Source organism: Lepus europaeus, chromosome 5 (genome assembly GCF_033115175.1).
Source record: "Lepus europaeus isolate LE1 chromosome 5, mLepTim1.pri, whole genome shotgun sequence".
NCBI lineage: Eukaryota > Metazoa > Chordata > Mammalia > Lagomorpha > Leporidae > Lepus > Lepus europaeus.
In genome coordinates, this window is record NC_084831.1 from 77,500,793 (window position 1) to 77,707,355 (window position 206,563).

Genomic DNA, 206,563 nt, shown 5'->3' on the forward strand with positions numbered 1-206,563 from the left:
TCTTTTATTATTAGTTGATCTTTAAAAAGGCATGCATTTAAAAACTGAACCAGTGAAGGCAATATGATTATTCCAAGATTCTAAAAGAATCTGCTCCAAAAATAGAGTATAAAATTTTTATTATATATGTGGTTCGATGCTAATGAACTTTTAAATTTATGCAGGCCAAAATGTCACAATCACAAAACTAAACATGGTATTGTTGCCTGCTGATACAAAATCTCACATCATCTAATCAAAATCTTTGCTTCCATATTGTTTTATTTGGATTTATTGGAAACCCAGAAAACAATATAATGAATTTCCATCAAGAAGAATACTCATTGTGCATCTACCTTTTCAACTCTATAGGACTTCAAATATTGGAACTGCAATTTACTACAGCATACACATTTAACTGATCGCATGATGGACAGACTCTCAGACTTTAGAACCCAGATGCCTAGGCTCCAATCTTGCTTCTGCCAGGTAACAGCTGGATACCACTGGGTGCGTTAGTTAACTTCTCTATGTTGTCTGTTCATAAGTACCAGGCTGTATGGCATTGAGTTCTAAGGATCAAATGAGCTACTGTTTGTATTTGGAATACATTATATATGATGTAAATATATATTTTTACAAAACTGACAATAAGAAAGGTAGAAGAGTTTACTGAGAAACTCCTACAGTTACCACTCTGCTTTTTGTGTTTTTTTTAAAAACTTTTTTAAAAGCTTGTTTTTTTTTTTAAATCCTAAGAAATTTCCTCAGCTGATTTTCAAGCCAACAGATACTCATTAAACAACTGCAGTGCCTGTGGACACAAAAAACATTCATGTATTATCTGCCCCACCGGAGGACTCATTCTACTTTAAATTCGGAATAAATGTTCACAAAACAAAGTCCAAAGGAACATGCAAGAAGAAACTACTAGATGGCCGCATAAAATGACCTGATAAGTAAACTTAATAGCAACCCAAGTAACCTAATTTCTGTATTAAAACAAATGCACTAACAATGGTGAATGTATTTTTATTTCGAGATCTACAAAGTTGCTAAGTACAATGCTCCACATCCACATGCTCCACAGAAATTCTGCAGAAACAGTAACGTTTTCTCCATCTTCCTCTGGGACGTCTGACAGAAAAACCTCACTGAAAACATCCCAGGGCTAGGGTACCGGAGCCCAAGAACCGGAAAGACAACAATGTAGGCTCCGCGGGTACCTGAATCTGCCAGGGAAACACAGGCTTGACCCAGGACCCTAGCAGGGACCGGGCTTATACCGCGGCCCAGAGGTTTCCCTCCGCGTGCGGTGTCCAGCCCGACGGCGCGGTTCCTCTCCGGCCCGGGCGGGGAGAAGGCAGCCTTTGAGCTAGGAGCCGCCGCGTTGCACAAGGAAAGCAACCCGGGCCATCTCAGGACGTCGGGGGCCCAGGCGGGGCGCGCTAGGCAGGAGAGGATTCTCCGTTCTTCACAACTAACGGTTCTCACGCCGCCTCCCGCCACCTCGGGGACCGGCGCCCGAGTGCCAGCCGGGGACACAGCAGCGACGAACCTCTCCCGGCCGCCTCTGCGCGCCACCTCCGTCCACCGCCCCCCAGCTAAGCAGAGCGGGGACCCACCGCGGGCCCCCCGGGCCCGACCCGCACGTCACTTCCGGCGCGCGCGCCCGCCCGCGGAGATATACCCGGGCTAGGGCCGAGCCCGGGGCGCGCGGCTGTCCGGGGGCGCGCAGGGAGGGCGGGCTGGGGGAAGGGGGAGTGTCTGCCCGCCGCCGCCGCCGCCGCTGCCGCCGCCGCTGCTACCGCCGCCGCCGCCGCCGCCGCCGCCGCCGCCGCCGCTGCTGTGGAGTTCGCTGGAGCCCTTTCCTCAGCCCCGGCCCGGTCCTCCCGCCCGGATCGCGGGCACCGGGGCGCAACCCTTGCTCTGGCGGGTGCAGAAGCGGGAGTTGGCTCAGACTGTGGAGCGGCGGAGTCGGCCCCAGCCCCCTTCCTCTCCCTGACCCCTTCTTGCCATCGCCCCAGTCATGGGGAACGCGGCGACCGCCAAGAAAGGCAGCGAGGTGGAGAGCGGTGAGTCGAGGGCAGGGTCTGGGGACGCGCTGGGAGAGCCGGGGCGGGACCCGGAGCGCCCTCTCATCGCAGCCCCCGAGGCCGCGGGCATGGCCCAGGCCTAGCGGCGGCCGCTGGGAACCAGTCCTGGGGCGCCGGGGACCAGCTGCCTGCCTCCCCCACGCCCTCCGCCAGCTCCGGGGTGAACGCGGAGCCTGAAGGGCCGGATGGGGCGAGCCAAGGGAAGGCGGTCCCGCGATGCCCTTTCCCTTCAGAGCGAGCGGGACCGCACGCATCCTGGGACACTTCCCCAAAGGTGGTCCAGGAGAAGTCCCGTGTGCCATCCCACCCGAGCCCCTCGCTGGGCGCCACAGGTAGTGCTGTGGGTAGACTTCGCGCTCTCCGCTCCATCACTTGGGTCCAACCCAGCCTCTCGCAAGGTGAGGGGCTGCGAGGCTGGCTCTCCGCAAGGAGGTTAATCCCGAGTCTTAGCGATCCTTCATCTCTTCCGATTAGGAATGGAAAACACAGACCAAATGGCAATTTGACCTGTTAGAGGAAAAATCGAAGCAGGTGTGCCTTATCTCTAGACACCCCCCTCCCCGAATCTACCACACTGCTTGTAAAACTTAAAGGTCATGCGGAGTTGAAGTGCTTCTAGAACACTGGTGATTTCTTCTGAGAGCTGAAAGTGCGTGCGGGCATTCAACACTTTACACCAAACAGCAAAAATCCATACCCACTGAATTGCCGTGCGGCTTTGGCTGTGTGGTTTTCTGTGTGTTTGCATTGGTGTTGTTGTGTTGTGAAAGAAAATTGGTTTGGCTAGGCAAGGTTCATGTTAGATTTTATAATTCGGAATGACCAAATAATACCATTTGATATTTATTATATCATTAGGAGTAAATGACATCTCAGCTCTGGAACTGAACCTGGTAATTTATTAAAGTTCATGTACATAGTATCTTTTAATGTTTCTATGTTTGTAACATAATTGTTAGGCTACTTTTGTAATTAAGGTGAATCGAATAGCTTTTTTTTTTTTCTGTATTGAAACAGAATTGATGGAGAAGGATTTAATCATTCATTTCGTTTAATGTGAATGAAATCAACTGATTATATGGTTTGTGTATCATCAGTAAGGTTTTGGTGTTAATTTTCAGGAGCTCCAGAAAAGTTTGATGAACTCTCATACAAACTTTATGAGCATACTTTAGCTAGTGTGATCTGGAGATTTTTTGAAGTCAGCGTGGAAGTAGATCTTGGGTTATCTTTTTTAAATTGCACAAAATTGGTAACCAACTGTACAAAAATATATCGAATTCAGAAAATATGAAGAATTATTTGTACCTGACAAGTTGATGTTTTCCCTGTTCATTTAAAGCTCTGTTGACTGAAAGATAAAATCTGTGCTAATTAAATTACAAAAGTATGTGTGAATATTGAATCACATCAGTGATTTTCATTAGTGAGTGGTATCTTGTACAGTGTTCATATTTCTAATGATGGTAGTAGACTCTTCTGTCATCTATATATTTCTGTTGATAAGTTACCAAACCAGTTCTTATCCAGATAGTGTTAATTTGAAACTCACAGCTGTGACAAACAATTGGAATATCTGCAGAAAACAGAATAGAAACTTTAAATGCATATCTAAACAAATTTAAATGATTCCAATGAGTAACTTTTTTTCTAAAATCTTAAGTGTTGATGACAGCCTAGTTCTTAAGCATTTTATATTGTTTATTTATGGTAACTGAAGGTCATCATAATAGTTTGAAAAAATGTTGTGCAGAGACTAAAGAAAAGAACAGATAATGTTCATAGGGAAAACTATTTGAAAAATCACAAGTTGATCATTGTTTGCAGTTTCATTTGGAGCAATGTTATTAGGTATATGTTGCTATTCTAATGTAGTGAAAAAAGAAATTGTATTGATATGTTGTAAACCTTAAGGAAAGAACAACTCTTAGCATTATGTGCCTAACTGTTCTCTGCATTTTTTTAGAGAACTATTCTTGAACATTTATGTTTCCAAACTTGAATGTAGTTATTTAAACTTCAGGTGACACATAAAGTTTTAGAATTGTAAGTGATCTTAGAAATTAGCTTATGTAGTCATTCCATTCCAAAGCCAAACAACCTGACTTCTGAAAATGCAGGAGTTGAGATCCTGCTATTAATAATATCAGAGTAAGGGATAAATCTTATGGCCCAACACCATTCTGTATCACTAGATAATCAATTAACACATTTGCCAAGTGTTAAAATGAAAACTCAAAAGTTTTACTGTCTAGTCTGAGAGAGAAGATGTGAATATAAACATTAACTGAAAGGCAAAATATAAGTGCTAATGTTGTGAAAAAGCAAAGTTAGAATTCTAAAAATTGCCAATAGGAAAATGTTTGATTTGAAAATACCAAGTTGATTAAGATTTAAAGTTTACGGTTAGGACTAATCTCTCACAGGTAGGTGAATTTAGAGCTTATCTCTAAAAGTACTCCAGAAGAATAAAGTTGAGCATACAGATGATTGAGAGAGTTGGTTAACTTTGATTATGTGGTACCTATATTCAGTAAACTAGGGATATTCCAGTCTCATCTGGAATTCTGTCTCATCTCAAATTCTGGACATAACATTAATTTGGGTACCTGCTGTTCTATAATGAACTAGGAAATTGTATTGATGTGGCTTAAAACTAATGAAATAATAACATTATATATCTGATTCTAGACCAAAAACCAAGAAGTAGCCTTCTTTGCATACCTATGTTTTTAAAAATATTATTCTTTGGAGCGGGCAGTGAGCATAGTGCTTAAGGAGCTGATTGGGATACCTGCATTCCATATCAGAGAGCCTGGATTTGAGTTGTTGGATCTGTAACACCCATATGAGAGACCTAGATTAAGTTATTGGTTCCTGGCTTTGATGAGGCCTTGCCCTTGGAGGTATGGGCAACTGCAGAGTGAATCAGTAGATGGGAGTTCTGTCTGTCTCTCAAATAAATACAGATAAATAAATAAAAATTATTCTTCAAACTAAGTTGATGTGTAGCTAATTAAATATCAGCTGACCAGCGCTGTGGCTCACTTGGCTAATCCTCCGCCTGGGGTGCCAGCAACCCGGGTTCTAGTCCTGGTTGGGGAGCCGGGTACTAGTCCCAGTTGCTACTCTTCCAGTCCAGCTCTCTGCTGTGGCCTGGGAGGGCAGTGGAGAATGGTCCAAGTGTTTGGGCCCTGCACCTGCATGGGAGACTGGTAGGAAGCACCCAGCTCCTGGCTTCAGATCAACGCAGCACCGGCTATGGCAGCCATTAGGGGAGTGAATCAACAGAAGGAAGACCTTTCTCTTTGTCTCTCTATCACTGTCTATAATTCTCTGTCTCTCTCTCTCTCTCTAACTCTGCCTGTCAAAAAAAAAAAAAAATCAGCTAATACACAGAAGCATAAAGTTTTTTTTTTTTTTAACTTTCATTTAACAAATATAAATTTTCCAAAGTACAGCTTTTGGATTACAGTGGCTTCCCCACCCCCCGCCCCCCCATAACCTCCCTCCCACCCGCAACCCTCCCATCTCCCACTCCCTCTCCCATCCCATTCACATCAAGATTCATTTTCAATTATCTTTATATACAGAAGATCAGTTTAGTATATACTAAGTAAAGATTTAACAGTTTGCACCCACACAGAAACACAAAGTGTAAAGTACTGTTTGAGTACTAGTTATACTGTTAATTCACATACAACACATTAAGGACAGAGATCCTACATGGGGAGTAAGTGCACAGTGACTCCTGTTGTTGATTTAACAATTGACACTCTTGTTTATGGCATCTGTAATCACAATATACAAGTGAGACTACAATTCTCTATGAAGTTTTAAACTCATCATTCCATATTGTTTTACTTATGCAGCCTCCTACTTTTTACTCTACCCGTAGTCACCAACACAAAAAACACATCCCACTTTTTTTTTTTTTTTAAAGATTTATTTATTTACTTGGAAGTTAGAGTTACACAGAGAGCGAAGGAGAGGCAGAGAGAGTGAGAGATAAAGAGAGAGAGAGAGAGGTCTTCCATCCGCTGGTTCACTCCCCAGTTGGCTGCATCTGCTGGAGCTGCGCCAATCCAAAGCCAGGAGCCAGGAGATTCTTCTGGGTCTCCCACACAGGTGCAGGGGCTCAAGGACTTGACCATCTTCTACTGCTTTCCCAGGCTATAACAGAGGGCTGGATTGGAAGTGGAGCAGTTGGGACTCGAACCCGCACCCATATGGGATTCTGGCACTGTAGGCAGCGGCTTTTACTCATAACACCACGGCACCGGCCTCAACATGCCACTTCTTTTAACCTGGGAAGGGTTTTTATTTGTCAATTACTTTTTAAAAAATATTGCACCTACAGATTGCCAATGGGACCTTGTATTATTTACTCTTGATAAAGATGTTGAGTGTTATTATAGAGATTTTGATACAGATTCTCTCATGACTACAAGTGGTTAAGACCCCTTAGCTTAGTGTTCACTTAATGATCTTTGAATGTTTTGCAGAGAATCTCTGTTTGAATAACTTGAAGGTGAACAGAAATCAAAGAAAGCCATAAATAGATTAGGTTCAACAAAATACAAGTTTCTGAACAGCTAACATATTTTGAGGGCCAATAATAGTCTTTTTCCAAGTGGTTTGCATGTATAATTTCACTTAATCTTTTCAAACCTTATGAAGTAGTGCAGTTATTTCTCTATTTACAAAAGGCAAAAATGGAGATTCGGCATAAATTACTTATTTAAGATAACACAGTTAGTAGGTCAACAAGCAACACTCACATCTAGGCAACTTAATTCCAGAACCTGAAATCCTAACCACTATGCTAAATAGTATCTGTATCCAATGGAAAAGACAATCCTAAAGTACATATATGAGCTTATATTTTGTTTAAGTTTATTATGAATTGTAGCACATTTTGGTTGCACTCAGTAGTTTTTTTGAAATTTTAAATATATGAAAAAGATTAATTTTTCTTGTACCATTCTTTGTATTCAGTTTTATTATCTGGAAAATTAGGATTAAATTGCCTTGAAAATCTTTTCAGATTTAGTATCATAAAACTAAGCCATGTAAAATTTTCTATATTTAAAGCCTTCATTACTAATTATACTTATCTATTCTTGTAGATGTATGCCTTCTCTTCCTGTTAAATAGCCAATTGAAATTATTTTTAAACTTGTGTTAACATTTTTAAAGTATTTTAAAAACTTGTATTTTACCATAGTTTAGAATAGCACTGTCAAATCCAACTTTCTGTGATGATGGGAATGTTCTCCATCTATGCTGTGCAACATGATTGCAAAACTGGCTATGTGTGATTGTTATGGGATTGAAATGTGACTAGTGCTGTGAGGAACTGAGTATTTAACATACATGTGACTAATTGGTGTTTGGCATATTGGACAACACAGGTTTGGAACAAAGCTGTCTTTGCCTGTAATAAAATGTCAACCCATCTTTCTGTAATCTTGGTAATTTTTGGACCCACATAAGTATGTATAGGTGAGCAGAATTATAGACTTGCCTTTCTTCGGGCTAGGAATTAACTTACTTCCTTAGCATTTCCTCTATATTAGCATTTATAAACTTAGTCAGCAAATTATAATAGTTTAATAATTTGTGTATAACTTATAAAGTTACCTACCAATTTAAAGCTTTCATTATCAGACTTTTTGTTAAGGAAAATTGGTAGCAGATATCTGTTACAGTTTAGTAAATGGGGGCAGAGGTACTTGGGAGTCGTCTTCCTTAGGTTTTAAAAAAGGTCAAAACTTGTATGCAGTTTTGATGACCTATATATGATTTCATCCAGTTCATCATAATTATATGAATTTTTTGTGTAAATTATCTATTGTATAAAAGTATCTAACATTCTCCTACTCAGTGTCCTTCACTTAGGATATACAGATTATTGCTTTTCATTGCTGGCTGCAGGATAATTAAAGCACTTTTTTTTTTTTTTTGACAGGCAGAGTGGACAGTGAGAGAGAAAGACAGAGAGAAAGGTCTTCCTTTTTTCCGTTGGTTCACCCCCCAATGGCCGGCGTACTGCGCTGATCCAAAGCCAGGAGCCAGGTGCTTCCTCCTGGTCTCCCATGCAGGTGCAGGGCTCAAGCACTTGGGCCATCCTCCACTGCCTTCCCAGACCACAGCAGAGAGCTGGACTGGAAGAGGAGCAACCAGGACAGAATCCGGCGCCCCAACAGGAACTAGAACCCGGTGTGCCGGTGCCACAGGCGGAGGATTAGCCTAGTGAGCCGCGGCTGTGCTGGCCTAGAGCACAAAAGGCAGCTTAGAAAAGTAAGCCATGACTGAGTGGCAGAAGCAGCACTTGAGATAATCCTAGGTAAGCCAGGATAGTTATTAAGGTCTTTTCAGATAGTTAAAAGTTAACCATCATGAATTTTGAGATTCCATTAAGTTAATACAACAATTAGTATAATGTATGAAATTGTCAGTATATCTAAGTGATAATAAGTGTTAGCACACATATGTAACCAAATTTCCTCAGATGAATAAATCTTAAAGTTTTTAATTAAAAAATTAGGTTAAATAGAAAGTGCAGAATTTATAGGAGGCAAATATATGTAGGTTGGCCAGCGCCACGGATCACTAGGCTAATCCTCCGCCTGCCACGCCAGCACACCGGGTTCTAGTCCCAGTTGCTCCTCTTCCAGTCCAGCTCTCTGCTGTGGCCTGGGAAGGCGGTGGAGGATGGCCCAAGTGCTTGGGCCCTGCACCCGCATGGGAGACCAGGAGGAAACACCTGGCTCCTGGTTTCAGATTGGCGCAGCACCAGCCATAGCGGCCATTTGGGGAGTGAACCCATGGAAGGAAGACCTTTCTCTCTCTCTCTCTCTCTCACTTTTCTAACTCTGCCTGTCAATATATATATATATATATATATATACACACACACATATATATATATATATATATGTAGGTCAGTACCATATTATTTTGAGCAGTCTTTCTTTAAAAAATATTCCATCAAGTGTATTCTGCCTAGCTATTTTCCTTGTTGTTTCATTCATTCAGTACTTATAATTGAGCTCCCAATATATGACAGATTCTATGGAAGGCTATAGAAATAAAGATTAAATAGGATGTAGTAACTTCACCAGGGTGCCTATTATTATAGAGAGACAGATATATCGACAGTAAATGAGAGGAACCCTGATACGAATGCTTTCATGAAAGTTCCATAGGGTAACTTAGGGAAAAATGATAATTTCTACTGGGATGGGGAAAGGTTCGAGAAGCACTTCACAGAGAAGTGAACCCTGAGTTGAGAAGTAAAAATGGAAAATGTTCACTAAATGGAGTACAGGAGGAAGGGTGTTCTGAGTAGAGGGAGCACAGAGTAGGCAAAGATTCAGAGGAGTGAAGCACCGTGGCTATTCAAGATAAAGAGGTAAATTTCCATTGTTACTAATTGATAAGAGTATGAGGTTCGTGGTAGGGAGGGAAGAGATTATATAATAAATGATGACACTGAAGAATTTACAAAGATCACATAATGGACAGAGTTAGTGTGCACACTTAGGAGCTATTATACTTTGAAATAGGGAAAGATATTATAAAATTTGGGATTTAAAGAGATTCTTATGGCCATGTGAAGATACATCACTGTGGAGCAAATGGAGCAAGAAAACTTGTATAGTCCATATTTCTGAAGAATTCTGAGAACCAGGTTGTTAGAGAGACATGGATAGGGCACAGAATCTGCATTGGGAGGAATTTGGAAACCAAAGAAGAACAGACTGTATTTTACTAATTGCCCATAGGGATTAAGGGAGAGGAAGAACTGGGGATGACACTGAAGTTAACTTTCGTGTCTTGTGGATAGGTTGTGATGCTAATAATGGAGTCAGGAAATGAACACAGGGCAGGAGTAGATTTGAAAGTAGTAAGGTCAGGGAAATACTGAAGTCAGGATGCCCATGACATTTCTGAGAAATGATTGGATGTTGTGAATATGGACTGCTTTTCATCCTCCCAGCCATGGGTGGCTGGGATATGACTTTGGATAATTAAGGGGCTTTTCCTACATTCCGTCTTCATTTTATTCCTTTTTTCAAGACCAGCTGTTTAGAAACTGTTATCTGAAATAATTTCTATAAATTAAGAACTGTAATTACTAAAATTTTAGTGTTTTTGTTTTGAAAAGTATAAAAGCCAAAGTACAGATGAGAGCAATGTAACTTTTAAAGCAGCAGAGTAATTTAAAGTCATATGAAATACTAGTTTCATAGTTTATATATCTGATAAGCTATTGAACTTTAATAATTTGTAATAGTGAAAATAAAATGTAAAGTATAGAAACAACATAGATTATATTCAAAGTAAATATCAATTTTCTTCCCCTAGAGTTTTCTGAAGTCTCCAAGCTGTGGTATAAAATTGAGAAGGGTGGATTCAATGGTAGTGCTATGATCTCTTCCAGCTTCATAATCTAATGGTTTTATTATAATTATTAAAAGAAAAAATAAAAGACTTTCTTGTAAATTATACATTATAGAAAGCTTTCACAAATTGTGTGGGTTAGAGAAATGGTAAGTGAAACTATATATGCAAATGAAAATAAGGTAATATATTTAGAGAACAATTTAAATCTTCACTTAAAGAATGATAGTCTCTGAGATATGACCCAAGAAACAAATTTATGAATCACTGTACTGACGTTTTAAAATATTTTCATATTGTATTACAGGAAAAGGGTCATCTAAATGTTGCCCATCTGGGGAGAGTATTGGAAATAAAACATAGCATTCTACTTTCATGTAAAACCCTTCATATATACTATATGTAGTTGTGATGTTTGGTATATGGCAGAACCAGAGAAAGTTTATATTAGAGGTGGCTTATAGGAGTAAGAAAAAGGAAGGCCTATTGTATGAATATGAATTTTAAAGAAATTAGAGCTCTTTAATCTAGAAAAATTAGGGCTATATGATTGAAGTATATAAAATAAAGTAGTATACACACAGAAAATCTTGGATGGTTCACCTAAATTTCAAACAGTAGAACCCCTAGACTATTCTTCAAGACCAATACAAGCCAGTTGTGCAACATGGATGGAACTACAGGTCAATATGTTAGTGAAATAACCTGGCATAGAAAGACAAATACCATGTGATGATACTCATCTATAGACTCTAAAAGAATTGACTCACAGAAGTGGAGTGTACAGTAGTCGTTGCTAGGGAGAGTAGCAGGAAGGGAGGTATAGGGAGAGGTTGATTAATGGATATTAAGTTATAGTTGGAAGAAATATGTTCATTGTTTTTCTCAGGTGACTGTACATAATGATGATGTAATATATTTCAAAAAAAGCCAGAAGAAAAGATTTTTATGTTTTTATAATAAATATTTGAGGAAACATGTTTACCCTGATTTTAACATCACACAATGTATATATGTATCAAAATATCTCATGGTACCCTATAAATATGTACAATTTTTATATATCAGTTAAAATTTTTTTAAACAGCAAGTACAGAAAATAAAAGGAAGTAGAGTAAAACCTTGGTATGAACTGGGCTTAAAGAATAAATGTATTTAACTGATTAGTTGTCATTTATGTTTAAAATTGAAAACATTTATTTTTATAAATTCAGCTAGTATGTTTAAAAATTGGAAAAGTTACAGGTTGGTATTGTGGTGTAGCACATAAACTACTGCCTGTGACGCTGGATTCTCATATGGGCACTGGTTTTTGTCCCAGCTGTTCCACTTCCAGTTTAGCTTCCTGCTAATGTCCTGGGAAAAGCAGCAGAAGATGGCTCAAGTGTTTGAGCTCCTGCCATCCATGTTGTAGACCCAGATGAAACTTCTGGCTCCTGGCTTCAGCCTGGCCTAGTGCTTGCTGCTGTGGCCATCTCGGGGAATGAACCAGCAGATGGAAAATCAATCTCTTTCTCCCTCTCTCTGTAACTCTTACTTTCAAAATAAATAAATAAATCTTTAAAAACATTTGGAAAAGTTTTATTTTTCTTTTTACTGTTTTTCTAAGTATTATAACCTGCTGTCCACTATACCTTCTGAAAGAATCATCAGTATTCATAAGCTTGTCTTTTTTGTTGCTAATATTGAAATTTACTACTATTAAATAAATAATAAATTATTTCTCCTGACCTGGAGGTATAGTGTAACTTTTAATGCATTTTTATATTTCACCTTGCTAAAAAGCAAGCATTTATTTATTGATTTTTATTCCTTAACTAAGGGGATGAGGAATAAAGAGTTACTTTCATGTAGCTTTCAGTCTATTAAAAAATTTAACATAGCTAAAACCATAATTATGAGAATGTTGTAGGAAGTAGAGTATAGGATATTTTCTTTGGCAATAATTTGGTTTCTCATTTTGCTATTATAATGAAAAATCTGAATCATTATTGCTATGGAACTATGCAAGTGATTTTCTGAATCAAACGGGATTTTTTTTTTAAGATTTATTTTATTTATTTGAAAGGCAGAGTTAGAGGGAGAGACAGAGATTGATCTTCCAACTGCTGATTAACTCCCCAAATGGCCATAATGTCCAGGGCTTTCCCTAGGCCTTCCACTGCTTTTCCCAAGCCATTAACAGGGAGCTGGATTGGAAGTAGAGCAGCCAGAATTCAAACTGACATCTAGATGGGATGCTGGCATTGCAGGCAGTGACTTAACCTGGTGTGCTACAACACCAGTGCCTGGGATTCTTTTTTTTTTTTTTTTTTTTTTTTGGTAAAGATGCATTTACTTATTTGAAAAGCAGAGTTAGGCAGAGGCAGAGAGAGAGGGAGGGGTCTTCCATTCTGCTGGTTCAAGCCCCAGATGGCCACAGTGGCCAGAGCTGTGCCAATCCAAAGCCAGGAGCCAGGAGCTTCTTCTGGTCTCCCAAATCTCTCAATTGGGTGCAGGGGCCCAAGGACTTGGGCTATCTTCTACTGCTTTCCCAGGCCATATCAGAGATCTGGATCTGAAGTGGAGCAGCTGGGACTCGAACTGGCACCCATATGGGATGCCAGCACTGCATGCTGCGGCTTTACTCACTATGCCACAGTACTGGCCCCCCTGGGATTCTTTTAAAGACAGAAATGCACTAATGCACTAAGTGAATTGATGCACCAGCATAATAGAAATTAGTTCTGTCTTACAAAGATGCCATATCTTTTATCTGGCTTGTGATAATAAGTTATAAAGCCATAATTTATTGTATTCACTATTGCCTACTGTTTGTATGTTAACTTTTTGGTGACTTCTGAAACTTTCGTACTCTTGTGAGGCAACTGTTGAATTTAAACCCCAAATCTGTAGCAAACCTATCTTCTCTATCAGGCCTTTGTCCTCAAAAAGTTAGAGACTGCCTTGAGGTCTGATCAGTTTAGGGTCCAAGCTAATAGAGTGAATATTCAATTTTTATACTACATTTTAAAAGTAGATTATCAACAACATCAGTAGGCTATTATATGTAAGCCACAAATTTGAGAGAACATTTTCATACAGATGTTACTTCTTTTATAGGGACCAGTTATGTTGATAGTGTTGGCTACTCCAATCCCAGCTCACTTCCTTGTTGAGTAGGAGCTATGGAAGATTAAACTGGAGAAGGATGAATTGTACTTTTGAGTATAATCTTGAGCTCACTAAATAAGCTATAGGTCAACTCATAGAATGACAGAGGGATAAGACATTCATTTAATCTAATTCATTTAATTAATCAATTTAATTTAATTTGTTCATTCAATCCTTGAGTTGTTTTTTTTTTTTTAAGATTTATTTATCTGAAAGGCAGAGCTACAGAGGGGCAAAGGTGGAGGCAGAGGCAGAGAGAGAGAAAAGTCTTCCATCCATTGGTTCATTCCCCTAATGGCCGCAACAATTGAAGCTGTGCCTAACCGAAGCCAGGAGCCAGGGGCCTCTTCTGGGTCTCCCACATAGTTGCAGGGGCCCAAGGAGTTGGGCCGTCTTCTACTGCTTTCCCAGGCCATAACAGAGAGCTAGATTGGAAGTGGAGCAGCCAAGACTTGAACTGTTGCCCATATGGGATGCTGGCACTGCAGGCAGTGGCTTTACCCACTATGCCACAACTCCGGCCCCTTCAGTCATTCTTAATGTGTACTTACTGAGTGCCTGCATGGTACCAGACACTGTGCAAGTCCATAGATACAAAAAATTATATGACTTGGCTGTTGTACTTAAATTGAGAGATAGATTTTATGATATTTATAATGATGCGCTGATTCCTGAAATTGATAGTAGAGTGAAAATGCAATGTAGGAGTTTATATAGGAATAAGTTTAGAATTTCTGAGGTTATCTTGGGAAATAGACTGAAACTGATGGAGTAGAAACTTGTTTTGAGTTTATTTTGGAGATTTTTACACCTATAATTATAACACATTGTATCACTTTCTTAGCTGCTTCCCCTACTCTACAGTGTGATCTATGGTGGTAGAGAGAACATCTATTTTGTTTAGTGTTTTAAGCCCTAGAATTAGCAGTTCTTGGGTTGTGTCATCTTGGAAGCTGAGAGTATAGATAGTTAAATGTATCAAAAACTCAAGTCTCTGTTAGAAGCATAGTCATCTCCCGCCATCCCCAATTAGCAGGTACTTTCTCTGTAATATACTGACTATTTTGAGATAATATCTGATTTGTTTGTATGAGAATACCTCTTTATCTCTTTTTAGAATAATAGTTTATATACCAAACTTATATCACTTTTAGTTGCTAGGGAGACATCGGTCTCAGGAAGATTCGATATTGGATTAGGAAAAACTGTTGTGCTTCCAACCTTTTGAAAAATATATCATTTGAGAAGCAAGCATTTTGTCTTGTGGTTAACTTATTACTTAGGATACCCACATCTCACATTGGAGTGTTTGGGTTCAAGTCCCAGCTCTACTCCTGTTGCAGCTTCTTGCTGATGTGTACCCATGAGAGGCAGCAGAGATGGCTCAAGTAATTGGTCCCTACTACCCATGTGGGAGACTTTGATTGGGTTCCTGGATCCCAGCTTTGGCTTGGCTCAACTTTGGCTCTTGCAGGTATTTGGGAAATGAACCAGTGGAAGTGAACTCTCTCTCTTTGGCTCTGCCTCTCAAAAAAAAAAAAAAAAAATCTTTGATTTGAGACATATCGTTCAACTGTACCACTATGTGTCTCATCCTTGTTGCTATCATTTATCAAGCCCTTACTTTTCATTCATCAAAAACTTTGCAACACCTGCCTCAAAATCTTTATCTATGCTCAAAGCCAGCATTGTTTGTGAGTGGCTTTAAATTCTTTGTGGATGATCCAGTCGTCATTATTACATCTCAGTTTCTTGACCATTTTCTCTCCCATCCCTTTCTCTTTACTTCATTTCATCTAGTCTCACCAAGAATTTTATGTTATTCATTAACTGATCAAGAGTCACAAAGTCTAGGAATGTCACTATTCTTCATCATAATATCCTCTCATTTTGTTTACTTTAAAAATATTCCTGCTATGATCATTTATTATTAGAACTTCTCCGGCCAGCGCCGTGGCTCACTTGGTTAATCCTCCGCCTGCGGTGGCGGCATCCCATATCGGTGCCACTTTTAGTCCAGGTTGCTCCTCTTCCATTCTAGCTCTCTGTGCTGTGGCCTGGGAGGGCAGTGGAGGATGGCCCAAGTGCTTGGGCCCCTGCACCCACATGGGAGACCAAGAAGAGGCACCTGGCTCCTGGCTTCAGATAGGCATAGCGCCGGCCGTAGCAGCCATTTGGAGAGTAAACCAATGGAAGGAAGACCTTTCTCTCTGTCTCTCTCCCTCTCTCTGTCACTGTCTATAACTCTACCTGTCAAAAAAAAAAAAAAAAAACTTATCATCTATTCACCCATCAGTTCTCCTCTTCATTTTTTTTTCTTAACCAGTTGAGATTGCATGGTTCCCAAAATCCTTTGTATTTTTGTGTTTTTATCATATCCTTCAGACACTGTATCTGTATTCTCAGTGCTTTCAACCAAGAGCTAAGTACTCCTTGAGAAAGTCACACAGAAGGGCTGTATAAATTCACCACCATCAACTTAAGATGGACTGTCAACATCACTTATAATTCTACCACATTACTCTGTGCAGCTCTGTCTCCCATTTTTCACAATTTCGATTTCATTTTTCTCTCTTTAAACCTCTGACTTCTCCATTATCTTTCTTGTAGTAAATGATCTTACCCACATTTCACTGGGAAAATAAAAACTTTCAGATGGAAAGTTAACTTCTTTCTATCAAACGTTTACACCCATTGTTTTTAACTTTATCTTATTCTGTTATAGTAAAATAATCATCATATAACACTTTTACATTTAGTAGCTTAAAGCCATGACAACATTTATTTTTGTTAGGAAAACACAATTTGCGTGGAGCTCCATAGATAGCTTGTCCCTGTTCTCTTTGATATCTAGTTTGGCTCAAAGGCTGGGGATATAAATCACCTGTAGACTTTCTCATTCTTGCTGATGCTAGCTGTAAGCAGTTTGAACCTTACTAGGACTGTCTGGAACACCTATTATGTGTGACCTCTTTCTTTTGACTTGGGCCTCTTTGTAACTTGGTAGGGAGAGAGCTAGGTGCAAGTAATAGCCCATTATGACCTAATCTCCAAAGTCAAGCAGTGTCACTTCTGCTGCATTCTGTTCACTAGAAGTAAGTCATTTAGGTGATTTCATATTCAAAGTTGGTGAATTAGATTCCACCTTTGGTAGAAGGAATTAAAATAATTTTTAGACAAGTTTTAAAAACCACCACATTTTGCAGAAATTCCAGTCTCTCTATTGTTATTTTAGAGCCCATTCCCTCCTGCTTTCCCAGAAGTCTTTATGTTATCATGTATTATTATCTTTTATATCCAACATGTCTTCTTGTTCATTTAAAAACACATCTCATTTCCTTTAACTTTCAAGTCTGTTATTTGACTCTACTTTCTCTTCTTTCTCCTTTTCATCTCTCATCTACTAAAGGGAACTGGCCTGTGGTTTACAGTATGTGTGGTCATGTCATTTGTCTTCAGTGGCCAGACAGATAATTTTAATTTGTTTGGGATAAAACATGAGGCCAATAGAAAAAAAGGTGAAAGTTTTTTTTTTTTTTCTTTGCATGCTATGTTGGAGTACTTCCTAAAGCTCCTGGGAAAGTGGAATTAAAAGTTTCTTTTGGTTCAAAACATTTTAAAATTCATGTATACTCCTTCTGTAATGTGTATTTTCCATGATCTTTTTGAAGATTCATTATATTAGAGCTACCTACAATCAAGATACAGAGACCTTAACCTAAATTTAACACAGTTCAGCTTTTAGACTACAGTTTGCTTGAAAGTTGGTTTTGTTAATATTGGAGTATTTAACATGAAGTTATATAAAATATATGGCAATACAAAAATGTCAGTCTGAATTATAATGTGCCATCCAGTGAATAAATAGGAACCTACCCTCTGAACATCATTAGATTCTTTGACCTAACAAGCTCTTGATTTTGTTTATGGTAAGAATTAACCCAATTTTACAAGAGACTCTCAAAAAGTTCATAAAAATGTATATTGTAATAAAACTATATATGGATCTCAAAAACTTTTTATTATGACACTAAAACTCATGCTCAGTTGTTCCTATGTGTCTGAACAGGATCTAGTTTGAAGCTCTCAAGAAGGATAAGATAATCAGTTTTAAAATAATTTATTTTAGAGCAACATAATTTGTGCTAAGATTGAAGCAAGATCAAATCTCAAATTTATGTAACACTTGAGTGGGAGAATGGTGAAGTCTTTGATGCTTTATGTAAAGTTGATGGGGACAATGCCTCAAAGAAATCAGGAGTTTACAGGTGGAGACCTTGCTTTAAGGAAGGATGAGATAGATAGGGGTTGGTGCTGTGGTGCAGCAGGTTAATCCACAGCCTACAGGGCTGGCACTCATATGGAATGCCAGCTCAAGTCCTGTTGCAGCTCCTTATTGGGATAACAGTGGAGGATGGCCCAAATGCTTGGGCCTCTGCATCCATGTGGGAGACTCAGAAGAAGCTCCTGGCTCGTGGCTCCTGCCTCCGTCCTGGCCCAGTCATCATCGCAGCCATTTGAGAAATAAACCAGTGAATGGAAGATCTCTCTGTTTGTAACTCTTTCAAAATAAATAAATCTTTTTAAAAAAAATTTTTAAATGTTATTTAAGTTACATAAGTTTCATTGTTTACATATATACAAATTTAAGAACATAGTGACACTTCCCCCACACCCTGGTGCCCACACTCCAACCCTTCTTCCTTTTTCCTTCTTCCTCTTCCCTCTCACATTCCCACTCTGAATTTTTTTAAACTTTTATTTAATAAATATAAATTTTAAAAGTAAATCTTAAAAACAAACAAGAAAAAATGAGATGATGAAGATGAAAGCTATAATGGCAGACTATCCACATCAATTTGTTAGAAAAACTAATCTTTATCATACCCTTATTTCAAAGGATTGATAATTAACAGCATAAATAATAAACAATACCTTAGACATCTTAACTGGTTCAACTTACATAATTCTGAATGAAAAATTAAAGTATGATAAGCTTTTTGCTTGACAAGAGCCCAAACTGTGGCAATGATATCAGCTGCAATTAAGAGCAGATCTTAAATCAGTAGGCTCAAAGAACTAGAGCAAGAGCCAAGTTTTTGGCTTTACTGATCCTGAAGACAAAGCACAATCAAAACAATGGTTACCAAGAAGAGGAAATGGTCCAATGGAAGCAGAAGTAGACTGACTAGTGAGGGACAAAGATCATGGAAACAGTTTTTGGGGATGTTCAAGGCAATTTGCTTATTGACTTTCTGGAGTAGCAAAGAACAGTCATATCTGCTTATTAGGAAGGGTTTGGGGAAAGTTAGTCAAAACTTTGCCAGTCTGTCTTCATTGCAATGTACCTATTCATTCCTCTCATTAAACAAGGGCAATTTGGGGCAAAATCAATGAGAAATCATTAGCCATTCACCATTTGGCTCTTTTTGTTTCTTAATTATAAAATGTCTATAAAGGGCATCCATTTTTCTCCAGTTATATAATATATAAAAGACAGCATTGACATAGTTATTTTCCTTGATTAATATCCTTAGGGACAGACTAAGTGGCAGGTATGAGTGCTTATAAGTGTCTTGAACTTGATGGAAATTATGTTGAGAAGTAAAGTTTTACTTTTTAATTTTTATCTTTTAATTCTACTGTCCCAGGTACATTTTGAAGTCCCTTTATATTACTTACACAAGTTTATTGGGGAAAGCATATATCTTAATGACTTCTTGTCCTTTGTCTTTTTTGTGTTAAAAGGCATCACTGACCCAACATTCTCCAGTTTCCACCTCCCCCTGCCCTGTTGATTTCTCTAATAGTAACAGTGAGGATCCTAGCAGAGGCAGAGTGGGCAAGGAGAAAGTATTTTTGTGTTGGGTCTACTTTTACAATATTTCATGAAATAGAATTATGAGATTATGTTGCAATATTTGGAAGTAAAAAGTCAGTGGAAATATATGGAAAAAAGCAGTTAAATACTAATGTATAGGTTAATGGATTTGGTAAAGATAATTTTCATGTAAAATATCACCCCTACCAAGTAATGGAATATTTTTTGATACCCGAAAAGACTCCTTCTTGCCTCTCCCAATCGTTACTAGACTTAGAAGATGGAATATCACATCATTTTCCTTCATGTCTGGCTTCTTTCACTCAATGTATTTGTGAGATTGATCCATTTTTTTGTGATAGTAGTAGTTCATTAATTTGCACAGATATATATCATTGTATAAGATTAACAAAATGCATTTTTTATCTTGATGGAAATTTGGATTGTTTCTACTTTGGACCTCTTAAATATAATGTTATTTCTCTTAGGAATAATGCTCATATATGATTTTTGGTGAATATATATATGTTTTGATGAGTATATGTTTGCTGAATTTGTTTATGTACACATATGCATACATATGTATTTGCATGTATTTGTATCTGTGAGAGAGAGAGAAAGAGTGGAACAGATTGAGTTTGAGATTGAATAAATTGCTGGATTTCTGGGTCATAGAGTATGTGACTTTGCTAAATACTACCCAATATATTTTCAGAGAGATTGAACCTATTTCCAACCAGCAGTGCTTCAGGGTGTTTGTTGCTCTATATCCTTTCCTAACTTGGTGTTTTTCATATTTCTATTTATACCTATTCTGATGAACATGTCCTGGTTTTAATTTGCACATCCTTGATGACTGATAATCATGGTTATTTTTCCATATCTGTACTGGTTATTTCGGTATCCTTTCCTTTAAAAAATGCTCACTCAGTTATTCCCCCCCTTTTGGTACTGTGTGTGTGTGTTTTTTTTTATAGACATATACAATAAAACTGTATTTCAGCCTAATTGTGACTGGACTGTAATTTTTTCTCTTTCAATGCTTATTCCTTTTTTTTTCTTGCCTTATTATACTGGTTAACACTTTCAGTACAATTGTAAATACAAATAATGATATAGATACTTTTGTTGTGTTCCTGGCATCCCTGAAAAGTCTTTCAATACTTTGACATTAGATAAAAAAAATTTAATATACTGTTTAGCAAAGGAAGGTCTTTTCTATTTCTTGTTTGCTAATATGTGTTTTTTTAAAATTGAGAGTGTTTAATTTTGTCACATGTCATTTCTGCACCCATGAGGTTTAAACATGACTTCAGTGTTGCATACCTGGAGTAAACCCATCCTGGTTGTGAATCACCTTTTCATATCCCTTTTATGCAACAGTGAGTTTGGGGTTTTTTTTTTAAATCTCTATATGTTTTCTAATTTCTATTATGAATTTTTCTTTGACTAATGGCAATATTGGTTACTTTTCAAATATTTTGGGGTTTCTAATTTCATTGTGGTCAGAAAACATATTTTTAATCCTTTGAAATTTATTGAGACTTCACTTTTGGTCCACCATACACACTAGTAATAACTGTTCTGTTGACTTTTGAAGACAATGTGTATTTTGCTTTTTCTGCCTATAGTGTGCTTTCCTTGTCTCTTTCCTCATCTCCTTTCCCAATTCTCCACCCACCAATACACAGATTCTTTTTATTATTGCATAGTTTCATGTTAATTATTTTTATTATTTTTTCTGATTTTTTTTTTTTTTAGTACAGAGACATTTAAATAGTGTCTGGATTTCTCTTATTTTTCCTTTCTTTTTCCTTTTATTTGACAGATAGAGTTAGAAAATGAGAGAAACAAAGAGAAAGATCTTCCTTCTGTTGGTTCACCCCATAAATGGCTGCTATGGCTAGTGCTGTGCCGATCTGAAGCCAGGAGCCAGGTGCTTCCTCCTGGTCTCCCATGTGGGGGTGCAGGGGCTCTAGCCCTTGGACCATCCTCCACTGCCTTCCTGGGCCACAGCAGAGAGCTGGACTGGAAGAGGAGCAACCGGGATTAGAACCTGGTGCCCATATGGGATGCTGGCACCACAGGCGGAGAGTTAACCAAGTGAGCCACAGTGCTGGCCCCCTATTTTTCCTTCTAGTCATATTTTATTTTAATTATTTCAAAGTTAATGTTTTTACATATAAATTTACAGTTGTTATTAAAAATAATTATGCAGTGCCATTCTTTATCTTTTGTAATGTTTCTTTTCTTATTTAGTTTGTCAGATGTTGTATAGTTAAATCATCATCCTTGTTAGCATTTTCATGACATACATCTGTAAATTCCCTATTTTCAACCTTTCAATATCTATATTTAGGGACTGTCTCTTGTATAATTGATAATTCTGTGAATAACACCTAATGATCTTCATTTTTAATTTGTGTAGTAAGTCCATTTACACACTAAGGCATTTACTGATACAGTTGGTTTTATTTTTATCATTGTGTTATTTATGAATTTTTTTTCCTACTTACTCATTTTGTCTGTCCTTTCTTGTCCTATTTTTAATCAGTTTTAGTACTCCAGTCTTCCTCCCATTTGCTTGTTATAGTTTTTTTTTTTTACTTTTGTCTTAGTTTCTCTAGACATTACAGTGTTTACTCCTGACCTATTACAGTATAATATAAAATTATTACTTTTACAATAATTCCAGGATAGGACTTTAGAATACCAATTACATTTGCCACTATCTCTTTTCATCTTATGTGTTAATTTTATGCTTTTAACTGTATATATATTTACGTCCCCACCATGCAAGACTGCTGTTGTTCTGAGCCATCAATGTTTATCGATGTATAATCACTCATATTTTTCATTCTTTGTTGTATTCATTGCTTCATACATTCCCATGATTATTTCTCTGATCTAAAGTCTAAGTCCTTATTTATTTTTTGTAGTGAAGGTATCCTAGTAATGAATTATGTCAGTTTTTATTTTTCTAGACTTATCTATTATTTATTACTAGTTTACCAGGACATGTTCTATAGATATAGAACTTCAGGTTGAGAATTCTTTTCTTCATTTTATTGTGGTTTCATCATGTTTTATTTTCCATTGTTCTGTTGAGAAATCAGCTATTAGCTTCATTGGTTGTTGAAGGTAATATATATTTTCTTACTTAATTTTAAGATGTTTGACTTTGCCTTTGATTTTAGGCAGTTTCAATATGATATGCTAGGCAAATTTATTCTCCCTAGTTCGTTTTTGTAGCTTTTTAGAACCTATGGCTTGATAGCTTTCATCCATTTAAAACAATTTTAGCCAGTAAATCATATTGCCTCTACTCCATCCTTTCTTTTTGCTTTTTACAGAATACAAATTACGTACTTACATACATATGTACGTTCGTATGTATCAAATGTACTAATGCACACTTTCGATTATTGCATTTTTAATCTCCAGACTTTTCGGTTGCTTTTTAAAAAAGATTTATTTATTTATTTTGAAAGTCAGAGTTACAGAAAGAGAGAGAAAGAGAGAGAGAGCAAGAGCGAGAGATACCTTTCTTCAGAGAGGATTTCTTTAGGAGATTGCTTAGAATCGAGTCAGATTGTGTTGATGTATTCAACAGTTGAAATGAAATTTTTGCTGGTCTAAGTCTTTGTAGTGATTGGTCAGTACCCTATTTATCCTTATCCCTATGAGTGGAGCCTCTCTCCAGACAAATGTAGAGTATCTGAATTGTAGCTTTTTGCTTGGCCTTTATACCAATTGCGAAAAAGCCTTGCCAGCAAAAGCAGTAGAGAATATAGGTTTTAGCTCAATAATTTCTCATCTTTTTCAGGATCTTGACTTCTCAAAAACTGCCGCCTTGTTTGCTTTCCAGTACTTTCACTCAACTATTACCACCATTCTCTCAGTATTTATGCTATTTTCAGCAAGAGGTATATTTTTTCTGATATAACTTATTTCATTAAAGCAGAAGTCCCATGGTAGCAGGGTTTTTTTTTTTAACCTTACATATTGAAGAGCCTACACAAGTGAATTTACCTACATAATTACAACTAGATCATAATAGGTAAATTAAAAGCATCCTAGAAGCATATTTAGTGCCCTTTCAAAGTCAAGTAAGCATCCTTCCCTCAAAGGAACCTACTATTCTGAATTTTGTCAAAATTGATTAGTTTTGCCTGTTTTTGAGCTGTACATAAATACATTCACAGTTTTAGTCTTTTGTATCTGGAATTTTCATCTCAACATGATGTCTGAAATTTGCATAGGGGTGCACTTTTATTTTTTTACACACACACATATATAAATATATATTCCTTTTTGTGACTATAGCATGATTTGTTTTTCCATTCTACAGTCAATGGATGCTTGGGATATTTTCAGTTTGGGACTATTATAAGTAAAACTTTTGTGAACACTGTTGAGCATTCTTTGTCGTATACATTTATACTAATTTCTGTTAAGCGTATACCTGTGAATGGAATTGCTCAGTTATAAAGTATGCCTATCAGTTTTTCTAGGTGATGCCAAACATTATTCCAGAGAGCTTGCAACAATTTACATTCATAGCAGCAGTGAAGGGAAGTTCCCACTTCTTCACAAAGTCATCATCCTTGATACTGTCAAACATTACTTTTGTTTTGCTTTGCTTTAGCCATTTTGGTTTGTATCAATTGGTCTTCAAAAAGTTTGAGAGTTCATTATAAAGCTATGCATGGATTTAATTTTTTAAAAGAAGTTTATTTATTTGAAAGGCAGAACAGAAAGAGAATCTTGTTTCTGCTGGTTAACTCCCCAGGTGTCTGCAGCAGCCAGGCCTTGGCTGGGCCAAAGTCAGGAGCCACAACTCCATCCCAGTCTCCCATGTAAGGGACAGGGATCCAAGTACTTGAGCCATCATATGCTGCCTCTACGAATGCATCAACAGGAAGCAGGATTGGAAGCAGACTAGCTGGCACACAAACTGGCTCTCCAATGTGGAATGTGGTTGTCTAAAGTAGTGGCCTAACCCATTGTGCCACAAGGCTAGCTCCGGATTGCAAAATATTTTGCGTCAAAGTAAACTTACTTTTTGTTAGTTATATTAGTCACTGTTTTTCAGAGAAACAGACCTAAAAGAAGGTGTGCTTATGTAAGTAGGACTACAATATTCTCATATTAAATCTCATATTACATGTATACATAGAAACTCTTACATGAGTAACCATATTTGAGTCTGCAGGCCCAAGAACAGCACTGAGATCCAAAGGCAGAAGATGGATTTCTCAGCTTAAATATAGAAAATATGCTCTTCCTCTGTTTTTGTTCTATTTGAGTCTTCAACAAATTTGTTAATGCCTACCCACATTTATGAAGGTAATCTTTACTCAATCTTCTGATTCATATGCTAATTTCTCCCAGAAATACCCTTACAGACACAACCATAAATGATGTTTTGCCGCTATCTGGGCATCTCATAGCCCAATCAATTTGACACATAGAATTAATCATCACAGAGGGTGCATATCAATATGTAATTATGCTTTTCATTTTCATATCTCTGATGACTAATCATGCTGAGCACTGTTTTTTTTTTTTGCCATTTTAGTTGTGGTATCTGAATCTTTTACCCACATTTCTATTGGAAAAAGAACATAAAAGTTATTATTTTGCATGAATGTTATTTTCCAGGAATATGTATTTTCTCTAATTCTGGGCTGTGCTTTTATTCTCTCAGTGTTATCTTTAAATGAACACAAGTTCTCAGTCTCACTATGCTCAAAATATCAGCTTTATTTTCCTTTATTGTTAGCACATTTTTTTAAGAAATTTAAGAACTAAGTTCATGAAGATATTTTCTTCCAAAAACCATATCTTTCACAATTAGATATGCTTACATTTCTTAAAACAGTGGGAAGCAATGTTAGCTGAAAGTAAGAATTATGGAGAAAGTATTAGAGGTTTGGGAAAGAAGATATGTAAAGTTTCTAGTATACTGGGAAATTGAATGGACTAGGGAAATACACAGCATGATTTCTAGACATCAATAAAGATACACTTGAGCTTTTTTGCTATGGATTTCCAATGGTAAAATTTAAAGTAGTTTATATTTTTCTTCAGCCTCATACAGCTGTACTTGTGCAGATACACAGTGGGTAGAAAGGTTGCATCAGTTTTATGGTTATGCCAAGCAATATGGATGGACAAATGAGAGAGGTGGCTGAAAGTGTATGCAAGGGGGTGGTTACAATGCTTGACCTTAAAATTTGTGCTTTTTAAAGAGAAAAGCCATATTAGAGTATAAAGAATAGTGAAAAGGATTGGAGATCTTAGTATGGTCTGAATACTGTTGGAGTCTAGGGCTTGAATGTTTGACCAGGTGATTAAAATGAGCATATTCCATATTGGAGTACCTAGTTTTGAGTCCCAGCCCCTCTCCCAATTCCACTATGCTATAGACCATAGGACCATAGGAGGCAGCATTGATGGCTCAGCTAGTTGGGTCCAGGCCATCCTTGTGGGAGACCTGCATTGAAATCCCAGGTCCTGGCTTCAAACTTGCTCAGACCCAGCCATTGAAGACATTTGGAAAATGAATCAATGAATGGGAATTCTTGTCTCCCTGTCTCTCAAAAAAAAAAAAAAAAAGATTATTGGAGTTGAGATATTAAAGGGAGTGAGCTCAAAAGAACACAACAGCAGAAGATGGTGGAATAATGAAAGGGTAGTCTGATCTAGGCTAAGCAAAATTAATAGAAAAAAAGTGGAGAAAGTACACTCTCAGGGTAAACTACAGTGGGAGGTCCTGCAAAAGCAGAAGAAACGTTTCAGACCTGTGTGTAAGGTGCAGACACGCAGCAATGAGCAAGGACACAACAAAGGATCCAGCAGCTTGCATCCAGAAAAAAACTCTCACCCTGGCAAACGAAGTGAGGTTAGACCACTTGGACCTGTGCCACTGTTGATACAGCTGGAGGGAGAGCCTAGTGGACTCCACTGTCTTTGAGACGAGCCCAGACCCTGAGGGGAGTAGTGTGACAACTCATCTGGGGCGGTGTAGGGGGAGTGGTACATCTCTTTCTCTCCTTCTCCACTCTCCCAACAATGACCTGTGGCCAGCTGTGGGAGGACTGGCACCATTTTTGAACACAAACAGATAGCAGCTGCTCTTGCTCTTGTGCATGCACCCAGCAACTATCAGGGACACTCTCCACCCAGTCTGCAGGGCCAACTATAGTAGTTTAAAGAGCAACTGGCAAGGATAGTCTCCACCTCGCCAGCTGCACCCACTCTGCGGTAGGTGGGGAGGAGGAGCCATCCCAATGGAAGGTCAGTGCTGCCTGTAGAGACTCTTGTACATGCCCAGCATAGTTGTGAAGAGAGCAGGGCTGTGGGTATTGTGCACACCTGTAATCCAGGAAAAAACCCACGATTTCCATTGACTTTGAGTCTGGCCAGGAGGACCAGGCTCTATCCAGCTGGGTGGAATGCACTCAGGCTGTGGCCCTGGGAACCCCTCAGTCTCTCTTCTGTGGATGGAACAAGATAGCAAGATGGAGTGTCCTTCTTGCACTCCTTGACCATGAGAGCCCTGAGTGCTGAGCTGAGAAAACACTGACTGCATGAGAGGAGGCAGGGTGTAGCTGCGTTTCTGGGAAACCACAGAGTACTGCTGCATACTCTCAGAGCTCTTTGGTTGCATAGCACAGGGAACTGTGCTCACAGGGAGGACTGTGAAGATCATTTGTGCAGTTCATATGGTGGTGCAGACAAGTATTGAACACACTGGGGCTAACACCTGGGCATTGCTCAGCTTGGAGGAGTAGAGGTGAGGGAGTGGTCACACCAACAGAAGTGAATATTCTGAATATTCCTCTCCTGTTAACCAGAGGAGCTCGCACGCCCAACTTGAGTGTTACCCTGGATACTCAGAACACCCTGGAGCACTAACCAGAGCTCCATGGCCACACCTACCACAAATACCTGTTGGTATTCAGAGAGTGCAGATGCTTCACTAAGCCACAGAGGCATAGCTCAAAAATAAAAGGCATCAGAGGAAAAATAAACAATTAATTCTACAAATGCCTAAAAATAAATGCAGATGTTCAAAAAACAAGAATAAGGAAGACACCATGATCCCCCCTAAAGGAACACAACAACATTTCAATATTACAGTGTGAAGATGAAGAGATTGAGGAAGTTCTGGAAATGGAATTCAAAAAATTAATCACAGTATTACTCAAAAGCAATCAGAAGCACAACCACGAACTAAAGGAAATCGTACATGATATTAATGAAAGTTTTTCCCATGAAATTGAGATTTTAAAGAGAAATTGAAATATTAGAAATGAATAATTCAACAGACAAAATAAAAATGCAATGGAAAGACTTAACAGCACACTTGGTGAGGCAGAAGAAAGAACCTGAACTAGAAGACAAAATCTTAGTTAAAAAAAAAAAAGACAAGAAGAAAATAGAAACCTTTAAAACAGTATTGGAGATTTATGGGATACTGTCAAACAACTCAACATACAGGTCTTAAGAGTTTCTGAAGGTATGGAAAGAGAGACTGGACTAGAAGGCTTATTTAGTGAAATAATTAGAGAAAACATCCCTATTTGGAGACAGAAAGTACAGGAAGTACATAGAAATCCTAACAGACATGACCAGAAAAGAGCTTCACCATAACACATTGTAATCAAACTCTCCAAAGTAAAAACATTAAGAAAGTATTCTAAAATGTGCATGAGAGAAACACCAGATTACTTTCAGAGGATCTCCAATTAGACGCACAGCTGAATTCTCATCAGAAACCCTCCAGCCTAGAAGATAATGGCAAGATATATTCCAAGTCTTAAGAGAACAAAAACTGTCAATCCAGAATACTGTACCCTGCAAAGCTCTCATTTATGAATGAAGGTGAAATAAAGACCTTCCATAAAAAACAGAAATTGAAAGAATTTGTCACCACTAATTCAGCCTTACAAAAGATGTTAATGGATGTGCTATACACAGAAACACAGAGAAAGCCATCCTCATGAAAGAATGTGAGGACAGAAATTCCCCCAGGAAAAGTACAAAAGAAATCCAAAGCAAACAATTGGAATATTCACAGAAAAATGGCAGGATCAAGTAGTTAGTTATCAATAGTTACCTTGAATGTAAATGGCCTCAACTCTCCAGTTAAAAGATACAGACTGGCTGAATGGATTAAAAAATAAGACCTATCTATTTGCTGCTTCTAAGAAACACATCTCACCAATAAAGATACACATAGACTGAAAATGAAAGGATGGAAAAAGATATTCCATGCTAACAGAAAGCGAAAAAAAGTCAGATGTTGCCATCCTACTATCAGACAAACTAGACCTTAACATAAAAACTGTTAAAAGAGACAGAGAAGGGCACTATGTAATGTTTAAGGGATCAATTCAACAGGAAGATGTGACTATAATAAATGTATATGCATGCAATTCCAGGGCACCTGGCTCTTTAAAAGAACTGTTAATGGATCTAAATGGAGACATAGACTCTAATACAATAGTAATGGAGGACTTCAACACCCAACTTTCATCAATGCATAGATCAACCAGACAAAAAATCAACAAAGAAACAACAGAGCTAATCTACACTATGGACCAAATGGACCTAACTGGTATCTATAGAACTTTCCAACCCACAGTTGCAGAATACACATTCTTCTCATCAGTGCATGGAACTTTCTCTAGGAAAGACCATATACTAGGCCATAAAGCAAGTCTCAGCACATTTAGTAAAGTCCATATCATACCATGCATCTTCCCTCATCACAATGGATTGAAGCTTGAAATCCACAATTCAAGAGGCTCTACAACATATGCAAACAAAGGATGCTGAACAGCATGCTCCTGAATGAACAGAGGGTAATAGAAAAAACTCAAAAGAGAAATTAAAAAAACCCTGGAAACGAATTAAAATGACAATACAACATATCAAAATTTACGAGATAAGAAAAAGCTCTCTTAAAAGGGAAATGTATAGCAATTGGTGCCTATATCAAGAAACTGGAAAGTCACCTAGTAAATGAGCTGTCAATGCATCTCAAGACCTAGAAAAAAAACCAAAAAAACCAAAGCCTAAATTAGTAGGAGGAAAGAAACAAAATTAGAAAATAAATAAAATTGAAACCCATCCCCAGAAATACAGAAGATCAGTAAAATGAAGAGCTTGTTTTTTGAAAAAATAAAATTGACCCACCATTGGCCCAACTAACAAAAAAAAAAAAAAAAAAAAAAAAAAGGAGGAGGAAGACCCATTCAATAAAATCAGAGATGAAAAAAATGCAGCAACAGATAACACAAAAATAAATAGACTCACCAGAAATTACTATGACGTGTTGTATGCCAACAAATTGGGAAATCTAGAAAAAATAGATTGCTGGATGCATACAATCTACCAAAATTAAGTCATGAAGACATATAACACCTAAAGAGGCCAATAACAAAGATGGAAATTGAATCAATAATAAAGACCCTCCCAACAAAGAAAAGCCCAGGACCAGATGCCTTCACTGCTGAATTTTACCAGACATTTAAATAACTAAATCCAGTTCTACTCAAGCTATTCAAAAGAATTGAAAGGGGGAGAATCCTCCCAAACTCCTTCTCTGAAGCCAGCATCACCTAAATTCCTAAATCAGAAGAGATGCAACAGAGAAAAAGAACTATAGACCAATTTCCCTGATGACCATAGATGCAAAAATCCTCAACAAAATTAGCCAATCAAATCCAGCAACACATCAGAAAGATCATTCATCCGGACCAAGTGATATTTATCCTTGGTGTGGAAGGAAGTTTCAACATTTACAAATCAATAAATATGATACATCACATGAACAACTGAAGAACAAAACCCATAGGATTATCTCAAAAGATACAGAGAAAACATTTGATAAAATTCAACATCCTATTATGACGAAAACCTTAAGATAATTGAGTACAGAAGGAATATTCTCTAATATAATCGAGGTAATTTATGACAAAGCAATAGCCAACATCCTATTGAATGTGGAAAAATTGGAAGCATTCCCATTAAGATCTGGAACCATACAAGGATGCCTACTCTCACCATTGCTATTCAATATAGTCCTGGAAGTTTTAGCCAGAGCCATTAGGCAAGAAAAAGAAATGAAAGGGATACAAATTGGAAAAGAAGAAGTCAAATTATCACTTTTCACTGATGACATGATTCTATATATAGGGGACCCAAAAGACTCCCTGAAGAGACTATTGGAACTCATGAAACAGTTTGGTAAAGTATCAGGATATAAAAATCAGCACACAAAAATCAATAGCTTTTTTATAAACAGACAATGCCATAGCTGAGAAAGAACTTCTAAGATCAATCCCATTCAAATTAGCTACAAAAAATTTAAATACCTTGGAATAAATTTAACCAAGAATGTGAAAGATCTCTATGATAAATATTATAAGACATTAGAGAAATAGAAGAAGACATAAAAAAGTAGAAAAATCTTCCGTGTTCATGGATTGGAAAAATACATATCATCAAAACGCCCATACTACCAAAAGCAGTTTATAGATTTAATGCAATCCCAATAAAATACCAATGACATTCTTGTCAGATCTCAAAAAAATGATGCTAGAATTCACATGGAAACTCGGAGTACCCCAAATAGCTAAAACAATCTTTATTTTTTAAAGATTTATTTATTAATTTGAAAGGCAGAGGCAGAGAGAGAGAGAGAGAGAGAGAGAGAGAGAGAGAGAGAGAGAGAAAGAAAGAAAGAAAAAGAAAGAAAGAAAGAAAAGGAAGGAAGAAAGAGAGGTCTTCCATTCGCTAGTTCACTCCCCAGATGGCTGCAGGAGCTGAATCTGTGCTGATCCGAAGCAGAGCCAGGAGCTTCTTCCAGGACTCCCATGCAGGTGCAGGTGCTCAAGGACTTGGCCACCTTCTGTTGATTTCCCAGGCCATAGCAGAGAGCTACATCAGAAGTGGAGCAGCTGGGACTTGAACCAGCACCTATATGGGATGCCGGTACTGCAGGCAGCGACTTTACCTGCTACACCACAGTGCCAGCTCCCTAAAGCAATCTTAAACAGCAAAAACAAGTTGGACACATCACAATACCAGATCTCATGACATACAATAGGGTAGTTATAATCAAAACAGCCTGGTACTGGCACAAAAATAGATGTGTAGACCAGTGGAACAGAATAGAAATTCCAGAAATGAACCCACATGTCTACAACCAAGTTTTCTTTGACAAAAGAGCAAAAATCAATCCCTGAAGCCAAGACAGTCTCTTCAACAAATGGTACTGGGAAAACTGGATGTCTGTGTGCAGAAGTATGAAACAAGACCCCTATCTTACACTGTAAACAAAAATGTACTCAAAATGGATCAGAGACCTAAATCTACAACCTGATGCCATCAAATTACTAAAGAACATTGGGGAAACCCTGATATACATTGGCATAGGGAAAGACTTCTTGGAAAAGACCCCAGAAGCACAGGGATTCAAAGCCAAAATTAACAAATGGGATTACATCAAACTGAGAAATTTCTGCACTGCAAAAGAAACACACAGCAAAGTGAACAGATAACCGAGAAAATGGGAGAAAGTATTTGCAAGCTATGCAACTGATAAAGAATTAATTTCCAGAATCTAAAAAGAGCTCAAGAAACTCAGCAACTACAATACAAACAATCCAGTTAAGCAATGGGCAAAGGACCTGAATAGATATTTTCATAAGAGGAAATTTAAATGGCCAACAGACACATGAAAAAGTGCTCACGATCACTAGCCATCAGGGAAATGCAAATCTAAACCACAATGAAGTTTCACCTCACACAGGTTAGAATGGCTCCTGGCTTTGACCTGGCCCAGCACTGGCTGTTGTGGTCATTTGGGGAGTACATCAGCAGTTGGAAGTGCACACACTCTCTCTCTCTTACTCTGTCTTTCAAATAAATAAAATAAATCCTTAAAAAACTGTGCATCTCTTCTTAATTTAATCATATTCATACTTAATTAAATGAGAATGTATTATTTTCTATGGAAATATTGCTTTTATTAACAGCAAATATAAATTTATATAATTGAGAAAGGAGTTGTTTTTTCTCCTTCCCACTTTTAAAAAAATTATTTACTTGAGACAGAAAGAGAGAGAGCTCCCATCCATTGACTCACTCACCAAATACCATCCAGATCTCCCATGTGGGTGGCAGATACCCAGTCACTTGAGCCATCACTGCTGCTTCCCAGGGTCTGTATTAACAGGAAGTTGGAGTCAGTAGCCAGAGCTGGGAATAGAATCCAAGCACTCTGGTATGGGACATGGGGGTGTCTTAATGACTAGGCCAAATACTCACCCCATACTCCCCCACCCTGTTTTTAAATTAACTAAGTGTCCTTTGAGAAATTAGAAACTAGTTATTTAAGGGAACAGAGATTACCTACCTGGGCAATTAATCTTATTAACTTTGTTTATATCTCTTTGAGTTCCAAAATGTAATAAAAATGTTCTCAAAAAACAGTAATAGATATTTCAAAGTATTTATAGCAGAATTCATGGGGTTATTTTCAGAATTTTTCCTCGTTTGCAAAATGGGGATAGTTTTAAGTTGTGAGGTTTAGAAATTACATATGATTGTGTTTCTCTGGGCACCTGGAAATTGATCAATAAAGAGTAGCTATACTGTCTTTATAGATTGTGGTTAAGGATTATTAACCACGTTTTTAATAAGTGGTCTAAACTAGACTGTAGAAAACTAGAAGCAACAAATTACCAGGATAATTTTTTATTAGATTATAGGAAACTCTTTTATACTTACAACCTGTGGATCACCAAGAATATAAGGATTATAAAAATAAAGGAAATTTTAGAAAGTTATCTATCAAAACTTTGATAATTATATGAAGTGTCTTTATAGTTTTCAGTATATAGCTCTTTGACTTCCTTTGTTGTTTTTGAGGTTTTTTTTTTCTTAATTTTTATTTATTTGAGAGAGAGAAAGAGGGCACTCCCATTCTCTAGTTAGTCCTGAAATGTCCACAATGTCCTGACAGAGGCTGGGCTGAAGCCAGGAACCAGGAACTTAATCCAGGTCTTCCTCATGAGTGGCAGAAACACGTTTACAATGACTGCTGCTTTTCTCCTGAAAGGCATTATCAGGAAGCTAGAATCAGTAGTCTGAGACAGGTATAAAACCCAGGTTCTCCAATATGGGATGCAGGGCTAAATGCCCACTGTATTTGTTTTGTTTTGTTTTTTTCTGATGCTAAAATGAAGAATTGTTTATTAATTTCTTTTTCAGAAAGTGTGTTTGATTAAAAACACTATTTTTTCGTAAGTTGATTTTGTACCCTGCAACTTTACTGACTTCATATGTCAGTTCCAACAGGATTTTTTTTTTTTAATTGATGGAGTTCTTGGGATTTGCTATATATAAGATGTCTGCAGAAAACAGACAATTTCATTTTATTCTTTCTGATTTGGATGCCTTTTATGTCTTTCTCATGCCCAAATTGATCTGGCTAAGATTCCCAGTACTGTGTTCATAGAAGTAGTGAGAGTAGATATTCCTTTTCTTGTTCCTGATCTTAGAGGAAACTTTCAGCTTTTCATCACTGAACATGGTAGATGTGGGTTGTCGTATATGACAAGTTGTGCAGAGGAACATTCCTTCTATGCCTAATTTGTTAGGAGTTTTATCATACAAGTCTGTTGAGTTTTGTCAAATGCTTTTTCTGCATCAATATGATCATGTTATTTTTGTCTTCATTTTAATATGGTGAATCACATTTGTTGTTTTGCATTTGTTGAGCCAACCTTACATCCTAGGGATAAATGTCACTTGATTGTGATGCAGAATCCTGTTAATGTACTGTTGAATATGGTTTGTTTGTATTTTGTTGAGGACTTTTGCTTCTGTATTCATCAGTGGTATTGAACTATAGTTTTCTTATAGAGTATTTGTCTGGCTTTGGTATCGGTTTGATGCTAGCCTTCGAAAATGAATTTGAAGAATTCTTTCTTCAATATTTTGAAAGAATTTGAGAACAGTTCATAGTAGTTCTTATTTAATGTTTGGTAGCATTCAGCCATGAAGCTGTCTGGTCTAGGCCCTTCTTTGGTGACAGGCTTTTAATTAGTGACTCAATCTCATTAATCCTTATTGGTGGACTCAGATTTCTCATTTCTTTGTGGTTCAGTCTTGGTAGGTTATATGTTTCTAGGGTTTTATCCACTTCTAGGCTGTCCAATTTGTTGATATAAAATTGTTCACAATAGTCTCTTATGGTCCTTTGTATTTTGGTGCCAATTATAATGCTTCCTCTTTCCTTTCTGATTTTATTTATTTGAGTATTCTCTATTTCTTTTTTTTAACTTTTATTTAATAAATATAAATTTCAAAAGTACATCTTTTGGATTATAGCGGCTTTTTCCCCTCATAACTATCCTCCCACCTGCAACCATCCCATCTCCCACTCCCTCTCCCATCCCATTCTTCATCAAGATTCATTTTCAATTATCTTTATATACAGAAAATCAACTTAGTATATACTAAGTAAAGACATTTCTTAGTTTGTGTAGCTAAGCGTTTGTCAGTTTTATTTAGATTTGTTTCTTTGATATTTCAATTATTTTTCTAGTCTCTTTCTTTGTTATTTCCTTCCAAATTCTGCTTTGCTCTTCATCATTTATTTCTCATGTTAACTCTGTGGAGTACGTACTATTATTATCATTTTTATATAGTAAAAAAAAAACAAAAAACAAAACAAGGCTTAGAAAAGATAAACAAGGCCACACAGCTAGTTAAGTGGCAGAGTTTCTATTTTAAAATCCTCCCAAGTTGATTTCTGTTCTCTCCTGCTCTGTAAGCATCATCAATAATCTTAGAGTTCTTTCTGTTGTGGCCCTCCCCATTCCCTTACTCTGTAATGGAGATTCCCTTCTCTATTTTATTTCCTTCAAGTGAGTTATTTGTGCACTAATTACTTCAAGTATAGTCACTTTCTATTACTTCTTGTCTTTGTGATCAATACATATCATTTTTATGTTCTCTGAGTCTAATTTTTCTTTCATGTGATCCTTGCAAAGTCAAATTGAGGAAATTATCTTTCCCAAAACCTTTTACCACTTCTATTTTAGTTCAAGACTTTTTTTTTTATTTCAAACATTAAAGGATGCCTGAAGATTTATTTTATTTTTATTACTTGTTATTTGAGAGAAAGACAAAGACACAGAGAACTTCCAGCCCCTGGTTCACTCTTCTTTTATTTTATTTTATTTTTTTTTTGACAGGCAGAGTGGATAGTGAGAGAGAGAGACAGAGAGAAAGGTTTTCCTTTTTGCCATTGGTTCACCCTCCAATGGCCGTTGCGGCCGGCTCATCTCGCTGATCCGAAGCCAGGAGCCAGGTGCTTCTCCTGGTCTCCCATGCGGGTGCAGGGCCCAAGCACTTGGGCCATCCTCCACTGCCTTCCCGGGCCATAGCAGAGAGCTGGCCTGGAAGAGGGGCAACCGGGATAGAGTCCGGCGCCCCAACCGGAACTAGAACCCAGTGTGCCGGTGCCGCAAGGCGGAAGATTAGCCTGTTAAGCCTCGGTGCGGGCCTTAGTTCAAGACTTTATCACCCTTTTCCAAAATATCTATAATTGTATCCTAACTAATTCCCATGCTTTTAGTTTTCCTAGTCTGTATTCCAAATCTGCTATGATTACTTCTGCTTAAAATTATTTTTATAGATCTCCATACCTATATAGAATAAAATTTATTCCTAATATAGCTTATAGGACCTGTCATGATTTGACACCTTTATCTTGTTTGATTTCCTTCCTATTATTTCTTATAGCCCTTTTAAGGCACAATAAGACATTATTATGACTGTGATTGTACTGACATTTTTATTGACTTTAACACCAAAAATACTAATATTCATAAGTGTGCCCCAATCACAGAATGATCTTTACTATACTGTTAATATTTATTAAGATCTAATGGATCATTTTAAAAGTTGCAAAATGGCCAATCTACTGTGGAAAAAAATGGGTTTAGTTAGTTTAAAACTAAATCAAATTATTTTTTGTTCCTGTTGGGAATTATCTATATCTAGAATGTGAGGGAGTGCAGGACTAGAAGCAGGCCAGACTAATGCCATCTCACAGCTCCTTTCCAATACGTACAATTTCAAGTCCTGGCTGCAACCCAATTCCAGCTTCCTGCTAATGTTCATCCTGGGAGGCAGCAGGCATACCTCAAGTAGTGGTCCTGCCATCTATGTGGGATATCTGAACTGGGTTCCCAGCTCCTGTTTTCAGCCTGGCCTAACTGCAGCCATCACAGGCATTTGGGGAGTAAACCAGCAACTTGGAGCTAGTGCTTTGTCTCTCTGTCTCACTCATTTTCACTCTCATTCTTTGTCTCTCTCTCAAATAAATAAATAAATATTAAAAATATATCCATACAGAATTTGTCCACTAATATTCATAGCAGTAATATTCATAATAGTCATAAAGTAGAAATAACTCAACCAGTAAATAGTCAGGATGTGGTCTTTCCAATCAGTGCAATACATTTAGTAATAAAAAGAAGCAAAATATTGATACATGCTACAACATGGATAAACCTCAAAAACACATGCTGTATGGACACAAGAGACCACATATTATATGGTTTCATCATATGAAAAGGAAAGGCAAATTTGGAGAATCAGAAAGCAAATTATTGATTGTCTAAAGCTGAGGGTCAAAATTTAGAGTAACTGCAAATTGGTATGAGCTTTCTTTTTGGGGTAATGGGAATGATATTCTAAAATTAAATAGTGTTGAGCATTTCACCATTCTATAAGTTTACTAAAAACATCACTGGATTATATAGTTAAAACAAATGAAAAGTATAGCTCAATAAAGTTGTATAAATGATTATTATGAATTTTATAAATGTTGTAGTCTTGAGATGGTATAACAACACTTGGATGAATGATAACCAAGAGAAACCATAGTAGAAGCATATTAGGACTTGAGAAATTTTTAAAATGTGGAAATGCACATGAAGTTAGTATAAACAAAATAGAAACACACAAATAGGCCCACAAGCAGAGGAATCCGATGGTCATTACTCAATGATTTGTTATAATGGAAGTTGAAAATAGCCTGAACACCCATTAAAGGAGAAATGAGTAAAAGATGCTTCATTTGTTTTCATTTTTTTTCTTTTTTAAAGATTTTTATTTGTTTATTTGAAAGTCAGAGCTACAGAGGAGGGGAGAGAGGGAGAGGGAGAGGAAGAAAGAGTGAGGGAGAGAGGGTAGAGAGACAGAGAGAGAGAGAGAAATGAATCCTTCATCTGCTGGTTCACTCTCCAAATGGCTTCCAATGGCCAGGGCTGGGCCAAGCCAAAGCTAGGAGCCAGGAAGGGCCCCATCAGTGGACAAGTGACCAATCACTTGGGCCATCTTCTCCTGCTTTTCCAGGCACCTTATTAGGGAGCTATCTCAGAAGTGGGAGCAACCGGGACAGAAACCAGTGCCCCTGTGAGATGCCAGGACTGCAGGCAGTAGCCCAACACACTACAACACAATGCAGGCCTCCATTTTTTTCTTTTTAAAAAAGATTTGTTTATTTGAAACAAAAACAGAGAGAGAGGGAAAGGAGGGGAAGGATCTCCCATCTGCTGGTTTACTCCCCAAATGGCTACAATGGCCAGGGCTGGTGCTGGTCAAGGCCAGGAGCCCAGAACTCTATCAAGTCTCCCAAGTGGGTGTCAGGGGCCCAAGTACTTGAGCCATATCCTACTGGTTTCCCAGGTGCATTAGTAGGAAATTGGATGAGAAGTGGAGCAGCCAGGACTTGAACTTGAGCTCCAATATGGGATGTTGGCATTGCTAACCTCAGGTTAACATGCTGCGCCAAAACACTGACCCAAGGATCCTGCATTATTAAAAATATATTTTTTAAAGATTTATTTATTTTATTTGCAAGTCAGAGTTATGTAGAGAGAGAGACAGAGAGAGGTCTTCCATCCTATAGTTCACTCCCCAGTTGGCTGCAATCGTATGAGCTGCACCAAGCCAGGAGACAGGAGCTTCCTCCAGATCTCCCACGTGGTGCAGGGGCCCCAGGAATAATGTTTTTTAAGAATATATGCAGAGCACATACTGTCAAAGTATGTTATAAAAATGTATATGTTTTGGGGCCGGTTCTGTGGCACAGCAGATTGAAGCCCTGGCCTGAAGTGCCGGCATCCCATACAGGCTCTGGTTCTAGTCCCAGCTGTTCCTCTTCCAATCCAGCTCTCTGCTATGGCCTGGGAAATCAGTAGAAGATGGCCCAAATGCTTGGCACCCTGCACCCACGTGGGAGACCCAGAAGAAGCTCCTGGCTCCTGGCTTTGAATTGGCAAAGCTCCAGCTGTTGCGGCCATCTGGGGAGTGAACCAGGGGATGGAAGACCTCTCTCTCTGTCTCTACCTCTCTGTGTAACTCTGTCTTTCAAATAATAAAATAAATTTTTTTTTAAAAAAGTATATGTTTTAAAAGACACAGTAGTATCTAGGTATATTTTTAAAATATATAAATATATTTAAAAAAATCGAAGGCTACAAGCAAATTTAGAATAGTAGTTGCTTCTGAGGAGCAGAGTAATCAGAATGAGAGTAATAATTAGTAATCTTGTTTCTAATGTTCAATTTACAAATAGATATTATAATTCAAAATTGTGCAGTTTTTAAAGTATAAGCAGAAAAATGGACTTGAATCAAATATTCCAAAATACCAGTAGTATTTCTGGATATAAAACTAAGGACAGAAATCCAAAATCCAAGAAACAGATGTAAAAGTTTTCTTTCTCTTTGGTTACCTAACATAAAGTTGTAAAATGGAGGGGAAAAAATAAGTTGAAAATGACAGTGATCACCTTGTATATCCAAAGCAGACCACAAGACCATAATAAGAGTGGGACAGCAGCTGCCCATTGAGGACACTGACCTTTGAACACAGAGTCAGTGACTACAGTAGGAAAACTTAGGGCTCTGCCTGGTAATACAGGGAACTTAAGAATCAGGGCATTTTGTTGGCAGGAGCCATAATATTATTAGTGAGCTTTCCAAGTTATAATTTGAGTATTTTTATAGCCACATGTGACACCTTTGCCATCCTCTTCTATTTCTTATTCAACAATTATATCTGCTTATAAAATCTGGCTGTACTTTCGAATCACTTTTGATATTCATTTCTTCAGTTGAGGAAAGTAGGGAGTCACTTTATTACCCAGATAAAAATAAATTTATACACAGAAATCAGTTAACATATGTAAAAAGTAGACTAACCTAAAGTTATTCTTATTTCTAGAGTATGTCTAATGAGTTTTTGCATATTTAGTAAGTTTCTTATGGCTGCAAGAGGCAAAACCCAACTCAAACTGATTAAAACAAAAAGGAAAATAATTTTCTATAGTAACTTGAAAGCTAAAGTAGTCAAATGGCCTTTATGCAGTGCAATATCCAGGACCTCAGATGATGTCTTTTTTTTCCTCTCTTTTTCTTCTTTTGTATTTTTGTCTCTACTATCTGTTTCTGTCTTTTAGTATTGATATGATTTTTTTATTGTTTTTAAGCTGGAAGTCACTGAAACCTCATTTCCATGACCATGCTTGCTATCAGAAATATACATTCAAATATCATAGAAGTGCATGTGATATACTCTCATGCATCCAAAACTTTAGGAATCAGAAGGCCAGGAAATACATTTTTATAGCTTTCCAACTCTCCTACTATCATAGAAGGAGAATCAAATAGATTTTGAGTGAATCAATCAATCTAGCATGGTCCGTTCCTTTGGCTACTTATCACCTCTTAATAACTTTTACTGATACTTCCAAATACAATGGCATTCACAACATACTACCTCTAACTTCATGTTACTGTCTTTCATCTAAATGGAAACATACTCAACTTTTACCCAAAAGGAGAGACCCAAAATTCCATCAATCTCTCTGTCAGTCTCTGGATGACAATATTCACTCATTTAACTTTGCCAAAAGTAACCTTGATTTTCTGTAACCCTTGTGCTGAACTATAATGTTAACTGTTACTATCAAATCTTATGTAAAATTACTAGGGAAATGAGGGAAGAAAATGCATGCATATAAATACACATATAGGAGAGGAAGGTTGTATTCATGAGTAGCGGCTGCAATAATTGTTCTGTTTGAGAATTTCTTAATATTTACATTTTATTGATCATTCTGTTCCCACTGCTGGCATATTACCCAGAGGGGTACTTTTTCAAGGTAGTAGTTCAGAAAATGATTCCTGAGTCACTGAGACAGGTCGTGTTTCCTAAGCAGTTGCTCCTCAACTTAAATTGGGGTTACATCCCAATAAACCCATTATAAGTTGAAAATAATTTATACACAGAATCTTTTTTTTAATTTTTTTTTATTTAATGAATATAAATTTCCAAAGTACAGCTTATGGATTATACACAGAATCTTTTTAAGAAGGGCAGTGCCAAGTCCTTTAGTCAGAGTCAGGCTTTATTTCTTTATTTGAAAAGAGAGAGAGAGAATGAGAATGAATGAGAATCTTCTATCTGTTGGTTCATTTCTCAAGTGGCCATAACAGCCAGGGTTGGGCCAGGCCAAAGCCAGGAACCAGAAACTACATTCAGTAAGAGGGTACCTCACAAGATCTGGTTCCAGACATATTCCTCCCTGCCTTCATTTAATAGCAGGAACCTGTGTTTCACTGATAACCAGGATTAGTCATTTTAAGCAAAAATAACTCCCCCCTTTTGCCTGCTATTTCAGTGACATGAGGAGCCCAGAATATACCCATGGGACTCTCAACTTCCAGTTCAGGGGATGCATTGTGTCTCTGTCGAAGAAGCTCCCTGTTATGGGGATGAAGATTTCTAAAAAAATCAGAATCTAAAGTTACAGGACTAGGAGGCAGAAGTTTTTCAAATGGATAATTCTGATGTATATTTAATTAATTCTAACCTACATACTTTTTCACAATTTAATGTCTCTCAAATTAGAATGCTTCCTAAATTTCATGACATCTTATATTTACTATCAGGCAGTTCTTGTGACATATATTGTCATTGTCTACATATGTACAAACATGAAAATGGATTTCAGCAGCTTACAAGAAAATATAGGAGGTGGTAGAGAAACTGCAAGGAATACTGCATTAGCCATATTTTTGATGTTATAAAAAACAGTTGAATAAAAATACAGTAATGAATGAATCAGAAATGGTTTGGAAGAAGCAGATTTGGAATGTGAAGTAGTTTTAGGAATTTTTTGACCAATTTTTAAATTTATTTTTTCATTTTATGTGTATACAGAGTGTTATAAAAAGTCAGGTTCAGTAAGTCTAAGGTAGTTTTCTTAATAAATAAAAATTATAACTAATAGGGCATCTGAGTTTAATTACTGGACTTTTTCTTTCTTAGTGTTACATGAAATAATGATGATTCTGTCAATTAATACTCTTACATTCAATGAAATAGACTGGTTAGGTATACCACTCCTACCTTCACTCTCTGACACTTAAATACATGTATGTTATGGTTGAGGAAAACTATCTATGGTTGAGGAAAACACTATTTTCTGGTCCCTGAGAGATTTCCTTCAGCCCTGAGCAATATAGTTTCAGATCATTTCAGTTTTCTTAACTAATCAAATAATTTTTGAACCAAAAATATCTATTAATCACTTGTTCATAGTGTTTTCTTACAGTCTATTATGAATTTTATGTATCTTTGTCCATTAGTATTTGTGTCAATCAGCAAAAGTTTTAAAAATCTTTATCTAACATGTGTATTCTCTTCATTAGATTATGAAACAGTGCTTATATATTTGGATTTTTGTCTTAATAATTTAGTGCTTTTGTATGATCTGCAGAAACACCTGTTATGATTCATTTTTCTATACAATAATATTGTTGATTTTTGTGGCTCATCTTTAGAGTTTTTTTGTTATTTCCTTCTGTTTTTAATCTAAATTTTATCTTGGTTTTTAAATATATACTTAAATATGAAGAAAGAGGTGCTCTTCATTTACATTCATATCAAGAGTCTGTAATGTTATACTCTTTATTTGAAAATTCCATATCTTCTCACTTGCAACTAAAATGGCATATTTGTATCTCAGCTTCCCATCAGCAAAATCTCTAAAATACCTGCAGCTACTCTGTTGGTTCCTGACATAATGGGAAATGTGAAGGAAGGGAAATTGGAGTGAAAAGAGACAGCAGTTTTAACCAACTGCAGTTAAAATATCTTATTTTTGCAAATTAAAAAGCATAAGTCCTTATGAACAGAATGCTAGAACTTCTCCCAGGGCATTAAAAGTTGCCCCTGTACTTGAGGGTCCTGAAGATTAAGAGTTAGCCTCACAGTAAAACTTGGACCTTGGATTTCAGCACCCTTTCTGAGGAAATGCCTCTCAGACTCTAACCGCCCACTCTCCTTTTTTAAAGTCCGTCGGACATAGACGCATTTTCCCTTTGGTTACAAATGGAGCTCTTTCTCTCAACACAACTCTTTTCACTCTGTCACTGGGCAGAGGTGGCTTTATCCACTTCCCCTCCCTTAAATTTTGTCCTATACCTGACAACTCAACTCTACAACAGTTCTTACCAGGATTCTTCAATCTCTTCCTTTGATGTGAATTAACTAATGTTGGAAGATCTGGTTTTAGACACTAAGTTTGTCTCTGTAGGTGGTCTAGTCCCTACCTTCAGGCAATTAGCTTTCACTTATCCCTTTTTTCTTTAGTTTGGAGGGCTTGGGGTGGTTATGGGGCTGCTCACCTGCTGGAAAAATAAAGAGAACTATTTTAATACAGTTTGGTGTCTTAACTATCTTCTTTCAGCCTTTTGTTTTCTCATTGAAATCTTATATTCAATTGAGCAAATGTTTCTGAAGCTTTATGTGTTCTAGGTCCTATGGTGGGACTGGGAATGCAGAGATAAACAAATCTATTGTAAAACAGTCCAATGTAATATGAACAATATTGTTAATTTGCCATATGTTAAACCACTCTTGAAACACCATTAAACAAATTCAATATGAATACTACTGCTTTTGTTGAGGGCTTTGTGGTGCAGTTGGTTAAGCTGCTGCTTGGGATGTTTGCATCTCATTGGAGTGCCCCTTCTAGTCCAATCTAGCTTCCTGCTAATGTGCCTGGGATGCAATGGATGATGTCCCAAATGCTTGAGTTCATGTCACTCATGTGAGAGACCTGAATGGAGTTCCTGACTCTTGACTTTGGCCTGGCCTAACCTGGATGTTGTGACCATTTGGGGAGTGAACCAGCATATGGAAGAATCTTTCTTTCCCTCTCTCTCCCTCTCCTTCCCTCCTTCTCCATCTCTCTCCCTCTCTCCCTGTTACTCTGCCTTTTAAATAAAATAAGTTTTTAAAAATACAGCTGCTTTTATTGCTTCTTGGACTTTTGGCTAAGATCAAGTATAAAAATGCAGCTGCTTTTTAAAATAGTTATATGGAGTTTTATAAGATTTCATTTTGCTACTGTGTAGTAACAATTATAGACCTTACCAAATTAAATATATTACATAATATAACATTTACTAGTAATCTTCCATTAAATTATTAGTAAATTCAAATGCAATATTGGGATGATATTGGGGACTTTGGAGGACACTTTTTTTTTTTTCATAGAAATGTATGAATAGGTTTATGAGAGGGAGAATGGGGGTTAGTTTTTGAATATGCTGGTTTATGTGAAAATTTTATTGTTTGAATTGTACACATGGAATAATGTTCTTGTGGATTTCTAGTATGCAAAATTATTTATGTAAAAATCTAAAATTGTGGTCTTTATTTATTGCCAAAACCTGGAAGGTTTTTCAAAATTTGGCCGAGAACCTAAATGGTCCCATTCTGCCACCTTCTGGCTGACTTTGTGTCTTACAGTGCTAGGAACTAAGCAGTGTCATGGAGCTGTTCCTGTGCTGATTGACACCAGATCTTTTATTTGGGGACCTAGGAGATTCCAAATGAGATTAGTTTGAGCTATAACACAGTTCTAGAATTGTAGGCTTACATATATTTTTTAGTTTATATTAGAGTTTATTGGAATAGGATACCACAAGACAATATTGTGGGGCTGCTTCCTCCATAGTATATGTTTATAACTTTTGATTTTTTCACAATACAATACTAAAGTTTTTTCAAGTATTACCTGACATTAAAACTGAATCTAGTTTGCTAGCAGTTTGTCACAGTTACAAGAAGAGAGTTATTCAGAGGGTTTATAAATGAAAGTTACTGAAATCACTGCCAAATTCTTATAAAGAAATTAATGTTGGTTTCAGTAACAACTTAATAGAGCACTAAAATAAAAGCAGAAACCATATGCGTGTTAAAGTCTTAGTACTTTATATCTCTGGATTTGTGAAATTTCAATTTATTTGCATGTTTTCAAAGTATCTCCAGGTTATTCAAAAAAAATTTTTGGAAAGGCTCAAAACTTTTGAAAATGTAGTTTATTTAAAATGAGTATAGTATACCTTGACTGGGGATAAGGAGAAGGAATTAAAACATAAAATTTTGGCCAGCACTGCAGCTCACTTAGTTAATCCTCTGCCTGCAGCACTGGTACCCCAGGTTCTAGTCCCATTTGGGGCTCCGGGTTCTGTCCTTGGTTGCTCCTCTTCCAGGCCAGCTTTCTGCTGTGGCCCAGGAAGGCAGTGGAGGATGGCCCAAGTGCTTGGGCCCTGCACCCACATGGGAGACCAGGGGGAAGACCTGGCTCCTGGCTTCAGATCAGCGCAGTGTGCCAGCCTTAGCAGCCATTTGGGGGGTGAACCAATGGAAGGAAGATCTTTCTGTCTCTCTCTCTCTCTCACTGTCTAACTCTGCCTGTCAAAAATAATATAAAATTTTATGAATTACAGTTTTGAGATTTTTTGTAACACAGCTGTTTGTGTCTCTGGAAAATGTAGTGATTTAAAGGCCAGTTGTTGTGAGGAATAACTTTGTTACCTATGTTATATAAAACATTTAGAACAATGCCTAACATATAACTTAGTTATTATTATCAATCATAACATTTAGAATATGTTATGTAATATATTTAATAAGTAAATATATTAAAATAATCTGTACTCTTAAGTTTTACATTCAGGAATGAAATAGAGAAATTGAAGATATTGAAAATACAAAGCTCTCTAAACTAGTGTAAAAATATATTTGATATACTAGGGCCTATTCAAGGCCCCCTATTTCTGTATGTGACTCATCTTTGGCTTGAAGTACCAAAAACTGTCTCATGAAAGTGCTATGGAGTCTCTAAGAAATTGATCAATTCAAAAACATTTATTGAATGCTTACTGTGTGATCACCATTATGTTGGATTCTGGAGGTAGAAAATGATGTGAAAAGCTCAGAAAAAGAGTTATAAATATAAACATGGAATTATTGTTGTGGGCTTGACCTGAGGGGCCCACATTGTTGGGATGGTGGGGCAATGGTGTTCTTTGACAAAAAGCACCAGAGACAGTTTCAGTGAACATGTCCGTTTATTAACAATCACGCACAAGCTTTTATAGGGCAGGCAAAGGGGAGTACCTAGCTCAGGGTAGCAACACTAATTCTATAAGATAAAACTGATACTGGTGTCCCTACACTTCTCTAATCAGCTTGAAGGTCACATAGCATACATAGCCTTCCAGGTGGTCTTATGGGTCTGGGCCACACCTGGGAGCTGTTTACCTAGTTTACAATTACAAGGCCCTCAACAGGAAGTGGGGGTAGGGAAATGTGCCTGGGGCTTCTGCCATCTTCCAGCAGTCAGGTCATATGTGGGTCTCAGTGTGCTGAGCCCACAACCAGGGTCTTTCCCAGGAGGCATGGTGTGCCATGCCCTCTTAACCTCCTGCATGGGCTAGGCAGTCTCTCAGCCAGGTACTGGATCACCACATATTGTACAGTGTGGCCATTACAGTCTTGGGTGTTAATATATTTAAGAGTTAGGTCAGAGGAAAGAACATTGAACTAAACTTCAAGTGACAAGTAGGAATTTTCCAGAAGAAGGTCTTCTTACGTAAGTGGAGCATCTATGTTCAATCTTTATTGATTTAGATTCACTTTCTCACATTTCATGTTATTACTACTATTCACCCTTTCATATCATGAATATTTTTTCATACATAACCTGAATAATGAGCTTTTCAGATTATGTACTGTATTTAAGAGAGGAAATCTGAGCTCCTAACAGGGTGATTATGGGTAAAGGTGAAATGTATTTTCCTGGGTGAGTATTTGTAATATTGCTATCCAGATATTCAAGCCAATACTTAGGAATTGTTTTTGATTACTTCCTTTCATTCTCTCCCTAGCTTAAACCTATCACCAAATCTCCCTGGTTCTCCAAAATATATATGAAATATGTGTATGAAAATGTTAAATGTGTCCATTTCTGTCATTCCTATCATCTTAATTCAAGTAGCTGTCATCTCTTGCCTGGAGTCTTGGAATAGTCCTTAATTCTTTTCTAGTTTTACCTTCTACCAACATGGACAGTTTCCCAATCAATTATGTGTCCAGTAGCTACATTTTTCTGCCATATTTCTTTCTTTTTAAAAAGTTAATTTGTTTTTACTTATTTAAAGAGAGAGAGAGAGATCTTCCATGTTTTGGTTCACTCTCAAAATGCCTGCAACAGCTAGGTCTTGTCCAGATCAAAGCCAGAAGCCAGGAACTAAATTTGGGTCCCCCATGTGGCTGGCAGGGACCCAAGGACTTGAACCATCATCTGCTGCCTCCCAAAGTGTTCATTAGCAGGAAACTAAGTTGGAAGCAGAGCAGGACTCTATCCCAGGCACTCTAATATGGGATGCAGGCATCTCAGGTGGTTTGACTTCTGTGTTGAAACACCTGTCCTTATTTCCATCTCAGGGTTTTTAGTTAACTATTCCCTCTACTTGATGTACTCTTCTTCATTCATCCTTTGACATATTGTGTTTGGTTATACCACAAATCTTAACAACTCAAAGAAAGGTCACATTCTTCAGAAAAGAAATTTTTTAAGATTTACTTATTTATTTGAAAGGCAGAGTTACAGAGATATATGTATAGAGAGAGATCTTCCATCTGCTGGTTCACTCCCCAGATGACCACAAATGCCTAGAGCTGTGCCCATCCGAAACCAGGAGCCAGGAGCTTCTTCAAGGTTTCGCATATGAATGCAGGGGCCCAAGCACTTGGGCTATCTTCCACCGCTTTCCCAGCACATCATTTGGATTGGAAGTGGAGCAGCCTGGACACAAACTGGTTTCCATATCTGATGCCAGTTCTGCAGGCTGTGACTTTACCTGCTACACCATGGTGTCGTCTCCCTTCAGAAATTTTTATATCACTTTATATAAAGTAACCCTCTCCCCACATGCTTTCTATCATATCTTATTTCTTTTTTCACATTTGTTAATCCAAAGAGGTAAGTGAATTGGGTGAATAGAGTATGTTAGAGAAGGCATTTCAAAGGAATGATTGGGTCATAGAGAATCATAATCTGGCCCCATTTAACTAATATAACATTTTTTATATTACTTGCCAACATATTTTCTGTTCTGCAGAGAGCTTTCAGCTTTGTTCTACAAGTATCATATTTATATTTACCTCTGATCATTCAAATAGTTTCATCTCTAATTGCCTTACTTTTTCCCATCTATCTGAATCCTATCTATATACACAAGACCTTTCTCAAATTTCACATATTCCAGTCTGTTTTCCTCAATTCGTAGTATGCTCTTGAACTCCCCTGTCTACTTTTTATCGTCTTTTGGAACATCAAGGTCCCTTAACCAGGAAATGATCAAGGGTGCTAGGCTTTTGAAGTAACCAAAAATTTTCCCCCATTGGCTGTGGTGTGTTCCATATAGACCCAGTGACTGGAGTTCTGGGATTTGAGTGGTATTTCACAAGCATGTTTAAGAGTCATTTTATTTGTTTGTTTTTAAAAGTACTCTTTTGTACCAATAAAATTTAATAATAGGTAAAATTTTCACAGTGTTTCACAGTTACATATTTGATGACATATCATCAAATGATGATATATCTTGAGTACTGGATTTTATTTAACTTTTAAATTCCGTGAACACTTACTTTTTACATAATTATTTTATATTCTCTTCAATTCAGTCTTTGAACATTAAAGATATTCAGTACATATTTGTGGGAGCTTGAATATTCTCTATTTCTTGAATTGTTAATTAGGTTGAAAAATAAGATGGAGTTACATTGGAATTTGTTAAATTCTTTGGAACTTGAACCTCAAAATAAGTTCATTATACTAATAGCAAAACCACTTTCTGAAAACTTAATAAAGCTAATTCATGTGGAAGTAGCTGCCATTTATGAGTAGAATTTTACTGATTGAAGTCATGACCAATACTTGAGAGGGCGTACAGCAATGGAATAAATTCTACTCTGTGTTACCGGAAACACATTATAAAACATGTACATTTGCATGTGATTTGAAAATAAGAGTAGAAGACAAAAGAGTAAAATAACTATGGGATAGTCATCCATCAAATAAAATCTGAAAATAGGTGTATCAGTAATTTAAATTATCATTAGTAAGCATGCTAATTTTCCTATTCCTGAAAAAATCTGTAAAATCTTGAGCTATATATTCTAAAGCTTTTATTTGTTGGAAGGAATAACAAAAACTGAAAAGTGTTCTACTTAACTCTGCTAGAGGTATACTCAACAGTATCATTCAACTGTCTTTCGGAAAAGAACAATGAATTATTTACTTGCAGGTAGTATTGATGTATTTAATTAGATAAACAGCATGAATTCAGAAGTTAATCATTTGCCACAAGGGTTTAGTTATTCCTTGCAATTTACTGAACTATTTCATTGTTTATGACTAAAATAAATGAGAATATTATGACTTCTCCTTTTCCTTTTTTAAATTTTTGATAGCTATAGACATCAAATTTATTACTGATTTCCATTGTACTCTGAATTTTGAAAAGTTTTAATAAAACACTGAATTTTCTTAATGACTATGTCTCTATCTGGATGTTTACTAATTTGTACAAAAGTACTTCCAATGAATATATTTAAATTTAAAAAAAATATTTATTTATTTGAAAGGCAGAGTGACAGAGAGAGGGGAGGGGAGAGAGAGAGGCTCTTCCATCAGCTGCTAACTCTTTAAAAGGCTGCAACAGCCAGGTCTGGGCCAGTCTGAAGGCAGGAGCCAGGAGCTCCATTCTTGTCTCTCAAATGGGTGGCATGGGTTCAAGAACTTGGGTCATCATCCACTGCCTTCCCAGCACATTAGCAGGAAGCTGGATAGGAAGCAGAGCAGACAGGATTTGAATAGGTACTCTGATGTAGGACACCAGTATTGCAAGTGTCAGCATAACCTGCTATGCCACAATGCCATCTACTTATTTTTTATGAAAATATAATATTTATAATTTATATTATAAAATTATATTAAATATAACATGTTTAGTAGGAATTTTTGAAGGAAATCCAATTTGCAAAGTTGTATATTATGCAAAGACTTTTACCAAGATTCTTACTATTCAGAATCCAATCTGTTTTTCATTAAAAATTTCCCCCAAATATATGTACCTTAGATGCCATAAAGACCAATTTGAAAACTGATGTTTTACCAAAATGTAGTCCTTTATGTACTGTATATAGAGAGAACTGATACTTTTCCTTGGACAGCAATATTGCCTTGATGTTACTGGAAATATTAATTCAGATCTGTAGCATTCTCTCACAGTTGCATAAATTAACTGTTATGTTATTACATATCCACTACTTTCTTATAGACACACTCAAATATTATAACAGATTTTTTGTGTGTTGAACCTTTTTGTTCAACATATTTGGTTTGTCATTTCCATATTTAGATTTAAAAATAATATTAAATTGTACTTTGATTTTATTCATTCTGATTTAAATAAATAACAGCCATATACTCATTAATCAGATTTGTATTTCAGTAATATTCATCATTTACAAAGAAGATTCACTTGTATCACCTTATTTGAGTCACACAAAATTAGTAATATAGTCAAGAATATTATTAGTGATCTTGTTCTGAAGGAGAAGAAACCAGGTATTATAGAGATAACTGATGAGTGGAGTGACATAAACCCATCTATTAGCATAGCAAGTCCTAGGTTCTTTAAATTAGTGTGGGGGTAAGTGGTGTGGCACAACAAGTTAAGCCACGGCCTGCAGTGCCAGCATCCCATATGGGTACTGGTTTAAGTCCCGGCTGCATTACATCTGATGCAATTCCTTGCTAAGGTGCTTGGGAAAGCAGCAGAGGATGGTCCAAGTCCCTGGGCCCCCACACTTACGTGGTAGACCTGGATGAAGCTCTGGCTCCTGGCTTCAGCCTGGCCCAACCCTGGTCATTGCAGCCATTTGGGGAGAAAACCAACAGATTGTTTTTCTTGTCTCTTTTCTCTCTAATGCTGCTGCCTTTCACATAAATGAATAAATTAAAAAAAAAAACTTAGTGTGCAAGGAAACAATTAATTCATCAAGTTATAGTACTTTTGTCATAGTAAATTTATGCAAGAAATATATGTACACATTTTTTAAAACATGCAATTTTATAGAAAATGTGTTATTAATAACATAGATGGTATACTTGCTAATATGGAATTGACTAACATTTGGAAAACTGATCCACTGTTAACTATCTAAACAAATTTTCAATGAGAACACTACATATTTTTCATCCTTGGAATATCCATAATTCCTAAAATATTACGTGGTAACAAATCATGGGATATAGCAATCCAATAAAGCTTACAAACTTGCTAATTATTGAGGAATGAGACAATGCAAAATATAAAGACAGCATCTTACTGTTCCATATTCACACAGAAATGGAAGTTTATTGAATCTTAAGAAAATTTGTATGTAAGAATATACAGTTGCTCAGAGCATGTAATATATTAAAAATGTGTACATATAATATTTCTTGCATAAATTTACTGACAAAAGTACTATAACTTGATTGCTGATTTACTTAGGGAAATATGTTAATTTCACACTGAAATCAAGGTAGAGCATATTGAAGTCAAATTGTATCTTTTTAACTTTTATTTGATGAATATAAATTTCCAAAGTACAGCTTATGGATTACAATGGCTTCCCCCCATAACTTCCCTCCCACCCGCAACCCTCCCCTTTCCCGCTCCCTCTCCCCTTCCATTCACATCAAGATTCATTTTCTTTCTTTTTTTTTTTTTTTTTTTGACAGGCAGAGTGGATAGTGAGAGAGAGAGAGACAGAGAGAAAGGTCTTCCTTTTTGCCATTGGTTCACCCTCCAATGGCCTCTGCGGCCGGCGCATCGCGCTGATCCGAAGCCAGGAGCCAGGTGCTTCTCCTAATCTCCCATGCGGGTGCAGGGCCCAAGGACTTGGGCCATCCTCCACTGCCTTCCCGGGCCATAGCAGAGAGCTGGCCTGGAAGAGGGGCAACCGGGATAGAATCCGGCGCCCCAACTGGGACTAGAACCTGGTGTGCCAGCGCCACAAGGCGGAGGATTAGCCTGTTAAGCTACAGCGCTGGCCCAAGATTCATTTTCAATTCTCTTTATATACAGAAGATCAGTTTAGTATATATTAAGTAAAGATTTCAACAGTTTGCCCCCACATAGCAACACAAAGTGAAAAAATACTGTTGGAGTACTAGTTATAGCATTAAATAACAATGTACAGCACATTAAAGAAAGAGATCCTACATGATATTTTTTAAAAATTAATTAATTTTCTATGCAATTTCCAATTTAACACCAGGTGTTTTTTTTTAATTTAATTTATGGGGCTGGCACCATGGCTCACTAGGCTAATCCTCCGCCTGCGGCACCAGCATCCCGGGTTCTAGTCCTGGTTAGGGCGCCGGATTCTGTCCTGGTTGCTCCTCTTCCATCCCAGCTCTCTGCTGTGGCCCAGGAAGGCAGTGGAGGATGACCCAAGTGCTTGGGCCCTGCACCCGCATGGGAGACCAGAGGGAAGCACCTGGCTCCTGGCTTCGGATTGGCACAACACGCCGGCCATAGCAGCCACTTTGGGAGTGAACCAACAGAAGGAAGACCTTTCTGTCTGTCTCTCTCTCTCACTGTCTAACTCTGCCTGTCAAAAAAAATTTTGATTTATGAATCTAATATTAAATTAATAAAATATTATGGGTTTGGTTTCTAGTCCCAATGAAGTGAGGTAAACTTACATCATCCTGTTATCTCCCACAGACATTAGAAATATAGAGAGACATATTAATAGAGACAAAGAGTTTCTATCCTCTGGTCAGTCCCCAATCACCCACAACATCCCTGGGCACTACCAAGGATTAAGCAGGGAGCCAGGAACTCAATCCAGTTGTCTTACATAGGTGGCAAGGACCCATTCACTTAGGCTGTCACTGCCTCCTCCCATGGTGTATGTTGGCAGGAAGCTGGAATTAGGAGCAGGAGCCAGATATTGAACACAGGCACTTCAGTGTGGTTCCTGGGTATGTTAAGTAATGGCTTAACTGCTGGGCCAAATGCCTGCCAATGTACTGTGCATTAGTCAGCTTTTAATTACTTTAACAGATCGTCTGAGGAAAGCTTCCTATGAAGAAAGAAAGTTTATTTCTGATTTCTGTTACATTTTTGGAGATTCACAGTCTGAGATTAGCCCATTAGTTTAGGCATCTGTTGAGTTTGTAGAATGATAGAGGAAGGAAGCAGCTACACACAGAGAGCACACTCTTCCTCTACCTTCTCAATCGAGGCACTCTATCCTACCATCCTTTTCCAATCCAGCCACTTCTGAAAGATGCTACCTTCAGACATAGTAATTGAATCAAGCCTCTATGCCAATCTATAAACCATTTGCATCAATTTATTAACTGTTAACATAAAACTTTGGAATTTAAATGTCTGCATGCCTACAGAGAGTGAAATTCTGTTCAGTCTATAGCAGACTGGTTTTCTTAGGTTCATTAAAATGTGTATAATGATGGAAATAAAAGTTATGTTATATTATCTAAATTCTAATGTATTTCGATGTCTGCATATGACAACTATGATATAATGGGGAGGGTAAGGTTATAGAAAATCAAATGATTCCAAGATTTCTAAATTACCCTTGAAGTGACAAAATTCTAAGTAGATTGAGAAGTGAAATGTATATATTGAAATATCTAGAAAAATATCCCCACCAAAAAAAAAAAAAAAAAAAAGATCAAATCTCCAGAACAGCATCAAAAAAGGTAAAAGAATAACCACACAAATGTACAAATATTCACTCTATCCAAAAGGAGGCAGGAATTGGGAAACAGGGATGAAAAGTAGAAAGAAGAGACTTAATATTCAGTAAAACTGAAGATCAATGATTTCTCCTGGACACATAAGAGAACTGAGATTGCAGGACAACCACCAGACTGAAATCCAAAGAAACAAGCAAATGTAGAGACCCACAGAGAAGATCTGACTACCTGGAGCAGAAGCCACTAGAGTTGTAAGTCAGTAAGAACATTTAAATGATGATTTTGAAAAATTCCTAGAAGTAGAAGATGGGCCAGTATAAGAGTATTAAACTTTCTGGAGCAGCAGTCTTAGGGAGACCCCCACATTTCATGTGCTTTATCTCCAGGAACTCCATCAGGTTTTCAAGGTGAAGATCCTGAGAAAAGTCCCCTTGTAGCTCTTGCAGGAGTAAGGAGGGTAAACATTACAAAATATTCCCATTCTCCAACACAAGTCTACTCTGTGAAGTTGAGAGACTTTACCAGAGCCTTATCTCAGTTTAGAGAGGGCATTCTTAGTTCAGCTGCATCTAGCCTTCTTGACTAAGAGATAAAATAAATGCTTCCAGCTTTTGCCCATTTGATATGATGCAGGCTGTGGGTTTTTTGTATATTGCCTGAATTGTGCTGAGGAATCTTCTTTCTATACCCAGTTTGCTTAAGGTTTTTTATCATGACAGGATGTTGTATTTTATCAAATGCTTTCTCTGCATCTACTGAGATAGTCATATGTCTTTTGTTCTTCAGTATGTTAATGTGATGTATCACATTTATTGATTTGCATATGTTGAACCTCCCTGCATACCTGGGATAAATCTCACTTGGTCCAAGTGAATGGTCTTTCTGATCTGTTGTTGGATTCAATTGACTAGTATTTTGTTGAGGAATTTTGAATCTATGTTTATCAGGGATACCGTTCTACAGTTTCCTTTCTTTTTTGTATCTTTTTCTGGTTTTGGAATTAAGGTGATGTTGGCCTCATAAAAGGATTTTGGGAAGATTACTTCTTTTTCATTTGTTTTAAGTGATTTGAGAAGAATTGGAATTAGTTTTCTTTAAAAAGTGGTAGAATTTAGCAGCGAAGCCATCTAGTCCTCTGCTTTTCTTTGTTGGGAGGGTTTTTATTTCTGATTCAGTTTCCACATTGGTTATTGGTTTATTTAGGTTTTCTGTGTCTTTATGACCCAATTTTGGTAGATTGTATGTGTCCAGAAATATATCCATTTCTTCTGGTAGTTCCTGTTGATTCTTTTTATTTCAGTGGCATCAATTGTAGCTTCTTTGTTTTCATCTCTAATTTTTATTAATTTGGGTCTTCCACCCCCACCCTTTTTTTTCTTGGTTGGTTGACCAAAGGTGTATAGGTTTTATTTATTTATTTTCTGATTTTAATTATTTCTTTCCTCCTGCTAACTTTGAGTTTGGTTTGTTCCTGTTTTCCTAGATCCTTGTGATGCATTTTTAGATCATTTATTTGACATCCTTACAATTTCTTGATGTTGACACTAATTGCTATAAACTTTCCTCTTAACACTACTTTGGTGTTAAGAGGAAATACTATAAGTATTTATATGTTGTGTTGTCATCTTCATTTGTTTTTAGGAATTTTTTTATTTCCCTTTTAATTTCATCTATGACCCACTGTTCATTCAGGAGCATGTTGTTCAGTCTCCATGTGTTTGCATATTTTCTATAGTTTCTTAAGTTGTTAATTTCCAGCCTCATTCCATTATAGTCAGAAAAAATGATACATGGTATGATTTCAGTTTTTTTTTAAATTTAAATTTTAAATTTTTTAAATTTTTAAATTTTTTAAACTTGCTTTATGGCCTAGCATATAGTCTATACTGGAGAAAGTTTCATGCACAAATGAAAATAATCTGTATTTTGCAGCTGTGGTTTGAAATGTTCTGTAGATGTTAGTTAGGTCCATTTGGTCAGTAGTGTAGATTGGCTCCCACAGCCACCATCATATTGAATGCAGAAAAGCTGGAAGTGTTTCTACTAAGAGCCAGAACCAGACAAGGATGCCAATTTTCACCATTACTATTCAATATAGTTCTAGGAGTTCTAGCCAAAGCAATAGACAAGAAAAAATAGTCAAAGGTGTACAAATGGGAAAGGAAGAAATCAGATTACCCATGTTTGCAGATGATATGATCCTATACATAGCGAAACCAAAATACTCCACTAAGATACTGTTAAAACTCATAAGACAATTTCTTAAAATTGCAGGATATAAAACCAACAGACATAAATCAGTAGCCTTAGCAGACACAAGCAGTACCATGGCTGAAAAAAACTTGAAAGATCAGTCTCTTTACAATAGCTAAAAATTTTAAATACTTTGGGATAAATTTAACCAAAGATATGAAAGACCTCTACAGTGAAATTGCTAAACATTAAGAAAAGAAAAGCAGACTCAAAAAAAAAAGGGAAAATATTCCATGTTTATGGATTGGATATGGATTGGAGGCATTAATATCATTAAAATGAGCATACTACCAAAAACAATTTACAGTTTCTGTGTGATGCCAATCAAAATACCAAAGATGTTCTTCTCAGATCTGGAAAAAAAAATTCATATGAAATCACAAGAGACCCTGGATAGCTAAAGCAATCCTGAACAATAAAAATGAAAGTTGGAGACTTCACAATACCACATTTCAAGACATATTACAGGGCAATTATAATCAGAACAGGTTTGTATTGGCGTAAGAATAGACATGTTGGACCAGTAGAACAGACTAGAGACTCTAGAAATTAATCCAACTATGTACAACCAACTAATGCGTGGCAAACAAGCTAAAGTTACTCCCTGGAGAAAGGGCAGCCTCTTCAACACATGGTGTTGGGAAAATTGGAACTCTGTATGCAGAAGTATGAAACAAGACCTCAACTTTACACTTGATATAAAAAAAAATCAACTCCTAATATATTAAGCATCTAAATCTAAGATGTGAAACCACTAAATTCCTAGAGGAAAAAATAGGGGAAACACTGCAAGATATTGGAATTAGGTGAAGACTTCTTGGATAAGACCCCAGAAGCACAGGATATAGAGGCAAGAATAGACAAGTGGGATTATGTCAAGCTAAGAAACTTCTGCACAGCAAAGGAAACACTGAATAAAGTAAAGAGGCAGCTGTCAGAATGGGAGAAAATGGTTTGCAAATTATACATCTAATAAAGGATTAATGTCCAGGATATATAAGAAGTTCAAGAAACTCAACAGTAACAAAACAAGCAGTCCAGTTAAGAAATAGGCTAAGGATATGGGCAGACATTTTTTAAAGGATGAAATACAAATGGCAAACAGACAAATGAAAAGATCTCCAGGATCACTAGCCATTAGGGAAATGTAAATGAAAACCACAATAAGGTTTCACCTCACCCCAAGTAGAATGGCTGTCATCCAAAAATTTAAAAATATACAAATGCTGGCTAGGATGTCGGGGAAAAGGTTTCCTAGCACACTACTGGTGGGAATGTAAACTGTTAAAACCACTGTGGAAGACAGTCTGGAGATTTTTCAGAAATATGAAAATAGATCTACCCTACGATCCAGCCATTCCACTCCTGGGAATTTATCCAAAGGAAATTAAATCAGCACATGAAAGAGCTATCTGTACACCCATGTTTATATCAGCTCAACTCACAATAGCTAAAGATCTGCAATAAACCCAGATATCCATCAACTGATGCCTGGATAAAGAAATTGTGGTATATATACATTGTGAGTACTACCTAGACCAAAAAAAAAAAAATGAAATTCTGTCTTTGAAAAAATAAATGCAAATTCAGACCATTATGTTTAGTGAAATGAGCTAGTCTCAAAAAGATGAATATCACATGTTTTCCCTGGATTGCAGAAACTAATATACAGAGTAGAAAAATGTGATGTATATGAATGAAATTTACATTTTGAGATTTGATTGTTGCTTATAGCTCTTGTCTATGCTCTTGAGGATCATTGGTTTTTCTACCTACTACTTGTTGAATTCTTCATTTAATGGTGATTGAGCTTGTAATTATAAAGTAAATTGAAAGTATGGCATTGTAAAAATTAAAAGAAGTATAAGAAAAAGAGGGAGGAGGAGGATTAGGTGAGGAAGGAAAGTCGGGTATGGTGGGAAGTATCATTATGCTCTTAAAACTGTATATAGGAAATGCATTAAGTTTATTCCCTTTATATAAATAAAAAGTTAAAAATAAAAATTTGAAAATAACAATTTAAAAAGTAGTAAAAATAAATAAATAAAAGGTAATATAAGCTATATCACTGGAGAAATATCAATGAAGATTATAGACCAGGGAAAGAGGTAAAGTAAAAATAAAATGCTATTTAATCTCAAAAGTATAGAATGTTTTTCATTCCTCACAAATTACCACCATACAGGTAGGACTAGAGTATAATAACAATGCATTACAGATGGAAGAACTGCAAGGACAGACTCTTATCCAAGGAAGAATATGAGGGAAAGTCAAAGTCAATAAGGGGGCCGGCGCCGCTGCTCAATAGGCTAATCCTCCACCTTGCAGCACCGGCACACTGGGTTCTAGTCCCGGTCGGGGTGCCGGATTCTGTCCCGGTTGCCTCTCTTTCAGGCCAGCTCTCTGCTGTGGCCCGGGAGTGCGGTGGAGGATGGCCCAAGTGCTTGGGCCCTACACCCCATGGGAGACCAGGAGAAGCACCTGGCTCCTGCCTTTGGATCAGTGTGGTGCGCTAGCCGCGGTGGCCATTGGAGGGTGAACCAATGGCAAAGGAAGACCTTTCTCTCTGTCTTTCTCTCTCACTGTCCACTCTGCCTGTCAAAAAAAAAAAAAAAAAGTCAATAAGGGAAGCAAAAATACGAAAACCAAAGGAACATGAAACTTTTGACACCTGTAGAAAACAAGAAATAAATTCTTATTTGCCTCTGTTTCTATTATCCAATGCAAAAATGATGAACTTTAAAAACTAGAAGACATTCCTAAAGGCAAGAATAAGCAGTATGAAGAGACAAGGCAAGTGTCAGAACCAGACTCAGATATCATAGATGTTGGATTTATAAAGAATATAAGATAATCATGATTAACATGTTAAGGACTCCAGTAGAAAATGGAGAAAGCATGTATGTGTGAGTAATGTTAAGCAGAAAGAAATTCTTAAGAAAAATCAAAAGGGTATTCTAGAGGCTGGCATTGTGACACAGCAGGATAAGGTTCAGCCTGCAGTGCCAGCATCTAATATGGGTGCTAATTCGAGTCCCAGCTGTCCTACTTCCAATCCAGTTCCCTGCTAATGTGTCTGGGAAAGGAGAGAGGAAGGCCTAAGTGCTTGGGCCCCTGCACCCAAGTGGGAGACCTGGAAGAAGCTCCTGGCTCCTGGCTTCAGCCTGGCCCAGCCCTGGCTATTATGACCATTTGGGTAGTGAAGCAGCAAGTCTCCCTAATTTTGCCTTTCAAATAAATAAAATGAATTTTCTTTTAAAAAAGGATATGCTAAACACACACTATCAGCAAGGAAGAATGCCTTTTGTGGGTTGATATATAGAAAATGTACACAACTGAACAAAGGATCAATGAAGTAGAATATAGGACAGTAGGACATCCTGCACTAAAATATGAAGACAAGAATGAAAGAAAAAGAAAAACCATGACATCTAGAACTGTGGTATAATTTTGAAAAGTGTAATAGATGCATAATTGGAATATCAGGAGGAGAAGGAAGAGAAAAGCAAAAAAAAAAATATTTTAAGTAATAAGGACTGAGAATGTAACAATTTTTTTTAATTTTATTTAATAAATATAAACTTCCAAAGTACAACTTTTGGATTATAGCGCTTCCCCCCCCCCCCATCACCTCCCTCCCACCCACAACCATCCCGTCTCCCACTCCCTCTCCCATCCAATTCACATCGATTCATTTTAAATTATCTTTATATACAGATCAATTTAGTATATACTAAATAAAGATTTCAATAGTTTGCACCCACACAGAAACACAAAGTATAAAGTACTATTTGAGTACTAGTTGTACCATTAATTCACATAGTGCGACACATTAAGGACAGAGATCCTACATGGGGAGTAAGTGCACAGTGACTCCTGTTGTTGATTTGACAATTGACACTCTTGTTTATGGCGTCAGTACTCACCCTAGGCTCTTGTCATGAGCTGCCAAGGCTATGGAAGCCTCTTGAGTTCGCCAACTCTGATCTTATTTAGACAAGGCCATAGTCAAAGTGGAAGTTCTCTCCTCCCTTCAGAGAAAGGTACCTCCTTCTTTGATGGCCCGTTCTTTCCATTGGGACCTCACTCACAGAGATCTTCATTCAGGTTGGTTGTTTTTTTTGGTGTTTTTTTTTTTTTTTTTTTTTTTTTTTTTTTTGCCACAGTTTCTTGGCTTTCCATGCCTGAAATACTCTCATGGGCTTTTAGCCAGATCTGAATGCCTTAAGGGCTGATTCTGAGACCATAGTACTGTTTAGGATATCTGCCATTCTATGAGTCTGCTATATATCCCACTTCCCATGTTGGATTGTTCTCTCCTTTTTTAATTCTGTCAGTTAGTATTAGCAGACACTAGTCTTGTTTATGTGATCTCTTTGACTGTTAATCGTATCATAATGATCAATTATAAACTGAAACCGATCACTTTGACTAGTGAGATGGCATTGGCACATGCCACCTTGATGTGATTGAATTGGAATCCCCTGGCATGTTTCTAGCTCTACCGGGGTAAGTCCAAGTGAGCATATGCCAAACTGTACCTCTCTTCCCTCTCTTATTCCCACTCTTATATTTAACAAGGATCACTTTTCAGTAAAATTTAAACATCTAAGAATAATTGTGTGTTAAAGAGTTCAACCAATAGTATGAATGTAATAAAATTAGTGACAGACTTCAAAAGATAGATTGAGAACCTCAGAAAATATCAAGCATAATAAATACACATGTAAGTCAACCATGTACATCATATACAAACTATAGAAAATCAAACACGAAGGTAACATCTTGAAAGAAGTCAGAGGAAGGAAAGAAAAAAAAAACATACCTATACATGTACAGAAAACAAATTATAGCAAACTTCTCATCACTGTCCAAGAAAGAAGTGTGTTGTAAAATAATTTGAAATTATAAAACCAGTGACTTAGAATTCTATATCCAGTGAAATTATCCTTTGAAAATGAAGGACAGATAAAGACTTTTTTATACAAACAAAAATTAAGGTTATTCATTGCTAGCAGATCTGTTCTCTGAGAAATGACAAAAGAAGTTCTCTAGAGAAAAGGAAAATTATAAAGATTAAAACTTACTTACATAAAGAACCAAAAATAACCAGAAAAGGAAAAAAAGAAGATAAAATAAATTCTTTTATTTTTTTCTATTCTTTAGCTATGTGAAATATGAATTGTAACAATGTATGGGGTGAAGATAGAATATGGATAAAGTTAAAAGAATAACATCAGGGGGGGAAAGATTTGGGAACAGTCTTTTAAAATGTACCTGAACTACAAAGAGTCAGCATAGTACTATTTGAACGTAGGCTTCAATTAGTTAAAAATATAAATTGCAAACTCTAGGACAACCACTGAAAGTCTTTTTTTAAGAGTTTATTTATTTGAGAGGTAAAGTTACAGAGAAAGGGAGAGACAGAGAGAAAGTGTCATTCCCCAAATGGCCACAAAGGCCAGAGGTAAGCCAATCCTAAACCAGGAGCCACAAGCTTCTTCTGGGTCTCCCATGTGGGTGCAGGTGTCCAACCACTAAAGCCATCTTCCACTGCTTTCTCAGGCCATAAGCAGAGAGCTGGATTGGAAGAGGAGTGGCTGGGATGTGAACTGGTGCCCATCTTGGATGCTGGTACCACAGGAGGAGGCTTAGCCTACTAAGCCACAGTGCTGGCCCCTGAAATTCTTTTCTAAAAAGAGGTATAGTCAGTATGTTAAGAGAGAAAGTTAACTGGATTAAATTGCATTGATTAAATTAAATGTTCACACTAATTGAGATGAAGCAGAATAGGGGGACAAAGAATAGAGGCAATGAGTAAAAGCAGGTGCAAACATGGACATTCATCCATCATGTCAATAATCACTTTAAAGGATGATGTAAATGCAACAATGAAAAGACATTAACAGAGTGGATAAAAAACAGAACTCATAAATACAAATAAGCAGGGGTGGACATTTGACGTGGTAGTTAAGACCCTGCTTAGGGGCTACACTTTGGCACAGTGAGTAAAGCAGCCACCTGCAATGCCAGCATCCCAAATGGACACAGGTTTGTGTCCCAACTCCTCCTCCTCAACTTCTTATCCAGCTCCCTGGTAATTGCCTGGAAAAAAAGCAGTGAAAGATGGTCCAACTGTTTGGGCGCCTGTCTTCATGCGAGAGACCCAGATGAAGCACCTGGATCCTGGCTTTGGCCTGGCTCAGTCCTGGCCTTTGAGGCCATTTGGAATGTGAACCAGTGGATGGAAGATCTCTCTGCCTCTCCCTCTCTCTTTGTAGCATTGACTTTCAAAAAATAAATCAATCTAAAAAAAAAAAAAAAAAGATCCAGGTTGGGAAAACCCCATCCCATATCAAAAGAATTCAAGTTCAAGTTCCTGGTTTGAATCTTAGTCTCCTCTGCTTCCTATTCATCCTGCTGCTAGTAGGCACCCTGGAAGGCAACAGCTATTGCCTCAAATGTTTATGTCCCTGCCACCCACATTGGGAGTTCTGAGCTCCTAGCTTCAGCCTTGTTCAAGCTTTGGATGTTACATGCATTTGTGGAAAGAACCGGCAAATGGAAGATCTCTTTCTCTGTTTTTCAAATAAAATTATAACAAATAATTAGCAAATGATAAAAGACCCAGCTATTTGTCAAAATGATAAAAAACAAAACCAAGAAACACATATAGGGCCGGCGCCGTAGCTCAACAGGCTAAAGTCCCGGTCGGGGCGCCGGATTCTATCCCGGTTGCCCCTCTTCCAGGCCAGCTCTCTGCTATGGGCCGGGAGTGCAGTGGAGGATGGCCCAAGTGCTTGGGCCCTGCACCCCATGGGAGACCAGGAGAAGCACCTGGCTCCTGGCTTTGGATCAGCGTGATGCGCCAGCCGCAGCGCGCCGGCTACGGCGGCCACTGGAGGGTGAACCAACAGCAAAGGAAGACCTTTCTCTCTGTCTCCCTCATTATCCACTCTGCCTGTCAAAAAAAAATACACATAAATATAAATAATCAGTTTATTAAATATAACATATATTTAAAAAGTAAAGGGGTAGAGAAAAATATATCATGGTATCACTACCCAAAAGGAAGCTGCAATACCTGTATTAATTTCAGAAAAAAGCATTAATTATTTAGCAGTCACTTCAAGACATAATCCTAAACATGTGCCCGTAACAATTGAGAGTCAAAATGCATGAAACCAAAGCTGAAAGGATTAGGCAAATCCACTATTACAGTTGGATACTTCTACACTACTTTTTAAATAATGGTCAATCAAGCAGGCAGAGAATCAGTGTGTAGTTGACCTAAACAGTGCTATCAGACAACCTAAGCTAATTGACATTTATAGAATATTCCATTAAACCATTGCAGAATATACTTTTCTCCAGTTTAAATGGACCATTCACCAAGATAGAGCACATTCTGGGCCATACAATATACTTAAAAATTTTTAAAAATAGAAGCCAGGTAAAGTATGTTCTAAGACCAAGAAGGAATTAAACTAGACAAAATATTTAAAAGTTGGACAATCCCTATATATTTGGAAATCAAAGAGCATCCTTTTGAGTAACACATAGGTCAAATAAGAGGTCTCAAGAGAAATTTTAGAATATTTTAAGCAAAATGACAAAGTGCTATTTATCAGAATTTTGGGGACTTTGCAAAAGCAGTGCTTAAAGGGAAATGGATAGGGGGCTGGTGCCGTGGCTCACTTGGTTAATCCTCCGCCTGTGGTGGCGGCATCCCATATGGGCGCCAGGTTTTAGGCCTGGTTGCTCCTCTTCCAGTTCAGCTCTCTGCTATGGCCCGGGAGGGCACTGGAGGATGGCCCAAGTCCTTGGGCCCCTACACCCGCATGGGAGACCAGAAGGAAGCACCTGGCTCCTGGCTTCGGATCAGCGTAGCTCTGGCCATAGCGGCCATTTGGGGGGTGAACCAATGGAAAGAAGACCTTTCTCTCTCTCCCTCTCTCTCATTGTCTATCTGTCAAGTAAATTTAAAAAAAAGGGAAATGGATAGTCTTAGATACATGTATTAGAAAAGAAGAAAGAATGAAAATCAGTAGCATAAAGTTCCACCTTGGGAAACTAGATAGATAAGAGCAATTTAAACTCAGTATAAGTGAAAGGAAAGAAATTACAAAAGTTTGAGCCAAAACCAATGAAACTGAAAGCAGTAAGAAAACTAAAAAAAAAAAAAAAAAGCTTATTATTTGAAAATATCAATACTATGATAAAATTCTGGCAAGGCTATAGGAAAAGATAGAAGACATAAATTATCAATATAAGAAATGAAAGATGAATCTTCATACAGGTCCTAGGGCATTAAAAGAATAATAAGTGAATATTGTGAAAAATTCTTTTCCCACAAATTTGATAAATGAAATGGACCAATTCCTTTAAAGACAAAGTATCCAAACTCACATGAGGAGAAATGTATTTGAATAGGTCAAGAAAATTAAAAATTGAATCAATAATTTCCACATTATTAGTAACTTCCCCCAAAATTATCAGAACCAGTGGATTCATTGGTGAATTTTACAAACAGAATTCAACTCCAAGATAAACAGCTCAGTTAAAAAGTTAATGAAAAGAAATAAGCTTATAAAAAATACCATATCATTAGGGTATTGCAAATTAATAATGAGAGCACTGTACACCTATTAGAATGGCTGAAAATGCACATTCATATAAACACATACACACAACTTTTGAACCAAATAAATTATTTTTCATTGTTGGTAATAACTATACTGTTTATGATTTGGTAGACAGTTTGGCAGTTCCTTGCAAAACTAAAAATAGTATGACCAGACAATCCAGAAATCACTCCTAAGCACTTACTCAACTATCTTCACACAAAAATCTGCACAGGAATGTTTATAATAGTTTTATCCCAAATTACCCCAAACTAGATATGACCAAGATGTCCTTCAGTAGGTGAATGGTTAAAAAACTGTTATATCCATACATTGGAATATTGTTCAATTTAAAAATAAGTTATGAAGTCACAAAAAGGCATGTATAAATGTTGAATGTATATTCTTATTGTTAAGTGATGGGATACCATTTGGAAATACTCCTCCTCCTCTCTCTCTGTAACTCTAACTTTAAAATAAATAAGTAAATCTTTTTAAAAAAAATCATTTAGGTTGATGTAGGATGCAGATTGTGACACAACAGTATGCCTGTATTAAAAATATATGAAACAACCTCATTGAAAGAGGTGTGGCAAGAGGTGCTGACCTAAGTAAATGGAAATAATTGGAGTCTGTTAAGAATAGAGGCAAAATAAGTTATATATAAAAGAAGCATACCCTAGTTGATAAGTTGTTTACCACAGAGATAAAATTATTAACTTATAGCTTATCAATTTTAATCTTGCTACATATGTACATGAAAATTGAACAAGTGAATTAATGGTGTATCATGGGAGTCAGCTTTCTCACTACTGGTGTGGGAGCTTACAGAAAACCAGGGAGGAAGCTAGAAGGAATAGTGTAGTAATGGTTTAGAGACATAAAGATGAATTCATGTTAACCATATGACACTGATGGTTACACACAGAAATACAGCAAAATGGATAATATAGGATTGGATTATATCCCAAAGTATAAATTAAAATAAACACATATGAATCCATTCTGATGAATATAAGTAATTGAATAAATAAGTAAATGGGGGAGAAGAGATATATTCCACATCTGCACTCATGGAGGTGGAGTATAACACCTCAGTCCTTAAAAATGTGATATGAATGGTAACTTTCTTTCAAATAGTAACAGCATAGAAGGGAGAGGGTAGTAATTCTACAATGGAGACACCTGACAGACACTACCTCAATGAGGTGATCAAAGGTAGCATCCACAATAGTTTGTCATGTTGATAGCATAAACTCTTTACCTCTGTGATCTTCGTGTTAATGACCATCTCAGACTAATCATGAAAGAAAAAACTCTACACAAATTCCAACTGAGTGATGTTTTACATTACTTTGATATTGTACATAAGAAAGATCATCAAAAACAAGAATAGTTTCAGAAATTGTCATACCCGGGACAAACACTGTGGCATAGAAGGTTAAGCCTCCTCCTGCAGTACCAGCATCCGATACAAATGCCAGATCAAGTTCTGGCTGCTCCACTTCTGGTCCAGCTCCCTGCTAATGCGCCTGGGAAAGCAATGGAAGATGGCCTAAGTACTTGGGCTCCTGCACCCACGTGGGAGACCTGGAAGAAGCTCCTGGCTCCTGGTTTCCCATCAGCCCAGCTTTGGCTTTTGCAGCCATTGGGGAGTAAACCAGCAGATGGAAGATCTCTCTCTGTTTCTCCCCACTTTCTTTCCCTTCCCCCACAACTCTGCCTTTCAAATAAGTAAATAGCTAAATCTTTAAAAAAAAAGCAAAGGAAAGTGGGAGTGGGTAGGGGAGGCTATGCCATACAAGCACTATCAAATGAAAACTATAGTGGTTGTATTAGGACCAAACAAAATAGACTTCAGAGCAAAATACAACAAGGATTAATGAAAACATTTATAATGATGAAATTGTCAATTCAGTAATAATACATGACAATTCTAAATGTGTATGCACCTAATAATAGAACCTTAAAATGCAGGAAGCAAAAATTGATACATTTGAAAAGTAAGAAAATAATTAATCTTCAAAATTAGAGGCTTCTGTAACCATCTTTCAGTAATCAATAGGATAATTGATTAGAAAATCTAGGATACCTTAACAACACCACCAAAAAATTTGTCTAACAATTATAGGTATGTTTATTCTTCATAACAATGGAAAACACTCTTTACACATGCACTTGAACGTTCACCACAAAAAAATTGCATTCTGGGTCCTAAGACAAACCTTATCAAACTTATAAGATTTAAAAATCATACAAAATATGTTTTCCTACCGTAAAGTCTAGAAATCAGTAACAGAAAGACACTAGGAAAAAATCCTCAAATGCTAGAAATTTAAACAACATACTTCTAAATAATATATGCTCAAAGACAAATTCATTGTGAAAATTGGAAAATATTTTTAACTGAATGACAGTGAAAATATAATACACCAAAATTTATCAGATGCACTAAACTGTTCAGATGGGCATGCATTAGACTGAGTTCATATATTAGAAAAAAAGAAAAGTCTTAATATAATGCTCTAAGCTTCCACATTATGAAATTATAAGAAAACACAAAATGACATCAAAGAAAATAAAGTGAAGGAAGTAAACATAAAAACTTAAAAATGATTGCAAAAATCAATGAAAACAAAATATGTCTCTTTGAAAACATCAATAAAATTTACAGTTCTCTAGCCAGGCCAAGAAAAAAACAAAGATGATATCAGGAATGGAAGGGGACACTTACCTCAAATGCCACAGACATTAAAAGAATAATAAGGGAATATTACAAACAACTCTATTTATATAAATTTGTCAACTTAGTAGAAACACACCTTTCTTGAAAGACATCACCAGTACTCATTCTAGATGAACTAGATATCTCAATAGTACTAAATCTATTGAGGATATTGTATTAGTATTTGTAATCTTCAGAAAAAGAGAACTCTAATTACCAATAGTTTTACTGGCAAACTCCATTTGGGATAGAAATACCAGTTCTCACAATAATTCTAGGATATGGAAGACAAAATACTTCCCAGTTTACATTATGCATTAACCTTAACCAGCTACTAAAATTATGCAAAGGTATTATATGAAACTACATGAGGCAAGCATTTGGTGTTGTGGTTAAGATGTTACTTAGGACACCTGCATCCCATATCAGAGTGCCTCAGTTTGAATCCTGGCTCTGCTCCCAGTTCTTGCTGTTAAATATGCTCTAAGGCTACAATTGATGGCTTAACTTATTGGGTCCCTGCAATCCATGTGGAAGACCTAGACTGAGTTCTTTATTCCTGGCTTCAATCTGGCCCAGCCCTAGTTGTTGCAGGCATTTGGGAAGTGAGCCAGCAGATGTGAAAATTCTCTCTCTACATTTCAAACAGAATGAAAAGAAAACTACAAAAAAAAATTTCTTGTGAACACACACAAAAATCCTCAAAATATTAGTAAGTTGAATCCAGCAACATATAAAAAAGATAGTATTCTAGAACTGAAAGATACTTCTTTTGAAAATTCAAAACCATTGCAATATTTAAAAATTAGACAATTTAATTCACCATAATTGCAGACCAAAGAAGTGAAACCACGTGACAATATTGCAAGATGATGAAAAAGCACTAGATAAAATCAATATCTAAGGTAAAAACTTCCAGATAACTAAAACAGAAAAAAACTTCATTATCTTGATAAGGAGTATCTACAGAAGAAATGTCTATAGCTAGCACGTTTAATTAAGAAAAACTGAATCCTTTCTTCCTAAGACTTGAAATAAGGCCAAGATGCCCATTCTAATCACTATTGTTCAGAATTATACTGGAAGTATTAGCCAATGCAAAATGACAAGAATAATGAAATGCCTTAAAATTTGGGAAGAAGGGGCTGGCACTGTGACGCAGCGGGTTAAGGCCCTGCCTGAAGCACCAGCATCCCATATGGGCACCGACTAGAGACCCGGCTGCTCCACTTCCCATCTAGCTCTCTGCTATGGCCTGGGAAGGCAGTACAAGATGGCCCAAGTCCTTGGGCCCCTGCACCCGCATGGAAGACCTGGAAGAAGTTCCAGGCTCCTGGCTTTAGATCGGCACAGCTCTGGCTGTTGCTGCCAATTGGGGAGTGACCCATCAGATGGAAGACCTCTCTCTCTCTCTCTCTCTCTCTCTCTCTGTCTCTCTCTCTCTGTATAACTCTGACTTTTAAATAAATAAATAAATTTTTAAAAAATTAGGGAAGAAGGAAGGAATAAAGGGAGGGAGGGAGACAAACTATTCAAAGATGACATTATTCTCTACATATAAAATCTCAAGACATCCTATTTTCCTAAAATTTGTGTGTTTAGCAAAGTTGATTTATATAACTCAACATTCAAAACTAATTTATATCACTAAACACTTTTAAAGTATCATTTATGATAACTCCAATTAAAATATAATTTGTGTAAATCTAACAATATATGCAAGAGCTACATGTTGAAACTATTTATAGAATTCAGAAACCCAAGTAAATAAAGAGATACTGCAGAATCATTCATTGAAAGATTCAGTATTGGAGTTAGAAGATGGAGGTGACTTTGTACCAGACACTTAATAAGTTTATTTTCACATCTTAAAATAAGAATAATACCTGTGCTGCTTAACTTCATTTGTAAGGATCTCATAAGCCTTATAATAACTTCACAAATGCTGATTATTTTATATGTTGTAAAGTTCTTGGCAAATATGTCTTTGCTATTATTACATGTATGAAATAAACAATCATTTTGCGATCATCTGTGTCAGTCAAAGCAGCTTCAACTCTAAAAATTGCTATTATTTCCATTCAAATTGTTATAAATGCAGAATGAGAAATAAGGATTTTATATCCTCATGAAATTGAGTATTGCTGTAGTTTTAGAAACTTAAATTTTTGTTTACAAAATGTACTTTTATGGCAAACTGTGAGTACATGACTAGATACTACAGTACAAATTAAAATTCTGAAAATTGGGGGTAAGCATTTCACCTAGTTATTAAGACACCAGTTAAAATGTCTGCATTTCACATGAGAGTACATAGCTTCAGTGCCTGGCTCAAACTCCTGATCTAGTTCCCTGCCAATGCTGACCCTGGGAGACGATGGTGATGGTTTTGATGGCTCAAGTAATTGGATTCTCCTACCCACATGGGAGACTTGAGCTGAATTCCTGGCTGTTGGCCTTGGCTGCAGGGTGGCCCAGATCTGGCTGTTGCCATATTTTGGTGAGGGAGCAAGTGTGTGGGAGCACTCTCACTCACTCTATCTCCCTCTGAAATAAAAATGAAATACTTTAAAAATTAAAATTCTGAAATACTCTCAAGAAGAATAATAAGCAATATACTTCTTAAGGTTAATTCAAACTATGAAGGAATTCAGTTTCTGTTAAAACTGTAGTTGTTTCTTTCTGGCAGTAGATGCCAGTAGAGTTCTTTTTCAATAAAAATCAAATTGAGCATTTCCATAGCAACAGCTTCCTGGTCACATAACCATTTATGGAAACATTTCTCTAAGGACTGAATATTATACTTTCTGTAAGGACTTTATAACCAAAGGAAGCAATTTTATTGGAAAAAATGTACAAACTTCAAAGGTAGTGTTTCAAGATTCTCAGCCAATGAAGTGTTTTTATTTATTTATTTTGCTACAGTAATTATGTTTTAAAATTTATGCATTGTTTTGAAAAAAATCCTAGTGTTCTAACTAGGAATCAGGAATTTCCATACTTAGCTCAAGCAGCATTGAACATAAATAAGTCTGACCAGCCATGTGTTTAAAATGAATATGGTCAGGCTGAAGTGTTAGGATTAATTTATATATTTGGCAAGAGAATACCATGAGTGTAGTATTTTGGGGAGGCTAATGTGTCAGAGAGGAATGAAGAGGGTGATGAAAGGCAAGGAAGTAAGATGTTATTTTAGGAACCCTATTTGCACTAAATGAAAATAGATCTCAAAGAATGAGTAAAATTTCATAACACTATATGTAAAAAGGAGAAGCTCAGTGATATTGCTTGTATTCTGTTCTCTGCACATAAGCAGTTTGGTGGTTGTTGGATTACTTACAAATATGTTCCTATCACAAATGAATTACTACATATTCATGTATTTTATAATCCTAGTTATACTTTTAAATTATTAAAAATGAACATTAACATTTACCAAGTATGTAATACAGGAATTGCATTTATGAATTCAAGTAACTCACTTTCTTTTCATAAACAGTAAATTTTAACATAAAATTGTAAGATTAGTAGAAACAGAGGAGAAAGCAATTTACTCTCTAGGAATAGGTAACATTTGTAGTGAGCCTTGAAAATGAAGATAATTTTCATTATAAGGGCAAGTCAAAGGAATTCAGGAATTTTACCCATTTCTTTGCATACACAGTAAGTCCTGGTCTGTGGTTGTGTTTTAAAGACTGTGGATGTCAGTGTCTATTTTGTGTAAGGCATTGCCAATTGCTGATAAATTGTCCTGTAATACAGGCAATATTTATATGTAAAGCTTCATATTTAAGAAGTGTAGTCTTATAGATAATGTTTCCTATTTGTTTAAATTAATATTAATTTTCTTGAAGAATACACTAATGAGATGATATATGGCAAAATTCAGTGTTTCATTTGTAAACTTGTATGTGTCTGTCTAGAAATTCTTCTAATTTGATTACATTATTATTCCTATTGTATTTATTGATTAGTTGGCAGGAAATCTAAAATAAGATTTTTGTTTTAGAACTTTTAAAGATCTTTATTTTCTCTTTTCCTTTTTTCTGTTATTTTGAGCTTTCAAAAAAATAGCACACAAATTTCTCATCCTTTAATTAATGTCAAAAGTCAGGTACTCTAAATCTTTATTAAATGTCAAAAATTACTTTTCTTCCTGCAAGTTAAAGATGGAAAGCTTTATTTACCTTTTATAAAAGGATATATTTCTGAGTGAGACCAGTAAATCAGAGGATCAAATAAGCAGTAGTCTTTCAAATTAACATTGTAAAATTAACTTGTCTTAGTCAACTAGAAGGAATTTTTTTTCTCTCTCTATTGAAATTTCTTGCTATGGCTGATATATGATTATAATTTGTAATTACCTTATATAACTTCAAATTTTCTACTTTGTACCTCTTTTCAAATTTTAGTGTTCTAAAAGTTACTCCTAGGAGTTAGAAACATGTTAGTAGATTTTAAGCTCAATAAGCAATACCAACATACTAAGTTTCTGTAGTTTCTATGTAAATTAAGGTTAAGTCAATAATTCATTTCTTTTTAAAATGCTTTTCAGATTTTTCTTAATTATAATATATGTGTTATAAATTTTTTGTAAGAATTTTGTCATATCCATTCTATACCAGATTTTTATCAAAAGTTATCCAATTATAAAGACTCATAAAATCTATATATTAGTGATTTCTTAGAAAAACTAGTCTGCCATTTTAACATGTTATATTTGGAAGGTTTAGGCTTCAGTTTTTTTCAGAGTTATACTAATGTTTCTTTTTAAAAATTTTTCAGTCTACTCTATATTTAATTCTCCTCCAAACCTTAATTAATATTAAAACACTCAAACATAGAGCCTTTAGCAAATAATGCAATTTTTAAAAATCCCCATCTCTAGTTGAGATGAAAAGGTTTTGCTAAGAAAAGCTCAGTAATGTGCTGTTTTATATTAACAGGAAACAGAACAGCAGTAGTGGTTTGAATACCCTGCAAACAGGAAGTTTGACACATGCATAGCTCTTAGCTTCTGTGTAAGAAGTTGTTGAACTCCTTCTGGAAGTATTTTCAGTTAATTTAAGAAAAGTGTAAATGTACATGAATGGCAGCTTATAGAGAACTACCGTGTAACCAGTATACAGGTACAACTACTGCTCTTCAGAAATTGGAAGGATTTGCTAGCCGTTTATTTCATAGACACTCTAAAGGTACTGCACATGATCAGAAAACAGCCCTGGAAAATGACAGCCTTCATTTCTCTGAACATACTGCCTTATGGGACAGATCAAGTAAGTTTTTTGTCTTCTAAATGATACATTATAACTAGCAGCTAAAATACTAATTGGAGTTTTAGAATCAAACATAAAGAAATGGTTTTGTTTGTCTTTTATAATTTGCACAAGAGCATTTTGCAAGATGAAGTTGAAAGCATTTCACTAAAACTTGATTGTAAGTTGAGCAGAATCATTGTTCATTGTTTCATTTTATGTATGGTTATTTAAGTTGAATATCAGTTAGAAAATCTTCTATAGAATCATCACATACTTTCTAGTGTATGTTATTGTTTTTGGTTTTTTATTGTATTTTAAAATTAAAAACCTAGAGTTTAGATACAATGACTTGTTTACTTTTTCAAATTGCTTATATTTATAAGATTTAAACTTTGAAAGAGGCAAGAAGTCTCATGAATTGCAGTTAAATTTCTATTGTGGTTCCTGTCTTATTTTTAAATGTATGTGTGAAAGTCATTTCAGTTTTTAGTAGGATTTTCTAGAGTAAAAGCAAAGTATGACTGTTATATGTAAAAACCTTGTATTTATAACCATGGATATCTAAGCTTTCATAATTGTATTTTATGTTACTTGTAAATATGGCTAGAAAGGGAAACATTGTTTATGTATGCATTACTTTCTTTCTAGACATATTAAAATATTTGGAATAATTTCTTTGTTAAAATGCTGAGATGGGATCATTTTTGGTGACGTACATTTTAAAAGATAAGTTTCGCATATAAACAAGAGCAGTTTTTCCATGCCACATCTCACCTTGGACCCTCCCCAAAGTATTTTTGTCACTGTGATTAAAGGGACAGTAGAATTACCCTTGGCACTGTTGCCATTTGTGGTGTTGGATCACCAAATAGCAGTAAGGCTTGCCACTTCTGTTCATATACTCCAACACAGTTAAGGAAGAAAACTTAGCTGTAAAAATACCAAAGCAAGAACAGTCTACAAAATTTGCTCCTTGGTTTAAACAGCACATTGACTATTCTACAGAAACGTATATGAATTATTTTTCACTACATCATGATTTGTTTTTACGTTCTTCAAGCTAAATTTAAGGGAGAAGATAAAAAGGAACATACTTGGCATAATTTTTTTAACTCAAAAGGTTTTGATTTTTTATAGTTAGTCTTTATAGCAAATTGACAGATAAGGAATCAATCACATTTATTTTCAAGTTAATGAATTATTGAAGGTTGAAATTTTAGTAATACATTACTAAAATTTTGTGAGTATTTTGAAAGCTTGTTGTTTATTCCACATGATTTGTTCTGTAAAGTTGCAGTTTCCCAAGCCTTCATTTCTATGCATTTCAAAGGTCTTTTAATTGAAAGTTAAATAAGGAATGAGAATTAGATTCCCCAATACCTGTTACTCATGCTTGTATTGTGGTGTTTAGTAAATCTATTGCAAATGAATGAATGTCACAAGGGATACCTGGATTGAGTTTCTGGCACCTAGCCTAGTCCTGGCTATGTAGACATTTGGAGAGTGAACCAGCAAATCAGACGTAATCATTCAGCAGATCATTCTTCAAACTACGTCTGTCTGTCTGTCTTTCAGTCTCTCTGTCTCTTGAATAAAAAATGTTTTTATAAAAAAATAATGTTATGTTTAAGCTAGACTCTCACCATTTTTTAAATGTATAGGAACTTTGATGTATTCTGAAATGCATTTTAAAAATCTCCCAATGGAAAATAATATTATGAACCATGATTTTTTTTTTTCAAGAAAAACAGACTGAAAAGATGTTGACAGATTCTTTATTTTGAAATCAACAAGTAAGGCAATTAGAGTCATTGTACCAAATAAGATTAGGAACAGTGTAACCCTGTGAATAAAAAACAATGTACATGAAATACTTAAAAGGTAACTGAATGTTCCTTAATTTTCCTCTGTCCATTTCTTCTTTTCCTGTCTCCAAAATGTAGCTGACACAACTTTATATGTAAGGATGAGAATAATAAGCATGGAGCTCTAGATTTTTATTATGGAATGTGCTAATGTAGTGGAGAGAACACTGATAGAATACAAATAGAAGAATCTTACTGTTTCAAACTTCCAAGGTTTATTTTTGTGGCTAAAACAGAAATTTTCCTTTTTTGTTGTTGTTGTTGACTATATGAAGTATTCATACAAACTACATTCTTCAAACTACGTAAAGCAGATTGCTTGCATAACTTGTTTGACAAGAAATATGAATATAAACACTCTGAGTATGCTTGCCTCAAAAGTGGTATTTAAAGAGATCAACCAAACATAAAAACTGCATGTAGTTTTCTAAAAATTAGGTTAGGCAGATAAGAAATGTAACAGGCTTTAATCCAAGTTTCTTTCTTCTCCAATGACATTATTTGTAGGAAGAAATATAGAACAAAGGCCACATAGTGGTTTCCAGGTGTTTCTTCTTTTACTATTAAATTAAGTAACAGGAATTCCTGTTTGATAACCTAAATATGTAACAGCTAATTCCATGCACATATAAGTACATCAAGTGCAAAGGAAAAGTATGGGACAATTCTGTATTATTGTTGTGCTTCGGAATGAATGAGAATATTGATTTTCATTTCATTTCATTGAGTTCTCTTTCTAGCAAATTTATTATCGTTAGCTTTTAAATGTTTGAGGTCTGTTGAATTATACAGTGCTAAAGTTGATTGAAGTTTTGCATGGTTTGAATCTTTGACTTTATTCGTGTAATGAATGTTTAACAGCAACATTTTAAAGTGAATACATCAATACTATCAAACACTTTACATGTCCTGTTTTCCCTTGAACTGATGGATGGTTTCTCCAGTAGATACAAATCTATATTCAGGAATCTTAGGTTTAAATACTATATTGACTAATGATCAATTTTTAAAATGGATTTCCTCACGAAGAATTAGATAGCTAAACTGATTTTAATAGAACACTTTTTTGGTCTTACCTTTCCAAAGTGTCTTTCAGATGGTTTGCTTCCTGTTTGTTAGACCAGTGAATCTGCATGGTTTTAACCACTAAGCTAGCAGACTTTTATCTTTTTGTTTTACTTTTCCCATTTGCCATCATTCAATATTTTCTTTTGTGTTTGTTTATTTTTATTTATTTGAGAGGCAGAGAGAGAGAAGGAGAGAGAAATCTTCCATCTGCTTACAACAGCTAGGCCTGGGCCAGGGCAAAGCTAAGAAGCTGGAACTGCATCTTGGTCTCCCATGTGGGTAACAGGGACCCAAGTACATAAACCATCATTTGCTGCCTCTCAGAATGCATTAGTAGGAAGCTGGATCTTAAGCAGAGTACCCAGGATTCAAACTGGCACCCTGACATAGGATGCAGGTGTCCCAAGTGGCAGACTAACCTGTTGCAACAATTGACTTCTCCTTGCTTTTAAAAAAGAGTGATTTTATTTTATTTACTTTATTTTTATTTTTATTTATTTTAAAGGTAAAGAGAGATAGGGTTAGGCAGACAAAGAGATCTGTCAACCACTGGTTCACTCACCAAATAACCACAGCAACCAGGGCTGGGCCAGACCAAAACTGGGAACCGGGTACTCAATCTAGATCTCCAAAGTGGGTGGCAGGGACCCAAATACTTGAAGCATCACTTGTGCCTCCCATGGTGTGCATTACAGGAAGCTGGATTAGAAGCAGAGCTGGGACTTGAACCCAGGGACTCTGATATAAGATGCAGGTGTCTCAAGAAGTAGCTTACACCTGCCCCTATAAGCTTCTTGATAGCTTATTTGGATAAATATTTTTATTCATTTGGATAAATATTTTTAAGTAATTACTATATAATAATCTGTAAAAAAGGTTCTGGAAAAATAAGATGTAGTTCTTGACCTTAAAGGTATAGTGAAGTAGTCGCATAAAAATGTATAAATAGGTTACCGTGGGAGGTTGGTTTAAGAAAAAATTATTGCTAAAGAGAAAATGGGGCTTTCAAGAATACTGGGGAATTAATAGAATTTTGAGGTTCAGAGAAGGAGAAAATGGTTTCCTTTTAAGAAAATAACATATACAAATACAAAGATACTTTAAAAAGTTCATGGAAAATGGGATTACAAAATAAATTTATTTTGGTGCAAAAAGTTTTAAATCTGCAAATTAGAAATCTTTAAAAATGTTAATGGAAAATGCATATTATGAAAAAAAGTATGTGTGGATTTCAAAATTTTTTGCATTAAAATGAACTTATCTTTCAATTTATTTTTCCATGAACTTTTTGAAGTTTCTGTATGTGAAAACATGAGCATTTAGAATTTACTTTTAAGATTTAGTAAGATACTCTCTGGAAATGGAGTTTGTGGTCCTGATCTCTGAAAGTTTTCTGTTAGATATTCAGAATTTTGGTGTACATTTTAATAGACAGTAGGGAACCTGTGAAGTTTTTAAAAGTAGAAAGTTATGTAATATAACCTTTATTGAAAATGCCTAGAAAATTTTAACTAGCACAAATACAGGATAAGTGAGTGTGCTTATTCTGCTACAAAGAAATGTGTATAGCTATTATACATTTTCTGTTTGTGCTGGGTACTTAATTAGATCTTAGACTTTTGACACTATGGTGAACATGGCAGGAATGAATGGAAAATGGATTCCCTTTATACCAGTGCTTATTCTAGGTATTTATTCTATCTGACAGTACTTTTTCCTGCTTCAACCAGTGGTGAGATTTTCCTCTAACTTTAAGGCTCCTCTCAGATATTTTCTATGTACCCCAAATCACCATGTCATGCTATTTGTCTGTTCTTCATTCTTATTAAATTCATCATCTTATATTCTCATATCATCTTGTACTTAACTTTATTGTGGTTCCTATTAGAGTATTAAATTACATTATTGTTAGTCCTTATATTATCTATCTCCTTTATTTGATTTGGAACTCCTTGAAGGCATAGAACACACTTAAAGAACTGTTTGACCTTTTGTGTTAAATTAATTGCATCCAGGGTGTATATGTATATCCTTTCGAAGTTAAATTTGTTTCACTATTCAGGAAAGAACATCTACCATATTACAATATTTAAATTTCCTAATAAAAATTTCTGGTGCATCAAGCATACTTTATTTTCTCCCTTACTTTTAGTGATTTTCAAAAATTTTTTCCACTTTTTCATAGGGTACAACAATGCCTTATTATAATTTTTTCATAAGTTATAACAATTGCCTATATGGAAAGTAACTACATACTTATTACCTACCCTGAAGGTGATCTTTTTCTTAAATTTTATATTTTATAATTTATTATTAAAACAATATATTGACATTAAATGAAATTTAGAAATATAGTGACCCATTATACTTCTCTGTTGCAATTGATATTGCCATGGTAAGAACATAAATGTGAAGACAGAAAATGTGTATTTAATAATTAACTCAATCCTTTATAAACTTAAGTCTGGAGAGTTATTTCTACCCCCTTCCAGCTTTATTAAAGTTGTAACATGATATTTTGACATGTATACATTGTAGAAGGATTAAATCAACCTAATTAACATATCCATCACCTTACATATTTATCTTTTTTGTGGTGAAAACCTCTTAAGATTTACTCTCTTAGCTGTGTTTCAGTATCAGTACATTGTTATTAACTATAATCACAATGCTAAATGCATAGACCTTCAGAATTTATTCATCCTAACTAATAAGTGTGTAAGCTGTATCTAACATCTTCTAACCCACGCTGGTCTACAGCATAATAATTCTATTATCTGCCTCTACAAGTTTGACACTTTTGGATTCCATGAGTGAGACCATGCAAGGTTTGCCTTTCTCTGTGTGACTTATTTCACTTACTATAATGACCTTCAGGTTGGCATGTTGTCCCAGATAAAAGGATTTTGTGCCTTCTTAAAGCTGAATAGTATCCTGATGTGTGTGTGTATGTGTGTGTGTCTTTGAAGTTCATGAAAAATGCATTTTATGAAGGAACTATACATTAATTTTAAAATTTTTACACCAAATTAATTTCATTTCCTCAGGCTTTTTGAAGTACCCTTGTATGTATGTGTGTTTGTGTGTGTGCATAAGCATTTCCTTTACCTGTTCATCCACCCGTGTACGACTAGCTTGATTCCATGTATTGGCTATTATGAATAATGCTACAATTTATATGGGAGTACATGTATCAACATAATGATTTCAATTCCTTTGGATGTATACCCAGAAGTAGGGTTGCTGAAAGGAATAAATATTTTTACTTTTTAAAAACTCATTTGGACAGGACACCGAATTGTTACTTGCATGGCCCTGAATTTTATTTATTGTTTCTAAATGATTATTTTTTAAAGATTTTATTTATTATTTGTTTGAGAGGTAGAGTTACAGACAGTGAGAGGGAGAGACAGAGAGAAAGGTCTTCCCTCCGTTGGTTCACTCCCCAGATGGTCGCAACAGCCAGAGCTGCGCCAATCTGAAGCCAGGAGCCAGGTGCCTCCTCCTGGTCTCCCACGTGGGTGCAGGGGCCCAAGTTTCTGGGCCATCTTCTACTGCTCTCCCAGGCCACAGCAGAGAGCTGGATTGGAAGAAGGGCAGCCGGGACTCGAATTGGCACCCATATGGGATGCTGGTGCTGCAGGCGGAGGATTAACCTAGTGCGCCATGGAGCAGGCCCCCTCTAAATGATTATTTATTTATTTGAGAGGCAGAAAAACAGAGAGGGAGAGACAAACAGGGAGAGAGTGAGCTACCATCTGCTAGTTTACTCTCTAAGAAACTGAATGGCCCCCAGCTGGGGCTTAGAACTGGAGCAAGGGACTCAATTTAGATCTTCCATGTAGGTGGCAGGAATTCAATCACTTGAGCTATCACTGCCATCTTCTAAGGTATGCATCTGCAGGAAGTTGAACTAACACAAGGAAGTCAGTGACCCAAACACTTGGGCCATCTTCTGCTGCTTTCTGAGGCACATTAGCAGGAGCTGGATAGGAAGTGGAGCAGCCAGGGCTCAATGTGATGCCTGCATCATAGAAGTTCAACCCACTGTGCCACAACACCCATCCAGGTTACTTGTTTCCTTGCTGTTGAGTTGTTTGAATCCTTATCAGATGTATAGTTTGCAAATATTTTCTCCCATTCACTATATTGTCTCTATACTCTGCTGATGATTTCCCTGGCTGTGAAGAAGCTTTTTACTTTGATGAAATCTCAAATATCCATTTTTGCTTTTGTTGCTTGTCCTTTGGATATCATATCCAAAAACTCATTGCTAAAGCCAATGTCAAGACGCTTTTCCCCTATACTTTCTTCTAGTAGTTTTCTAATTTTAGGCCTTATTTATAAATCTTCAATCCATTTTGCGTTGATTTTTGTATATGCTATGAGATAAGTGTGTTATTTCTTTCTTTTGCATGTATGTATTGAGTTTTCCCAACATCATTTATTGAAAAGGCTGTCATTTTCTCATTGTGTGTGATTGGCATTTTTGTTGATTTTGTGCATTTATTTCTGGGCTCTCTAGTCTATTTCATTAGTCTGTATGTCTGTTTTTCTTATAGTACCATGCTGTTTTGACTACTTCAGGTTTGTAGTATGCTTTTAAATCAGCTGCCATAATGCCTCCAGCTTTGTGCTTTTTGCTCAAGATTACTTTGATTCCATGTGACTTTTAGTATAGATTTTTTTTTATTTCTATGCACAGGTCAAATAAACTACATAAAAAATCAACATATTGAATATCCTAGGAGAAATATATAATATCTTAGAAACATGTAACTTACCAAGACTGAATCATAAAGAAATAGAAAATCTGAACAGACTAAAAAAATAACAAGTAAAGAGATTGGGTTAGAAATAAAAAAAGCTTTCAACAAAGAAAAGCTTAGGACTTAATGGATCCACTGGTAAATTCTAAACATTTAAGGAAAAACTAATGCCATTCCTTCTCAAAGTCTTCCAAAAAAAATGGAAGAGGAGACAGTGCTTATAAACTCATTTACTAGGCTAGGAGCACCCTGATACTAAGGCCAGACAAGGACACTGAAAGTAAAGAAAATTACAGCACAATATTCCTCAAGAATATAGATCCAAAAATCCTCAACAAAAAACTGGCAAACCAAACCCAGTAGTGTGGGATCATATGCCGTGGTCAAGTATGTTTTTTTTTTTTTTTTCCCCCTGGGATGTAAGGTTGGTTCAGCAGGCAAATCAGTAAATATGATATACAATAGAATGAATGTTAAAAGTTCTATGATTACCTCAATAGATAAAGAAAAAGCATTCAAAATTCGATGCCTTCTCATGATAAAAATCTTAGTAAATTTTATCTATATAAATAATGCACCTCAACATAATAAAGGCTATATATGACAAGCTTCTAACTAACTTTATACTCAGTAGAGAAAAGATAAAGGCTTTTCCAGTAACATCAGGAATAAGACAAGAATGCCCACTTTCCGTTTATCTATTCAATATAGTACTGGAAATTCTGGCCTGTAAAGTTAGGCAGGAAAAGTAAAAGGCATCCAAATCAGAAAGAAGAAGTAAAATTTTCCCCATTTGTAGTTGACATGAATATATATTCCTAAAAACTCCACCAGAAAAAAACTGTTGAAACTAATAAAAAATGGATTGAGTGAAGTTGCTGGAAGCAAAATTAACATAAAAATCAGTAAAACTGTTATATAGTGAGAACAAATTATGTGAAAAAAAGCAATAATCCCATTCACAATAGCATAAAAATATTTAGGAATAAATTTAACCAATGAGGTGAAATATTTGGAAATTGAAAACTACAAAACATTAATGAAAAGTTGGAAAAAGAACAAGTAAATGGAAAAAGAGATCCTATGTTCATGGATCACAAAGGCTAATTTTTGTTAAAATGTCCATATTATGAAAAAATAGATTCAATGCAGTCCTTATCAAAATTCAATTGACATTGGTCACATAAATAGAAAAAAGAATCCCCAAATTTGGAGGACACTATAAAAGACTACAAATAGGCAAAGTTGCCTTGAACAAAAAATTTCCTCATTTGTGAAAATTGTTCAGTTTCTACTAAAAAATTGTTTGAGAGAAAAAGAATTTTGAAAATCACTTGAAATCTAGAATGAGGTAATAAGTTAAAATTGAAAAAATGATAACTTTTCTGAGGGATTCAGCGTTACATGCCAAGTCCTAAAACTGTTGCAACTTCTAGCTCTGGGGTCTAGTTATTGCTAATTGATAAGTCTGACCCACTTGTGTTACAAATAGGTCTCATCTTCTATTATTAACTCTTCTTTATTTATTTAATTTATTTTAAAAGCAGAAAGATAGAGACAGGTGCAGGCAGAGATCTCTCATCTGCTGGTTCATTCTCCAAATGCCTGCAACAACCAGCACTGGGCCAGGCCAAAGCCAGGAGCCAGAAATTCAGTCTGGGTCTCCCACGTAGGTGGCAGGGACCTAGTCACTTAAACTAGCCCCTACTACCTCCCAGAATGCACATTAGAGACTAATGTTTCCAATGGTTAAATGAAGAAATAGGTGAATATTTTGGTCCATATGTAAGTCACTGATTTTCATCTTTAGCCGCTTTTGATTTTGCCACTGCTAAGTAGTTTCATGGTTTAAAACTGGTCCTAATGAATGTAATGTATCCTTGCTCTTGATATGATGCCACTGATAATTGCAGAGATCTCAGTGATTCTTTATTTTTTTAAGATTTATTTATTTATTTGAAAGAGTTACAGAAAAATAGAGAGAGAGAATCTTCCATCACTGGTTCACTCCCCAAATGGAGCCAGGAACTTCTTACAGGTCTCCTACATAGGTGCAGGGGCCCAAGTACTTGGGTATCCTCCACTGCTCTCCCAGGCACAATAGCCAGAAGCTGGATCAGAAATGAAGCAGCCGGGACTTGAACAAGCGCCCGTATGGGATGCTGGCACCACAAGTGGTGGCTTTTTTCCCACTGCACCATAGCACCGGCCACCTCAGTGATTCTTAGTCAGAGGACAGTCATCTTTTACCAATATTATGTTTATTCAAGGATTACATCAGCAAATTTGTTTCTTTTATCTAAACTTATATGCTTTTAATCCTTTCTTGCCAGATTGGAAATATGAGGTGTTTTCAGCCCTTCTTCACTTTGTCAAAATTAGCCTTCCTTCCTTAAACAGCTAGTCCAGGGTTAGTAAACCAGTAGTTCATGACCCAAATATAGTTCACAGATTTGTTTTGTTTAATCTTCACCATGTTTTTTAAATAATTGAATTTGGATCTGATATTTGGTGTAGCAGTTAAGATGGTGCTTGGAAAGCCTGCATGCCATATTGGAGTGCGTAGTTCAAGTCTGGAATCTGCTCCAATACAGCATCCTATTGATGTGCACCCTGGATGGCAGCAGATGATAGCTCAAATATTTGGGACCCTGACACCTATATAAGAGACTCAGGTTGAGTTTCAATCCCTTGGCTTTGGCATATCCTATCCCTGGCTTTGGCAGGCCTTTGAGAAGTGCATAGCAAATGGGAGATCTCTCTCTGTGTGTGTATTTGTGTCTGTCGGTCTCCCTCTGTCTCTCTGCCTTAAAATAAAATAAAATAAAATAAAATAAAATAAAATAAAATAAAATAAAATAAAATAAAAATAGTAAAATATAATTGAATTTGATACCTTATATAACACAAAAGTATAAAATACTATTATTTTAAATCAACAGTCATATAAATATCTAGATTTTTATATTCTTGAACCATTAGAAAAACTGGTTATAGTTACCTGTTTGGCTCAAATGAGAATAGTGGGCAGCGCTGAGTAACTGTCATTTCTAATCAGGGTGTATAGTGTCTGATTTGCTGTAACACTCACTACTTCTATTGTTTTGCCTGCTTGGCCTTTGCCAAGCACTTAGATTTAGCCTTGCAATGTGTCTAATGTTAAGCCTAAATCATCACTCAGATTGTCTGTTTATAAAGCTAGAGTGTGTCTTCCCATTTGTGGTGCATAGATTTGTTGCTAAAATTTATGAAAGAGGTTCTGGTTATTCTGAACCTCAGAAAGGATGGGCTCTATTTTGATATACATTCAGAACTCTTGTTTTATTTTTTATGCAAATGTGTTTTATCTTTTTCCCATTAATTAGTTCTGTTTACCACAGAGCTTTGAGAAGAAACATCCTTTACTAAACCCCATAAGGTTTTGTTAGATCATTTCCCAAAGGTAATAGCTGCCTGCTAGCCTCAAATTTACATAATGAAGTTGTCCACTGAAGGGAGTATTTCCATAGCGAAGATCTGCTCCAAGTAGATTTTTTTTTTTTTTTTTTTTTTGACAGGCAGAGTGGATAGTGAGAGAGAGAGACAGAGAGAAAGGTCTTCCTTTTGCCGTTGGTTCACCCTCCAATGGCCGCCGCGGTAGGCGCGCTGCGACCTGTGCATCGCGCTGATCCGATGGCAGGAGCCAGGTGCTTCTCCTGGTCTCCTATGGGGTGCAGGGCCCAAGCACTTGGGCCATCCTCCACTGCACTCCCTGGCCACAGCAGAGAGCTGGCCTGGAAGAGGGGCAACCGGGACAGGATCGGTGCCCCGACCGGGACTAGAACCCTGTGTGCCGGCGCCGCAAGGCGGAGGATTAGCCTAGTGAGCCGCGGCGCCGGCCCAAGTAGATTTTCTTTACCTAGGTGATATAGCACTTGATAACTTTTTAAAAACTGAGGTATAATATATATGCCATAAAACTCATTATAAATGTATGGTTCTAATAATTAATAAATTTATGAAGTTATGCAAGCATTCTCACAGTTCAGTTTTAGATAATTTCCATCACACCAAAATTAATCTCTACTTTCACCTCAATTCAGATAAACACTAATCTGCTGTCTCTTTCGATTTCCTCTTCTAAAAATTTTATAGAAATGAAATTATGTAATATACTGTTTCTGATTTCTTCCACTTGAAATATTTTGAAATAATATTCGTGTTGTAGAACTTATCAACCAGCAATTCCTTTTTTTACTGAATTACACTATTTTATGTGGATTTAACACCTTTTGTTTATCCATTCTGCAGTTGATGACCATGAGCACTGTCTCCAGTTTTTGGATATTTGGATAATGGTACTATAAACGTTTGAAAGCATGTCCGTGTGGACATATATTTTCATTTCTTTTGCATAGATACCTAAGAATAGAATTGCTGGGTCATATTATCAATTTATGTGTGCCCTTTAAGAAACTGCCAAAGTGTTTTCCAAAGTGGCTGCACCAGTTTGCATTGCCACCATTCATGTAAGAGGTTTGCAATTTCTTCACATGCTCACCAGTTCTTGATACCAGTCTTTTTGACTGTAGCCATTCTGTGGGTATGAATTGCTGTTCCTCAGTTGTGTTTTCAGTCTGATTTTCCCAAATAACTGATGATGACGTAATCCTGTTTGCATTTACTTTGGAGAAGTATATTTTTAAATCTTTTGCCCACTTTCAAAACTGAAATGTTTGTCTTCTTTTTATCAAGTCTCAAGAATGCTTTATATATTCTGAACCTGTTCTTTCCCAGATATGAAATTCTACATTTTCTGCTAGCTGCAGCTTGTCCTGTCATTTTTTAGTGATGTCTTTGAAGTGCAAAAGTTTATAATTTTAGTAAAGTCTAATTTATCTCTCTTTTTGGGGGGAGTTTTTACTTTTGGTGCCAATATTGAAGAAATATTTGTCTAGCCCAAAGCAATGGAAAATTTTAATCTGTACTTTCTTCTACAAAATCATTTTTAAAAGATTTATTTATTTATTTGAAAGGCAGAATTAGAGAGAGAGAAAGTGAGAGAGATGGAGAGAGAGAAATTTCCATCTGGTAGTTCACTCCCTAAATGACTACAATGCCCAGGGCTGGGCCAGGACTGGATCAAGCTGAAGCCAGGAGCCAGAAGCTTCATCCTGGTCTCCCACGTGGGTGGCAAGGGCCCAAGTACTTGGGCCATCTTTTACTGCTTTTCCAGGCACATTAGCAGGGAACTGGATCTGAGGAGGAGCAGCCAGGACTGCAACTGGCACCCATATGTGGCTTTACCAGCCACACAACATCAGCCCCATACAAATCCATTGTTAAGTTTTGTATGTGGTGTAAGGTATGGATCAAAGTTGTTTTTTTTTTTTTTTATGTGGATATCCAATTTTTCCTGCTTCAGTTGTTGCAAACATTTTCCTTTCTGCATTTGTCAAAAATTAATTGATGGGTAGCAGGTTAAGCTGTCACCTGCAGCATCAGCATCCCATATGGCAACTGGTTCAAGTCCCAGCTGCTCCACTTCTGACCCAGCTCTCTGTTAATCACCTGGGAAGATCAGTGGAAGATGGCCCAAGAGTTTGGGTCCCTGCACCCATGTGGAAGACTTGGAAGAAGTTCCTGGTTTCATCCTGGCCCAGCCCTGACCATTGTGCCCATTTGAAGATTGAACCAGATTACAGAAGATCTCTCTCTCTCTCTCTGTCTGTAACTCTGCCTTTCAAATAAAAAAATATATCTTTTTAAAAAATTAATTGACCACAAATATATGTATCTATTTCTGAATTCTCAATTTTTCCCAATGCCACACTGTGTTGATTCTATAACCTAAGGTTTGAAATCAAGTAATATAAAATTGTTTTGGCTATCTGGGTCCTTTGAATTTCCATTTCATCTCAAGTTATCTTACATGATTGGCATAAAGTTGTTTCTAATACTCCCTTATAATCCTTTAAATTTCTCTAGTATCAATGGTGATATTGTCCTTTGATTCCTGATTTTGTTAATTAGTGTATTCTTAGTTTTTGTTCAGTCTAGCTAACTTTTTACCAATAACACTTTTGGTTTCATTTATTTTTTTCTATTGTCTTTCTGTTTTCTATTTCATTGAATTGTTCTATGATCTCTCTTTTTTGTTTTTCTTTTTTTTTTGGAAGGTGTTTAATTTTTCTTTTTAAAATAATTTATGTAGTATGTATGTAAGTATGTACATTCATATTTGAAAGACAGAATGACAGGGAAAGAGAAAGAGATCTTCCATCTGCTGGTTCACGCTCCAAAAGAGTGGCAACAGCTAAAGATGGGTCGGGCCAAAGCCAAGACTGTAGAACTCCATCTGAGTCTCCAGTGTGGGTGGCAGGGACCCAAGTATTTCAGCCATCTTCCACTGGTTTCCCAACACAGCAGGTGGGTGTTGGATTGGAAGAAGAGCATCTGGGTCTTGAACTGATACTCAGATATGGGATGCTGGCATTACAAGTGGCAGCCTAACATGTTGTGCCACAACACCAGCCCCAGTTTTGGGATTTTTATTTTGTTTTGTTGTTCTTCTTTTTTAGTTTCTTAATGTGAAAGCTTAAATTATTGATTTGAGTCTTTTTTTTTCTTTTAAATCTTAGTAAAGCTATGAATTTCCCTTTAAGCTCTGCTTTGTCTATATCCTATAAAAGTTGATAGGATTTCCATTCAGTTTCAAATATTTTCTAATTTTTCATGAGATCTTTGTTTAGCAACGAAATATTTAGAGTTTTCCAAAGTTTATTTCTGTTGTTGATTCCTAATTTAATTCATATTTTGATGTAATAATCCTTCAAAATTGAGAAGTGTTATATTGCTCATCCTCTGATTAATGTAGACTTCCACATACATTTTATGGGAATACGTATTCTGTTGGTATTAGGTACTATTTTTATACATGTGAAGATTTTTGTTTTATTCAAGTTTTGAGTATAGCTGCTGATTTCCTGTCAAGTTTTTCCATGAGTTATTGAGAGAGGATATTGAAATCTCTGACTGCAATCAAACTCTGCATAATGATGTTTTAGTCAGTGATAAACAACATACATTATGGTGTTCCAATAAGATAATGAAACAAAAATTCTTATAACCCAGTGACATCTTAGTCATCATAACATCATAGTACAATACATTATGTGTATGTGGTGATGCTTCTGGTAAAAAAAAAAAGCCTACTGTGTTGCCAATTGAATAAAGGGATAACACAGTTATGCACAATACATAATACTTGATAATCAGAAGCTATGTTACCGGCTTGTGTATTAATTCTACTGTATTTTTATCATTTTTAGATTATACCTTTATTTAAAAAGCTTATTGTAAAATAATATGCCATATTACACTAGCAACAGCCTCATTCATCTCATATTTACTATGTTTCTTGATTGCATCATTTTCTCATATGCTTGATTTAATCTTTTGGCTCCTAAGCATTACAAGATCCGTTGCTAGTATTGCCAGTAAAAGGCTACATCAAATGATTGACTTGGAAATTAAATTCAAGGTGTTTAAGACTGCAAAGGTGGAAAATTAGTGATGGTTTTTGCTCATTAGTCAGTCACATTTCATATCACCACAGCTATGATCTTGAAAAACAAAGACAAAAGTGATAGAAGCTGTTAAGGGATCTACTTCGTTGAAGGTAACAAAACTAATAAAAATTTAAGAAGAGTCTATATCATTTATGGAAATTTTCTAATGAGCTGAATTGAAGACAATATACAGAAACATATCCTCCTTAGCACCATGATGATCATGGCCAAAACAAAATGCTTATTTGCCATGTTGAAAGAAAAGTCTGGACCCAACTACAATATTAAATTTACTGCCAGCTCTAAGTGGTTAAACAAGTCAAGAATTGTTATTCATTACCTGATGTTGAAGTGAGTGGTGACTCTGTGAGTGCTAATATGAAGGCAGATGATGAATTTTTGTTAACTATATAAGATGATTGTGGAGGAAAATTACTTGCCAGACCTAGTCTAACAAGAATAGTCTGGCACAGCAAATCAGAGCAGTAAATCTAGCAGGGCAATAGGCTATAACATATAGCCAAGGTGCATAGTAGGCCATGCCATTGAGGTTTCTATAAGTACACTTCACAATGTTTGCACAATCATAAAATATTATAATGATGAATTTCTCAGAATGTATCCCCATCAATAAACAACACATGACTGTATAATTATTGAATTCTCTACTTCTCTTTTCAATTCTGTCACTTCTGTTTTGGTATTGTGGTAACTCTTCTGTTAGATCCATATACATTTCTAACTTTAAATTTCCCAAATATGTTGATCTTTTTGTCATTATTAAGTGTCCTTTTGTAATAATTTATTGATATGGTTGGATTTGCATATTTTATTTTCTGTTTGTTTTATATGTCTGATAGTTTTTGTTGTTGTCATTGTTATTCCTCTCTTTTTAGGCCTTCTTTTGTATAAAGTAAATATAAATTGTGCCATTTTAATTATTCTGTTGGTTATTTCACTAAATTTTTCAAAGTTATTTCTCTAATAGTTGCTTTAGAAATTATAATACTAATTTTATCTTCTGGTAAACTAGAAGTATTTTCAAACAATACAGCTTCTTTTCTTCTCCAAATTCATTATTATTTTCACATGTTACACCTGTATATTTTATAAACACAGCAATCCATGTTATAATTATTGCTTCACACAATTTTAGGTCTTCCAAGGCAATTAAAAGAAGAAAACAGAATAACAGATTTTTATATAATCCTTTTCCTATCTACTAGTACTCTTCGTATCTTCCTGTCATCTTGAGTTATTTATTGTCTGGTATCATTTTCTTAAGTATGAGAGGTCTTTAAAAAGTTCATGAATATAGCACTATGGGTATATCATTTCACTGCCTTTGGCTTCTAATGTTGCTAATGAGAAATCATCAGTGATCATATTGTTTTCCCTTGTTTATTAGTCGTTTTTCTCTTGGTGTACCTTTCTCTTGTGGCTTTTAAGATTTCCTCTTTCAGGGCCAGTGCCGTGTTTCAACAGGCTAATCCTCTGCCTTGCGGCGCCGGCACACTGGGTTCTAGTCCCGGTCGGGGCGCTGGATTCTGTCCTGGTTGCCCCTCTTCCAGGCCAACTCTCTGCTGTGGCCCGGGAGTGCAGTGGAGGATGGCCCAAGTCCTTGGGTCCTGCACCCCATGGGAGACCAGGAGAAGCACCTGGCTCCTGCCATCGGATCAGCGTGGTGCACCGGCCACAGCAGCCATTGGAGGGTGAACCAATGGCAAAGGAAGACCTTTCTCTCTGTCTCTCTCTCTCTCTCTCACTGTCCACTCTGCCTGTCAAAAAAAAAAAAAAAATTTCCTCTTTCAGTAACTTGAATGTATGTGCCTAGGTGTAGATCTCTGTGTTTATCATAGTTGCCAATAGTTGAGTTCTTAGGTCTATAAGTTAGTGATTTCTATCCGATTGGGACATTTTCAGCCATTATTTCTTCAAATGTCCTTTCTGCATCCTTTGTCTCCTGTCCTTCAAATCCCCATTGATTATATGTTGGCATCCTTGATGTTCCATAAATTCTTGATAATTCTATCATCTTTCTCTTGTCTTTTCTCTGTGTTCTTCAAACTGGATACTTTTTATTGTTCTACCTTCAAGTTCACTATCTGTTCTTTTGCCCTCTCAAATCGGTCAGGCCTCTAATGTGCTCTTAAATTTTAGCTATTGACATTTCAAGTCTATATTTTTATTTTTAAAATAGTGTCTCCTTTTACTGAAATTCCAAACCTGCTGCATCATTGCCATCATATTTTTCTTTCTTTTTTTTTTAAATATTTTATTTATTTACTTGAGAGGTAGAGTTACAGTGAGAGGGAGAGACAGAGAGAAAGGTCCTCCATCTACTGGTTCACTCCCCAAATGGCCGCTACAGCCAGAGCTGTGCTAATCGGAAGCCAGGAGCCAGGTGCTTCTTCCTGGTCTCCCATGTGGTTGCAGGGGCCCAAGGACTTGGGCCATCCTCCAATGTTTTCCCAGGCCATAGCAGAGAGCTGGATTGAAAGAGGAGCAGCCGGGACTAGAACCGGTGCCCATATGGGATGCGATCGCCACAGGCGAAGTATTAACCTACCGTGCCACGGCACCAGCCCCACCTTTAATTCTTTAAACATAGTTTCTTGTTAATTCTTTTAACATATTTAAAATAGCTATCTTGAAGTCTGCTAAATGCTACATCAGAGTGCATTCAGGGACTACTGTTTTCTCCCCTCATTATGGACTCACAAGTTTTTGTCAAAAATGAGCTATTAAAAATAATATGTTTGTAGTAGCTCTGGATTCTGCTTATTTTTTCTTCTCTGGGGTTGGTATTATTTATCTATTATTTTAATAACTTGCTTGATCTTAATCTATGGAATCCATGTCCATATGATGTGTGGTTGATTTCTCTCTTCATGTTTTTTATTCTTATAATTTTTACTTTTTAACCTAGCTTCCTAGGGATTATCTTGTGTTTGCATAGCTTAGTTGTTACTCAACAGTTGATCAGAAGCTGTTTTTGAACACTTGGAGCCAGTCTGTGCTCATAGAACTATGTGTGGATTGGGGGGCACATTCAATGTTCAGAGAGTTTTTGAGTCTGTACCAGCTTTAACTTTCCATGAGGCCCTCTTGGGTCTCTTCTGGTCAGCCAGGGATATTTGGAGAATTTATTTAGCCCTTCTCTGCCTCTTTCATTTTTATTTTCCTTGTTAAATTTCTTACTAGGCCTCCAATCTGATGCTCACCCCTAATAGGGTCACAGACTTATACTATGAGGTGAGCACTTTCTCTAGTAAATTGTACAAATTTCTTTAACTGAAAATATCACTCATATGGGATCTTTGCCTTCACTCCAAATCAAGTCACCTTCCACCAGTGAAGCTGCTTCATTGACCAGTTCTTCCCTGGAAGTGCTATACTGATTGAACACTGAAGGAATGGGAGCAGCCCCAGGGAAGAGCACCACAGACTCCCACTGTTCTTGTGCAAAGTTCAGCAGTTTTTCATGTATAAAAGCTTCACAATTTGTTGTTTGATATTGTTCAATTACCAGAGCAATGGAATCATTGTTTTTGACATTTTTTTTCAGCTCTGTGTTTGCTTCTTGGGGAGATTTCCTGACCTGCTCACACCCCCATCAACAGAAGTCCTGCCTCACCTGGCAGCTTTTAAAATGGCAAATTAACTTGAAATTCTCCTTGCAAGGCATCATTCTATATCTCTTTACCATGCTGACACAAATTTGGGTCTCTGGGGATCAGAACAGTCTTTTACCAGGCCATTCAGTTTGCCCACCTTGCTGTACAATATGTTGTCTAAATCCAGTTTGATATGAGGAATTGTATATTTCAACAATAATTGCGAGTAACTTTTTGTGTGTGTTGCTTCCTTTGGAATACCACAAGGGCGGCATCCAATACTGTTTGTAATGCTGGATTTAAAGGAAGTTTATATATGTTATTTCATGATTCTCCTTTATAAATGCATGTGTATAGTATTATATTTTGTCTCTTCCATAATATAGAATGTTTTTAAATGGTTAACATTTGTGCTGCAGTGTAGCTTTCTGGCTCATGAAAAATGAAAGCTATCAGCGATCTGGGCAATAAGATTCATCGCCAATAGTCAGTAGCAACAGCACACAGCATTTTAATATCAGTGAGGTCCACAGCTAGCAGTAAGAGCTGCTGTAATTGAAAGACGTTTAGGTGCAATCATTCTGCTGTTTGTTCCTTGCCAGATTCAACATGGGATTGTGTGAGTATTTGAAGAAAGCAGCAATTTTTGTTTAGCTTTGAAAGATGTAAAAACGGCAGATCAATGCTTAAATTTAAGGGACGTGGTAATTATAAAATCATGTAGCTCTAAAAAGAAAATATATTTTATTTGTCTTGGTTGATTAAGGCTTTAGAAAAGCTATTCCTTGGTTACAAGTGAACCGATAATTCTGGTCTAATGTTGCCGTGGTAACAACTCATGCTGATATAATTGAGAACATCTTATACATCCTGGTTTGAACATTTTCTCCCTGCCATTTTGAGTTGTTCTGGTGGTATATGAAGGAGGCTAAGATAACCAGCTTGAAAGAAATTAAATCTGGTTATATGCATCTTTGGGATTAATGTGACAGTTAGTAGTGATATCACATGCTGGGCAGTTGTGCTTTGCTTCTAGGGGCTTTTCTTTAAAACAAAAGAAGGCTCTTTGCATTTTCTGTGTGCTGCATGTTCCAGTGTCTGTGTTTACACCATCGGTTCTTCTACCTCTAGAGATTAGCATAACTCCCTTTGCTGTTGGATTGTTGTTTTGAGCAATATGTTTTGGAAAGGTTGGTTTTCATCATGAGTGGTAAGTATGCTGTTTGAGACTTTTAGCTATATATATCTTTAAAATATTTAACCATAAGAGAAAAATATTTTTTAAAGATACAGTTACACAGCCAGAGCTACAGTGAATTACATTTTGTGTTGATGCTTGAGCAATCAGGTATTATTGTAAATTGCTTTTAAAAGCCAGTAAGAACTGGAACGATCTTACTGTTAACGGCAAATATGAATAATCAGTTTTGAATTTTCTATATGGATTGATTTATTAAATCCATTAGGCATTGTTGTTATAAGTGAGTAGAAGACCCACCCTGATAAGAGGGAAATTGTTTGTTTTCATTTGTGTTTCTTTTTAGTATCTGATCCTAAAGATAATTAGCTTAATTTCCTTTTGATTAGCTTTGTAATCCTAATACTAATTTTTGTTTATCTTCCTTTTTATTATTTTTTAAATAGTAATTTTGAAAAAGGGATGCTGCCAAAATTTGTTGATTTATTGATTGCTTTCACTACAACTCATTGAAACATAGGCATTTGGTGATGAAATAAATACATGAAGTTGGTTTTGATGGCTTTGTTAAACATTTTTTAAAAAAGTTTTTTGGGAGACTATTTTACTAGAATACATATGTTTGTGATAAATAGTCTCCTTTTTGTTACTACAATATGATTTATATTTTCTAAACATTTCAAAAAGTGTTTTTTAAGAAAATATACTACAGCATATACTGCAGCTTGTCATAGGATAAAAGCTGTTCACTTCAAGCCAAACCTGCAGCTAAAAATAGATATCCTGTTGTCAGTGTGAGAAATATTTGGTTAGAGCTTAATTCATTAGCATCTTTTTTGCTTAACTAAAAGGAATACTGTTTAGAAGTTGATCTTTTATTCAGATGTTCTTGTTAGGAGAAGTATTATATGATTTCTCTGATAACATAACAGTCCTATAATTTATATTTAAAAGATCTGAATTTGGAATTCAGAATCTGAGAGAGTTGAATTTTTGCTGTTTAACCAAATCAATGAACCTTTTCTTACATAACTAGAAATCGCTTCATTATCACTAATAAATATTCTTTATCCTACTGTAGTACAACATAAAGCTCTTTAACATTATTATACATTTGTTTATAGAGTGGTCTTACATAGTAGAGGAATATTTTTATGTGGAAAATATTATGAATTTTTCTGGACTTTCATATCTGTGTTGTTGAAGTAGATCTCTCTGGTCTAGTGTTCTAAATCTGGACTAAAATTACAAAACCAACTTGTCAACACTCCTCCTAGTATTTCTACAGATATGAAAACTGATTACACCTGATTATTGTATTTTTGGTTCTTGAATCAGGCCAGTGTGTGTTTTTCTTTGAAAGTCTGGCATATAAACCACTGTGATGTTCTGGAGCTATTCAAAATAGAGTATGTTGGTTTTAACTGAAGAAAATTGTTGCTGCTTCTCTACTGCTTACTTTTTCATTCAAGAAAGATATGGATTGTAAATAGCATATACTTGATCATATTGGTCTTTCCCTCAAAGCTTTTCTTCTACTATAAGAATCACAGCAATAGAAAGTAGACATTCTCACTTTTTCAAAATTGTTCAATTTCAACTAATTTTTACTAGTGCCATAAGTGTTGAAATTCTCAGGCCATTTCTAAATGTAGAAAATTACAAGTGAAGTGAGGTTTGATTTGTAAAAATATGCAATGCTAGACTTTGAAATCTAAGTCTATGTAACTATACGTGGGATATGTATGTGTATGTGATTTTTCTTCTCCTTTGTGACAGTTAAATGTTAGTTTTTTTTTTCTGAGAATGTATCTTTCACATTCTTTTAACTGCCGCATTCTCCAAAATATCTCATCCATGCATACATCTTCAGTCATTACCTGACTGTTCACTTCAAAAGTGAATTTTCTCTTGCCATCAGCAAATTTCTTCCTTTTTCAATGATTCTAGTTTCTGTAAATGACATAGCTGTCCATGTAAGAGGTAAAAACAGAAATCTTGGAGACATTCCTAATGTTTCTTACCTTCCAGATGTGCACTCAGACCTTAAGTTCTATTGATTCTACATCAGAAATACCTCAGAAATCACTCCAGTGTCTCCAGTCTCACTAACACTGGGAATGCTTTTAGATCAGGCACTCTGTCTCTTCCTAATCCCTTTACAATAATTGCCTCACAGCTCTCCCAGTTCCTGGTAATTTTCTCCAGATAAATTTCCACACTGCAACTTTTAAAATGCAATTATGCCTGTTTCTTAACCCAACATGAAAACTTTCAGTTACTTCCTATTACATCTAAAATAAAAGTTAGACACCTTAGCAGGCCCTGCAAGATTAATAACTTATCTTTCTGGCTTCATTTGCATGTCTCATAAATTTTGATGTAGCCATTCTATACCACTTATAATTCTTTTCTACTTTCCCATATCTATATTCTTTACTATGAATATTCCAAGAAGCAGCCATGCTTCTCAGTGCCTCCATTTTCTACTCTGTAGAATTAAGTGATTTCTCTGGATTCCCAAAGTGAACTTATAAACTTAAAAAATTATTGTATTTTATTGAAACTGAATATTTGCCTGTCAGTTTCTGATCTCTAAATTTTGAGCTTCTGAAGTCAAACACAGTGTTTTATCTTTGTGTTTCTATTAATTACCAAGTACACTAAATATAGCAAGGAAAACACAAATACTTGTAGAATAAATGATTTAAATATTTTTACGTATTCAAACACTTTCTTACATTACCAGTGAAAAATATCAATCGTGTGTTTTGATTGTTTCAAATCAGAAAATATGACAGTACTTCAAAAAGTTTGCAGAAAGGGGAAATAAAAGATAACTTTATGGGGCTGGCATTGTGGCATAGCAGGTTAACCCTCCACCTGCAAATGCTTGGACCCCATATGGATGCTGGTTCAAGACCTGGCTGCTCCACTTTTGATCCAGCTCCCTGCTAATGTACCTCGGAATGCAGCAGAAGATGGCCCAAGTTCTTGGGTCCCTGTACCCATGTGGGAGCTCTGGGCTCCTGGCTTCAGCCTGGCCCAGCCCTAGCCCTTGCGTCCATTTGAGGAGTGAACCAGTGGATGGAAGATCTCTCTCTCTCTCTCTCTCTCTCTCTCTCTCATTTTCTCTCTGTGTCTCTCCCCCTTTCTCTGTAATGCTGCCTTTCAAATAAATAAAAAATAAATCTTTAAAAAATAAAGAAAGATAACTTTATTTTTGGCGCAAAAAGAATTTGAAATCCGCATAGCTTCTTTTATAATACACATTTTCGATGAGCTTCTTGAAGACCCATATGCATGAATTTCAAAATTTTTGTGCTGGAGCTGGCACTGTGGCATAGTGAGCTTAGCTTCTGCCTGTGTTTCCAGCATCTTATATGGATGCTGGTTCATATCCGGGCTGCTCCTTTTTCTGAACTAGCTCTCTGTTATGTCCTGGGAAGACAGTAGAAGATGGCCCAAGTGTTTGGGCCCCTGAACCTGCATGGGAGACCAGGAAGAAGCTCCTGGCTTCTGGCTTAGGATCAGCTCAGCTCTGGCCATTGCAGCCATTTGGGGAAGTGAACCAGCAGATGAAAGACCTATCTCTCCATCTCTCCATCTCTCTGTCTGTAACTACCTCTCAAATAAATAATACTAAAAATATTTATTAAAAAAAGACTAGAAGAGACCTAAAAAACTTCAATTTTGGAAAAAAAATTTGCACTAAAATAAGCTTATCTTTTAATTCGATTTTCTATGAATTTTTGAAGTGCTTACTATCATTCCTGCCTCATTTCTATAATATGAAGTTACATTAAAATGATTAAGAAAGTAAATTGTATGAATCAGAACTTTCCTGTTTCTAGTATTTACAAATTGTTTACAAATGTAAAAAGTGCCTTCACATTCTAAATATTTCTTTCTTTCTTCTAACTCATTTTGGGAAATTTTTGCTCTTAACTAAGTCAGTTTTGTCAAGAAATACTAAAAAAAAAAAAAAACCTTAAAAATCAAGTGAACTGTCTTAAGGTTTTGTTGGATTAGAAGAAATAGCAAGCTATTCAAATAGGCTTAAGCAGAAAATAATACAGATTTTATCTGGATGCAGAGTTAGAGAGTTAATTTTCATTGGAATTAGGATTTGGAAAGTTGACTGGGATCATAGCAGCATCTTTCTTAGTTTTTCTTGCTGAGATCACGTTCTTCCTCACATTTTTTCTTTCTTCTGCTTTGTTAGTCTCGATACATATAGAGTGTGTTGCTCTGCTGCTTCTACAAGATGGAGCTTAGTCAGCTGACAGGTTCACAGTTTATATGTCCTCCTGGTTCATGTGCTTCTTGATAGGACAGCATCACTGAATCACAGTCTTTGGTGAGAACTCTGACCCAGCAGTAGTTGAGGGAAAAGGCCTGAAGAAGGAGATGTTAACCTGCTAGTTATAGGGAACTTACAAACCAGCACAAGCACTTAATTAATACCCTTTCTAGATTCTGACTGAAAATAAAAGAACACGAAACTGGGAAAGCAGTATATTAGTCTTATAATGAGGAAAAGTATTTGCCCAGAAATGCACCTTATGAGATTAATTATCAGGCTGCAAAGTCTAAACAATGTTTTTTGTTTTTTGTTTTTTTTTTTGTTTTGTTTTGTTTTTGGACAGGCAGAGTTAGACAGTGAGAGAGAGACAGACAGAAAGGTCTTCCTTCCGTTGGTTCACCCCTTAAATGGCTGCTACGTCTGGCGTGCTGCACCAGAGCCAGGTGCTTCCTCCTGGTCTCCCATGTGGGTACAGGCGCCCAAGCACTTGGGCCATCCTCCACTGCACTCCCTAGCCACAGCAGAGAGCTGGACTGGAAGAGGAGCAACCGGCACAGAACCAGCGCCCTAACCGGGACTAGAACCCAGAGTACCGGCGCCGCAGGCAGAGGATTAGCCAAGTTTGAGTAGTTTGCCTTCATGGAGAACAAATGTTTCACCTTCACTATCTTAGAACAATGAGACTTATAAAAAAAGACCATGGGGAAAATGAATGTAAGACCCAAAACAGCTAATTTCTTTCACTCCCAAACAACTATATTGGGACAACCTAAAATTTACTAAGCCATTCAAAATTGAAAAAGTGGCCCTTCCTTCTCCAGTTATGACAGGACTCTTCTTATTATCTAAATGATAATATAAATATGTATAAACTAAAAGATTGAGAAGTTGATTCTAGCAGTACCTTGATCAAAGTGAGAGGTTCAAAAATAAAACCATTATGTTGTTTGGAGGATATCTGTAAAGTTTTGAAAAGCTTTTTGCTTATGAATGAATAAATAAGAAAAGTAACACAGAGCCTATAAAGACGGTTATGGACCATCAAAAATAAAATAAATCATAGCCTTAATATACTAGACCTAACTTACTATTTGTAAAATAGAAAGCTGTACTAGAAGCAGTAGAGAGCAGAATACTCACTGCAGGAAAGTAAATTAATAATGTGGAGAACTTATGTTTAGACAGTATTTCTGCAGCACGTTGTAAACTTAACAAATTGTAGAGAGCATCGGTGTCAACCCTTAAAAGTTTGAAGTGAGCATGAAAATAAAACATGAAAGATAAGAAGGTAAAACAAGAGACCTGGATGAAATGAGAGCTGACCAAGAATCTGGTGCAATGGAAAACAGTATCTTGATGTGATAAGGAAGGATCATAAAAAAATAAACATAACATTTGCAGAATATAAAGCTGCATTAAAGGCAGTAAATAGCAGAACAATCAGTACAGCAAGGTAAATTAATGATGTGAAGAGCTAACCTGATAAACCCTTCCAGAATCCAGGGGAAATGGACAAGATGAAAAGAATAAAGTGAAAAGTATGTTAATAAAATAGAACATTCTGCAAATCAAATGAATAGTATCCCCCACAGAACAGATATGATTAATAAAACAAAGGCAATAGCTGGTGCCGCGGCTCACTAGGCTAATCCTTCCCCTGTGGCACCAGCACCCTGGGTTCTAGTCCTGGTTGGGGCGCTGGTTCTGTCCCAGTTGCTCCTCTTCCAGTCCAGCTCTCTGCTGTGGCCAGGGAGTGCAGTGGAGGATGGCCCAAGTGCTTGGGACCTGCACCCGCATGGGAGACCAGGAGGAAGCACCTAGCTCCTGCTTTGGATTGGCGCAGCACGCCGGCTGTAGCGGCCATTTAGGGGGTGAACCAACGGAAGGAAGACCTCTCTCTCTGTCTCTCTCTCTCACTTTCTAACTCTGCCTGTCAAAAAAAAGGCAGTAATCTAATATAAGACTCTTCTTAAGTTAAAGAAAAACCTGATCTGTAAATCTAAAGAACTTCTTGCATTTTGACAAGAATTTTAAACACACTCCTAAATATGTCTTTGTGAAAATTTTTAACTTCAAGGATAAATAAAGAATTCCATAAACATTCAGGCCTATTTACATGTTACAGCCTAACACAAAATTTGTTTTATAAAGACTAAAATCTAAAATTAGAGACTAAGTAACTTGGTAATAGCCTAGAACAAAAATGAATGAAAATACAACAAACCTTGAAATACTGAGTAAACAATAACATGCATTGCCTTAATTGAATTCCTGAATTTGCAAGAATTAAAAGAAATTCCCAGGGTGCAAAAAAAAAGTAGTAAATGAAGACCATAGCTGTAAACTACTATGAGGAGATTTTCATACTTTATTGACTAAAGAGCTTTCATTTTAAATGGCCTTAGAGAGAGAGAAAGCAAGTACCCTGATCCACCCAATTTGGGATTTCTTCTTAAAGCCAGGATCCTCAAAGGACCCTACTCTCAGTGAAAGCATGGATTAGAAGATAAAACCTCTTCAGTGACACGGGGAGAAAATAAGACAGCTGTTTTATTTGGTTTGAGTTCCTGGGGCTAGAGAAGGATGTGTGTGTGAGAGAAAAAGAGAGAGACAGAAACAGAGAGGCCTTTTTTTTTTTTCCAAGATTTATTTATTTGAAAGAGTCAGAGAGAAAGAATCTTCCATCTGCTGGTTCACTCCCCAAATGTCCGCAAGAGCCAAGGCTCTGCCAGGTCGAAGCTAGGAGCTAGGAGTTTCTTCCAGGTCTCCCACATGGGTGCAAGGGCCCCAAGGACTTGGATCATCTTCCACTGCTTTCCTGGGCACATTATCAGGAATCTGGATCTTAAGTGGAGCATCCAGGCCCATATGGGATGGCATCACCACAGACAGTGGTTTAACCCACTGTACCACAGCATTGGCCCCGAAATACCTGTCTTGAGAATCTATAAGGAACTGATTTCCCCTCAAGTAGGTTTAGGTTTTTTAATATATTAATTGTGTGGACTAGGAGCCACCAATAAAATATATTAATGGGATAGTTCTAGACTAGCAGAAGCTAATGGAAAACCCTATACTGGGACATATCTGCAATTCAAGTTCACAATCCAAAACCAAAGTAGATGCATACACAAATATGTACTCCACGTGCCATTCTGACACAACAGATTTAGACCCCCTTGCAGAAATGTCACATTTACACTCTCATCTAAAACTAGTGACAAAGGAGTCATGCATTTGGCCTAGTGGTTAAGTGACTGGTTAAGACACCCATGCCTCCTATCAGAGTACCTGAGTTCAACTCCTGGCTCTGCTCCTAATTCTAGCTTTCTGTTAATGTGCACACTGTGAGACAGCAAATGATAGATAATTCAATTGACTAGGTCCTTGGGACACATGTAGGAGACCTGAGTTGAGTTCTTGTCTCTCAGTTTCAGCCTGGTCCATTCCTGCATTTTCAGGTAGCTGGAATCAGGATCCAGAGCCAGGTATCAAATCCAAGCACTCAGATAGGAGATGTGGCTGACAATTACTAAGCTAAATGTGCACCCTAAACTTGAGGTTTTAATTCCATTTTTCCACAAGCTTTTTGAATACCCTCATATAGTTTTACAAGAAAGACATTAGAAAAGAAAATTAGAAACACTTTCTCTGAAATTAGGAAAAAGAGGGTCAGTGTCATTTTTTCTCTCCTTGATTGCATTTAGTCAAAACCTGAACAGTAAAGACAAGAAAAAATGGAGAAAACAGATTGTTAATCATAAATGATGTGTGATTATCTGTACAAGAAATTAAAGAGAATCTACTAGTGTAACTTTAGAATTGCTAAGAGAGTCAGGCATGATTTCCAGGTATAATAAGATCAATATATAAACGTAAATTGTGTAATGTTCAACAGCAGCAAACAGAAAAGTGATTTTTAAGTGTCTTACTTTTACAATAGCAACTGATACTCTAAGAACTTAGAGACAAGTCTAATAAATAAGTCCTTTAAAGGAAAAAATACAAAATTTTACTGAGAAACTTGTTTAATCTTTAACAGAAGATATTCATACTCATTAGAATAGCAAAAATTGAAAGTCTGACAGTAACACATTTTGTTAAGGCTATGGAATATTAGGGATGTGGTGCAAATATAAATTGACAAAACCATTTATTGACCAATTAGTTACTAAACTGATAATATACATTCCCTATCATCTAGAGATCCACTTCTAGCATCATACTGTCTGGCAATAAGGCAGAATGTGTGAATTCAGAACTGCCCTGGAAATTCTTGACATTTGTTGTGGATATTATAAAGTGCACCCGAATGATTGCCTTGGAGCATTAGTTTTATGGCTATAAGTTTGGTTTAAGTTTTTATTACAAAAAAATCCCATCAAACATAGTATTCACAGCTTTAGCATCCTCAAATAGAGAAGAAGTTGAGAGAACTTTACATATGACTGGTTGTGAATGAGTACACTGTGTGGATTCCTAGTGCATCCAGATATCCAGATAGATATGAATCAAATAAAATAATGCATTTCTTTCTAGAATTTGATTTATTTAAAATCTACCAAAAGTATATTTTTCTGTATAAAAACTATAATAAAATTTTTATTTTTCATAATTTAGTGAGTCAGTCAATTACACTGTTCACTTGTAACCAAGACTTGATAAAGAATTAGCTAATCATAAAGCATAAAGAGGGGGAAAGACAGTAAAATAAATGTAACAATAGAAAATGCAGCTTTTGTTGCTTATTGAATTTCCATATATTCATGAAATTCTAATTAAATACTTTAATTATTCTTTATATAAAGATTAATGCCTTAGAAATCAAAAGTAGTCATGATCCAATCCAATAAATTACACAAATCCAGTAGTAGTATTAATGTTATTTTTTGGAACCATTATCTTTTTTAAGGATGTAGTGAATTTGCTTTGAATGAACCTACTTGAGTAGTATGAGCTAAATAAAGCACCCCTGAATTATACTTCAGATTATATGGATAGAATATTATAATTCATTAACATATTTCCAGAGTAGGGGTTTATTGGTTAAAAGAAAAGTGTATATATGTATATATATATATACACCATATATATATATATATACATACATATATATTTTCAAAGGATTTTTCATAGTTCTTCTGTAATATATATGCAGGTATTTAAAATCTATTTCTGTGTGTAATATACTAGGGAACATAGGTGGGTGACTTCTTGTGAATATGTTATTTATATGTTATTTAATCTGTTTAATTTATTCTTTTTGATCAAGCACGCAAATCATCAGATGCATCTGGTAGGAAACTTCTCTTTACAGAATAACTGTTACTTTGATTGTTGTAAGTTGGATTTTTGAGGTGTTTTGTGGCAATTAGAATATTCTATATTTAGCTTTTCCATGAATTCTATGTATTGAAATGAATTTTAGTATAGTGTGTCTATGAGGGGAGGGAGAAGGTATTCTTAGATAGAGCAAATAGAGCTCTAAAGAGTTGGGTGTTTGAAATAGAGATGGCAGAAGACAGACACACACTTCACTAGATTTATACCTTCCAGAGGTTTTGAAAAATTACTTTCCCTCTTCAGTTATTTTCTTCATTGTTTTCATGAGTTTATTCCCATTTCTATCCTATTTTGTGCTTTTGACATACATACACTAGATAACTCTGAAATAGAATAGTACTTTTATTCATGTAAAAGAGGGAGATGAAAATACTTTTTAATTACAAAGACAATGGGGGCACATGAATCATAATCTGTTTAGTAACAAATATTTATACTGTAATTATAAGAAAGATACCATTAAAAAACAAAGTCATTATTTCCACATACTACCTAATACCTGCTCTTGTCATAACAGAAAATTTTCTCATACTGCCTGCGTTAGCCATCAAGGTTTATAATGTTCAGGCCTCTAACCCTCATCATTCCCTCAATACTCTATCTGACTGCCCTTTATCTTGGCCAGTGAGCTTATCCTCTTTTTCCCAGGAGAAATAAAATCTAGCAACTGTGAGCTAATACAGTTTACTCCCCTTCCTTCCTGCACATTGGAAAGCATCACCACTGCAAACAAGCACCTCCCACTGCTGTATACACTTGTAGCCTATGCTTCATCTGTTAAAAGTCAGTTGCCATTTCCTGGATAAACTGTGCTGTTCCTCTGTGCCTTCTATACAAGATCATCTCAGCTTAAAATGTCTTCTTCCCCAACTTTATCTGCCAGAGGGACTCTATTATTCAATACTCAGAACAAAAGCTGTGTGTCTTCAATTATGCCTTACCTTACTATCCAAGAATTTCTTCCTGCAAACGCTAATAGTTCCTTATAGTTAATTGCCTTGGTTGTGGTCCTTATCACACTCCATTATAATATCTCAGCTTTTCTCATCTCCCTAGCAGTAGAGAGATATTTATTTTTTGTAGTATTCAGAAAATCACCACATTATCAGACAGTGCTAAAGGTACTCACTAATTGTTGAAAACATTAAACCAGCACCATGGAAGTATAATACATGAAAGAAACTACATGTCTTTTGGAAGAGAGTGAAAAAAGTGTCATAATTCGTGGTGTCTTTCCTATAGTAGAGTTTAATAACAGAAATCTAGAAATGGTATCACAACAGGTCCAGAATATGTATTTTAATGTTTATATATTAATCTTATTAGCCATATCACCGTGAGGAATTTAAGTTTTTGTTACTTGTGGTTTTAAGGAAATTTGGCACTGGGCAGTAGTTACTGGTTTTCTTTCTTTCCCATTTAATTTTTAAATGTCCTACTCAAATACATACAGTCAAATAATTGAGTTTCTATATTAGCATTTTATTTCTGTATATATTCTGGGGAAATGTGTTTGGTGACTTCATGGTAATATGTTATTTTCTATGAGTGTGATTTAATCATTGTTTAATTTATTTTTTGGACACAAGCTTGCTCCTCTTCAGAAATATCTGGTAGGCGATTATTTTTTAATAAAATAAATGTTACCTTTAAAGTTTTTATTTGGTTGTTTGCAAGTTTTTGTTCTCATAAACTTTTATTTTATTAAGTGTATTGAGTTAAAATGTTTTAGTTGATAAAAATGCTTTGTTAAATTTTATGTTGGGCTTAAACTACAGAAATGATTCATACAGGTATTATAGTTTCTTCTATGATATTTTAGAAACAATAAATATCATTATGAAGCAGTGGAAGTTGTACAGGGTAACAGAAGACAGATTGTAATACATACCACTTATGTTACATTACTCAGGTTAATGAGTGGTTTTTGAGAAAAAATATATATATAGTTATTAATTTTGAATGAAACAGCTAGTATTTTAATATTTACTTTAGAAAATGTTTACTCTATTTCCTGTGTTATGTTTTTCCTTTCTATTTTTCTTACATTGAATAAAAGTGAAAGTTGTGCTTTTATTGTCAAAAAGATATAAAAAAGGGAAATGAAATGTATTGCAGAGAGTCTAGAAAACTAAACATATAGAATAGCCATAATCTATACAGTAATATATTTATGAACTCTTCTTATAAAATGTGAATGATAATCTCTTTTAAGAATTGGATAGTGATATATTATAACTCACAGCAAGTTTTCTTATTTAAGCAGAACTCTAGTTTATCTAAAAGAGCACCCCAAAATGCCTAATAAATACATTTGCAAAATGTTATTTGTAAAGCGTTCTTCATTGTAGAATTATCCGAATTACATGAGATAAAGTTATGCCATATATGAATTTTTATTAAATTTTCAAAATACTAAAAGCGAACTTTGTAACTTGAATTTTAAATTATGACATACATAAGTAAATGCAGAAGTATTTCAGGGAGGGGTAACAATTGTGCCTTTATGTACCCATAGAAATGCACACAAATTGCCTTTTGTTTCTTCTTTCTTCATCTCATGAACATGGTTGAATGTTCCTGCAAACGAATTCTGGGTTATGGACATATAGATTTCTTTTTGTACATTTTCTTTAGAATGCAATCTGATATAGTCTCAAAAAATAGAAACTATAGAGAAAATAAGCATATTTGGAAAAAGAATATAATTGAAAATGAATACTACTGGGATAAAAATTTTTGTTGTGTCCTGCCTCCCCTAATACCTAGTTTGCTCCATTATTAACCAATACAGAACAAAATATATTTACATTAAATTCTTTGAGGGTTTTTTTTCCTAAGGAAAGTTACTAATCACTGTTAGATGCTTTATGGGTAGATGCCTGTGATCACACAGCTAAGAAGTATTAGAGCCAATATTTTAACTATGGGCCAAATTCCAAAACCTGTGACTATTTTAGGGTACCACAATAGTTTAAATGGTTAAACTTACATATGGTTTATGTATTAGAACTCAAGAAAACTAAAAAATTGAGAACCTTAGAGTATGTACTTTACTGGAAACTCTGATTTGAATGTGGTACAGTGTTTGAATCTGGCTGTCTCTCTCACCTCTTATCAATTTACTACAAAAACCTTGTGTCTGTGATAGAAGTTTTTAAAAGAAGCAGAAAATCACGTATTTAGAGTTAAGTTCATCACTGTCTAAAAATAATAAAATTGAAAGTAAATATGTGTATTTCTGGATTGCTTGTTGTTTTAGGATTATTCATAATACAACATATTGTGAGATAGTTTAATTTTGGTATATATGTTTTGTTATTTATAAGATGTATATTGTGGTTATTATATTTTCAGAGAAAGTTAACTATGTTCATCTTTGCATCTAAATAGTATATATATAAACTAGAGATTTCATGTATGTGTATATATTTATATGCCAAAAATTGTTTCAAGAACACAGATTGCTTCATAGAAGTATTTATAGACAAAGTAAAAAGTTAACAGTAATCTTTATAGGGGAATTCCTTTTCATGTTGAAACAATTCACAAGAGTGAATATTTGACTAATATGCATTTCTAATTTTTTATAATATCTTCATGATATCTATTGTTTACCTTCTACAGTGTTACTTGACAGAAAAAGAATATTGATGAGTATAGAGAATATTTCAAAGAATTTCGAGAATGTTCTATCAGTGAATAAAATTAATTAGAACCTAGTATTTTTATTTTATGTCATCTCCAAGCAGATAAAAGAATTCCCCTGTACCCCACCTCCCCAGTGTACCATGTTGGGCAAATATTGCCAGCCCTTCCTTTGATTAGTTACTTTTTTTCTTAATTCCAGATACATATCATAAAGTGATAGGAAAAGTTGAAACAGAATATTAGGTTTTTTTTTTCTTTCTCTTGTTCTCTTCCTTGTTTCTAAATTTCTATGTTCATGTAGACATCTCGAGTTTATACTGAAACTTGATGTGCAGGTTTAAAATAGTTTTACAATATATTTTTAAAGATAAGAGGTATATTCAAGGAATCACAAATTGTTTCTTAAAAACCAAGTTGTATTTTGTAATAGGTTGTGTTTTAATTTATTTTATAGCCATGATTTCTAAGTTAAAGCCATATGTAGACATGCCTGTTTCATGCAAAAATAATCCTATAAAATCACTATTTTTCAGTTGTAACTAATACATAAGTTTTAGAAATAAAATGACTTGAACGATCCTAAACTCTAAGAAAATGTAAGAACTTTTCACTCAACAGTGCACCCTGGCCCTCCAAACCCAATGGGAGATGAGGAATTAGATCACATTTGGATAATTAGGTGCAACTATTTAATTAATTATTTTGGTGTATGATATTTTCCTAATGGGAATATTGTAATTTTTTAAATAATTTTTCTCAAATTTTCTAAAATAGATATTTGAGAATATTTTAGAGCAAAATACTTATGACACTTTATAGAAAATAGTAAAATAATATCTCCAGAAATACATTCTTTACTGTTACTTAAAAATTAATGTCTGCTTTTGATACAGTCATCATGATTGGCAATCTCAAAACATTTAGAATGTCGGCAGCCTTTTGGTTAATAACGATGTTTTGCCAAAGATTGCACTGGGGATCAAGGAGGAAATAATAATGTATATATTTAAATGCCTCATGGTAATACTACCTTTTGAACAAAAGGAAACCAAGATAATAACTTCTAGTACAGTTAAGTTCTACTCTTATACCTACAAACATGAGTGCTTTTTGTTAATGCCATTTTTTTCTCTTTAATTTTTTCTTTCTATTATTTGTTTTTAAACAGCTGAAGTTGTTTTGTAAACAGAAGCCATTGTTAATAAATTTGGGGGAAGACAATGAAAAATAATACTTTTAAATGACTCATCATTAGTAAATTTAAAACTTCATATCACATCTCTATAAAATAATGATTATTACTGTTCAATATATAAATATTTGGTTTTGAATTACTTTACATTTAAATAAAACATTCACTTTTGTTTCAGATTTAGAATGAGATTTTTACACTGAGGTTTTTGTGGTGTTTTGTTCTGCTTTGTTTTTAAGGTGGTGTGGATATCCTTTGTGTGTTTGTTAGTCGGTGGTTTTGTCTTTTCTCTATCCTTAGTAGAAAGAACAAAAAATTAATAACATAAATTCTTGTACCTGAAAACAGCTCTCTATCAAAATCAGTTATTTTTGGACTCTACAAATGGATAAGTTCATGTCCTCCAGATGTTTTATGTCTTGTTTAAAGGCTCTGTTACTATCACTGCAGACTTATTGATCTACAATCACTATTTTGTTCTGGGTTAATTTCTAACTGTTTTAATATTACTTTCAGGTATGTTTTCAGGAACAGTATTTTTGTTATTAGATTTGAAATTATCAGAGCCATCTTCATATAGAACAAGATTAGAGCATCATAGAAATTTGAGAAAGTGTTTGCTTTGTTGTTCAGAGACACTTAATAGCTCTCCAGTGTGTCATGTTGGTGAATATATGTTTTGTTGCAATAGTTGACATAGTCTCCTTTTTCTTAAGGAGAAAATTTTATATGTAGTATTCTTACAAGACAAAATTTGTTTTTATATATAATTTCAGTGAAAGAATTTCTAGCCAAAGCCAAAGAAGACTTTTTGAAAAAATGGGAGAATCCTCCTCCGGTAAGGAATATTTAAAATATTCTTATATTCTTTATTTAAAAACCTTGTGCTAAGTAAAATCATGATTCTTGCCTAATAATTTACTACTTCAGAAATTTTAATTTGCAAGTGCTTTAGTAAATACAAGCTTAAGATGGGAATTTGTCATAATGCCATGTTTTGATTTATTAATCATTCATTTTATATAAGCTTAGAGAAGGAACTAATTTCTGCAATAATAGCTGATTATAAATTTTGATACTAATTTCAGGTTCCTATGAACCCTTGTAATTTTCTATTAGAATTATGTCTTTGAAAGCATATACAAAAGTTTGACAATATGATTACAAAATGTTTGATATTGTATAACTTGAAATATTAAGGGATATGAGGCAGTTGGTATATTTATTATTGAAAGAAAAGCAAGGACTAGCATAAAGACATGTTCTGTTAATTAATAAAATTTATTGCAGGCCAGCGCCGTGGCATAACAGGCTAATCCTCCACCTTGCGGCGCCGGCACACCGAGTTCTAGTCCCGGTTGGGGCGCCGGATTCTATCCTGGTTGCCCCTCTTCCAGGCCAGCTCTCTGCTATGGCCCGGGAGTGCAGTGGAGGATGGCCCAAGTCCTTGGGCCCTGCACCCGCATGGGAGACCAGGAGAAGCACCTGGCTCCTGGCTTCGGATCAGTGCGATGCGCCGGCCGCAGCGGCCATTGGAGGGTGAACCAACGGCAAAAAGGAAGACCTTTCTCTCTCTCACTATCCACTCTGCCTGTCAAAAAAAAAAAAAAAATTATTGCCATTATTTGGTTAAACTATATTAAACATTTCAATCATCTAGTTGCTAAAACCAAGAAACTAATCCATAAAATAAATTTAATTAGAATTATACACTCTTTCTGCACTGGTAAAGAATCCTATTATTATGAAATTAAAATATGTTGTATCTTGAAAGATAGGTTTGATTTGCAAGAGATTAAATCCAACAACTGCGAACTCTAATAACTATGTATATTCCTAATTTTTAAAAAGAATCATATTGTAGACATTTTTCTCAAACTAAGTATTATGAAGAGTAGGCCTTGAAAATATTTTTTCTGAGATTTTCATGGAGATCTTTGTAATGACAACCTATTAAATAAATGGGTCAGCAATTACTATTTGTTGCTACTTAGCACATTATTTGTTCCTAGTAATTTTCATTTTGTTGTGGCAGCAACAAATTCAATAGATTGATGCCTCTGATTCTTTGCTTCTATGCTTAGTCAAAGCCAAACAAAGATGTTTGCTTGTAACAAAACATCTATTGAAGAAGAGAGTCTGATTATTGTTCTGGGAGTCTGGCTTTTGCTTCTTTGTGGAGTAAAGAACTCTTCTTTCCTTATTGTTACTGTTTTAGGTAATACTGCGTTATTATAACATCAGACAGAGAAAGCCTCTAGGATCTCTCTTACTGCTGTTACCTAGTTTTGTAAGCATGTATAAAAATAAAAATGAAGTAAGCAGAGCTTTTCTTATGTGATAGGGCTGATCCCTAGCTTATCTATTCATCAAATTGTTTACAAGTATCCCTAGACTGTATGACTAACATGATTCTTATTATTAAAATGTGTAACCAATTTATTAGAGACCAGTACTAGGAATTCATATTTGGTAATGAGCCTTAATATTTCAGCTGAGGTGGTTATTTCCTCCCATTACTATTATGCTGTATTTGGCAATGTAGTTATATTTTCAGATATTAGATCCTTTCTTATTCAAAAGGGGAAACAGAACCAATGACTTAGAATAGCAATAGTATTTTTATTGTTTTAAATGGATATTTATAAATTAAATTATACATTCTAATTATATATTGCCAAAGTAATTGTAATTACCAGAATCTTTTTCTAAAGCCTTGTGGGTCTTTTTTTCATGTATACACAGAATAATGCCGGACTTGAGGATTTTGAAAGGAAAAAGACCCTTGGAACGGGTTCATTTGGAAGAGTCATGCTGGTGAAACATAAAGCCACTGAACAGTATTATGCTATGAAGATCTTAGATAAGCAGAAGGTTAGTGTATTCCTCAGAATCTACCTGCAGGATGAACTTCAGTTTTACCAGCTAGACTATTAAACAGATGCAGCATAATACCTGTATTGACATAATCAAATAATGTTATTGTTCTATTCAATTTTTATTCTTATTTATTGTGATTATATGATGCATAAGTATTTTAGTATATAAGATACATTATTATTTCAATAGTTATACATAATATGCATGTGTATGCTTATGTACAAAATATTGAATTCAGCATGTATAGATCAAGCATGTCCAATACTTTCTGCCTTTTGGAAAAATGTAGGAATCAATATTTAAATCTTAGATTAAGGTATCAGAAATTTAGCAGTTTTATTGTAGAAAACTCTTATTTAACATGATTGGGTTCGATAAACTTAAAATGCCAATTAAAGCAAAGAAAAATTTTAAACCTACATATAACAAAAATAATTTTTAAGTATTCACCCCATGTTGCTTAACCTAATGACTCAGGATATCTGAAGTATTCTTGATATATTATTTTAAAAATATCTGAAGTAAATCTTGATATATTATTTTAAAGACATGTTCCCAGGAATAACTTTTCAGCATATTGGGATATAGATAGAAAAATGTGGAGGAAACAGAACTGAACTAGAAGTGAGGGTTACAGATAGTGGCTAGACTCATGCTATTCAACAGAAATATAATGTGAGCCACATATACAATTTAAAATTTTCTGGCAGCCATACTTTAAATTGTAAAAATAGTTGAAATTAGTTCTCATAGCATGTTTAACAGCTCAAAACATTCAAATAATTTTCATTTCAATACGTAATTAAAATAAGAAGTATTGAAATATCTTGCATTTTCATACTATGGCTTCAAAATCTGAAATGTATTCTACACTTGGAATACACCTGAATTTGAACTAGTCATAACTCATCTGTTAAATAACCACATGTGGCTAATCCTTACCATATTGTACAGCCTCGCATTAGACTGATCTGAGACTTCAGTTCAACCTCCAATCTAACTAAACTTTCATCTTTAACATGAAAAGGGGTTATGGCTCAGGAGTAAGTCTCTAAAATTAAATATACCAATACACATATTTAGTTATGCATCTTCATCTCATTCTCATATTTTCTTCTAACCATGATTCTTCAAAAAATAGTTCAGTTACTCTGGCCACTTACTTCCATCCTGTTAATTATATAGTCCACAACAACTTGGTTTCCTCCGTAGTTATCCCCTATCTTTTGCTACTCTACTGAAATGGCTCTACCAAGTGTCACCAATTCAGTGACCTCAACTCTGAGTCCAGTGGACTCTGCTCATCTTATTTGACTTTTTTTTTTTAAGCAAATGGCTGTTCTCACCATGCCTTTGAAACTCTCTTGTCCCTTGACTCCTGAAATCTCATGCTCTAACTGATTATGCTCCTGCCCCGTGGGCTCTTCTTCTTTTTTTTTAAGTCTGTATTTCTGTTTTGTCCTGCTTTTTCTTCTATTATTTAAAGCTTGATAATCCCAAGGCTCTGCAGTAACTCCTCTTCTCTTTTGCTTATTCTGTACCCTCTCATCTAATAGCCTTGGATATTTCTGGAACTATACACTTCTAATTCGTACAGTCTGAGCAAAAAGCACTTAGCTCTTGCTCCCATTTCTATATGGCTTATTGTGTCTCTTAGAGGGCAGACAACTTGTTTACTTGTGTTGGTAGCACAACAACAACAAAATGCTTCAGACATCTTTTATATTAAATCTGCCAATAAAATATTATTGTATGTATAACCCATAATGTTTTATGTTTTCTTCCTTAAGGAATTAATAGAATGTGCCTTTATTCACAAAATATTCAAAAGATAAAAAAAAGTACCATTTTAGTGATTCAGAGTATTATGGAAGAAGTCTTTAACTCTGTTTTTTTAGTAAGGTTATGACTTGTTAAGTCAATTATTGAGTTGGTTACATCTTGAAAAAAATCATAGCAATTAAATATTTCTCAGAAGAATAGCTGCTATTTTATATTATTTTTATTCTTGCAAAATGCATAACTAGGACAAAAAAAAACTTTATCTTTTGAAATGTCTCCAAGTTTACTTACTTTAATTTGCTAAAATAAGTAATAATGGGGTGGGCATTTGGCCTGGTGGTTAAGAAGTCCGTTTCCAATTCATAGTGCCTGGGTCTATGACCGGCTCCTGCTTCCAATTTCAACTTCATGTCAATGCAGACCATGGGAGGCAGCAGGTGATGTCTCAAGTACATAGGTTCCTGCCACTCAAGTGGGAGACCCACTGAGTTCCTAGCTCTTGGCTTTGGCTTGGCCCTGTCCTGGCCATTGTTGGTACTTGAGAAGTGAACCAGAATGAAGCTAATTCTTGTTTCCTCTACCTCTCCCTCCCTTTCCTCCCCATCTCCCTTCCCCTCTCCCTTTCTCTCCCCCTCCCTCCTCTTCCCTTTCCCCTCTCCTCATTCTCCCTCACCTCTCCCTCCCCTTCCCTCTTTCCCTCATCTCCTTCCCCCTTCCTCTCTCCCCCTCTCCCTTCCCTTTCCCCTCTCCCTCCTCTCTCTTTCCCTTTCTCTCCCTCCTCTCTCTCTTCCCCTCCCTCCCCTCCCTCATTTTCCCTTCCCTCCCCCTCTCCCTCTCCCTCTCTTTCACCCTTCCCCTCTCCCTTCTGATCCACCTCTACTAATGCACCTGGGAAAAACAGCACAGGATGGCCCAAAGTACTTGGGTCCCTAGACCCACGTGAAAGACCCAGAGGAAGCTCCTGCTCCTGGCTTCGGCCTGGCCCAGCCCCCATCATTGTGGACCTTTGGGGAGTGAACTAGTAGATGGAAGATCTCTCTCTCTCTCTCTCTCACTCATTCTCTCTCGTAACTCTGACTTTCAAATAAATAAATCTTTTTTAAAAATTTTAAAAACCACAGATCTTCTAACCCCTAGTCAATTATTCTTTGCTCAGTATTGTCTACTCCTAATTTTATGTATATAATGAATATATACCCTTCTTACCCATATTCAACTTCTTCACTGTGGTGTTTTTTCTTGTTACACTATGGCTCTATATTAAGTGGACTGTCTGCTTTCAGTGGTGCCTTAGAGGCTTGAGATGAGTGTGGACTGAGAGCTGTGTTTGGTTCCTCAGGGCTGAGGGTGTGTCAAAGATGACACTCCCAGGTTAGGTGTGGTAAATCTCTCTCTTTTTTGATTCAAAAGGGAAGTAATTCCGCACAGCTGAACGTAATTGGAGGTAGTTATCAGGCAAATAATATACCCACAGGAGCCAGAGATCGGAAGCTCTTTCCCAAGGACCACACAGGGAATCTCTGCTGCCCTCAGTGTGGGCTCCAATTCTCCTGCAATCTCCCACTGGGTTGCCAAGTTAGATGCTAATCTCCTGTTATTTCACCCCTCCCCCCAGAGTCAGGTTTTTCTGCTAGGCTCAGGGCCGGTGCAGACCTGAGGTCGCCCAGCTTATGACATATGTCCAAAATGGCGCCTGCTCTGTCTTGCTCGCCTTTGAGAGGTGAGCGGAGAGAGAGAAACTTGTGTCCGTATCAGTCACTTTTTTTATTTTTTTTTCTCTCTCTTCTAGTTAGCCTGGTGAACTTTTCCCCACGGAGTTTCAAGCCTCGTTCCCTCTAGCCTCCTCTTTCCGCTTGCTCGCTGGTATCTCGGGCTATGGAGGTTCGGCTCACCTCGCGTTCCAGCGCTGGTGCGTTGAATCTGCCGCTGGTGTCCCGAACTTGGGCTCCCACGCTCTCCACGCAGGTCCACTGTGAATCACTAGTTCCGGAAGAGTTTCCTCTGCTGTTTCATCCCCTACTCTTCCTTGACCCTGCAGTATCTCCACTTATATTAAACTTTCTCTCCCCCCGGACTAAGTGTGCTTCTGCCTATTCCGCCATCTTGCCCGGAACTTCTTCTGTGATTATATTGACAATACAACAACCAATCCAGTTAACAAATGGACAAAGATCCTCAAAGACAGTTCTCAAAATAAGAAATACAAATAGCCAACAAATATATGAAAAAATGCTCACCATCACCAGGTGTCAGAGAAACGCAAATCAAAACACAATGAGAAATTACCTCACCCCTGTCAGAATAGCTGTTATCCAAAAGAGTGGGAGTAGCAAATGCTAGTGAGGATGTGCTAGAAATGTGGATTAGTGCAACCACTGTGGAAAACAGTATGGAGATTTCTTTAAAAATAGAAATAGACTTTCCATGTGATCCAGCAGTCCCACCAGTGGGTGTTTACCCAGAAGACATGCACACATTTTATCAAAAAGACACTTGCACCGTCATGTTCACAACAGCACTGTTCACAATAACCAAAGCATGGAATCAGACAAGGTGTCCATCATCAAATGAATGGGTAAAGAAAATGTGAAATATATATATACACACACATATACAAACATATACTTATGCATACACACATATTTATGTAATGGGATATTATTCAGCTATAAAAAAAAAAAGAAGGAAATTCTATCATTTGCATCAAAATGGTTGCAACTAGAGGACATCATGTTGATTAAAATAAGCTGGTCACAGGCCAGCGCCAAGGCTCACTAGGCTAATCCTCTGCCTGTGGCACTGGCACCCCGGGTTCTAGTCCCAATTGGGGCACTAGATTCTGTCCTGGTTGCTCCTCTTCCAATCCAGCTCTCTGCTGTGGCCCAGGAAGGCAGTGGAGGATGGCCCAAGTGCTTGGGCCCTGCACCCGCATGGGAGACCAGGAGGAAGCACCTGGCTCCTGGCTTCAGATCAGCTCAGCGCGCTGGCCATAGTGGCCATTTTGGGGGTGAACCAATGGAAAGAAGACCTTTCTCTCTGTCTCTCTCTCTCTCTCACTGTTTAACTCTGCCTGTCCAAAAAAAAAAAAAAAAAAAAAAAAAAGGTGCATGATCTTTCTCCTTTACCAATAAACTTTCTTCCTACCAGGCCTACAGCACATTCAGTCTTAGTTGGCTGTTATACTCCTGGTTGGAATAGTAAGTGCTATCTAATAGAAACATAGACTTTCTCACCAGAAGGAAGACCTTTCTCTCTGTCTCTCTCACTGTCTAACTCTGCCAGTCAGACAAAAAAAGCTGGTCACAGAAAGACAGATTCTGCATATTTGGTCTTTTTTGTGGGAGCTAATTTGTTTTTTAAAAAATCAAAAAAAAACAAAAAAAAAAGAAAGAAATGCCTACGTATATAATTTTTGCTGCAAATATAGTATTCTGTCAAACTTTGTTTTGGATATTTATCAGGCAAATTAGTAGGAGTCATATACTACCAGAGTTTTGATGATCTGTGACCATCTTGAAATTTACTGTGTATTGGTGAAGGTGACATCTGTTTATTTGATTGTTGTTTATGACCCTTGCTTTTAGTTTGTTGAACTCTTTATTTAGTGGAACATAAAGCCTTTGACTATACTGTAAAATGAAAATATGTTAGCAAAAACAAAAAATTAATAAAATAAAAAATGCAGGAAAATGGAAAATCTTTCTCTTTGTTTATCCCTCTGTGTAACTCTGCCTTTCAAATAAATAAAATAAATCTTTATTTTAAAAAAGCATCTAGCAAAACACAATGCTGCTTTCTAATGACTTATACATATACAAAGCATTATTTTTACCTCCCTAAGGTCACCTTTTCTTATGTTCCAAACAGAATCCCATATTGGATGTAATCACAGTCTTCATAAAGTCAAAGTAAATTGATTTTTCCTTCTATTGAATAGACAATGCAGAGGAGGCTTGATTAATCCTGGATGACCTGTTAGAAAGATGAAATACTTGTTGCCAGTGTGTCATATCTTCTTTTGTGACTGTGTAAATTGAATATTTAGAATCTATACCACTATTTATTCATGTAGTTTTTAATTATTGACTTTTTCTTAATCCTTAATTTCCTTAGTAATCTTTTGAGTTATTTAAAATCAATAATTACCTGATATATACAGGCATTTCTTTCTTTTTTGTTTTGTTTTTTGATTAAAAAAAAAAAAATGATTTCCCAGGCCGGTGCCGCGGCTCACTAGGCAAATCCTCCGCCTTGCAGCGCCGGCACACCGGGTTCTAGTCCCGGTCGGGGCACCGATCCTGTCCCGGTTGCCCCTCTTCCAGGCCAGCTCTCTGCTGTGGCCCCAGGGAGTGCAGTGGAGGATGGCCCAAGTGCTTGGGCCCTGCACCCCATGGGAGACCAGGAGAAGCACCTGGCTCCTGCCATCGGATCAGCGCAGTGCGCCGGCCGCAGCGCGCCTACCACGGCGGCCATTGGAGGGTGAACCAACGGCAAAAGGAAGACCTTTCTCTCTGTCTCTCTCTCACTGTCCACTCTGCCTGTCAAAAAAAAAAAAAAAATGATTTCCCACAAATAAGACCAAGCATGCAGAATCTTTCTGTTTCCTGCTTATTTCACTCAACATGATGTCCTGAGCCAGCTTCTTCCATGGCCTATAAGCCTTTAGGAGCTAAATATTTTCACATTAATTTTAAAGTAATTTTTATGGATCTAGTTCTTTTTTAAAAAATGATTCATTTTTATTTATTTGAAATGGAGAGTTACAGAGAGGCAGAGGCAGAGAGATCTTCCATCTTCTGATTCGTTCCCCAAATGAACGCAACGGCCAGGGCTGAGCCAGGCCCAAGCCAGGAGCCAGTAACTTCTTCCAAGTCTCCCACGTGGATACAGGGGCCCAAGCACTTGGACCATCTTCTGTTACTTCCCCAGGAGCATTAGCAGGGAACTGGATCAGAAGTGAAGTAGCCGGGACTTAAACTGGTGCCTCTTTGAGATGTCAGCACTGCAGGAGTGGCTTAACTGGCCATGCCACAGCGCCTGCCCCTGGCTTCTACTTCTTAACTTAAATCACAGTTGACCTTCTTGAGACCATGGTTTATCTCTGTTAGATTTTTTTTGTTTTTGGTTTTTTAATCAAATAAGCCTGGATGGTACAAGTTTATCATTTTTGCTTATCAACATTCATTATTGTATGGAAAACATTTCTTTTAAAATGATAGTAACTGTAATTTTGTTTAAAATATATTTATCTCTCACAGGTTGTTAAACTGAAGCAAATAGAACATACACTGAATGAGAAAAGAATATTACAGGCAGTGAATTTTCCTTTTCTTGTTCGACTGGAATATTCTTTTAAGGTAAGTTTTCACAACATCTAAATAAGATATTTTACAACTGATATTATTTTTTAAAATATAAAGCTTAGTAAGAGCTAACCAGGTAGTAAACCTAGAGAGTATGAATAAGTAAAAGTTAAATGTTTCTAGATTTTATGTGTTTAAATCTTTTTGTGCTTATAAACTTTAATAATAATTGAAAAGATTTTAATTCTCTCTAGGGAAATTGTTCAAGGTGACATGTATAATTACTCATGAGATAGTATTACAAAATCAGATATTTCAAGTGATCGATAACCATAATGATGCTTTATTAAGCAAATTCTTACACTCATGCAACTGAATGTCTTTAACATATCTTTACTTCTTTTAAATCTTTTCTGCCAGGATCTCACCATCTTTTTATTTCATAATTTGTATTCTGGTCTTTTCACTTATACAAGGCAGAACAGCCTTGCTATACAGTTCAAATGTCTGGCGAAGTTGCACAAGATATTCTTTAAATTGGCAGCTTTTTAGCTTTTCGAATGATACTTCACATCTGTCTGCACTATTGAATCATATATAATATTTTAACCTCCTCCCCCACTTTATTCTTTAAATCACATGAACACCTATGTTTTAATATACTAAAATTATTAATGTCTCTTTAATAAAATTTAGATATTATTAACTTTTAAAAATTGTTTTTTAAATTAGTTATTCTCTGCATATGCAGAAGCTTTAAGTCATTGTCTCAATGTTTAATTGTTCAATACTTAAATCTCCTCTAAAAGAGGAGGACCAGCAAAAGTCCCAGACTAATTTGGGACAAAATAACAAGGGGTGAAAAGAAAATGAGTTCCCACTATAAAAAGCTGGAACATTTTCCATCTGTTCTTTATATCTCAATGTTATTTGTCAGTTAGATTTAAGATTTTTTTCCTAATTGAACATGGTGTGATTAAAAAAAACTTTTGTACCTTTTTAGTATTTATAAATTTTTATTTATTTCCTTATTATTTGTCCATAGGATAATTCTAATTTATACATGGTTATGGAATATGTTCCTGGGGGTGAAATGTTTTCACATCTAAGAAGAATTGGAAGGTTCAGGTAACTAATGCTTTTCCCCTGTTCAAGTCTTCATATGCTGTGTTTGTTTTAAACCAGAAGTTTTTTTTTATAAGTTAAGACCAATGTCAAAATTTTATTTAATTTAATTAACCAATATCTTAGCTATATGAAGCATTAAGTGGAAACATTAACAGGAAGCCACATCATATATGGGTTTTAAGAGTCAAGTAAGGGGCCAGTGCTGTGGCGCAGCAGATTAAAACCCTGGCCTGAAGCGCTGGCATTCCACACAGGCATTGCCGGCTCTAGTCCCTGCTGTTCCTCTTCTGATCCAGCTCTCTGCTATGGCCTGGGAAAGCAGTGGAAGATGCCCCAAGTCCTTGGGCCCCTGCACCCACGTGGGAGACCCGGAAGAAGCTCGTAGCTCCTGGCTCCTGGCTCAGCTCCAGCCGTTGCAGCCATCTGGGGAGTGAACCAGTAGATGGAAGACCTCTCTCTCTGTCTCTACCTTTCTCTGTAACTCTGTCTTTCAAATAATAAAATAAATCTTTAAAAAAAAAAGTCAAGTAAAAGCACTATGAAATCAGTTTAAATATTCTACCATTAGTAAGCATTGTAAAGGTCCATTATTTGAAAGTTGCCAAAAAATGTAAAGGTTAATTGAATTTTAAAATAGCAGTATTCACTGAACAAATAATGATGCAACTCTGAGACAGATTTGAAAGGTTCAAGAGGAGAAAGGCATATATACAGAAATGATAAAAATGATACCAAGGTATTGTGATGATAATAGTGTTTTCACAAATATAATTCTTGAGGTTGTTACATTGAGGTTTTAAAATATATAAATAATTGGCTGTTCTCTTGTGTATGGAGAAGCAGCCTGTTGGGTCCTCCCTCCCCCAACAATAAAACCTTTCTTTTTACTCTGGCATATATATAAATAATTTAATTGTATACTTTAATGTTAACTTAAATTGGTAGTAAGATCTCACAGTAATTAGAATTTAGATTTCACCAGTATTTACTAGTTTGTAAGCTACTACTATTCATTAATGCTTCCTAATGTAGTGAAGCTGAACTCAAGAGCATGTTCAGCTTCATCCAGTATATTATATAGTGGGATAATTAAATGTTAAGTATGAGCTCAAACAGGACTGATGATGGCCTTTCAATTTACAAAAAGATGGTAGAAGACATGAATTATCACAAGATGATATCAAGTACTAGGAAAACATTAGAGTAATTTATATTACTTACACTTAAGTAAAGATTCATGTATTGCCTAATATGGATAGGGCAGCTAATATGTGTGAGTCACTGTGCTAATGCATAATAACTTATATTTGTCTTTAATCATTTTCTCTCATCCGGTCTTGTCCTTTCTCTCCTGTCACCGTACTCCAGTCAGGCCCAGAATCCTCATTGCCCTATGATTACTCAATGTTTTGTACAAAAATACCATACCTAAACCAGTCCTCAAAAAATATTTTGCCCATTTCCTATAATGACTAATGTCAATACTCTTTTATATTTTTAATATTTGAGTTACTACAAGAAAAGCAAGTTGATTGAAATAAATCACACTGAACCAATCTTCTCTAATCTTTCACATATACTACATGTACACTCAAAAGTTTGCAAACTCTCATCTTAGAAACATTGAGGCAGCAAGAATATGAGTTATTGCTTAGCATATCTTTCATCAAAATCAACAGAGTCGTTGTGGTTATCTCCTACTTAACTAGAATGTGTCGACTTAAAGATGCTATAGCATTAAATGTTACTATTGTCTTCCTGCATTTCCTTAAGTATGAATTGGAAATGCCCAGTAATAAGTTGCATTTGGAATGTTTTGCTTTCACTGTTCAGCAATTTGATGCTAGATCTGTGTAATGTCTGCATTCTCCCAAACATTAGTATGTAAAAATAAATATTATAAGATATTTATATTTATGGGTACATTAAAAAAATGATGTTTCTCACATGAAATGTTTTCAAGCTTAATGTTTCAAAGACTGGGATGATTCTCCCAATCTCTGTTTACAATGTTCCCATCTTCCCATCGTTCCTTGACATTTGACATGCAAAGGTAGATTGCTAAAGTATTGAGATGGGATGAAACTGGAAGAATATTATAAAATAGTGCCCCTCAAAGTATTTTACTTTATCTATTCATTCATTCAACAAGTATTTACTGATGTAAACTTAACTAGGACCTGGGAAAGTGATGGTAAATAATGGGAGCAATGTATACTTATATAATCTTTTTTTAAAAAAAATTATTTCTGGTACTACAAGATCAAATACATGACTATATCTTGAAGGAAATTCAATTTGTTGTTACAATCGTTCACTGAAGACACAAATCTGAAAATCATTGCAATTTATCTGACAGATTAGCAAAATTCAATGAATACCAGAAAATAAATTAGAAACCCAAATTACAAAATTGGTGCATCCATTTGTAGTACTAGATTGTGACACTGAATTGTACTGATATGTTGATTTAATATATGCATGCAAGAACAGTACGTGTTTACACAAACTCACAGATTACACCCACATTTTGTCTGTGTAGACATGCATAGTAGAAGAGTTGGAAAGTCACAGGCCAAAATTGGATCTCTGGTTTCTGTATGAGAGTGTGGGTGTTCTTTACTCTTCACCAATATATTATTTTTTTCTATATTGAGTAAATGTAATTTTTATAACAGGAGATAATAGATAAGTGAGCAAAATGAAATTAATCTGCAAATCAGTGCAGTTAAAGAGCTTCTATATAGTTAGATTTTTTAAACACTTGAAATTTGTGAGAAAGGTAGAGCCTATACTAGTCAATTTTTCATTACTTTAACAAATACTTGAGAGGAACTACTTAGAAAGGAAAGTTTATTTCAGCTTACAATTTCATAACTTCACATCCAAGATTAGGTGGTCATATTAGTCTGGTGTCTGATGAGGGCAATGGATCGTGGAATGTGTGCAGATGGAGAATCTCATCATGAGCTAGGAAACAGTAAGCTAGGCTGAAATTGGCATAAGTAACCAAGAATTACCTTTGGGAGAATTACTTTTGCAAGACACACCCTCAATGACCTAAAGGCTGCTGTTCTAGACACCATAACTGTATCATCTCCACCTTTAATCAATCAACAACCATCATTAATCCATTAATTGTTAACATAAAACTTTGGGATTTAAAAGGCCTGCTGTGAATTGGGGAACCCAATTCCTGTTCAAACCTTAGCAGAGCCTATTAACTTTAGCAGTGACTGATAGAAAACCCAGTTGGCACATTTGCTTTTCAGTCATTCTCTAGGTCAGACATAATTATAAAGACATCAATATGTTAAAATACAGGCAATAATAGCTTACAATTAGATGGCTATTTTAAGGTTTGTTTTCAGCATATGCTATCCCCTACATAAAACATTAATTGAAGACAGTTTAGAATATTAAATATTAAATATTTGGAGACTAAAAATATTCTTTAGAAGAAAAAGTGCTTTTAGCTCCTGAAATACTTTTCCACATGTTAATTTTCATGGTTGATCTACTAATATATTTGTTAACTATTTTACAGAAAATTACTGTTTTATTTCTTTTCAGTGAACCCCATGCACGGTTCTATGCAGCTCAGATAGTGCTAACATTCGAGTACCTCCATTCACTAGACCTCATCTACAGAGATCTAAAACCAGAAAATCTCTTAATTGACCATCAAGGTTATATCCAGGTATGACTTGAAAATGTTATTTATGACGTATTTGCAAAAATAGTAGGCAAGACAGTTATAAACTTAACATAAGATATCAATATTGGATTTTTCTTTTTTGAAAGAAACAGTTACTTCTTCCTAATATCTTTCAGTTAAGTCCATATTTCTGCCACTTTTATAGAGAATCAAAAATTCCCTCTAGGATGAAACCTGTTTAATATTAGCCATAATCTATATTTGTGAGCTGAGCACAGGCTCTTCAATAAGGAAATAATAGCTAAATTTGTGAGCATTCATTAGAGTCAGGCATATCCCATATGTTTTACATGTACAGGTTGAGAATCCCTGATCTGAAAATCTGAAATAAGAATACTCCCAAATCCAAAACTTTTTGAGCACTGACATGACATCATAAGCAGAAAATTCTGCACGTGACCTCTTGTGACAGAGGCAGTCCAAACACAGGAACACTAAAATACTGTATGAATTATCTTCAGACCATGTGTATAAGATGTATATGAAACAAAAATGCACCCCATGTTTAAACTGTTTCCTACCTTCCAAATTATCTCATTATGTATTTGTAAATATTCCAAAAAGGAAAAACCTGAAATCTGAAATACTTCTTGTCATAAGAATGTTTGGATAAACAGTAACCAAATTGTATTATGTCTTTTAATCCTGATAACCCTATGAAATGACAATACTGTTGTTATCCTCATTTTAAGGCTAACAAAACTAAGGCATAGCAAGGTTGCACAGCCAATAAATGGTAGCATCAGAATTTTAACTCAAGCAGGTGTGATTCCATAGTCCTTTCTCTTTACCACGATAATACAACTGCCAAAGGAACCCAAAATACCAATACTGGACTGAGTGCAATGCTTTTTTTCCATTTCTAGCATTAGAGAATGAGAGTACCCCTTTTTACACAATTATCAATAGGTTTCCCATTGATGTTTTTGTACTTCTGGTGGTGCAATTAATGTTGAACTTAAGGAACACTTTTATCATTGTTTCACTTTCATTAAAATTGTTTTATTTTAACATTTTATTTTCACTTTTTATTCCTTAAATCTGGGACCTTAAGATAATGACTGAAAAGAGTTTTTGTTATTGTTGTTGTCAGTTTTTTCTTTGTTTTGATTAGGGGAGAGAGTTTCTAATTGGCCTTGTCCTAAACTTCATTCATTAAGTTGTCATAAATTAATCTGTTAAACTGACTAACTTAATTTTTTCATTATTTTAATTTTAACCCTGAATTTTTAGATTTCAATTTAGATAGAATAAATTCTCAGAAGGCTCTTTTTCCTTTTATAGGTCACAGACTTTGGGTTTGCCAAAAGAGTTAAAGGCAGAACTTGGACATTATGTGGCACCCCAGAGTATTTGGCTCCAGAAATAATCCTAAGCAAGGTATATTTATAATGTCAATTTATAAGAAGTAGACATATAAGCATGCATCACTGTGGACTTTCGTAAAAATTAGTTTATTGATCTAATTTTATATTTTTATTTGTTCTATATTATAAATTTTTATCTACCCATGCATGATAACTAAGAAATAATTACAGTTTACCACTAACCCCCTAATTTTAACTTTGGACTGAGAAAATGTGTGAATAAATCTGGCCTTTAGATACATGTTTTGAAGCAAAAAAAACAGTCTTTTGTTAATTATCCTCATTAATGCTTGAGTGGGGAAACTTGCTGATTCTCTCAAGAGGCAAATCTAGGAGTGGGCACTTGACCTAGTGGTTAACATCCCATTTTGGAGTGGCGGGTTCAATACCTGGCTCCTCTCCTGACTCCGGCTTCCTGCTAATGTGGACCTGGGAAGCAGTGGTAAACGCTCAAATGATTGAGTTTCTGTTATCCATGTAGGAGACTTGGCCCCAGAGGGGGCCATTGTAAGCATTTGGAAAATGAAACAGTAGATAGGAGCACTTTCTCTCTCTTTTTCTCTTTCTCTTCCTTTCTCTCTCTCTCTCTCTCTCCCTCCCCCCTCCCCTTCCCCTACCTTCCTCTCTCCCTCCCTAGCCTCTCCCTCCCTCTCTTTCTTTCTCTCTCCCTCTTTCTCTTTTGTCTCTCACTCTCTTGCTCTTTCAAATAAATTAACTAATTTTGAAAAAAAAAGAAACAAAATTAGGTAGGATATATGCTCATTGTCCATTCTTTTGTCTCAAATTTACAACTTTAAAAGGAATATTATAGCAATTGAGTTGGTTTTAGTCTTACTGAAAGTAGTAATAGTTTTCTAAACAATGAAATGTGGTGAGAAAAGCTATAAACATATCTTTTAAAAAATGCTTTAACTTCTCTTTCCCTTTCTTCTACCATCCTTTGATAGAGAAAAGTAGAAAGAAGAACCTTAACACGAATTGGACACAAATAGGAGCAAGGAGAGGGAAAGCCATTGGGCACATGCCTGGATGGTCATATATTGAATAATTGAAATTTGGTTAACCTGTAGAAGTGTTAGAGTAAAATAAAATTTTTATAGCTTTCCTCTTACTAGCATTCGTCATTTAAATCTTATGTAACATTTTAGTATTTTATAACCGAAATATCATTGCTGTGAGCAGATTTCTTTTCCTTATGTTTAACAAATAATGTGACCACGGGATATAATAAGCACCACAATGCTTACAAATGTATATATGTTGTAAAAGTAACAGATATAAATTGTACAAAATTTGGAAAAAACAGAAAAATATGAAGAAACAACTCCAAAACCTGCAATCCCACCCTCAGAGTCAGCCTCTTTTATTTTTAACATTTTGATATATTTTCCAATGCATGTTATCATAGTTGGGATCATAGCGAATGGATAGTTTTGAGTGTGTGACTTTTTTCAGTTGCATGATAACAAGCATGCAAACATTCTGTTGGCTTGTTTGCAAATGGACCATAAAGTATGTAGCCATTCTTCTGTTGCTGAATATTCAACTTTTCTTTTTATTTTTGTTTGTTGTTACTGTTTTGGGTTTTTTTTGTTCTTTTTATTCATTTTTTATTTTTTGCTGTTATAAATAACTGTGATAAACATCTTTGTGCATAAAGCTTTTTCTGTATTTCACATTATTTCCTTAGGATAGATTCCCAGAAGTGGAATTACTGGGTCAAAGGGTATGAATATTTTTAAGGCTCTTGATACATATTGATAAATTGTTTTTCAAAAAAATTGTACCATTTTACACTCCTAGCAGTAGTGTATGAAATTGCCTGTTTCACCACACCCTTTCTAGTACTGGTTATTCTCATTTTTTAAAATATTTACTAATTTAATACTCAATAAATGATATTACTTTTTTATTTCTCATGTCTTTGATTATTAGTTTTTCAAATGCTTACTACCCATTTGGTATTTCTTTGTGTGTGTATGTAAGTTATTAGTTCATGTCTTTTGCCCATTTGTCTATTAAATGGAGCATTTTTTGTATTGATTTATTTTAATTCTCTATACCCAGAATTAATTTGTTTCTTGCATATTTACTATGAAGATTACCACACAATTTAAAACATAGAAATGAAAGAGTTAAACAAAGTTGATGCCCATTTCTATTAGCAAAACAAAGTGCTATTCTTTTAATACAAGTTCCTCCCTTTAATAACATACATAATCAGGAAAAAAAGAGAAAAGAAAATCTCCATATAATAGTATTAAACTTTAGTTAATAATTTGAAAACTAAATAATTTGTAGAGCCAAAAGTTTCACAAAATGGTGAAATGTAGGGAGTGGGGATGGTAATTAGAGGGTACATTGAGGGTAAAACAAAAGATCTGGGAAGAACTCAGATTATTTCTTCTCAAGATCAGGTGGCTTTTGGGTTTTTTCCCCAATAATCTTTAGTGCAAATTAACACCAATCATAGTTTATTTTTAAAACTATACAAATAAGTTAATGTTATTACATTTTACATGTGTCTATTATTTATTTTCTTATAGATATTCAAGATGGTAATTTTAGTAAGCTTAATATTTTAAAAGTCAGACAACCTGTGAATTGTACATTCGATTTGCAAAGCACTACTTATAAATATTATTCTCTTTGATTTGATATAGTCCTCAAAAACCCTATGTTGTATTAGGGTTTTTTCTTGAATTTCTTTTAAAGATGAGAAGCAAAACAGTTGATAACAAAAGTAAAGAATACTTTAATACTTATAACATTAGTTGGATTGCATATGAACCATTTAGCATTCACGAGATCCTGTGAAATACATGGGATTATCCCACTACATTCACTCTCCTAACTCCAAGAATATATTTTGAAGTCAATTCCAGTATTTACTGTGAATTTCAATATCTACTATATTGTTTCAAAACTTTTGACCTTTCTAGGTGTGTTATGTATAATCTGATTTATAAGATTATGAGTTGTAAGAGGTTAATTAAATCCAACTCCCTCTGTATGATTGAGAAATACCTGAATTATACCAGTGAAATTGTCTATAATATTCTTAATTATTTTAGGAAGTAGATTTGATAATCTTTCTTAATTTTCGATTCTATTGTCTGGAAATTCTCTTTGTTTAATTTAGATCTGACCTGAAAACAGTATGTTAATTTGAAAAATTATATTCTGAATAGCTGCTTAGCAACTACTTTAAAAGCTTTTTAACATGCTTCCAGATAATTTTGAAATTACCTATGACTTCATTTTCTTTTGAGTAGCTTAAGTAATAATTGACATTGGTGTCGATTTATCTTAGGGCTACAATAAGGCAGTGGATTGGTGGGCATTAGGAGTGCTAATCTATGAAATGGCAGCTGGCTACCCCCCATTCTTTGCAGACCAACCAATTCAGATTTATGAAAAGATCGTTTCTGGAAAAGTAAGTAATATATTTTTTCTTCCTCTGATATTAATTATTTCTCTATATTAATCTTAAACTTTGTAGATTAAAATCATATGTTATCAGAATATTCTCTTAAATTGGGAAAAATAAAACATCATAATTGTTACTCTTGTCTCTAGCATTCATTTAAGATAATAGCATAAGTATCAAATCACTGTAGTCACTTAAGGAAAAAAGCACAATTTAACAAGCAAATTAACAAAATAACTAGGCAATTTCAATTTTTAGAATTTTTATCCCTTTGAAAGCACAAGATCATTGAGATAATTCTCAGTACCCCTTCAAATAAGTAAAAAATGTTATTGCATGTGGATGTCTCCTTGGAGAGAAGTTTTAGGAACTGCTTTTATATGTCCTTGATTTTTTATGACAGCTTTCTTGTATAAGTTATGTCAATCACACAAAATTAAATGTAAAGTGGATAGACTTCTTTTATATTGGAAATTCATAGAATTGATTTTAACAGAATTGTTCATGTTGATTATAATTGCCACTAATTTTTAGCAAACATGAAAAATAACAATAGTATTTTTTGCATATGAGAAGTTTTGCTATCATGGTATTTTATATTTTGTAAGTTATTCCAAAGCCCTCCTTCTTTTGCATTTATAATCTCTAATTTTGCTCCTGAAAGTGTTTCATTTGAGGTCAGTCATGCACTTTTGCCTTAGCTCATACCTGAGATCTTTTTTTAATTTCATTTTTGTTATTATTTTTCAGAATTTATTTATTTACTTTTTTTAAGATTTATTTATTTATTTGAAAGGCAGAGTTACAAAGAGAGAGAAAGATAGAGAGATCTTACATCTGCTGTTTCATTTCCCAAATGGCCACAATAACCAGGCTGGGCCAGGCTGAAGCCCAGAGCCATGGGCTTCATCTGGGTTTCCCATATGGGTGAAGGGGTCCAAACACTTGGGCCATCTTCTGCTGCCTGGCCAGGCACATTAGCAGGGAGTTGGAGCAGAAGTGGCACAGCAGCCAGGAATCGAACTGGCACCCATATGGGATGCAAGCACTGCAAGTGGTGGCAAAACCGACTGTGCCACAGCACTGGCCCCCTGAGATTCTTTTTTTTTAAAAAACACTATATCACAGTCAAATGTCAATATCCATGAGCATGAGGCTTGCTACCATGTAGCAAAGAACCAGTAGGCTTTCAGACAACCCAGAAGGAGCCCATCTATACAATAATAGAGTAAATGGAAAGGGATATTTTCCTTCCTTCCTATTTTCCTGCATATATGCAGTCACCAGGGTCACAAGATTTTACCTTATGTTTTACTGCATTTTATGGATAAATTTTATGTTATGTCATTATTCACAAATTAGGGGACTAACAAAGAATTCACACCTCAGCTATGTCAAAGGCAAAATAAATAGCTCTTACAGATAAATAACTAAGTGAAGTATTGAAAGATCTGTACTGATGAGGCAATACAGAACGACAGAATATAATATGTATTTTAAAAATTAAGTATCACTGCTGTCATTGTTATATTTATGACCGTCTAGGTTTCAGACTTCTTGTCTTTGTAGTTGCTTTCCTCCAGCAGAATGTAAAAAGTCATAGTAAAAGAACTTTTGATGTGAACAAAACAAAACATTGAGGGAAAATTAAGACAAAGTGGTAATTTATTTTTGAAGAACTTGAGAAGTGATTATTTAACTTGCAAGAGCAAATAAGAACTAAGAGTCATACAAAAGATGATGAGTAGACTAAAATAGGTTAAGTCAGAAGAATACAAAGACTAATAAGTGGATATTATAGAAATACCTTCTAATAATTTAATTAGAAGTAATTACAAAGTTCTTCAATCTTTACTATATTGCTTTTATTTGTACTTAACTTCTTCATAAAAGAAACCAGATTTTTCTGACAAGGATGGTGTCATAACTAATTTACATTTACATAGAAAAATTGCTTTAGTTAAAATGAAGGTAATTTCATCTGTATGAATCAGCCGCAGCTTGCCATTCATTCTACATTGGGTAAAAATTTTTTCAGCTCTTTATGATATAGTTTCTTCATATCAAATTTTAATATTTTGTATCCAATAATCTTCATACTTCCTAAAATCATAGCAGTTTAAATTCTAATCTCCTTAGAAAAAATAACAACATAAAATTATATCATATCAGGGCCATCATTGTGGTTTAGCAAGTTAAGCCTCCCCCTGCAATGCTGGAATTCCCATGTGGGCACTGGTTCGAGTCTCGGCTGTTCAGATTCCAATCCAGTTCCCTGCTAGTGGCTTGGGAAAGTGTCAGAGAACAGCCAAGTGCTTGGGCCCCTGCATCCATGGGAGACCCGGAAGGCGCTCCTGACTTTGGTCTGGCCCAGACCCAGCCATTGTAGCCATTTGGGGAGTGAACCAGCAGATCCCTTTCTCTCTCTCTCTCTACCTTTCAATAAATAAAATAAATCTTTTAAAAAATGCGTCATACCACAAAATGAGTATTTCCTTTCCATTTATTTAGAAATATGATGGAGTACAATCAATATAAAAATCTTACTGCATAAAATGTATGGTTTTAAAATCAGAAAAAACAATTGTGTATGGAAGGTATTTTCTTAATTGATATATAATTAAAACCATTAATAGTTTAAATGCAAATATAGAATCTACAAATATAAGATCAAAGTTGTACTTTTAATGAGTTGAACAGAAAAAAAAAAGCCATTAGTTTTGAATTTGGCTTTTAGCTACTAAGCAGAGAGACGATACTATTTTTTGCAGTGTGGGTAAAGACACATCCTAGTTTAGATTTGCGTGTTGAAATAGATAGTTTTATTGAGATATGATAGATATGACTTATATTTCACATAGTACAGATCCTAGAGATCAGTTGATGGCAATATTCCACTTTCCTGAGTTCTGCTTTAGATGAGTAAAGGAACAAAGATGGGAATAACTTTATATTCAATATGGGGAGAATCTGGCACCTTCAGTTAAAAATGAAAGATTATAGGAGCCAGTAACTTATCAAAGTTAAAAGTTATTAAGTGTGGGGCCGGCACTGTGGCACAGCGGGTTAACGTCCTGGCCTGAAGCACCAGCATCCCATATGGGCACCGATTTGGGACCCGGCTGCTCCACTTCCGATCCAGCTCTCTGCTGTGGCCTGGGAAAGCAGTAAAAGATGGCCCAAGTCTTTGGGCCCCTGCACCCGTGTGGGAGACCCAGAGGAAGCTCCTGGCTCCTGGCTTCGGATGGGCACAGCTCTGGCCATTATGGGGAGTGAACCATCGGATGGAAGACCTCTCTCTCTCTTTCTCTAAAAAAAAAAAAGTTATTAAGTGAATAATTTAATAAATACTTAAATACTAGATACATTACTAAATATATTTGAGCATTAGATTTTTAAGTATTTTCTCTGTTACTATATTTTAGCTCAGGCTGATATTTTTAAATGTACAGAAAGATGATCAATCAGCTTGTGAGATTCTCTCCTACACATATTTTGCCTTTCAAAAACAGCAGAGGTGGTATTTAAATGTCAAATTATTCATGTAATATTAAGGTTCAGGTTTAGAAAGGCACAGTTGACAGAAAGACTCACAATTCCTGCATTAACTGTACCTCATCCTAGCGATACATATGCTGAGTTTCTGTATATAGTCTTTAAATTTCATGCCTCAGCACCATATATTCTGTGGTAAAAATCTAGTTAGTTTCCACAGCAACTCTGCCTATGTTACCCACAGAAATTTAAAAGTAAATATTGTGTTAAATTTGATATTTGCAAGTAAAGTAATCAAGTAAGAACAGTTGTAGAAACCTTAATTTTAGAGTCCTTGACTTAATTTGAAAAAATGATTGGCTTCGTTATATATGAGGTAAATATTATGCCACTTTTAATGAGCACTAACATTGCAAAGGAGATACTTTACAAAATATAGGGGTATGAATATAAGTCTGTACTGAATGACCAAAGAAAATTCAGCAACCATCTGCAGGGCAAATGATTAGCAGCCCAGTGGCTATTCCTTTCCTTGTCAGGGGTCCCCAAAACCATCTCTAGGACTGCTGATTCACAGGAAGGACTCACAGGACTCATCATATAATGGTAGTCACAACTAAGATGTATTACAGTGTAAGGATACAAAGCAAGGGGAAAAGGCAATTGGGACAAAGTCTAGAGGACAAAAGGGACAAGCTGTCAAGAGTTCTGTCCCAGTAGAGTCACAAGGGATATACTTAATTCCTTCAGCAACAAAATGTGACAACACATGTGAAATGTTATAGATCGGTGAAGCTCATTAGAGACTCAGTGCCCAAAGTCTACATTGGAAGCTGGTCATATGTGCACCTTCAGCCTGCAGCAAGCTGCCAAAGTGAAAGCAGGTGTTCAGCAAAAACAATATTATCTGTACAAATAATCTAAATATAGTAAGGCACTCTGATCATTGAGGGCAACTTTCATTTCAGTGTAAGGAACTGATCAAGGGCCAGACTGACAAGCAGTCCTTTCTAAAGGTGGCAATCCTAGGCCCACAATGTTAACTCTTTTCTGCATACCTTCTGTTTCCTAGATACCACATACCTATGCAGTTAAACACTACACATTTTCTAAGATGCAAATGTCATTTTCTATTTGTCTATTTCTATAGGTAAAGAGACTTAGAAGTTCCTAAAGGTACATAAACTACAAAAGCAGTTGTACTATTTGCATAAAACCTAGGGCTATTTTTTAACACTTCACTGTGGTCATTTAAATTTCATATTAACAATTGTTTTAAGACATTCCTTTACTTTAGTGGTCATTAGGCCACTAGAAGGGAAGGGAGCAAGGAAATGATGAGTAATAGCCCCCTGCATCCAGCTAGGTTGGTTATCCACCACAGTTTCCACAAAGGGATAACAGGTTAGCAGGCACACAGGCAGGGCACCAATGTTTGCAAAATTTTTTAGGGTTCTATCTCTTTCTATCTATATAATCCAGGCTGAATAGATTTGCCCATAAGTCCTGTGAGGCAGTATAAAGCTTGACACCATATCTATAGAAGGTCTAATATATGAAAAACTATTATGCCTTTTGAAAAATTGATGAATGTATATGCCCATTTTTGCTAGATAAATCTTTTACCAGAATTGCAGCTTTTTTAGAACTTACTGTACCTAATTTAGAGAACTAAATCCTTGTTAAAGATTTTTATTTATTTGAGAGACAGGGAGAGAAGTCCCTCCAAATACCTGTAATGGCTGGATCTAGGTTACAACAAAGTTAGGACTGTACAGGTCTCCGACATGAGTAGCATAAATCTAATTATTTGAGCTAGCAGTGCTGCCTCCCCTGTATTAGCAGGAAGCTGGAGTGAAGAACTAGAGCCAGGAATCAAACCCAGGTACTCCAATACGGGAAATAGGCATATTTACTATTAGGCTAAATGCCCACTCCCAAGACACAATTTCTTAAAATTTATTCCAACATGCTTGTGGCCCTAAGTTAATAGACTTTTGATTATTTGGTGTGTACAAACTTTTGAGCCATTTAAGCCTTATAAATTTTACCCATTGCATAAAAGATAATGTTGGTAAACAATCCATCTCCTTGCTGATTAACTGTAGATCAGCAGTAAGATTTCTCCCTTTTTTCAGTCAAGCATCAACCTTGTAATTTCTCTGATTAAGCTCAGTATAGATAAATTCGATTTGGTATTATTTTGTTTCTAAAAAAAAAAAAAGTCAGCCAGTTAGTGAATTTAAATCATTCACTTTGGATATCATAAGAACATGAACTGATTTGCTTTTAGTATATAACTTCCTCATAAATTTGTATATAACCTCCTCCTAAATTTTTAGAAAGTAATCATTCCTCAAACTGAAAAGTACAAGACTTTGTAATTGATACTGAAATCAGAAGAAATATTGTATTGAGTTGGCTCAATTCAGAGTGAGTTTCATAGTTTGTTTAACATGTTACAAAATGCAATTTGACAAAGTATTTTTGGATATTAGCTATATTCACAGTGCTGTCCTTATAAAACGAGATAATAGTCACTTAAACAAGTTCAGAGTTGGTGAACTCAAGGGGCTTCCATAGCCTAGGCAGCTCATAGCAAGAGTCTCGGGTGATTGCTGACGTCATAAATAAGAGTGCCAATTGTTAAATCAACAACGGGAGTCACTGGGTACATGCTCCCCACGTAGGATCTCTGTCCTTAATGTGTTTCACTATGAAACTTAAAAACACTACTAGTCGAACAATACCCTATACCTTGTGCGGTTGTGTGAGTGCAGCCTGTTGAAATCCTTGCTTAGTATATACTAAGTTGATCTTCAGTATATGAAGGTAATTGAAAACAAAACTCGATGAAGGGCGGGATGGGAAAGGGAGTGGGAGAGGGAAAGGCTGTGGGAGGGAAGAAGGTTGGGGGCGGGGGGAAGCCACAACAATACAAAAGTTGCACTTTGTAAATTCACATTTATTAAATAAAAAAAATAAAAATAAAAAACAAGATAATAGTCACCATCTTCCGCCTCACTCTGTCAATCTCAAGGTTAAAAAAAGATGAAAGTAGGGGGCCGGCGCCGCGGCTCAATAGGCTAATCCTCCACCTTGCGGCGCCGGGGCACCAGATTCTGTCCTGGTTGCCCCTCTTCCAGGCCAGCTCTCTGCTGTCACCAGGGAGTGCAGTGGAGGATGGCCCAAGTGCTTGGGCCCTGCACCCCATGGGAGACCAGGATGGGCACCTGGCTCCTGCCATTGAATCAGCGCAGTGCACTGGCTGCAGCACACCGGCTGCGGCGGCCATTGGAGGGTGAACCAATGGCAAAAAGGAAGACCTTTCTCTCTGTCTCTCTCTCTCTCTCACTGTCCACTCTGCCTGTCAAAAAAAAAAAAAAAAAGTAGGGGCCAGCACTGTGACATAGCAGTTTAAGCCACCACCTGCATCGTCAACATCCTATGTGGGTGTTGGTTTCAGTACTGGTTGCTTCACTCTCAATCCATTTCCTTGCTAATCTGATTGGGAAAGCAGCGAAAAGTGGCCCAAGTCCTTGGGCCCCTGAGCCCATGTAGGAGACCTGGAAGAAGCTCCTGGTTCCTGGCTTTGGCCTGGCCAAGCCCTGGCTATTGGGGCCATCTGGGAAAAGAACAAGAGGATAGAAGATCTTTCCTTGTCTTCTATGTAACTCTTTCAAATAAATAAATCTTTAAAAAAAATCAAAGAAAAGGGAAAATGTTCATTCAGAAATTTAATAGGTAGAGCATGAAACAATGAGAAAAGAGAAGCTTTCTTACTGTCTAAATGACTTCTAATGCAAACTGTGCATGGAAAGTCTGGAACACAATGATATTAATATTATAGATTTTCTCTGTTCCAAGTTCCTTCTTTGATTCAGGAATTCAGCTTCAGATCATTAAAATACTATTCTAATTGGAAGCTTAAAAAATGAAATCTGTATTGAAGTAGAGCTTACAATATATTAGGCATAATACAAAGCAGTTTCATAAGAGTTATATAACTTCTTTTCCTACCTGCCAGATGAAATACACTATAATAATTTTATAGATGAGGATACTAAGAGATGGTAAAAGGATTTGCCCTAGATCACAGAGTATTTATGTAACTAGAATTTAGATTGAAAGTCAAGAATTTTTTTGATTACCAGAGTTGTCTCATTATATTACTTCAAATATCTACTTTTCGACAGAACATATAAGACACACAAACATGAAAGTGAATCTTGCACAGAAATAAAAACAATTCATATATGTTGAGATACAGTAACAATATGCAAATATAAAAGAAGATGATTTTTAAAAGAGAGAAAAAACTATACAAAATAAAACATACTAGGTTGCCTAAAATATGAAAAAGTTACATCATTTGTCAGGATATCCCTAGAATGAATTGAATCAAAAATATTTTACAAAATAATTTTCAGGGACTAGCACCATGGCTCACTTGGTTAATCCTCCACCTGCGGAGCCAGCATCCCATATGGGTGCCGGTTCTAGTCCCGGCTGCTCCTCTTCTAGTCCTGGGAAGGCAGTAGAAGATGGCCCAAGTGTTTGGGCCCCTGCACCCACATGGGAGACCAGGAGGAAGTACCTGGCTCCAGGCTTCAGATTGGCGCAGCTCCGGCTGTTGCGGCCATTTGGGGAGTGAACCAATGGAAGGAAGACCTTTCTCTCTGTCTCTCTCTCACTGTCTATAACTCTACCTGTAAATAAATAAATAAATGAATGAATAAATAATTTTCAAAGATTCATCAGCAAATATAACAAGAAAAGGAGCAGAAGTCGCAATAATATATCCTATTTGCAAATCAAACAATCTCTAAATTCGTATTTTTAACTTTTTTGTTTTGTTTAATTTAATCCACTCTATAATCACAGGCTTAATTTGCCACTAACCATAATATTCAACAAGTAAAAGGCAAGAAGACCACAATTCCATAGGAGTATAAACAAGGGCTGGGAAGGACAATCATATCATCTGCTGTCAGTTTCATTCCTATATATCTTTTGTATTCTGTATTAACTACCACATATCAGAGAAAGCATATGATATTTGTCATATTAAGACTACCTTACTTCACTAAGCATAATGGTTTCCAGTTACATCCATTTTATTGCAAAAGACAGGATTTCATTATTTTTATGGCTGAATAGTATTCCTTACTATATATATATATATATATATATATATATATATATATATATATAAAAAACACATTTTCTTTGTCCAGTCATCAGTTGATACACATCTGGGTTGATTCCATATCTTAGCTATTGTGAAATGAACTGCAGTAAACATGGAGGTGCAGATCACTCTTTTATATGCTGATTTCATTTCCTTTGGGAAAATTCCCCTGAGTGGGATGGCTGGGTCATATGGTAAATCTATTTTCAGATTTTTGAGGAATCTCCACACTGTCTTCCATAATGGTTGTACTAGTTTACATTCCCACCAACAGTGTAATAGGGTACCTTTTCCCTCACATCCTTACCAGCATTTATTGTTTTTAGATTTCTGTTTGATAACCATTGTAACTGCGATGAGGTGAAACCTCAGTGTAATTTTGATTTGCCTTTCCCTGATGGCTAGCGATCCTGAGCATTTTTTCATGTGTCTGTTGACAATTTGTATTTCATCCTTTGACCAATGCCTGCTCATGTTCCTTACCCATTTCTTGATTGGATTATTTGTTTTGTTGTTGTTGAATTTCTTGAGCTCTTTATAGATCCAGATATTAATCCTTTATAAATTGTGTAGTTTGCAAATATTTTCTCCCATTCTGTTGGTTGCCTCTGAACTCTATTGAATGTTTCCTTTGCAGTTCAGAACCTTCTTAGCTTGACATAATCTCATTTTTGTCTATTTTGGCTTTGATTGTCTGTGCTTCTGTTTTTTTTTTTTTTTCAATAAGTCTTTGCCTATGATAGTGTCTTGCAGAGTTGCCTCAGTGTTCTCCTCTAGTAATTTGATAGTATCATCTCATAGATTTAGATCCTTGATCCATTTTAAGATCATATTTGTACAAGGTGTAAGGTAGGGGCCTTGTTTCATATTTCTGCACACAGAGATCCTATTTTTCCAGCACCATTTGTTGAAGAGACTGTCCTTTCTCCAGGGAATGATTTTAGCTCCTTTGTCAAAAATTAGTTAGTTGTAGATGAATGGACTAATTTCTCATGTTTCTGTTTTGTCCCATTGGTCTACATGTCTCTTTCTGTGCCAGTAACCAGGCTGTTTTGATTATAACTGCCATGTACTATATCTTGAAATCTGGTATTGTGATGTTTCTGGATTTTTTGTTGTTGTTGTTTAAGGTTGCTTTAGCTCTTTGGGGTCTCTTGTGTTTCCATATAAATTTTAGCATCATTTTTTCTAAATCTGAGAAGAATGTCATTAGTATTTTGATTTGGATCACATTGAATTTCTAAAATGCTTGGTTAGCATGGATATATTGATGATATTAATTCTTCCAATCCAGGAACATGAATATTTTTTCATATTTTGTGCCTTTTTATCTCTTTCTTTAATGCTTTATAATTTTCATTGTAGAGATCTTAGCGATGGCATTGTTTGTGTATACAGAGGCTTTTGATTTCTGTGTTTATTTATATTCTGCAACTTTGTTAAACTCTCTTACAAGTTCCAGTAGTCTCTCAGTAGAGTCTTCCCATTCCCCTATATATGGGATTGTGTCCTCTGCAAACAGGGATAATTTGACCTCCTCCTTTCAATTTGTATCCCTTTAAATTCTATTTCTGCCTAAAGACTCCAACCAAAATGTCCAGAACTATATTGAATAGCAATAGTGAAAGTAGGCATCCTTGTCTGGTTCTTAGTGGAAATGCTTCTAGCTCTTCCCCATTGAATGTAATGCTGGCTGCAGGTTTGACATACATTGCCTTGATTATATTGAGGAATGTTCCTTCTATACCCAATTTGCTTAACATTTTTATCATGAAAAAATGTTGTATTTAATCAGATGCTTTCTCGGTATCTATTGAGATGATCATATAGTTTTAGTTCCTCAATTTATTAATGCAATGTGTAACACTTATTGATTTCCATATGTTGAGCCATCCCTGCATACCAGTAATAAATCCTATTGGTCCTGGAGAATGATCTTTCTGATGTCTCATTGGATTTCTATTAGCTATTTTGCATCTTTGTTTATCAGGGAAATTGGCCTATATTTTTCTTTGTTGTATTTTCTCTGGTTCTGGAATTAAGGTGATTCTGGACTCCTAGAAGGAGTTTGAGGGTATTCCTTCCCTTTCAATTGAATCAATAATAAAGATCTTTCCCCCAAAAAAAGCCCAGGACTGGGTGACTTCACTGCTGGATTCAACTAAACCTTAAAGAAGAACTAATTCTAATTCTTCTTTAACTCAATTTTGGTAGATTGTATGTGTCCAGAAATCTATCCATTTCTTCTAGATTTCCTAATTTGTTGGCATATAACTCTTTGCAGTAATTCCTGATGATTCTTTTTATTTCTGTGGTATCCATTGAAACATCTCCTTTTTCATCTCTGATTGTATTAATTTGGATCTTTCCCCCACCCCTTTTTGGTTAGTTGGGGCAGTGGTGTACCATTTTGGTTTATTTAAAAAAAAAAAAAAAAAAAACAGCTCCTCATTTCACTGATCTTTGGTATTTTTTTGTTTCAATTTTGTTTATTTCTGCTCTAATTTTAATTATTCCTTTCCCTCCTATTAATTTGGGGTTTGGTTTGTTCTTGTTTTTCTAGGTCCCTGAGATGCATTGTTAGATTATTTATTTGATGCCTTTCAAATTTCTTGATGTAGGCACTAATTGCTATAATTAACACTGCTTTTTTAAAATTAATTAGTTTATTTGAAAGTCAGAGTTACACAAAGAAAGAAGGAAAGGCAGAGAGAGAGAGAGAGAGGTCTTCCATCCATGGTTCACTCCCCAGTTGGCTGCAAAGGCTGGAGCTGCGCCAATCCAAAGCCAGGAGCCAGAAGCTTCTCCCAGTTCTCCCACGTGGGTACAGGGGCCAAAGGACTTGGGTCATCTTCTACTGCTTTCCCAGGCCATAGCAGAGAGCTGGATCAGAAGTGGAGCAGCCGGAACTTGAACCACAGCACCGGCCCCAACACTGCTTTTTGCTATATCCTACAAGTTTTAATATTTTGTGTTGTCATCTTCATTTGTTTCTAAGAAATTTATATTTCACTTTTGAGGAAAGCATGTTGTTCAGTCTCCATGTGTTTGCATATTTTCTAGAATTTCTTAAATTGTTAATTTCCAGCTTCATTCCATTGTGGTCAGATAAGATACATGGTATGACTTCAGTTTTTTTGAATTGGTTGAAACTTGCTTATGGCTTATCTGCCTATGGCTTAACTTGCCTATGGTCTATCTGAATCTTTTTTGATTTTTTTGTCTAGTTGATCTGTCCAATGATGAAAGTGGGGTGTTGAAGGCCCCCATTACTATTATATTAGAGTTTATGTCTCCTTTTAGATCCATCAACACTTATTTTAAATAGCCACTCATGGAGTGCACATACATTTACAATAGTCACATCTTCCTGTTGAATTGATCTCTCAGTCATTAAATAATGTCATTCTTTGTTTTAACAGCTTTTGTGTTAAAGTCCATTTTGTTTGATATTAGTATGGCTACACCTGCTGGTTTCTGCTTTTTGTTTGCATGGAATATCTTTGTGCATTCTTCCACTTTCAGTCTATGTGTGTATTTGTTGGTGAGATGTGTTTCTTGCAGGCAGCAAATAGATGGCTCTTGTTTTTTAAACCATTAAGAATTCTTTCTACTAAAGAAATACTCTGAGGGAACACATTTGTGGTACAGTAGGCTAAGCTGCTATTTGTGATCCCAGCATCCAATCTAAAAGTGGTGCTGGTTGGAGTCCCGGCAACCACACTCCACTTCTTACTCACCTTCCTGTTAATGTGCCTGGGAAGGCAGCAGAGGAGGATCCAAGTACTTGAGCCCCTACCCCTAGATGGGAGACCTAGATGGTTTTCCTGGCTCCTGAATTTAACCTGGTCCAGCCCCAGCTAGGCCTAGCCCCAGGACATTTGGGGGGTGAACCAGTGAACAGAAGATTCATTCTCTACACCCCCTACCTGACTCTATCATTCTGCCATTCAAATAAAAATCCTTCATCCAATGTGTAGTTAAATAAGTCTCAGAATTACTCAAAGACAAGCAGTAGTTTGTGACACAGCAGGAAATAGAATTAATTTCAATTGTTTCATTCATTATTTCTTCACTTGGCATCAATGAGTTTTCACAGTCTTGGTTTTGTTCCACTGACTGATCTTCACTTCTCTGACTCCTCTTCTTTTGTCTGCACTTCCTCCATTGGCAGTTTCATCCAACCTCATGACCTTACATACCAACTGATCATTCCCAAAATCATTTTTCCAGTTCCTACCTGATTACCTAATTCCATACTCATGTATCCAGTTTCTCACTTGAGATCTTCACTCCAATGTCTAATAAATATTTCAAGGTTAACCTAAAAAACAGACAGGTTTTTGGTCCCCCTAGCAAGTCTATTCTTCCCACAACCTATCTTAGTTGTCAGCAACACTATCCTTGACCAGTTGGTCAGGCCAAAACACCTGAGAATCCTCCTTCCATAGCTAATTCAGAAGGAAATCGTTCTGGCTCTGCCTTTAGAATATATAACAGAATTCAGTGCTTCTTAACATCTTCACTGCCACCACTCTCATCTGAGGCAATAGAGTGGTTCTCTAGAAATGTTCAGTGAGATCCCATTACTCCTTTCAAAAGCTTGCAATGATTCCCAGTTTTCTTCAGAGTAAAACTCAAAGATCTTATAATGCTATATTTTGTGAGGAATGATAGCATGACATTTTCAAAGAATCCAATTGCTAAATCATGATTTTTATATATGTATATATATATACACATATAAAATCATTTTTTACTAGAATGTCTTCTTCACTAGAATATAAACTCCACAAAGGCAGGAATGTTTTCATAGTATTATGTGTTGATAGTATAACAGTAGAACATAGTATGTGTTCAATCAATTGTCTAATTTGCATTCATGAATTTATTAAGCACATAGTATATACCAGATTAGTTCTAAGTGAGAGATAGAACAAATCAATTGTGGTCTCTGCCATCATGAAGCTTTCATGAATTAGACTCCACTTTGTTGTCCCACCCTAGAGATACTGATTCAGTTGGTCTTATGTGGCTGCCAAACATCTGTATTTTTTCTAGTGATAGTAGACAGTTCTGATTTACACCATGTGTTGAGAGAGTATTTTCAGTGGAGACACATATCATTAGAATTCTCAAGTGTAAGGTGGTCTCTAACAGTTGGAGAAGAATCCTAACAAGGAAATAATATTAAGGAAAAATGGTCACAAAAAAAAAACAAACAACCAAAAACCACTCTTAGAAGTGTTATGTTACCCAAATATCTCTTTCATGTTGTCCAAACACCTCTTCCATATTCCAAGTTTCCAGGAACCTTCTCTCTCATACCTAATGGTTTAATGAGTATAGACTTTCTCTCTTCTACATCTGGCTTATTACAGCTGCCATCACATTATGCCCTATCCTGGACTGAGCGGAAACTGTGTTTATGGAAGTAGAAACGATTAACTAATTTTCTCTGTGATCTCACTGACTGAGCTGGTAACCTAACTAGAGCTCAGGATTCTTTAATATGAAGGCATAGAATAAATTAAATCTCCTCTAGCTCCAATATCCAGGATTCAGATTTCACTTTCTATAGTAAATATAATTGATAATAAAAATCCTCCTGTTGATATACTTTTGAAGGAAAAATTAGTCACTGTTCCCATCAGAGAAATCATTGCTGTCTCCAGGTTAATATGCTACAAATAAAGGTCTTGCATTTAACACATAATTTTCTAGAAGTTTTGCTGCTAATTCCAATTTGATGAATCAGCATAACTGTTTGGAAAGTTCAGTCAACAAAGAAATTACATTTTAGAACAATCATAGAAAACATGCTTTCACAATGACCCTTATTATTTCTCCTCCAATATACTCTGAGGATATGACAGATTCCCCTCATTATCGTGAGCCACTATGTGAGCATAGTATACCTATCAGTATCTCTGTGCAAGAACAAGATGTGATATAGAGGTGAGGAGACTATGTCTGTGATTCTTAATCATTCCCCTAAGATTCTGATATCTGCCATCACAACCTGCTACCACTCCCCATTTGGAAATCACTGTTGTGAAGATTAAACAGACACATACATACACACTCCCCCTCGTTAACTAATTCTAGAACATCACTTTATTTGCATTCCAAAATAACTCCTTTAAGTGCTTATATATTTATGCATTGCATTGCATATTACCTGAATTCAGAAGATAGTTTATATGTAGTCTACCATTACTGCCTACCATTCTGAACATCTTGAAGGGGATAATTGGCATACTACCATTGGAAAGTTCACACAAATTCTGTTCTAAACAAAGAAAAATCTACTTCAAATAAGTTATTTCTTTGAAATATAAACAAACTTTAGACTTACCACTGGAAAAAACTATGAATTAATATACCTACTGGAAAAATAAGCCTTTCTTCTTGGCCGGCGCCATGGCTTAACAGGCTAATCCTCCGCCTTGCAGCGCCGGCACACCAGGTTCTAGTCCCGGTTGGGGCGCCGGATTCTATCCCGGTTGCCCCTCTTCCAGGCTCTCTGCTATGGCCTGGGAAGGCAGTGGAGGATGGCCCAAGTCCTTGGGCCCTGCACCCACATGGGAGGCCAGGGGGAGGCACCTGGCTCCTGGCTTCGGATCAGCGAGATCCGCTGGCCGCGGCAGCCATTGGAGGGTGAACCAACGGCAAAAAGGAAGACCTTTCTCTCTGTCTCTCTCTCTCTCACTATCCACTCTGCCTGTCAAAAAAAATAAAAAAATAAAAAAATAAATAAGCCCTCTTCTAGTTATTACTCTGACTAGGATAAATAAGGAAATGTGCAGCAAAATATTTTTATGATGAAAATGTCAACCTTTAAGATGTTTCCTGGAAATAGCTCTTTTCAGGTTATTGCATTATGGAAGCAGCATAGAAAAAATTAAAAGTACAGGTGCAGGGATTTAGCCTGGTGGTTAATTTACTGATTAAGAAGCCCATCTCCCATATCAGAGTATCTGAGTTAGATACCCCACTCCTACAAATTCCCGCTAAAACAGACCATGGGAGACATAAGTGATAGCTCAAGTAATTGGGTTCCTGCCACCTATGTGGGATACCTGATTTGAGTTCCTGACTCTCAGCTTCAGTAAAACCTAGCCTTGGATATTGCAGACATTTGGGTAGTGAACCAGCAGATGGGAACTCTCTCCCCTTCCCCTCTCCATTACTCTCACCCTTCCCTTCTCTACTCCTTCTCTCTCTCCTAATGGGAATTTTCCTCTGTTATGATGATGGTTTCAGTTTATTATTTCCATTTAAAATTTTATGGGTTGTATTAGTAAAAAAAAAAAATCTCTGCATAAAGTACTGAGGAGTTAGTATTGAATAGAGTTGAGAGTAGTGTTTCTTCAGTTTGTTTGTATATAGGAATCATTTGAGGATAAAAGCTCAGATTTTAGACTCAATGTCCTCATTGTTTAAGGTAAGCCCCAGGAATCTGCATTTTTACAATATTATCTCCCAGTTAATTCTCATAACTTTTATACTATGCATAATAGCAGAGTTATACTTAAAAACCATCTATAATAAATGAAAACTAATTCCCTGTGCTTTGAAAGAGTGTGGGTTTTTACAAACATTTTTAGACTTCTTTTTTGGTAGATCTCTTCAAAATGTACATGCTGATTTGTTTCATATGCTGCTTGTTCTATTTGTATAGAACAAGTTTCAGTTTGCACATCTCTGAGACAAGGGAGCTCTCTTGACAATGGGTGAACATACTGATATTGTTGGAAAAGTTCTATATATGTGCACATTTTCCTGGAGACTGTTCCATGTTCTAAAAGGGAATTTATGACCAAAACAAGACACTAAGGAAACAGTTTTAGTTCATTCACACAAATAATTCTCTACTTTAAGACTACTGTAGGGTGTGTCAATTGTTAAATCAACAACAGGAGTCACTGTGCACTTGCTCCCCATGTAGGACCTCTGTCCTTAATGTGTTGTACTATGAGAATTAACAGTAAAACTAGTCTTCAAACAGTACTGTATACTTTGTGTGTCTGTGTGGGTACAAACTGTTGAAATCTTTACTTAGTATAGAGTTGATCTGTATATAAAGATAATTAAAAATGAATCTTAATGAAGAATGGGATGGGAGAGGGAGTAGGAGATGGGATTGTTTGGGGGTGGGAGGGCAGGTATGGGGAAAAGAACTGTTATAATCCAAAAGTTATACTTATGAAATGTATATTTATTAAATAAAAGCTTTCTATAAAAAAGACTACTATAGGGACTGTGACTTTTACTTAAAAGCATTTGAAGTTGTCATTAAACAATTTTGTTAATATAATGTCCTGCTACCTTTAAAAAATGTGAAATCGAAATAGAAATATCATGAGTTTTTGGAATTTGTGTTTTATCATTTGACATGTTTGTGTAGGTCCGATTCCCATCCCACTTCAGTTCAGATCTCAAAGATCTTCTAAGGAACCTACTGCAAGTGGATCTGACGAAACGATTTGGAAATCTAAAGAATGGTGTGAGTGACATAAAAACTCACAAATGGTTTGCCACAACAGATTGGATTGCTATTTACCAGAGGAAGGTAAGACTTTTTAAAAGTTGGTGTTTAAATTATATGTAGAAGTATTTTCAACTTCACATATTAGAGGGAGAAAATGTTAATATTCTAGTTGAGTATCAAAAGCACATTTGTTGTATTTTCATAATTGATATTTTTATAAAAGATTGAAAAAACAAAGCAGTAAAAGAATTTTAAGTGCAACATGCAGAAGAAATAACAATGTAAATGCAGTACAACCTCTATTTCTCAAAAAAGCAGTTCACTCTCCGACCATTCAGGAAACATATCTGTTAACATTGTTATTACAAATGGATGTGCTATGTAGTCAAGAACAAGGTCCATAGTAATTTAAAATAGTCTTTAGTTGTCATAAAAAGAATTTCATATTTTTGTATTTTTTCTATATTTGTTAACATCAATGCAATACTTTATAATGACTGAAAGCAACAGCCTTTAACTTTTCATATTAATCCTTAAAGTATTCTTTGAAATGGATGGTACCATTTTCTTCATTTTACTAATCAGAAAATCAACTCAGAAAGGTTACTTAATGTAAAAATCTTATAACTGCTGAATGATGCCTATCTTTGATCTTGCTTTCTTCAGATTCCTATTCCCAGGACCACATTACCCATTTAAAGTCCTTTTAACATGGTCATTAAAATGAAGCTCCGAACCACTGCACAATACGTTGTTTCATAAAATTTTCATATCGTCTGCTTGACTTCCACATATCGACCCTTGAGGGTAGGAAGACTCTTCCTCAAAAGGCTGTTAAAAAAGAGCATAAACTCTGAGGTTCAGTCCCAGATCAACCAAGCATTATTGTTATAATCTTAAACAAATAATTTAACTTCTGTAAAGCATCAATTTAATCACCTTTAAGATGGAAGAGTAGTTTGGGGAAGAAAGATCAGACAGATTGGCCAGGCTCCCTTTGAGTTCTGGTTCAGATATGTTTCATTATAGTTCAAATTAGATAATTTGTTTAGTAACAGCAAAATCTTGATTAACAAAATAGACACTAGGATCCCTGCGTAATTTACAAATAGAAATAATCCAGTGTTTTAATTTGGCCATTTGTTTTAATATCTTCTCAACTATAAGAATGCACAGCAGTGCAAAAAATAAAAAGTAAATTTGAATGGTTGTCATGGTTTTTATTTTGTGATCCAGTGTTCATGAATGTGAAATAGCCAAATGAATCTAGGAGAAAGATGAGAGAGAGAGAGAGAGAGATAGAGAGAGAGAGAGAAAGGAAGAAATGGCCTAGATGACTCAAACTGTACAGTCACTCTCTAAAGATGATTGCCCAAAAGTGGAATCCTAAATTGTTGTCTGACTAGACATGAGGCAACTGTCTGTTTAACTCATTCTTCTAGAACAAAACAGCAGTCCCCAAAGCAATGGGTGCAAGATAATCAGCTGAAAAATAAAGATACTTGAATTTCCATTCCAATTTATTTTCACCTTATTCTTTTAAAATGTCAAATTTCTGTGTTTATCTTATATGGTCAAACATGTGAATAATGTATAAATAAATAACTATACAAATATTGATAATGTATAGGAGGAACTATTTTACTGAAAGAGATAGAAATCAAAAAGATTTGGAAACCACTGACATACATAATAGAAAGAGCTCTGATCCAGAAGTGGAAAATCATGAGTTTGAGACTTGCTTTAGCCTCCTACTAGTCATGAGATTTTGGCCAACTCTGTTTTATGATTTTTACAATCAAATAAGAATAAAATATACCTGCTCTGCCTTCTTCATAATGTGGTATTGAAGAAGAAATGAAAAAAATTGTATGTGTAATTGCAAATTCAGTAAGGATTGTGAAAATCGTGTTATTATGTTTGTAGCTTTTAAATATTTTCCTCAAATGTTTTCAGTATACCACATAATCTTTGTGAAAGACCATACTCTGAATGGTGGAAAGACAGTTTACTTTCAGGATCTGAAAGGAGAAAAACATTTAAGATTCAGTGGTTCTATAATTCCAAAAGAGATACATTTCTTTCCAACTTACGACAGTTGCACATTTATGTAGACAGATAATTAAAATAAAACTGGAAATTAAAAAAGGAAGGCAATTAAAAGAAAGTCTAAGATTTATCTGTCAGCTTCAGAAGAAAGGAATATAAAAGTGAAGATAGAAAAATGAAGTCTGAACATAAATAATAAAAGAAAAAACTGGAATTCTGTAATCTTAGGAGCCTACATTTTGATGCCAACAATTAATTATCCTAGCAATGTCTCAAAGTTGTTACATTCCTTGAATGAAAATGATGAGTTAAACAGCAAATCTACTGTTTGCTCTTTCTTCTGATGCCAATATATTTTAGGGATTTAATGGCATTCAAAGATGCCACCAGTTATTAAGAGTGGAAATTTATTTTCCTTAGTGTTTACAAACTCTCAGGAATTTAGTTTTCCTCTTATTTTCCTCTCTATCCCAATTATATAGGTTGAAGCTCCATTCATACCAAAGTTCAGAGGCTCTGGAGATACCAGCAACTTTGATGACTATGAAGAAGAAGATATCCGTGTCTCTATAACAGAAAAATGTGCGAAAGAATTTTGTGAATTTTAGAAAGGGATAACAAGAGGAGATCAGAGCTCACACTCAATCTTTGCACTCTGGTGAGAGACAAGGTGGAGCTGAGCCCCTCCTTGTTGAAGCAGTTCCCTAGTTCCTTCATTCCAGCGACTGAGTGAGGTCTTTATTGCTGTCATCTGTGTGTGCACTCTGCATCCACCTGTGTAAAAAGGCACCGCTAAGTAAGCATTTCCTGTGCCATAGCACAGTACCAGACGACTTTTCTTGGTTTGTCTTTTTCTTCTTCTCCTCCTTCTTTTTCATTAGTTTTCCTCCAAACAGCACTGCATTTTATCTTGCTGGTGTTTCAGGTGCGCAGTGTTATGGCTACACAATCTTTGAAGGGCAGGACAACTGTTGCTTTTAGTAGTTCTTGCCAATGTTTTTGTTGGTAAATGGCCTGAAGATGAACTTTCTAATAATTGTTTTTAGTTTGATCAGCTCAAACTCAGTTTTGCCAAAACTCTAGACAATTTTTTAATTGAATAATGTCTTACCACCCAAGACATTTGCACAATGAAGATCATTTTAATTTCCTTGAAATTCACTATTCTGGCAATGCATTTAGATAGACTAATATTGAGTAGTTATACCCAACAATTTGGATTCCTATAAATCAGAGGTTCTATTTCCTTTTGCTTCCTTTTATATTATCTCCCCCACCTCTATCCCTTAAGTAATGAAATAACCAGCCCTGTGCATTGTGACAAATGTGTCTCCTTCAGCCGCAAATTCTGATATGGCTCATCACCCAAATTCTCTCACTTGGTACCAGCATTTCTATAGGTATTACAGAAGGGCTTGAAGGCTTATAAACCTTACCTCTTCCTCAAGGGTTTTAGCTGCTGTTTTAATAGAACAAGATTAGTGAAAATGACAATATTTGAAGTTTCTCAAATAGTCCCTATTGTAAAGTTTTTACAGGGAAAGAAGCAAGCTAAAAAGAACATTGGTTTGGATAAACACTTTGCTAAGTCAAACAAATGATTTGATTCTTGCAAATAGTATAGAGGTACTCTTATTTAAATGAGCTTTTTGTTTTGTTTTGTTTTGTAATAGTTAAGAACAAAAGAAGTTGTCACCAGCTTATTATTCTGGTGTGCTATATTTGTAAGCCTAGGTAGGGGCATGGTTGCAACTTTTGCTCTTATCCCATGTCTCATCAAAGAGGAAAGCGGACAAAGTTTATAAAACTGCCACAGTTATATTTTAATTTTGAGGGATGATATTTTTAAATAAATCATCATTTCTAGCCTCTTTTCTCTCAATAAACAGAATGAATGATCATGCAGATACAAATTTTGGTATTTGAGTTAGTTATTTTTTTATACTTTTTTGCCAACTGACTTAACAACATTGCTGTGATGTGGAAATTTCAAGCACTTTTGCACATTTAGTTCAGTGTTTATTGAGATTCTGTGGCTTAACTCAATTTTTAAACCACTTTTATCTTTAATTTTCCCTGATTTTATCTGTGTCTCAGTGACCTATCTTTAAACAACACACAAAATAGTTTAAACTAAACTTATTTCATCTTTATGATCAGTCTACATGCATATAAAATCGCTTGTTTTTTTATCATACTGATATTAATGTATATAACCATTTTGTTTGTTTCATTATTGGTGCAGGTAGGTCACTGACACTACTTCTTTTCAGCTGTACCATACCCTTGTAAAGCCTTTGAAAACATTAAGAAATCCTGTCTGAAATATTCCCTCCTCCAATCTGTATGTCTTTTGGTTGCCAAGTATTTCTGCATGATAATGTTCACGTAAAGCCTAATACTGATTTCAGTTGGTCCACCTATATTTATAATGTGCAAGAAAAATTTGAAATACTCTGCTGTAGCAAGTTTTATGTCACAAAAATATGCCATCATGTTAATAAATTTAAAATAGCATTTGTAAAAAAATCTTAATGTTTTTGTATTTCATTTAGATTCAAGAACATGCTGATGATCATTGTATTCTATATGTATGCTACAAATTCTATGGTAGCTTTGTTGTATATTATTGTAAAATTATTTTAATAAATCATGGGGATGACAATTTGATTATTGCGATTTAATTTTCAGTAATCAAGAGGATTTCTATGAATTCTGAAATTATTTTTTCTATGAAATTCCTAGTGCCCAACTGTAGAATCTACCTAGGTAGATAATCCCTAGGCTATGCAGCCATTCATTTTCTCTCTATTTAAAGGACAAGAGCAAGCTTTCAGATATGTCAAGGGAGTTTGTTTAAGACCAAATATACTTAATTGGAATATTTTTAAAGTAATTGAAATTCAGCCACAGCGTAGCCAAGAACAAGATAAAAACTTGAATAAGAAATCCGTGGCATAAATCAGTGTTTAACCACGAGTTATATTATTTGAAACAGAAGAAATTGTGCTTTTGCTCAGTAAATAAAGAGATGACATTGTATAGGAGGGAACTGGAAAAGAAAGTCAAGACATGCGAGTTTCAGGCCAGAAAACTATCAGTTAGGTTCTCTTATCTGTACTGTGGAAGCATTAGATTAGGCAGTTTCTAAGGTCTCTTCTAACTTGCAGATGAGATGACAAGAGTCTCTTTTTATCTTGTGTTTTGAAGGGGCATTGTGTTTTGAAGCCATCACAGTAAAGCGGTATATTATAGGGGGATCTTACTTATCTCTGACAGTGTTCTTACACTTGGATATCATGAGAACCTTGTGTCTGTCCTGATTCCTTCCTCATTTACTGATGCTAAACACTCAGTTGATATCAAACTGTCAGCCTACCAAAAATGATACTGTGGCTTTTGGGTATCATTGTCTTGTTCTTGGTATGTTCTTATATTGACTGCCCATTGGCCTGAAAATACTCATTGTAAGCCTGAAAAAAAAAAAATGTTTATTTGCCCCTGATTGTTTTTTCTGCTTGTTGTAAGAATCAATTGAAATAATGTATGTGAAAGCACCTTGTACACTGTAAGCTATTAATGTAAAATGTTAAGGTGTGTTGTTATTTCATTAGTTACTTCTTTATTTAGAATGGAATTTCCTATGCACTACTATAGCTAGGAAATGCTGAAAACAACTGTGTTTTTTAATTAATCCATAACTGTACAATTAAAGTATCTTCAAAGATAAAATAACTTACAGAGTCTTGAATTCTATTTGATGCCTTTATCTCCTGATTTCTTTCTTGCTGGTACTACAGATACTTATAGATTCTGAGTTTTGATGCATTTGGGTTGATACTTGTAGGAGTAGAACAATAGAGAAGGGAGTTTCTAAGGATCTATTTACAGTGGATGCTTATTAAGCAACTGCTATATTCATGTGATAGTTTCTAAAAAGTAGTTCTGCTTCTTCTTTATTTCTTATATTGGTCCAAATTACACCTAACAAAACATCGGAAAAATTCATATTTGAAGGGTTGATACTGCATCAGCAACCTTAAATTGTAAAAGTGAACTTATACTTTTTTCTTCGGGAGCTTCACATGATATCTACCTATTTTAATCAGGCTGATTAGTATGTATTTCTATAGTTGTCCTTTATTCTGAAAAATGCTCATTTTTTAGATAATTTTTAACAGCTTTACCATTTTATTTGTTATTGCAAACATTTGTAAATATTCCTCCTATATTTTATTACATGCTGCTTACTATTTTTATACTAGTGCTTGCTTTATTTATTATTATCAGAGCTTACTATAAATTCCAATGTTCATATTTTCTTGTAAAAATAATTATAAAAATCTTCAGGACTGTCATCATTTGAAACCTTATTAATTATAAATTTTCTCAGGCACAAATATTAGAAATGAAGGTAAATTCTTATTTTCATTTTAGCTTTTCTGAATATTTTCTATATATTTATTTATAAGCTTTTGTGCACATTATTAAGGACTGAGTTGTGAATTTTGTTAGGAAAAAGAAATGTGTATACTGAAGTCCTCATCCCTGGTATAGGAACTAAGAATGTGATTGTATTTGGAGATAAGATCTTTAAAGGGGCAACCAAGGTAAAATGAGGTCTTATGGGTGCACCCTAATCCACAATAACCATTGTCCTTTTTAAAGAAAAGAAGAGATTAGGACATAGCACACAGAGGGATGAGCCCAGGAAGACACGGGGAGAAGATGAGCTTCTTCAAGCCGTGGGAAGAGACTTCCAAGGAAGCCAACTTTACCAACTTCCTGATCCTGGACTTCTAGCCTCCAGAACCGTGAGAAAACAAACTTCCATTGTTTAAGGAACTCAATCTGTAGTACTCAGTTTGTTGTGGCAACCCTAGCAAACCAATACAGTCATGGGGCTATGCATTCCCTTGGTGAGAGGCTTGCATTGATCTGTCTTAGATGCTTTATGCTTGGCCAGAACTGAACTGATTTATCTTGGGCAAAATCCACCAAAAATATGTCAGTGTGCTCACACCCCTCAGTGTACCTGCTATCTTTCCTGGACTACAAGCAGAAGATACTAAACAGTAGCAGGGGAAAACAAGTGTAACTCAAACCACTAATTCCAGATCAGACCTACTCTTAGTGTCAAGCTATCATCTTAAATGAGTACTAATAAAGCATAAAATCAGGCAGACCAGATTCGTTGCATTAGAGTCTTTGCCCATATCATAAGGCTGATACTACCAATGAGATGATCCAAAGGAAAATGGGAATGGGAATGAAGGGTTGACTAGGAAACCCCAGTTGGTTTATCACCTCTTGATTATTCAAGTGTTAGCGATACCCACAGTATGCGATTACCATATATGTATGCATTTACTTATCACTGCTGTAATAAATTTCTACAAACTTACTGGCCTAAAATAACACAAACTTAGCCCAAGTCTAAATCCAGAATGAGTTTCATTGAGTTAAAATCAGGATGTCGTCAGGGTTACATTCTTTTCTGGAGGCTCTAGAGGAGAATCTTCTTTCTTGCTTTCCCGGGTTCTAGAGGCCACCCATTTTCATAGTCCCGCAACACCATTTCTCCATCTTTAAAGCCAGTGACATTGATCCAGATTCTCACACTGCATCACTCTGACCTCTTCTGCCTCCATTTCACTTTCAGAGACCCTTGTGATTACGTTAGATCCACCTGGAAAATCCAGGATAATCTTCCTATTTGAAGATGATCTGATTAACAACCTTAATCCCTTCTGTTACCTAGGTAGATTGAGAGATACTTAATATCACTATTCATTAGTGCAAGACAGTTCTCTGGGCAGCCTTAGACTAATGCAAGCTTCCCACACCTCTTATATACATCTGACTGTCAGAACCACCGTAGAATGGTGCTGGGAATGTAATATCTTGATGAACTGCCTGATATAACCTGGGCTTTATTCCTGTTTCTCCAAGGAGAAGTAACATCTTACATTAGGGAAGAATTTCCTGGGATTGCAGGCATACCCTTCAAAGCTTTCTCAGTAAATCACATTGCCCCAGAGACACATAACCAGAATCCCTGGGAAACTGCCTTTCAGGTCCCTCAGCTGTTTTGTAAGCATGGTATGCACAAGTAACTCTCCATCCAGGGGATGCTTCCCAGCCAGTCTACTTCCAATCAACTCTTTGCTATGGCTTGGGAAAGTGACAGAAGATGGGCCAAATGCTTGGGCCCCTGCCACCCACGTGGGAGTCCCGGATGAAGTCCTGGCTCCTGGCTTCAGCCTAGCCCAGTCCTGGCCTTTGGAGACATTTGGGGTGTGAACCAGCAGATGGAAGATTCTCTCTCTCTCTCTCTCATTCTCTCTCCGTAACTCTACCTTTTCAAATTAAACATAAATCTTTTTTTAAGATTTATTTTATTTTATTTGAAAGACAGAGTTATGGAGATAGGTAGAGACAGAGAGAAAGGTCTTCCATCGAATGGTTTATTCCCCTGATGGCCATAACGGCTGGAGCTGAGCTGATCCGAAGCCAGGAGCCAGGAGCTTCTTCCAGGTCTCCCACGTGGATGCAGGGACCTGGGACATCTGCTTTCCTAGGCCACAGCAGAGAGCTGGATTGTAAGAGGAGCAGCCGGGACTAGAACCGGTGCCCATATGGGATGTCTGCGCTTCAGGCCAGGGCTTTAACCTGCTGCACCACAGCGCTGGCTCCTAAATAAATCTTTTTTCAAAAAAATCCAAAAGCCAACAGGGCTGGCAGTGTGGCATAGTAGGTTAAGCCTCCACCTGCAATTGGCCACCGGTTCGAGAACCAGCTGCTTCACTTCCGATCCAGTGCCTTGCTAATGGCCTGGGAAAGCAGCAGAAGATGGTCACGTGCTTGGGCCCCTGCACTCACATGGGAGACCTGAAAGAAGCTCCTAACTTAAGATCAGCCCAGCTCCAGACATTGTGGCCATCTGAGGAGTGAACCAGCGGATGAAAAAATCACTCTTTCTCTCTCTCTCTCTCCTCTCTCTCTCTCTCTCTCTGTAACTCTGCCTCTCAAATAAATAAATAAAAAATCTTAAAAAATAAAAATTTTTAAAAATCCAACAGCCAATCAAGGAAATGCACATTATTAAAAAAAAAAAAAAAAAAAAGACCCTCCACCCCAGGTTGCTTTCTTGAGCCTTGGGAGACTGGCTCACCATGGATCAAATCAGTAAGTATTAAACCTGCTTCAAAAAATATGTGCATGAGCACATTCTGTTTAACAGACTCGGGCAGTTTGCAAAACTGTAGCCCAAGTGGAATGGACATTAAGTGTTTGGACTCCTATACCTGGTGGACGATCTTGACCACACACAATGCAGTGGAAATACTCTGTAATGGGGATCAGTAATTGCGAAATGTACTCCTCAATTAGCAAAATACAAATTAAAATCACAATTAACTGCTACTACACACCCAATAGAATGGCTAAAATAAGAAAGACTGTCAATCTGTCAATCCCGTGTTGGTGAAGACATAGAGCAACTAGAACAACCATGCATTGCTACTAGGAATGTGAAGGGGGAAACCATGTTGGAAAACAGTTTAGCAGCTTTTTACAAAATTAATTTCTCACTTACTGTTGCTATATGAATAGGATTTGGCTCCCCAGCTTCATGTATACCTTTAAACTCCAAAGGTATATTAACAGTGAATGGATTAATGTCAGTGGTTCATGGATTAGGGAGGAGGCTTGATCCAGTTATGTCATCTGAAGGTGAGGCCTTTGAGAAGTGATTAGATTGAATTAGGTTGCTGTGATGAAGCCCCATCATCAAATCATGATGGCATTAGAAGCGGAGATCACATGGAGGATAGATAAGAGCTTGCTCCCAGTTGCTTTCTTCTCATGGATCACCCCTCCACCATCCTCCAGATGCCTGTACCAATGGGGCCCACCTGATCTGTGAGCCTCCAAACTGTAAGCCTGAATAAACCTTTGCTAATAAGTTCTTCTCAGGTCTTTTAGTAATGAAATACTGACTGATATATTTACTATATGACCGAGCATTCTACTTCCAGGTATTTACCCAAGATAATAAAATCCTATGTCCATGCAATGACATAAATGTTCATAGCAGCTTTGTAATAGCCCCTACACTATGAACAATCCAAATGTCTGGCAACAGGTGACTGGGTCAACAAAAAATGATACACAAATGACTGATAGAATCAACATTAATGTATCTAAAAAGCATTTTTAGTTGTACACATTTGTCAAAACTCATTGAGCTGTGTGTTTATAATAATTATGTTATATCTCAGTAGCAATGATGTAAAAGCAATTTAAAAATAAAATATCTTTTATATATGAAGATTTGTAATCTAAAATATATGTCTAGAAAATCCTTTACAATATGTATTCAAAAGGTAGAGAGAACCTGAGAACATTCAAGAAACACAAGAAGTTCATTTCAAGAGACACAATGATTTGTCTAATAATTCTAAAAGAGACAAAGGAAAGGAAATAAAGAAATTACAGAAGAAATATCATTGAGCTGAAGAAACATAAGGTATGTTGTACCTCAGTAACATAAGCACATCTAATATTTCTGAAACAAAGACCCAAGAGAATCCATGGTGTTGAGGAGCGGAGGCAGGGAGCCAGGATAGATGATCTTCAAAGGGACAATTTCTTATTTACATGAGACACAAAATAAAGTGACATTGTGGAAGTTCTGAATGACTATTTTTTCACTTAGCATTACATAACTAAACTGGCTAATGTTTCCTTGTGTGAAGTGGTAGCCTCAGGGACTAGGGAGGACTCTAGCTTCCAGGCAGGTACCCAGTTATCAGGCATTCAAATAGGCCTGGCCAGTGGAAGTGATCAAAAGCAAAGTGTTTCAAAACTTCCCTAAGTCGCTCTGCTTTCTGTACCTTCTCGACCTCCTACCTGCTGGGCACCAAACGGGTTCCATGTTGAAGTTGCTGCAGCTCCTGAACCCTGAATCCTTCTTCTCTTTACTCTCAAGTCTTAGAGCTGATAGAGCTGCCTACTGTTTGTCATCTGTGGGTTACTTCACCATCCTAGTGTTTGTCTTTGTTTTTAGTTGGATTTATAAACTTTCTAGTAATAATGTGATAGGTACTCATTTGTGTTTATATAGAACACATTTGTTTGGCTCTCTATTCGTTCATGGCCTGTGTAACCAATTTCTTCTATTAATAATTTTTCTCTGTTGAGATTCCTAGATTGCTTTTTATTTTCCTGACATTGATTGATATTCCCATTATCACCTTTCTTATTTAGCCATCACTATAAGAGAAGCAAAAACAATGCTATATTAAATACTATTTCAACTAAAGAGAATTTTCTATCAACAGATCCTCATTAAGGAACTTTGAAAACAGTTATTTCAGGAAGAAGGAAAGTGGTTCCAAAAAGAAAAAAACAGCCTCTGGGGAGACTGAAGGAAACAAACAGGTATACATATTAGAAAACCCAAAAATAAACATCACTGGGAATAAGAAATGAGAAAGAGAACATTCTCTAAAACTTAGAAGAGAAATTTAGCTTGGCCAGGACCTTAAAGATACGGAGACCCTCCTATCCTTCTTCTGCTGTACCATCCCAAACACATAACAATGGTAGAGCATGGTTTTAAATATCTTTAAGGCACACATTGCACTCAAAACAAGATAAATATCTCCACAGAATAGAAATGCACAGAGATAACTGGAATCTGAAGCCACAGACCAAGTAATGTGAAAGGAAGATTTTTATTACAATGAGATGATTACAGTGAGTATAAAAGAAAAAAGATTAAAGAAAATTCAGAGATGGGAATGGATATTGGAAATAAAGGGCATCCACTTTGAACATACCTGAATTAAGGAAGTAATGAATAAAATGGAAAAAGTATTCAAATATTTCACACAGAAACTTTGCCCTGCAGTGAAGTGAAAGCAGAATTTACCTGTTGAAAGAGCACCATGTTTTTCAGAAAACAAGAGACATGGAGCCTTCAACATCAAGCCATCGCCTGGTGAAGGTTTTGGAGTTTAAAACAATTAAAATTTTGTGCCTAAAAATTAAGCCACCATCAAGGTGATGGGAAGGGAATCAGGCTGGCCTTCAATGTCTGCACAATAATATCCAATGCCAAAAGGCAGTTAAACTAGAAAGTTCTGGGGAAAAGAAGGTATGAGCCAACAGTGTTATACACAACCAAGCTGAATCCAAATGAAAAGGGACAAAGACAGAGGCCTTGGAATAACCTAAAAACAAAGACTAGAAAAATGTATGGACCCTCACATCCAGACGGATATAAGTCCAAATAAAGAATTTAGTAATGGAGCCGGCGCCGCGGCTCACTAGGCTAATCCTCCGCCTTGCGGCGCCGGCACACCGGGTTCTAGTCCCGGTCAGGGCACCGGATCCTGTCCCGGTTGCCCCTCTTCCAGGCCAGCTCTCTGCTGTGGCCAGGGAGTGCAGTGGAGAATGGCCCAAGTGCTTGGGCCCTGCACCCCATGGGAGGCCAGGAGAAGCACCTGGCTCCTGCCATCGGATCGGCGCGGTGCGCCGGCCGCAGCGCGCCTACCGCGGCGGCCATTGGAGGGTGAACCAACGGCAAAATGGAAGACCTTTCTCTCTGTCTCTCTCTCTCACTGTCCACTCTGCCTGTCAAAAAAAAAAAAAAAAAAAAAAAAAAAAAAAAAAAAGAAGCAATGATATAAAGCCCATGGTAAACACTGATTCTGCCTGGCTGTAATACTAATTATAAGAAACTGTAGTCATTGGAAGTGTTATACCAAATGTAAATGATTCAAACCCTGGCAAACACAGAATAATATGACTGACAACATTGGAAGGTGAGGAAAGAGGAAATGAGAGAAGATAGAAGATTCCTAATTTCTATGTCTTTTATGACAGAGTCTACTAATAGACTCTAAAATTAGCATATGTGGTTAAATAAAATAATGACTCTTACGTCTCAATTTTAGGATTTTTTAAAATTCTGCTGGTAGGGAAGGAACAGTTCTCAGCCATTTTCATTTTGACTTCAACTTCTGTTTATTGTGTTAAATTCAATTATCGTTACTTTCATTTCAGTCTCTTCTAGCAAATTGGATTTTATAAGTAAAATTAAATAAGAAGTATGATATAATTTTTCTAAAACTAGTGTTATCTAGCTATTTACCTCTCTACTTTTCTCTTTATGTATGTGCACAGAGAAAAGACTAATAACATTGCTGATGGCGTGGGATTTGGGGTTTTTCATAATTTCTCCTTCCTACTTTGATGAATTGTTTGACTTCTTTATAATTTCTTCTATAAGAAAGGAAACCTTAAAGTATACTTTTGCAAGTGACAAACTACACAATGCAAAGTTCCTTTAGCCTCTTCCTCTCATCAGGAAGTCTGATCTAAAAGATCAAACCAGATCATGGAAACTCTGCCTCTCTCTCCAAATCTGGGCCCTACTTTCCTCAGAATTGATTTCACCCTCAGTAGACTCTCCCTGGGACAGAAAACAAAACTACTCCAGGCTTGCACTTTCAAGAGCTTATGATCTCAAATGAAGGAGAAGGAGCTCTCTCTTGCACTCGATCAAGGCCCAAAAAAAGGCTCTAATTGCCCAGCTGGAGATGGGTCAGAGCCTACTTCCGAGGCTACCCAAGGGGAGATACGTGATTGACAGCCTCACCAGAACTATGTGCATGGGGGGAGGGACAGTTCTCCAAATAAACATGTGCTACTCAGCTAGGAAAGCAGAGGGTGAGACGAGTGAGTCAAATCTTTTCTACTTGTTTAAAAAGGCAGCCCAATAATGTTGCACAGAAAAGATTTATTTTCTGTTATTCCAGAAAAAATTTATGGGTTTACCTGAGTGACATATATAAAATTTCACTGATAAGGCTGGTGCTGTAGCACATTAGGTTAAGCTGCTGTCCGCAGTGTCTGAGTTCTGGCTGTCCCACTTCCGATCCAGCTCCCTGCTAATGTGCCTGGGAAAGCAGTGGAGGATGGCCCAAGTCCTTGGGCCCTTGCACCCACGTGGGAGATCCAAAAGAAGCTCTTGGCACCTTGTTTCTGTCTAGCCCAGTTCTGAGTGTTGTAGCCATTTGGGGAGTAAACCAGCGAATGGAAGATATTTCTCTTTCTCTCTCTCTCTCTCTCTCTCTCTCTCTCTATAACTCAGCCTTTCAAAAAAATCTTTTAAAAAATCTTCACTGATATTATAGCTTTTAAGAAATTATTCTAATAAACAACATCATGGGTAAAAGGAAAATCATTGCCCAAAATATTTCTTTTAAAATGGATGGTTTTTCTTTCCTCTCCTTTATATTTTTCTGCATCAGAGAAATCAAAAAATTCAGAGATTTGTTTCTATATAGACTGTTAATTATCTCAATAGAATTTATTTCACTGTTTTGAATTTTAAAACTGTTATGAGGTTAAGTATTTTGCAGTTTCATCATAACTTTTAACTTATTGAATATTTTGGAGACTTTTAACAATAAAATATGAAATTTAATAATTCATAAAAATTTAAAGTGTTTTTCAAAACAAACTACACCTTGTTAACTGAATGTTGTTTTATGGAAAATACCCAAACATCCCTTCTGAATATCTTAGAAGTCCTAAATCTGTCCACAAACTCTTTGTCATTGCTCCCATTCAGAACTGATGTCCATGTTCCTTCCCATTGATATTGCACTTACCCTGGTGATCACTTTTAGCCAAGTGAGTACAAGAGACATGATGGTGTGTGACTTCTCAGGGTACAGCATAAAAGAGCACGACTTCAACCTGTTTCAATGAGATAATCTAGTTTGGAGGCTTTTATTTATTTACTTTTTAAAAGGTTTATGTTTATGTATTTTATTTGAAAGGGAGAAAGAAAGAGAGAGAGAGAGAGAGAGAGAGATTTTCCAACTGCTGGTCGACTCCCCAAATGGGAGCAATGGCTAGACCTGGGCCAATCTGAAGCCAGGAGTCAGGAGTTTCATCTGGGTCTCCTGCTTGGGTGCAGGGACCCAAACACTTAGGCCATCTTCCACTGCTTTCCCAGGTGATTTAGTAGGGAGCTGGATCAAAAGTGGATCAAACTGGCACCCATATAGGATGTTCACACCACAGGTAGAGCCTTAACCTGCTACACCACAGCACCAGCTCCAGTTTGGAAGCCTTTAAACCACCATGTCAAGTATACTGAAGTTCAAGGATCCTGAATTACCATAAGAAAGCCAGGCCACACCTAGAGGCCATATGAAACATCTGCATCATAGCTTCATCTGCAGGCTGAACCAATAGCCAGCACTAAGCTCTACATACATAAGGATCCCTCCAGGTGACACTGCCCCTCTCAGTGAGTCACTTACAGCTGTTTCGTGCTCTCAACTGCCAGACACCTTGGGGATGAAGATAAACCATTTAAATTTGTGAGCCATGAATTAGCTGAACTTAATAAATTGGCCATTTTTATGTGATTTTTTAAAAGATTTTTATTTATTTGAGAGGCAGAGTTACAGACAGAGAGAGGGAGAAACAGAGAGAAAAATCTTCCCTCTGCCGGTTCACTCCTGAAATGACTACAACGGCTGGAACTGATCTGATCCAAAGCCAGGAGCCAGGAATTTCTTCCAGGTTTCTCACACAAGTGCAGGGGCCCAAGGACTTGGGCGTCTACTGCTGCTTTCCCAGGCCATTAGCAGAGAGCTGGATCAGAAGTGAAGCAGCTGGGACACAACTAACACCCATATAGTTTGCCGGCATCGCCTGCAGAGGCTTAGCCTACTTACTACGCCACAGCTCTGGCCCCAAATTGGCTGTTTTAAGAGACTAAATTTTGGGGTAATTTGTTCTGTAGTAATGGATAAATGGAACATGCATGTCCAGCTAAAAATGCAGTGGATAAAACCACAGTGAAACCATACTGCATACATATCAGCTGAGCAAAACCTGAACACTAAACAAAATAATTGTAGCAAAGATGTAGAGCAATCAAAACTCTCATGCACTGACATTGGAAACGTATATTGATCAAGCATTTTTGAAGGCAAGTCCAGCAAAATCAGTAAAATTGCTGAAGCACTTGTCCTGTGACCATCCATTTCACTCTAGGGACATAGCCCTAGAGAAATTCATTTGTCTATTAGGAGAGATGTACCTTTTTGAAAAATTTATGGCAAAATGAAATTAAAAGTTAAGTTTCTTTTGGTGGACTATTTTTTGAAATTAATGCATGGATTTTTCAGAATAAATATTTTCCACAAGCTTTTTGAAGGCTCCTCACATGCATGAATCTTAAATTTTTCCACCAAAATAAACTTACCTTTTAATTCAATCTCCCAAGAATATCTCGAAGTTCCCTCGTATAAGAAATATTTTTGCAGAATTATTTGTAATAGCAAAAAAGAAAGCAATCTAGGTACCCATCAAAATGCAAATGAGCAAATAAACTCACATATTGAATTCTATGCAGAAAATGAATGAATTAGAGGTACCAACATCAACATGGATGAACCCTAGAAGCATAATGATGAGTGGAGAAAAGATAATTGCAGAAAAGGTCATTAATATGATACAGTTTATGCAAAGTTTAATATTATCTAAATGAATATATTATCTAAGAATACAAGTATACAGAGTAACCATAATGGTAAATAGCAGAGATTGTAAAGCCAACTCGATTCAAATTATACACACAACCAACTTTGTACCTGTGAGAAATGTACCTACCCCTTCTGTATTCTAGTTTCCTCACCAATGAATGGGAATAATAATAATGCCTACCTCAAAGAAGATTTCATAAAGATTGAGCACTTGACATTCCTTCAAAGGTGTGACTGGTGCACCGTAGATGCTCATTTAGCGAATGTTAGTTAATGAGTATTCTAATTTATAAAATAAAAGAAGTGTGTGGAGGGGCAGACATTTGGCCCACTGGTTAAGACACTGCTTTGAACACCCGCATCCCATTTCAGAGTCTCTGGGTTCGAGTCCCAGCTGTCTATACTTCCAGTTCCAGCTTACTGCTAATGTGCACTCTGTGAGACAGCAGTTGACTGAGTCCCTACCATCTATGTGGTGACTCAGATTGAGTTCTGGGCTCCCAGCCACGGCTGTTGCAGGCATTTTGTGAGTGACCAGTGGATTGAAAATCCCACCACCTCTCCCTCTCTCTCCTTTTCAAATTAAATAAACAAATAAATATATAATCAATTTTCTTTTAAAAAAAAAAAACAAACAAGTGAACAGAAATGACAAATACCAAATCAGGATAATGGTTACCTCTGAGGGAGAAAGAGAAAAGAGAGGAAACTCAGGAGGGCACATGGGAAGCTTCTGCTGAGTTATCAGCATTTCCTTTATTAGCCTGGGTGGAGCGATTTGAGTCCGTTTGTCAGGGACAAATGCACAACCACGTGATGGTGGTATCTCCACACCATGCTGTTCTGCCGGAGGGGAAAAAAAAAATCAAAAACTGATGTTTAAAAAAAATTATAATAACATGAGTGAATTAGCTGCCATGAAGGAGAGTTGGCAAAGGCAACAAATCAGGAAATCAACTCTGCAAGAACTTGGGACAAAAAACAACAACAAAAAAGTGCTCTACCCTCAAACATTAAATTTTAAGAGAATGGCAAAATTGGGAAAAGAATTAAATGCAAATTCTAGGGAAAAAAAAAAAAACAGTAACCACTGGGGAGTAAAACAGAAGACTATTGCATAGTGACCCATGCACAGGTGAAGAGGAAACTGAAAGTCAGAAAGGACAACTGACTAAATAACTCAAAATGCAGTAGAGAGTTGAAAACTGTGTAAAAAACACTCAAGAATACTTGTAGGATAAAATAGTTTCTAGACCTCCTACTAAGTTTTCACCTAGAACTTTTTGTCCTTGAACTTTTCATTTGATCCCACCATTCTTATATTCTACACCTTCCACACCTTTATGCTTGTTGTTTTTTTATCTCAACTCCAAACAACTATGTGAAAAATTTTCCTCCCATCCTCCTCTTTGAGACAGAAAGAGAGAAAGAGAAGGAGAGGGCGCCCACCCTGCTTGCAGTAGCTAGAACTGGGCTTGAGCTGACGCCAGGATCTGGGAACTCAGTCCGGGTCTGTCTCACAGATAGCAGGAACCAAATTACTTGACTCAGGATCTGCATTAGCAGGAAGCTGGAGTCTGGAGCTCGAGGTGGGCATCAAATCCAGCTGATGCGGGACTTGGGCACCTTAATCATGAGGCTAACCATTTGTTCCCCTTCTCTCAGTCTTTCACATTGTTTTGTCATCTTGTGTTCATTTGGATTTCCTTGATTCTAATTCCTAATATGTTGGTTTTTTATTTATTTTTTTGTTGTTGTAGTTATTGCTTGGAATTTGCTATTTGTATTATTCCTATAAATTGTCCATTTTTTTCTAAATTTTATTTAGATTGTCTTGCTTCTCTCTCTTTTTTAAAAGATTTACCTTATTTATTTGAAAAGCAGAGTTAAACAGAGAGAGACATTTTCCATACACTAGTTCATTACCCAAATAGCCACAAATGCCAGAGCTGGGCCAAGCTGAAGCCAGGAGCCTGGAACTCCATCTGGGTCTCTACTTGGGTGGCAGGGACCAAGCACTGGGGCTATCTTCCATTGTTTTTCCAGGAGCCTTAGCAGGAATCTGAATGGGAAGAGGAGTGGCCAGGACTTTAACTGGTACTCCTATGGCATGGCAGCTTTACAAGCACCAGCTTAACCTATTGCACCTCTATACCAGGCCCCAAGATTATGTTTAGATAGAGCTGTTTTTATGAATAGTGGAGAATTTTTTTATGAGTAGTGGAGAGTAGTGTTTTTATGAATAGTATGTGTTACATACTCACACATTATGGTATTTTCTTCCAAAATTTTTATTTTTAAATTTGTTGGTGGAGCTTTTGCTTCATAAATTTTGTATTTGTGGTTTAATTCAGGTATAGTGGTGATAAATTTCCTCAACTTTTGTTTTCTGGAAAAGTCTTTATTTTCTCCTCATTTCTGAAGTACAGCTTTGCCATTTAAGGTGTTCTTGATACTTTATTGGCAGGTTTTTTTCTCTCAGCACTTTGAATAGCAATCCACTGTCTCTTGACCTGCAAGGCATCTGCTAAGAGTTTACTGGAGCTCCCTTGTATGTAATATGTTTCTTCACTCTTGTTGCTCCCAAATTCTCTATTTGTCTTTGATTTTTGGTAGTTTGAATGATAATGTGCTTTGGTAAATAAATGTGTTTGGGTTGAATTGATAGGGTGTAGAGAGAATTAATTTTTTCTCAATGTGAGGAGCATTTTATTTTGTGTAATAGATTCAATAATAGCTCCTCTCAGATGTCCATGCCCTAATCCTTGGAACCTTTGAATATGTTACCTTACATGGCAAAAAGAACTTTGTAGATGTGATTCAGGTTATGAGATGTGTACTGGGGAGATTATCCTGGATTATCCATGGAGGCCTAATTGTGTCACACGAGACTGTAATAACAGAGATCCTTTCCAGGATCTTCTCAGAGAGGGAAATGATGGAAAAAGGGTCACGAAATGTAATGATGTTGGTTTTGAAGATAGAGGAGGGTCTCATGAGACAAGGGATATAAGTGGCTTCTATTGCTGGAAAAGGCAAGGAAACAAATTTACCCCCTAGAGACTTCAAAAGGAACCAATCACATTGTCAGTTTGATTTTACTGCAGTGTGACAAATGGCAGACTTAGAACTCTCAAAACTAAAGTTGATTCATGGTTTTTAGGCCACTAAGTCTGGAGCAATTTGTTAAAGCAGCAGCTGGGTGCCAGTGTATTCTGAGAGAAGCAGGAGTCACACTACCGACATGTGGCTCTGTATCTAAAAACTTTCAACAGTCACAATAGCATATATTTATTTTTAGTTCTCAACCTTATAGAATCAGCCTTTATGTAATGGAAAATAAGACTAAAATACGGCTAAATAGAATGTTATTTGTAAAAGTGACAGAATTAGCAAGTAGTAGTAGTAAACAGAAGAATGTCCTTGTCATACAAAATGAAAGCTCAGGGACCTTGCTGAAAATTGATGGAATATAAAAGAGTGACATATGCAGATATAATTTAAAGTTACACAAAGGTACTGACAGAAGAACTAAAGATAATATTGTTATCTATAAAAATTAGGAGGAAGAAAGAGACAGGGATATTGGATCTGTATCACTCAGCTTTTAATTACAACAACAAAATACCTAAGGTAAGCAATTATGGAGGAAAATGGTTTATTTTGATGTACCGTTTTGGAGACTCACAGTCCAAGGTCAAGCGGGTGCCACTGGTTCAGCTGAATATGTGCAGAGGAGCAACCTCATGATGAGCCAGGAAGCAGAGTTTCTGGGCCCAGCTCAGCTTTATAATCGACACTCTCATGAGAACCATCTTCTGAGGACACATCACCAATGACTTAAGAACTTTCCACTGGGCCCAGATCCTAAACACCATGACTGGATCAAGCCTCCATCTCCATCCCCCTCCCAGCACCACCAGCCCATGACTCTGAAATTTATACATCCATGTAAGATCAGCAACCAAATGCTAGCAGGATTGTTCAAACCATAGCAGGGTATAAGACAACATCTAAAATCGAAAAAATCATCAAACAGCTATAAAAACAGAATCACTAAATTTATTTTGCACTCACTCAGGGTAGAAAAAATGTAGCTCCTTTACTTTATAATTTATCAGTCTGGTTTTTCCCCAAACCTCTTGCCACTGGGCTAAGGAAGGAAGTAACTCATTTTCAAGGCCAGTCCAACGATATATCAAGCAGTTCCTTTCTAAAATAGTCTCTCCGAGAGTACCTCCTCCACTTGACTCTCCATCCATGATACCTTATCTGCAGGTAGGGAGAAGATGTAAAGGTTCACCTGTATGTCCTCATTGCACTGGGAGAAGGACTTCCCTTGTGCTGGACTTCTGTGTGAATGCCCAGCATCTGCAGCAATTCAGCACAAGACCAGCGTGTGCCCTGAATTTTTCAATTCAGTTCCTTTATTGAGCCCCTCCACAGGCCAGGTACTGGGCTAGGCCTGGCCTCGGGCACCACTCTTTGCCTCCTTGGGCTCCCCTCCCTCTCAGCTCTCACCAGCCATTTGGCTGTCCCTGCAGGGATTCTCAGGCACAAGAGCTCTGAGCACACAGATGTGCCATCATCTGCTGTAAGCCAGCAGCTGGTGTTTAGTTAATAATAATTCAAACACCAAAGAGCCTCATTGATTTGTTTTGATTTAACATTAGAGCAGATTGTAGCGATACCTTTAACAGCATTCTCCTGATCACTTGCACTCCAGCACACATTTGGCATAGCCAAAAGCAGAGTGACTGCTGTGGCCCTATAGATGCCTAGGGGAGTGTCACACTCAACATCATCCCCACCATGTGTCATGGTAGAAATGTGCAGAATTGTTTGAGGCGGCTCCTGGGTGATGCCACGGCTCTTGTGTTATTCCTCACTGTTTTTGTCTCACCGGGTACAAGGTAGTCCCAGTGGGCACTGGCTGGTTTTTAGGTCTCTGCGTCAGCTGACAGTCCCCATGCATAACATATGATAGCTGATTGCTCAGATGTTGCACTGACAATATTCTGGACACCTGGGCCCAGGGAAGGTCATAAATAGCTAACCAAAGCACAAAAGTTAGATGTTCACAGCTATTTTCTGTATCAACAGCACCATAAATGGAGCAAGCATGGATTTTTTTTTATTATTTTTTATTTTTTTTTTGACAGGCAGAGTGGATAGTGAGAGAGAGAGACATAGAGAAAGGTCTTCCTTTGCCGTTGGTTCACCCTCCAATGGCCGCCACGGTTGGCACGCTGCGGCCGGTGTACCGCGCTGATCCGATGGCAGGAGCCAGGTGCTTCTCCTGGCCTCCCATGGGGTGCAGGGCCCAAGCACTTGGGCCATCCTCCACTGCACTCCCTGGCCACAGCAGAGAGCTGGCCTGGAAGAGGGGCAACCGGGACAGGATCGGTGCCCCGACCGGGACTAGAACCCGGTGTGCCGGTGCCGCAAGGCGGAGGATTAGCCTATTGAGCCACAGCGCCGGCCTGCAAGCATGGATTTTAACATCTACCCAGAATAATCTCCCTATCATTTACTGGTTGTGTAGGATCGAGCAAGTGACTTAGTCTTGCTCATCCTCAGTCCCCTCACTTTAAAAATGGAGATTTAAGAAATACAAACAAGATTAAAACAAGAAAAGGAAAAGTGCCTAAAGCCCTTCCTGGTTTATGGTAGATAAGCAGTGCATGATCACCTTTGTTGCTCAAGGAGGAGAAGTGGCTAATAAGCCAAGGGACATAGGACAGAGAAAACCTCCGACAGTAAAAAGGTGACTCCTGGCAGCTATGCAAGCCTGGGAACTAGTTTTTCTTTCTTGCACTTGGCTCCTGCCCTGTGGTTGGGCAGAGTGTGAGGCACCGCCCTTGAAGCTGCTCTTTGGCCTCACTCCTCTTGCCAGGCCACAAGCTTTGCTGGCCTGGCAAGACAAGGGCCCCTTTGTGCCTGTTCCTTCCATTTTTAGAATGATGACTAATCCACTCTCCGTCTGAGAGAGCAATGCTTTGTAAATTGTGGTCTTCGCCCAGATCTATGGCTCTATTGCAGGAGTCTTCAAGGTTCACAGGGTGCAGGCACTTCCTGAGATGGCATCACCGCAGACTTAAAAACCTGACCTGGAGTAGCCTTGCCCTGTGCACGCTACACAGACCACATCTGCACAGGAACACCTGGGGAACACGAAGCATGCTGAAGACACAAGCAGAGGCTAGTTCCACTGCTGGTAACCCTTCTTTTCCCCCTGAAAAATCTCCCCTTTTTCAGAAAAGTTAGCCAAGGGTTATTGTTTTGTCCAGGTCATGAGGAAAATCAGTTTATTCTAAAGAGGAAATGAAGTGGCATTTCTTGGCAGCCAATTCTGAATTCTGCATTTTAAGTCATTCAAAGGCTTCTGCAGCTGGCGGAAGATGGCAACTTGCTTGAGAAGAGGAATGAGAAACTCATCAAAGAATTATACCTCCTTGGGGTAATTTTGATCATAAATAGGACAGATGCCATCTGCCTAGCATTACTCCTTCATTCATTCATGAGTTCATTCAGAAATAGTATGAGATGTGTCTGTTGTGAGGGCTCTCTGATAAGTACTTGTGATTCAAAGATGATAGGAATAAAGATGCATGGGGACAAATGATGAAAGTGACATGAGACAGATGCAGTAAAGAATGCGTAAGCAAAGTGCACTTGCAGCTGGGATGAAGGGCTGTAGAAGGGCACAAGGAAAGACTCAGGGAACGTTTCACAGTGTAAGTGAAACCCAGACTTTGGTTTAAGGAGGAGGAGGTCTCCATGTATATCAAGAATAGAAAGTCAGGGGGAACAGCAAGTGTTAACCACCATTTTGTGGGCCAGCACTGTGGAATAGTAGGGTAACCCTCTGCCTGCTGCACCAGCATCCCAGTTTGTATCCCAGTACCAGTTCATGTCCCGGCTGCTCCATTTCTAATCCAGTTCTCTGCTTATAGTCTGGGAAAGCAGTAGAAGATGCCCCAAGTGTTTGGGCCCCTGCACCCACGTGGGTGACCCAGAAGAAGCTCCTGGCTTTGGATGGGCCCAGGTGTGGCCATTGCAGCCATTTGGGGAGTGAACCAGCAGATGGAAGACATTTTTCTCTGTCTCTCCCTCTCTCTGTGTAACTCTACCTCTCAAATAAAGAAATAAAATCTTAAAAAAAAAATTCTTGTGTAAAGGGAACTACAATTGATGTTCCATAATACTGGAAGACTAGTTAGCAGGGAGAAAGTGTTAAGAAATGATGACAGAGGGCAATGTGGAGTCATATCATGGAATGTCATGCTAGGACTTTGGACTTTATCTTGTGGATTGCCTGAAATCATTGAAGGGTGTTAAGTAGGAGACAGATGTGATATGATCTGAACTGCAATGTGGAAATCAGGCTGTGTAATGGACTTGAATGCTTCTGTTTCCTCAAAGTGCATAGGTTGAAGTCTCACCCCCACACTATAGCATTTGAAAGTAGGATATTTGGGAGGCAATTAGGTCACAAAGCTGGTGTCTTCATGAAAGGTATGAATTGTCCTTTTTTTAAGATTTATTTATTTTGCTTTAAAAAGTTACACAAAGAGAGGAGAGGCAGAGAGAAAGGTCTTCCATCCGCTGGTTCACTCCCCAGATGACCGCAATGGCCAGAGCTGTGCCAATCTGAAGCCAGGAGACAGGAGCTTCTTCCAGGTTTCCCACGCGGGTTCAGGGGCCCAAGGAGGTGGGACATCTTCTACTGCTTTCCCAGGCCATAGCCCAGAGCTGGATCAGAAGTGGAGCAGGGCCAGCACCGCAGCTCAATAGGCTAATCCTCCGCCTGCGGTGCTGGCAACCCGGCCATTGGGGGGTGAACCAACGACAAAAAGGAAGACTTTTCTCTCTGTCTCTCTCTCTGTCTCACTGTCCACTCTGCCTGTCAAAAAATAAAAATAAATAAATAAAACTAAAAAAAAAAAAAAAAAGGAAGTGGAGCAGCCGGGACTTGAACCGGCACCTGTGTGGGATGCCAGCACTGTAGGTGGCAGCTTTACTCACTATGCCACAGCACCAGCCCCCAAATTGTCATTCTAAGAAGAAGCTAGGAGGGTAGCTAGCTCTCTTTCTGCCATGTGCAGATTGTGCTGATAGCAAGGCCACAACCCAGAAGAGGGTCCTCTCCAGAATCCAATGACACCAGCAATCTGACCTCCAACTTCCAGTCTCCAGAGCTATGAAAAATGAGTTTTTGCTCATAAAACACACTAACACAAGCAGGAACTGGGGAGAAGAAGAATGGATCCTAAGAGATGAATTTAAAACGCTGTACAATATTCCAGTAAAAAAGCCATTAAGGCCATAAGAGTAAGGAAGGGACATGTAGCAGGATTCGATGCTTATTAGATTAGAAAGTGAGAGGCCCAGTTTTTGTGCTTGAGAAGCATCTCTGTGTGCAGGGAGATGATGAGTTGGTGTGGCTGTCCAGCATGCAGTTGGAGATGTTGTTCTCAGCTCATCAGAGAGGTCTGGATGAACAGGTTTGCAAGTTATCATGCACAGTACTGATGATAGTTGAATCCTTTGGCATAGTGGGATCAATTCCAGGAAGAACATACAGAGCAGAGGTTACAAATGGACAACACAAAGCCAAATAAAGCAGCAGATGCATTTGGTTTCATTTGCATAATGCTTTGAAATATTTACATTTATTGCCAACACTCAAAAGTTTCAGGAGGAATGGGAATTTAGTCTAGCTGTGTAAGATGCTGGTTAAGATGCTATTTTCCATATCAAAGTGCCTGGATTTGCTTCTTGGTTCCAGCTCCTGACTCCAGCTTCCTGTACATGCAGATCCTGGGAGGAAGCTGTGAAGGCTTGCAGAGTAGGGCTTCTGCCACACATATGTGAGGCTTGAACTGAGTTCCCAGCTCCTGTCTTCATCCCCAGCACAGCCTCAGCCATTGTGGAACTTTAGAGAATGTGCAGAGTAAGGAAGTTCTGCCTGTCTCTGTCTCTGTGGCTCTATCTCTATATCTCCATTTCTCAGAAATAAATTAATTAATTAATACATTCTTCTAATAGTGGAAGTCATGGGATATAACAGAGAAAGAAAAATTAAAACTCTGGCTTTTTTGAAAAATCAGAAGATCTGGCAATACTGAAGCCACGTTCTCATACTGCAACTGGGCTGATCAGCCACTACTCCTGACAACATTTTTGTCTCCCTCTTCAGCTTCTCTCACTTGCAACAACCCAAAAGGCTTGAGTTTACAAAGAGAGGGCTAAAAAGACCCACAATAAAGAGAACAGCATGACAGAGAGCTTTCCCCCAAGGATGCCCATGTTCAAATCCCCAGAACCTGTGACTAGCTTATGATAATGCCAAAAGGAAATGAACGTACCAGATGAAATTAGGGTCACTCATCAGCAGACCTGAAAACAGAGAGTATCCTGGATGACCCAAGTGGGCTCAATACAATCACGAAAGTCTTTAGAAGTGGAAGGGGAAGACAGAAGAGGATGTGAGATGAAGTAGATGAGAAGGATTTGGCCCAATGTTGCTGACCGTAAAGGAGGAGGGGTGAAGAGGGATGCAGGAGAGGAGAGTCTTAGAGACAGCGAATTACGGAAGAGTGGTCAGGTGACTGAGGGATGTGCGGAAGACTGGCCAGTTGTTACTGACTTTGAAGAAAGAAGGTAGCCCTGAGCCAAGAAATGTGGTCAGCCTCTAGAAGCTGGAAGAGACAAGGCAATATTGTGTCCTGAAGCCTCCAGGAAGGAGTGCAGCTCTGCCAACACCAGACTTCAGCTCAGGGAGCACTACGTGCATTTCTTACCTACAAAATGATCAATTTGTATGGTTTCAAGTCGCTATGGTTACCACATGCCATGCAAGCCATAGAGAACCAGTACATGGCTGGTTGAAAAGATGTATCCAGGAAAGAGACTGGGGAAAACCAGATGGGAAAGAACCAGGGAGATTACAGTTAGAGAACCAAGAGAATACCCATTCTCAATAAGACAGCATCAAGTGGCACTGAGATGTCAAGTGTGGTTATGAAAGCAAAGAGTGGGCTGTTTCAATAATCAAACCCAGGGGTGCATCAGAATCACCCAAAAACACTGTCTGAAAAATCAACTTCAGGGTCGACCTCTGGCTGCTGTTCTAGCCTCTGATATACAGCCAGTTTTGGCCATCAGTGAATGAGACGGCCTGGTGTTTCGCTAGTTAAATGAGCACTTCATATTTGTTGACCTCTTACTTTTAAAGCTCCTTGTGAGCAATTAACAGAAGAAAACCCATTTGAAACTTAACAGCACATTTTATTAAAGCTATTTATCTGCATGATTTTTGTCCCTATGTAGATAATAAACTCTTTGTAGGCTGTAGGTGCTTGCTAAATATTTGCTGAATGGAGAAATGAAATAAGACTCTAGCCACTGGAGGACTCAATTTTTTCCCCAAAACTAGCAGAATGAACAGAGATCATTTCTCTCTTAAGCTACTATTAATTAAAGAATTCAGGTGATTTACGTACATTCATGGGATCCTGATTTTCTGTTTGGATGCCTGGAATCTTCCAGTGTTTGTTAGAATGATGCAGGGTTCCCAGGAGGGTTCTTGTTTGGGTCAATTTGACAGAGCACCTCCTTTCACAGTCTCGTTCTGGAAACAGCCTTTGGTAATAATACACTTGTCCAGATAAATTGAAATCAACTTCTATCCTAATCTGGGCTGTTGCAGAGAATATTTCCAGTTCAATACCTAGAGAGCTTCCCTCAGAGATTGGCCCCTGATACTTGTTGAGCTAAGAGCACCAGCCTTGGGGGAGGGCTGAACCACAATAGCCATCCTCCACTTGGCATAATTCCAAAGGTCAAAATGTTGCATCTGGGGCCAGCGCTATAGCCTAGCAGGTAAAGCTGCCACCTGCAGTGCCCACATTACATATGGGCACCAGTTCAAGTCCTGGCTGCTCCACTTCCAATCCAGCTCTCTGCTATGGCCTGGGAAAGCAGCAGACAATGTCCCAGTGCTCGGGCCCCTGCACCCAGGTGGGAGACCTGAAAGAAGCTCCTGGCCCTGGCTTCAGATTGGCCCAGCTCTGCCCATTGCAGCCATTTGGGGAGTGAACCAGTGATGAAAGATCTCTCGATCTGCCGGCGCCGCGGCTCAATAGGCTAATTCTCCGCCTTGCGGTGCCGGCACACCAGGTTCTAGTCCCAGTCGGGGCGCCGGATTCTGTCCCGGTTGCCCCTCTTCCAGGCCAGCTCTCTGCTGTGGCCCAGGAGTGCAGGGGAGGATGGCCCAAGTCCTTGGGCCCTACTCCCCATGGGAGACCAGGATAAGCCCCTGGCTCCTGCCATTGGATCAGTGCGGTGCGCCGGCCACAGCGTGCCGGCTGCGGTGGCCATTGGAGGGTGAACCAACGGCAAAAGGAAGACCTTTCTCTCTGTCTCTCTCTCTCACTGTCCACTCTGCCTGTCAAAAAAAAAAAAAAGAAAGAAAGAAAGATCTCTTGATCTCTCCCTCTCTATCTCCCTCTGCCTCTCCATAACTCCACCTTTTAAATAAACAACTAAATCTTAAAAAAAAAAAAAAAAAAAAGTGACGTCTTATAGGCTCTGGACACACTGCATCATGGAGATCTGATCTATTTTGCCACCTGGGGCAAATTACCAAGGTCAAAGAAAGTGTTGTGCTGTTGCAGTTCCAAGGCAAAAAAAAAAAAAAAAAAAAAAATCCGAATACTCTGTTAATGGAAGGCTCAGATTCCAAGCTGAACTTTCAAGCAAAGCCATGAACTGAGATCCAGAGGGTGAACTCTGGGAAAGTCTGAGAGACATCCTGGCTCTGAGGAAGAACGGGCCTCTGTGCACTCTGTGGTTAGTGAGGAGAGTGGCTGACCGACAGTGCTGTGTGCTTTTGTGGTAGCGACGGCAGGAACAACTGGGGCAACACTGAGAGCTCTGGGGCAGAATCCAGGATGCAGTGGGTTAAGAACACTTTTGAAAATATCAGATGAGATGGGAAAGTAGGTCAGGGTGCTAGAAAGAAGTGCCATAATGAAGGAAGATATTTGGCTTTGTTGTTGTTTGCTTGGTTTTATTTTTAGATTGAAAGGGTCTTGAGCAAATAAATTATCTGAGGAAGGGAGAATCTTAAAACATAGGAAATAAAATGAGGGAAATAAGAGCTGGAGGTGAAGTTAAGAGATGGACTCGGGGCCAGCATTGTGGCTGTGATGTAGTGAGTTAAGCTGCTGCCTGCTACCCCAGCATCCCATACGGGCGCCGGTTCTAGTCCCGGCTGCTCCTCTTCCAATCCAGCTCTCTGCTGTGGCCTGTGAAAGCAGCAGAAGATGGCCCAAGTCCTTGGGCCCCTGCACCCGCGTGGGAGACTGAGATAAAATTACTGGCTTCTGTCTTCGGCCTGGCCCAGTCCTGGCCATTGTGGCCATTTGCGGAGTGAACCAACAGATGGAAGAGCGCTTTGTCTCTCTCTCTCTCTCTCTCTCTCTGTGTAACTCTGCCTTTCAAATAAATAAACAATTTTTTACAAAAGAGAGCTGGACGCAGCACCAGTCACTGGTAGGGTGAGTCAGTAAATGGTTACTGAGCACTTACTGCACATCAGTCTCTGTGCACAGTGCTGCGAATGAATAACACAAGCACAGTCCTTCCCTACTGACGTGGGCAGCCCGGAAGGCAGGGTGTTTTCAATTACCCTTAGTTCTACGAAGCAACCACCCAATCATCTTCAGAGAAAAGGAGAACAGGCCAACTCAAGCCACTGAAAGCAATCCAGACAGGGCTGCTTCAAAACCTCAAGAAAATGTCGTCAGGACTCCCTGTATCCCCACGACGTAACCGCCTCTCTCTCCCTCATCATTTTCTTCCTCCTCTTGTCACCTTCACTTTCCTCCCTATTGGCCTCATTTCTGCACCCACATGCTAGAAAAGATGGTGCTCACTGTCTCCATCATGACGTGGTCCCTAAGGCCTAGAGTCTCAGGAAAATGAATACGCCATCTTTCAGTGGACCTGGCAAGAATCTCTGGATTGGCTCTGATTGGCCAAGGCATAAGTTATATTTTAACTGTAGCCAGGGGCAGGTTGTGTGTTGTTATTGGCTAACACAGATCATATATCTGCCTTAGGAGCAGAAATGAGTTGGGATCAATTCCAACTAAATCACATGGACAGAGATTAGAAGGAGATGGTTCCAAAAATGTAATCTGGGCCACTTGGTCAGAAGAAGGGACATTGAACATGAGCCCACTGTACAAGGAGTGCCCTTGCGTGTCAAGAAGTAGTCGCAGGGCCAGTGCTGTGGTGTAGCGGGTTAAGCCACCACCTGTAGTGCCGGCATCCCATATGGGTACTGGTTCAAGACCTGGCTGCTCCACTTCCAATCCAGCTCTCTGCTGTGGCCTGGGAAAGCAGTAGAGGATGGACCAAGTCCTTGGGCCCCTGTACCTGCATGGCAGACCTGGAAGAAGCTCCTGGCTCCTGGCTTCGGATCTGCGCATCTCCCGCCATTGCAGCCAATTGGAGAGTGGGCCAGAGGATGGAAGACCTCTCTCTCTCTCTCTCTCTCTCTCTCTCTGCCTCTTTCTCTCTCTGTGTAACTCTAACTTTCAAATAAATAAATAAATAAATAAATCTTTTTTTTTTTAAAGAGATACAAGATTGTACACTAAAAATTTTTAAAAAGAAAAGAAAAAAAAAGAGAAAGTAGTCGCATCTCCTCAGGCTGGGGGGAAGCAGGGAAGGACTGACATCAAAGTGGACAACTTCAGCGATGCAGTGGTGAAAATGAGTCCCAACAAACTGGGTTTCCCCAGGTAACTGGAGGCCAGTGCATGTGCAGGGAGAGTGAGAGCAGAGGTAGTATACAAGACTCGGGCAACAGAGATAAGACGTAGTGGAGCATATGAGGGAATTAGAAGAAGGAACTGACTGATGACTAAAGGATTGCTAAGGGTTAACTTATTTTGAAAACCACGGATTTGTTATGGCCCTAATCTTCGCAGTTGTACAATTTTCTCCACAGGCTTGGCCTTGAATAATGATAGCTATGGCCATTTGTGTAGAAAGGGCACAGTGAGGAGCCCAATCTTCCTACCCATTTGGGAGCAATCAGGCTATGAGGCTGATCCACAGGAGCTGCATTTGCGCAGTGCCCCCAAGCATCATGAGAGAGTGCTAAAGAGGAACAGAGGTGGGCATCTATGACACAAGGGTTAGATGACACAACCCACCCACATCCCAGGAAGTCACCTACTTCCTATGTACAGGAAACTCACCAGGTGGCATGAGAAGGCCCACTGCTTGGAACTCTCTGACCCCTGGAACCTTAGAGAAGAATGGACAGCCTACATCTTTGACTGGTACTTGGCAAATCCTTCATGGCTCTGTTCCTTGTATATTTTTCCACCCATTACCTGTCAAAGAACTGACTTTTGTAAGCTCCTATTGAGATTCAGACACATTAAATTTGACACTTCATTATATTGAAAAGAAGGATATGATTAACCTAACTTTACAGAAGAGGATTTGAAACTCAAGATGTTAATGAACTTGCCCAAGAAAACACAGCTAGCAAAGAGAGGGGCTCAAATATGTAAAGGTCACAACTTTGTTACAGGCCTTCTGTTTCCCATCATTGAAACATTCTATTACCATGTTCTAGGATGAACACCATTCCCTGAACTGGGGCCCAAAGATTCCTGGAGATCCTCCACATTTATCAGAATGTTTTCCTCCTTGTTTAGGTGAGTTGCAGAGTTTGGCCTCGAGAATGGTGCTTGCTTGTGGGGAGAGTCTCACTCAGCCCAGGCAAGTATAAGCAGGAGTGTGGGGAGCCGATACTGTGACTGCCATGGTGTGAATCACAAGGGGCATGGGCCACCATGGCTCTCCACAGCACAGCACCTTTGTCACAGGTGTGTTGAGGAGCCCAGAGTAGGAATGTGTGCTGCCAAGTAACAAATATCCAGGGAGAAAACAAAGTGGGAAAAACAGTAGGAAAACAAAGCAAAACTCCATTGGCCTTCAAGGCAAGGTCCAGCATGCTAGAAATTTCAATATAATCTGCAAGAGCCTGGGACCACATATTACCACAAGCAACACCTGCTCCTTTGAATATCTCTAGGATTAGAGGGATCCAGAAAACTGAGGATTAACCAGTGCTGCATAGATCATTACATTTAAAAAACACTTCCACTTTTAAAAAAAGAAAGTCTTATTTGCTCCTACCAAAAGCCCCTCCAGAGAGGTATAACTGAGTCTATTTTCTAGAGTAAGAAACTGAGCTCAGAAAAGTAAGTTCGCACAGTAATACAGAAGCAGCAGGGGCAGAAATCAATCTTAGGACCTTCCAGTGGGGATGTTTCCATTGAGCCCACTCAAAGCCCATTTCCAGGCACAAGCAGAGGAGCTCAGTGCAAAAGTCAGTTGCCCCTTGTTGAGTTATCTGGTTAATACACTTCCATACCAATGTACTGTTTTCTCCTCCTGCAAAAAGAGTGAGTCAACCGATCTCTTACAGAGGATATTTCTTGGGTGAAAAATATGCATGGGGCAAAAGGCTCACTATCTCTCATTCAGCTGATGGGAATCTTTTTTTTCCAGGACCTCCTGCCGCCACGTGATGTCCACTCTTAAATAAAGCCAAATGTGTTATTTGCTTCCCTTGTAGAGGTCAACACAGGTTAGCCTTATGGATCCTGCAATGGTGATAAAGGGGAAGGAAATGAGACTTTGGCAAGAACTGTATGTGTTAAGCAGTACAGGCTCACACTGCAGATGTCCATGATTTGGTTCTTCCACTGTTTTGGGGACCAAAACCCCTTGGTGCTTAAGAAAGAGGCGGTGACCTGGCAGTACTGTGGCCAGAGCCGCTCAGCTGATGTGATTTGTTTGACCTCCACAGTTTTCATTACTACAGTACTTTTTTTCTTTTTTAATGTTTTATTTCTAACCAATATTTGGCATTTGGGAAAGACCATTTAAAAAATTAGATTTCTGACATAACTCAACAACAAAAAACCAAACTACCTGATTTCAAAATGAGTGAAGGCCTTGACTAGACATTTCTCCAAAGAAGATATATAAATGGCCAATAAGCACATGAAAAATGTTCAACATCACTCATCATGAGGGATGTATAAAGAATAAAACCACATAGCCACTTCACATCCACCAGGATGGCTGTTATAGAAGATAAACTTACAAAAGAGAAAATAACTGTTGGTGAGGAAGTGGAGAAGTTGGAACCTTTGTGCATTGCTGGTGGGAATGTGGAAAATGGCATGGTAGCTTCTCAAAAGTTAACAACAGAACTACCAAATAATTCAGCAACTCCTCTTCTGGGTATATGCCCAAATAAATTGAAAGCAGGGACTCAAACAGATATTTGTACATTCGTGTTCACAGAAGCATTATTCAAAATATCCAAAAGACATAAGCAACTCAAATGTCCATGGATGAATGGATAAACAAAACATGGCATATTCGTACATGGGGTATTTTTCAGCCTTAAAAAGGGAGGAAATTCTGATACATGCTACAACATGGATGAACCTTGAAGACATTATTCTAAGCAAAATAAACCAGTTATAAAAAGACAGCTACTGGGGCTGGCTTTTTGGAAGTACCCCTTATATACCTTATATACCTAGGTTTCCATGAGGCCTTGTCTTGGATGAGATCCCATGATATTTTCTGAGCAGAGAACGTTATAAAAAGACAGCTACTGGGGCTGGCATATAACTCAGCATATAAAACCACTGCCTATGACACCAACATCCCATATGAGTGTCAGTTTGAGTCCCAGCTACTCCACTTCTGATCCAGCTCCGTACCTAGGAAAGCAGTGGAAAATGGTCCAAATCCTTGGGCCCCTGTTCCCACATAGGAGACCCAGAAGAAGCTCCTGACTCCTGACTCCTGGCTTCAACCTGGCCCAACTCTGATTGTTACAGCCATCTGGGGAGTGAACCAGCAGATGGAAGATCTCTCTGTGTCTCTCCCTCTCTCTCTCTCTGTAGCTCTGCCTTTCAAATAAATACATAAATCTTAAAAAGAAAAAGACAGCTATTGTATGACTCCCTTTACATGAGGTTTCCTAAACTAGTCAAACGCACAGAAATGGAAGTACATTGGTGCTTGCCACAGGCTGGGCGGAGAGGGAGAAGGGCAATTATCGTCTAGTGGGTACAGAGTTTCAGTTTAAGAAGATGAAAAAGTTCTGGAGGTTAACAGCCACGATGATTTCACCACAGTGAGTTTGCTTAATGCCCCTGAAATGCACTTAAGATGATAAATTGTGTGTTATGTATATTTTTTCACAATAAAGAAACAGTTAGGGTCCCGTTTTTTCTTGGAAGAAAATAGGACCAGCAGTGATAATGGAATCACATTATCTTGGTCAACATGTCCCCGACAACAGAAGAGGCACCTGAACACGGAACACATGCAGCCACACCTAAGTGGTGTATTACTGCTTTACCTGAGAGGTCCCCACAAGCAATGGAATCCCACGATGATTAAAGGATTGATGCAGAAAAGAGGGATAAAAATGACAAGTCTTGGGGACTCAGGTGTCATTTTTGGCAATGTGAGTCCCTCAGCAAGGCTCACATGACTAGCCAAGTAAGCATTGATCATCTAGACCACACTCTAAGAGAGCACTTCAAAAAGTTCATGGAAAATGGAATTAAAAGGTACACTTAATTTGATGCAAAAAAAAATTGAAATCCATACATGGATTTTAATAATATTGAACTTTTATAACCCTTTAGAAAGGCCTCTCCTATGTATGAATTTCAAAATTTTTGCACCACAATATATATATTTTTATTCTATTTTCCATGAACTTTTGGAAGTACCCCTTATATACCTAGGTTTCCATGAGGCCTTGTCTTGGGTGAGATCCCATGATATTTTCTGAGCAGAGAACATTTTGGCATGGTTTCACTGGTCAGGTGGAACTTCACTTACCACACAGGCTATGTTTCACATGGGACCCAGGTAGCCTGGAGAAGCAAAAACCCCTCTAATCAGAGCAAGAAATCCAGGAGCTGGCTGAAATATCCCTGAAACACAAGGTGGACCTCCCAAGGGTCAGTGTGTTCAGGGGCACATTACAGGGTTGGGCAGGAAAGGTCAGTGGCCAAAGTGGTGTTTGAACAAGCACCAGGTCAAAAAGTAAGAAACAGCATAGATAGGGAATACGGGCAAAAGAAGAAGGGAGAAGCTTGTCGACTGGAAGAGAGCTGTTCAATTGGAAGAACTGAGGAGATGAAAAGCTGGAGGGAGCAGATCAAGGTTACGCGAAAGGAAGCAGAGTGAGGGTGAGGGGGCTGGCCTTCTGTGGCTGCTGCTATTTAGACTGCAGACACATGGAAATCCAGTGTGAAAGCTTCAGCCATGTGTGGACGTGGGGCACTTCCTCTCCTTGGACTGGAGGTGTTCCTGAGAAGGGGGAGGCTACCAAACAGATCACAGATTCCACCCTGAAATACATTTATGGAATTTTATTTTTCTGAAAACCTCTCAGACGATGTCCATTTCACTAAAATCATAAGATGATTTTTTTCAGCAAGCAAAATTAAATCTAGCTGAGTTACAAAGACAAATATAGAAAACTTGACAAGTTGTACAAACAACAACTTCTTGCCAAGGTTTTCCAAAGTTAACATTTGCTAATTCCCTAATCCTCATTGCCACTTGATGCTGACTGTTCTAGCCTGAAAGATATCTATGACTCCTCCGGCACACCCTGTCTGATTTGCCGTTCATGTTTTCATATTATCTGATACTTGCCTCCATTGTAGCACTTGTCACACCTTGTCCTATGTGGCAGGTTGTAAAGGTCACCTAGGATGTCCCCATCCTAATCCTCAAACCCATGACTGTGACCTTAGACAGCAAAAAGGACTCAGTAGACGTGATTAAGTCAAATGTCTTGTGATGGGGAGGTTATCCTGGATTGTCTCCGTGGGTCCAGTATCACCACAAAGATCCTCAGGGAAGAGTCTCAGTGACAGGAGGTGGTGTTTGGTAACAGAAGCAGAGTTTAGAGTGATGGACTTGGAAGATGGAGGAAGGGGTTACAAGCCAAGGAGACAAGTAACCACTAGAAGCTGGAAAGGCAAGAAAGCAAGTGCTTCCCTAGGGCCTCCCGAAAGGACACAGTCTCTGGACACCTTGATTTCCGAGGAACAAGATCCAATTTGGACTTCTGACTTCCAGAACTGTAAGGGAACAAACATATGTGCTTTTAAGGCACTACGTTTATGATAATTTATTACTGAAGCAATGGGAAACTAATACATTCTGTGTATTGGTCTGCTTACCCTCTCCTCCATAAATACACAATAAACTCGTAGCTCCTTGACCATGTCACATTTGTCTGTTTATCCCCAGCACTAAAAAAAATACCCAGCATATATTAGTGCTCAATGAAAACGTGTTCATGAGTCTGACAAATAAACAAGTTTAAATCCTGCAGATGACAGTTTAAATATTTTGTTATATAATCAAATGTAGTGGTTTCCTTCAAGCATTTTTTTCTCTTAGTGAAATGTTGTTCGTTTCCTTACTTCTAGACTTGCAGAATTCCTGTGTAGGGTTTAAAAAAAAGAATCTCAAATGTTCATCCTTGGAATAAGAGAGAATATTGGAAGTCATTCCCTGGGTGAAACTGAGCACATTACTTCTGTAGATCTCTCTTCCTTACAGCACAGGTTTAAAGGATGGGCATGAAAATGGGGACAGAGGCCAGTGAGGAGACACAGATGTAAGCAAAGGGCTTGGATCTAGAGGGTGACACATGAATTTCTGCTTGGTAGCATCTGATCTTATGCAGGGTGCATCCACGAGGCCCCTAACTCACTGTGAGACACTGGAAATATCATCCTCAGTTTCTTTACCTGTATAATTGTATGGTTGATTAAGATGTGTTTATTTAACATTTATTAAGCATCTACTATGTACCAGGTGCAGTTCTAAGTGTTGGGAGTATACCTCTCTTCCCTTGTGGATTCTAGAGAGGAAGCTAAACAATAAAGAAAATAAATGAAAATTTTACAGTATGTTACCTGGTGACAAATGCTATGGGGAAGAGTAAAACATGGAAGGGGATCAGTGAATGTGGGAATGGGGGTAGGTATGGTCAAGGAGGTTCCGCAGGGACCAGAGAAGCCTTTGCTTAGAAGGTGAAGATTGAATAAAGCCCAGAGTAGGAGGAGGAACACCCACATGGTTGCAAGGAAGGCCATCCAATAGTGAAACAGCCAGTGCAAAGGCCCTGAGGCAAGAGCATACCTGGTATATTCATATGCTAGAGGAATAACAAGTTGGCCAATGTGACCTGATTGAAATGACCAAGAACAGGAGTGAGCTGGAGGCAAGGTCATGAGAGATTTCAATTAAGGACCAGATACTGTAGATCAGTTCTGTCCAACAGAAACATAATGAAACATAATGAGAGCCACACAAATGAACCACAAATATAGTTTGAAAAATTTTAAAGGGCAGGTATCAACTAAGATACTCATATCCCACATCAAACTGTCTGGGTTTGAGCCCTGGCTGTGGCTCCCAATTCAAGTTTTTTGAAAATCCCAAGAAACAGTGATGATGGCTCAATGAATTGAGTTCCTGCTACTTACATGGGAGATCCTGATTGAGTTCTTAGCTTTTAGTTTCAGCCTGGCTTGCTCCAGCTGTAGAGGGCATTTGGGATATGAACCAGAGGATGGGAGTTCTGTCTCTCCTTGTCTCTTTGCCTCTCAAAAATATTTAGTAGGCACATTGAAAAAGTAAAAGGAAATAAGTAGGATTGATTTGAATAATATATATTTATCCAGTATAAAATCGATATGAAAATTATTGAAGCCAGCATTGTGGCACAGCAGGTTAAAACACTGCCTGTAACACTGGCATCCATATCCCAGCTCAAGTTCCAGCTGCTCTACTTCCTGCCCATCTCCCTGCTGATGTGCCTGGGAAAGCGGCAGAGAACAGATTATTTGGGTCCCTACGCGCACATGGGAGACCCAGATGGAATTCCAGGCCCTGGCTTTGTCTTGGCTCTGCCCTGGACATTGCAGCCATTTGGGGGAGTGAATCAGAGGATGGAATCTCTCTCTCTGTCTCTCTCTCTCTCTCTCTCTGTCTCTCTCTCTCCCACCTTCTGTCTGTGACACTGCCTGTCAAAGAAATAAATCTTTAAAAAAAAATTATTAAGGAGATCCATAACATTCTTACTTTCAAACTAAGCCATCCAAATTCCATATGTATTTCATATACCATTCTGATGGGCCACATCACAAGTGCTCCCTTAGCAACCGCGGCCAGCGCTCACTACATCCGACAACATAACTGTAGTGCTTTATAGGCCTTTGAAATTATCTTTGGCTTTTACCTTGGACGCAATACGGAGACATGAGAGGTTTTTGAGATGTGGGATAAGATGATCTAACTTCTAGTTTAAGAGGACCGCATTGGAGAAGATGGGAGGCAGCAATGCACGCAAGAGTTGGCGGCCCCTCCCCACGGTAAGGTGGAGAGGAGCGAGGACGTGAGACACAGAGCACTCTTGTCCTTCGGAAGTGGAGCCAGTGGCATTTCCTGACCAGTTGAGTGGAGCATGAGAGGAAGAAGAAGTCACGAATGCAGCCGGCGGAGAAGCACTGGGGGTCGTTCCTCCGGCTGATGTCATACAGTCACAACCATGAACTTCGCTGCACCCCAGTCTGCTCCGCCAAGCGCAGACACCACCGTTTCAGGTGGGGAGCAGCCCCATGTGCAGAGGCCCGCAGGCGCGCGCATGCCTGCTCAGCTCATGGAAGAATGGGGAGGCCAGCACAGCTGGAGAGGAGCGAGTACAGCCCAGAGCAGCAGCAGATGAGGTCAGAAAGGTGGTTTGAAGGTGGGTGCAAAAGAATCAGGCTGTGCTTTCTGTAGTTGTAGGGCACATGGTTGGGGTGGGGGGAGCCTTAAACTCGCCAACAACAAGCGCCTATGCTTTGAGTCTCGTTAAAAGCTCAGCTGTGGAGTCCACTAGGCAGTGTCAAAGGTTAAGAAAGCTGCATGTAAGTTACGACAGTGAAAATAGACTTGACTCAGTGCCACTAACTATAAGGGCAAGGCCTGAGATCCACCCAGATTTGCAAAGCTGACCAGGAATTAGAAAAGGAGAACCAGGGAGTAGGGAAGTGGGAGGGAGAGTGAGGGGGCAGAGGCTCACTAGGGAAGTGAAACTGTCCAAAGGGTTAGTCAGTGTCGATATGATTAGGCCAGCCCCGCCTGGGAACTCGCAATTACTGAAGTCAGGATTCTGCCCTCCCCCTGGGGGACAGAGGCCCTGTCCTTCCTGGTGGCGACATTTCAAAGCAAGGGCTTTCAGGTCCCTGAAAAAAAAAAAATCCTCTCGAGTTGCAGGAGATCCCAGAGCATCTTGGAAGGAGACTCCTACAGGAAATGCCCTGAGAATGGGCGGGGTCAGAGGCGGAGCTTTTCCAGATAGGAACTCAAAGGGGGCTTGGTTCTCCCCAGGGGTCAGGCGCAGGCTGCTGGGATCCCTGCTAAGTATGGACAATGACATGTTTTTGCAAGGTAATGACCTGTTTTAGCTGAGTGTATTTATGTGTCCCCCATCAAAATGATCTATTTCTGTTTTATCTTCATTCGCACTAACTCAGTTTATCTAATACATATTAAATCTGTAAATTGAGTAACGGGCTTCTTTTGATTTGCTCCAAAATGAGAAAGCTATACAGAGGTACATGTGCTGCAAAGATAATGAAGTTTAAGCTTAGGAGCCCTCATTTATAAAAGCCTCTTCCAGGATCTCTGTACTTTGCTTTGCATTTATACTTCAATTTACTCTTCCTTAAAGAGAACCTCCCCACATTGTAAAAGCATCCGAACCAACAAAACCTACAACTCCTCCTATTTACAAAGAACATTCCACCTGAGACCTATCCTAGGAATAAAAATAACTGACTTGGAGCAAAGTAGGGGAGAGGTCTGGACACACCTGTCTGTTAAGTGTACCTGGCCAGGGCCAGTCATTCATGCAGCAGGAAAAGCAGCCAACACCCAGCCAGCTGCTGTTCTTTAGAAAGGTGAAGTTAAACAAAGAACTATGCCAGAAGACTTATGTCGGTCCTGCCCAACCTCGTTGATCATAAAATAAGGTGTATTGCTTTGTTTTCAAATAAAGTATATTTTCTAAAGTTGTTTCAGGTTTACAGCAAAATGAAGCAGAAGGTACAGAGATTTTTCATGTATTTCCTGTCCCCGCACATGAATAGCTTCTTCCTTTTTCAACATTGCACGCCAGGTGTTATAATTGCTACAGTTGACACACAGATCCCATAGTTTGCTCTAGAGTTCACTCTCTCTCTCTCTCTTTTTTTTTTTTTTTTTTTAAGATTTATTTATTTATTTAAAAGGCAGAATTACCGGGGTTGGGGGAAGATAGACAGAGAGAGATCTTCCATTCACTGGTTCACTCTCCAAATGGCTGCAGTGGCCACAGCTGTGCCGATCTAAAGGCAGGAGCCAGGAGCTTCTTCTGGGTCCCTCATGTAGGTGCAGGGACCCAAGCGCTTGGGCCATCCTCTACTGCTTTCCCAGGCCATAGCAGAGAGCTGATTCAGAAGTGGTGTAGCCAGGACTTGAACCAGTGCCCATGTGGAATGCTAGCAATGCAGGCTATGCCATAGCACCAGCCCCTAGAATCCACTTTTGATGTCATATATTCAGTGGGTTTGGACAAATTTGTAAGATATAGGCCCACCATTACAGTATGAGAGGGGTCTTCAAAAAGTTCATGGAAAATGCATATTTTGAAAAGCCTATGTGTTTATTTCAAAACTATTTAAACATCTTTTAATTTTCCATGAACTTTTTAAAGATTTCATTTATTTATTTGAGAGGTAGATTTACAGACAGTGAAAGGGAGAGACAGAGAGAAAGGTCTTCCTTCCATTGGTTCACTCCCCAAATGGCCGCAACGGCCGGAGCTACGCCAATCCGAAGCCAGGAGCCAGGAGCTGCTTCCTGGTCTCCCATGTGGGTGCAGGGTCCCAAGCACTTGGGCCATCTTCTACTGCTTTCCCAGGCCACAGCAGAAAGCTGGATTGGAAGAGGAGCGGCCGGGACTAGAACTGGCGTCCATATGGGATGTCAGCGCCACAGGCGGAAAATTAACCTACTGTGCCATGGCGTCAATCCTGAACTTTTTAAAGTATGCTTGTGTCATGCAAAAGTTTCACTGCCCTAAAATCCTCTATGCTCCATCTATTCATGCATCTGTCCCTGCGAACTCCTGGAAAACACTAACGTTTCATTGTTCCCATAGTTTTGTCTTTTCTAGAATGTCATATAGTTATATTATATGGTATATAGTATTTCAGACTCGTTTCTTTTCACTTACTGATATGCATGTAAGTTTCCTTTGTGGCCCGATAATGCTTTTCTTTCTGGCATGGAATAATATTCCATTGTCTGGATGTACCACAGTATATATATCACCTACTGAAGGGCATGTTAGTTGCTTCCAAGTTTTGAAAAAAACTATTAGAAATATCCATGTGCAGATTTTTGTGTGCACATAAGCTTTCTATTCCTGTGGGTAAATACCAAGGAGGCAGGCTTGTTGAATCTTGGGATAAGAGTATGTTTACTGTTGTAACAAATCACCATACTCTCTTCCACAATGGTTTTACCCTTTTGCATTCCTGCTAGCAATGAATGAGAGTTCCTGTGGTTCCACATTTTTCCCACCACTTGGTATTGATAGTTTCCAGACTTTGGCCACTCAACTAGGTGTTTAGTGGTATTTCTTTGTTTTCATTTGCATGTCTCTGATGACATTATGATGTGGAGCATCTCTCTCTTTGCTTATTTATTATCTGTGTCTCTTTTGATAATATGTCTATTAAGGTCTTTGGTCCATATTTTAATCAGGTTGTTTTCTTGTTGCATTTTGAGAGTTTTATATATATTATATATATTATATATATATACATATATATATATATATATAGGATAACAATCCATTGTCTAGGTTTTTTTGCAAATATTTTATCTCTGCCCATGGCTTTTTAAAAATTAGTCCCTTGCCAATGTTTTTCACACAGTACAAGTTTTTAATTTTAATGAAATTAAATTCTTTCTTTCATGGATGATACCATGCTGTTGCATTTGAAAAGTCATTACCATACTCATCATCATCTAGATTTGCTCCTACATTACCTTTCAGGAGTTTTATAGTTTTGTGTTTTCATTTCAATCTGTGACCCATTTGAGTTAACCTTTGAAAAGGGAGTAAGGTCTATATCTATGTTTAATTTTTCTCTATGTAGATGCTCTAGTTTTTCCAGGACTATTTGTTGAACAGACTAACTTTGCTCCATTATATTGACTTTGTATCTTTGTCAAAAATTAGTTGATTATATTTATGTGGAACTACTTCTGGGATATCTATTCTGTTCCTTTGATCTATTTCTTCTTCGGCCAATACCACATTGTCTTGATTACTGTAGCATTATAGTAAGTCTTAAAGTCAAATAGTGACGATTCTCCAACGTTGTTCTTCTTTAGTATTCTGTGGGCTGATCCTCCAACGTTGTTCTTCTTTAGTATTCTGTGGGCCATTGTGGATCTTCCACCTCTGCATTTAAATGTTAGAATCAGTTTTCTGATACTGACAAAACAGATGGCGAGGGTTCTCATTGGTATTGCTTTGAATCTATAGATCAAATTGGGAATAGCTGACGTAATGGCAATATTGAGGTTCCTTGTCCATTAACGTTCAATAATTTTTTGGGGGTATTTTTCATCAGAGTTCTATCGTTTTCTTCATATAGCTGTTACATGTATTTTGCTAGATTCATACCCAAGTATTTCATTTTGGGGGATGCTATTTTAAATGACACTAGGTTTTGAATTTCAAATTCCACCCGCTCCTTGCTATCATATAGGAAAGCAATAGGCTTTTGTACATTAACTATGAATCCTGCAACTTTGCTATAACTGCTATTAGTTCCAAGATTTTCTTTTGTCAGCAATAATTTTATTATTTCCATCCAAATCTGTCTACAAGTACCTTTTATTTCTTTCTCTTTTCTATAACATTATCTAGGGCTTTTAGTTTAATGGTGAAAACCAGTAATGAGATGGAAAAATCTTGCATTATTCCTGATTTTGTGGGAAAGCTTCATGTTTCTTATCATTAAGTCTGATGTTAACTGTAAGTTTTTGAAGATATTCTTTATCAAGTTGAGGAAGTTTCCCACTACTTCTATTTTATAAAGTTTTAATCATGAACAGATGTTGGATTATGTCAAATGCTTTTTCTGTATTATCATGATTTATATTATCATGATTTTTTTCTTTATTCTATTGGTATGATGAATTATATTAATTGATTTTTAAACATTTTCTGAAAAGATTTATTTATTTGAAAGGTAAAGTTACAGAGAGAGGGAGAGACAGAGAGAGAGCTCTTCCAATTGTTAGTTCATTCCCTGAATGACTACCAATAGCTGGACCTGAGCCAATCTGAAGCCAGGAGCCAGGAGCTTTTTCTGGGTCTCTCACGTGGGTATAGGGGCCCAAGTACTTGGGCCATCTTCTGCTGCTTTTCCCAGGCCAATAGCAGGAGGCTGGGTCAGAAGTAGAGCAGCTGGGACATGAACTGGCGCCCACATGGGATGCCAGCACTGTGGACGGTAGCTTTACCTGCTAATCCTCAGCATGGGCCCTGTAATTGATTTCTTTAATTAGCCTTGCATGCCTGGAGAAAATCTCACTTTGTCATGGTGTATGATTTTTTTAATAGATTTTTGGGTATATTTTGCTAATGTTTTGTTGAAGACTTTTGGGTCTATGTTCATGAGCATTATTAAACTATAGTTTTCTTACAATGCCTTTGTCTAGTTTGGGTATTAGAATAATACTGGTCTCATAGAATGATTTAAGAAGTTTGCTTCCTGCTTCTATCATTTGAAAAAGATTTGTAGAGAATTTTTATAATTCTTACTTACCTGTTTGCTAGAGTTCAACAGTGAACTCATATGGGCCTGGTGCTTTCTATTTTGGAAGGATATTAATTATTAATTCAACTTCTTAAATGAACATAGGTCTGTTTATATTGTCTGTTTCTTCCTATGTGACTCTTGGGAGATTGTATCTTTCAAGGAATTGGTCTATTTTGTCTACATTATCTAATGTGTGGGAATAGTGTTGTTCATAGTATTCCTTTATTATTCATTTAGTGACCATGAGATCTTTGGTGATTTCTCTTCTTTTCTTCTTTGTGGTAGCAATTTGTGCCCTCTCTTATTCTAGAGGCTTGCTAATTTTGTTTGGGATTTGGTTGATTTTCTGCATTGATTTATGTTTTCCATTTCATTGATTTATGTTCTAATTTTTGTTAAAAATTATTTACTTGAAAGCAAAGTATTAGACAAAGAGGGAGTGATAGAGAGAAAGAAAGATCTATTGCCAATTCATACCCCAGATGATCACAACAGGTAGGGCTGGGCCAAGCTGAAGCCAAAAGCCAGGAATTCCACCCTGGTTTCCCAGATGGGTAGCAGGGTTGCAAGTATTTGAGCCATCATCCACTTCCTCCCTAGGCACATTAGCAGGAAGCTGTATTGGAAGCAGAGCAGCCAGGACTCCAACCAGCACTCCAATGTGGGATTCTGATATCTGCTCTAATTTTTATTATTTTCTTCTCACTTTGAATTTACTTTGCTTTTATTTCTCTAGTTTTCTAAATAGAAGCTTAGCTAATTGATTTTAGATCATTTTCTTAAAAAAAAAAAGTTCATTCAGGGTCCAGCATTGTGGTGTAGCAGATAAAGTCATTACCTGCAATTGCCAACATCCCATATGGGTGCTGGTTCATGTCCTGACTGCTCTGCTTCTGATCCAGCTCCCTGCTAAATGGCTTCGAAAAAGCAGTGTAAGATGACCCAAGTGTTTGGGCCCCTGCCACTCATGTGGGAGACCTGGATGGAGCTCCTAGCTCCTGGCTTTGGCCTGGCCTAGCACTGGCTATTGTGGCCGTCTGAGGCATGTGCTAGTGGGTGGATGGAAGATATTTTTTCTCTCTCTTTCTTTGTCCATCTCTCTCTGTAATTTTGACTTTCAAATACATAAGTAAATCTTTTTAAAAATCTGTGTTCAATGCTATAAATTTCTCTGTAAGTGCTGCTTTTATTGCATCCCATAAATTTTTATCAGTTGTATTTTCATTCTCATTTAATTCAAAATATTTTTACATTTTTATGTGATTTTTTAAACCTGTATATTATTTAGAAACATTGTGAGATTTTTCTCCAGCAACCTTTCTATTATTGATTTCTATTTTAAATCCATTATGGTATAAAAATACAAAATGTATGATTTCTATTCTTTTTTATTTGTTAAGAAGTGATTTATGGTCCAGATGAGGGTTAGCTTAGTAAATGCTGTTTAAGCTTGAAAAATATTTATATTCTGCTGTTATTGGCTAATGATCTATAAATGGCCATTATATCCAATTGACTGGTGGTGGTTTTGAGTTCAACCATATCCTTACAGATTTTCTGCTAGCTGGTTCTGTCCATTTTGATAGTGGATTCATCTATTTCACATTGCAGTGCTATCAGGCTTTGCTTCATGTATTTTTGAGCTCGGTTAGGCACATACACATTAAAGTTTGTTATATCTTCAACATATTTTGTAATGTTCTTCTTTGTCCTGATAAGCTTTCTCACTGTGAAATCAGCTTTGTTAAAGTTAATATACCCTCTTGTGCATTTTTAAAATTATTATTAGCATAGCATATCTTTATCCATTTACTTTTTACTTCTCTATCCATTTACAGAATCTATATGTGTATTCATATTTAAAGTGAGTTTCTTGTAGACAACACATAGTTGAGTCTAAGATTTTATTTACTTATTTGAGAGGTAGAGTTACAAGCAGTGAGAGGGAGAGACAGAGAGAAAGGTCTTTCTTCCACTGGTTCACTCCCCAAATGGCATCAACGGCCGGAGCTGCACCGATCCGAAGCCAGGAGCCAGGAACTTCTGTTGTCTCCCACGTGGGTCCACTGCTTTCCCATGCCATAGCAGAGAGCTGGATTGCAAGAGGAGCAGCCGAGACTAGAATCGGTGCTCGTATGGGATGCCGGCGCTTCAGGCCAGGGCTTTAACTCGCTGCGCCAGCCCCGAGTCTTGTTTTTTGACCTACTCTGACAATCTCTCTCTTTTCATTAGCACATTTAGACTATTGATGTTCAACTAATTATTGATTTGGTTGAATTAATATTGACTATATTTATTTGCTTTCTATCGGTTGTTCTGTTCTTTGTTCCTATTTTTGTCTTCCACCTTTTTCTTCTTTCTATTGTTAAAACTGAGTTTACACAATTCCATTTTCTGTGTTTCTTAGAATATCAATTGAACCACTTTAAAAAACTCTTATTATAATTGCTTATGGCCTGTCACCTACATTTATAATTATCCCAAGTCCACATTCAAGCAACACTATTACACTTCATGGGTAGTGTATGTTATAAAACAAAAGAATTCCAATTCCTCCCTCTTCTCTCTTGTATCACTGCTGCCATTTATTCCACTTATATATAAGAGTACTTAAATGTATATGTATATATAATCAAATAAATTGGTTCTATGATTATGTAAACTGTTATCTGTTAGATCAATTAGGAATATGAAGAATAAGTTTTTATCTTCATTAATTCCTTCTCTGATTATTTTCCTTTCTTTATGGAGATTTAAGTTTCTGACTTATGTTCTTTTCCTTCTCTCTAAAGAACCTCTTTTGGCATTTCTTGTGAGGCAGGTCTATTGGCAACAATTTCCTTGATTTTTGTTTGAGAAATTCTTTAATTCTGTTTCATTTACAGGGTACAGAATTCTAAGTGAGTTTTCTCTCTCCACATTTCAAATATGGCATTCCATTTTCTTCCTGCTTGCATGGCCTTTAAAGACAAGTCAGATGTAATTCTTATCTATAAGGTCTTTTTCCCCTTCTGCTTCTTTCAGGAATTTTTTCCTTAACTTTGATTTTCTATAATTACAAAACTATGTCTAGGTGTTGCTTTTCTGGTATTTACCCTGCTTGGAGTTCTCTGAGTTTTCCAAGACCAGTCTCAGGCAAGGGAAATGGTCTCCTAAGTGCTGCCCTCAAAGTGGCCTTCAAAGATGTGATCATGCTTTCTCCCAGGAAGGGCACCACCTTCTACACCCACAGGGACTTTCATCAAAGCCATGGGGAACTTTGCTTCCAGGACTTCCAGTTTCCACATAGGACATGAATCTATCTAGTCCACAGGAAGAAGCTGAAGAAAGTGAGTCTAAGACCACCCTCTTAAATGACAAGGGTACATTTTACAGAAGTATGGTAATTAGTTCAGGGCTACCCATTGAGTCAGTTGGTACATCTATGATAATGTAAGAGAAGCAGAGGTGTCCCTCCATATCCCTATTGCATGGTGTATGTTTGCTTTGCTCTGGTAAAGAAGAAGGCAAAAGAGATCAACATCAGTGCTGAGACATAGAAATGTGGGCACCCCCATGATGCAATTGGCTCCTGGATCCATTCCTGCCCAAGGCCAACACCATTTCTCCTCTCATTCTTGTCAACCAGAAAATTACTCCGAAACGGCAAGTGCATCATTTAGTATATTCACAAGATTTTGGAAGATCTCTCTCTCACTTTCTCTCTCTGCCTCTGCCCCTCTGTAACTCTGACTTTCAAATAAATATATAAAATCTTAAAAAAAAGTTGGGGGGAAGGAAGTTAACCCCTGAATGTCGGAGATACCTGCCTGGCCTCACCTCCCTGATTTTCTTGTCAGGGAGAAAAGAGAGCTAGAGGCAGAAAATTGCATGTAAGTCCCATTATTAAGCCAACAACACTACATTGGCTGAGTTAGGAAGTCAGTGAAAAATAGTCAGTTACATACCACTCACGGGGTTCACATCACAGAAAATTAAATACCCAGAGCCTAACAGAGCGATGAAACTACACATAGAGCTGAAGAGCAATCACCAGTGTCTAAGCCTCCCAGTGGAGGGGCAGCAGGACAGGGAGTGCAGAATTCTACACAGGGCCTCTCTGTGCAGACCCTGAATGGTGTCTGGGGGACAGGATGCAGATGGAGACACTGCAGCTGCTCAGAACTTGCAGCACTGCCACTTCCGGTTACATGGGTTGCACAGAAGCCACATTAGACAGTCACCTAAAAGGAAGACGTTACAGAAGAGGGGCTCCTAGAGAAGGAGCAAAGAGAGCCAACAAGCTACAGCAAATTCGGAAGGCTAATCCAGATGCAGCTGAGGGGATGGCTTCCTGAACTGTTACCTTAGTCAAAGGACTCAGAGTGACAAAGACATTTCCATGATTTTGTAAATGATCAAAGAGGCAGCATAGGACATAGATTTTTTTCTCTGATTCACATTACACTAACTTCCAGTAATTAACAAAAGGAAGCTTACATGCTGGGTAATAGGGGCAGGGCTTTGGTGCAAGACACCACTTGGGATGCCTGCATTCCCTATCAGGCTCCCTTGGTTCAAGTCTTAGCTCTACTCCTGATTTGAACTTCCAGCTAATGCACATCGTGGAAGGTAGAAGGTAATGGCTCAAGAACTTGGGTCTCTGCCTCTCACATGGGAGACATGGATTGAGTTCCAACCACCTAGTTTCATCCAGGTCCAATTCCACCTATTGCAGGGGAGTGGACAGTGGATAGAAGAGTGATTCATTCTCTCTCTCTCTCTCTCTCTCTCTCTCTCTCTCTCTCTCTTCCTCTCTCCCTCCCTCCCCTCTTCCTGTCTCTTTCTCCTCCACCCTCGCCCACTTGCTCACTCTGTCTCTGTTTTTTCAAAAAAGTGTATATAAACCTCTTGGTAATAACTTGCAAATTTCACCAATTTTGGGGAAAATGGCATGCAGCAAGCAATCAGAGATGGGTTGATTCTTTTAAAACTTACGCACCAGAGAGAACATGAGATGAAAAGGGATTGAATCACAGGCAATATAAGATTCTATTTTCAGAAAACAGCAGCCCTGGACACAAACCAAAAGGCAGGCAGTGTGCACACACTGGCACTGAGACCAGATTCCCACATCAATCTCTGCTCACAGCTGTACACAGAGATAGCAAATCACTATCTTCCCATCTGAGGAACTAAGATAAATACTGCATGACCACATAGTTCTTCTGCAAAGAAAACTTGTACCAACAGGCACTCTGCCTCTGAGCTGAGACGCTTTCGGTTCCCCTGCTCGATCTGCAGCTTCCAGTGCCAAAGTTTCCCACCCAGGAGGCCCACTTGCCACGCTTACCACCTCCCAGTATGCATGGCTGTTTAGGAACTTTCCTTTCTCGGCAGCTCAATAGAGGCAGAGAGCCTGCTTGATTTGACTTCAAATTTGGCTGCTTTATTTTCTTCTAAACTAGGACTTATTTCCAAGCCAGTGCAACGATTCATCCACATCCATCTCATAAGGAAGTGTTAGATATGGTGCCAGATTCTGGCAAATGTCAAATAAGGCAACAGAACCAGGCGTGAGAATAGTGTTGCCATTATAATGGCAATGACCATGGATCCATGCCTTACTCTGTAAGTAAAGTGTAGCTCAAGATAGGTGCTTTAGGAAGTTGTGGTTAGAATTTAAAATATTGTTAGCAAGTACTTAAAAGCTCAATCAGTAACACATCAGTATTATTAAAGACTACTAGAAGAGGAGACATTGGAATACACCAAAGGTTATAGCATACTGCAATTAGCATCACAATATAAGAAAATATGGTTATTACAGAAGGAGGGAAGGCTCTTAAATCAAGGAAAGATATAGAGGCTCGCACTGTGGCATAGCGGGTAAAACAGCTGACTGCAATGCCAGCATTCCATATGGGCGCTGGTTCAAGTCCCAGCTGTTCCACTTCCAATCCAGTTCTCTCTTATGGCCTGGGAAAGCAGGGGAAGATAGCCTAAGTCCTTGAGCCCCCACATCCACATGGGAGACCTGCAAGAAGCTCCAGGCTCCTGACTTCAGATGGGCCCAGCTCCGGCCATTGTGATCATTTAGAAAGTGAACCAGTGGATAGAATACTCCCCGCCGCTCCCCCCCCCCCCCGCCCCGCCCCGCCTCTCTCTCGGCCTCTACCTCTGTTTAAGTATTGGTAGGAGTTAGCTAAATGAATCAGGTAGGCAGAGCATTTCTGGGTAAGAAAAGGCAACAAGTATTGTGGCGTGCAGGTGTGAAATGCCATTATCTATGGTTTTTGGAAGAAGGTACCTATGAGTAAGTGTGAGTTTAGGAAAATGGGCAGATGTGACACTAAAGGGATATCAGGGGTCAGAGCATGAAGAGCCTTGTGTGCTAATCTAAAAAATTTGAACTTGAGTCAATGCTTGAACTTGAGAACATGAAGAACTGTAAGTAGAAAAGGAACATGTTTAGATTTGTGGGAGGGGTAAACTGGACAGAAGCCAAGTGAGCGACTAAGGTACCTACTGACAACAGTGTCAGAAGAACTAGATGGTAAACCAGTGCCTCAGTGCAAATCTTATTTACTATACAGTTAGAGAACAATGAGATATAGTGTAGAGTGAAGCATAAGAGCAGAGGTTTGGGACTTAGTCCAGGTTCAAATCAAGAAAATCGAGACTGCCACTTCCTAGTTGGGTGATCTTGGACTGGGTAGTTAATCACTGTATGCCTCAGTTTGTCCGTTTGTAAATTGGAAATAATAATAGTATCAGCCTCAAAGGGTTGCTTTGAGGACTGTATGTGTTTAGCAGCATCCCTGGGGAGCAGTCACTCAGTACCCAGTACCATTGATCAGCTTTAGTAGTGGAGTTGGCAGGAGGAAGCCGTTCAGCCTCTGAGCCATTCTCCGTAAGATAATCATTTTTTTATTGACTTCTTGCCTTTGGCTCTATGGACAGGAAGCAGCAGTCAGTTAACTCATATGGGCACACAGTTTACTCCTAGTTAAGGAGTTTTTGCAAGCACTGCATTTATAGTACTTGCTTGAGCATCAGTATTGATTGGAAGGCCACAGAGAGCTCAGTTAATTATTTCAAGAGCCATAACATGAAGCTACATTGTGGTCAGACTTATCTGCTTCCTTCCGCCTCTTCACATTTCTTTAATATGAGTATTTGGTATGTACAAATTGGCATATGCCACACACACACAAGCACTACAAAACACAACCAGGCTGAAAACAAGGACTGAATCTGGCTCTCCCACATGGGTGGCAGGGACTCAACCACTTGAGCCACCACCTGCTTCCTCCTGCGTGTGTATTAGCAGGAAGCTGGAATCAGGAGCAGAGCCCAGACTTCAATCCAGACAGTCCAGATATGTGGTGAGCACAGTCCAAGTACTATCCTCGCTGCTGCACCAAATGCCCACCTCAAATTTTTACTTTTTAGTTGGTGAGTAGAAATGCAATTGATATTGATCTGTGTCCGCTAAATGCTATTATTTTAATAATCATCCATAGATTTCTGGCTTCTGTGTGTGAATAATCACTTCATCTATAAATAATTAAATAATGGCAATGTTTCTCTTAAACATGTTAATTTTTTCTTTTCTTATTGTGTGACTAGGTTTTCCAGTATCTGTTAGCTAGAAGTAAGAGCATTAGCAGGCATCCTTGACTTCTTTTTTTTTTTTTAAGATTTTTATTTGTTTATTTGACAGGTAGAGTTACAGACTGAGAGAGAGAGAGAGAGAGAGAAAGATCTTCCTTCCCTTGGTTCATTCCCCAAATGGCCGCCATGGCCAGAGCTACGCCGATCCGAAGCCAGGAGCCAGGAGCCGGGAGCTTCTTTCCTAGTCTCCCATGCGGGTGCAGGGACCCAAGCACTTGGGCCATCCTCCACTGCCCTCCCAGGCCACAGCAGAGAGCTGGACTGGAAGAGGAGCAGCCAGGACTAGAACCCAGCACCCATATGGGATGCCGTCATCGCAGGCAGAGGATTAACCTATAGTGCCACCGCACCAGCCCCGCTTCCTTGACTTCTTACTGATTTTTAAAGGAATGCTACTAAGTTTCATCAATGCATAAAATTTTCATGAGATTTTGGTAAATAAATTCTTTATCAACTTATAGAAGTTAATTTCTGTCCTAGATAGCTAAGAATTTTTGTTTGCTTACTTGTTTGCTTATTTTAATAAGTATTAAGTTTTATAGAATGATTTACCTGCAACTATTCAGATGAGCATATGTTTATTCTTTATTAGTCCATAATTTGGTGAGCCACATTGATTTTTTTAAAAAAATATTATTTATTTCTTTGAAAGGCAGAATCACAGAGAGAAAGAGGGAGAGTCAGAGAGAGAGAGAGAGAGGTCTTCCATCCACTGGTTCACTACCCAAATGGCTGCAATGGCCAGAGCCATGCCAGACCGAAGCCAGGAGCCAGGAGTTTCTTCCAGGTCTCCCATGTGGGTGCAGGGCCCAAGCAGTTGGGCTATCTTCTATTTTCCAGGTGCATTAGCAGGGTGCTGGATCTGAAGTGGAGCAACCGGGACTCAAACCAATGCCCTTGTGGGATGCCGTCGCTGCAGAAGGGCTTAACTAGTTACACCACGGCATAACTGGACCCTACAGTTAACATCTTAATAGTGTCCTCAAATATGCAAGGAACTAAGAATAGCTTACCTCTTACCATCACTTCCACTTTACAAAATATTATTTTTAATGTTCTTTTTAAAAGATTTATTTATTAGCCGGCGCCGTGGCTCAATAGGCTAATCCTCCGCCTTGCAGCGCCGGCACCCAGGGGTTCTAGTCCCGGTTGGGGCGCCGGATTCTGTCCCGGTTGCCCCTCTTCCAGGCCAGCTCTCTGCTGTGGCCCGGGAGTACAGAGGAGGAAGGCCCAAGTGCCTGGGCTCTGCACCCGCATGGGAGACCAGGGGAAGCACCTGGCTTCTGGCTTCGGATCAGCACTATGCGCCGGCCGCAGCGCGCCGGCTGCGGTGTCCATTATAAACCAACGGCAAAGGAAGACCTTTCTCTCTGTCTCTCTCTCTCACTGTCCACTCTGCCTGTCAAAAAAAAAAAAATATATATATATATATATATATATATATATATTGATTTACAAGGAAGGAGAGAAAGAGATTTTCTATCAGCTGGTTCACTCCTCCAAATGGCCAGAACAGCCAGGCTGGACCAGGCTGAAGTCAGGAGCTAGCAACTCCATTTGGGTGGCAGGGGTCTAACCATTTGGCCCATCGGCCGCTGACTTCTCAGGCACATTTACAGGGAGCTGGATCACAGCCAGAGCTGCCAGGACTGGAACCAGCACTCTAAGGGATGTCAGCCTGGCAAACAGTGGCTTAACCCACTGTGCTACAACACTGCCCCCAAAATACGACTTTTAACTCCACTAATTGTACTTTATTATTTGTTTGCCTTCACCATAATGTTTATTCAGATGTGCCCAACAGTCTGCCTTTACTTTACCCAGCCTTCCTGTTTGTATCTCAGACTTTCCTTCTTGGGTTGTTTTCCTTCTTCCTGATGCTTGGAAGTTTCTTTATGAAGACTTTTTGATGTTAAACTTTCCTGGTGTTTATCCAAACTGCCTCCAGTTGATACCTAGCTTGAAAAGCAGTTGTGACAAAGGAACTGGCTATTACTGACTATCGATGCGATCACCTATCTTTCCCAGTTCCCCTGTGATTGGTTCGCAGCCGCGTAGCTCTTGGGGCCAATAGACTATGACTAGAAGAGAAAATCAGCTAGAACCTGTGATCCCATGTGTCCCTCTTTCCCTTCTGCAGTGATCTTATGGGTCTGGCATCTCTGCGTGATGTAGCTACAGAGCGTAGAGCTTATCTAATCCTGAATCCCCGAGTAACTGTGTGGAACAGGACTCCATTATAGGGGCTGGCACTGTGGCAAGCAGGTTAAAGCCCCAGCCTGCAATGCCCGCATCCCATATGGGCACTGCTTCAAGTCCGGGCTGCTCCACTGCCAATCCAGCTCCCCGCTGATGGGTCTGATAAAGCAGTGAAGGATGGCTCAGGTGCTTGGGCCCCTGCACCCACGTGGGAGAACCAGAGGAAGCTCCTGGCTCCTGGCTTCTGGTTTCGTATCAGCCCAGCAGCAGGCGTTGAGACCATTTGTGAAGTGGATGGAAGACCTTTCTCTCTGTCTTTCCCTCTGTCTGTAACTCTGCCTCTCAAATAAATACAATAAATCTTTAAAAAAAAAACTCCATTATAGCTTGTGCAGTGTGAGAGATAAATAAATATTTGTTATATTAAGCCACAGTTATTTCAGTGTTAGTTACTAAAGCATAACTTATTCTGATGAATAGTTTTAATGGGTAAATAATTCTATTTGAGAGTTACTGTATTTCAATACATTAGAAATATTTTCCCATCTTTTGTCTTTCATTTTGATTGCTAAGAAGAAGTCAGATATCTGGTGCTGGTGCTGTGGGGCAGAAGTTTAAGCTGCTTTCTGCAGTGCTGGCATCCCATATGGGTACCAGTTTGAGTCCCACCTGCTCCACTTCCAGTTCAGGCACCTGCTAATGCACCTGGAAAAGCAGTGGAGGATGGCCCAAGTGCTCAGGCCCCTGCACCCACCTGGGAGACCTGGATGAAGCTCCTGGCTCCTGGTTTCTGCCTGGCCCAGCCCTGGCCATTGTAGCCATTTGAGGAGAGAACGAGTGGATGAAAGATATCTTTTTCTTTCTCTCTTTCTCTTTCTGTCTCTCTTCCATATCTCTCTATTCAAATAAATAAAAAAATATTTTTTAAAAAGTAAGATATCTATTTGCCATTCCCTTTTGGTAATCTGATTTTATCTTTAGCTAATTTTAATATATTCTCTGTCATTCTAAAGTTTTGAAACATGTTTAGAATTGTGTGTGTGTGTGTGTGCACGAGAGAGAGAGAGAGAGAGAGAGAGAGAGAGAGAGAGAGAGAGAAAGTCTGTGTTTCAATTTACCTTACTAGAGATCCTTTGGGTTTTGGAATCTGAGATTACTATCTTTTATCAATTCTAAAAATGCTTCACTCATTGTCTCTTCAAATATTTTTTTTCCTGTGTTATTGCCACTTGAAATTCTGGCTAGAGGCCTATTGAACCTTCTCACTCTCTCCTCCATTGCTTTTCGCCTCTCAGTCACATTTTCCAATAGGCATCTCCCTGCACTGCACGCTGTAGGAGATATTTCAAGTCATGTACCTCACTCTCCAATTCTCTCTTCAGCTGCAGTCTTTTCTGCTGCTAATTCTTCCACTAAGCTTTCTTTTTTTAAAAAAAAAAAAAGATTTACTTATTTATTTGAAAGTCAGAGTTATACAGAGAGAGGAGAGGCAGAGAGAATGAGAGAGAGAGAGTCTTCCATCCACTGGTTTGCTCTCTCAGTTGGCCGCAATGGCCGGAGCTGCGCCGATCCGAAGCCAAGAGCCAGAAGCTTCTTCCGGGTCTCCCACATGGATTCAGGGGCCCAAGGACTTGGGCCATCTTCTACTGCTTTCCCAGGCCATAGTAGAGAGCTGGATCAGAAGTGGAGCAGCCAGGAATAGAACTGGCGCCCATATGGGTTGCCGGCACTTCAGGCCAGGGCGTTAAGCTGCTGCGCCACAGTGCTGGCCCCTCCACTAAGCTTTTAATGGCAATCTTTTTACTCTTTCATTTATAGAATTTCTTTTTTTAAATAATCTTTTTTAGAAGATTTTTATTTACTTGAAAGACAGAGTCAGAGAGAGAGAGAGAGAGAGAGAGAGAGAGAAAGGGGGGTCTTCTATCTACTGGTTCACTCCCCAAATGGCTGCAATGGCCAGAGCCAAGCCAGACTGAAGCCAGGAGCCAGAAGCTTCTTCCAGGTCTCCCAAATAAAAGTGTAGGGCCCAAGTACTTGGGCCATCTTCTACTGCTTTCCCAGGTGCATTAGCAGAGAGCTGGATTGGAAGTGGAGCAGCCAGGACTTGAACCTGTGTGCATTTGGGATACAGGCACGGCAGGTGGTAGCTTTACCCACTATGCCACAACACAGGCCCCCATTTATAGACGTCCTACTTAGTTCTTTTTCAAATATGATGGACATTTTATAGCCTCATTTTTATTTCTTTCATAATTTATTGAACATGGATTTCAGTTTTAAATTGACCCTTGTATTTAAAAGATGAAAATATATATATATATATTTAACATGTAGCTTAAATGTTTCAGAGTTGGAGAAGTTGTCTCCCCATATTTAAACTTGTGTTTTTATTATTTAAAATTGCTTACACCTTTAGGATATAAGGAACCTACCCTCTGGGTCCTTCCTTAACCAGAGATACCTGATCCAGCTCCATTCTAAACACCCACAAAATAGGTAAGCCAGTATCACTCTGTGTCTGCTGGTTAATGTGTCCTTCTCCTGACACTGGGCCTGTTGCCAGTTGGTCATGTTTCAGCTGCAAACTTTATAAACTTCAGTCATAGGTTGTGTGGTTATTTCTGATGAGATTGGGTGCATTCAGGTTGGTATGGCCATAGATGGTTGTATGATTATTTCTGACTCACAGGGTTCAGTGCTTTCCTTTCTGTATCTTTTTCAAAAAATATTTTATTTATTTATTTGATAGGTGGAGTTACAGAGAGAGAGAGGGAGAGAGAGACAGAGAGAGAGGTCTTCCATCCTCTGGTTCACTTCCCAGATGGCTGCAATGGCTGGAGCTGCACCAATCCAAAGCCAGGAGCCAGGAGCTTCTTCTGGGTCTCCACGCAGTTGCAGGGGCCCAAGCTCTTAGGCCATCTTCTGCTTTCCCAGGCTATAGCAGAAAGCTGGATCAGAAGTGGTACAGCTGTGATTTGAACCAGCCCCCATGGGGACACTGGTGCCCCAGGCAGAGGTTTAGCACACTATGCCATAGCACCAGCCTCCCTCTCTTTCTTTCTCTACCTCTCTTTGTAACTCTTTCAAATAAATATTTAAAAATAAAATATATTGCCATATTTTGGAGAATATTCAGAAGTTTGACCTTTGAATAAGGGTAAAAGACTGCACAAACTTTTGCTTCTTAATACTATCTGCTTGGGAATAAAAAAAAAATCTCTGAATGGAAAAAAAAAAAAAGGGAAGGAAAGAAGACAAATTTCTGGAAAATCTATAGAGTATACACATCCTCCCACTATAGAGAACATGTGGGCAGGTATCCTGTATTCCAAAGATGGCTTTTCAATGACAAGGGGTAATTTCAACAGACCATTCGGTCTGATGGCTGGCATGCCAAGTGTGAATCTCAGGTGTTGCAGTGTTCACAAGAATGTCAGCCTTACCAATACTTGCAAGTTGTTAGTTTCAAGCATACAGATCCACTCTCAATATCAGCCCTTAAAACTACTTTAATCCCTTATCAAATTTTCTGCTGTCCAACATATACCAAGTCTTGGTTGAGAGAACTAACATTCATGAAACAGTGTTGCAGGAAATGCCATTTACCTGTATTAGTTTGCTAAAGCTTCTGTAATAAAGTACCACAAGCTGGTGCCTTAAAACAACAGAAGCTTCTCTGCTCAGTCTGCAAGCCAGAAGTCCAAAGTCAAGGTGATGCCAGAGTCACCCTCCCTCTGAAACTTCTGGGTGAGGATCCGTCTCTTCCTCCTGCAGCTTCTTGTAGCACCTAGTGTTCCTTTTTTTTTTTTTTTAAGATTTATTTATTTATTTGAAAGTCAGAGTTACAGTTAAAGTTACAGAGAAAGAAGAGAGCCAGAGCAAGATCTTTCACATGCTGGTTCACTCCCCAAATGGCCACAATGATCAGGGCTGTGCCAGGCCAAAGCCAGGAGCCAGGAACTTCATCCAGGTCTCCCACACGGGTGCAAGAGCCCAAGCACTAGGGCCATATTCTGCTGTTTTCCCAGGTGCGTTAGCAGGGAGCCGGATTGGAAGCGGAGCAGCCAGGACTCAAACCGGCGCCCATATGGGATGCCAGCACTGCAGGCCAGGGCTTTACCCACTACGCCACAGCACCAGCACACCCTAGTGCTCCTTTGGCTTGTGCAGTGGATCTTGAGGCTTGTTCTCCGTCTTCCTGCTGTATATCCCTGTCATCTTAGAGCTTTCACCTCTGGGTTTCCCTATCTTAATAAGAACACCAGTCACACTGGATTAGAACTCCCAACCCCATACTCCAGGGTGACCCTATCTTAACTACACCTGCAATGATCTTATTTCAAAATAAGTTCACCTGCTGGGGTTCAAAGTGTTAGTACTTAAACATATGGGCTGTGGGGGAGACACAATTCAAACCATAACACTAACCTTTCCTCCAGATTTTATCTTCCAAACGGACTTGCATCATACTGCCCTAGAAACATGAGGGTTGGCTTTCTCTGGTCTGTTTCAATGCCATGTTTGCAGCTTTCATTAAGCAGTGCTGTAAGAAATAACTTGATAAATACCACTGTTGCATTTACTAATCAAATTCATTAAGACCCTGTCCCCATTTGATTTTTTTTTTAAGAACTAAATGCTCCAGAGGCCAGCAATATGGCACAGTGGGTAAAGTCACCTCCTGTGACACTGGCATCCAATCTGCATGCTGGTTCATGTCCCAGCTGCTCCACGTCAGATCCAGCTCCGAGCTAATGCACCTGGGAAAGCAGCAGAAGATAGCCCAAGTGCTTGTGTCCCTGCACCCACATGGGAGACCCAGAAGAAGCTCCTGGCTTCAGCCTAGCCCAGCAATGATCTTTGTAGCCAGCTAGGAGTGAACCAATGGGTGGAAGATCAATCTCTTTCTCTCCCTCTCTCTCTCTGTAACTCTGACTTTCAAATAAATAAATAAATCATTAAAAGAAAAAAAAAAAGACCTAAATGCTCCAGAAACTTTTCCCTGAATAATTCATAGGTTTTCTTTTAGAGTCAATGAGAACAATATATCTCAGTCTACATTTCTTTTTTATCTAAATACCAGGAAGAAAGCTTAAAAATTTATTAATGTTACTTTTAATAATTTTGCAGATTGTTACAACTATATAACTGCATATTTTTATTTTGATGCTGATGCTAAACAGTTTTTAAAATTGTCCCTAATATCATTACAAGTCACTCCCAACAAATAACAAGTAGATTATAACTCATCAACATTCATCCTCCAGTTAACATTTCAAGTGAATGATACAAACAATAAGGTAAACAGAGAGACTTCCTTCAAAAAACAAAAGCTGGGGGAAAAGTAGCATGGGACCCTTAGACTAGTAAAAGAAATCTGGAAAACAGAGGAAAGAAATGAGAAGGGATTAGATTACTGACAATCACATCAAAAGCACCAAGGAGTAGAACTTAACTGAAGAAACCTGGGCAACGGAGGGCAAGCGAATGAAAAACAATCACACAGAATTTAGCGTAAACAACATGGGTTGAAGGTGATCAGAAGAGGAAAGATGTAGCCCACAGCAAGTTGAGAACTGGCGAATAAAGACTGCTGAATTGAGGACGTGAATGAACAAATGGAAACGAAACATTTACATAATAGAAGTTTATGATATAAAGCATAGCTAAAAATTGCATTTTGAAAGGGTTCTCATATTCTTTTTTTTTTAATTTTATTTTTTTGACAGGCAGAGTTAGACAGTGAGAGAGAGAAAGGTCTTCCTTCCGTTGGTTCACCCCACAAATGGCTGCTGCGGCCAGTGTGCTGCGTCGATCCAAAGCCAGCAGCCAGGTGCTTCCTCCTGGTCTCCCATGCGGGTGCAGGGCCCAAGCACTTGGGCCATCCTCCACTGCTTTCCTGGGCCACAGCAGAGACTGGAATGGAAGAGGAGCAACCGGGACAGAATCCGGTGCCCCAACCGGGACTAGAACCCGGGATGCCGGCGCCGCAGGTGGAGGATTAGCCAAGTGAGCCGCGGCACCGGCCAATGGTTTGCCATATTCTAAGAAAATTTCATACAAACTTTCTTTTAAGCACTTAAGAGTTATACAGACATCTAGGCAGAAGGGAAAAGGTCATCCTCATAAACAAAGATTTCAGACATATTCCAAGCAATGTTAGGGGCTAAAATAAAACAGATCAACGGTTAATCGATACTGAAGGGCAAAAATAACCATTTTGTATCTAGTTGAACCACTTTTCACACAGAGTGAATGCCAAAGTCCTTGTGATGCCTACAAGCCCTACGTCTTCTGGTCTTCTGTCCCTGGCCTAGAGGCTACCCCAGTCCTCCTAGTACTCACCTCCTCATTCTCTCCCACCCAATCAAGTGCCGTCCTTTCAGACAGACTTCTGCTGTCCTGCAGAAGTGCTGCTTTCAGAAATCCACAGCCATCCTCTTCCCAACTCCAGCTCTTTCCTTGAGTGACTTCTCAGTGAAGTTTACCCTGATCACTATATTTAGCATTATCAACCCATCCTCTCCTTGGCTCCCAGCTCCCACTCAGCTCTTTTATTTTTCATAGCACTTACCACTTTCCAATATACTAATGACTGTACATATTTGTATTTATTGCCTGCCTCTCCCATACCCATGTGAGAATATAAGCTCCATACAGGCAACACACTTTTGTTTTATATATTGATCTATGCCAACTATCTAGAATAGGAGGGACTCAAAACAGTCATTGAACGAATAAGTGATTCTCAACCTTGTCAAATCCAATTCCTCCTTTTCATAACAAATATACTAGTTACTACTTTATATAATAATATACTAGTTACTATTGTGAAGTGACAGTTAAACTACCTACACATTTACATTTAAATTAAATCAAAGCCCTGAGTTAACTGTAGTGTAAAGGGAAAAGTAAAGTCATGTATAATATAATAAAACGACTGACTATGGAGCTGCTAAGGCATTTCTGAACTAAAAGGCACAATGAAGTAGCTGTGTCCGTCTGTAGAATCACCAAGAAATGCACAGCTACAAAATGAACTGTACTGACAATTCACATTCCACCCAGCATATCACTACTCCGTTTATTGCATCCTAGGAAAATGCATTGTAGCTTAAAACTGTGTGACAAACACAAATGTTCCCAAGTGAAATTGATTCTAGGCTCAGATAATTGTAAACAGGTTTTTCCCCTGGTGAAGGAGTAGTGGGACAGAGAAGTGGGGTGTGGGAGAAGTCTCGCCGTGCAGGACTGTCTGGGCGATGGAAGAGGCCTCACAACCTTGTCCATCAGGTCTTTTCCAGCAGTGCGGCCTTTCTCATTGCTGCCGCAAGCAACATCACTCTGGTAAATTTCCAAACAATCCCTGTCTGCATCTCTCTCCCAATAGGCTATGGGTGTACAATCTAGTGGCCCGTCTGCTCTCGTCGGCTACCTCTCTGTAGTGTGAGACCTGTTGGTGTGCTCATCCCGCCTCTCCCTCCCTCCCTCGGCTCCTGTGTCAGGCACTCCTGCAGCATCCCCTCTCCTCCTTCACCAGTTCCAGCCTAGGGTCACTGTCAGCTTCCTCACCGCCCCTGGCCCACTCCAACTGCCCTTCAACTACCTCTCCCAAGTAACCGACTCACAACTCTCTTTCTACACATAACGACCGGATCCACATCTGTAACTGCCCACTTGGTCATTCACATCCACCCACCTGGACTCCATTCCTCTGGATTCTAAAGTCCTGTTTGTTTTTGCTTTGCTTTCTTTTGCAGTTGATGCCACCTTTCTACAGTACGTCTAGCCTGCTCACAATTTTTGTGGCCTCCACCCTTATCCCATCTGCCCTTTTGGTCTTATCTTCTTATTTTGTAAGAGTTTACTCATCAGCCATTTCAAGGCAGTCTCCCACAGCAAGGGTCTCCTCTTAGTCTTCCTTTTTTATATATATAAGATTTTTAAAGCGGAGTTAGAGAGCCAGCAAGAAGCATTCTATCAGCTGGTTCACTCTCCAAGTGGCTGCAACGGCCAGGGATGGGTCAAGCCGGAGCCAGGAGCTTCTTCCAGGTCTCCCACGAGGGTGCAGGAGCCCAGGTACTTGTGCCACCTTCCACTGCTTTCTCAGGCGCATTAGCAGGGAGCTGGATCGGAAGTGGAGCAGCTGGGACTCAAACCGCATCCAGAGCTGTAGGCTGAGCCTCAACCTGCTAAGCCACAGCGCTGAGCACGGCTCCTCTTCTTACACTGTGTCCGCCACGTCTGTTCCTAGCCCTCCTCCTCACTCTCCCTTCCCAGCTAAGAGCTGGTTTAGGGAAATGCAAAGGGCAGGGTGGCTCCAGTCTCAGCAGGTACAGACACAGAGCACACCCTACAATGTGAACTTCGCTCTGTCTAAATCCCAATTAGTGCTCGATCATTTTAATATAACGAACCAATTAAGAGTGCTTTGCAAAGCCAAATAGTGCTATAAAGCGCTCTGCAAGCGTAATGTGCAAACATCCGCTCTCCCTCTGCATGCCCAGGGAAGGGAGACCACAGCGCTAAAATCTCTGAGTTCCACCCAGGAAATCTCTGCTTATCATTCCTGCCAAACTTAGCTGAAAACTTCATCAGGGTTGTCACGAGCGAGTTAGGATCGGAAGGATGGTCTTAAGCTGAAAACCCCTTCCCCTCGGCTCCCTGGAAGTTGGCTCCCATAGTCCCAAGGCCCCAGCACAGCTCCCGCCCTCCGCGGGCCGGCCTCGAGCTTCCCCGCGAACCCCCCGCCGCGGCGGACTACAACTCCCGGCGTGCCCCGCGCGTGCGGCGGCGGCGGCTCAGGGTGGGCGCGTGGCTGCCGCCGAGCTCCGCGCGGGAGGTAAGTGCTGGGCGGTGCGGCCGGGCTGGGGGCGCGCTCGCGCTCTCGGTCCGGCAGGAAGAAAGGAAACAGAAGAGCGCACCGTGAAGGCCCCCGCCCGCCCTCGTCTCTGCCGCGTGTCCGGTGCTCCTGCAGCTTGTCGCGTGGACTCCTGTCACTCCGGAGGGCGCTGGGGGTCGAGGCGTGCCCGGGCCGGCGGCGGCGCGGCTGTGCCGGCCCTGCCAGCGCCACGCCCCCACGCTCGGTCTCCGGGAGACTGGCCCTCCCGGGCGCCCCGAAACTG

General features: G+C 37.7%; 1 protein-coding gene across 1 annotated transcript; it reads left to right on the forward strand.

The window, feature by feature from the left end:
- The first annotated feature begins 1,807 nt into the window (after nt 1–1,807).
- Nucleotides 1,808–149,670, forward strand: PRKACB (protein kinase cAMP-activated catalytic subunit beta). Its single transcript, XM_062191629.1, has 10 exons — nt 1,808–2,054; nt 107,909–107,970; nt 109,878–110,006; nt 117,053–117,151; nt 118,143–118,225; nt 121,799–121,925; nt 123,228–123,323; nt 126,624–126,746; nt 143,837–144,001; nt 146,452–149,670. The coding sequence occupies exons 1-10, from the start codon at nt 2,009–2,011 to the stop codon at nt 146,575–146,577; spliced, it is 1,056 nt and encodes a 351-aa protein (XP_062047613.1). The 5' UTR covers nt 1,808–2,008; the 3' UTR covers nt 146,578–149,670.
- The last annotated feature ends 56,893 nt before the right edge of the window (nt 149,671–206,563 follow it).

Excerpts from the sequence above, each read along its gene's own strand:
- PRKACB (XM_062191629.1), top strand. The coding sequence starts at position 2,009 with ATGGGGAACGCGGCGACCGCCAAGAAAGGCAGCGAGGTGGAGAGCG. Across the intron at positions 117,152-118,142 it reads GACTGGAATATTCTTTTAAG|GATAATTCTAATTTATACAT; the intron begins GTAAGTTTTCAC and ends ATTTGTCCATAG. Across the intron at positions 123,324-126,623 it reads CAGAAATAATCCTAAGCAAG|GGCTACAATAAGGCAGTGGA; the intron begins GTATATTTATAA and ends GATTTATCTTAG.